This window comes from Vulpes vulpes, chromosome 12, assembly GCF_048418805.1.
Source record: "Vulpes vulpes isolate BD-2025 chromosome 12, VulVul3, whole genome shotgun sequence".
Taxonomy (NCBI): domain Eukaryota; kingdom Metazoa; phylum Chordata; class Mammalia; order Carnivora; family Canidae; genus Vulpes; species Vulpes vulpes.
In genome coordinates, this window is record NC_132791.1 from 132,050,899 (window position 1) to 132,328,362 (window position 277,464).

Genomic DNA, 277,464 nt, shown 5'->3' on the forward strand with positions numbered 1-277,464 from the left:
CCCAGACGGGCACTGCTGAATGTCCTGGGAGCAGGTGTCGCCCTCACGGAGCTCGACGGGCGCTGGCTGGCTCATTCAGTGCCATTGACTTGTGTCTGACGGCCCTGACGCCAGCGTCCGAGGCTGCCGTGACTCTGGGAAACGCATGTCTCCGTTCCTGCAAAGTTGTTTTGACTTTATTAGTGTCACCTCCCGATGTTCCTTTGTGGATTCTCATGATTTACAGTCACCAGGTCAGCCTCGGAAGGTTCGCGGTGACACACGTATGTTTTGGTTATTGATTGTTCCTCTAGGCGGCGAATACCACCCCTTCCCTCCTTTGCCTGTTGGATCTATCACTTGTTCTGGTTTCACACGACCTGCCTGGACTCCCATAGGGTAGGGGAAGCCCTGGCACCAAGGATGGCCTGGTGCTGCCCTGAGATCGCAGCTGTGCTCAGACTTTTCCGCGTGATTTCATAGTCTTTTCTCCAATGGCTTCACGTCAAATTCCCACAGCTCCCTTTCCTTTTGTGTGAGACTCATTAATACTGTAAGATGTTGCTAATTGTACCTAATGATGACAGTGCAGCCACTGCGCTGTATGCGTCCAACACTGAGATTGCCTAGTTTCAAAAATTTTAAACTTTACTTTATTTGATCCATTTGGATTCGGGACAGAGTGGCTGCCATTGGGCCTCCGAGGAAACCCCCTTGTGGTCCCACAGGAGCCATGAGGGTTTGTTTCCTGCTGTGGAATCTGTTTCCCACCCCGGTTGTAAACAGCATAGACGCTGATGGATAGAGTGAGCAAGCTCTGGAGATCTGTATCCGGCTTGGAAGTCCCGTGTATTAAATTTCAGGCCCCAGGGTACTGATACTGTAAACTCCGACGTGAGCAGGAGAGGCTTGATGAACAGAGCTTCCCGTCTCCTTGGGGTAGAAATCTGTGGTTTGAGATAGATGCCACATGTATACCACCACCATACAGAGTGCATTAGATGCTACACTTTTTTAAAAAAGATTTTATTTATTTATTAATGAGAGACCAGAGAGAGGCAGAGACACAGGCAGAGGGAGAAGCAGGCTCCCTGTGGGGAGCCCGATGCGGGACTCAATCCTGGTCACGACCTCACCCGCTGAGCCCCCCAGGTACCTCCACACGCTACATTTCTGACGTGTCGTCTGTACACCTTACAAGGCATCCGTGTTGTTTAAAAGTCTGGACATAGAGTCCACACATCTCTTGCTCAGTTTCTAATTGGCTGATAAGGGATTAAACAGTGTAAGTCAAAAGTGTCGGAAATAATCAATTTCTGGCCTATTTATAGCTAAATAAATTAAATGCCAATTCTGTGTATTTAACAGCTGCCCTTCTACAAAAATGTCAGCTCACAAAGTACATCAGGAACTAAATACAGGTTATTTTCATGGTCCAGCGCTGCGCTCGGTTCAGTAAGGTAAGTTGGTGCCTCCGGCAGACTCGCCAGCCGTGTACACACTGGGCCGCGATGCCAAGGGCCAGCGAGTCATTCAGGCCAGTCTTCGCCATCCAGATCGGAGTCCGTGAGGCGAGGCTGTTCAGGATCCTCGTCGGCCCCCGTGGGGAGTGAAGGGGCAGCTCCACTGCGGCATCAGCTTCCCCACGAATCCAGCTCCCGCGGTGACGGGGGCTTTCCCTGGGAGCAGGTGGTGCCGACAGCGGAGGGCAGGGTGGAGGCGCCGGGAACCTGGTGGTGGCCCGGGGGGCACGCAGCGATGCCACCGAAGGCAGAGCTGGGCTTACACCAGAGCGGGGCCTCCCACTTGGGGGGGCTGGAGGGTTGCTCATGCCAAAGTTGTCGGGAGAGCATCTGTAGCAGATTCTGGCTGTTTGCTGGGGCCTCGGCTTGTGTGTCTGAGTCAAGGCGCCAGCGCCTCTTCCTGGAGGACACCCCGGCCAGCGGGCCCGACCCAGACTTCACTCTACCCCCACGGCCTGCACTCTATCCCCCACCCTCGTCCGCCAGGGCCTTTCCAGCCCTACCTGAGTGGCCTCGTGGCTCAGTGTGTTTTATTTTAGTCGTCCTAGCAGGTGTGCAAATAACGGCCGCTTTGACAAAATTTGCTAATCAGTGACATCTGCCTCTTCCGCCCTGAGTAGAGTGCAGCGGTATCTGCCGAGGAGGCAGATTTTTTTTTTTAAATTAGTTTCTTTTTAAATTTAAATTCAGTTTGCCAACATATACTATAACACCCAGGGTTTATCTCATAAGGAGGCAGATTTAGTTGAAAAACAATGAACTTGGCATCAGCGGTGTACCCACTATGAATATTTCTTTTTTTTTTTTTTTTTATTCACAAGACACCCAGAAAGGCAGAAACACAGGCAGAGGGAGACGATTCCTAAGAGCATTTCAGGCTACATACGGAGCGACACTAGTCTTCACGCATTTTCCAGAGCTCACTGTGATGACCCTGTGAAAACGTTGAGCTTGCTTCACATTCTTATTAACATTCTCACTTTTCCTCATAAAAAATTTAACAGGTGTACTTTCAGAAGCTGACTGCTTTGCAAACTGCTTTTGCTCAACAGATGGTTTTGTGAATCAACAACTTTGCTCAAGAGGTAGCGCAGAGGACCCAGCAGGGCACCCGTTTTGCTGTGGTTGTGCCTGGGTTTTGTGGGATTGAAAAACTGTTCCTATAGTTGTATAGTTTCTGGAGTCTGCCTTTATGAGAAATTGCATTGGCGGCCTTAGTGTACCTAACAGAATTCTCACCTCTAGTCTCATCAACATCCCCATTTCAGTTTATTAGAAATTCACCCATAGTTTGGTGAATTTTCAAAAACTTAAACTGCATACGATACTAATTAACTATGGTCCATAATTCTGTAATGCAACTTTTATCCCCATGTGAATAATTTAATAGAATTTCAATCTTAAAACTGAGGTAGTAGAAGTCTACCTATTGGTACAAAATTTTTTTGATTAGGTGTGTTTCATCAATTTGATCTCAGTTCCAATTTGCAGTTGTTTTTTTCTGATCAGAATTATGACAAAATAGTCCAAGATGATTTTAATTATAATTAAGAACAATTCCAAAATAATTTTAATTTTGTGTATATCAGTAACATATTTTATTTTAGTAACACCATGTTTTTAGGTAGGGAACTATTTACTGAAGAACTGAACATAAATTCAAGAAATATAATCTAAGGTTTGATTTTGTATTTTGAGGAACATGATTCAAAAGAAAAAAAACAAGAAAAAAATACAAAACACATTCTGGTGACTGATACTACAAGCAGCCACATCCCAATACAATGTTTGACACCTAATATAATTAATTTTTTGATAAGTTATCAATAAAATATATAAATTGATATGCTTTTTTCATTACTTTATTTGTTACCATGCAATGTAACAGGCCAAAAGTACATTACATTATTTGTAAATGAGAATTTGATAAAAAATATAGAATGTTCTTTTGGTATATATGTTTGCATTCAAAAATCAAACACTTAGGGGCACCTGGGTGGCTCAGCTGGTGAAGTGTCTGCCTTTGGCTCAGGTCACGATCACAGGGTCTGCATCCGGCTCCCTGCTCAGGGAGGAGTCTGCTTCTCCATCTCCCTCTGCCCCCTTCCCTGCTTGTGCTCTCTCTCTGTCTCTCAAACAAATAAATAAAATATTTAAAAATTGAAACTTTATGTTTAGTTTTGGGGAATAACTAAATAAAACTCATGAATAAACAATAAATTTCATTAATTTGTTAGATATTATCATCAAACTGTTCTTATGTATTAACCATATTTTGGGAAGGAAACCTCTCTCCACTGCTAAAAACTACTAGGGTTTAGGCTCTGAGTGCACGAGGCACGGAGGGGGCTGCCGGCTAGATGAGTCAGGCAGACAGTAGGTAAGAACCACACCAATACATATATGGGTACTGTTGTGCTGAGGGCGGGGGGAGGCGGGGTGCAGTGGGGAGGAAGGGGCCAGGGGACCTCCTGGGGTCACAGGGAAAGTCATTCAGGTGTTTGGGTCCCCGCAGCACATCCAGGCTGGGAGAGCTGCGGCTCTAGCTGCAGGGCCACCTGGAGACAGGCCCGTCACCACTAAGGGGCAGGCTGGGGTTCACTTAAGGCTGGGTAGACTCTCCAAGGACAGACCCGGCTGGCCCGGGAGAAGGGAAGGAGGAAGAGAGTGACAGAGGAGGAGCAGTCTGCATCCCTGCGTCTCCAGCACCCAGGGCAGGCACGGCGCAGAACAGGTGCCCAGTACCTGCATGCGACACACCCGGCGCAGCCTGGGGCAGGTCCCTTCCTCTCCGGACGCCCGTTTCCCTCTGCAGGGCGGTCACGGAGCCCAAAGGCGCTTGGGCGGCCCGAAGACCTTGGGCTTGCCCTCCCTCTGCGATGGCTGGAGAGCGCGCCGGGCGCGCGGGGCGCGCGGGGCGGGGGAGGGCGCGCGGGGCGGGGGAGGGCGCGCGGGGCGGTTGTTGGGGGGGATGCTGGGCCCAGAGCAGCGCCGGGTGACCGGCTGACCGGCAGGAGTAGGGCCTGCGGCGCGGAGGGCGCGGACGCCGTCATCGTCTCTGCCGGACACCCTCCGGGACACGGGAGCGGAGGTAGGGGCGGGAGACACGGCGAGAAGAGGAGGGAGAGGCCGGGATTCCTTCTGAGGGACCCAGGGGCCGGCGGAGGGGTCCCGAATGGCCTCCGTTGAGCCCAGAAGGCGGCAGGTGCGGACGCGGACGGGGGCGCACGCCAGTGGAGCCCCGCTGACCCGCAGCCCCCGGCCCGCCTCCGTCTAGGTGGAGACTCTGGGAGGTGCCAGGGCCCAGGGCGCGCCCCGAGCGCCTCCCGCAGGCGGATGCCGGGTGGCGGGCGGAGTTGGGGGCAGGCGCGCCCCCCTGACCCCGGGGGTGGCCCCGCCCCGTGGCCGCGGGGAGGCCTCGGCGCGGGGGGCGGAGTTGGCACGGTCCCCCAATCCGCGATGGCTGCGGCCCCGTCTTAAGCCCGCGGAGCTGCGGGCCCCCCTCATTCGCCTGTCCCGCTGGCCTCCCTCCAGCGCTATGGCCTCGGCGCTCAGCTATGTCTCCAAGTTCAAGTCCTTCGTGATCTTGTTCATCACCCCGCTACTGCTGCTGCCACTCGTCATTCTGATGCCCGCCAAGGTCAGTACGAGCTCCGCGGACCCCCGGCGCCCTATGCCAGCAGCGGCCCCGGCCCCGGCGCGCAGAGGTGGAGCGCTGAGCTGGGTGCACACCGGGAGGTTGCCTGCCAGACGGGAGGTGCCGGCACACACTTTGGAGGGGCGCGGAGACCCGGGGGTGCACCCCACTGGGGCACACAGATCCCAGGGCACAGGACCCAGAAGGTGGCATCGATCTTGGCCACGCAGCTGTTCGCAGGCTCAGCCCCATCTCAGAATCTCCCGGAAGTGAAGCATCGCATCCCTGCCCATCACCCCCAATGTCGCCTGGTGCCCATGGGGAGCCTGGGCACCTGGCTTTCCCTCCATCTCTCCCTTTAGCAAATGGAGACTTGGCAGCCATGGGTGGCTTCCCAGGCCAGCCGGGGTCCCAAAAGGAAAGATCTCCTCCTGAGTGGATCTGGAGTGCTGTCTTTCCACCCCCCACCCTGCCCCCCTCGGGTCTGGTTCCCTATCCAGGATCTGCTTCTTCCCTGCTCCAAAGCCTTGGAGGCCACAGCCCAGCCCAGAGCCTCTCCGGCTGAAAGGAGGTCGGAGTTGGCTGCTGGGCCGAGGTGGGCAGCGGCTGGGTAGGAGGCGGACGCGTTCCCAGGCTCACGCCTTGGGTGGCACGACCCAGGGCTGCAGGGGAAGCCGCATCCGTCGCCTGCGCCCAGCGCTCCCAGGAGGGAGGGAGGCCCGGGATGAATGGCCTTGGCCGCCGGGTGGGGGTGGGCCAGGAGCCCTGGCCGGGGCTGGCTGCGCTGGGCTTCCTGGCTGCGCTGGCTGGTGGAAGCTCCGTTGGCAGAGGCCCGAGCCCTTTGAAGCCTTTTGTGGCTGCTGGCTGCTCCTGCCTCCTTCCCTCTTTCAGCGCCTTCTCTCTGCGCCCGGACAGGAAACCTCCGCTGCCACCCCCACCTCCCACCCTTGGCCAGGTTTGGGGAACAGAGGAGCTCTTCAGGGGATGCTCTGTGGGCAGTCCTGAGGCGGGGCGGTGGGGGGACGGAGGGTGTCGAGGGCCCACCTGCATGAGGACTGCACTCCCACCACTCACACGTCCCTGTGGATTTAGCCACGACCTTGTCCTTTCTCCACCTTGGTGTGCTCATCTGTACAATGGGTTTGGTTCTGACACTTTTGACTCTGGGTGCCATAAGTCCTAGGGTGGGGGAGAGAGGACCCTTGGGCGGGCTGAGCATGACCCTGGTGGGGCCGAGGACAGCACCCGCCACCTTGCCCCGTACCGGGGCCGCCCCTTATTTCCATAGACACAGAGGGAGTGAGGTTCCCTGGAGTAATAGTGTCGGCTCCGGCTCCGTGGACCTTCTGGCTCACAGAGACCGTGATCTAGAGCCCATTCCCATCCTGACACATGCACACCCATGCACGCATGCACGCAGGAGGATCCGTGCTGGGACCCTCAACTCAGGCTGTGTCTGCCGCTCCACCACCTGCCCTGGGAGTGAAGGTCAGGCCAGGCAGGCCTGGCAGGTCAGGCCACCCTCTGGGAGGATCAGTGATTGGGTGCCGGAGCCCCGTGGTCTTGTGCTGGGGTCGCCCCTCCCGAGCTCCCTGCCCCCACAGCTGTGCTGCTGTGCAAGGGAACCCGGGGCTACCGGCAGCGTGGGGGGAACCCGGGGTACCCGCGGCATGGGGCAGGGCCTCTGGGAAGCCAGTAGGTGCCTGGCAGTGTGGGCTATGGGCTGAGTGGGGCGCAGGGGCTCCTGCGTGGCCATCCTCCATAGCTATGGGGGCCTCCTCCCTGGCTTTCCTCCCATTCCACCTGGTCCCCTTCTGGCTTCAGTCCTTTCTCTAGGTCCTTTCTTCAAAAGATGGCTCTTTAACAGACCAAGATGGCTCATGGTATCGGTGGTTTTATTAAAACTACTTGATAGTTCTTGTTTCCCTGAAGCAGGAAGGAGAAACGAGAAAGCCCTCAAATACTGCGCTCGGACCCACACACGGCTGCGCTCGACTGCCTGCATTTTCCCATTACGTACTGTGTCCTGGACACCCTTGCCTATGAATAATTAGATAAATAGAGAGCCATGGGTTGTATTCGGTTGTGCCTTTAACATATAGTTGTTGAGTCATCGCGGGTGCTGGGGGTTGAGTGCTGGGTGTTGCCCTCCCTGTCCACCCACTGCCCGCCTGTCTCTGCATCAAGCGCCCTTCTAGACATACTCCTAGCTGGTTACGTTTGGTGCCTCCAGGGACAGTGCTGCCAAGCACTTCCAGTGCCCAGGATGTTAACTCTTGAGGAAGCAGGGTGAGGGAGGACTGGGGCTGTGCGTGGGGCAAGTATTTTGTGGGTGACGTTGTTGGGAATGGCAACAGCACGATAATGATAAAGAGGATTTGTGGACAGTGTTGCTGGGTTTTTAAAAAAATTTATTTATTGGAGACAGAGAGAGAGAGGAAGGGGCAGATGGAGGAGACGCAGATGCCCTGTGGAGCAGGGAGCCTGACGTGGACTCGACCCCAGGATCCTGGGATCATGACCCAAGCTGAAGGCAGACGTTTAACCCACTGAGCCACCCAGGTGCCCCTGTTGTTAAATTCTCTGTAAGGCCCTCCCCCCCTTATTGGCTGTCCCTGGAGGGGATCATTCCTACTTCCCTCCGCCCCCAGCACCAAGGTCCAGGGGCACCTGGGATGCTGAAGATGCAATGGCAGGCAGTGGACATGGGTCAGGTCTGTCTGGTGCCAAAGTTGGGGCTGGTAGCTGCACTGCTGTCCTGCCCGGAGGCCATGGGTCCCACAGGTGTGGACACTTACAGGCCCTGAGCCCCGTGACCTTGGAAAGCCTGGGGGTACTCTGTATGGTTGCAACCAGAGAGGGTTTTCCAGGCGTCCAGTAGGGCAGAGGCCCCATAGGCTGTGCCCTACTCAGTTCCCGCCTGCCCTCCCTCCCGCCCCCATGCAGAACCATTGGAGCCAAGATGTCAGGTTTGGACAGTAGGGAGCCACCCTGGGGTGCCCCTGGGAGGCCCAAGGGAGGTTTCTGCTTTATGACTGATAACAAGTACCGACGAAGAACTTCCAGGGCTTCGTGCAGTGTTCCATGCACACAGTAGGTGCCCTTCTGAGTGATGGGAGAGTGAGGGGTGCAGGTGCATTAGCTTTCAGGCAAACAGCTGGGTACTGCTGGCCCATCCCCCTCACACACACGAGCAGTGTCTGCTGAGCGTCCGGCCCATGCCAGGACTCCCAGGTTGCTCACTGTTTGGGTGTGTGCTGGGGTCGGGTCAGATGGGGGCAACCCAGGCAGGAGCTGCCAGGGGCACAGGTGGGTGGAGGGGCGCAGGGCTGGGCTTTGGGGAGCTGGGCGGTCAGTGAAGAGAAGAGCCCAGGCTCTGACACAGCTGGTGGGTGCGGGGGCTCGGGGTGCCTGTTGGCAGGGAGGGGACAGCGCAGGCCTGCAGGACCCGCTCCTCGCAGAGGTTCCCCGAAGCCATACTGAGGCCTCTTGGCTTTGTCCTCAAGGCGGCAGACACAGGGAAATGCCCCCAACAGATTTGTAGGTGGGAAGACGGAGCCCCGCGGTGCTGGACAGGGAGATCAGACTGGGAGGGTCCGGGTGGAAGGTGGACGGGGAGGCCAGATTGGGAAGGTCCAGGTGGGAGGGTGGAAGGGAGGTCAGGTTGGGAGGGTCTAGGTAGAGGGTGGACGGGGTGGAGATGCACAGGGATGGTGCTGGGGAGTAAGAGGAAGGAACTGCCGGTATTGGTGGCAGATTTGTGGCGGGGCTGGGAGCCAGGAGAGGCCGGACAGGCAGGTGCTAGTGCTGCCCTTGAAAAGGCTGGGGACGCACAGAACAGCCCAGGGAGGTGGCCAACATTACCCACACCTCCAGAGGTTCCCAACTCAGGACGAAGACCTCGCATCAGGAACCCAAAGCCCGCCAAGCTAGGAAGCGTCCAGGCATGGGCTTGCACGGGAACCAGGTTGGCCTCCTGGCAAAGCCAAGGTCCCGGGGCTCCTGGTGAAAGGGTGCAGGAGGTGGTTCACCAAGATTAAACACAGGGAACGAAGGTCCAGGCCTGAGTGAATGGAGATGCGAATGAGAACACTGAGTGCCATCTTCCCTGTCCGCCCGTCCTCCCTGTCCCCTCTGTCCCCTCCATCATCGTCATCATCATCGTTGCCGTAAAACCGCTGCTGATGCTCGGGAGCAGCACTTTCTGAATGAGCGGGTTGGCGGCTGCACGTCTGGGAGTGGGATTCCAGGCCATGTCTGAGCGGCTCAGAGTAGTGAGTGGAGCAGGTGGGGTGACCCAGGGCAGACACAGCACATCCCCCCAGGAGGCCGCGGCAGTGGGGAACCTGTCTATGGAATCAGTGGAGCACATGCTACTCTAAGAGTGACCCACGTGGGACTAAGAATGGCACAAGTCCTCCTGGATGCCACGGGGGCTGTGTCCCTGTCAACCCACCGCATGTTAACATATCCAGGCAGAAAATGCAGGCAGCATGTGTGCCCTGGGGCACCTCCCAGACACTCAGGTCATCCTGCAGTGATGCGTCTTCACGAAGGCTATTTGACAGTCAAGCGTCTCCTGTGACTGCTGGAGTCCTGACCCAGGTCAAGGGCAACAAATGGAAGGGCGGGGTGGGTGCTCTTTGCCTGGAGAGCGTGCCGCTGCCCAGCACCATGAGGCCAGTACACTGCGCAGAGAGCCCGGGGAAAGATCCACACTCAGGATGCCCAGGTGGCTCCTGCTGCGTGCAAACCGCTTTGGCGCCACCGGAGGGTGGAAGAACCGCCAAGGGGAGCCTTCGACATAGGGGCTTCTGTGTTCAAGTCCTCCTGGTCCCCGTGCGCACACTCCTCTCCTCAGGGCTGCACTGGAAGACAAGGGTCCCTAGTGGGCAGGTCCTGGGCCGCAACGCTGTGCTGACAGGGGCGGGGAGGCGAGGGTGCTCCCTCCAACGCTGCGGCCCCTGTGGTGGACACGCTGCCAGCACGCAAGGTCTCAGGGCTGGCTTCTTAGTTTGTCAGGTGTGCCTATGTCATCATCCTCATGGCCGTTTACTGGTGCACAGAAGTCATCCCTCTGGCAGTCACCTCCCTCCTGCCTGCTGTGCTCTTCCCGCTCCTGAAGATCCTGGACTCCAAGCAGGTGAGCATCCCCCGCCCCAGCCCCTCTCAGAGCCACCTAGGCCCCAGGGGGGAGACACAGACCACCTGCCTGACCGTCCGTCTCTGCGCTGAGGGGCCCCCATGGGCGACATGTGGTCTTCTCACCTATCCTGTGGTGAGGTGGCCGGGGAGGGCCTGACGGGCCCCATGCTGTCCCCAGGTATGTGTCCAGTACATGAAGGACACCAACATGCTGTTCCTGGGTGGCCTCATCATGGCCGTGGCCGTGGAGCATTGGAATCTGCACAAGAGGATAGCGCTGCGCACGCTCCTCTGGGTGGGAGCCAAGCCTGCACAGTGAGCGCTGTCCTATGTCTCTGTCTCTCTCTCTCTCTCCATGGGGCCCCAGGGACACAGGCAAGAGCGGCTGCAGGCTGCCTGGGGCTTGGTGGGCAGGGAGACCCCTGGGTGAGCAGTGGTGGGTTCTCTCTGAACGCTGGGGAGGTGGGGCAGGGAAGACTGCCCCCACCAGCTCCTTCAGAAGATAGGTTCCCCAGGAAACAGGGTGGACGGAGGCTGGATCAAGCTCTACCTGACACCCCTGGGGGTTTTGTGGGGAGAGCACAGGGAGTGGCCCAACAAGCCAGCTCAGGGGACACAGGGAGGTCACCCCTCCAAAGCTGCATACCTACCCCCCCACACCCCCATCCCTCTCAAAGAGCTGCGGCCTCGTCTTCCCCCACGTGGCTCAGCCCTGCCCTGATGTGAGCAAACGCCCTGGTGTGCTGAGCACTCGCGTGCCTGGGTGCTGAGCAAGATGGGGCTGGATGACGTGCTGATGGCTCACAGGCCTGAGCCTCTCCCTGCACTGGGTTCTTGGGCTGCTCCTCTCTGGGGGGTACAGCGAGCTCGCTCAGCAATGGGCCCTGCACACCTGGACCCCGTGGACCCCAGATGAAGGGCTCGTGAGTCCTCCTGTGTCGGGGCCCAGACACTTCACAGGGTCGAGGGCAGAGCCACTGTGCGTCCTGGGACCTCAAGGCCTCAGCAACATCCTGCCGGGGTCCTGGGAGGGTCTCCGTCCTCTCTGCCACCAGGTCGGCCTCCTTCTGGGGTGTGAGTCCAGGGAGGTCACACACACTCCTCCACTCCCTGTGCCCCGGCTCCTCCTGGGACCCTGCCTGTGGCCGTCCATGGCACTGCCCATCTGGGGCCGGGGGTCTTTACCTGTGCCTTGCGGAGCCCAGATGCATGTGTCACTCAGTCATGTGGACCCTGGCCGAGTCCTGGTCTCTGTTCTGACAGGTCCCTGCAGGCCACCCACCCAGGCAGCAGGCTGGCCCCCAGTTCAGCCCTGGGCTCCCCTGCCCCGGGCTGACCAATGACCCCGAGTGGGTCCCACAAGCACCTTGTGCTCCTGGCCCTGAGCCACGGAGAAGAGTCAGACCCTGCCCCTACCGGGGACACAGCTCCTCTGGATCCAGCCGGGGACAAGTGTCCATCCCAGGGAGGATGGATGGTGGAGGGTGGACGGTGGAGGGTAGATGGTGGAGGGTAGACAGTTCAGGGGATGCTCCGCCCGAGCTACCGGGTGCTGGGAGGGAGGCCGTTGGACAGGGAGTAGGTCGGGCAGGTGACAGAGGTGGGCCCTGGGGCCGACTGCCCAGCCCTGAACGGCACTGGGGCCATCTGTCCCCACCGGGCCGGCACCTTTGGGTTGTTATGTGGTCCTGCCTGGTGGGAGCCCCTGATGGCCATGACTGTGTGGCATCAGGAACATTTGGAGGGGAGAGGCACAGGGGCAGCCCTGCAGTGACGCTTCCCTCCATGCCGTCCGGGCAGAACGGGCCCCGGTGCCTGGCATCCCTGCAGGGCCACAGAGTCCACCCCCACTGTTGCTCCCTGCGGGACTCTCTGGCCTCCCTGCCCACCCCTCCTCTGCAGGCTGATGCTGGGCTTCATGGGCGTCACGGCCTTTCTCTCCATGTGGATCAGCAACACGGCCACCACGGCCATGATGGTGCCCATCGTGGAGGCCATGCTGCAGCAGATGGAGGCCACCAGCCCAGCCACCGAGGCCAGCCTGGGGGCCCTGGAGCTGTCGGACAAGAACAAGGCTGGAGAGCTGCCAGGTGAGCCCAGGAGCCGGGCGACCACGAGCCCCCCTCCTCTCTGCAGCCCGAAGCTCTGTGCCTGGAGCCTCCTGAAAACAGGCGTTCAGCTAAATGCTCAGAAAGCGCTGTTTCTGTAAGTTGTAGGAACATGACTGTTGCAGAAAAGTTAGATCCTGCAGTAGAGCTTGTGGCGAGGTCCCACGCTCGAGTCCCAGGGTCCTGCCAGCCACAGAAATCGGTGCCTGAGCACCAGATTCACCACTTGGACCTGCTGGGTGTGCCTCCCGCCGTCTATGCCGCTCCCATTTGGGGGGCCAGCGGCTCTCCGCTTCCGCGGGTGGTGGGGTGGTGGCCCCACCTTGGCTCCCCGACGAGGCCCTGAGCTCAGGGACGGCAGAGAGCAGTCCCCGGGCCAGGTTCCTGCCACAGAGCTGCCGTTGACAGACGGACGGGGACCATGCGGCCCAGGGGAGCAGTGGTGGGCTGGCTCGTCCCCCAGCAGGGCAGGGCAGGGCAGGGTCGGGAGCTGTGGCTGGCGGCCCGCCCCAGCTCAGCCCATGGCGTGCCCCCCCCCCCAACAGGGAGCCAAGTGACCTTTGAAGGCCCCTCTGAGGTGCAGCAGGCCGACTGCGACAGGAGGCGCATATGCAAGGCCATGACTCTGTGTGTGTGCTACGCGGCCAGCATCGGGGGCACCGCCACGCTGACTGGGACGGGACCCAACGTGGTGCTTCTGGGCCAGATGCACGAGTGAGTAGTGGGTGAGCCTTCTGGAGATGGGAGGGACCCCTGGGGGAAGGGGGCCTGCAGCAAAGCAGCTGTCCAGGACCCCGCAGCGGTGGGAGCTGCTGTGCACGGACCTGGACACTTCTGCCATGGGATACGTCCAGCCCTTCTTCCCCGGCTCTCACTCGGACTAGGACCCTATACCCATTACAGAGCTCAGGTCGTGGGAAAGCCTGTGGGGCTGGACGCTGGTCCCGGGTCACTGCTTGCAGAAAATAGAAGTCCCTACAGCTGGCTCACGGCCCTTGGTAATGGTGGTGCCCCGTGGTGGCCGCTTACTCTCGGTGGACCCTGGCCGGAGCCTAGGGATGGTCTGCACCCTCCTGCCGGGACCACACAGGGTCACAGGCCTCGGGCGGTGGCTGGGATCATGGGGAACCACCCCGCCATGGGGCAGCCCTTGCAGAGTCCCTGGTTGAAGGCGGAGGAGCCGGGGCCCAGTGGGTGGGGCAGCTGGGGGTGGGCAGGAGCCCAGTCCGCAGACACTTGAGGCCCAACATGCTGGCGGTTTTGATCTTGAGAGGACTCTCCATAATGATAGCCTGCGGTTTTCCCTGACGCTGGCTGGGGCGGCGTGGGGACGGATGTGCCCACATCCACACCCAGGGCTGGGCTGGGCTGTAGCACGAGGGCTGCTCAACCAGCACCAGTGGGGGTCCCTGTCCACCCTGGGGACCTCCACAGGGTCTCTTTCCTGTGACCCCCCAGGTCCCTGGGGTGTGGGCTCTGAAGTGTCTAGGCACCCAGCTCCCGTGTGTAGGAAGGCGTGTTCCTCTGGAGGGAGGAGCCTTGACTTTTGCAAGGCCCTTCGTGGGGTCTGGACCCGCAGGCAGGGTGATTGGCTGCTCCCCAGGCTCGTGGTGTGTGTATGGGGGAGGTCTCGGGGCCGGGTTGCCACTGGGCATCCCCTAGGGGCCGGGCCGGGGAGTCAGACCAGCATCTTCCTCTCTAGGCTATTTCCTGCCAGCAAGGACGTGGTGAACTTTGCCTCATGGTTCAGCTTTGCCTTCCCCAACATGGTGGCAATGCTGCTGCTGGCGTGGCTATGGCTTCAGTGTGTCTACATGAGGTCCAGGTGAGCACTGCCACCGCGCCCCTGCCACCCATCACCCCCGCAGGAGAGCCTCTAGCCCGCCCGCTGCTGCTCTTCTCACAGGGGAGTAGGTGGGGGCCAGTGGGTCAGAGCAGCTCAGAGGAAGCCCTGTGCACACATCTCTGCAGGACAAACTTCCACATGGCTGCTGTGCCCGTTGGTCCCCTCAGATTTCCAGCCTCCTGACCTCACATGAACCTAATTACTCTCAAAGGTCCCACTCCTCATGCCAGCACTTGGGGGGGGGTTAGGGCATCAGCGGGTGGATGTGGGGGACACAGTCCTATCTTGGGGGGCCCAAGGTGCAGCCAGGGGTCAGGGGCACCAGGTATGGCCTCTGCTCAGGTGGGCGGCTTCCCCGAAGCCCCGAGGCCCCTGAGCTCCCTGCAGAGCGAGCAGGGGGCGCTGGGCTGGCCCCAAGGTCACGAGGGTCTCACTGTCAGGACCCCCAGCCATGGCCGCCCAGCCCATGGCCATGTTCAGGGCTGCTGTTCGCTGACACTGCCCATCAGGTGCTCCAGCTCAGGGGCCCAGCCAACCCAACGTGGAGCATGGGGGGGTGGGGGTAGCCTGGAACAGTGGGGGTGGCTAGGTGTCCTCCGGCCCAGACCCTGCCTGCTATGTCCGGGGCCCCAGTAGATGCTGCCCCTAGGTCTTGTGGATGCCCTCACTGGGGCCAGGGAGGTCATCCTCACTTGGGTCCCTTGTCTGGGCGGTCGTGGAAGCAACATCAGGGTGGAAAGTACCCTCCTGAGTTCATGGGTGGCCTCGGAGGCCATGTCCAGCCATGGGACCCAGGACCAATGGGACGTCGCTGCTGGCTCACACCTGGCTTTGCTGACCAGCCTGCCCCACTGGCCTCTCACCATGCCCTCCCCCCCCAGTCTTAGGAAGTTCTGGGGCTGCGGGCTGCAGAGCAGGAACCATGAGAAGGTAGCCTATGAGGTGCTACGGGAGGAGTACCGGAAGCTGGGGTCCTTCTCCTTCGCCGAGGCCAACGTCCTGCTCTGCTTCATCCTGATGGTCGGCCTGTGGTTCTCCCGGGACCCTGGCTTCATGCCCGGCTGGGTGTCCCTGGCCTGGGAGGACGGCAAGACCAAGTAAGTCGGGGGTGCATCTGTGCTGCCTGAGTCCTGCAGCTCTTTGTCATCTCCCTGTCCCCACGATAAACCCGTGGACATGTCCCTGCTGGGCAAGCAGGGTGGCTGGGTGGGGATCGGAGACAGGAGCTAAGCTGGGAGCCCTGGCTTCCAAACCTCCGTGCTGCCGTCCATCCCCTCCGAAGGCAGACGCCGGGGCCCACAGCCTGTGCAGAGACCTGCAGAGAGGCCACTTCTCGGCAGGTCGGCCACTCTGTGGTCAGAGGGAACGAGGCCCCTCGCCGGGCAGGCGATGCAGGGGTGGGAGGTACCACCCGTTATACCTGTTGCCTTTGGTGCACTGTGGGGGTTAGGACCCTGGGGAAGCAGGACCCTGGCAGTCTGATGAGAAGAGGTCAGGACACGCCTATGGAGCCACACAGACCTACGGGGAGGATGGCGGGTCAGGGTCACCCTGCTGGGGGCAGAGCTGGGCCAGCGAGTGGCTGTCCTGGTGTTGGCTCTCGAGATCCCAGTCCTTGCGCTCTGCCCCACCTGCGGACACAGAGCAGGTGTGTAGACTGGCGGCCCCCAAGCCCAGCTGGGCACGTCCTGCGTGCTGTCCCCTGTAGGTACGCGTCTGACGCCACCGTGGCTACCTTTGTGGCCACCCTACTGTTCATCGTGCCTTCCCAGAGGCCCCAGTTCAACTTCCGCAGCCAGACGGAGGAGGGTAAGGCTGGGGGCTGGCCCGGCGCATGTCAGGATGGGACCCCAAGGGAGAGAGCCCCCAGCCTGGGTGGAGAAGCCTGGCTGGGCTGTGAGGTCGGGGCAGGGGCATCCCTCAGTCCTGGCCTGGGGACTATCCAGGGCCAACCCTCCTCTCCTGTGCTCTGCACACGTTGGGAACCTTACCAGCCCTACAACAAGCACAGCAATGCCATCAGTATTTGGTGTCTCTCTTCCCGTTTTTTTTTTTTTTAAAGACTTTATTTATTTATTCATGAGAGACACACAGAGATAGGCAGAGACACAGGCAGAGGGAGAAGCAGGCTCCATGCAGGGAGCCCGATGTGGGACTCAATTCTGGGACTCCAGCATCACACCCTGGGCCGAAGGCAGGCACTAAACTACTGAGCCACCCAGGGAGCCCCTGTCTTCCCGTCTTTGCAAGGATGCATGTGCGTGTGTGTGCATGTGCATGCGTGTGTGACTGACACCCATAGAGCTCAGATTCCTTGTGGGTTTTTGTGTTTTTAGGCTGTGTACCTGTCAAAGACACAGCCTCCAACTCTTATTTTCTCATAAGAGCCTCTTGTCGTATCAACTGGCTGTGCTGTTCTCTTATGGAACATTCTGGCTCTTTCGGATTTTTCATGTTTATAAACGCGTTTTTTCATGAGCACGCTTCTCTGAGAGTGTTTCTTTAGGGTGAGTTTCCAGGAGCAGGGCTGTTGTGTGAGTGTATATGTCTCGACGACTCTCAGATGTGATGTGTTGCCAGATTGCTTCTCAAAGAGATGCTGCTGATGTCTCTGCTACTGGGAGCATGTGTGGGTTTTACCACGTCTTCACCGCAGTGGGGGCAGTGATTGCTTTGAGTCTTGGCTAATTTATGGATGTGAGAGGGGCGCCTGTCGTCCTCACGGTTTTCGTTCCCCTGATTAGATCTCTCTTGCGTCCTGGTGCTGCCCTGGGTTGTGCATGTGTATTCTATGGTTTCTTCTCAGAACGTAAAGCTCCGTTTTATCCTCCTGCGCTGCTGACCTGGAAGGTGACCCAGGAGAAGGTGCCCTGGGGCATTGTGCTGCTGCTGGGAGGCGGCTTCGCACTGGCCAAAGGATGTGAGGTAAGACCCCCTCCTCACCGCCTGCGGCAGGCTGCCGGGCCCCTTTTACACCAGAGGGCATCACAGAGCTGCTTCGTGCCCACCCCCCTCCCCCCCCTCCCCCCGGGCCTGTGTGTCGTGGCTCTGTGTCTGTCTGCTCCAGATAGCTGCCGGTGTCCTGAGGGCAGGGACTCTTGTCACCAAGGAGGAGATGGATGGGTGGACGGACCTGGAATATAGAAAGTGCTCCTTGAGTGGTTGCAGCAAAGAGTGAATAAGAGACCAAGAGGCTAAGTTAGCCCAGAGATGCAGAGGATGCTGTGAGGTCTCCTCTTGGGTTTGGCGGCAATGATCCCTGCTTTGATTTGTTCTGGGAGGTCTCTTTCTCTACTAGATCTTGTTCTTCTATTTGCTGGACTCTTTGTTGATACAGTTGACATTTAACATTTTTTTCTCTATCTAAAAATATATTTCTAGAGAAAAATATTTCTCTAGGTATATGGCAGCGCAGGAGGAGAGGAACAGCTTTGGGGAGAAAACACCCAAAAATGTAACCTTCTTACTCCTGCCACCCCTTCCTCAATAGCAAAGAAATGAGGCAGAGAGAGGGATGAGCCCACTGGTGCTACGATCCTCCATCCATCCATCTGTCCATCCATCTGTCCATCTACCCATCCTTTCATCCATCCATCCATCCATCCATCCATCCATCCATCCATCCTTCCATTCATCTGTCCATCTACCCATCCTTTCATCCATCCATCCATCCATCCATCTATCCATCCATCCATTGATCCATCCATCCACCCATCCACCTATCCATTGATCCATCCATCCATCCATCCTTCCATCCATCTGTCCATCCATTCATCATTCCATCTTTTGGTCCCTCATTCCATCCAACCATCCATCTATCCATCCATTCTTTCATCCCTTCATCCCTCCATCCAGGAGTAGAATGTCATAGACAGACTTGGTCTATCTTGTTTCTGCTGTTCCTTCCGCATCTAGAATGGAGCCTGATGTATCACAGGGACATGAATATCTTTTGGATGAACAAATCCATCCATCTGGCCACCTCTCCATTCAGTCATTCATCCATCATCTCTCATTCTTTCATTCATTCATTTATTCATTCATTCATTCATGAAATGTTCCTATATGCCCATGTTAGATCAGGCCTGGGAATTACAGAAGAGGTTGAGAATGTTCCTGCACTTGAGGCCTTTGCAGACCGGAGAGGGGGTCATATCTGGAAGACTGTCAGCAAGAAGTGACTTCCTTGTCACTAATCATGCACTGTCAGGCTCAGGAGCAGAAGATGAAGCTGGTGTGGCTCGAAGAAGCCACTTCACTGAGAGTCAAGATGGGGGCATGGACTTTATTCCAGGGGCAACCACTGGAGGGTTAAGGCCAGATCTGCACTTGGGGAAACACTCCGATGTGTGGAGTAGAGATCTGGGTGGCAGGGGAGGGCTGAGAGAGTCCTGGGGTGCTCTGTACCTTCATCTAACTGAGTCTTAGCACGAGGCTCCGCAAGCCACGTTCTCCTTCCTCAGACTCCCTCTTCCTCTGAATCCTCCATTTCTGGCTCAGATCCCTCTCCTGAGCATCAAGAGCTTCAGGGGGCTGAGAGAAGATGGCGGCAAGGCTCTTGGGGTGCCTCGGTGGCTGAGTGGGCATACAGGCACACAGGGTGACACCCAGGTCCCAGGTTGGAAGGCAAGTGGACAGGAAGCCCCAGGAAGCACGCTCTGGGCCAAAATTCTGTCAATAGACCATCCGGGCTGGAAACAGATCAAGGAGACAGCAGGGTAAGGATGGAGCTTGAGTCTGGGATGTGGCAGAGAGAGGGTCATGGGTACAGGAGGGGCTGAACTCCCCGGAGAAGGACCAAGGCCGTCTCCCGCCCCGAAGATGCAGGCCCGCCACCCTTGGTGACTGCCCTCCTGTGCTTCCCAGGCCTCGGGGCTATCAGAATGGATGGGGAAGCAGATGGAGCCCTTGCACTCTGTGCCCCCCGCAGCCATCACCCTGATCCTGTCCCTGCTTGTCGCTGCGTTCACTGAGTGCACAAGCAACGTGGCCACCACCACCCTGTTCCTGCCCATCTTTGCCTCCATGGTAAGTGACCTGCCGGGGAGATAACCCCTAGCCGTCAGGTCACAGGAAGCGGTCAACCTGTGACCCCATCCCAGGTCCCTGGAGGGACCATGAGTTGGGGGCCAGAGCCTGACCACTCTTCTGAGGTCCTTCTTTGTACCCCGCTTGCTCCCCAAGGTCCAGGCAAGAACCAGGCACTTAGCATTCGCTTTTAAAGGTGGCTGATTATTTCTCGAGCCAAGCAGACGGGATTCGCAGTGAGGAGGGGTGGGCCAGCACTGTGGGGGTGATGGAGGGCCTGGAGGGCATGGGGTACAAGGCACGATGGCCGGAGCCCACCCGGAGGCGTCCTGGGGAGCCAGGTCTCCAGGGTGGTGAGAGGTGGAGATGTCCGGGGGATGGAGCCTCCCAGGGCTCCGGGTGGTGGTGGTGGAATGGTTGGCACTGGGGGCCGGGCTGGCATGTATCTGAGATGGAACAGAGCTGAGAGCGGCTTTAGCAGAGGAGCAGCTGTGACCTTTCCTTGCACTTGCTTCCACCACTCGCTGTGCGGTGTTCCGACCTCGGGGGGGTGCAGCCAGAGCTCTGGGCGGGGGGTCAGAGGACCTGAGTGTGAGCTGTGGGGTCCTCGAACATGTCGCCTCGGTTCTCACTTGTCCTCAGGGTCCAGTGAGGGACGAGGGCCCGTGGAAATCCCCATGAGCGACAGCACGGGCCTGGGAGGGAGCCCGACGCACAGTGGTCTTGGCTCAGGGTTCAAGTTGCCAGATTTCTGTGCAGCTGCCCCACGTTCATGCATGTGGACGTAAAACCTTCTGTTCTCGGTGAAGGTAAAAGCGTTGGCTCCCTCCGTCCTAAGCAGCCCCCGCCCACCCCACCCCCCAGAGCCACACAGATGGGGCTTCACCTGAGGCTGTGGCCAGGCCCTTTGAAAGCAGACTTTTCTAGAAGTAGACCTCACAGCTACCGCCCCGTCCCCCCTGGAGCCCCTGCCCCAGCGTCCGCCTGCGTGAGGGGACGGGAGCCAGCTGCCTGGCTGGGTCACAGAGGTACACAGAGCATGCTCATTGGGCACACCCCGGACCAGGGCAAATGGGGTGGGCAGGAAGCAGACGGGGACCCTGCCCGGGCTTCTCCACCATTGCCAGACGGCGTGCATTTGGGAGCAGCCTTTCCAGAGGGCGGTCATAACCCGGAGCTGCTCATGCTCGCCCACCCGGACTCAGCAGTTTCGTGTCTGGGGATGTACCTCAGGAAGCTGGTCGGCTGTGCTCACAGGCATATATTACAGGATTGGTGGTTGTGGACTTGCATTCACAGCTGCGGGTGTGGGCGGGAGGGGACACAGTCATATGCTGCAGTAGTATCAAGGATTGGGGCAACACAGGTTTTTTAAAAAATATTTTATTTATTTATTCACGAGAGACACAGAGAGAGGCAGAGACACAGGCAGAGGGAGAAGCAGGCTCCCTGCGCAGAGCCGGATGCGGGACTCAATCCCAGGACCCCAGGGTCATGCCTTAAACCAAAGGCAGATGCTTAACCGCTGAGCCCCCCAGGTGTCCCACATGTTCTTTATCAACAGTGTCATTCCGCGGTCCTGCTCTGCACCTGAGTGTCATTCTCCTTGAAGTGTCTGTTGCGCTAGCACATAGGACATGGCTGTTTGTACACGCGTGTCTCACCTGACCGCCTGCCTCCGTAGTGGTTGCTACACTGAGGAATCTGTCCCCGGGGGTCTTGCTGCTGTAATGTCACACGGGCATCTGTCCTCACATGTGCAAATCCACACGGCGGGCTGTTGATTCTGACAGAGACGGGAGCGCATTGCGAATCACATCGCTCGCTCACTGAATGAATGCGTCGTGCATGTCTGGTCTGCACCCGGCGCTGCTGGGTGTGGCTGGAGGGTAGAAAGGTTAGGCACCGCATTCCCCAGGGCGTGGATGCACCCACACAGGCAGGAGGAAGTGGGCTCTGGAGGCCTGTGGCAGGGCGGGCAGGCGTGAGCACATGGTGGCTGTGGGAACAGGTCTGGTGTGGTCCCAGCACAGCGTGGTCTGTGGCACATGGCTGGCAGCTGAGTGAACAGGGCGTTCGGAAGGGCCTCCCCAGGGAGGTGGCTCTGAGGTTCAGCCCTGGGAGGCTGGCATGGTTATTGTTCAGACCCAGAGCGGAGAGTCCAGGGGCCTATGGGGCAAAGGCATGGGGCCGGGATGCACGCAGGGCACAGGGGAGTGTCTGCCTGTGGTGCCTGTGACCTCGCAGCCCTGTGTGTCTCCCCAGTCACGGTCCATCGGCCTCAACCCGCTGTACGTTATGCTGCCCTGCACTCTGAGCGCATCCTTTGCCTTCATGCTGCCCGTGGCCACCCCACCCAACGCCATTGTCTTCACCTATGGACACCTCAAGGTTTCTGACATGGTAAATGCAGCCCCTCCGCCTGCGCTGGGGCTGGATGCCTGTTTACTACGGACGTGGGATGTTGGGTCCCGTGCTCTCGATGGGCATCTATGCACAGCTTCAATTCTCTGTTGATGCTGTCTCAAGATCTGCAGATGGTGGTGTCTCCCAGAGCTGAGAGGCAGTCTCTGGAGGCTGTCACCTTGGGGAGCCCTTGATGAGCCCCCCAGAAGGCATGAGGGCAGGGGGCCCCTGGGGGCTGGGATGGATGTTGCAAACTAACGAGGACCCATGAGACGGGTCCAGGGCAGGTAATGGCGGAGATGCAGGAGCAGGGATAGGGACAGGGGCCCTGCTGGGAGCGAGGGATGTCTTGGAACAGATGCAGACAGAGGAAGACCCACCCCCTCCTGCTGTGGCTCCATCACCTGTCACCACCCGTCACCACCTGTCAACGGAGGGGGAGGGGGAGAGAGGAGGGGGGCATGTTTGGGGATCCCAGGGGCCCTGGGGGTTGTCTCACCCCACCTCCTGTGGGCTCTTGGTGGCGCTCATGGGGGCTCAGGGGACCCACCTGTGCTGCCCATTTCCCAGGGGTGCTGGTGGCACCTGCTCTGCCTGGGGGTAGGGTGAACACGCAGCCAGCCGGGCCCAGGACGGGCTCCCTTCCCTGAGGGCAGCGGCTCCCCGTCCCATTCCGACAGCCCGGCTTCCCAGGGGGTCCTGACGCTGACCCTGGTTCTTCCCCAGATGAAGACAGGACTCATCATGAACGTAATCGGAGTCTTCTGTGCCTTTCTGGCCATCAACACCTGGGGACGGGTCATATTTGACCTGGACCGTTTCCCTGCCTGGGCCAACGTGACGAATATCGAGACCTAGGGAAGAGCCCTGTGACCGCCGAGTATAGCGCCCCCGCCCTCCAAGGAGCCCCACGCCTTCCCGCACACCTTGCAGCAGAGTCTTGGGGTCCACTCCCCAGAGTGGCCCAGTGATGCCCACACCCCCACGGAGACTGAACCCAATGGGCTGCCTCCTCCTGCAGGCCCATGCCCAGCATGGGGAGTGGGGGATGGGCGGTGGCAGGGCGGAAGCGCAGGGAGCCCCTTGGGATGCTGGGGGGGTGTCTGCTTTTCCCCAGGGTTGGGAGGGGGGCACCTGCCAGCCCCAAGCTGGGCTCTGCTGTCCACCCACCGAGGCCCACAGTCGGCGGAGTGGGGGTTGGATCCCAGCTCAGGAAGCAAGAGAACAGCGGCCACCCAGAGCCTGTGCCTCCCCCAGCTCTCTGTGGCCCCATCCCGTCTCTCTCATTACTTGACAGGGGACACCCCCCCCCCAAGGGGCAGGCTGTCTGGTCCCAGGCAGCTTCCCACTGCTGGGGTCCGAGCCTCCTGGAGCCGCAGGGAGCACAGTGCTACCCTCGAAGGCTGACACTGGGGCTGCTGACTTCTGGATGCTGCGGCCCACAGCTCCACACCGGCTGACGTGCTCTGTTGTGAGGGACGACGTGTACCCCTCCACTGTCAGGGCCATCGGGCGGTGGGTCCCCCTCCCTGGGGCCCTCCAGCGCCCTTACTTCCCCCAAGTGGCTGGGCTGGGGTCACATTCCTTGTGTGGGCAGCGATGGCTGCTCCAGCGGCAGGTGCAGAGTGGACACAGCTGTGCACGGCAGAGCCAGAGCGGGGCCGCCAGAGCTGGTCGTGCTGGGGCTTGGGCTCCCCTCATTGCCAGGCTTTGGCAGCCACGCCTGGCGGTAAAAAGGCTTCGCTGAGAACGAGCCGCGCTCGGCAGCCTCCGGGCAGTGTGGCTGCGGGGACGCCCGCCCCTGCCTACCAATGCCTTACCTGTCCTCCTGGGGCTGCTCTGAAGGCCACGCAGGAGCAGGAACACATCAGGTTCATTGGTGGCACTTGTCAGGGCCGGAGGACATCGGGGCTCAGGGAAAGGCCCCCCAAGGACTAGAGTGGGATGGTTCCCCTGGCCCAGTGTGTCCCCATGGGAAACTGGGCCTGGCTCTCTGCCGTGCAGCAGGCAGTGGCAGGTGCCTGAGTGAACACGTGCTCAGGGCCCACCTCCTATCCATGCTGCTCCCCCTGGTCCTCACAGCAGCCCCATGATGTGGGCTCATGCTCTGGGGACACAGAGGCCCCAACAGGCTGAGCTGTTACAGGATCGTTGTCGCCCTCACACCCATGGGTTTTGGTCGCGGCCATCTGGGAGTGAAGACGTGGGGAAGGGAGTGGGCAGCAGAGCAGGCATCCTGGGTGATGGCACGAGGCCCCCGGGGATGGAGGGAACCTGAGCACGTGGCCCCCTCGGCATTCAGGGTTTTAGAAGCTCCTTTGAGGAGCTGTCTGGGGCCGTCCAAGAGTGGGCCCCATGGGTCGGCCACTGAGTGTGCTCGTTGGGGCCCTGATCACACTCCTATGTCCCCAGTGGGGGCCTCTCCGCGTGCGGATGGCCTCTGGGCCGACCTCTGGACACTGACCCCTCCATTCCTGACACTGACCCTCACATCACAGCTCGTTGTTTAGCTTCAGGGACATCTTGGCAAAGTTGCTCCCGCAGAGGCTATGAGATGGGATGCTGCTGTGGTGTCGTCTGCACCGTCCAGTTCCCTGTGTCCTCGGGGGTCCCTGGCCCTGGTGACCCGTGTGTCCTTTTAACACCTAACCAAGTCATGTGTCCAGACTTGTGCATCAAGTGAGCGGCTGTGACAACTCCAAGTAGACTTTCCACCCTCGCACCCGCTGCTTCTTGTGTACCCACCAAGGGCCTTGTGCACAGGCTGGCGAGGCGCCATGATCCCACCTACCCCAAGGCCTGTATGCTCAGGGAGGAGCCCCTGCGGACGTGGGCTCGGGGACTGTGGGCATCTGGCCCTCCCCTAGGAGGAGCCGGCCCGCTCCCGCTGTGGACGTCTGTCGGTGCCCGAGGACCCGTGCTGCCTGCCTCTCTGGGGCGGGGACGCCAGCTAACCCCGAGTGGCCCACAGCGGGTGTGCAGGGAACAGCACTGAGCCATCACTGTGGTCGTGAGTGAGGTCATGACGGCCACCATCCAGGGTGCTGGCAGAGGGTGGGGGGTTCCGGAGAGCAGACTGCCAGCCCAAGGACTTGGACCACAGGCTCTTTCCAAACAGCTTCTCCTAAAGCCGCTGCTGCTCTGACCGTTATGGCCGATGGGGACGGTGTGTGGCTGCAGGTGATGGCGGTGCGAGCGTCTGGGTGTTCACAGCGGGACAGGGAGTCTGAGGTCCGCAGGGTCCTGAGAGCTCGAGCTGTGTGCACATGCAGGTCTACACCAGAGGCAGCAGGAAGGGTTCCCTCCTTTCAGGACAGCAAACACCTTCTCTGGAGGCCAACTGTCTGCCCTGTGTGTGTATCTGGCCAGTACTTTGTCCTTAGCCACTGGCTGGCTGGTGGTGCGCAAGAGGTGATCCCAGCACTATTGCCACGGGCCCATCAGGATGCATCTCCTGGGCTCGGCGAGTTGGCCTGTCTGTTGAAACCAGGAAACATTCTCCCCCCAAACCTAGAGAAATGTGGGGGTGCTGCTGGGTGGGCAATGTGCAAGGCACGGGCTCCTGGCGGGGTCTCAGCTTCTATCAGGAAGGGTCCCCAGGCTGGCCTGGCGTGGAGTCGGTTCCCTGGCTTCTATCTGGGCTCAGTTGTTTGCCGGAAGCCCTCCCACACCTTCTCCCCCATTGATGTTGTGCCTCTAACGTCTTGGAAGGAGGTTGTGCCCAAGACCCCGTCCTCTCCTCTGAGCACCTGGCTCAGGTGGCTGAGGTCAGCTAGGGTCGTGATCCTGTGACCAGGACTACTCCAAGCCGCGCTGCCAGTGATAGAGGAACCCCACCAGGGTCACAAGTGATGCCAGAAATCCTCATCCTCGGCCCTGGAACTGGGTGTCTCGCTGATGCTCTGAGCCCAGACCCTCCTTAGGGGAGGATCCAGGTTCTGGCTTCCCTGGCCAGCCTGCCCAGATGGCCACGTCCACCCCGGAAACACAGGCTGCCCCTGGCTGCCTGCCACCCGCCAGCGCTGACGGCCCAGGGCAGACGAACATCGGGACTCAGCTTCTGAGACATGGCGAGTTTTTATATTTAAAAAGTGAACACTGTTAACCCAGCATGAGAAATTCCATGGGCACAAAGCCACTTCAAGAGGCCCCCAGCGGTTCCAGAATGGGATTTGCTGGCAGCATCTTTCTTGTCCTTCCAGAAACAGCCCGTCTGCATGAGCTTCTCCTGTAGACATGCATCTTCTCCGTCACACAGGGGCTGTGTCCTGCACGAAGCGCCCATCCATGTTTCCACCCCTCCCCTTAAATTATTTGGAGAACGTTCCATTTCAGGACATGTGAATTTTGACTCTTTTTCTCATCCAATAGCCTGTTTTGTTTTTAAATTGAGGTAACGTGAAAATCCAGCCAACTGTGCGGGTCGTGAGCACACTGTTCCATGCATTGCTCACAATTGTGTGCAGCTTGTGAGCGACACCCAGCCCCGCCTGTCTCCCGTCCCCATCTCCTCTTCCCTCCCTGTGCCCCCCCCCCCCCCCCCCCCCCGGCCACCACTGTTCCCCTAAACCTCTGCATCTGCTGAACAAAATGCTTGTGATGTTTGTTCCTTCGCAATTGTTGCTAAGTGGCTCCTAGGGCACGGCCGGCCGCGGTCTGGCCGCTCCCCCTGGGCGGCCTTGAGGGGTGTTCCGGTCTGGCCTGAATAAAGCTGTGTTCTCTCTGCAGGAATGTGTTTGTGAGCTCGTGCTTGCGTTTCTCCGGGTGAGGGCACCCCCAGGGTTAGAGGCCCCAGGTAGTTTGAAAGCTGCATTGTATTCCAGGGAGAGCGCAACCTGGAAAAGACACAAGCCCTGGGGACGGGCAGCCGGTCAGTGCTGGCCACGCCAGGCTTCTGCGAACACTGCAGTGACTGAGTCGATGCTGGCATCTCCCTGAACCTGTGTGAAGAGAGTCCTTTCCAGAATGACAGACGGGATGAAGGGGTGTGTGCATTTAAACCTGGGGCATGAGCACCTGGGGAGTCAGCAGTGCGGCATCTGCCTTTGTCTCAGGGCGTGACCCTGGGGTTCCCCATCGAGTCCTGCATTGGGCTCCCCACAGGGAGCCTGCTTCTTCCTCTGCTTGTGTCTCTCCCTGTGTCCCATGAATAAATAAAATCTTAAAAAATAATAATAATTAAAAAATAAGCCTGGGCCAGATACTGACCCTCTCCTACCCAAGAGAGTGGTGCCACCATTTATTATCAAAAACTGCACACAATGCCTTATTCTTGCACATCTTAGCAACATTGTGGACCATCAAACTTCTCAATCTTAACTTGAAAAATACTAAGTAGTTGAAAAATATTATCTCATGATTTTCATCCCATTTATTTAAATTACGTGGAACAAGAAGCATCAAAACATTTTTTCAGATATTTATCTGTTTGTGTCTCTTTTTGGTGAACTCCGTTTTCTCCATTTTTCCTCCCCCAGAGGTCTTTTCTTACTCATTTGTAAGAACTCTTTATATATTAAGGAAACTAGTCAGTGAGCAGAGGAATAGTGAGAGTGTCTGTTAAGATCTGGTGAAGCTGGTTACTCTCTGTTTATTGTTTATAACCTACCCTCCCCCCTGGCAATTCTCACAAACTTTTCATAAGAATTTCTGAATCAGCTTCTCCAGTTCCAAAAACAACGTGGTCAGCATGCACCTCTCAGGCCATCTCTCCTACGCCTCTCCCTCCCTCTGTAGGGTTTCCTGGCCTCTGCGCTGGGGGTGTCTGGGGCCAGGATCATTCTTTCTGTGGGGAGCTGTACTGTGCGCTGCGGGATGTCCAGCAGCGTCTTGACCTCTATTCACCAGATGCCAAGAGCAGCCTCCATCTGCACCCCCTGGCTGCGATGATGAATACTCATTGCCAAGTGTCTGGGAACCATGGACTCAGCCTGACCTGGCAGCACGGGATAACTTGCTGCTCCCAGCACCTATGGGGTGCTGTCCCACCTCTACCAGCCCCAAGCTGCCCTAACCAGCCTCGAGATGCTGTAACCAGCCCGAGCTCCCCTAACCAACCCCAAGCTGCCCTAACTGGCCCTGGGCTCCCCTAACCTGCCCCAAGCTCCCCTAATCAGCCCTGAGCTCCCTGTACCGGCCCTGAGCTCTCCTAACCTGCCCTGAGCTCCCCTAACTTGCCTCGTGCTCCCCTAACCCACCCCGTGCTCTCCTAACCCACCCCGTTCTCCCCTAACCAGCCCCTAGCTCCCCTAACCCACCCGGAGCTCCCCTAACCTGCCCCAAGCTCCCCTAACTTGCTCTGTGCTCCCCTAACCTGTCCCGTGCTCCTCTAATTGGCCCTGAGCTCTCCTAACTTTCCCTGTGCTCCCCTAACCTGCCCTGAATTCCCCTAACTTGCCCCGTGCTCCCCTAACCCACCCCGAGCTTCCCTAACCGCTCTTCCTTTCTCCCTGTGGCTCTGTCCACCATCCAGCTAGGACATAATTTACTCCCGACATCCTTCCTCTGTCTCTCCCCTGCCTTCAAGAGTGGAAGGTCTTACTCCCACGTCCTCTGCACCTAGAGCACACCTGGTACATACATAGTATAGGCTGACTCTTTGGGTTTTTCCCATTTAATAGTTTTGTCTTTAAATTGGATAAATGAGGCTCACCTGCGTGGCTCAGCGGGTGAGTGTCTGCCCTCAGCTCAGGTCATGATCCCGGGGTCCTAAGATCAAGTCCTGCACCGGGCTCCCTGCTCAGCAGGGAGCCTGCCTCTCCCTGCCCCTCTGTGCTCTCTTGCTCTCAAATAAATGAAATCTTTAGACATTTGGATAAATGAATAGATCAGAGCAGGCTCATAGATTAGGTTAGATGAGAAACGACTACTGATTCATTCTGCACAAAAAGATGGTATTTTCCCTCATATTAAAGTGTCCTCTCCTGCTCTCCTGCAAAGTGGACAGTCCATTGTAAATAAGAAATACTGAATGATTTTTATAGTAAATGTCTTGTCCAGCCTGTTTTTTTTTTTATTTCCCCTAAAATTTCCCCTATTCCCTATTTCCCCTTCCCCTTGGGAAGCTTGGGAAACACCGTCCCCTCATCGGCTGTGGGGCCAGGCCTCAGAGATGTCCCTAGCCCTGACCCTGGGCCTGGCATCATGTGTCTGGGAGCTCTAGCTGTGTCTCTCCCCAGCTCTCCCTCAAGTCTGGGGGGGTGGGGGCACGTGTGTCCACCGTCCTCCCTGAGGTCCTCCAGCCGACGGCCATGCTCAGGCCCCCATGTGGCTTCTCCAGAGATCTGGGGCTCATCTCTGAGCTCCCTGGGGGGCAGGTGACAGACCGGAGAGTGACCTTTGCTTTCTTGGCCAGTTCCCGAGCCTAATGGCAGGGGCTTGTGCCAGGGACAGACTGTCAGGGGTCAGGGTATTACAGGAGGGCAGGACCCTGCCTCCCATCTCTCTGTTTTCCCCGTACCTTCTGGACAGGCCTGTCCCCCACCTGGTCTGCAGGGTGGGAGTGGGGGAAGGCCAGGCACGGCCACTGCAGAGCTCTGGCTCTCCTTCCATCATCGCTGCCTCTGCTGGGGCCTCCTGTTCAGCTATTCCTGGGAGGATGCCTGTCAGGGCCACACGGGCCCCGGGTCCACCCGAGGTCACCCTGAGTGTGCACGAGGTGGCCTCCAGATGGGTCTGAAGCTGTTACCTGGCACCACTCTGGGCAAAGAGAAGGCCCACAGAAGCACAAAGCTCCAGAAATATTACATAAAACAAGCTGATACTTGGCGGGGGTGGAGTGGGGGGGTGGGGAGCTGTAGGGGGGTGCTGGGCAGAGGCCCTGACCATGGGCACACTGAGTGTCCGCTAGCATACTGTCCATCCTGCCCCCAGCCGGGCTTTACCCAGGCCTTCCCTCCAGGGCCCCAGCAGCCTGGACAGAGCCCAAGCTGGGAGGCCGGCTTCCAAAGGCGGGGGTCTCCTGCCCACGGTGGGCTCTGCGGTGTCCGTGGTTGGCCACTTGACATTTATAGCTCCAGCGCTTCTCAGCTTACTGTCCCTGCGGTGGGGTCTGGCTCTCGGGACAGCACCGCTGCGGTGAGCCTGCTGCTGGCCACAGCCCAAGCCTAAGCTGGGAGGGAGGCCTGGTTCCTGCCGCTGGTTGCCCGGGGCCCTTTCCAGAACCTGGCTGGCTGCTGGGAAGCTGCCGGGATGCTGAGGGGCCCCTGGGACCCCTGGCCCAACAGGATCTCCCCCTGGCCTGCGTGGCACTCTGGGCCAAGGCGTGCTAGTACAGGGGTGAAGGAGCAGGGAGACCAAAGAAGGGCTTGGGACAGGGCTGGATGGCCAGGGGCAGGGGTCTCTGTTGGGGGCAGGGGTCTCCGTTGGGGGCAGGGGACTCGAGGAGCACACAGGAAGCCCCCGTGTGTGTGTGCCACTCCCCACTTGCAGGGTGGCCCACACAGCCCTTCGGGCGGCCAGGACACTCTCCCTGCTGCCTAGTGTGACCCTCCCTCATGTGAGGGAGGGTTTCTCTGTCCAGGGGTCTGAGCTAGGAGGGACTGAGGAAGTGGGCCGGGTGTCCCCAAACGCTGCAGCCCCAGTGCAGCCAACCCGGAAGGGATGCTGACTCCAAAGGCCCACACTTCACTGTGCCATGTGGATTGGGGGTGTCTGAGGAGGGAAGGGGTGGGTCCTGCTGCCCCACAGAGACCCGGGAGGGGCCGGGCCTGGCTCCTGGCACCCAGTGTCCACTCTGCTCTGCTATGACTCAGGGAAGGGGCCACCGAGTCACAGACCAACTCCCTGCCCTCCCATCCCCCCACCCCCTCCCCCAGACCCAAGGCCTGACTCTGGCCTGCTCTTTGTGACCTCTGGGATTAGAAGATCATGTTGTGGAGGGAGGGAGGGAATGAAGAAGGGAGGGAGAGAGGGTCAGGCACAAGACAGGCCTCGGGTGTCTGGAACTCACACCCTACAATCCAGGGAAACCCCAAAGAGCAATCAGGGCAGAGGATGGGGGCAGGTGAGCCCTGATTATGGGGTGGGGTGTGGAGGGGGCTGTGGGAGGGCAGGGCCCGTCTTGGGGAGGTGAGGACAGCTACCTAAAAATGGAGCTGATTTTCACATAAATAGAACACCTTTTGGGCGTGTTTCTTTTTTAAAGTCAGGATTTATTTCAGTGCCCCCGTCCTTAGCAAATAACCCTTGATGGGCCAGCCCACGGTGGTTTCAGCCTGATGACATGGATAGCTTCTTCCTGGGCTGCCCTCAAGGATAAGCCGGTTCTGTCCCACAGTGAGGGCTCAATGCCTGGTGCAGGCTGAGAGATGGGGTCACGGGGGTGGGCTCCAGTCAGTCCTCCAGAGCGCATGAACCCGAGGAGACAACCCGCGGCAGCTTGTGTGGACTGGTTCCTTCACTCAGGGTGTGTGAACCCACAAAGCTTCCGCCATTGATTTGAAGCAGTTATGAAGCATGAATAATTTTGCAGGTTCTCCTTCCTTCTTTCTGTTTTTTTTTTTTTTTTAAGATTTTATTTATTTATTCATGAGAGACACAGAGAGAGGCAGAGACACAGATAGAGGGAGAAGCAGGCTCCCTGTGGGGAGCCCGATGTGGGACTTGATCCCAGGACCCGGGGATGACACCCTGAGCAGGAGGCTCAACCACTGAGCCCCTTGGATGTCCCTTCTTTCTTTTTTTTCTTTAACACACAGTAAGCACTTGCTAAGAGACGAAGAGATAGACACTGATCCTGCCCATAGAATTCCTCCAGCAGAGTCAGGAGCATGTGCAAGAGGAGACTGGCCAAAGGTGGGGAGGGAGGGGAGCCATCCAGGCCACAGGGGGCTGGTCCTGGGGCTTGGCTGAGGGAGGGGAGCTGTGTATGGCTGGACAGGTGTGCAGAGGAGCAGGTACTGGTGTCGGGCTCAGGCCCAAGTGCTAGTGAGGAGGCCCAGCTATGGGACCCCCGAGTGGCAGCCTGGGTGGGGGAGGGCGGGGAGGGCTGGTGGTTTCAGGCCAGCTGCCTGTGGGGCAGGGGTGGGGAAGGCTGGGGCAACCTACAGGAAGCCTGGGGGCCTGTCTGGGCTGCGCGGATTATGTCTGAAGTGGGAATCACAATAACACAGGTTCACACCGGCGGGGTGATGTGACTGAGCCGGGTGTGCACACCAAGGGCCAGTCCTTTCGTGTCTCGCAAGGCTACGGGTCGCAGGACGGTGTGGGGGGCCTTGGGGAGGAAGCAGCAGTGCAGCTGCAGGTTGGCCACCAGGGGCCCAATCTCTTGTTCCCTCCCTAGGGCAGGGGAGTGTCCCTGGGGCTGACAAGTGCTCTCCCCTGGTGGGTCTGGGGACAGAGAGGGACCTAGGGGCCCTGTGTGTTAACTTGGCCCCTTTAGCCCAGCTTGTCTGTTGACGATGGTCCCTAGGGGCCAGCACTTGGCCTGACTCCAGGACCCCGCTCAGGGCCAGAGGTAGTGCAGCACTCGGGAACTTTCTGGAAGGCAGAGGCTGAGATCACCCCGACCAAGGGCAGCTCGCCTGCTTCACAGACAGGGCTCCCATCAGCTGTCCAGGCTCCTGGCTCGGGCCCCAGGCTGAAGCCCATTGGCTCCTAGGAGCCAGTGGTCTCCACCGAAGCCGGTGCTGACTTGGCTTTGAGTGGGCTGCCTGGGAGGAGCTCCAGCAAGCCTGGCCCTGCGAAAAGGCCCGTTACCTGCCAGAGCTTGGCGTTCAAAATAGAATCTTGAGGAGCAGCAAACCCTTTAATTCAATGTGTCCCAACAGTGGGTCGGTGTGGGGATAACTATGATCCAGCCAGGCCCAGGCTATAATCACGGAGTCAGAATGAAAAATTATAGGCATTGTGTGGGCTTGTTTTAAATATAACGTAATGCATACTGCCCTCCCTCTTATTTGCTGGATTTGAAGTGGACTCCTTGGCAGTTGGCACAGATTTTGCCTGACGTGTAGCACATAAAAATGGCCCTTGCGCAGTGAAAGGGGCGTGGCAGGAGGCCTCCCCAGCCCCACGATGGTCCCTCCTGCCTGAGGCTCACAGCCCGTGGCCACCTGCATGGTCAGTGTAGGCACAGGCTCGGACCCCATGGTCCCACGGCTACCAAGCCATGTGTGAGCCCCGGCAGGTCACAGGTGTGTGGGTGGTCACCAGGAGGAGGTCGCACGTCCCAGGGCCACCCCGATGTGCCCCTTGCCCTCAGCTGACCCTGTACGAGGAAGCCGAGGACAGACAGCATTTCACACCCAACCAAGTTTCCCCAACATTCTGTGCCTCGGCGCTGCTGTGCGTGGTGAGGCTGTATGTCGGTCCTGCCTTTCTGGAAAGCCAAATAATACATATCCCTCCAGGTGGGAACCTAACCTAAGGGAGGGATCACATGGCGGACAAAAGTTGGTACTTAAAATATGTTGACTTTGGTGTGTTCTTCTACTCTTGGGAGGCAGTGAGATTTCGCAGTGTGTCCCATGGAGCCATTTCACACAGTCACTGAAGGTGTTGACGAAGGAAAATGCTCGCTAGAGAGTGGACACGACGGACACAGAGCCGTGTGGGCCGCAGGCTTGAGAGGAGAACATAGCAGAGAGGCACGTGAGGACAGGTCACAGTGATGATAGCTGTTGCACTTATAGGATCCCATCTCATTTCTGGTGTCTCCCACAGTTTCCAAATATCTCATATTGAGCATGACTTTAACCTCCAAAGAGCCGAGCGTGGAAAGTGTTAAATATGATGAGAGGGTGGGCCTTGCTGTCTGGGCTCCCGTCTGGGTTAGCAGGCCATCCTCAGGGTCTGCAAGGTGACCACAGGGATTTGCTGACCGGGGGGCTCCGCCGAAGGCATCCGGGAAGGTGAGCTTTCTGAAATCTTTCCATGAGCCCCGGCATGGGCATGGCTGCCAGCCCTGCTCTGGCCCAGCCACCCTGTGAGGGCCCACGACCCCCTGCCCAGCTGGGGCCAAGTGGGCTCTCTGTGGGCAAGGAACTCATCAGAGCAGGAAGACAGGCCAATAGCCCTTCTGCTGTCCCCACGTCTGGGCTCTGGGGACCCCATTCATGGGCCCTGTTAGACCACACACCCCCAGCTGCTGGACACCGTCGGGTGAGGGTGGGGAGCCTGCAGAGCCTTGCTGGCAAGGGTCATGGAGGGACAGCCTGGTCTCTCCCAGCCGGTTCTCAGGAGGTCAACCCAGCTAAGGCCACCTGCAGAGATGAGATGGGGAGGGAGGCCGTAGAGGCCAGTGGCCAGCGTCCAGGTCTAGCAGGGAGCTGGTCAGGGCTTGTGCAGGACTTCCATGAACCAGCCACGTGCCTGCCCCATTAGCCACTGCGGGCAGACGGGACTCAGGAACTGAAAGGCTAGACAGATGGACGCAGTGCTTGTGAGATGGAAGATGCCCCTGCCAGGGGACACCTGGGGGGCTAATTCAGCTCAGGTCTTAACCCCAGGGTCCTGGGATGGAGTTCCACATCGGGCTCCCCGCAGGGAGCCTGCTTCTCCCTCTGCCTGCGTCTCTGCCTCTCTCTCTCTGTGTCTCATGAATAAATAAGTAAAATTGTTAAAAAAAACAAAAACAAAAACGCAGCCCCTGCCAAGAGTGGGTGACAGCATGTAGGCCGACAGTGGACGTGCTAACTCATCCTGGCTGTAACAGGGAACTACTTGGGCGAGCCTCCCACTGTGCCATTTTGCACCTCCCCAATTAACACACGCTGAGGAAATTAGAACATTTCAGAGGCGTGGTAAAACCCTTCGACACCCCACCGGGAGGGAGCTCTGTCAATCAGCTCAACCTTTTAGGGAAGAAACAGGGCAACATGGCTCTGGCTCCAGAGCTCCTAAAATGCTCATGCCACCCTTAGGCGGTCATTGCACCTCTGGGGACCTGGTGGATGGAAGTCACTAGCACAACGGAGATGCCACAGGTTTGTCTGTAAAAGACAACTCATGCTGTGTGATCCCTTATGTCCAAGGCACCGTGGCATGGCTGCCGTGGAGACTTAAAAACAGGGACTCTGAGAACGACAGTATGTGCAAACAGGCAGAAAATGAAACCACCTACATAAGAAAATTAATAAGTACGTACAACAGCTGCCTGAATGTGTGGACGGCTCCACCCGTGCTGGCGAACCGTGGCCCCGACGCCCTGCTGGGCACACAGACACTCCTGTCTCCCCCCGGGCATCTGCCCTGCCGCTCCCTGTCTGCGGTGCCCTGACCCTGAAGCCTGAGCCACAGACCTCAGCCTGGTGGGGACGCGGTCCCGGCCGAGCCTGCCCACCTGGCCAGCCTGGGTGAGGCCTGCTGACTCATGCTCAGTCACACCTCAAGCAGCGGAGCCAGAACAGATAGGGCAGAGCTGGGAGTCGGGCTGAAAAGAGGGATGCAGTAATTGTGAAGGCCCCGGAGAGGCTGGCTGTGTACGAGCGCAGCAATCCGTGCAAGCCCGCTGATGCCTGCCCTCCCTGGCGGGAGTGTCATGGGCTGGGGGGGGGGGGGGTCAGGTATTGCAGGCTGGACTGCCCCTCCCAATCCGAGTCCCCATCTCATGGCCCTGGCTTCCCCGGTTCCTGGTGACCAACTGTCATGGAAACCAGTGTTGCATGGGGACTTGGTAGGTGCTGGAGAGCCGGGCAGGGAGGAGAGAGCATGCGGCATGTGAATGAACACGTGGCCTCAAACAGTTCTGTCTTTATTCAGGGTCTGTCCATCCTTCCCAAGAGTGCCCGTCCTGGTGCTGGGGAGATGCTGCACCCCTGCATGCCCCACTGCACAGGGCCAAGACGCTGGGTGACTGCGCCTGTGTCCAGACAAACTGGACCTTGTTCATGGTCCCTGCGGGCTCACTGGACACAAAAGGGCTTTATGATGATCCCTGCCCTTCATGAGCTTTTGGTCTCACGGGAGACACGGCAGCCGACTTCATTAAGCATAGTCTGAGGGCGGTCACACAGGTGTCATCAGAGGTGGCAGTGGGGCATGGAAACACCCAGGAGGTGGGCTGGGGGTCAAGTGAGGCCGGCGCCAGACATGGAGCGGGGCCCTTGGGGACAGGCTGCAGGTCACCTGGTAGAAGGCGCATCGGGGCCCCAGGGTCCACGGAGGCCTCCCTACCCCTATCGCCAGGGAGCAGCAGACACTTATAGGGACGTGGCACAGAGGTTGCTGCCCTCCACAATGCCAGACCCTGCGGTTTCACTGAGCCCTGTGCCCCTGTGTCCTTCCCTGGAGGAACCATGGGTCACCAGAGGGTGCATGGTGGCCAGGGGTGAGTGCGGTGTCCGGGGGCACCTGATGGCGGAAAGCTGCAGGCCAGGCTAGGTATCGTGCAGAAGGCAGGAGGAGGGGGAACAAGAGCGTGAACTGCTTTAGAAACACAGCCTGGGGGCTCCTGGGGGGCTCAGAGGTGGAGCATCTGCCTTTGGCTCAGGGATGACCCCAGAGTCTGGGGATCGAGTTCTGCATCGGGCTCCCTGCAGGGAGCCTACTTCTCCCTCTGCCTGTATCTCTGCCTCTCTGTCTCTGTGTCTGTCATGAATAAATGAATAAAATCTTTAAGGAAAGAAGAAAAGAAACAGCCCAAGCGGGGAGGGTACCTCTGCACCAGGGCAGCTGCTGGGCTGGCCAGATGCAGGGATGGGCGCAGTTGCATGAGGTGCTCACTGTGGGGAGGAAGTCAGGTGACAGGGATGCAGCAGGACCAGCAGGTGGAGGAGTGTAGGAAACAGACCCGAGGTGATGGTGGGAAGTCGAGGGGCAGGGGGACCAGTTCTGTTGGAAAGACGTCGTGGATCTAGGCCACCAAGGACAGGAAGTCCTGGCGCTCGGGAGGGTCCAGGTGGAGGGTGGTCAAGCCAGGCGGCAGTGAAGGCCAGCGGTAGAGCATGCAAATGAGGAAGGAGTTCTGGGGACCCGAAGTCTGGGGTAGAGGAGGGACAGGACACAGAGACCAGAGGAGGGATATCTGTGGGGGCGCATGGCCCTCAGGGTCAGATGCCACGCACAGGTCAGGGAGGGTGGGCTGTAGGCCTGGCAGGGGGCAGCAGGGAGAGCTCTGGGAGGAGCAGCCAGGCCCTCGGGTTGGGCAGCTCTGCAGAGAGCGCATGCAGCTCTGGCTTAGGGTGGGGCAGGTGGGAACCGGACAGACAGACAGACGGGACATCTTTATGGATCTGAGGCAGGAGGAGAGGGACCAGGCCCCACACACTCCACGTCGTCTCCTCACCCTCAAGCCTTGGGCCCTCCTGGCCAGCAGGACTCTCTTCCCCAAGGCTGGTCTAGCCTCACATCTGTCAGTCCTTCTGTCAGTCCGTGATCCGCGAGGAGGAGCTCACGGCCAGCACAAGGTAGGCAGCCTAGCCCATCGCGGACGGCCCAGCAGTGTGGGGATTTCAGTGGAGCCATCTTCTGTTTGTCTGTAGATTTTTTTTTTTTAAGATTCTATTTATTTATTTATTTATTTAACTTTTTAAAAAGATTTTATTTATTTATTCATGATAGAGAGAGAGAGGCAGAGGGAGAAGCAGGCTCCATGCCGGGAGCCCGACGCGGGACTCTATCCTGGAACTCCAGGATCGCGCCCTGGACCAAAGGCAGGCACCAAACCGCTGAGCCACCCAGGGATCCCCTAAAGATTTTATTTAAAGAAATAAAATGTATTTGCTTCCCCGGGGAAGTCACCTCACCTCTCAGCACCGTGTCCTGACCTCCCTGGTTCGTGGTGGGGGCGGGCACGCAGTGCTCTGACCGTGGACGGGGGAGGGAGTGCTCGGCGCATGTCCAGTCCCATTGGGATACACGTGGCTCCTTCTGGGAGAGAATGGGGAGCAGGGTCGTTCCCCCCACCCAATCGTGCGGGCATGACGTGAGAAGATGCTGATTTTCCAAGATGAATATGGCGGCAGTGGCGGTGGCAGTGGCGAGGGCCCCAACCTACATCTGGGGACCTCGGCCCGAGTGCAACTAGACCAGGGTGTCTTGGGTCCCGAGACAAGAGTCCACCGTGGGGTGGACAGCTGGGAGTGGCTGTGCCTCACTGCAGGGGGACTGGTGCCTTGGAGGTCGTGGGGCTCCTGGGGAGGAGTCGCTCAAAGGCGACGGGCAGGCCTGGCCAGCCCAGGCTTCCCCAGCTGAGGATGGACCTCACCGCTGTGCAGGGATCCACTGACCTCTGCTGTCCACTGCCAGTCATGGCACTTCCCTGGGGCACCGCAGCGGGAGGGGGCAGACCGCAGACGCCCACTTCCTCCACAGAGACTCCCCCTCAGAATATATTTGACGCTGTGACAGCTCATGAAGTTTTGCGTGCACACTCAGGTCCATTCCACATTTCTCTGTGTTTATTCCGTTAGTAAGAAAAAGGCTGGTTTACAATCCACAACATGCATGTCACAGTCCCAAGATTTTCTTCTGATGTTCAGAAAACACTGAGTGTGCTTTCTTGTTTAAATCAATTCACCAGAATGTGTTTATTTTTATTTTATTCATTTATTTATTTTTAAAGATTTTATTTATTCATGAGAGACACAGAGAGAGAGAGGCAGAGACACAGGCTGAGGGAAAAGCAGGCTCCCAGTGGGGAGCCCGATGTGGGACTAGATGCCAGGACCCCGGGATCGCTCCCTGAGTGGAAGGCAGAGCTCAACCACTGAGCCCCTCAGGCATCCCAACAATGGGCCAACTTAGCAAGAAGAGACCGTGAAGCTTCTGTCCCTAAGAACACCTTTGAAGCCATAATGAGACATTTCCCGAGTCCCGGGAATGTTATTCTTGTCTTTCTTTCTTTTTTGTTTTTTATTCTTGTCCACGGTGTTCCCCATAAGTGAAACGTAGGTACCCCGTTGCTCACCTTGACTTGGTGACCAAGAATTCTGGAGGTTCTGGGAGGCCGTGAGCAGCGGTTGCAAGAACCTCTGCTCCTTGCCAAACTGTGTTTGGCTGCCTCAGACTGCAGTTTTTCCATCTGTGCCATGAAGATCAACTGTGATGGGATATTTGAGGGCGGGGGGAGAGACAGAGACTCTCCAGCAGGGTTCACGCCCAGCGTCTAGCTGGTGGTGCAGGGCTCCACCTCACAACCCTGAGACCACGACCCAAGCTGGAGTCAAGACGCAGATGCCTAACTGACCAAGCTACCCAGGCGCCTCCCTCCTCTTCCCCTCAAAAGTGACATCTTTGTCCAGGCTACCGTGTGTGGAAGCCTCTAGAAGCTGGATCAAGTGTCCGGAGCAGGTACTTGTTGGGCTGCCCTGGGATGGCAGGGGCAGCAGCAGCAGAGTGCTAGGAATCTGTACTCTGGGCATGTACGTGATGACCAGAGCTGGATCTTGGGTGGTTCTTCCCATGGCTTGCAGGACCGGAGGTGCTCTTCCACTTCTAGTACGTTCAGCACAACTGACAGCAACACACACATGCTGAATTTTGAAAGCTGTTCTCTGCTTGCACATAAATAGATGGATCATGAGGATCACAAGTGCTGACCTTACCGCCACACTAACTGGGTTGGCAACCACTGAAGGCAAGTCCTGGCGCTTCGCAGGCTCGGGGGTTCTGAGGGATGAGTCCATGGAGCCATTAATTGAGTCGCTGGCAGGGGCCACTCTGCACTTTGCTTTCTGGAGGCCATGATGGGCTTGGCCTTGGACACCACATCACAGCTACAGAAGCCCCCGGGCTCCTTTGGAGCTTCCAAAGCACCTGCACAGGCTGCTGCAGGTACATCACAAGTCACGGCAGAGAGAAACTTCCCTAACATGCAGGGTCACGTGAGCGGAGGCTGTGGAATCTGACATGCAACACAGTATAGGTGACAAATATCTCGTGACATCCTTTTCCTTCCTGACGCTTGTCTTTTTTTTTTGGATACTTTCTTGCTCTGTGTGGATTTCAGCTTTGAAACAGATAAATGAAATTGGAAGAGACAAACCTACACAAAACCATTCATATGGAATATGTGTAACAAAACAGAAGGAAGGTGCCAGAAGCCTCTATCCTTTCAGGAGAATCGGTCAAAAAAAAAAAAAAAAAAAAAAGAGAGAGAGAGAGAGAGAATCGATGGTCTAGAAAGCCAGCTTTTGGCTTTTCCACAGTGACCTTCCAGCCAGTCTTCCAGAGCCTACTAGAAAGGGGGAGAGAAGCAGTGAATGCAGAAAGGTCTGGAAGGGTATTACTATCAGCACCAGGCTGATATTAGTGAATTAATGAAATAATTAACCTCAGCACCAGGCTGCTGACACTATTATCCCCATGGGATTGCAATGGAAAGGAATGATGACAAATTAATAAATTTCCCTTTACATATTTTTCAATCATTTCATGTTACATTGAATGCATATCACCTTTGTGATGAAAGCATTAAGTAGAAACCCTGTCAGAGAAAACCAACTATTTTGTTCATCAAAAAAACAAACACAATTAAGAGAAGGTCTGTATGTAATGCATGTGGTCTGTCATGTTAAAACAATGAGTAAGCTCACCAAAGCCTAATGATTAGTTTATAGCACAAGTTTTCTGAGTCAGAAGACTTAACGGTGGCCTTTGGGGTTTTATAACACCCCTTGGCCTGAGATGCTATTCCACTGGGCAGCCCAGGGCACTGCCTGGTCATTAAATGAAGTTGCGTGAGGGGTGCGTGGGTGAAGTTGCATGGGTGGCTCAGCAGTTGAGCATCTGCGTTTGGCTCAGGGTGTGACCTCGGGGTCCTGGGATCGAGTCCCACATCGGGCTCCCCATAGGGAGCCTGCTTCTCCCTGCCTCTCTCTGTGTGTCTTTCAGGAATAAATAAATATAAAATCTTAAAAAAATAAAAGTTGCATGAGCAATGACTTAGCACTGTGTCTGGCTGCAGCAGGTGCTCCCCCTGGCAACGAGGTCCTGCAGAATCAAGGTCACTAACACCCTAAGCTAGGGACCACCTGTCTTTCCTCAGGGACAAATATCACAGAAGTCATTGGCAGCAGGGAGGTAAGGTCTCCTTGAAACCAACATCTCTCTCTTGAGAGCCCGTCTTGACCTTTGACAGAGGTCACTACCTCTAATTCTCTCCCTCAGCAAATCCTGCTACAAAGTGGGGTGCTTTCCCCCCATAGCTGGAGGACTATGCTCTAGCCCTCTACAGCTGCTAGAATCTTCACAATTTTCAACCTTGGTACTGCTGATACTTGGGACTGAGTGATCCTTTGCTGTCGGGGGTGGGGTGGGAGGGAGACCTTCACATTGTAGGAGGTTTAGGGCATCCCTGGGCTCCACTCATTAGGTACCACCACCACCCCTCAATTTGCCACAAAAATGTCTCCAGAGAGAGCCAGATGTCTCCCTGGGGGGCACAATCACCCCTGGTCAAGAGCCCCTATCCTACATCCTCCACACAGAAGCCAAGATATTTCTGAAAATGGGATTGCATTACGCAACTCCCCTGCTGAAAACACTGCGGTGTCTTCCCATTGACCTTAGAATAAAACCCAAGCCCCTTTCTATGGCTTCCAAGACCCTTTGTGAACTTGCTGCTGCTTCTTTCGCTAACGTCCTCTCTCCTGTACCACGCTTGTCCCTCGCATAGCTCCAACAACGCTGGTCTTCTTTCTGTTCCAGAACATTCCAAGATTGCTCCCGTCCAGCCCTTGCATTGCTGTCCCAGACCCCTGCACGGCTCACTGTTCACCCACACAAGCCTCAGATCCAAGTCCCCTAACCAAGGCCTTCCCTGACACTTCTGAGTGAGGAACCCCTCCCTAGACTCTCTGTCCCATTACCTGTTTCCTTCAGTTACTCATTGCGATAGAAAATGGTCTTTTCATCATTTGCCATGTGCCCCTTCAGCAGTGTGAGCTCCTGAGAGCCTGGGTCCTGCCTACCTTGTCCAAGTGCCCACAGAGGAGGGGCTCCATAAATAGTACTGCCCTCCCCGCCCTCTGCGAGACCCGGGTCGGGTTCCCTTCCTAGATCACGCCTCATGGTAGATGTTGACTTTTATCTAGTCTGACCTGTATGGAAATGTGTATGACTGGGGGTGCCCGTACAGGGCACAGGGCTTAGCATAAACAAAATACCTGCTTGGTTTGAAACACAAAGGCCAACTGGTTAATTAATGGAGGCCTGTTTCTTGCCCCTCAGGTTTCCGGCCGCGGTGTGATCCTCCCAGTGGTCACGGTTTGGGTTTGCTCCCTGTCCCGAAGTCTGGATCGTGAGGTTGGAACAACAGCCTCCCTATCCATCAGCCCATCAGGCTGACGGAGCGTCGCGGGCCTGCAGACCTCCAGTGCTGGCTTGCTGCAAGGGGGCTCCCCGGGTCAACGGTGCGGCGACCCGGCTGACGCGCGGCGGAGGGGGCTGGCCCAGTTCCGACCCCGCACCTGCCGCACCTGCCGCACCTGCCGCACCTGCCGCACCTGCCGCACCTGCCGCACCTGCGCTCGGGTGGGGGGGGGGCCCTGCGGGTTGGATCACCTGCGCCGGGCCGCGCTCCGGCCGCTGGGCGTTCTCCCGGCTGAGGATTGCCCCCGCGGGAGACCCCACCGAGGCGATGTAGGCGCTCCCGGAGGCGCTCGGGACCCCCGCGGCTACGTCACTGGGCGAGCAGAGAGGCGGGGACAGGACCCCTCCCGCGCTCGGAGCGCCCCAGCTCCGCCCCTCGCCCCTTGCGAGTCTGCGCGAGGCCGGTGGGCGGGGCCTGAGAGGACCGCCCCGCCTCGCATCCCACGCTGCCCCGCGACAGGAAGTGGGGCCGCAGCTTCCGGGGCCTCCGGGAAGCTGCTCGTCGTGCTGGTGACGTCTCGGCGCTTTTGCTGGCGATGGCCGCCGCCGTCGCTATGGAGACAGGTAGGTAGCGGCCGGAGCCCTGGCAAACACAGCTACAGCTACAGCTGGCTGGCTTCCTCCTCCAGCTTCCCCCAGGACTCCTGTGTGACGTGACTTCGGCGGGGCTCCTGTCCGCGGCTACCTCCTTCTCGCTTGCCGCGCAGACGCCGACCACCCCCCAGCCTCAGCCCCTCCCGGGCCCCGACCCCCCGGCCTCCCGACTTCTCCTGGGCCCCGAGCCCCCGGCCCCCACCCCCCGGCCTCCCGACCCATCCCAGGCTCTGGCCCCCCAGCCTCCGGGCTCTGACACCCCCCTCCCCCGGGCCTTCCAAATCCTGCCGCCCGAACCAGTCCCCCTCCCCGCCAGGCCCTAGCGGGAGCATACTCGCCCCCTCCTCTTGCTTAGCTTGCAGCCCTCCGCCACTGGTCACCCTGGAGGTCCTGGGGAGTGGCTGCCAGAGGGTGAACATCCTGCCTAGGGGGCGCCCGCTTCCTTGGACTTCTCCTTAAGGAGTTACTGGTCTCATTAATCAGGGCCCTGCTCTCTAGACTTGGGAGGAAACGGCCCTCTCTTCCCACATCCAGCTTAGGACAATCATCCCTGCCTTATGCCTTCAGAGATACTCTCAGCAATACTCAGAACACTCCACTGCTGTTTTCTTTCTACAAACCAGCACTTTAGATAGTCACCTTTATTTCTTTTTTGTTTATTTTATTTTATTTTTTAGTCACCTTTATTTTGGATGATTTTTGCTCACTTCCCTCCTAGATGATGCCGGAAATCGACTTCGGTTTCAGTTGGAGCTGGAATTTGTGCAGTGCCTAGCCAACCCCAATTATCTTAACTGTAAGTCCTTGAGCTCTTACTGACTTGAGTAGCTGTTAGTGATCTCTGGCAGAAGAACTGAAGTTCCTAATGATACCTATTTTTATATGTTCTCAATCCAGTGGAATTAACTGCTACGCTTATACTGGTGTGTGTGAGAACAAATTGGGACTTATGTTCTGTATTTAGTGTGTGTTGGTGGTGGGGAAGTTATATAAGTAGATGCTTTATGTGAGGGGTCACAAATCAGTAGTCCGAGGATTGGTTCGCTCTACAGATTTTTTTGTTTGTTTGTTTATGCCTTTCAGTTCTTGCCCAAAGAGGTTACTTCAAAGACAAAGCTTTTGTTAATTATCTTAAGTACTTGCTTTACTGGAAAGAACCAGAATATGCCAAGTATCTAAAGTAAGTTTAATTTTTATAGTCCTAAATATGTGTATAGTTATTATATTAAAAAATACTGATATTTGACAGATTTTCTCGTTTCACATTGGAAAAAAGTATATTTTGAATCTCTCCACTTCTTTCAGTTGCCTCCACCATAATACAAAGCCACCCCCTCTCCAGCTTGGATTATTGCGGTGTCCACCCCCCTGCTTCTCCCTGCTTGTGCTCTTACCTTCCTCCTGTGTCCTCCCTCCCCCAAGCCAAACCAAGCAAAACAGTTTTCCACAGGGAAGCCAACTTGATCTTTCAAAAATGTAAATTATGACGTGGTATTTTCTTGCTTAAAACCTCCCAGTGGTTTCCCATTGCATGTGAAACAAAATCCTCTCTCTTTTCTCAGGTCTCTCTTTATCTATCTACCACTCACCCCATCTCACTGAATTTCTGACCCTAATGAACCCACAGTCTGTAGATGCAGTGGTATTGCCTGAGGCTGAAGATTAAAGAACATCAGGTACTTAGAAAGAAGGTTTTCTGGAGGAGGTGACCTTACCTGACTCTTAATACAGGCATTCCTTGGATACTGTCGATGTGGTTCCAGGCCACTGCAATGCGGTGAATATTGCAATAAAGTGACCCAAGTTTTGGGGTTTTCTAGTGCGTATAAGGGTTATGTTAACACTATAGCATTAAGTCAAGAAAGAGGTACATACCTTAATTTAAAAATATTGTTAAAAAACACTGTCATCTGAGGTTTTATGGAGTCTGATCACAGATCACCCTAACAAATACAATGATAAAGAAAAGTTTGAAATGTGAGAATTATCAAATAATGACAGACATAAAGTGAGCAAATGTAGTTGGAAAAATGGTGCCCATAGACTTGCTTGCTGATGGGTTGCCACACGCCTTTTATTTGTAAACAAAAAGTCCAAAAAACAAACCCAAACCAGTGTGTCTATAACTGCTGTGCCTCCTCTGTGCCAAGCATCCCACTTGTTTCAACCTTGAAACCATCCCTCTTCTTTGTCTTCACTAGATAGTCAGAAAGCAATAGTTGAACTTCTTGTCTTTCTTTTAAACAAACACGTTTGATAGGAAAATGATTCAGACTTGTACTTTATCCAAGTCACTTTTTATTTTTTTTATTTTTTTTTTCCAAGTCACTTTTTTGATCTGTGTCAACTGATTCACAAAACGCACATCCTTCTCCCTGCAGGACCCTGTACACCCTGACTGCTCCTTTATGAACAGCCACTTATTCATTGAATAATCCGGAGAAAAGCTTTTTCATTAGCTGTTGTGTGCATGTGTAGACTTGGAGACTCCATTTTGACCTGGAGACACAAGCAAGGTCAAGTTCAGGGCTGGCCGTCTACACTCTGCATGGGTCCAATGAGCACCTGTTCTCCATTTAGGGACAGTTGCACCATTAGCTGGATGCTGGAAAGTTTTTCCTTATTTTGGGATATAATAGATCTCTGTGTAGCTTCAACCCATTTTTCCAGTTTTGTTCCTGAATTAACCCTGAACCAGTCTGTGCCCTCTGGAGGCACCTGCCTGGAGGCTCACATTTGGGAAGGGTTACAAGTTGACCCCTATGGGCGTTCAGCCGGCACAGGGTTTGTTTGTTTCATAGTCACCAACATTTGAAGATCGTCAAGTCTCCTACAATGATCCACATTCTGGAGGAGCTGATAGCTGCAGGTCCTTGTGCTTCCAGGTCGGTTCCTAGCTGAGATGAGCCGCCTCGCAGGCCTGCACCACCTGACCTGCTTCAGCAGGAGCCAGCACCTGCACCCATGGTGGGCTCCTCACATCCGTGCTTCTCACCACCTTCAGCCACTTCTCAGCGCCCTCCTTTGGCTATTTGGCAGTTGTGCCTTTCACTGCGCAGCCAAGATCTAAACACAGGCCTTTAGATGTGGTCAGGGTACGCTGCAGCAGACACATTTCTTCACGTGGGCATGACCCTGGAGTTGATGTTACTGTGCTTGGGCGGGGGAGGGGGGAGGATGCCTTTGCTGGCTTGCTGGGAACTCCTTGTCCCCTCGGGCCCTTCACTTTCAGTTCTTCTTTTTCTTTGTTGGTGCTATTAGCTGAGTTCTCCATTTATGTCTTACTTTTTAAAAATCTAAGTGCAGAACTTCCCTTTTGTATCTTTTATTTCCTCTTATTGGTTAATGCTGTAATTGTAGCTCATAAAAATATCTATTCTCATACTGTTATTTAATGTACTCTGAGCATTGTTTTTGCAGGTTTGAGATATGATCACTGCTTGTTTAAATTCCATTTATTGACTAAATGCTACTTGAGACCATTCTCTTGGTTGTCACATTAGTTTATTTTCCAGATGAGGAAGCTAAACCTGAGAGAGGTTGGGGACCTTCTATGAGGTCCCCCATCTGGTGAGTGGCAGAGGTGGTCTTGAAACCCAGGTCTTGTCTTGTCTTTTCTTTTCCTTTTCTTTTCTTTTCTTTTCTTTTCTTTTTTTTCTTTTCTTTTCTTTTCTTTTTTTTCTTTTCTTTTCTTTTCTTTTCTTTTCTTTTTTTTCTTTTCTTTTCTTTTCTTTTCTTTTCTTTTCTTTTCTCTTTTCTTTTTTCTTTTTCTTTTTCTTTTTTCTTTCTTCTCTTTCTTCTCTTTTCTCTTTTCTCTTCTTTTCTTTTCTTCTTTTCTTCTTTCTCTCTTCTTTCTTTCTTTCTTTCTTTCTTTCTTTCTTTCTTTCTTTCTTTCTTTCTTTCAAGAGAGAGGAGTGGGGGAGGGATGAGCAGAGGGAGAGGGGGAATCTGAAGCAGACTCCATGCCCAGTGCAGAGCCCAACAGGGGCTCAATCCCCCAACCCTGAGGTCACAACTTGAGCTGAAATCCAGTCAGATGCTTCACCGACTGAGCCCGCCAGGCACCCTTCAAACCTGGATCTTCTTAACTACCAATGCCTGCATGGAAAGGAAAGAGCCAGGTTAGGTGTGAGCAGGGGCATTTCAGGCGAAGCTGCCAACAGCTACAAGCAATTGTACCTTTGGAGTGTAGACAGTGTACTTTTTTAGAAGGACCCCATACCCCACTGGTGTGGTCCTCAGAGCAGCAACATTGTTGTCACGGGAGCCTGTTTAGAAATGCAGAGCTCAGGTCCCACCCCGACCTACCTGATCAGTCAGAATCTGCACTTAAGGGGATCCCTGGGAGGCTCAGCAGTTTGGCGCCTGCCTTCAGCCCAGGGCCTGATCCTGGAGACCCAGGATCGAGTTCCACATCCTGCTCCCTGCATGGAGCCTGATTCTTCCTCTGCCTGTGTCTCTGCCTCTCTCTCTCTTTCTCTGTCTCATGAATAAATAAATACAATCTTAAAAAAAAATCTGCACTTAAGAAATGATTCATATGCTCATTAAAATTTGAGAATCCTTAGTAATATACTATTTTCACACTTCAGCCATTTGTATACTGCTTGCACAGTTACGCCTCTGTGTGTTCTCTGTAGAAGTTATCTTGGGCAACCCTGGTGGCTTAGTGGTTTAGTGCTGCCTTTGGCCCAGGGCATGATCCTGGAGACCCGGGATCAAGTCCCACGTCGGGCTCCCTGCATGGAGCTTGCTTCTCCCTCTGCCTGTGTCTCTGCCTCTCTTTCTCTCTGTGTCTCTCATGAATAAATAAATAAAATCTTAAAAAAAAAAAAGTTTTCTTAATGGACTCACTTAGATTTTGTATCTTTTCTATTTGAAATAATGTCACGTACAAAATAGCTGGAAAAAAATAGTAAAGAGAATTCCTGTATATTCTTCACCCAGATATTGTAAATGTTAACATCTTCCTGAGAACATTGATGTTAATATATTCTGTAGTCTGCAGACCGTTCTGATTTTTTTTTAAAGATTTTATTTATTCATGAAAGAGAGAGAGGCAGAGACACAGGCAGAGGGAGAAGCAGGTTCCATGCAGGGAGCCTGATGTGGGACTCGATGTGTCCCCCCATTATGATTTTGTCGGCTGTCTCATTAATGTGCTGTGTCTGAGGCAGTACCCAGTCTAGGCTTCTAGGTGACATTTTGTCTCTGGGTCTTCTTAGTCTTAACCTGAGTTTCCTGGTACTATTTCCCTTATACCTGTGACCCCAAAGTGATACTGTAAGCTTCTTGGTATATCCCATCAGGGTTCCTAGGAAGTCAACCTGACCTACTACTTGTGATGTTAATTTTGATCCCTTGTTGAGGTGGTGGCTGCCAGGTTTCTCCATGTCAAGTTACTAGTTTTCCTTTGTAATTAGTAAGTATCTTGTGAGGAAATTTTTTGAGACTATGTAAACTCTTTGTTTCACGTTATCCTTCTACCCCCTAATTTTGGCTCTATGGAACAATTTTTACTGCTCTATGGAACGATTTTTACTGTGATTTTCTATAATTTTTTCTATTTTTTTTGTAGTTTAGGCATAAGGAAGGAACATTCTCTTATTCCCTGTTTATTTAAAAGTTATATCCATGTGGACTCTTGGATTCTATTTATCTCTTGGATTGTAATCATGTGTTTTCTTGGTGCAGATTTGGCCTGTAGGAGCCCCTTCAGGTTGGCTCCTGAGTACCTGGGACATATGCCCTTAGTGTTTTGAGTACTTGGCTTTCTGGTACTACATAAATGTCCCCAGCTCATCTTATGGAATCAGCCATTTCCCCCATGGAACACTGGAAGATACTGTTGGAAATGTATGATCTGGGTGCTGAGTGTGCTTGTTGGTACCACAGGGTCCTTTCTTCTAGGCCATCTTTGGAAGGTGTGTGTGTGTGTGTGTGTGTGTGTGTGTGTGTTTGTTATTGTGTCTACTTCTAATCTTGAAAAACGATCATGCTGATGTTTTCAACTGCTGCTCCATAACATAGGTCCATCCTAGCCTCCCGCCTTTCCCGGTAACTCCTTTATTCATAGTCGGAAACTTGGCTTTTGTTATCTACGGTGTATTATTCACTTACTTGGCTGCTCAGGTTTAGAGTGTATGTGAAGTAATTCCAGAATTGCTCTATCCTCATGGGACTCTAGAACACAATGTTCATACATAGTTCTTTGTGAAATGGACTCACTTTTGAATAAAAGTTGTCTTTATCACTATTGATGGAAAACCAGTAGTTATCAATTAAACAGATAATTACTAAAATAGAGTGTTCATCTTCCTCACCTTGGATGCCATTAGAATAGAGTAGCTTGGTTTGCCCTCAAGGCTTGATTCTGCCTACCAGTTATTGTGTGGTCTTGGGCAGATTGTTGAATCTTTCTGAACTTTTTTTACTTTTTGAAAATTTTGCATCTTGCTGGCTCTTGCTGCCTGGCTTCTCTGCATTAGCAGGGAAAGAGAAGTGACCTGAGACAATGTTCTAGAAACGGCCGGTTCCAAGATCACTTTGAGTGAGTGACTGGACTGCAGCTTGGTGCTGTTGACTGGATCACGTGGATGACTAACTTATGCCCTTAAATCCAGGTACCCTCAGTGTCTGCACATGTTAGAGCTGCTTCAGTATGAACACTTCCGCAAGGAGCTGGTGAATGCTCAGTGCGCCAAGTTCATTGATGAGCAGCAGATTCTGCATTGGCAGCACTACTCGAGGAAGCGGATGCGCCTTCAGCAAGCCCTGGCCGAGCAGCAGCAGCAGAACCATGCGGCGGGAAAATGAAACCCTGGGGCCACCCCGGTCCTGATGTGTACATGTTGCTTTTGTACCATGAACACACAGACTCTCTAGCTGCCTTGGCGGGGGTAGCACCTAGAAGCTTTAGTGTACTGTTTCATCCAAATAACTTTCTCTTGTTAATAGATTACTTCTGTCAACCAGCGTTGTTCTACTTTGGTTTCCTTGTGAATTTGTAAGTTACTAGTACTTAACCAACTGAATAAAAACAAACGTTAGGTGATTTAAACCAGCCCAAGGATGCAGTGAGGGATGGGGTAAGGTGGGGGGGGGGGGGCACCAAACGTTCCGAATTCTGAGCCGAGCTCTGTTCCCCACATACAGTGGGGCCTGGGCAAGTCCATTGCCTCTGACCTTCCTGTCTTCTTGTCTACAGAATAAGAGGAACAGAGTCAGTGATTTCCTTAAATGAGAGCAGGATCTGTAGGAAGGAGTTACATCACCACTTGCTGTGCGAGAGGGCTTCAAGAAACAGTTGTTGGCAGTCACTGACCTACTCGTGGTGGGGAGATAGATCAGTGGCTAACTTCTAATTGGACTCTTGACTTTGGACTAGAATAAGGATGAGAAGCCTCAAATATGCGCAGTCATCCAACCGCTAACATTTATGTGGCATGTGCTTCATCTATTCATGGTTCACCTGCAGAACCAGGCTTGTCTGCAGTTACACAGCTCAGAACTGCTCATCAGTGTCACTTATGCATGAATTGGGGCTCTTGCCACTATGAGGTTATATAACAGTCTCCAAGCTCTCTCTGCCACCCACCTCATCCAGCATAGTAAAAGCAAAGTGCCTGCAGTGAGTAGAGGCTGGATTAAGTGTGCTCTGCTCTCCACTGGTTAGGTTCAGTTCCACTTTCTAGAGCCAAAGAAGATGCTTTAGGAGTAACAGTTCTTTATAAATTTGTAGCATTTATGGTAAAAGATGCCAACTCCTTTTGAGATTTGGAATTTGTTTTCTATACTGATAGAGACTTTTAGACATTTCTGTCACCTCCATAATCCATTCCCTTGTGCTATTACTGTCACCCTTGAAGACTTATCTTACCTACATCTTAAAGATTCCCATATATTACAAGCAAATTGAGAGGTTTATGAGCATTTTAATAACACTTAAAAAAAAAAAGATTTTATTTGACAGAGAGAACACAAGCAGGGGGAAGGGCAGAGGGAGAAGCAGACTCCAGGCTGAGCAGGGAGCCCGATGTGGAGCTTCCAGGACCCTGAGATCATGACCTGAGCTGAAGGCAGACGCTCAACCAACTGAGCCACCCAGACGTCCCTTAATGGCACTTTTTAGACATAAATCATTTTTTACATCATTTATTTATTGCTAACATAAATTCAAAGCAAGTATGCAATTGCCTTTATACTACAGCAAATCAGGAATTCAAGACACAATTGCTATCATCAAATCTTAATCTTCAGAGAACAACATCTCCACGAGATTGGCCTGAAGACACTCAGATTCCACCAGTTTTTGAGGCTGTAAGAGAAGAACAGTCTAATCTTACCTGACAGCTACAAAACTGTTATTGGGAGGGAATGTGGTGTTCCACCTGGAGTGACACAAATCTCACAGCAGAGAACTTATCGCCTTTCAAAAACTATCAACTAGTTGTAACAAGTCTTATGAAATAGTTAAGCTACTTGGCTCTGCATACTAAGACAAGAGACAGCAAGCCCAGTGCTATTCCCTCCCCTCAGCTCTTTAATTTAGAATGCCAGGGCCATGGCTAAACTTTCAATGAGGATTCTGGGTGAAATGGGAAACAAGTACTGTGCTAGTGTAAGAAATGAGGTGTTAACCACCATTCTGAGCAGTGAGCGGCACTTAAGAGAATTTTAAAATGGAGTGCCTTTTACAAAGCATGAAGATAAAATGTTTAGATATTTGCATTATTAATAGTCTATTGGAATTAGCCCCAGGGATGGACAGCCAGTCTGTTTATTTTTAATGCACTCTGAAGACCAATGTGATATTTGGGATGAAACGCCAAGATCTTTTCAAATTTGAATCCAGAACAAAGAGTTCTGATGTGGTGAATTGTAGCCCCAGCATGATGAAAACAAAGACACTTACTGTTCCATATTTAAGTAGTGTAGGCACTGCTGTTACTTTCAGGTTTTTTCTGAAGTCATTATTTGGATCTTTCCAACTGTTTTGAAAAGAAAAAGTGATCATGGTTTCTTGTAGGTTACTTAATATTTGATATATTCCCACATTTAGTCTTTTAGTAATCACTTTTTGTTGTAAACATCAAACCTTGAGGGTTATGACTTTGGGACTATGCACAGTTTTTCTTCTTTTTTTAAAGATTTATTCATGAGAAACAGAGAGAGAGGCAGAGACAGGCAGAGGGAGAAGCGGGCTCCTTGCAGGAGCCCGAGGATCACGACCCCAGCAGAAGGCAGACGCTCAACTGCTGAGCCACCCAGGCGTCCTCCTGTCTTTTAAAGCGTGACTATGATCTAAAATAAACGTAGACTGCTAAGTTCTGAACTAATACTAAGCCAAATTCATTGACGTCACCTGTAACATAAGCAGATAAATGCTCAAAATTTGTAGATTCACTTCTAATGGCACGACTTTCCCCACTCCTGAGAACGGAGAACCTGAGTCCGGAGGCCCCTCCCGCCTAAGTCTGCAAAGGTCCAGAGCCATGTCTGGGAAGTAAAGGGAAGGCACACACACTTACTAAGGTCTCTCTCCCACTTGGCAGTAAATGAACACACATCCTTCACTAATATGCTTCAGCCCCTCTCGCACGACAGGCTCAGCTTGAAAAACAAAACAAAAAAGGTATAAATAATTACATATGAGCTGTGGAACCTGGCACAGAGAAATGACATCTGGGTGAGTAGGCAGGCTTGCACCTGCCCTGAGAGCAGCAGTACCCGTGCCCCGAGAGCGTCCTGAGCGCCCTGGAGAGGCAGGATGGCTGATTCACAGGCATGGAGTGCCGGGGAGGGGGCGGGGACCAGCAGGGCTAGGGACCCAAGGAGCTGGATAGGGTGCTGGACGGGCTGAAGCCGGGGGGGTTGGGGGAACAGCAGGGCTAGGGGCCTGGGGTGCTGGATGGGGTGTTGGGGTGGAGCGGGAAGGCGGGGGTGGGGGGAGCAGGGCTAGGGGCCTGGGGTGCTGGACGGGGTGTTGGGGTGGAGCGGGGAAGGCGGGGGTGGGGGGGAGCAGGGCTAGGGGCCGGGGTGCTCGACGGGGTGTTGGGGTGGAGCGGGGAAGGCGGGGGTGGGGGATCAGGGCTAGGGGCCTGGGGTGCTGGACGGGGTGTTGGGGTGGAGCGGGAAGGCGGGGGTGGGGGGAGCAGGGCTAGGGGCCGGGGTGCTGGACGGGGTGTTGGGGTGGAGCGGGAAGGTGGGGGTGGGGGGAGCAGGGCTAGGGGCCGGGGTGCTGGACGGGGTGTTGGGGTGGAGCGGGAAGGTGGGGGTGGGGGGAGCAGGGCTAGGGGCCTGGGGTGCTGGACGGGGTGTTGGGGTGGAGCGGGAAGGCGGGGGTGGGGGGAGCAGGGCTAGGGGCCGGGGTGCTGGACGGGGTGTTGGGGTGGAGCGGGAAGGCGGGGGTGGGGGGAGCAGGGCTAGGGGCCGGGATGCTGGACGGGCTGGAGCGGGGAAGGCGGGGGTGGGGGGAGCAGGGCTAGGGACCTGGGGTGCTGGACGGAGTGTTGGGGTGGAGCGGGAAGGTGGGGGTGGGGGGAGCAGGGCTAGGGGCCGGGGTGCTGGACGGGGTGTTGGGGTGGAGCGGGAAGGCGGGGGTGGGGGATCAGGGCTAGGGGCCTGGGGTGCTGGACGGGGTGTTGGGGTGGAGCGGGAAGGCGGGGGTGGGGGGATCAGGGCTAGGGGCCGGGGTGCTGGACGGGGTGTTGGGGTGGAGCGGAAAGGCGGGGGTGGGGGGAGCAGGGCTAGGGGCCGGGGTGCTGGACGGGGTGTTGGGGTGGAGCGGGAAGGCGGGGGTGGGAGGAGCAGGGCTAGGGGCCGGGGTGCTGGACGGGCTGGAGCGGGAAGGCGGGGGTGGGGGGAGCAGGGCTAGGGGCCTGGGGTGCTGGACGGAGTGTTGGGGTGGAGCGGGAAGGTGGGGGTGGGGGGAGCAGGGCTAGGGGCCGGGGTGCTGGACGGGGTGTTGGGGTGGAGCGGGAAGGTGGGGGTGGGGGGAGCAGGGCTAGGGGCCGGGGTGCTGGACGGGGTGTTGGGGTGGAGCGGGAAGGCGGGGGTGGGGGGAGCAGGGCTAGGGGCCGGGGTGCTGGACGGGGTGTTGGGGTGGAGCGGGAAGGTGGGGGTGGGGGGAGCAGGGCTAGGGGCCGGGGTGCTGGACGGGCTGGAGCGGGGGGAGCAGGAGGACTAGCCACGGGCGCCCCCGCCCCCACCTCACCCTGCACGCAGTCGGGGCACCAGCTCCTGCCCCCGGCGTCTTTGGAGCCGGTGAAGTAGGCGAAGATGGTCTTGCCGTGGTGCTGCTCCACCGCCCGGCTGAACTCCTCGAAGCCGGACACGCTCACCTCCTCGCAGCCCGCCATCTGGACAGCGCGCCACGCTGGGCTGGCCGGGACCCCGAGAGGCTGGGGCTCCGGGCCGGACAGCCTGCGGGGCGGGGCGCGGCTGCTTCCGGCGGGGTTGGCAGCCGGGGCAGAGGGGCCGGCATCAGGGGCGGAGCTGGCAGCGGGGGCGGGGCTGGCAGCGGGGGCGGGGCGGGCAGCAGGGGCGGTGGGGCTGGCAGCGGGGGCGGGGGGGCCGGCATCAGGGGCGGGGCTGGCAGCGGGGGCGGGGCGGGCAGCAGGGGCGGCGGGGCCGGCAGCAGGAGCGGGGCTGGCAGCGGGGGCGGGGCTGGCCGCAGGGGCGGGGGGGCCGGCATCAGGGGCGGGGCTGGCAGCGGGGGCGGGGCCGACGGCAGGGGCGGGGCCGACGGCAGGGGCGGGGGGGCGGGCGGCAGGGGTGGGGCCGACGGCAGGGGCGGTCCGCGGCGCTACGGAGGCCTCAGGCGGCCATACGGCGTCGGTGTTGCCCCTGTGCGCCCGTCTCTCCGCGCCCCCGGCGCCGGCCCTACGCTGATAGCCGAGTCTCTGCCCCAGCCGCCCCGGCCCCGGCCCCGGCCCCGGCCCCGGCCCCATGAGCGGTGGCTGCCCGGCCCGCCGCCACGCCGCCCGGGGACCCCTGGCTGGCTCGAGAGCCCTAACGGCTCCCAGGCCGCCCCGCGCCCGTTGCTATGGCGACCGGGCGAGCGGCCGGAAGCTCGGCCTAGCCGGCTCCCAGGCGGCCTCCCGGTAGCCGCCGCGCCGCAGGCAGGTGGGCTCGGGCCGGGACTGGGGGGTGCCGGGAGGTCGCGCCGGGAGCCGCGCCCCGGGCGCTGGGGACGCCGAGCCGCCCGAGCACCGCGCTCCTGCCGCGTGTGGGGTCCCCGGGGCGGGGTCGGGGCGGCGGCGGCGGGCGGCGGGGTGCGTGCGCGCGTGCGGCCGGGAAGGCGGTAGGGGAGCGCGCGGGCCTGCGGCCATGAGCGGGGCGGCCGGCCGCTGCGTGGGGCCCAGCCGGCCGGGGCGGGGGCGCGGGCAGCCGTGGGGGAGGCGGTGCCCCGCGGGGACGCCGCGAGGCCGGGGAGCGGGCCGTCGGGCCCGGGGCGCCGCGTGGGAGGCGCGCTGCGTGAGCGCGGACAGGCCACCCGGCTTCGGGCAGCCGCCGGGGACGGGGGCCGCGGCGGGGGCCGGGGGGCCGGAGGCGGCGGGGAGCCCTGGCGCCGCAGGCCCCGTAGCGGGGGCCCCGGGGGTCGTGTGGGTGGACGGCGCGGTTGGGGAGCCCCAGGTGGTGGGGCCGGTGGGGTCGGTGTGGGTGACCGGGGCCGGGGCGGAGGCGGAGAGGGAGGGGGCGGCGGGCCCGAGCCCCCGGGGCTGCGAGAGGAAGGGGCGGCCGGGCTCCGCGGGCCACGAGAGCATCCTGGAACTGTGGCTAAAGGTGCAGGCCGTGCGGGCGGCCTCGGGGTGCGGGGCGGGCAGCAGGGTGCAGCTCCACCCGGTGCCGGTGGAGGGCCCGCTCGAAAGGGGCATCCCGGGCCGGGCTTCCTGGGTGGAGACAAGCCGCGCTGGCCTCACGGGGCCCTGGGTGAAGGGGCAGGCCGGGGTGGCCCCCCGGGCACCAGGACTGTCCGCCGCTCCTGGGCCAGGGGCTGGCTGGTGCGGGCAGCAACAGGCTGTGGGGCTGCTCCCCGGGGGTGTGCCCACCACCCTGGCCACCAGTTGTGGGCTTGTCCCCCACATGCTGGGGAGGGGGCAGGCTGTGGGGGTGCCCCGGGCCACGGGGTGGCCTGAGGCCATGCAGAGAGAGGTGGGCTGTCCATGGGACAGGAGGCAGTCGCCGCTGGTGCCCAGGGCGTTAGCTGGAGAGGCAGTCTGCGGGGACACCCCAGGCCTGTGGGGAAGTGGACAGGCTGCAAGGGTGCCCCATGCCGTGGGGGCACCCAGAGGCTTGGAAGGGGAAGCCACCCCTGCGGGTGCCCTGGACATGTGGCGGAGGATGCAGGCTGCAGAAGAGATGGGCTCCGGGGTTGTTCCCGGCATATGGGGCACTGGACAACCAGTTGGGGTGCCTTGTGCTACGGCGGAGGAAACCAGATGTGGGGGTGACCCAGGATTCAGGGACAGAGAACAGACTGTGTGGGTAGAGACAGACCCTGGAGGTGATCCAGGGCCCTGGGCAGCCATGCACGCAGCAGAGATGTGTGGTCATGCCACGCAAGAGGTGGGCTCTGGGGGCGCTCCAGGCCCATGGGGGGTAGGGCCGGGAATGGGGAAGGACACTGGCTGTGGGAGCGTGCCAGGTCTATGGGGGGCTGAGCAGCCGGTGGGGGTGTCCCAGGCTGTGCTGCTGCCAGGAGCTCTGGGGGAACAGGCAGGCTACGGGGGCACCGCAGGCCTGTGGGAGAGGCAGCAGGCCCTGGGGGTGCCTCCGGCTGACGCGGTGCCCGGAGTCCCCCAGGGGGACACAGGCAACGGGAACGTTGTGGGGCTGTGGGAAAGGAGGCAGGCTGTGGGGGAGCAGGACACCCTGGCCACGGCTTTGGAGGTACCCAGGGCTGAGGATCAGGAGGCTGGCTGTGGCGACGTGTCCTGTCTGTGCAGGAGGAGACAGGTTGTGGGCTCGTCTGGCCCCCAGGGGATGCCCGAGTCCACAGTTTTGCCCAAGCACAGGTGTGCCCTGGATGGGGTACCTGCAGCGGTAGGTGTGCCTGGGCCTGGCAGGGGGCCTGCCGCCGTGTGGGTGTCTGGCCCTGCGTGTCGGGAAGGCAGCTCCAGTGAGGTCTGGAACCTGTGGTCAAGGGTTCATGACGTGGCGGGACCCGTGGCCCCCGGGGGACTGTGGTCTATGGGTGAGGATGCTGGTTCTGCAGCCTTCCCCAGGCCATGGGGAAGGAGGCAGGCTCTTGGGGTCCCTGCGGCGCCAGGGCTGGTTGGGGAGGAGACAGGCCCCGGGGATGTCCCGAGATCCTGGGCAAGGAGGCCGAGCACCAGGGCTCCTGTGGCTGCTGAGCCGCCTGCGGCTGCTGGGGAACCTGATCCTCTAGGGGTGGAGGCCGGCTCCGGGGCATTCTCAGGCCTGCCTGGGCGGAGGCTGACTGCGGGGGTGTCCGCAGCAGGCGGGGTGCCCATGGCCCCCAGGACACTGAGGCCTGCCTGGGAGGAGTGCACTTCCGCAGGTGTCGCAGGCCTGTGGGGGCAGAGGGAGGCAGTGCCAGGACACACAGACACCTGGGCTCTCACAGGGCAGGGGGTGCCCAGCACCATCAGGATGCCAGGGCCCAGGGGGGACAGGCTGGGCCCAGGGGTTCCCTCAGGCTTATTAGGGAGACAGGCTGCTGAGGTGCCTGTGATGCTGGCCAATGCTGGGTCTAGGGACGCCTCAGGGGCGTGGGGACAGAGAGGGGTGACGGAGGTGGCTGCTACTGTGGGGGCTGCAGGACCCGTGGACGGAACAGTCGGCGCTGAAGGCCTGTGGAGGAGAGCCAGCGGGTCAGCCACTGAGGCTGCGCAGGTGCCCGTGTCTCTGGGGGTGCTCGCGGCTGTAGGGGTTCCCACAATGGGGCGTGTGCCTGCCGCCGTGTGGGTGACGGGGTGTGTGGAGGAAGAAGGGGCCTCGGGGGAAGAGGCTGGGGCCCCGAGTCTGGAGCCGCCTGGGGAGAGCCAGGCAGCGGGGGTGTCTCCAGCCCGCAGCTACAGAACTGGGTCGTGGAACAGTGGGAGGCCTGACCTGGGAGAGCCCGAGCTGGAGAGTGTGGGTACCGGGTCAGGGCCTGGGACCATACCGGGGGTGGCCCCGGGTTTGAGGCTGGAGGGAGGCCGTGGCCGATTGAGGGGTCTCCCGCAGCAGGGTGGTGGTGGGGCCCCTGGAAGAGAGCTGTGTGGGGGAGGACAGGTTGAGGGGGGCCTCCCAGTAGTGTAGGGAACAGGTGGGGGGGCCTGGGCTCTGGGGGAGGGGGCTTTGGGGGGAGGTGTGGCCTGGCTCATGGACGAGGGCACAGGCTGCAGGGGCATCCCTAGGATGGGAGAAGTGCTTCACAGAGATGTCCTGGGGCCGTCAGTCACAAACGGGGAGGTGTCCTGGCGCCCGGGGGAGGGACAGGCTGCAAAGAGGGGTGTCTCCCGCATTTGTACAGAGGGCCGCGTGGGGGTGGGTGTCCCTGGACCATGTGCACGTGTGTATGTGTGGTGTCACTCGAGGTCTCCTGAGGCGGGGTCACCGGGTGTGTCCTAGTAGATAGTGGGTTATGAGGCCTTGGGCTCCAGGGACGACCTGCAGATGCCCTGGCCCACTCCATGCCCTCTCTGCGCTGCCGTCTCCGCTCACTGTCACCCTATCGCTTGGCCTCCCCGCCTTCCCGGCATCAGGGCCCGAGGCGAAGGGAGTCTTGAACAGCCGTCCTCATGTTCCAGCATGTGTTTCTGTCTCGAAGCAAATCCAGTCTGCAAACCTTGGGTTTATTCAAGCTGAAGTGAGGCATTTATCTCTAAGATCTGGCTGTTCCCCGTTGACTTACTGTAGGATTGTTTGACAGAACAAATACTCCCGTACATTTAAAACTAATCAGTTTGTGGAAAACCAGCTGAATTCAACAAGTGTTGAGTTAAAGCGTCTGCCATGCTCAAAATATCAGAGGAGAGCAAGACAGGCCCTTACCGCCCACGAGCCTTGTCTAGCCGGGACGATGGCACTTATCCCCGTTACCTGGGTAGGTGACCAGGTGAGGCGAGAAAGTGACCTGCATGTGCTGACTGCACGGGTGACTTGGTGTCTGGGGGGCCCTGGTGTGAGCATAGAAGGCCCGCCGTCCCTCAGCCCGTGGTGGGCGGGGCCTCTAGCTAGTTAGTGGCTCCCCCACCCTGTGGGCCTAGGCGAGTGGGCATGCTGAGCCCGCAGGCTGGAACCTGGGCTACCCGCTCCACCTGGCAGTTAGGGCTCGTGACCTCCATTAGGGCTTGTGGACTCGGACCCCTGCCCTCCCGGGGCCCTTGAGATCTGGGATTTGGAGCCACCCAACATGGGGTTGTTAGACTGGCATGCCCCAGTTCTCAGAAAGGAGGATTTCTAAAGCGAGGGCGCTTCTGTAGGTGGAGGACACTGCCCTAGACCTGTCCTGGGGCCCTCGCTGCTTGGCGGGAGGCTGCCACACACGCTCGCCACTCTGTCCCCATCTCTCCTCCCCACACTGGAACGTGTTGTCCTGACGGCCACTTTCTCTCATTTCAGGCGATGACTGTGGGAGAGCAGTGCTGGCCGGCAGCAAGGCTCCCAGCAGTGGCCCCTGCGCCCTGACGGGATGGGCCCGGGCAGGCCAGCCTCAGCCTGTGCCCACCTGGTGCCCAGCATCCAGGTGGACGGGAGGACTGAGCCCCACATGTGTCAGACCCAGGTACTTCTGTTTGTGTCTTTGCATTTTTCTCATGAGATGTCTTGAACAAAAGCTGGAACAAGAGGATAGTGAACACCTATGAAACTAGCTTTGAGTGGTAGCAGTCATCAGCGGTCTGTCCCTCTTTCCTCTCAGGTGTTTGCAGGACCACATCCTGATGTCTGGGGTCAACGTTTCAGAGTACTAGGTGCTGTACCGTAGTCCCGAGAGTAAACTCTGCTACATAACCATTTCTTTTTTTTTTTTTTTTTTTTAAAGATTTTATTTATTTATTCATTCATGATAGTCACACACAGAGAGAGAGAGAGGCAGAGACACAGGCAGAGGGAGAAGCAGGCTCCATGCACCAGGAGCCCGACGTGGGATTCGATCCCGGGTCTCCAGGATCACGCCCTGGGCCAAAGGCAGGCGCTAAACCGCTGCGCCACCCAGGGATTCCCTACATAACCATTTCTATACCTAGCGAAAAGGACAAAATGAGTTTCCTGATATTATCCGGAGGCCAGTTTTCCTTTGGCGCCGCCCTGTTGCTGCCCAAGTGTGTTTTTCCCCAGCACCGAATTTATGACAATGTCGGTATATCAGTGTTGAGTTCCATGTGAACACCAAGATCCTGCCACGAGCTCCCGGTGTTTGCTTCACTGTGTGTCTGACCCTGAGCCCAACGTCGGGGGCAGACACGAGCCCCCTGCCCGCCTCACATGCGCGTCTCCTGTTAGATTCTGGTCTTGGAGCTCATTCTTAGGCTATGTCAGGACGTACACATGTGGTCGTGTTTGCTGAGTTTATACACACATATGCACATGTGTCACTCATTCCTATATCAGGGCAGAGGTCTTGTCCGTTGCTCTAGAAAGTTCTCCATGCCCCTTCCTACCTTTCAGAGGCCAGCATCATCGTGGTTTCCCCGCCATGCATTGATTCTGTGTGTTCCCAGTGCTCCTGTGAGTGCTACCACACCCAGCTGCTCTCCTGGGTCAGGCCTCATTCGGTGGGCGTAACGTGCTGCTGCTGCTCTGCCCGCGCTGATCTCTGGTGAGGGGCACCGTCCCCTAGTGGAGCTGGGATGGCTGGTGTGTTCTTGGTCACTGTGATGCAGCTGCCATGAGGCCCTGGTATACCTCTGGGTAATTGTGAAGTAGAGTCGCTGGGTCATGGGTGGGTGTGTGTTCAGGCTTCAGCGAGCCCGCGGGCGTTTTTCCTGGGGCCCTGCAGATGGTGAGCCAGCATAGCACTTGTTCACTGCTCTGCCAGCCTGGGGTCTTTTCTCTTTTTCTTTCTTTTTTTTTAAAGATTTTATTCATGAGAGACAGAGGCAGAGACATAGGCAGAGGGAGAAGCAGGCTCTATGCAGGGAGCCTGATGCGGAACTCGATCCCAGGACCCTGGGGTCATGCCCTGAGCCAAAGGCAGACACTCAACCACTGAGCTCCCCAGGCGTTCCTAGAAATAATTTTTGACATGGTTTGAGATGGACATGAAAGCACAGCAGCGTTGCCCCGAGCTCCTGGGTGCGTGTCTCTCCCCTGTGTGTCTCCATGTGCGCTCACATGCACACCCCTGCACATGCACATGCACGGTCTAACCGGGAAGCTGTAACTTGCAGGCGTGATGCCTGTGTATCTTGTACCAGAAGCACTTCTGTGACATGACCCTAACGACGGGAGCCGGCGAGTCCCTGTTGAGGTGGCGCCGCCATGGCTGTGCAGGCCTCACTCAGATGTGCTGGGGTATACCAACATGTCCTATACGGGGAAGGGATCCCAGGTCACCTCGAGGCGAGCTGTGTGTTTGTTTCGTTCAGTCGGAGACTCTGACATTCTTGAAACATACGGGCGGGTATTTCACGGGTTCTGTCAGTCTGGGCTTCCTGAGGTGTCTCATGTACCCCTGACAAGAAAACTGTGCGGAACAATGCTGAGCCTTTCTTGTGCGTCAGGAGGTGCCCGCTGCGGCACTTGTTCCACTTTCAGCGGGACAGCCCCCCCGCCCCACAGCCTCCCCTGCACACTTGCTGACGCTTCTCCCCTTGTGGCTGCAAGTGTCCGTCCTCCTGACCCTGTTACCGTGCTGACCAACTGATGGACTAGATGAGCGTTCGTGGATAATGGATTTAACATTTATTAGAGAGAGAGAGAGAGAGAGAGAGAGAGAGAGAAAACATGACAGGGGGAGGCAGAGGGAGAAGCAGGCCCCCTGCTGAGCTGGGAGCCCCACACCAGACTGGATCCCAGGACCCTGAGGTCATGACTTGAGATGAAGGCAGATGCTTCACCGATAGAGCTCCTCCAGGTATCCCTTCATTTGTGGATAATTTTTGCCTGAATCAGTTTTCTGTTCTGCTGGGGCACCGCTGGCCCCCTACCCCCACCCCCGGCACACCCCAGCCCCCACACCCCTGCCCCTCTGCACACCCCATGCACCCCCATTCCCTGCACCCCCCACCCCCACATACCCACCTCCCATGCGCCCCCCTGCACCCCACATGCCCTCGTCCCCGCCCCCCCATCCCTTGCACCCCACATGCCCTCGCCCCCGTCCCCCCATCCCTTGCACCCCCCCCCCCCCCCACCTAGTCTTGCCGTCTCTGGTGTCCTTGGTTTCTTTTGCATGAGTGATGAGATGCTATGAGTGATGAGATGCTGTGTGGTCTCCCAGGAGAAATCCCTCCCACTTTCCAAGGCCGGTACCTCACACATTCTGTCTGCAATCGGGCTTCTCCTCACAGGGGTTTGTTCCAGAAACCCCCACAGGTCACAGAGGTGCCCATGGAGGTCTACCTTGCGGAGGGCTCCTGGGGGCATGCAGCTTGGCTGCTCAGCCACTCCCACGGGGCCTGCAGGTTCCTTCTGGACCATGAGGACCCTGGGGATGCCCCGGGACGTGCTGCCTGTAGCCCCTACCCCAGCCTCACCAGCAGCGTGTCCATGCCTGTACTTGATGCCAGCCTGGTGCTGGGCAGGGCATATGTAATTTGTATGTTTACAAGATTGATCATTGTTCCATATGTTAAAGGGCCACGTTTATATCTTTTTTTTGTAAACAGTCTTCTTATGTATTTTCCCATTTTCTATTGAGTTTTGGTCTCTTTTCATGTTGATTTTAAACATTTCTTTATATAGAGAGCTGTTTGTATTTACAAATTTTTTTCCCGAATTTCAGTTCTTTGGCTTTGTTTATGGTGTTTCTAATCATGAAAAAAAAAACCCACCACAGGCCTGTTGTTTTTAAAATTTGTATTTTAGGGGTACCTGGGTGGCTTACTTAGGCATCTGCCTTCGGCTCAGGTCATGATCTCTGGGTCCTGGAATGGGGTCGCGCACCGGGCTCCCTGCTCAGCACAGAGTTTGCTCCGCCCCTGCTCCTCTCCCCCTGCTTGTATGTGCACATGTATGCTCTCTCTCTTTCTCTCTCTCTTTCTGTCTGAAATTTAAAAAAAAAAAATCATATTTTAATGGAGCAAAATTTATCACTCTCTAGTTTCATTGCAAATGGATTTTGAGTTGGAGTTAGAAAGCCTTTCTATAGCTGGGCTGAAGAGGAATCCTCCCGTACATGATTTTTCCACTGCTTATATCACCCCCTCAGGTATTTCGGTTATTTTTACTTTTGGAGGATAAACCTTCTCCCAGTAAAGCTGGGAGTCTCGTCCCGCCTGTAAGTCTGTGCCCTTCAGATGGCATTGCTTCCAGTGAGGTTTTTGACTTCTTTGTTTCTGAAATACCTTCCTGAAGTTTTACCACAGTGTCTCATTTTAAACTGACCCTTTGTCCTATGACCTAGAGCACCTCTGTCCTGAAGGCAGGAAGCTGTCCTGGGGGTTAGGGCAGGTGACCTACAGGTGTAAACTCCTTTGTTCCCTTGCCATAGTCATCCCACAACAGGTACTTCATCTTAAAGAAAGACTCTAAAGAGAAAAACACTGAAGACTTGAAGGTATTAATTAAAGTAATATTTCTATTAGTGGAAAACTGGAACCATCTAAATGTTTAACGAGGTTATCGCCAGGCTAAGCATGAAAAGGCCATTGGTGGGATTTTGGGAAATGCCACTGTGAAAATGATAGACTCTGAAACATGCTTCTGTTCCCTGAGAAAAAACAAACCAAACCTCCTATTTTCATGATTGAAACTGACGAACCTGGGGCCTGAGTGGGAAAGTGATGGACTGCGGGTGTGGGGCGTAGGGCGTGGTGCTGCCAGCAGGTGCACAGCCTGGTCGCTGGCGGGTCCTGTGTGGTGGGGCCGGGGCCAGCATTGGCAGAGCTTCTGGAAGGCCGCGCTGTCCCTGCCACCGCCCGACGGCGTGAGCCAGTGCAGTTGGTAATGGGGGTGAGGTGCCTACGGGTTACTGCAGGCAGGAGGGTGGGATGGGGCCTGGTGATGTGGGGGCAGCCGGGGCATGTGACTGGCTGCCTCGGTCCGTGTGAATCAGGAGCAAGTGTTAGCCCTGACGGTGGGGCGGCAGGGTTGGGAGCTTGGCCGTAGGCATCTGCCATTGTGCAGTGTGTTCTTGTTCTAACGTGCTCTTTTGTTTTTTTAATTTAAAGAACCAGCTGCAGTTTAATAGGAGTGTTCCCACGCATTCCAGCAACTTGGCAGTCCGCTATTCTTGCCCACATGCAATCAGAATTGAAAAACTGAGGCACTCGTACAACGAGTCGCACCATCATCAGGATCTGGGTTTTAGGGACGGTCCTGATGTCAGCGGCTCTGCTTCCTTCTCCATCATCTCAGAGGAGAGGCTCAGCTTTGCCGTCCACCTGGCCAAGAGAGATGTGAAGCGCAGGCACTTTGAGGAGCATGTGAAGCAACACCATCTCAGCAGGGAGCCGCAGGTCTCCCAGGCACGGGGACCCCACAAGCACAGCGTGCCTGAGCATAGGACGCAGAGGAAGGAGTTGAGTAGCCGGGAGACGTGTCTGTGCGGCTGCCAGCCATCCCCGGTGGGAGCTTCATGCTCAAGCGCTAAGGTATACCTGCACACGCCTCGTCCCACACTGTCCTGGCCAGCCGAGCTACACTCGCCCCCCACCTGTGACCCAGGGCTGGAGCCACACACCAGGACAGGCAGCCACCATGGCCTGCTGGAGGTCCAACGACTCCAGAAGGAACTGAACACCTGTATCCAGAAAATGGAAAAAGTAGCTCAGAGAGGTGAGACACACTGGATTCCTTACTTGGAAGAGCTGTCTGGGGAGTGGCATAGTTCCAGCACATTCCTTTGGGACCCTGCCCACTCCAGTCCCATGCGCACTGTAATGGGGTGAGCTCACAGTCCACGAGGCAGGAGGACTTTGACTCTGCCTGGAGTCTGTCTTCCTGAGGAGCCAGCCCCGCCCTGGCCCCCAAGTCGGCAGAGGCACCTGACATAGTCGCGTCCTATAGGTTGGGGCGCTGGTTGGTGAGGCCTGGTGGCCAGGTACCTGCTCTCTGAGCCTCTGGTCTTGTGGGTCCTGATGGCATTTTATTCTGTAATGTTTCCTGTTTTATTTAGTTCTTCTGGCAAAATTATTTTTAATTTGCTCCAAAAAGAGCATAATATGTGCATGTTTAGGTAATGCCAGTAATGTGGTGGCGTTTGCCTGGAGCTGGGGGCATGGGGGGACGTCTGACCCCCAGGCACAGGGGAGGTGCTTGTGCCCCCCATGGGTGCTCTGGAGGCCCTGTACTGCTCTGGGAGTAGAGAACCCACCTTGTGGAGAGTCTGGGGCTAGACCAGCAGGTGGGGGGACAGAGGAGCCCAGCTTCCCGATTGGGGAGTGGGGGAGCCATGGCTGGGATGACACGGGATCCGTCATGAGCCTCTGCACTTGGGGTATGTGGGCAAGGTGTTTGTGGTGCCCTACAGAGCTTGCCGTGGTTGGATGATGTAGAACAGAAGCAGGTTGGTGAGGCTGTGGTGGCCCGGGAAACAGGACTTGTCTTGAGCTTCCAAGCAGCCAGCGGAAGGGGAACCTGTGATGGGGGTGGAATTCACCACGTGTATGACAAAGCTGTATGTTTGGAAGGCCCCCTCTCCGTGACTGCCCTGACGAGTGTGCTGTGTGGCACCATGGGTGTCACAGTGAGAGCACGGCTGCTCCGGATGGTTGCTGTGTGTCCCTGGCGCCCCTGATGAAGCCTTGCTGTCAGGAGCTGCGCCCCGAGGATGGGGGCTGACGCAGGGTATAGGGAGCTTGCGGTTAGGTGCCCTATCGTTTATTTTATTCTTTAAGATTTTGTGTATTTATCTTAGCGAACAGGTGTGCACCTGCAGAGGAGGGGGTGGGGTGGAGGGAGCTCAATAGACCCCCCTCCCGAGTTCGGAGCTCCCTCCCACGGCCCTGAGATCAGGACCCGAGCTGAAATCAGGAGTCAGACACTTAGACTGACCTACCCCAGTGCCCCTTGTGTGTTTATTTTTTAGTTTAAAATTTCGTTTTGTCAGAAATCCATACTTCTAACCTATAGCAGAAACGTTGCAAACCCACCACCATAGCGCCGGGCACTTTGCTGTGGCCCCTCTGCGGACGTGCCCCTGCGCTCTCAGGTGCTGCTCTGTAGATGGCTCGTCGCAGAACCACCAGCAGGGTCCTTAGTGGAACCCTGCCCGAGCCAGCATCCCACATGACCCACGTGTGTGGCGCCAGAGTGTGTCAATGCCGTGCAGCCCCAGCGAGACAGAAGCTGTGTGGTTTGTGGGCGCCCATGAGGGGGTGTGTGTAGCCACAACTCAGATTTCAGAGTTTTGCTTTTCTCAAAATTCTTTTCATCATTTGGCCTCTAAATGAGTAAATATTAAGTATTTGAATCATAAAATATACTTGCATTAACAAAACATGGCTTTTGTCTGACTTGCATTCTGGGGTTTTATGTAGGAGCTTGTTTTGGATAAAGGTATTTGAAAACCACTCCCCCAGGAATGGATGCCCGCGCGCCCCTCAGACTCTCCCAGAAACAATTTCTTTGCGTGTTTTGAAAACGTGGAGCACCCATGTATACATGCGTGTGCTTCCTGGCAGACATAGGAAGGCTTTGCACACTCAAGCAGTCTTAATGTGTAAGAAAGAATTACTCTTTTGGATTCAAGATAAAGTATCAAAGAAACCTCCCAGAATATAAAATAGGCCAGTAAAGGGTTTTTGAAAAAATAGAGAGCATTACAGGTTTTGGCTCAATATAAAGAATTTTAGGGGCATCTGGATGGCTTTGTCGGTGAAGCATCTGCCTGCGCCTCAGGTCATGATCTTGGGGTCATGGGGTGGAGTCCCTTGTCGGGCTCCCTGCTCTGCGGAGCATCTGCTTCTCCTTTGGTGGCTCCCCCCGCTCATGCTCGCTCTCTCTGTCAAATAAATAAATAAAACCTTTGAGATATATGGATTTCAGTGGTAAGGTGCTTCTTGGTGGTGTAGGCCGACTGCTGGGGACTGGTTCTGGGACTCCACCCATGGTGGAAGCATAGCCTGAGGTTCTTGCATCTCTTCCATCTGTGAGCCACACATGGGCCTGTTCCTTCCTCGTTTCGTGGCTCGTGGAAGTTTTTTTTTGTGGGAGCCCCAATTTTTTTTTTAAATAAAACTAGAGATCTTCCACTGTGTTATGACTTGCAATGACTGAATTTTTCATGTGATTATGTGGCACCTAATCCACTTTTGGGGAAACACTTTTCAGATAGAACGGAAGAAGCTTTGGATCCAGATGAGGAGCGGCGCGTCCGCATCAGGAGGCAGGAGCAAGCTGTGCGCTCTGCCCGGATGCTGTATGTGCTGCAGCAGCAGGTACGGGGGTGGGGACCAAGGGTGGGGGCGGGGCAGCGGTATGGGTGGGTACCACACAGAACCTCAGTGTCTCCTGTCTCAGCCTCGCGGCCCACTGTGTCCTATGTGTCTTGTGTTCATGAGGCTGCATTTCCTGAACACGAGCACAGGTGATTCTTTTCTTCCTGTCGTCTGCCTTTGTGGTGTTTGTGACCCATTTCATGGCTGACTCGCATTCTTTAGTTGCAGAGATGCTTGTAAATGTGCATTTGAACTGCGATGCCTCCTCCTGAGTTGGCCTCTGACTCACTTCCCGTCACCTGAGTCACATGTCAGCTTTGTTGCTTGAACTGAAAACTCAACATTTTTGTCTCAAAGAAGGTGCCTGCGTTAGCTGTAGCTCTGTGTTCTTGTGGGGGGGTGTTTCCATCCTCGCTCCACACTGTGGCCGTGGAGGTGGTTCTGGAACATGCCCTCGCATGCCTGGGGAACGCTGTGCTCTGTCACCACCTTGACCCTGAAGTTGGGGACTGTTTTGGGTGCATGAGGGGACAGCCTGGTCTTGTTTCAGGTGACTTGACTTAAATAGTGTTGTGCTTGGACAAGACATGCTGTGTCCTTTCCTGTGGAGAAGATAGTGGACGGGGCTGAAGTCTCCACTTTTTCCTCTTTACCACACAGGTGAAGGAGATCCAGGAGGAGTTGGATAAGTTGAGCCCACAGAAGATCAGACACACCAAGAAGGTAGGACGCGGTTCAGTTTGTCATAAGCTGCCCTTGCGGTGTTTGTGGGATGTGTGCGCGGGTTCTCTGCTCCACCATGTGCTCAGGGCACATGGATGTGTGTCCCTGGTGCACGTGCACGGTGAACGTTCTTAATGGGGGGGGTCGCCCTCCAGGGAACAGAAGGTAGATTCTGCTGCTGCTGCTGGTGTGAGAAGTGGGCGGGAGGGAGGGAAGGACCATTTGTCACCAGAAAGCTGTTACGCACTCGCATTCCCTCATCGTGAGGCGGTTTCATGGCGGAGCACTGTCCAGGAAGAAGACAGGCTGCGAGTGCCCATGGGGGGTTCATGTGCAGAAGTTCTGACTGTGGAATGACCCCCCGCCCCCGTTCTTTCCAGTCGTGGGCGATGTCACGGCTGGCCGCTGCCCACCGAGGAGCTATCCGGGCCTTACAGGTGCTGGTCACCCAGCTTACTGACCGCGGGGAGCACCCCGTCCCTGCGCGGTGCAGGGAGCTGGGAAGCCTCATCCGCCAGCTCTCACTCTGCTCCGCCAGGCTGGACGCAGACCCCTCTGTGCCCGACGTGGTTGTGGACATCTTGCGGCAAATTGAGGTACGAACTGGACGCCAGGTTTCGTTAAACGTGCCTTATTTCCAAGCAGGGAAGTGATGTTTGCTGTCTGGTTTCGCTGGGATCTGTGAGGAAGACAGGACAGCGTGGCTGCCTGGTGATGTGAGCTCCATGGAGGATGGAGGAAGTGCTCTGTTTTTCACTTGCTGCTTTTGTAGTCTAGTCTGTAACGCTGCACGTCAAGTCATGTGAGAAGGGCGGCTTGGGAATGGAATGTGCGTTGACCCCTGGCCGGGTCTGCAGATGTGGTGCTGGCCAGGATACTCCACTCCCTGGCCGTGCCCGTGAGGGTTCACAGGAAGGCAGCAGCACCCTCTGCGGGTAGCGCCTTGATGGGCGCGTGCTCCAGCTGGAGTTTTGGGAAGAGGTGCTTGGAGACTTAGGACAGCTTGTAGCTTTGTGCTGTGGGCCGGCAGGTACTGGCCTGGACGACACGGCAAGAGTAGGATGCCCCACTCTGCCCTTCTGCCACCCTGCGGTGCCATCACATTGTCCTCACACTCTCCCATTGCTCCCTCCCCAGAGTTGGCTCCCTCCACCCATCCACAGGGACTCCGGAGGACAGTACGCTGGGGGATACCTCAGGGTGACTGTACCGTTAAGCAGCCTTGGTGGCCCCCACGGCCCCTCCACCTTGAGTATCGCCGGCCTGATGGGTGTGGTTTGCGGGGGCACCAGGCATGGGGAACTCACCACAGGAGAGCTGTGGGGGTGCACACCTTCCAACAGCGTGGCTGGTCATGCAGTGCTTTTTAAACTTTCTTGTCAGACACGTTTTAGGCATGGGGATCTGTTCAGAGGGTGCGTCTTCGCCGTCCTGGGGAGGCCCCGGGGGCTTCTGGTCCCTTCCCAGATCTGAGCAGGAGCCCCGGAATGTGACGCTTCTTCACGTGTCTGTCTGCCCCACTTTGGAAAACACTCAGTAACCCGGGACACTCCTTGAGTCCTGCTGACGAGCTTCCTGTCCCACAGCTTGACGTCCTTCTGCTGCACTGCCACCCCGAGAGCCCCTCGGGCGCGTTCAGTCATCCTCAGCAAGTGTGGAGCGGCTGCAGGCCAGGCCCTCAGTGCGCGGATGAGTGAGGGGCCAGGCAGGGAGGAATTGACCACAGCCCTAGAGACGTATGCTACACGTGAACCTTGTGCTTGAGCTTATGAGATTTTTTTTTATTGAGAGTTAAGATGCTTGTGAAGCCCATGGGATCAGGTTCCGAAGACCGTGTGAGTTATAACATGCGGTGGATTTGGATGCCTGTAAAGTACTTCTGCTCATGATCTCCGTGCCCCTGGCTTCAGTGAGCGGGCTGCAGGACAAAGTGTGCAGGATTCCCGTTCAGTGGGTAGATGCCCTAAATAAGGTTTTCAGGCTGAATGACACACCGCTGGCTGTTGGATGACGCAGCTGTGTGACCACATATTCACGTGGGGCCTGGTTTCTGGGTTTCGTGCAGGCTCTGGAATCCCTCCTGGAAAAGAAGCTGTCGCCAAAGAAGGTAAAGACATGTTCAATGGACCTGCGGCGCAAGTTTCCCGTGGGCAGCCACGGGGCCTCGGAGAGACGGCACAGCCCTTCGCCACAGAGCCAGAGGAGGCCCCTCGTGGCGAAGGAGACACTTCCACAGGAAGCCACGAGGTCTTCCGGCACCAGGAAGCTCTCCGCTGGTAGGTACCTGGATGGTCCGAGGCAGGAGCTGGGTTCTCACGTTTGCTGCACTGAGGAGGCAGGGCCTAAGCCCAACCCATAGCAGGTGCACTGGAGTCCAGAGAAGCCAGTGGCAACCAAAATGTGTCCTGGGGCGGGAGGGTGGAGGGTCCCCTACAGAGGAGGGTGGGTGATGTCAGGTTCTTTCTTCCCCCGTCATGGTGTTGAGGTCACCCAGGGGAGATTTCCTCAAGGGCTGGTGGTTAGAACTCTGCCTCTGAAGGTTCTGTATGTAGATGTCAGCACCGGGTGCACAGGCAGACACACAGGAGCACACACAGGGGCACACACAGATAAACGGGCATGTGTGTTTCCCTGGCATGGGGAGTAGGTAATCTCTTGTTCCCCCAGAACTGGAGGGTTGGCCGCTGTATGTTTAAATAGTCCTCCGCTCCCGTGCCCCCTGTCTTCTCCCCGTACCCTCATGGGTGTTTGGGCTCCCCCTGCACTCTGGACCTCTTCCACATCTGCGTTTATTGCAGGTATTTCGTCATTTGCTCCAGAAACCATGGGCAGATCCCTATGGTTTCCTCTTAACGTTGTACTTGAGTGTATAAAGATTTTTTACTGAGAGTTAAGACACTTGTGAAGCCCGTGGAATCAGGTTCTGTTTCAGGAGGTTGCTGTTCTCTTTGTTCTTCTTTTTCAAACTTCTGCTGATGGCGATTGCTGATCTTCAGAGGAATTTAGAAGGAGTTCGTCAGGTTCCGGGTCAGGCGCGATGGGGGTGAGCCAGGCCTCCTGAGTTCACAGGCTGGACTGGGGAGGGTGGGGGGACCGCACTGTGCCCACCGTGGTCCCGTGCTGTTTCCCCCTGCAGGTGAAGGGACAGCACTCGGCATAGAATTCCTGACTCTCAGATACTAGGGACCCCTAGATCCCCGGTCTGGTTCTGCTCCATGTTTCTCATGTCATGGTTTTCATTGCGGCTCGAAGGGGATCTTCTATTTATCACGTGTGGCAGTGGGTTAGACCTCCTTCCAGTGTAGTCATGGTCCTGGCCCAGATCCCAGACGGTGCCCACAGTCCTTCCCTTGGTTCTGAGACTGGGGTGAGCTGCTACGTTGCTGAGATCTTACATTTAATTGGCAGTATTTTAAAATCTCTTGTTGGTGTATAAATAACGATAGGTCTTGGTGTTTTGGATTTGATGAAATAATGAGATTTTGTTTGTTCTTGTGTTTTTCCAGGTAGATGAGATCACCCACGAATAAGTTCTTCTCTCTTTGCAGTTCTGTACCTTTTCTTTTTTCTTTCTTTTTTACTGATGTGGTTCAGAGTAACACTGGCCGACAGCTGTAGTGAGGGCATCACTCCCACCAGATGTAATAGATCCGTTTATATGCAACACCTGCTCTTGGGAGGGGGCATATCCGAGTGCAGAGTCGGAAATGTTCTTATGTCGTCTCCTAATTTTTTAGATTTTCTTTTCATCTGCTTTTTCCTTTCTTTTTTGTTAAAGTAATGGAGATGTGTGTTGACAGTGACTTGAAATTGTTTTTAAGATTTTAATATTGGACTTTTAATCTGCCAGTGGTGTTGGGGTGGATGAATCCAGTAACCTAATGTTCCTTTTTCATTTTTTAAAAAAAGATGTTATTTATTTATTCATGAGAAAGAGAGAGAGGCAGAGACACATGCGGAGGGAGAAGCAGGCTCCCTGCAGGGAGCCCGATGTGGGACTCCATCCCTGTGACTCCAGGATCACACCCTGGGCCGAAGGTGGCGCTAAACCACTGAGCCACCTGAGCTGCCCTAACATTCCTTTTTCAGCTGGAGTAGAACATAGAGGTGGAAAGTGTGCACAATGTAAGTTGAGAGCTCAGGCTGTCATCAGAAGATGACATCTGTGAAACCACTACATAGGTCGAGAGGTAGAGCATTAGAAGCTCCCAGAAATCCCCTCTTCGCATCTCCCTGCCTCACCTCCGTCCCCAGATTAATGGTTATTCTGATTGTTTATGCCGTACTTTGGTTTTTGCCAGATTTAAGACTTTACTAAGCTTTATAAAACTAGAATTGCATGTGATGTACCACATTGGGACTGGCCACTTTCACCTCCTGTTCTGTGGGAGGTGTGTTTGTGGAGCCGTTCATTGCCGCATTCCACTGTGTGAACCTACACCGGTTCTGGCATCTTCATGAGCGGGTTTTTCCCGCTTTGGGGTGATGGCAGACAAAGCCTCGGTTTTCACCGTGTCTCTGGCCGGCATGAGTCGGGTCGTAGTGGATGCGTTTGTTCAGCTGTAGCAAGTACAGACTTTTCGAAGTGGTCTGACCGGTTAGATGCCGACCAGCAGCGGACGTGAGCCTCCGCCACACATCCTTGCTGGCACTTGCTGTTACCAGTCTTAGTGAGTTTGGCTGCCTGCTCAGTGTGTAAACTATCATTCTGGTTAGTTTTTTTTTTTTTTTTTTTTTTTTTAAGATTCATTTATTTACTTTAGAGAGAGCGAGAGGAGGCAGGAGGGAGCAGGGGGAGGGTAGGGAATCCAGGAAGACTGCACTGAGCATGGATACAACATGGGGTTGGATCCCGCGACTCTGAGGCCATTACCTGAGTCGGAACCACGGGTCGGATGCTTACCTGAGGGGCCGCCCAGGTGCCCCGATTGTTGCTCTGGCTTCCTTTCACGTCTGTGCTTGTGTAACGGGGTGAGTATTTGCAGGTGTTTATAGGCCAGTACTTGCCACCTTTTGGAAAGTGCTCGCTCCAGTCTCCTGCCCTCTCGCCCACCTCTTTCACATTCTCCTCCTTGTCCTTCTTTTTTTCCTTCCTCTCTCTTTTTTTAAAATTGGTTAGCAGTTCTTCTTTTGGGGGGGTTTTGTGCGTGTGGACCTAGTCAGTGTGTATGCTGGAAACCGTCAAGTGAGATGGCACTGGTTAGATGTTGCCATGGGATCTCCAGGGAAGCAGAGGGGTGGTTTCACCATGTCCCACATCACCATCTTTTCCCAGAAGTGTCCCTGCGTCTCTCCTTATGTCCGGTTTAAGCCTTTCCCAGTGCCAAAGTTAGTAAAACGTGCTCCCGTGTGTTTCCTTGAGGACTTGCATCTGAAATGATGATTATTTCCCCAAACTGACAACGTGTGCTGCTCCCGCCGTACATGGCGTGTCCGCAATTGGGGTCAGTTTCCAGGCCCAGGTTCTCTGCTGCTGGTCTCGGCTGGGCCGGGGTGCATGTGCCGTCGTTAATCTGACTCTTGACCGGGACGCTTGGCCCCTGGTTCTTCCAGAATGCCTTTGTTGACCTTGACGCTTGGCACGTCCACAGAAATTTTAGGATCAGGATGTGATTCCCACCAGCAGCCCCCACCCACCCCCGAGACGACAGACGACATGGTGGGTCGTGACGAGGAGCTGACATCTCCAATGCCAGGTGTCGCCGTATGCAGGGGCTGACCATACGTCCTCTTGTAGGTGCAGACTACGTGCATTAATGCTGGTTCCTCTTCCCCTCAGCTCGTTCCTCTGTGGGGCCGTGCTCAGAGCTCTTGCACATGACATCCTCTAAGACGTGCGCCACTCGCACAGATGTCTGACTGGCTCTAGGCGTCGTCTTATGCCAGTGGCTCCACTGTGTGCATGGTCGTACTGTCTGTGGGGAACCATGGGTTCGTTTCCAGCTCCTGTTGCTTTTCCTCCTATCGTGCTCTGGTTTGAGTTATGGAATCGGCAGCAGGCTGACATGATGGTGTGCGCATGTCTCCTGGGATTTCTGCATCGTGGCCCTGAGCTTGTGCTGTGAGCTGCCCAGAGGTCTGGCTGTGGCCTGTTCCTGGCAGTTCTCTGTGATGCTGTTGCTGGGCACCACGGAGTCAGGTCTGCTGAGCCTGTGTGACACTTGCCTTGATCTGCATTCCCACCCTGGGCTTCACGCTCTGCTGACCTTCTGGGAGCTTCTGTGAAGAGCTGGCAGTGGGTGTTCTTCCCTCGGCTGAGAGGTTATGTTTCTCCCACTCAGGTTCCTTGGGACTAAGGACGCACCTGAACTTTGAACCTCGTTCATGGGTCTCCTTGGCCAGGGCTTTCTGTGCTGTGCTTTACTATGTATATCAAGGTCTCATGTTTTGCTGTTTCCTCTGTTGAGTTGAAAGTTAGTAATCAGGCCCGGTCTGTCCCTGCCACCGATGCTGAGGTGCCACCTCTGCCGTGGAGGTCACAACCCCGTGTGCTGGCTGTGGTTCCCCGTTGCCCTCACGGTGGGCAGTAGAGCCGGGACAGTGCCTTCCCCTTGCCTGGAGTTAGCCTCCTGTCCCTTGGGGCACCTGCCGTGTCCCTGATCCAGTGATCGGGGGCAGCGCATCAGGAAGAAGAGGCCTCCGAGTGGTAGGCCACGGTGTCTTCGGTTCTGGGTGTTGAGGGCTCACGGTCCTTGGGGGCACAGCCTGTGCACTGGACTGTGGACTGCCCAGGAGAGCAGCGCCCAGGGGAGCAGCCACACGACCGCACTGTGACCGCAGCCGAGGATGTTCTGTGTCTGAGCGGCACTGCGTCATCATGGGGTGTGGATCCTTGTCCTTGTCCCATGGTGGGCTCAGGTGTCAGTGGCGCTCTGGATAGTCACCAAGTGCTGTAAAAATGCGGGTGTGTTTGGTTCCTGAGGACAGTCAGATGACAAGGGGACGTTGGATTGTGTCAGGCACCTTGTAGCTGAGGAAACTGATCTCTGGTGGCCACTTGAGAATGAATTCTGTCACTTTTCAAATCCTAAAGCTGTTGTATCGTGGAAGTAAGCAGGCTGGCATCCGTGGCAGGTGTTTCTGCTAGTTGTTGCAGCCTCCCTGATGGTGGAGGACCCAAGGTCAAGATGCGTCCACCCAGTGGTCTGCCTCTAGGTTTGGCCTGCCCGCCATGGGTTCCATGGGCACCGTGGGAGGGCATGGGTGCGAGTGTGGATGCTGGCCCGAGACAGGACTGTGCTGCTCAGCATTGTCTGGGCTCCTGTGGACTGAGGAGCGGGCGAAACCACTTTGCAAGTTCAGGGTGTTTGTCATTTGGCTGGGGGGGGCGGGGCTCTTACCTTTATTTGTTTGGTTAATGTTTCCCGTGTCCTCGCAGCCTGGGTGCAGGATCCCCCCTCCACGTCTGTGCCGCGGCTCTTGCAACCTGGTCCCCCACGTGCATGTCCTGCGGTCTCCTCCCCCTGGCTGCCCTCTCCAGGATATTTGTGATGACCCAACTTGATCTCGTGGCTGACGTAATTGTTGGCCGGTGCGGTTCTTCAGCAGCTTCTGGAATGTTCTTGCGGTGTGTCTGTACAGCTGGTCAGGGAAGGGTGGTGGCAATGTCCCGCCATCAGCCAGGCCCTCAGGCTGTGCGGCCCCATCTCCTGCCTTGGCAGCTGGTTCCTGCAAACCCAAAACAGGCTTCAGGACCTGCAGGTCAGGTTTGGGCTCTAGTCGCGGTGTGTTAACCGGTCCTGGCCCGCGGTCATGTTCCTTCTGCCCATGTTAGGTTTCTGGCTGTGCAGCTGCCTCTGGCTCAGAGAGGTACCAGGTTGGAGGTCCGGGCCCTGATGCTGGCAGGAGTCTGAATGCAGTTTTCCTCATAGCATGAAATATTTAGAACATACAAAAAAAGAATGAAAATTACAGATACTTGTGTACTCTCCAGGCTTAAGAGATTTTAACTTTTTTGCTTTATTTGCTTTAGTGTTTTTTGAATTTTTATTTATTTTTTAAAGATTTTATTTATTTATTCATGAGAGACACACACAGAGAGGCAGAGACACAGGCCCAGGGAGAAACAGGCTCCATGCAGGGAGCCTGATATGGGACTTGATGCCCGGACTCCAGGATCACGCCCTGGGCTGAAGGCAGACACCCAGCCACTGAGCCCCCCAGGGATCCCTGTATTTTGTTTTTAGACGTAAAATAGAACAGGTGCAATTCGGCTCTTCTTTTTTTTGTTGTTTTTAAGTAAACTCTACGCCCATGTGGGACTCGAACTCACGACCCGGGATCCAGCGTGGCTCCCCTGAGCCAGCTGGGCACCCCCCAACCCTTTCATGTTTCCTGTCCCCTCCCTCCCTCCCCTAAGGTCCTCCTGTGTTGATTATCGGGTGGGCCTGCCTGCCGGTGCCGCTGGGTATCCATCTGTAGATGCGCTGTTGTTTGCTGCCATCTGGACCTGGCACCCGCATCATCCTTCTGCAGTCAGCTCCTCAGGCTCGTCCGTGCTGATGCGTGAGCTCTGACTCAGGAGATTCACGGCTGCATAGTTTCCCTGTGGGAGCGCTGGGGCTGTCAGCGTGTGCTCATGGGCACGAGTTTGGCTGTGTAAACACCGACAGGATGGGAGCCTTTCTAGGCCAAGTATGGGCCCAGGGATGAGGCTGCAGTGTGGACAAGCCTCAGGCTTCATTAGAGCTCCCGAGTTGCCCTGCATTCTGGGCTGGTTCACGCCTGCAGCCCCCGGTGTTTCCCCAGTGCTCCCCTCAATGCTACCCCAGTGTTCCTGTCAGTGCTCCCTTGGTGCTCCCTCCGTGCTCTCTGGGCACCATTGTCCATCCTCGCCCCTGTCATCCCTGGGATCGCCTTGGGATTGTCACCTTAAGCCTCTCCCCCAGTCTCAGATGTGAAACGGTACTTTGTTGTTTCAGTTTGGATTTTTCTGATAACTGGGGACCATCTCATGTTTTTATTGACACTTCAGATTCTCTCTGAATTGTCTATTTGTATCCTTTGCCTGTTTTTCTGTTAGATTATTCATTTTTCTTAGAGATTTCTAGATGTTTTTACTATCTCCTAGATATTAACCACATGTCCGTTGCATGCATCACAGACCCCTACTTCAGACTCTGGCCTTTCTGTTGAGTTTACTACACCTTCTTGTCCTGAGGAAGTTGCAGCTGCTGTAGTTAATTCAGGTGTATTGGGGATGTTCTTAAGAATGGCTCCTGCACCCCAACATCTTCATCCTATCTCCTGTACTTTTTTCTGAAACCTTTAAAGTTTTCCTGTCACATTTATGTCTTCATTTAATTTAAACATGAGCAATCCTGAGCGTAGGGCGAGGCCCGTGTTTGTTTTGTCCCCATGGATGCTGGGCACTCTGCGTTGTGCTGTGTGCCATGCCCTGCACTTCACCAGGCATGGGGACCTCTGGGGGTCCATCCCCACGCACCCCTGCCTGGTTGTGCTTCTCCGGAACCATCTGGGCTGGCATGGTACTTGTAGTCTTATGAAGAACATTGGGACTAGCCTATTTTGATCCACAAAAACATCTGCTTAGATTTTTTTTTTTTAATTTTCTTTTTATTTATGATAGTCACAGAGAGAGAGAGAGAGAGAGAGAGAGAGAGGCAGAGACACAGGCAGAGGAAGAAGCAGGCTCCATGCACCGGGAGCCTGATGTGGGATTCGATCCCGGGTCTCCAGGATCGCGCCCTGGGCCAAAGGCAGGCGCTAAACCGCTGCGCCACCCAGGGATCCCATCTGCTTAGATTTTAATTGAATTTGAATTTGAAAGGATAGGCTACTTGGGAGAGGACTGACAACTGTCACCGTGTTCTTTCCATTCATGAAAACAACTTACTCAGATCTTCCTTCATGTCCTTTAAAATGCCTTTGAACATTTTCTGTGAGTCTTATACATCTTTTCTTAGATTTGTTTTTAAGTGTCTTATAGTTTTTGTTGCCAATGCTAACAGGATAATTTTCTCTTATATTTTCTTTTATATTTGATACATGAGAATGATACTAACTTTCGTATATTTTTCTTTTATCCAGAAACCCTCTTTCTCATTTAACTTATGTGTAGATTGCCTGGGATTTTCTATGTAGAAAATATCGTCTCATCTTCAAATACAGATGTTTTATTTCTTTTCCTGTTGCAAGATGAACATCACAGATGGAGCTCAGAGTGCGTTCTGTATCAGATTGGGGGCCAGTGCAAGTTATGAGAAGTGACACTTAAATGCTTACATCGTAGGAAAAACACATCTGGTAGCCAGGTGGGGTGACCAGGGACAACGAAGGGGTCGGTCAGGAGATGCTGATACTATAGTCGCGGGTCTCCCCTGGGAGCTAGCAGGACAGCAGGAGGGGCAGGCAGGGCTGGGCCGAGGGGCCGGGAAGGAGCACGCGTGGGCAGTAAGCCCCAATGTTAGCCACAGCCCCTGGGTTTCTGTGTGTGGGTCCATGTGAGAGTCACAGGGCAATCAATGACTCTGGCAGCAGCGCGCCTCGGTGTTTATGTGCTGGGCGGGATGTCTGCAGGCTAGAAATCCTTGTCACCCACTTGAGTAGCATTTCCCTCTGTTTGTCTTTCTGAAATGTCCTACAGAGAAGTGTCTCTTTGGGGCAGTGCCTGCAGCGACCCAGAGCTCGGAGGATGCAATGGATGCAGAGATCCTTCTGGAAGAAGCGCTGCCTGCTCCAGACCCCAGTGCCAGCCTCTTGGCAGAGCCACTGGTCCTGGCGAGGGCCAGAGCAGCGGTAGTGAGGCCCGTGGCCGGGAGCACAGCGCTCGGAAAGAAGGAGGCCCAGGTGCCGGTGAGGCTGCCACAGGTATGGGGCGGCCCCCTCCATGGCCATGTCCATGCTCAGTGGCTGCTTGGTGGTGGCTCCGGGTAGTTTTTGCTTTTTTAACAAAAAATAACAGTTTCTAATGCTGCTCCCAGACCGGGCATTCTCTCTTGTCCTGGTTTGCTGAGACCCAAATTGATACCAAGGTCATGACTGGGCAGGTTATTTGAAAATTCAGTTTCTTCTGCTTCTGCTTTGGAAGATGTGAACTGGGAGGGGACAGAGATTCGCTTCCCACTGAAGGTAGGTCCTGACACATCACCAAGCGACGTGGCACAAAGGCAGCCTAAGGTCAGCACCTGCTGTGTGGAGCCAGCTGGCTTGAAGCTACCTCAGGTCTTAAGTGTAGCTAAGTGGTGAACAGGCCGGAGGACGCCTCCTGAGCTAAAGCCCTGATGGAGTTACTGCCACTGGACAGGCCGTGTGTGGGCTTCCACAGCCACACGAGTCTCGGCAGGTGGCCCTGGGGATGGTGCTGGACCCTTGTCACCAGGGACTGATGGGTCCTGCTTGGATCAGGTCTGTTTCCATCCCGGGCAGCTCCTTGGGGGTGCCATCGGCAGTGAGGACCGGCCCTTCCCAGTGTCATGGGTGCTCTTGGCCAGATAGCCCCATGCTTCTCCTCCATGAGATCACGGAGTATTCTAGAAACACAGGAAGAAACTAGCTCCTCTTCTGCAGATGAGAATGTCATGAAATTTATCTCTTTTTTTTCTTTGCTTAGGAAAAAACATACATATGTATAAAATACATATATGTAAAACATATAAAAGCATAGTTACATGTATACATGTATATATTATTTTATATATATATATGTATGTGTATATATATACATAAAGATGGCAAATGCAGGGTGTCCAGCTTCAGTCCTCACCCCACACCGCCCCTGGCCCGGGAGGGAATATGGTGTGTACACTCAGTGTGAGTGCGCTCCGTGTATGGGCATGCTCCGTGTATGAGGTGCACTGTGTGAGTGCACTCTGAGTAAGGTATGTGAGTGCATTCTGTGTGTGAGTGCACTCATAGGTGTGGTGTGCTCCATGTGTGAGGTGCGTTCTGTGTGTGAGTACACTCTGTGTATGAGGTGTGTTCTGTGTGTGAGGTGTGTTCCATGTGTGAGTGTGCCCCTTGCGTGAGGTGCTTTCTGTGTGTGAGTAGGTGCGTTCCGTGTGTGAGGTGTTTTCCATGTGTGCATGTGCTCCTTGTGAGCTGCTTTCCATGTGTGAGTACACTCTGTATGAGGTACGTTCTGTGTGTGAGTGCACTCCATGTGTGAGGTGCACTCCGTGTGTGAGGTGTGTTCCATGTATGAATGTGCTCCTTGGGTGAGTGCACTCCTTGTGTGAGCTACGTTCCGTGCATGAGTGCACTCTGGGTGAGTGTACTCTGTGTGTGAGGTACAATCCATGTGTGAGTGTGTTCCTTGTGTGAGGCGCACTCCGTGTGTGAGATGCATTCCATGTGCAAGTGCACTCTGTGAAGTGCATTCCGTATGGAGTGTGCTCCTTGTGTGAAGTGCTTTCCGTGTGTGAGTACACTCTGTGAGGTACGTTCCATGTGTGCCTGCACTCCATGTGTGAGGTGCATTCCATGTGTGAGTACACTGTGAGGTGCGTTCCGTGTATGTGCATTCCCATGTGTGAGATACATTCCATGTGTGAGTGTGCTCCTTGTATAAGGTGCGTTCCGTGTGTGAGATGTGTTCAGTGTGGAGTGTGCTCCTTGTGTGAGTGTGTGCCTCGTGTGAGGTGCTTTCCGTGTGTGAGTGCACTCTGTGTGAGGTGCGTTCCGTGTGTGAGTGTGCTCCTTGTGTGAATGTGTTCCTTGTGTGAGGCACGTTCCGTGTGCGAGTGCACTCCATGTGTGAGATGCGTTCCATGTGTGAGTGCACTTCGTGTGTGAGGTGTGTTCTGTGTGTGAGTGTGCCCCTTGTGTGAATGCATTCCTTGTGTGAGGTGCTCCTTGTGTGTGAGTGCGCTCCTTGTGTGAGGTGCGCCCACCCCCAGGTTTCTGCCTCAGTGATTTCCACACAGGGTCCTGGTACAGCGTGGGGACCCCAAAGCTTCTGTCCACCAGAGGTTAAAATGAGCTCCTTTGAGTCCGTTTCTGTCTTTCAGGGCCCCCACAGAGCCGAGAGAAGTAGACCCCCTGCATCGCAGAGCAGAAGCCGCTTGCAACGCACGACAGTGTCATCCAGACTGAAAGTGAGCCAGCAGCCCATGAGGGAGCACAGAGCCCCGTGGGTGCCTCCGAATCCCACATCCCCACCGGCATCTCCTAAGTGGTAGGTGCTGGTGCTTGTGCTCTGCGGGGCCAAAGCCACCTGGCCGCCCATCACTTAGAGCTGACAAAGCAGTAGCCTTAGTGTCCTTGAGGAGAGAAGCTATTTGGGTGAGAAATAAGTGAGAGGAGCTTGTCTAGGAGCCTGTTGGTTCCCTTTTCCTTCCCAACCCCTGTGGACGCCCCTGTGTCCACACGATAGATTCTAGTGCCTTCCTCATAGCTGAGTGTCCAGGGGCTGGTGTGGGGCCTCCACCCTCACGGATCGTTGTAGGCGTGAGCAGATCTTGGCTGAACAGATGAGGATTTAAAAATAACCTTGATTTCAAGACAAGGTTTAGAATCACAGACCCCTGTGGGTCTCATGCTGTGGGGTCAGTGAGAATGGCGGCGATGTCATTGTGTGTCTCTATGGTCACCACATGGCAGCGATGAGGCCCTATTCCACAGAGGTAGGGCAGGCAGGTCCTCGGCACCAGCGGCCAGTAGGTGGAACTGGATGAGGTAAAGAGGCGTCTTTACCATGGGTCAGGAGCTGTGGAAAGCGCAGGGGAAGGGCAGGGGGAGGCGCCAGGGAGACAGTGGGGCCCTCGGGGCACCTTTCCTGAGGCCGGCGAGGTGGTGAGGAGCAGCCAGGCAGGGTGGGCAGCTCTGAGACTCCGTGGACACGCTTGCCCATCCACGCTCACTTTATGGTTGAAGAAGCAGTGTCTAGAGGATATAATGCCTCATGTACGCAGCGCAGCTGGATCTCAAGTCTCTGTCCTGCTGTGCGTTGTGTTCATTGGTTCTAAATTCTGTTTCTTTTTTTTTTCTTTTTAAGATTTTATTTATTTATTCATGGAGACACAGAGAGAGGGAGAGGCAGAGACACAGGCAGAGGGAGAAGCAGGCTCCATGCAGGGAGCCCGATGTGGGAATCTATCCCAGGTCTCCAGGATCATACCCCGGACTGCAGGTGGTGCTAAACCGCTGCGCCACCGGGGCTGCCCAAATTCTATGTTTCTATGGGTGTGTTTGTGTGGATTCAGGCAGACGCTCATTAAAACCTCGGTCGGTGAACATGTACGCCGCCGACCCAGGAGCCCATGCCTGTGGCCGGCGTGCACGGGGAGGGCAGCAGTGATGGTGCCTGGATGGCCTCCAGGGCATCCAAGGGGAGAGAACTTAGCGACACAGGTGTCTATTACAGTGGGCCTACTGCTCCCTGTCTGCTGACCTAGTGGTGGTGCGTGTGGGGTGGGAGACCGTGTCCCCAGGCACTGGGCCGGGCTCTGTCCAGGCCCTGCCAAGGACCGCCAGCTGCGCAGGCGCCGGGGGTGGCACGCAAGGTCCCAGGGGTGCTTCCCACATTTTGCAGTGCTGCCTGGCTGAAGGTGAAGCCGAGCCCCAGAGGTGCCACACGGGAACCATCGGTCCCGCAAGCCGAGGCTCAGGTGCAGAGTCCGTCGAGGGGCACTGTTGTGCAGGAAGCTGCAAGGTTTGTGCTGCTGGTTTTCCGGGGCCCCAGGGAGCCAGCTCTGGGGGGCTCCATGCTCCTGCGTGTGGATACAGCTCTTTATGTCAACCATCAGCCCCCAGGCTCTGTTCTCAGGGGCGCGGTGCGGCACGGACAGTGAATTCCTGCACTTCTTGCTTCCTTCACTGTATCCCGTGGGCGCCTGTTGTCCGCCAGCTGCTTGTCTGTCTGTTGCGGCCATGAACTCCATGGAGACTTCTAGAAATGGGGCAAAAAGACTCCTGGCCCCTGTGACCTATGGTCGTAGAAGGGGTGTTTATGACTGTGATGTGAGGCAGAGCCGAAGGGTGAAAAACGGGGGCGGGAGGGGGACAGAGAGATTTGTGGGCCTGGGAACAGGCTCCCATTGGGGGGTGGGGAGAACGTTCTGGAGGGAGCAGTGCCGACGGGCTCTGTGCTTGTGTGGCCGACGTGTTTGTATTGCGGGAAAGTGAAAACGAGTGTCGGCTGTTAGGTAATTGGACTTGGAGTTAGCTTTTCCCTTCTGACCTCACGTGACGGAGCCATGCCTGGGCCCTGAACTGAAGATACAGCAGTAGTGTTTTTTTGCGGTCAGGCCAGGAGTTGTAAGGACAGCATGGCTCGCTTTCCTGAAGATGTTTGTGGTCGTTTTGGCACCATCCCGGGGTGTGTGCATGTCAGCGTGTGCACGGGGCCTCATGTGGGGAGCTCCCCCGTTAGCTGTGTCTCCATGGAGTGCCCACTGGTCCCACAGCAGTGTCCCGGGGGCCCTCACCCTGGCCAGCCTGGGGGGCTGCGGCCTGCCAGGCAAGGTACATTGGTCTGACTCGGTTTCCCTCCGCCAGACTCGCTTGGCTTGACGCTGAAGCTTGTAAGACATTGAAGGAGCTGGAGGAGCTAAAGGCGGAGGGCTCAGACCAGACGCAGCAGCAGAGGTGAGTCCCTGCAGCCGGGGAGGAGGAGGCATCCTCCCGTGGAGCACACATTGGTGGAGGTGGCAGGGTCGCTGAGAGGTCGGCGTGCGCTGCCACTGCCTGCCCCGTGCCAAGCTCCCGGTGGAGGAGGTGGATACAGTCAGGTGGGGAGCGCGAGGCAGGTTATGGCTCCTGTGTGGACTTGAATGCAGACCTGATGCCCATTGGGTGCTGAAGCATGAGATTTCAGCACTCTGGTGCCATCACAGGCTGTCCTCTCACTCCCATCATAATGCCCTACAACCGGGCGGCCAGGGCGGTCCTCCGTACAGTGTGTGCTCTGTTAGCGTCATTCCCTGCCATGGCCCAGCAGCTTCCCTGTGTGGTTGCCGTGTCAAGCTGCACGATGTCTGGGACACCTGGGGCGCGGTCAACTGAGTGCCCGACTCTTGGTTTTGGCTCAGGTTGTGCTCTCAGGGTCCCGGGGTTGAGGTCATGTCGGGTCTGTGCTCAGCAGGGTGTCTGCCAGAGTCTCCCTCTGCCCTCCTCATCCCCTCCCCTCCCTGCTTGCCTGCTCTAAAAAAATAAATTTTAAATAAACAGAACAGCTGCACGGTCATGGAGCTTCACAGTTGGAAGGTTGGTGGCATTTGCAATGGGACGGTCCCCAGTGAGGCTGTCTGTTGCCTTAGAGGGGGCCCTGGGACCCCTCCCCACTGCCCTTCGTCCAGATAGCAGGATGGTTGCCTGGGTGTCCTGCCATCCCCGTGGGTGGTCATACGTGATAAATGCAAGTGCACAGCCCAGGACACCACGCAGGGAACGGGTGTCACTGACTGTCTCCCCACCTCCCCACCCCGGTGGGAACCCCGGTTCCTTCTCCCCCAGGGCGACCCACCATCCTGATCCACAGATGTGTCCCCTGCGGATGGGTCCCTGACACTTTGCTGTGCATGCTGGAAACCCAAGAAGCAAGCATAGAGCAGGGACAGGTGGTGCTTTCACTGTGACGGGAGGAGCCCGGGCTCCCTTGGGACCCGTGTGTCCATGCAGGAGGTCACAGCAGGTCAGGGGCGAGTCCTTGTGTTTGGAGGGCGTGTGGACGAGCCGGATCCCGTGGACCTGCGGGAGAGTGCGGGGCTTCACCCTGTTTGTTTCCCGACCGTGCTGACACTGGTGGCATCCCTAACATTAGACACTGCTGAGACTGGCGGAGCCTCGTGGTTCGAGTTTGCACTTCCTTGCCATTGACCAGGGATGCAAGCCTTCCTGGTGCACACTGTGAAGCGTCTGTCTGGGGTTCTTTGCTCGTGTATTATTTTCATTGTTTTAATTACTGATTTCTGAGGCTGTTTGGTGTGGGCAGCTGGCAGGCGGACGTGCAGCAGCGTGGCTCACCTGTGCACTTCCTTGTGGTGGCTTCTGAAGGAGGAGCTTCGAGTTTTGAGTAGGATCCGTATGTTGATGTTTTCCTGTGCAGTTGATTTTGTTCTATGACTGGTCTCAGATGGCTTTGCCACGCTGGGGCCCCCAGACATTGTGTGCTCTTCTGAGTGTAGTGGCCACAGTCGTAGCCCAGTGAGTTCCTGGCTGTCACACCAGGGGCTGCCTAGCCTCGCGGCCTGTGGAGGTGTGCTGTCAGGGCGCCACTGTGAGTCCTTCCCTTTGTGTGGGTCAGGACATCTAGAGCAGGTGGTCTGGTGCCCGGGGTGTGAGCAGCTGGCTGCCAGTGTCCCGGGAGTGCCCGGCACGCCTGCAGGTCTCCCATTTCCAGGACTCGTGCCACCCCCTGGTCAGAGGGCTCTGGGGAGGAGTGGCCAGACCTCTGTCCAGTCAGAGGGGCCTGGGATGCAGCGTCTTCCATGTGCAGGCGCCTTGGCCCAGAGTCCTGGTCCAGCAGCCCCGGGCCCATTGGCATCCATGGGGCATGTGCGTGGGTTCTCCGCTTCCCCCGTTACTGGCCTTGAGTTCGGCTTCTTCAGCTGGCTGCAGTGGGTTACATGTTGTCCTGTCATCCAGCACTTTCCCCGTCGTCTCTGGGTGTGTGTCCAACTGCATCATGTGGACTTTGGGGAGGGAATAGATGAGTGAGATGTGTCCCATCTTTCGCCTTTAGTTGTTTAAATGTAGCTGTTATTCCTTTGAAGTGTACAGAGAGCCTGATGCAGCTGTTGGAACATCCAGAAGCATCCCCAGCGGCTCAGGACTGGTGGTGGCACAGCACCTGGGCTCTTGTTGGAAAGGCTGCAACCTCTGCTCTCTCACAGGCCCAGGGGCTTGCTTGGCCCTTGGGATCAGGGAAGCTCCATACTTTGGTCATCGTTCAATTTCCCTCCGCCTGGAGTCATACCTGAATATACAAAATGGCATATTTTCTTGCTTTTGATTTTAATCCTTGGTTTTATTTCTACATAGTGTCTCTGCCGCCCAGTTAGCAGAAAAGGTGGAGGTGGCGGTTCTGGAGCATCTGCAGCCTCTCCTGCTCAAGGCCCAGGTAATGCACTTGCTTCCCTTTGGACGTTCTCAAAACGGTTGGCGTCCGTTGCTGAGAGGCCACCTGGCCCTCCCCTGCACACTGTGGCCGTGGCTGTGGCCGGGTTCTCCAATGCACCAAGACACAGACACGGGGCAGAGAGGAAGCTCCACTTTTGAGAAAAGGGAGATTTTAGTTTAGGGAACGAGTTCAGGTTCTGATTTCCATCCTCAATGAAGTAGATGTGGTGGTGTTCGCCTGGTCCTGGCCCACACCCTACAGTTTGCAACAATGGGCACACTTTCCTGCGGGCGGCGCTGGTGCACATGCGGTCCCTCCTGGAGGAGGAAGTAACAGATGCAGGCACCGTCCACCGTGGGCCGGAAGCTAGCAGCCTGTCCGGACCCCATGGGTCCACCGGTTATGGGAGTTGTCTGGTCTGTGTGAACAGATGAGCTGAGGGCCCATCACGTGTACATGGCGTGTGGTGTCCTGGTCCCTGAACAGGCCACCGGAGACAGGTATGCTCCGTGTATGGTATGTGCTGCCGTCACTAGAGGCCTGGGAGGCTTGGGCGTGGAGAAGATGGGGGCTCCCGGCCACCCACTGGGGTGGCCTCCTCGCTCGGCACCCAGTTGTAGGTTCTTTGGGTGGAGACACAGCTGCCCCAACCGAGTTTCTGAGGGGAGGGAAGGAAAGGACAGACACCAGGACAAACGTGCACCTCTGCACATGGCCCTGAACAGAAGATTCCTGCAGAGCCTGGCCCAAGCTGGGAGCAGCTCCACGCAGCAGTTCCCTGGTCCTGACATGGGCTGTAGGTCCTCATGATGCACAGACATGCTTGTCTCAACAGAGAGTCAACTCCTCCCTGGAGGCAGATGCTAACCCGAGGGACCAGCCGCCCACAGATACGGCAATGGCACAGCCTGTGCAGGAGGTGCGTGTGGGTGTCCAGAGGATGTTCGGGGGCCGGGGGGTTCTGCTTGGGCAGTGGGAGCTGACGGTTCCTCTGTGGCTGGTGGAGTCTTTGCACCCACGTCAGGAGCCGCTCACCGAAGCATCTGGACCCCGGGGCTCTGTTCGGGGCTCTCTTCTCCCGAGGACAGATTGTGGCCGTGGTGCTCAGGGCCTCCGTGGCCTGGTTTCCTCCTCACCCGGGGCCTCATGTCGGTGTTTGGTAGGCACGTGCCCAGCTGGGTAACAAGTGGGATCTGGCCTGGCACAGAGAATGCTGGGATTGGAGAGGACTGGTATTGGGCTCGTGTGGGAGTGAACTTTCCCGTCCGTGGAGCTCAGGTTGTGGGGCGGGGGCTGCAGGTGGTGCCCGGGACCTGCTGGGGTCTGGAAACAGTTGCGGCCGCCCGTGCAGAGCAGACACGGGCAAAGCAGGTCTGCGGGCTTGGGGCAGTGGAGCAAAGCTGCCCATGGGCTTGGAGCAGGGGTGGGGGTGGGCCTGGGGAGCACGTCTGCTGGGCCGAGGCCTCACTGTCCCAGCACACCATGGCAGAGTTGGGTCAGAAGGCTCCTGTGCTGGAGCCCAGAGCCTACCATCCACACGCAGCCCGGTCTCAGCAATCCCGTCCTGGCCGTGTCCCCGTGCCGTCACTGTGTTTGAGGGTTACCAGCCTCACTCCTGAGAATTACTCTGTGAGCATACATGGGTGTGAGGAGACCCCGCTGCCAGCAGCTCGCGTCCCGGTTACATTGGCCCATGGCTGAGGTCCCAGGTGGCACTTGACAGCATGTTGGTAAATAACTGAACAAACAGTGGGGGAGACCCCAGGTGTTGACTTGTGTGCCTTGCTCACAGTGTCCCAGGACTTGTCTCCAGGAGGTTGGGGGCATTTGGTCTCCTCGTGAACCACAGTTCTCTGTGGCCTCACCATCTCTGATGCCCAGAGGGAGCGTGGGGAGGTTTGGGGATGATGTGTTGCTCTGGCCATGCATCGACCCCTGCAGTGTGTCTTTCCAAAACTCAGGAGTGTTTTTTTGTTTTTTTGTTTTTAAGATTTTATTTATTTATTCATGAGAGACACAGAAAGAGGCAGAGACACAGGCAGAGGGAGAAGCAGGCTCCCTGCACAGAGCCGGATGTGGGACTCAATTCCAGGACCCCGGGGTCATGCCCTGAGCCAAAGGCAGGCACTCAACCACTGAGCCACCAGGGATCCTTTTAAGATTAAAAGTGATGTGCACATGGCTAAAAATTCAAATAGCTCAGCTAAGTGTGATGTGACCAGCTAACCCATACTACCAAGAGCAGCTACGCGGTGTGGGACCTCGCTTCTCAGTTCATACGGCTGTGATGCCGTCAGCGTGGGCTTGCTTCCTCTCTGCGACGGTGCTGGGGTCCTTGACATTCTATTCCTGGCCGATGGGAAATCTTAAACATGAACATACGTCTTCATTCACTAGACCCATGTGCCTGAGTTTGCATTCTCTATATTTTTCTGTAATTTTATTCTGATTTTTCAGCTGATTTTTGTTTCATTAAAGATTTTATTTATTTATTCATGATAAGACATAGAGAGGCAGAGACACAGGCAGAGGGAGAAGCAGGCTCCATGGTGGGAACCAGAAGTGGGACTAGATCCCGGGTCTCCAGGATCATGCCCTGGACCAAAGGCAGTACTAAACTGCTGAGCCACCTGGGCTGCTCTGGAGATTTCTTTTAAGAAGGATCGGCTATTCTTTTTGAAGTGAATTTTGACACTTTGTGTCTTGGGGGAATTTATGCATTTCATTTTTTAAAAAGATTTTATTTGTTCATAGAGAGAGGCAGAGACACAGGCAGAGTGAGCAGCAGGCTCCATGCCGGGAGCCTGACGCGGGACTCAATCCCAGGACTCCAGGATCGCGCCCTGGGCCTAAGGCAGGCGCTAAACCGCTGAGCCACCCAAGGATCCCCTTTCAGCTGATTTTTATTTAGAGTTGTCCATTTCTTTATATTTTTAGTGGCCATTTTTATTTTTTTCTGTCATAGGATAGAATGTTTTTTTTAAGTTGCCATGGCAGGAGCTGTTCAACGGCTGTCTCCACACGCATGGGCTCACACAGCCCTTTCAGCTCTGAGGCAGGACTGTTCCCGTCCCGCAGGGGGTGAGCACATGGCACAGTGGGCAGAGCCAGGATTCCGTGCCTTGCACGTGCCCCGTTCTAGAGCCTAATGCCCTCACTGCCCAGCAGATGTTCTCTGAGGGCCTCCCTCAGACTAGATGGTAGACGTATCTTAGGATCTGAAGAAACGAAGCACATGTGGCCATGTCTACAAAGCATAAAGCACATAGTGAATGTAAGAAATATAAGATCAGGAAATGCTAGTAGAGGCCTCCAGGGTCATGGGTACAGAGAGTGAGGACGGGGAGCCTTGTGGCATCAGGAGCAGATGCTTTACAGAAGCCTGGAACACACCTGTCACTGTAGTGTCACACGCCCGCCAGTGGACTGTCCTGGGCACAGCCCAAGACAGCGCCGCCCTACCGCACAGGAGGCCACTGTGCTCTGGGCTTGCTGAGGGGATGGGCGCCAGGCTTCCTGGGGGTCCCTGGGCTACTTGGCCAGCGTCCCTTCAGGTCTTTGACTGCCTTTTCCCCCCCTCACTTCTCTCTGCTCTCCGCCCTCTCCCCTCCACCCTTCCGCCCTCTCCCTCTTCTTCCCCTCCCTCCTCTCCCTCCCCTAACCTTTCCTCCCCTAACCTCCCCTCCCTCCTCTCCCCCCTCCCTCCCCCACCTCGCCCTCTCCATTCTCTCCCTCCTCCTCCCCGCCCCTCTGTCCCCTCCTTCCCCTTCGCCCTCTCCCTCCCCCACTGCCCTCTCCCTCCCCCACTGCCCTCTCCCTTCTCTCCCTCCCCTCCTTCCCCTCCACCCTCTCCCTCCCCTCCCTCCCTTCTGCCTTCCCCTATCCCCCTCTGCCCTCTCTCTCCCCTCCCTCCCTCCCTTCTGCCTTCCCCTCCCTCCCCTCTGGTCTCTCCTCCCTCCCTTTTCTCCCTCCCCCCCTCCCATCCCTCCACCCTCTCCCTCTGCTCTCTCCCCTCCCTCCACCTTTTCCCTCTCCTCCTTCCCCCCTTCTACCCTCTCCCTCTCCTCTCTTCCCTCCTTCCACTCTCTCCATCCCCTCCCACCCCTCCCTCCCCTGCCTCCTCTCCCTCACTTGCTTTGTAGGCTGCTGTCCTGGACCCACTGAGGGACCATTTGGAAGGCTCAGCTCCCGTGGTGGGTGGCAGGGACAGCCCGTACCTGGAGACCCTGATGCTGCGGATGGAGGAAATAGAGGTGAGGTCTGGGGCCGCCCCCAACACTTCTGCTGCCCAGGTCTGGAGAGTCATGCGGTCCTGGGCCACAGCACAGCCTGACTGCAGCCATGTGGGGCCTGGGGACAGTCACTCATCCTCCCCAATGGTCAGGTGTCCTTGAGGCTAAGGTGAGGAGGTATCCGTGGAACCCAGGGGTGGCCGTTCTCCTCCCTTGACTTCTTTGGTAGGTAATGACTGGAGCCAGGACCATCAACATCCCTCCTGGTGTGGGGTCCCAGCAGGTCCCAGACCCTCTTACCTTCTTGGGTTCCCACGATTCACAAGGCTTTTATCACACGTTTAGACCTCAGATCTGCCGCGGCGCAGCCCTGGATTGTTCAACGCAGGGACATGAGACACAGCGAGGGGATGGGGTGTGGCCAGGGTCCCAGAGCTGGGGTTGCTGTGAAGGAGACACATCGGGAAGACAGTCTTCTGTTGGTGTTTGAAAGAGACGTGTGGTTTGCTCTGGTGCTGCCACGGGGTCCCCTCTCAGGGCAGCTGTCGGGGCCTGCAGCATCTGGCGTGAAACACACGGCTCACGTGGGACGTGGTCAGTACTTGGCATATGGCACAGTCCTCTTGTCACAGCAAGTTCTGGGGGATGGTGCTGTTCTCTGTTACACACGTTACAGCAATTGCTTCACTAGTTTTAGACTTTGCCTCATGAGCTCCCATCCTGGCCTGGCAGCTGCCCATCTAGCTTGGGTCTCATGTGTGGAGCTGCTGCATCCTGAGCAGTTACAGTTTGTAATGAAACTGATCTTTTCTCATAAATTAAACTTTTTTTTTTTTTTTTTTGAAGAACTACCAGGAGATCGTTCGCCAAAGATACAATAAAATCGTATACGCTGACCCTCATCATTGGATGCAGGAAGGAAAAACGGGTGAGTGTCCCCCACGTGGGTCTCCTCACCTCAAACAGGAAAGCTGCAAACCTTTGGCCATGGATACACGTGGATCCACTCGGCCTCTGTCCACCTGCCAGTCACGCTGTTTGGATGCTTGCCTTGGTTGCAGGTTCTGTGTGTGGGACCCTGAGCACAGCAACGTGTATCAGAAACGTGTTATGTTTCTTTATGGCTTTTCTTTTTTTTTTTTTTTTGAGATAGAATTTACATGTAATAAAAAGCACGAATATTAATTGTGTTTTTAGATGGGTTTTGGCAAATGGGTCCGCTTTGCAGCTCCTGTCAGAAGTCAGATGTCACCTCAGAAAAGTCCCTGCGCTCGTCCCCCATCGGGGGCCCCACCGGCCCGGCTCCACTGTGCGGCTTGCGGGCTAGGACGGCACGCACTATGTCGCACGGCCTTGTCCCTCACTGGTGGGAGCACCCTTTCCCGCGTCCCGCGGGCTGCAAGCATGAGGCGAGGCTCCACAGGCCAACACGGAGGGGCTGGCAGGGCCGGACGCCCACCTTCCCTGGCTCGTGGCCCCGTCCCTCCAGACACTGCTTCCTTGTCACCCATCCCTACCTGCCCTGGCGGTCAGGACCCTGGCCTTTCTGGCAGGAGGACACTTGGGCCCACCTGATAGTTCAGGATGCTCTCCCCATCCCACGGTCCCCAACATCAAGTCCCCATTGCTGTAGGGGATGCTCGCAGTGTCCAGGACCATTGGCAGGCATGTCGGGGGCCGCTGCCCTGCTGCCATGCTCGGGTCAGTGCTTATCGCGGGCTTCTCCTGGCAGGCACGCCCTGTTCATCATCTGCCTGTGATCTATGCTCGGTTACGTCTGGCTTGGACTGTTGGGGGTATGTGTGCTGTGAACACAGTCACATATAGTCGTGTGTGGATGTCGGCTTCTGTTTCTTTTGGATAAACCGGAGCAGGCTTGCCAGGTTGCAGCATGGGGGTGTAACTTGGTCATGGACTACTAGGCCTCCCTGCAGAGTGGCATTGCCCACTGAGGCCAGTGGTCAGTGATTGTAGCTGTGGCGATGGGCGTGGACCATGTCCCCTCAGTTTTAATTTCATTTCATTGATGAATAAGGACATTTAGGGTGTTTTCCTGTGATTATTAGCCAGTGTTGTGTGTCTTCACAAGGCCTCCAGATACTTTGTATGTTTTTAAAAATTGGGTTGTTTTTTGTGCATTACATACGTTGTTTTAATACCAGCTTTTCTGGGATGGGATTCAGGTTGTGTAGGATTCACCCATTGGGAGCGCAGCTCCATCTGTTGTGTGCTTGCAGAGTGTGCAGACCTCACCCCGTCCGACTCCAGCATGCGTCCCCCCGGAAGGAAGCCCTGTGCGTGCGGCCGCCTTGCCTTGGCAGCCGTGAGTCTCCTGGCAAACATCTGCCAACATCTTGCCCGGTTTTCTCAGATGTGTTTTGTTGGAAGCAGACGTTTTTAATAGCGAAAAGTCTTAGGTCAATTTTTTCTTAGATTCTCGTGTTTGACCTAAGAAACTGTTGCATGCCACCAGGTTGAGAAGGGGGTCTGTTGTTTTCTTGGAGGAACTTTGAGGTCTGGTTCTTACGTGTGGGTTCATGGTCTGTTCCCAACAATGGTTTGCCTGTGACCTGAGGTAGAGATGAAGGTTCATTTTTCTGTTTTCTTCCTAAAAGAAGGCCCTTTGTTCTTGCCCCATTTGTTGAAAAGACGTGCACATTTCTCCTCGTTTCATGAGGGGCAGATGCAGGCCTGTGAAGCTCCAGCAGGAGGCCCGTTTCTGGAGCGGGATGGTTGGTTGCTCATCAGCGGCCACTCTGTGGATGCGGGGAGGTGCTGGAGGTGTGCACAGAGCAGGTGCACAAGCATCGGGGGCGGGAGGCCGCAATGCTGCCCAGGTCCAGGCGGGGGTTGGGGGTGTCGGGATGCACCCACCACACTGCACTTTCACAGGAGGGTGAGCCAGGTGAACACAGAGCTCGTCTGGGCCTGTTGTGTTTTCTGTGATTCCCAAGCCCCTGTTCTCTCTGCGGCTCATGCGGCCAGCTGTGGAGCAGCTCTGGGAGGCAGGTCACATGGCCCCACCTATGGGGGCTCCCCCATCCCCCTCTGGAGCTGGGCCCCCCTCCCTTTCTTCCTCCCTCCCCGCCAGCTCCCACCCACCTGTCATGACCACCGTATGTCAGAGTCGCTGCTGGAGGGTCTCCTGTCCCACCTAAGCCGCAGGTTCCTGAGCCAGTGTGTACCCTCCTCCGTTGCGTGTCCTACGACACGTAGCATGGGCTTCCTGGCCTGGGAATCTGTGGCTTCCAGCATCTGTTGGTGTGGGAGCCAGGTGCTGGGGTGGGTCACCCTGAGAGCCGTTTGGCCCCTGGCCATAGAGTGGGCAGCCTCATGCAGAAGCCCATCTTACCCAGGACTCCCAGTGGGCATCCCCTTTTCCAGGCCAGTTTAGAGGTCTAGTGGCTGCTGATGACTGTGTGGAGGCCAGCGCACCCTGGGGAGGTGTCCTGCAGACCCCGAGAGCTGAAGCTCCCACCCTGGAAGTCCCAGTGGGCATCGTGTTGCCCTTGCTCTGGGTATGAGCTCATTGGCATCACAAAACCTCACAGAGGGTGATTTTTATTTGTGCGGCATTCCATCTGTACCTTCCTCTCCTTGGGTGAAAAACTGAAAACTTCTCAGTAGTATTTTTACAGAAACGGACACAGGCAGCATCTCTACCGTGTAGGAAATCATGGTTGTATCGCTGGGTCAGGCCCGCGGTGCCACTTACCTCAGGGAAGGACATGCTTCCTTCTACACTTGGAACACATTTAATATGATGAGTAACCCGAAGCCCAGAAGAGCTGTCGAGCTGCGAGGTCTAGTCAGTCAGTGCTGACTGTGCTTGTGCAGGTTCCCAGCCAGGCTGAGAGATGATCAGGATCGGCTCATTAGTGTTGAGATGTGAGCGCTTTTCCTTCCCCAGTCACAAGACCATTTAAAGGTCAAACGGTCGAGACTCCCCAGCGGGTGGCTGGTCCTCACTGAGCCAGAGCCCAGGGCTTTGCACACATTGGTTCGCGGCACGTCCTTGGGGCTCACTGGTCGTCTCACCGCTTTCTTATGGTGACTTTAAATTTGTCTTTTCTTGGGACACCTGGGTGGTTCAGTGGTTGAGCATCTGCCTTCAGCCCCAGGCATGATCCTGGGGTCCTGGGATCGAGTCCTGCGTCGGGCTCCCCGCAGGGAGCCTGCTTCTCCCTCTGCCTGTGTCTCTGCCTCTCTGTGTGTCTCTCAGGAATAAATAAATAAAATCTTAAAATAAATAATAATGATAAAATAAATTTGCCTTTGCTTTGAAAACCAGAGCGTTTTTGCACTGCTGGCTGCCCCGTCAGGCTTGAGAGATGATGGTACGGCCTCCTGAGGGGCCTGGGCACTAGGACGGCGCTGGGAAGCTTGCCGGCCTCTCTGTATGTGCGGTCACTGTTTGCCTCTCCTCTTCTAGAGCAAACACTCGCAGCAGTAAGTGAAAGGCCTCTCTCTCCTCATCCAATCAGGATCACCAAGACCCCCGCTCGCAAAAACCCAGACGTGAACATCGTGCTGGAAAGGCCCCAGACTGGCAAGTGAGTGGGCTGGGGTGGCTGTGTGTGCTGGCTGGCCCGTGGTGTTGGCACATGCGGGGCCCTGATCCCCCAGCCGGGCCTCGCCACGCTCTTGGACAGGTGCCAGCGCCACCTGGCTTGTCTTTCCAGGGCAGTGTCACAGGGCTTCTGCCTCCAGCACTGCCTACAGGATGGGGACCCCTTTGCGGTTGGGCGGTCAGGGTGGGTGGGGGCCTTGGGTTTGTTCAGGTGGAAGGAAGACAGGCCTTGTGATCTGGGATCCCAACATCTCTGTGCCCATTTCTTCTTTGTGTCAGTTCCTTGGATGAAAGCGTGGGGCCCGATGAGAGGTCTGACAAGAGAGGGGTTCCCCTGCTGCCCCCTCCAGAGGACTATCCGCGGAAGGAAGGCCAGGCTGCCCTGCGGGTGCCCCCGGACCTGCGGCACAGCATTGGCGACTACTGCAGCCGCTTCGAACAGTACCTCCGCCTGGTTGGGCATGAGGCCGTGGGCACCTTCAACCCCTGGCTGCTGGCTGAGAGGTCAGTATTGTGTCTCAGCCGCACCTGAGAGCCAGGTGCCCGATGCTCACCTACGGAAGGCTGCCGGGGAGACTGGGCTGTGTCTGGGCCCATCTGCGGGCTTTGTCTGCCAGCTGCCACTTTGGGCAGGGGAGCTAGAGGGACAGGTGTGTGATTCTGCGTGAGGAGTGCTGGGCAGCCTGCTGTCAGGTCTGGGACAGGATATATGACACCATAGGGTGCGGCAGGCAGGTGGGGGGTGGCCACCTGGGTCCTTTAACTCCTGGATGGGGCCCTTCCTGTGCATACACGGTGCTGTGACAGACACGTGTACATCCAGTCCTTTACCTGCGCCAGATGCAGATCCTGTGTGGGGCGGCACCTGACACTGGAGCTGCAGACCGCAGCCCCTCCCCACCTCCCACCCCCCCACCCCCCGCCCCTGGCCCCTAATGGTGACCAGCCCCTCCACAGCAGCCTCAGGCCAGGGGCAGGATGGAGGATGGGATCACCTCTTTCAGTGGCTGATTCTTTTAAATGCTTCTGCCCCTTCCACGCGGCTTCCTGCACACCGACCCCCACAGCCCGATAGGCCCCTTAGTCTGTCTCTGGCCTCTGCCCCCAGTTTTCTCTGAGACCCTCTCTCCTTCCACCCAGATCAACTGGTGGCTTGCATTCTGGGCGTCCCTTCACCACCACCTACACATCTGGAAACCACACCCCCGCCCCCAGGGCCTCCACCTGGGGCTTCTCTCTGGTTTGCAGTGCACACCTTGCTCTGTGTGGGGAAGATGCTCCCAACACGTCAGGTCCTCATGCTCCCTCCATGATCCACACATCCACGTGGCTTCCTTCTTTTGCAGGAGAGGGCAGGTGGAGGCCTCATTCCCTGGCTCTCACCTGGGTCCCCCCCCAACTCCCCTGCCATCATTCCCTATGCCTGGGGGGCCATTGGCCTCAGGTTTCTCCTCCCTTGGAGCTGCTAGTCTGTTTGGATCCCACCTCCCGCCCCCCCCTTCCTTCTGAGTCTGGGTCGTTTTTCATTGGGTCCTGTCCCCTCGTGGCTGAGGCACATCTGTTTCCTTCTGTGGTGGGATCGTGTATGGTCCTTTGGCTGACCCTGAGCCTTCCTCTTGCGGAGTGTCTGGGGCCCAATCTGGTTGAGCCGCACATGTATTTTCTAGAAGGGGAAGGGGACGGGGAAACCTGACTGGTTCCGTGTGGTCACTTGCACACCATCCCCAAACTGACCGGTTGTGGGTCACCCGGCATGTTGGAAAATCCAGAAAAGGCCGAGGAAGACGGTTCTCTGAGGGTCCTTCGCGTGATTCTGCCATCCTGCAGACATAGGAAGCACTCAGCCCATGAGGAGCACACAGAATATGGGCACCTGGTCCCTCCAGTGACGGTTCCCACACATCACAGCTGCGGGGAGGTTTCCCTCCCCGCCTCTCATTCCTTGTGTGCATGTGCTGTAGGTCGGGGCTGCAAGGACTGGATCTTGGAAGAGCAGCCAGGGAGCGCCATCATCCCAGAGCCGCGGGCATGAGGGCAGTGGGTGTCTCGGCGCCTCCTTCCCCCCAGGAGAAGCGCTCCTCCTATTGGAGAGCAGCAGACATTGTGCACGGGCAGAGGTGGGAGCGCTCGCGGCCCAGGCAGTGATGTGTTTATGGGAGCAGACTCGCCAGGCGTCTGGGACACTTGTGATCAGAAAGGGCAGGCGGAAGCTGCATGTTTATCTGTCCACCCTGAATCCCCACCTCGGTCGTGTCCCCAGTGGCTACGTAAAGCATGAAGCCATAGGTGACAGCAGGCAGATGAGCAGTACAGGGTGGAAGGCAGCATGCAGCCAGACGGGGGTGGAAGGCCCGGCAGACGGGAGAGCCAGTGCCAGCCAGGGTGCTGCCAGGGCCGTGGAGACTGGGGATGAGGAGCCAGACACCCACGCTTGAGCACAGCCGATGGGCCAGGCCGGGCGCCACAGCAGGTGGACCCAGAGAAGCAGGGAAAGCCCCAAACCAACTTGGAGTCAAGGACACAGTCACCCCAGGAACCGAGCCCGGGATACAGTAAGAAAGGGGGAAGTTCTTAGAAATTAGAGGCGTGATGGCCACAGTAGCTCACCGGGGAGCTTTGCGTGAGAAGTCAAGTCTCCCATTAGGAGAGGAACGGACCCGAAAACAATAGGGTGTGTGTGCGCGGAGCTGGTGTGCATGTAGGGCTGGGAGTGCGTGGGGCTGGCGTGTGCAGGGCTGGGTGTGTGTGCGGGGAGCTAGGTGTGCGGGGCTGAGTGTCCACAGAGCTGGTGTGCGTGTGCATGAGGACACCCACTGCCTTGAGGCAGGAGCAACATAAGCAGCTGCTCCCAGGGGCTCTGGGCTCATCTGGGGACGTGCTGACAATGTCTGTGGTCAGGCTGAGGTCAGTGCTCACGGGAATGCAGGGTGGCCGCTAACACAAGAGCGGAGAGTCAGGGTCCAGGTTGCGGCATGAAGATTGTCACAGAACCTCACGACACCCGGAGGCAGGAGAAAGAAGGCAGAGGATACCCCACATTTTCGTAGCAGGAGCTGAGATGTAGCAGAGTCGCATTACCTGGAAGAGACCATGCATGTCAGCGGGATGGGGGGGCGGGGGGCAGCTCAGCGGCGGCACCAGACGTCCAGGTGGGGCTCTGTCTGTCTGTGGGAGTCACACGTCCCTTTGACCCATGTGAAGGGGCCCTAAGTTGGACCAAGTGGAAATGTGCACCTCCTGGTATTTCCCATAAACAAAGTGATTTCGGGGAAAGGGCGGCAGCCGGTGGTGGGCGCAGCATGGACCCTGAGTGCGCCCTCGGTAGAGGCATAACCACAGCTGCACAATAGCTTCCGCTGTGTGGGCGTCTCTGGCTGGGGGCTGCCCGCTGTGCACACCTGCTGTGTGGGAACTCGATCCTGCTGCAGGGCGGACGCCACGCAGACACTGGCGGACGTGAGTGCACTTCGGTCGGTGGGCAGCCTTGGGTTCCTGACTGTCGTGGTCCTTCCCGTGATGTGCCTGAGTGGAGCATTGCGGGCAGGGGTAGGCTGTGGGGCCCAGGCACTGCCCTCTGCTCTGGGAAGTGGGGCCTCTCGCCTCCCCGCCGCCCCCTGTGTGAGTCCCACTCCGTGGCCCCTCCGCTTGCAGCCCTGCCGTTTGTCTTCCAGCTTCTCCGAGGAGCTGGTGGACGAGGCGCTCGGGGCTGTGGCCGCGGAGCTGGAAGATGCCTGCGAGGATTATGCGGAGGCTGTGTTCACCTCGGAGTTCCTGGAGCCCGCGACCTGAAGGTGCCCCCTCGGGGCTGGGGTCTTGCCCGTGGCTGTGCCTCTGCATCTCCTTGTTGTGTTGACGGCTCTGGTGGTTGATGATGGAGGCGAGGTGCTTCCTGGGGCCCAGGAATCGTGAACGATGACAATATAATATTTTCTCAATGTGTGATTTTCCTACTGAAGTAACTGTGTTCGTCCCACTGCTGAGTTTGGGGACATGAGCGTTTGGACAGGTGCCAGCAGGTGTCCTTCCCTGGGGCCGCCAATCCCTGGAGGCAGCCAATCCCTGGGGCTGCCAAAGGCTCCTGTGCTTTGGGCCCGCAGCTCACGTGCAGATGGAGCCTGGTGCCCCCTGCTTGGTCACGGCCCTCAGCCTGCTTCTGCCCCACAGATGAACTATGACGTCCAGACTATGGGGTCGTAGCTCTGTCAGGGTCCTCGAGAGGGTCCTAGGCTCTGTCCCTGCGTCCCGGGCCGGTGCTGCCTATGTGTGTGACCCATGGAGGAGCCGGGGCAGGAGGAAAGGCCCGGCAGATGCGGGGAAGCCCTGGTCCTGGAGAGGAAGACACGTGGGGCCACGGTAGCTAGGTCCTCACGCCCCCGCCCAGTGGTGCTTTTCCAGGAAAGCCTCTGATTTTCCAGAAAAAGAAAAGGAATGTGCATAGAAATAAGGCCACTTCCTGGAAAAGTTTCCTTCCATCGGCAGCCTGAGGTGTGTATGTGCCACGAATGACAGGTGGCATGAGGCTCCCCCAGGGGCAGGGGGAATCCTTGTGCCTGTGGTGTGGATACATGTTTGGGTGACCACGTGAGCTGCTGGGTCACACCGACTCCTGCAGAACCGGGCTGCATGTGATGCAGGGGATCAGCAAGGCTCTGGGGTCAGAGGTCTTCACCAGGAGGGCACGTGGGCACAGGGGTCGGCGGGCAGTGGCTCCAGGAGCTCCAAGTGGCTTGTGGGGCAGTTTGTAGTGTGCGGATTCTTTAAATAAACTCAGGATTTTACATCTGTGCGTGTCTGCCTGAAATCATTCCGCCTCCCTTCTCCCCAAACACAGGACTGTGACTTAGACGCCCCGCCGACACCTGGAGGGCGCACCAGGGCCTCTGCTGCCTGTCCACCCCTTCCCCCCGCCAGAGAAACGGCGGTAAGGTTCGTGTTCATGGAGCCTTCCCTGGACGGGATGCTCATGGCACTGCATTCCTGCTTCCAGGGGAGACCGGGCCCGGCCATCTGACCCTGATGCACCTGCTCCTATGTGGAGCTCCGCTCCAGGGCACCCTCCTGCCTCATGGGCCGCAGGCAGTGACCCCACGCTCCTCACCCCCCGCCCTGCTGGGAGGGTTCCACAGGCCCAGGTCTCCGGGTTTCCCTGCGTGGACACTTGAAGAAGGGAAGGGCCGTGGCTGTGCTGCCCACCCCACAGCCAGGGTCCCCTGGGCCCAGGCTGACGACCCAGCTGGTCCCTGAGACGCCTGTTCTGAGGCTGGAGGCCAAGGCTGGGTGAGGGGCCGCCCTCTACCCGCCTCCCCTGCTGTACGCCTCTGTGTCGATCCTGCCTGGTATGCTGGGTGGGGTGGGGTGGGATGGAGAGCCGAGATTCCCCCCGGGACATTGGTCACCGGAGGATGGAGGAGAGAACCCACCCCAGCAGGGACATTGGTCACCGGAGGATGGAGGAGAGAACCCACGCCAGCATCTCTGGATGTTGGCTATTAGCTTTGCCCCAGGAGCCTCCCCGGCCTCCACCCTCCTCTGGGCCTTCCTGCCCATGACCCCAGCTTCCCCCTGCCTCACTATCGAGCCCAGCATGTGGTCCCCACACACCTTCATCGCTTGTGGCCGCGGACAGTCTCCCGGGAGCTGCCAGGACTTTGCAGTCCGGGCCACATCCTGAGGCAGGGGTCGCAGAGCCAGTAGGGGTAAGCCTGGGGTTGTACAGACTCCGGGACGGGGCGTGCCCCCTGCGGCCTGTGCTCCGGTTCCGTGAATGCCTGTCAGGTAGACAAGCTGGGGTGGCTGACAGACCGTGGGGGACATAACTTGCAGCATGGCATCCAGCCTGAAGTGTTCACGGTGCCCCTGCTCTCCTGTGACTTCAGCAGCCCCAGCCCTGCCCTGGCCTCCACCTCACCTCCTAGGGGCATCCTTCCAAGCAGCAGGGGCCCCCACCTGGTGACACACTACACACCCAGCGCCCTGGCCCCACAGTCCCTGGGGGCCCCTTCCTGGCCTGTAACAGGTCCATCCTGACCTCACCCTGGGTCACGTGCTCCCCGCAGCCACGCTGACGGACCAGGCGGGGATGGGAGGGCAGCTTCGCTTCGAGGGCAGCCAGGGCACCTGCCCGGGGACGCCTCCAGAGCCACTTGTCTTCCGAGGCTGGGCAGCCTGTGCTCCGCTTGTGGAAGGTTGGCTGCCTGCCATGGAGACGCAGGGACAGCGGAGGCCATTCCCTCCTCCAGGGGCCTGAGCATGGAGGCGAGAGAATGAGAGAATGGGAGCTGCGGTTGGGGCCGAGGGGCTGACTCCTCTTTCCTGAGCCAGGGCTGTGTTGTTGGTGGTCTTCATGGGGGAGGTGGCATTTAAAAGGGGCCTTGAAAGATGGGCAGGGCTGCGGCAAGGGCAGAGGGACCTGAAGGCAAAGGGAACGGCCCGGAGGGAAGGCCACAGGTGGAACATGGTATGGTTAGGTGAAGGCAACAGGGCGGGATGGCCCCCCCAGTCCCACAGGTGGCCCCAGGCACGCAGCTCCCCGGCTGTGTCCACCCTCCCTGGGAAGCAGGATCCACCCCAGCCTGGGTCCCGGCCTTTCCTCCGTGTCTACACGGGGGAGCCCCGGCCACACGCCCAGCCTTGTCTGGTCCAGCCTCACAAAACCCAGCCTGGGACAGGTGTGTGAGGATCTGGACGCTGCCCCCGACAATGAAATGGGGCACAGGGGGACCCATGAGGCCCGTGGGAGGCCAGCAAATCCTGGGGCCGAGCCTGCAGGAGGCTGAGGGCCCATGGGCAGCCTCTCAGTGGCTGGCTCCATCCGTGGTGGCCTCCTCACATGTCTGCTCCTGGTGACAGATTTTGCATCTGCTCAGTGTGATGGGGACCTGCAGGACATCCTGGTGCTTTGCTGCTGACATTTACTCCGGGATCATGAGAGAATCCCAGCGGCAGGTCCAACAGGGAACAGTGCAGTCCTCCCCGTGAATGTGGGCCCCGCCGTTTTGGCATTTGGAGGGAGGTGGAGGGGTGCCCACGTGGCAGGAGGCGTCTGGGGGATACCATGAGCCCTCCCAGTGTCCTCATGAACTCAGGGGTTCTCGCCTCAGGCAAGATCCCGGCCCCCACCCCGGCCCTGACCTGGGGCCTGTTCCCAGCTGCACAAGTGGCTTAACCAGTGGTCAGGGTCTTGATGTTTGGAAGGGTCGTCTCTGAAAGTCTGGTAAAAGCTATAGAAAACATGCAGACACATGTACATGCATACAGGCATGCGCACACACATGTACACATACACACGTGTGCACCACCTGCATGTACAGACCTATGCACACATACAGAACACACTGCACACATATGCACATGCACACTACCCATGTGTACACAGTGCACATGTGCTCACATATACACACAATCATGTACACCCATGCACACAAACATGACGTCCACGGTGCACTATTATGTGCACACATACATGTGCATAGTGCACAGACAAAACAGTGCAAACATTTACACGGGCATGAGCACATGTATGCACACGTACACACATGTAACACACAGCTGCACTTTCGGGGGCTCACAGAAGGCCCCCTCCCAAGTGCTCCGCAGCGTGCCTGTGTGCTCAGCAGGGCCCCGCTGGAGGTGTGTTCTGACCACACTCTGGGTGGACCGGGGAGGGTCCATTGCCCCCCGTCCTGCAGAGCCAGGGTGGGCCAGCAGCACTGAGCCCGAGGTCCCATGTCTGGTATCCCCAGATTTGCAGTAACCTGGCGGGAGGCAGAGACCTGCCCAGGCTGGTGGCATTGGAGGCCCAGCGGCTTTCACCAAGTTTTACTTCCTGCAGGTCAAAGCGGAGTTTGAGTGCCAATGACCACAGGTGTCGTTATTCCCCAGGTGTGAATGCTCAAGACGCTAGAGACCACGCGGGCCATAGTAGCCCCTGCAGGGCAGCGGTGCCTGGGGGATGCAGGGGTGCCACCAACCCAGGACCTGGCGCGTGGAGGGGTGGCAGGCACTGGTGACCCTGGCTCCCCTGACACAGCCCCTGGAGGTTCCCGGCGCCAGTAACTCTGGCCTCAGGACCAAGCGCTGGGGATGGCGAGGTCCCGAGCATCTGATCTGGGTTCACGGTGCAGCCTCCCCTCAGAAGCCTGCGCACCTTCACCTTAGAGTGGAGTTAGGGTGAGACCGGATGTGCCCAGGGTCTCTGGCATGGCCAGGCTGGCCTGAGGAGCAGTGCAGAGATGCGGCCCCTCAGCCCAGCGGGCAACCGTGGTGGAGGCTGCGCAGTGTTGGGCTTGGGCAGCTGGGTTCCTGCTGGCTTCCCAGGGCGTCCACGCAGCCCCCTGGGGTCTCCCAGGCCCTGGCACACTCTACTTTTGCTTGAGACCCCAGGCGTGCGCGTGTTGCCACAGGATGTGCCGCACCATGTGCACACTGTCTATGCTGAGAGCTGCAGGTCGGTGGACACTCGCTGCTGCCCCTGGCAGTGGGGGCAGGACCGCAGGACAGGAATGGGGTGGAAGGGCTCCTACTAGACAGCGATCACCCCTCCTCGGGGCACTGGGATCCCCATCTGACCCCCAGAACTGCCCCCCCCCCCCCCCGCGTCCCCACCTGCGCAGGGAAGTGCCGGCCGGCAGGGGGAGCTGGCCTCAAGTGGGAGGCTCTGGGGGGGTCCCTCCTCGCCTGCCTCACAGGCAAAGACGATGTCAGCATCTTGGGGTTCCCTCCCGGGACCCCAGATCTGAAAATGTAGCGCAGTGTGTGCCCTTCCCAGCTCCTGGCCACTGCACCCCTTCCTTCTGTGAGCACAGGTGGTCTTCAGCCTTTGGAAGCGGGTTTACACCCAAAGGGGATTTGTGTTCCATCTGCGGATCCCCCTCAGCCCTCCCAACCCAGAGGGTTTCCGTGACCCTCCGTGCTCCTTCCATGGCTCATCTCGTTGGCATCTGCTCAGGGAGGTGTCTCCCGCCAGGGACATGGCTGCGCTGCCCACATCCCCGAGGTGCTTGGCACTCTGCGAGAAATCCAGTATAACCTTAATAGGTGGATTCAACTCAGTTCCAAACACTTGTAAAATTCAGCATCTTGGTCATTAGTCTGCAGCCCTACAGCAGTGGCCGGAGGCCTCCCAGGCCAGGCCGCTGTGCCCCTGTGGGCAGGGTGTGGGCCTGGGGTGGGGGCAGCAGGAGGGCGGCCAGGTGAGGGTGGGCAGGGAGCGGGGGACTGGGGAGGGGGGTACTGGGTGGGGGAGGGCAGGGAGTGGGGGACCGGGGAGGGGTGGTATGGGGGTGGGGGGGTGGGGAGGCAGGGAGAGGGGGAGTGGGGGGTTTGGGGTCCGGGGGTCCTGGCAGGCGGTCCTCCAAGGCTGCACCTGCGCAGATGGGCCGAGCCCCTGCTCACGGCTGCCCTGCTCCATCGCTGGCCCTGTCTCCCTGCTAGAGGTAAGGGGATCGTGGGTGGCAGTGGCTGCGGTTGGACGCCCAGTCCAGCTTCTGTGTCCTTGTCTGTGACATGGGAGCATCTGATGGGCTGCTGTCCACAGTCACTGAAGTACCGAACACCCGCTGGAGCATGGCGGGTCTTGGGGGGCACCGGGTACTGCAGTTCCGGGGGGAGGGACAGCGGATAGGAGGCAGAGCTCCTGGCCTGATAGGGACCCCAGTTCCTGGCAAATCCTGGGGACGGGGGGTGGACACCATGGCCCTTCGTGTGGGTCCCCACCCCCAGGCCTGTTTTGGCATATCATCCGCTGCCAGAGCCCCATGCCACAGGCTCTCCTGGGAGCCGCTGCACCCAGGGTGGACTGTGCCTCACGGCTGCTGCAGAACCCCGCCCCCCTTTTCCCTGAACCCCGTCCGCTTTCCCCCGCCCCCGACCTGCAGACATGGAGCTGAACTGTGTACCACAGTCGTGCCGAGGGACCCCGGGGGCGGAGGACAGTTCCAGGCCGTGGGCCCCGGCAGGAAGTCAGGTTCTTGCATGGGCCAGTCGTACCACGTGTCCAAGAGCAGTTTGCAATGCCATGTTTAGGGAAAGCGTGTCCCTGTCAGCCCCACCATGGCCATGCTGTGTGTGCCCGGAGTCTCCCGGCCGGGGGCACAGGCACACACAGCGAGGTCCACAGGCAAGAAGCCATCAGGTCCACGCGGCCCCTGAGGGCTACAAGAATGAGATGCCGTGTTCTTACACTGAAATGCTCCGCAGGAGGAAGTGAAGAGGCCAAATCTGCTGTCAGCGTGGACGCAGCTCAGAACCACAGCAATGCTTTCCAGCAGCTGCCAGCAGCGGCGTGGAGTCTATGCACGCTCACCCAGGACAGGGAGGCTGCACCCGTCCTGCTCTGTGCCATCATGTGCCCCGCAGAGGTAAGGCTCCTGCAGAGGAAGGGGCCCGAGGCCGGCACACCAGGGCCAGTGCAGGCGTGGAGCGGGGACGCAGACACTCGTGCACGTGGTGGGACTTGGTCTCCTGTCCTGTTGCGCAGCTGCAGGTGTGATCGGGAACTGCTGGGGTCCTTGTCACTCACGCCCACGTGTGGTTGTGCATCATGGAATCTGCGCCAACCATTCAAGAGTGTGGGGCCGGGATACAGTGGAGGCTCAGCTGACGGGTGAGCGGACAGCGAGCGCTCCTGCTGCACGTGGTGTGAGTGTGAGGTGCACACAGTGGCCTTGCTGGGGCCCCACACTCAGTAGCCCTGATGGCAAGCGCAGCTCGCCATAGTGGGAGGCAGCGGGGGGAGAGGAGAGGGACCTACTGGGCCACACAGCACAGCACAGCGGCTCCATCCCACTGTGTGTGCCGTCCCTGGAAACCCAGCCCGCAGCCCCACAGGCGTCCTGTGCTCAGCAACGCAAAGCAGGCACCGTGCCCCTCCATGACCTTGGCAGGCAAGTTCTGCGAGACGTCACCCCCACGTCCTCAGACAACACCGAGGATGTCTAGATGCTGCATCCGTGCTCGGAGGCACCCAGCAGGAATGGTACACACCCATTCAGTGTGGCCTGTGGGGCAGGGCTGCCCCAGTGGGGGGTCCTCACCAGGTCCTCACCAGGTCCGAGGCTCGCACAAGGGGTCACTAGCTCATCTTCAGGGATCTTCTTGCCTCTTCTGGAGATCGCAAGTGAGCACACGGGCCACCCGGCACCTCCTTTACTGACTCTGCTGTGCAGGGCTGCACTGGTCCAGCTCTGGGGGTGGAAGGTAGATGCAAAGGCCAGATAGGCCACAGCTGCCAGCCAGGAGGGCAGGGCGCGGGGACCCTGGGTCTCCTGTGGGGGGGCAGGAGTTGGGCAGCTCCACGTCAGGGAGGAGCCTCTGAGGCTGAGTCTGTGAACTGAGTGGCCCCAATGGCAGCAGACAACACCCGGAACTTCCTGGTGTGGGAGCTGGGGAACAGGGGCCAGGGAGGTGCCTCCAGAGGTTCGGGTAGGGCCAGAGGTGAGGCCAATGAGGCCTCAGGCCCTGCCCCAGGCCCTCCCTTAATGTGCACCAGCAGCAGGCAGGGATGAGCAGCCGTGCCAGGCCTGGTGGGCACCGCAGGACCTTCCCCGCCAGCCAGCATGTCCAGAAAGGAAATGAGTGTAGCTGGGCGTGAGTGCCTTTCTGTGGGGCTGTGTGGGCTCCTGATGACGGTCACTTGCCTTTCCAAGTGCCCGGACACCAGCTGTCCCGACCCAGTCCAGGCCAGCCCCCGCCTCCTGGTGCCCAGGGCTCTGTGATGGGTCCATTCTGTACACATGTCCTTGGGCCTGGGAGCTGCCCCAGCGGGGACACCGGCCACAGAGCAAGGCGCCCAGGAAGTGTCCTCCCTCAGACAGCCCAGGGCAGTGCCTCTAAATGGTTGGTTAGTTCTTCTTCAGGTTAGAATGACCTCTGTGATGCAGAAAGTTCCCCGCCCACCCCGTTAATCTGAGGGTGTTTGGTCCCGTGTCTGCTCTGCCTGGAGGCAGGGCCAGAACTTCCTTGGCAGCTGGTGATGCCACCCGCCGTGCACCTTCCTTGAGCAGGATGTGTTTGTGTGTGTTTGCATGTGCATGTGCACACATGCATATGCACACAAGCACGTACAAATCTGCATACCACACACATGCCCACACACACACACATATGTGTGTGCTGCACGTGCATATATACATACCAACACATACATTCATATACATCCCACACATACATGCACATCCATACAAACCCACACACCACACATGCATATATAACCCACATATACAAGCACACATGCCCATATACACATGAACACACATGCATATACACCCATACACATCTTACACATGCACACACATCTATACACATCTACATGTACATGCCTCTAGACACATGTACACATGCATATGCATGCACACGTACACATCTATACACATCTACACACAAGCATACATACACATGCACACACCTCCATATACATATACCCACATACATGCACACACATACCCACACACATGCATGTACACGTGTATACAATACATGCACAGCAACACATATACCCACCCATATGCCCATATACACATGTACACATCCATATACACACATGCACACACATACATACACATGCACACACATCTGTACACATCCATACATCAGGCATGCATATATACACAGCCACATACATATGTACATACACATGCATATACACACATGCACACACATATATATCTAGACACATTTACACCCACAAATGCCTATTCACACATGCACACACATACCCATATACACATGTATATATGGACATACACCCATATACACATCTACACCCATGCCACACACATGTCTATACACACTTGCATATACCTACAAATCCACAGATACACACACATGTGCCTATGCACACTTATACGTATACATGCACACACATCTATACACATCCACACATCACACATGCATATACACATTCACATACACATGCACACATATGCATTTAAACCACAATCCCATATACACATGTACACATACAGATACACATGTATACATGCATATACACACATGCAGACACATATACGTGCATGCACAATATACACCCACATACATGCATACACTGGCACACACACACGAGGAAGTGCCAGGAAGTAGCAGGGCCCCTGCCAAGCCACAGCCACTGTGAGTCAAAGGGCTCAGGGAGGTGCTCAGGCTCAGGTGTGCCCCACCACAGGCAGGCCTGTTGCTCCCCAGCGACCATCCATGCCCACAGCCCAGGCAGGCAGGCCTCTCACTGCCCCACCTGCAGGGGAAGGTGAGGACAGCCAGGTACCACGTACAGAGCACAGGCTTGCCATCCAAACCTGCATGACCACCAACTGCAGTCTCTCAGCTTCGTTTTCTTCTGCATGAACCGGGGATGGCACAGCACACCAAGGGTACCTTCGGCTTCTAGGAGCCACAGCCGTGGAGCCGCAAGCAAATGCCTGCCCACCCAGTCCCCGTGGCCACACCCATGCCCACTGCACCCAGGTACTGGGGAGCAGCTGCTGGCCAGCTGCGGTTCCCCACCTTGGCACTTCTGAAATTCTCTCTACTGGAGTTAGCGCCGAGGTCTGGTTCCAGGACCCAGAGCTCTGGGGACTGACAGATGTTCAGTCTCTGGCAAACCAGGACGGTTGGTCCTCCAAGGTGAAGCCACACTAGAGCATTTGGACAGAGGGGCCTGGGAAGCCTTGGTTTTGTTAGCTGGGGCACCACTCAGAAGGAGCCACACGTGGGTCATATAAGATGTGGATGGCTGCTTTAATGAAAACATTCCCATGGGCAGCACCATCCAAGGATGGAAGAGCTCTTCTTGCCTAGGGTACTGAGCTTCCTGTCCTTAGATGTAATCAACCAGGAGGTGCAGGCCACTTGCTGAGGATCTGGCAGATGGAGTCAAAGCCCCAAGAGGTTGGTGGACTCGATGCTCCCAGAGGTCCCCCGTAGCCTAGGGGAGCCAAGGACTCCCCAGGACCTAGGAGGACCTTGCAGTGAGGACTGAGGCTGGCCCAGGGGGCAATTCTCCAATGGACCTTTCCCCCAGGAGGTGGGGGTGGGCTGAGGCAGGTGGGGTACCACCTGCAGATGGTGCCTGAGCTTAGCCCTTGCCAATTCTTCAGCGGGGCAGGGCCTGTGGCAGTTCCCTCTGCAGCAGCAGGGGGTCAGGAGGGGCTGGCTGGCAGGTGTGGGGAGCCCATGGGCCTGGAGGCCCAGCCTGGCTCCCGACCAAGCACCGGGAGCAACCCTGAGCCCGGGCCAGCTCCCAGCCATGTTGAGCTGCACCCCACAGAAGCCTCCTTCCAGCCTGCTCCCGGGGTTGTCTGCAGTCAGGTCTACCAAGTGTGTGGGCCACTACTGGGTTGCTGGGCTCCCTAAACTCCGCTCCCCCCACACCTCGAAATCTCAGGTGGGATGCACGCGTTCCTGCACAGTTAAGGGCACCGAGGCCCCTTCCCGGCTGAGGCTAGGTCAGGGCCTGGAAGGTCCCGGACCCGGCGCGGGGGCTCTGGGAGGGAGGGCCTTGTCCGGGGCTCCCCCTCTTCCCCTCCCGCCGCTCCGAGTCTCTCCCGCGCCAGGCCCTGGGTCTCAGCCTCCTCTGCCCCCCCGCCCCCGCCCCCCCGCTGGTGTCTGGCCCGGGGGTGTCCCCTGGCGCTGCGCCCCCCGCGCCCCCGCCCACGCCGCAGGGCCTCTCGCGTGTGCGCCCCCCGCGCGCGGCGGTGGTGGCCGGGCAGGGGTGCGGGGCGCCGGCGCGGGAGGCGGCGCCGGGCCCTTCGTCAGCCCCTCCCCGGCCGCGCCGCCGCCACTCGGCGCCTTTAAGGAGCGGGAGGGAGCCGCGAGGCGGCGGCTGCGGCGGCCGAGGCGCACGGGGCGGGGGCGCGGGGCGCGGCGCGGAGTCCGCTCGGGCCGGAGGCGGCTGGGCGGCCGGGGCCGGGCCGGAGCGGCGAGGAGCGCGGGGACCAGCCGGAGCCCCCGCCCGGGACATGGCCCAGGCGGGCCGCGCAGGTGAGGGCAGGGCGGGCGGCCGGGGGAGGGGCCGCGGGCGCAGGTGAGCCCCCGCGCAGGTGGGCGGAGGTTCCGGGGAGGGCCGAGCGCCCAGCGTCCTTCCTGCACCCCCGGCATCAGAGGCGCGGGGAGGGGCGCCGCGGGCGGGGTGGGGGGGCCGGGGCCGGTCAGGCCGTCCCCCTCCCCCAGGCGCGGGCGCCGCAGGGCTGCCCCGGGGCCGCCGCTCCATCCCACGCCCCCTGCGCAGCCTGGACGCGCCCCCTGCCCTGCAGCGCGCTCTCCCCGGGACGCGGCGGTTCCCCCCCAAGCTCCGTCAGGAGACCCAGATTTCTCCTCGGGAAGGAGGGGTGCTCCGCGCGCGCCGCCTGGGAACCAACCCCGGGGACAGAGCATCAGGGTGGTGGGGGTGTGAAGGTGGGGCCTCCTCTGGGGCCCCGTGGGCGGTGAGAGGCAGTGGGCGGCAGCATTCGTTCCTTCATTCATTCAGCGGGACGTTCATTCACCCCCCCGCGCTGTGTGTCAGGCCCGGAGCTGGGCCCTAGGGATCCGGAGGTGCCCGTGCTGGGCCCCGGGGTGGGGGCGCCCACAAGGCTAGCCGCACACTGTGGGCTCAGCAGGGCCTGCTGGCGGGGCTGGCATGTGTGAATCCACCATGAACTCGATCCCGGCCTGTGATGCTGGCAGGTGCTGTGCCATCCCCCAGGACTCGGCATTGGTCTGGCACCAACCCCACCCCTCTACCCACCAGCAGCAGCAGTGCTGGAATGGGTATGAATTCCCCTGTACACACGCACACTCAGTGTGAGCACCCCAGGCCCTGTGCAAATCCATGGCCGCCCCATGGGCACCTCTCGGGATGCCCCTGTGCACAGGCTGGGCATGTGGTTCAGGGCCCCCAGGAGTTCGGCTGGGGAGGGACACAGCAAATGTGGAGCCCATCTGAACACCTCCTTCTCACTGAGGAGCTGTGGGAGGCACCGGGAGATGACACCAGGCCAGCTGGAAACGCTGTGTCCCTCCCTCCTGTGAGAGCCCAAGGCCTTACCCGCCCCCGCTGCTCCCAGAGGGCACATGGCAGGGCGTGTGTCCGCCCACCACCCCCAGCCTGTGTGTGCATGCGTGTGCACTTGCATGGATCACCTGCCGGGGCGCCGTTGTTACAGTAGCAGCCAACGCGTTCCAGGCCACATGCAGAGTGCCCGGGTGGGGGGGGATGGTTCTCACCAGCCACCCCCCACCCAAGACATCCGAAACAGATACTCAGAGAGACAGCTCCTTAAGGTGGCCCAGAGAGTGTGGGCACAGCCTGGGTGCAGAGCCTGGTCTGTGGAACTCGGAGGGTGGTACGTGGTGGACTTTCTCTGTCACTGCCCAGTCAGGTGGCCCCCACGGATGGACAGGGAGCGCGGTCCGGCCCCTGCTCTGCCGTGGCTGAGAGTCCACGGGACTGTTTTAGGGACAAGTGGAGAGCCGCCCTGCCTGGGGCATCAGCACCTCGTGCTGCTCCAACATCTTGTCTTTCCTGCCTCGGTGCTGAGTGTGGCCCTTCCCTCTGGGCAGCGCTGACCTCTCCTCTGTGCAGCCAGGGACCCAGCAAGATGGGACTGTGCCCAGCCCTTCCGGACGACTCTGCATTTTGTAGATGTCCCCAGGGCCTCTTCAGGCCCTGAGCCTACTGACCTGAAAACGGCTCTTGGGATGGTATGTGGGGGAGCTGCACAGGTGAAGCTTTGGAACAGAGGCATCCTTGAGGACAGGGGCCCAAAGTGGGGCCGTGACACAGTGCTGGCTGCTCTGGACTGCCGGCTGCAGACAGGCAGGGTGACGGTCTAAAAGGGGGGTGACATTAGGACCAAGGGAGGCTGAAGGCTGAGGTGGAGGCTGTGGGTGTGAGGGGCGCCTATGAGACATTCCCCCTGAACACTGGCCGGACGCCTGCGGGGTGGGGGGCAGGAGAGCCAGGGGTTGTGGAGCCAGCACAGTGTGTGACTGTGGGCAGGTGAGTGGTGTTCCTGGGCTCACGCAGTATGCGGCCCGAGCAGCAAGCCAGGGACCGTCACTGAAGGAGGCCATAGAAGGACTTCTACTTTGCCAGGAGAATGCAGGTACTTCCAGAAGGGATTGCGTGGATTAGAGTGCAGATCCCACACAAGTTATTGCCCGTTCCCAGGGCAGACCTGTGGTGGTGCCCAGCAGGCACCCAGTCTGGAGAGGAGAGGGGAGGCGGGGAGGGCCTGTGTTCTGCGCCAGGGCTACCTGTGGGTAGTGAGGCCACAGGCGGTATGGCTCAGTGAAGGCCAGCAGTCTCTAGGCTGCTGAAGTGGAGTAGGCAGGTGGCGCCGGGCAGGCCTGGGGTCGGGCCGGACAGAGGAAGAGGTGTGTGTGGAGGGGCACAGGAGGGCGAGGACCCAGAGGGTGGCTGGAGGCACCCAAGGGCACAGGCCTGGGAGGGGTGTGTGGGGTGGGGGCAGGAAGAACTCAGGAAGAAGCACAGCAGTGGGGAATGGGACAGGGGGGAAGCCTGGGTGTTTGGTGGCCCTATCACCCACTGTGAGGGGGCGAGACCGGCCAGCAGAGCTGGCTCATAGGAGGGGCTGTTCTGTTGCCGCCACCCCAGTACCCGAGGTTGGGACCTCGTCTGGGCAGGGCTGGGCTGTCCAGGCCGGAGGAACCAGTTTCTGAGCTCCAGGTGCTGGCTCAGCTCTGGGGGGAGGTGCTGGCGGGCTGTGTGGGCAGGGGACTGATCTCGCAAGGGATTGATGGGCAGGGGACTGATCTCGCAAGGGATTGATAGGCAGGGGACCCATCCCGCAGGGGATACATCTCCGGCTCTCCCGGAGGACGGGAGGGGCTCCCAGGACCCTGGGAGATGGCAGGGGGTTCCAGGCATGACCCCGTAGTTGTCATCCTCGTCATTGTGGACATGGGGAAGCTCCCAGGCCCTAGGGTGCCAGGATGGCTTTGCAGGGTCCCCTTCCTGGGGGCCCGGGGCCAACACAAGGGCTGAATCGGAGGCCAGTGTCCCGGCTCAAGGCCTGTCTGAAATTTTGCCTTCAGGAAGCCTTTGGGGACTTTCCTGCAGCGTTGGAGGTGTTGCAGCTCCCGCTCCTCTGCTGAGCGCCCCCCCCTTGCCTGTCTCTCAGGCCTGGAAGCCCCTGTCCTCATGACAGGCCCTTGTTCCCCTGGCAGGTGCTGGGAAGTCCTCAGGGGGGACCCAGAGTGTGAGCTTACGGCTGGACCCCCCCTTGCTGGGGCCGAGTCCGTGTTGGGCTGGCCAGAAGGTGTGAATGTGCGGCCTGTGGGGGTGGCGGGGCATGGAGTTTCCGGTCCCACCTTCCAGTTAGCAGGGCCGGAAACAGGCTGGGGAACCCAGGGCCCTCTTCTGGGGCCTTTTTCACTGAGGACAGGGTGTGAATGCTCTGTGGGGAGTGGGGATGTCCCCGTGGGTTCTGGGTGCTGTGGCGGGCAGCCCAGGGGCGAGGGGACACCCTGGCACGTGCGTGATGTCACCTGCTCCTTCCGCATTGGCTTGAGTGTGTCTCCGTGGGGGAGGCTCCGTGTTCCTCCCACTTTGTGGATGAGGACACCAAGCCCCAGGAGGACAGAGTGTCTCATCCTGGGAGCCCCCGAAGCCAGAGGCAAGGCTGGAGGAGGATGGGGGTTTCGTCCCTGCTTGGATACACATCCCTGGCAGTTAGGCTGCATCATGGAGAGGACAGAGAGGCCGCTGGCTCCATCCGGGCTCACCTTAATGAGTCCTTGTAAGCCTCAGTGTCCTCAGCGGTGACCAGGGGGTCGGGACGGGGAGGGGAAGAGCTAGGAGCCAGGACCTGCTGTAAGTTTGCTCTAGGGCTGCTTTTTCTCCTTTCTCGGCCCCCGGCCCTGCTGGCCTATGCCTGGGGGTCTCCTCCCCGCTCCTCTCCTGCCCTCGGGGCCCCCAGTGTGGAGGGGGCATGCCCCTTGCTGGTCCTGGGGGTCTGCAGCCAGGCCGGGCAGGGGTGACCGGTATCCCCACCAAGGGCTGGGATGGGAGGGAGCTGAGAGTGCACAACAGCCTGGAAATCACATGAGATCCCAACCCCCCCCACACACGCCCTCAAATCCTCTCTACTCCCAGCTTTAAAATTCTTGTTTTCTAAAGAGAAAGAAAATGCTAAATTGTACCCCCTTTTGCAAAGGAACAGAGCCTTAATGAGTCACTCTGGAGGTAACTGCCACCTCCAGGGCCCCACGCCCACTGCCCGCCCGCACAGCTGTGTGGCCACGGCACCCACGGGGTACACATGTGGGTGGGGGGAGCCTCCTGCCATGGCCCCCGGCCCACTGCCTCTGGGCTGTCCCCAGGGCAGCATTTATGGGGTTTACGCTGAGGCGCTCAGGGCCTATGTGGCCACATCAGGCTCCACTTGAGGCTGGGGGACAGGGAGGGGGAGGCTCTGTGGCTGGAGGGGGATCAATGTGTGCGGCCAGGGTGGCCAGGGGCAGGTGCTGCGGGAAACCCGGTACCTGGGCGTCAAGCTGTTCCCAGGCTTCTTGGGAAGGCGCTGCTCCAGGCCGGGAGCCATGGGGCATGGGGCTGACCCACAGGGGTGGGTCCCTGGAGCGCTTGTAGAGCCCGTCTTGTTTGGAGATGGTCACCCTAATGTTTGCAGAGTCGCCTGTGTGGGGGAGGCACCCTCTTCCCAGACACCCCATCGTCCTGGAGGGGAGGACCAGCCATCTGGGAGCCAGGATGCCAAAGGAGGGCTGGATGCAGAAATGGAAACCCGCACTCTGTCCAGGAGGGGCGCTGGGTTGTTGTGGATCCGAGGCCACTTCAGAGTGGAGCCGTCTGCTGCGAGGCACGTCACCTCCTGCGTGGCAGCCGCTCGGGACGGATTGCGGGGCACGGGCCTTGGGGTAGGCTTGGGGGGCCATCCCAGGGACCTGTCCTTGCAGGTGCGGCACATCTGGGGCCGCCCACCACCTCTTGGACGCCGCTGTCTGTCTGGACGGCCCCAAGTGCCCAGGCCGTGTCATCCTTGCCGGGTCACCCCACTGACCGGGCCCAAGGCTTCCCTCCCCTGGGAGGCTGGTCCTGGATGAGCAACTCTGGAGTCATCCCTGGTGGTAAAAAGCGCTATTTTCAGCTTTCCCATTACTGCCCAGTACGTGTGTGGGGGGTGTTTATCCCTTGCTGTCTTTTTGTTCCTTCTGGAACAGCCGCAGGAGCACTGAGCAGCCCCGCCTCCAGGGTCCTGGCCGCCGGCTCCTGGTGCCATGAGTTGGCACCAGATGGGGAGCCTGCAGGCCAGAGGCAGCCGGGCCCCACCCCTGCTCGGGAGCAACCTGAGGCGACAGGTGGTCAGACGGCCCACGTGGGGTCCCCTTGGCTGGGGCTGCTCCTGGTGACTTGCTTTAGGCGACCGTAGCCTTCGGTGCCTCAGCAGAGCACGGGTGGTATGTGGAGGTGGGGCCTGCAGCATCCTCTGTGGCCCCTGTGTGTGCCCAGGGCATGGGCCTGTTTCCCACTCCCCATGGGGCTCCTGGGGTCACACCGGGGGACCTTCCTACAGCTGTGAGGCCCCCCGCCCCTGCTGCCCTCCCGAGAAGCCCGCAGGTGGCAGAGCTGTCACTGGCACAGTGACAGGTGCCACAGGAACTCCCTTGAGCGGGAGGAGAAAGCCTTTCCCTTGTGGAGCAAGAGTCTGGCAGGACAGAGGGGCACGTCTGGGGAGACCCGCCTCAAACACTTCGGGACCATCAGGAGCCAAAAGGGCAGAGCTGAGAAGGTACAGCAGTAACCAAAACTATTAATCACTAATTATCTCCTAAATAAGGTAATTAATGGGTGTTTAAATGGTATATTTATGAGATACCAAGAGGTCTTCAAGAAGCATATTTTTTTCAGAGTAGCTGGTTGGCCACCTTTGTCCTGTGGGGGAACTCCGGGGTTCTCATCCCCGGACAGGCAGGCTGGCTTCCTCCTCGGGTCTGTCTGTCCTCGGCTTCAGGCGGGGGCCTCACGGACCATGCAGCTCCCTGGATCGTGTGACATTGCTGGAGAGAAGGCAGCGTCAGCAGAGGACGTGCCCCTCCGTGGTACCTGGGGCCAGTGCGGCCAATGTCAGGCGGAAGGCCGTGGCTGGTGCTGTGGCTCCATGGTGCCATATTTGCAGCAGGGTCCGCCACGGGGACGTGGCTTCATTTGCGATGTGGTTGGAGCTGTGGGCCACAGCCTGCGGTGTGCTCAGGGCTGTGACCCCGGCTGTGACCCTGCCAGTGGCCTGCTGCTCTGGGGGTTGGGGCATGTGGCATGTGTCAGGGTCACTGTGCAGCCTGGGGTCCACGCCTGCCCTCGTGGAGCCACCTGGCTGCCCAGACACTGGATCTCTACGGGGTCCTATAGGATCTGAGCTCCAGCAGACAGGCTCCCCAGGCTCCCCGCATATCCCCGAAACAGCCTGGCCCATAAGCTCATCAGTGGCGCATACAGCAGTTTGGGACGTAGTTAGGACATGTTTCCATAGCAACCAACCCCCAACCTGCATTGGTTTCCTTCTGCGGCTTCTACTGGCCTCACGTCCCTCCTTGGTGGCCCCACAGCCTCTCCTGACCCAGAGAGGAGGTCTGACGACAGGTGCGGTGGGTGCTCCCCCAGGGGTGGCTCCAGGGTGTCCCCTGCAGCGGGCCATGTGGACATAATAAGAGCTCCTGGACCTGCTGTTCTCGTATGTGTGCGCACATGTGCATGTTCATGTATATATATGTGTGTGTGTATCCGTGCATGCACTTATCCATGTATTTGCGCACACATGTGCACATGTGTTTGTGTGCACTTGCAGTATTATGTGCATGTGTACATATTTGCACATGTATGTATTTGTGTGTGCATATGCACATGTGTGCATTCATATGCACGTCTGTGTGCATGTGTGTGCACTTGTGCATGCATGCATGTATATGTGAATATCAGCACATATCTGTGGCTGTATATGTTTGTGTTTATAGTGCATGTGTGTACATAACCAGGACATGTGCCTGCACGTATGTGTGCTTGTGTGTGCACATGTGTGCATGCATGTGTGTTAGCGTGCAACGTATCTGCACGTATTATGTGCATGTGTATGCATTCATGTGTACATATGCGTGTGCAGTTCATATGCATGTCTGTGTGCATGTGCATGTCTGCTCATGTGTATATGTGTGTCTGTGTGTATTTATGTGTGCATATGTGTCTGTGTGTGACACATGGAGAGACTGGGGACGAGGGCCCTGAGTGAGCCACAGTGGATCACATGTCTGCTGAGGCCCCATGGGAGGCCATGCACCCGCCTGGCTTCGGTGTAGTGTGAGGCAGGGCTGGGCAGCAGGCCCAGGGCTGGACATCCCCCACCAGGCTGCTGAGAGGCACGCGAGGCTCCCAGGAGGCCTGGGAGTCGGCGGGTGTGACTTGAACACCTGCAGAGCATGGCCAATCACCGCAGACACCTGGGGCCCCTCATTCCTCTGATTAGCCACACTCCTGATCCTGGAGGAGAAGCTTCTAGATCCAGCTTCTCATACAAACGGCCTGATTGCTTTGACTTGCATCTTTCCTCCTGCCCACCCAGCCCACCCTGTCCTGAAGACTCAGTGGGGGCCCCTTCCCCAGGAAGGCCTCTGGGCCTCCAGCCTGTGGGACCCCTGCATCCGGGACATGTGCACACCCGTGGGGTGCGGCATTGGCACTTGGCCCAGGGCCAGGCTGCCCCTTCTCTGCCCTGCGCTGCTAGGGCTGGGCCCAGAGGCTGCATCCCGGGGCCGGGAGCAGTGGGTTAGCTCTCTCCCTGACTCCCTCGTGTTCCCATCCTGGACCTGCAGTGGTGCCAGGGAGCTGGCTTCTGTTGCTCCATGGCCTGTGTGCTAACTTCTCCGGGAAGTTCCTGCCCGTGCCCGTGAACTGCTGTGTGTGTGATGCAGAGACAGGGAGGGGGTGCATGGAGCATGTGTGTGGCTGTGTCATCAGCACAGGCATGGGGAGGGAGAGGGGCTTGGGAGGATGGCGCTTTCCAGGGAACGCAGCCACACATTCAGATGTCTGCACAGACACGAGGATACGCAGACATGGACCTGCAGAGCCCGTGGATGGGCCTGGCTTCCAGGGTCGCCTCCACTGCCTACCGACTCCATGACCTAGTGTCGGTAATGGCATGTGTGTCAGCTGTAGGATGGGGACACGGGGGCTCTGTTAGGGTTATTTTAGGCAACTTCCCGCAGGGTGTCTGGCTTGTTCCAGTTACTCCACAGGTCACCTTTTAGTCATTTGCTTGTTGGCCAAACAATTGTGCTGGACCCAGAGCAGGCAAAGAGCTGCAGGGTGGGGAGTCCTCATCCTCACTGTTCTGGGGTCGTGGGGCCCAGACTTTAAACACCCCCCAAACTGTGTGCCCCAACCCAAGCTTCAGGAGACTCCCTGGCCCTCTAGGCATCTGTGTTCCCATGTCTCTGAGCATGCAGGTGACGGCCTCGGGGTGGGGAGCCCCCCATCTGCAGCAGGCCCTGCCCCGCCTCTTCTCACCCCTGTCTCTCCTCCACCTCTGGCTCCGGCCATGTGGGTCCTTGTCTGCCTCTCAGCCCTGCCCCTGTGGTTCCTGCGTCTGAGAACATTGGCGTGTATGTCCCACGTGTGCGTGTGCAGGAGTGAATGTGCACACACGCTGGGTGTGCCTGGCTCCTCCTCAAGGATGGAGGGACAGATCTTCAGGAAGGCCCCTCACATCCTGCCATGTCATCCCGCCACTGTGTCCCTTTGTGACATGTGACTTTGTTTAAAAGCCTGTGGGACGATGTGAGGAAGCGTGCACCCCCCCCATACAGAAGCTGGGTGACACCTGCTGCTAAGCGTTCCAGAAGCATGGGCAGCTGATGCCCGTGCACCCCCTTACCAGAGGCTGTTTGGAGCAGCCCCGGCCTGAGAGGAGGGTGGGATTTATAGCGCATCTGAATGAACCTATAGTGTATATTTAAAAACCAATGGGGGGGAATGTCTGGGGGGCTCCGTGGGTGAAGTGTGTGCCTTCTGCTCAGATCATGACCTCAGGTCCTGGGGTTAAGTCATGCGTTGGCCTCCCTGCCCAGCGGGGAGCCTGTCTTCCCTCCCACTTGTGTGCTCTCTCTCTCTCTCTCTCTGTCGCTCTCTCTCTGTTGCTCTCTCAAATGAATAAAGTCTTAAAAAAATAACATAAAACCAAAAACTGATGCAGGAATGCATTTTGAAAACAAGGAGGATAACAGTAAACAAGACAAACATGCCTTTGAAAAGAAATTCAAATAGTGACTCTGTCCAGAGGAGAGGGTCTCCTCTTCAACAGAGTGGCGCTGTGTGAGTACTCTGTCAGTGCCTCGCTGTGTGTCTGTCTGTCCTTCCTTCCCTGAGTCCGCTGTCAGATGTGTGGGGAAGGGGGCACAGCAGAGATGGGAGGGGGACATACTGTTTTCTCCAGGTCACTTCCTCCTCCCTGCTTGGCCTCCCCCGTCCCCCCACCCCCACCCAGGATGTCAGCTCTGCGAGGTCCCCACCCCGTCCCCCATATGTGCCATGGTGTCCCCAGCGCCTGCGTGGTGCCTATGGGTGGGCAGCCATGTGACACCCGAGCCCCCCTGCCCTGTTTGCCCGCCTCCAGCGGGGAGAAGCCCCCCAGCTTCCCTGCAGCCCTGCCCTCCACAAAGGCCGGCCTGTCACATGTGTCATCAGCGTGGTGGTGACCTAGGGTGATGGTGGACAGGAGGCAGGATGTGGTAGGGGTGCTGCAGGAGGCACATATCTGGAGCCTTCCTCCTTCCCTGGGCTGGAGCGCACATACGTGTGCATGCGTGTGTGCTGGGGCGGGGGTGGCAACAATGTCCCGGCCTTGTCTCCTGGGCAGAGCGTGCGCCATTCAGGTGTGAGGGCCGCCACAGCTGGGAGCTTCTGAACCCTCGCGCTTCAAGCTCAGGAGCCAGGTAGACTCGGGTCAAGCTTCTGGGGAGCCCATTGGCGCTTGCACTTGGCTGCCACACTCAACACTTAGGGCCCAAATAACAGGGACAGTAGGACGGTCCTCACCACCTGGCGCTTGCTCCTGAGGACCACGGTCAATCTGCCTAGCGACGGATGTTTGCATATTAATCTAGTGCATGTGGTAGTTTCTATACTTTTTAGTATCTGTGACTAGGAACACACATAACGTTAGTGTGATTTAAGCAAGAAATTTTATTTTTATTTTTTTATTAAAGTTTTCTTTTTTTAATAAAGATTTTATTTATTCATGAGAGAGACACAGAGAGAGGCAGAGACAGAGGCAGAGGGAGAAGCAGGCTCCCTGTGGGGAGCCCGATGTGGGACTGGATCCCAGGACCCTGGGGTCACGCCCATGAATTTTTAAATGACTGTGTGCTTTCGTAAATCACATAAATCTCTATACATGTTGGATTTATACATAAACACTTCTTTTTGCATTTTCAGTAGGGAGGGGTTTCTTTTGCTGATACTGTAAATGGTGTTGTTTTTAAACATCTCAAACTGGTTTTTTGTTGATGATAATAAGCAAGAGTGCCGTTGACTTTTGTATATTGGTCTTGTGTCCGGCAATCTTGCTGTACTCAACTACTTGTTCCATTCATATTTTTGGTGGAGTTGCTTTTTATTTTTATTTTTATTTTTTTTAAATTTTTTTTAAATTTTTTTTTTTTATTTATTTATGATAGTCACAGAGAGAGAGAGAGAGGCAGAGACACAGGCAGAGGGAGAAGCAGGCTCCATGCACCGGGAGCCTGATGTGGGATTCGATCCCAGGTCTCCAGGATCGCGCCCTGGGCCAAAGGCAGGCGCCAAACCGCTGCGCCACCCAGGGATCCCTGGAGTTGCTTTTTAAAAAATATTCTTTAAAAATTTATTTATTTGAGACAGAGAGAAAGCATGAGCATGAACGGGGGTTGGGGAGCCACAGAGGGAAGGAGCAGACTCTCCACAGAGCAGGGAGCCCAAGGCAGGACTTGATCCCAGGACCATGAGATCATGACCTGAGCTGAAGGCAGACGCTTAGCTGACTGAGCCCCCTGGGCACCCCTTATTTTCCATATAGACAGTGATGCCATCTGAGAATGGAGGGAATTTTGGGTTTTCCTTCCAAGTGTGTACCTTTTGTTTTGTCTCTTGTCCTGCTGTGCTAGCTAGGACTTCCTCCACTCACATCAGGGCACCAGGCCCACTTCCATGTTAAAAATGCTCAGTGTTGGCGCATCCCTTGCAGTCAATCCAGGGCCTGGACCAGTCTGCCACGCTGCCCACAGTGAGTGGCCAGAATCAAGAGTGTCTAGGGTTCCCCATGGGGAATATGGGTCAGACTCAGTGTTGCACCTATAGGTCACTTCTGGGCTTTGGGACGAGCTTCTGGCATGGCTCCCAGCCACAGTGTGTGTTCACGAGTTGGCAGTAAATCCAGGGCCTGGGAACAGGAAGGGTGTGTGTTGGGGAGTTTGTGGTGGGTTGGGTGGGGGGTCAGGTGGTGAAGGGGTCGGGCAGGTGGAGGGAATGGGTGGGAGGTGCTGTCCCTGTGCCAACAGAGCTGACCTTGCCCTTCAGGAACAGAACAGTGTGTGCTCCAGGCTCTGGGCTCAGGACAGGGACCCATGCTAGGTCCTGCAGGGGAGCGGGGCTGCTGCGGGCTCCCTGGGGCTATCTGTGTCCCCATAGCCATACCCAGGGAGAGCACACACCTCTCACTTGTGCATTGGCATCTGCTGCATGTGCAGACAGGCTCCCCAACACCAGCCAGAATCGAAAAGGGAGGTTCTCCGTCAGGTTCCTCATTGTGCCTATGGGGAAACTGAGGCACAGAAATGAGACGTGTGCCTGCTGGTCGGGGCTGACACCTCAGCAATGGCAAGCTCCGTGTGCATGGCGGCCATACTGTTTTCCATACAATCTAAGATGCAGTCAATGCCTAAGATACATGATTATTTTATAAACCCCGAGGAAGAATAAGCAAAACCATTTATAGCTGAGCCCCGAACTCCATGGGCGCCTGGGGTGCTGACTTCTGCATGGTCAAAAACCCACAGATGACTGCTGACTCCCCAGAATCTCACTGGTTGTTGTCCACCATCAGCCAGAGCCTCACCAGGAGCATAAAGAGCCGATGAGTCTGTGTTGTGCGTGTCGTATGCACTATGTGCTGTAGTCGCTGTGGGTCAGGCCAAAGAAAAGAAAATGTTAAGAAACACGTAAGGAAGTCTACTGAGAGGAAAAACACCTGTGTTTATCGAAAGGACCGTGTGTAAGTGGACTTGTGCAGCTCAAGCTCGTGTGACCCAAGGACCAGCCGTGAACTACGATGTGCTGTTATGTAAGACATGCTCTGAGTTGGTTTTTATATTTTCTTTAAGATTTTATTTATTTATTTGAAAGAGCCAGCACAGAGGCAGGGGGAGAAGCGGCTCCCTCTGGGGAGCCCGATGCAGGACTCAATGCCAGGACCCTGGGGTCACGCCCTGAGCCAAAGGCAGATACTCAACTGCTGAGCCCCCTGGGTGTCCCAAGACATGCTCTGGTTTTAAAGATGTTAATGTGTGAAAAAATGTGCTGGTGAGCACACCGAGGCCTTGGTTTGAGGTTTTCAGGCTCCTGAGGCGGGTATGCGTGTCCTCACCTCACAGCCGGGGCCCTGAGGAGCAGAGGGGCGGGGGGCTCACCTGCCGGTGCACAGCTTCTTGGGGATGAGGGCTGAGCTGGGATCCTGTTCGTCCTCAGCCCTGAGCTCTTAACCAGCAGCCACCCGAGTCCCCTGTGTTTTTGCAATGTGGCCACATCCACACATGGGGAGCCCTTGCATCACAGATGCTGGGGTGTCATCCAGGCCCTGGTGTTGCCAGGGCTCAATGGTCAACTGTCGATGGTGAGCTTCTTGGGAGCATCCCCCCAGCACCTTTGTGGTTTCAGCTTTGACAGGTTTTCGCCCACCTGCCATCTCCAGCCCTTCGTGGGTCTGCCCAGTGGAGGGCACCCTGGGCACCGGCTGGTTCCATCCAGGGCCCTGAGGAGGTCCGATGCCGTGGCCTAGCTTCTGTGGATGGTTCGGGTGATCCAGCAGTGGCCGCCCCAGGCCCCCCAAGAGGCCGACACAGATCCTTGGAGCTCAGGGTGGACTGTGGTGGGCACTGTAGGTGGAGAGCCAAGGCTGTGGAAAGAGGACGGGGCACAAGTGGAGCTCAGGCAGGCTCCCCCCACACACACACGCTGGGGCCTTGTCTCTGCCGAGGCCGCCGTCCAGGCCTGCACACGCAGTTGTGTCGGCCCCTTCACCCTCCTGGTGGCCTTGGGCAGGGCCTGTCGCCTGCCTGCAATGGGGAAACACACAGAAGCGTGTTGCCTGTGGGAAGACGTGTTCTGGGCCCGGTGTGACATCCTGGGCCGTGGGGCCTGTTCTGCCCACCTGGATGTCTCACATCAGCAGGTGGCTGAGTGGCCACTGTGGACAGAGCCCCTTCCCACCGGCTGACACCCTGTATCCACGCGGCACGGCCCACTGTGTGTTCTGGCCCCGGGCCACCTTGGGGGCGTCTTGATGGCCTCCAGTTTCAGTTTTGGGGAGCGCTCATTACCTCCTGTTGGAGGAGCTGGAGCCTGAATACGAGCACAGCGTCTGGCTGGTTAGCGAGGCATGGGGCGCTGATGAGGTTGGGAAGGCTGGCCTTGGTCTCGGCCATGTGGGGCCTCACGCAGGGACACGGGCTCAGGCCTGGCTAATGAGTGTGTTCCCCTTGGCAGGTGGTCCTCCCCCGGGTGGTGGTGCCCCCTGGCACCTTCGAACTGTCCTCAGCGACTCGGTGGAGAGCTCTGATGATGAATTCTTTGATGCCAGAGGTAAGTGAATGCCCTCGCCCCATCATTAGAGGGATCCCTAATGAGCATTGGCGTCTCTCCTGGGGCCACCACGCCCCACACTCTCACCATGTCCCACACTCACATGTACCAACCCGTGCATCCCCAGGGCAGGGGCTGTGCCTTTCTCGTCGGCCGTGGGGCATGGGCACCATCCTCCGCGGGCTTGGGGTTTGGGGGAGAGGAGGACCAGGAGGGACTTGGAGGAAGACAGGCTCCCGCAGGGGAAGCGACACCACCCAGTGCAATGGCCCAGGTGCCAACAGAGCTGGTGACCAGGCCCTGGGGGGACGTGGGGATGGAGGCGAGGAAAGGAGGCGGTGCCGGCGGGCGGCAGGTCTGCCCACAATGTCTGAGGGAGAGTCCCCACAGCCACGCTTGCCCAGCCTGAGTGGGCGGGGACGAGATGCACTGAGGCCTCCTCTGTACCCAGGGCCCGTCCTCACTGCCTGTCCGGCCCCGCCCCGGGAAGTCACCACGTCCAGGTGTCTGCTCGCTCCTGGGACGGCAGCTCTGAAACACCTGGCCGAACAGGGTCTTGAAAGGCAGACAGACTGTGCCTGAGAGGGACCCTGGGGACGTGGCCTGCGCAGTGCCTCGGTTTCCCCGTCAGCTCTGCACTTCTGGAAACGGGGAAGACTCCAACTCAGGGCAGCAGGGCCCGGGTGCCAGGCCTCCCCAGCCCTCCCCGGCCCACCTGGGCCTCACGTGCTGCCTCCCGTGGGTGTCTGGCTGCAGTGGCTGTGGGTTTTCTTCTCCGTGGCAACTGGCTGACAGTGTGACAACAGTGCTGTCAATATTTTGATGCTCAGAACACTTTTATTTCAAATATTTTGCAGTTCACCAGGGTGGGTGCTCCCGGACGGTGGGGACGGCAGGTGGCGGGCAGTGCTGAGGGCCTGCTCACCTGCTTCCCTCCAGCAGCTGTGGGCACATCCTGCCCCTACCCCACAGGCTGCACCTCCCTCTACACCTGCCACCACCTCCCATGACCTTGCCCCTGTGACCCCCCCGTGACCTCCCCATGACCTTCCCCCATGACCTCCCCCATGACCTCCCCTGTGGCCTTCCCCCGTGACTCCCCCATGCACACCCCACCTCATATGGGGGTTTCCCTGGCAAGATGAGAGCCCCTTGCCATGTGCAGGGGGGATGGTTAGGCCCTGGGGGGGGGGCAGGATCCCTCTCGTGTGTGGGCGGCTTGGGGGCCTTGGCAGGGGTACAGAGCAGTCTGTGCACCCCATGCCGCCCAGGCAGGACTCAGCTCCATGGGCCACATGGCCGGTGCCCCCATGGGTGCTGCGGGCTGGGCAATGGGGTCCAGATCCTCAGAACCAGGAGAGGTGCGTTCCTCCTGTTGTCCAAGGGGATCTGGGGGCCACGGTGTAGCCTCTGAGGGTGGGGTATAGAGCAGGGCCAAACCTGGAGGCATCGGGGGGCCCAGGGCTCAAGCCCTGACCACGCCCAAGCTGAGTTCGTCTGGCCACCCATATCCAGGCTGGGGAACAGCCCTGAGGACTGGGAGGCTTGTCCAGGGTCACTCGGGGTTGGGCAGAGCTGGGGCTGAAACCACCCCCTCCACTGTCTATGTTCACTGGGTGTCCACCCATCAGGGAGCAGGCGCTGCCCTTGCAGGGCAGGCATCGTGGGCGCTGCCCTCACGGAGGGGCCATCGCGTGGCTGGGGACAGGGAGACAGCCGGCCAGTGGGTGAGCTGCAGCAACAGTTGCCGAAAATAAAACAAGGGAAGAGACACCTCAGCAGAGACAGGAGACACACTGGACCGTCTGTCCTCCAGGAAACACCAGCTGAGACCATGGTGTGACACTGCCCCCTGCCCGCGAGGACAGCCAGTTGCCTCCACCAACACTGATGGAGGAGTTGGGATTTGCAAACTGCTGGCAGGAGCAGCTGCGGTCCGGCTGTGTGTAGTGAGTTCCAGCTCCTCCACAGCTCGTGGTCCTCACCCCCGGGTACCGGCTGTCCTGTCGCTGGGTGTCTGCCCGGGGCGAGGGAGAGCGCACGTCCACCCGAGAGCGTGTGCAGGGACTGCACTAGCTGCTGCCCAAACCTGACACAGCCCAGATGCACAGCGGCAGGTGAACAAGTGCACGAACGTGGGTCAGCTGAGCAGGGAGACGCGGCGTGGCCGTGACAATGGCAGGCCCTAGGGGTGGGGGCTGTGAGTGGGAGACGATGGGTGGACAGAGTGCCCTGGGGGCTGACCCAAGGACGCAGAACTGGGATGTGACGCGCCTGTGTGGCAGGAGCAGGGAGGGGCCTGGGGGCGGGAGAAAACTCTGGGGGTGATAGTTTTGAGGTCCCTGTGCCCAAACTTTCCAAATTGTCCTTTTACCTGCATGTAGTTTACTGAGCACTGTTCTCCTCAGTGACACCATTAAAAGTGGAGGCCCCTGCCCCCCGATGTAATCTGAGGGATGCTGTGGGGTGAGCGGTGGGCCCCTGGGGACATGCTGGCTGTCCTTGGGCCCTCCCCTGGCATCTAGACAACAGCCTGGTACCTCGCCATGAACTCATACAAGCAGTCCCAGCCCTGGCAATTGTGGGTGTGTGTGTGTGCTGGGCTGGGGGATGAAGCTGAGGGGGGCCGGGGTGAAGCCAGGGCAGCTGGGGGGTGCAGCCTGGGAGGCCAGGGTGCAGCAGGGGCATCTGGAGGGCGGGGGGAAGCTGGGGGTAGAAGGGTGTGGCCAGGGTTTGCTTTCCGGGCACACCTGGCCTGGGTGGCTTGATGGGAGCACAGCCGAGCCCCCTCCGGGGGGTACCCTAGAGGTTTCTGCTGCCGCTGCGTCCTCTGTGTCCACCACTGTCCGTGGCTCCCATGCCCAGGGCGGCAGACCTGGCACCGTTGACGCCCTGCTGCCCTCCAGTGGGAGGCCGGCCCCGGGAGCTGCCCTCGGCCTCATGGAGACCCTGTTCCTGGTCCTACCCCCGGGACTGAGAGAAACCGGTACACTGCCCTGACAGCGGTTGGCGTCCTGGAGAATGTGGGGTGCATCTCTGTCTGGGATTGTCCCAAGGGCGTGGCCCCCACGGAAGGGCAGGTAGTGGACAGATGTGGGGCTGGTGACTGGCTGGTGTGTGACCCCAGGGAAGCTGTGGGGCCTGGGTCCCGGGTCTCTATAGGGCAGGGGCAGGGTTGTCTCGGACGAGGGGGACACTGCTGGCCATGGAGGTTGAACCACGGCTCGTGGCCCCAGGGGAAGATCTGCAGTCTAATCCTGGGGGCCCCAGGGCAGGGTGCTTCTGGATCCTGGGAGATGGGCGGTATTGGGTGGGTGACCCTGGAAGGGATGGGGCTGGGACAAGGAGTTGTGCTGCTTGGGCGTCCTATGGATGCAGCAGCAGCGGAGGCTCCGGCGTGGGAAGAGGCTGAGTGGAGCCAGGTGGCCACAGGCTAGGGTCAGGTCTGGTCAGCCTGGGGTCAGAGCTGGGGCTCCATGGGGGTGAAGTAGGTGCAGAGGTCATGGGAGGTTAGTACCAGCATGCAGGGAGCAACCTCCAGAAGTTGAAATGCAAAATCAATAAGTGGGGCATTGATCCAGCCAGCCCGCTGTGGTGCTTGGGCCCTGCCAGGAGGCACGTACTGCACGGATAGATGTGCAGCAGACAGACGGCCACCAGGCTCCACCAGGGGAGCCCGCTGTTGGCAGAGTAAGGCTGCTGCCATCCGAGGAGTCCCGGGGCGGGTGGAGCAGGTCGAGGCATGAGTGGGGGGCAGAAGGCATGGGAAGCCCACGGAAGATTCTGGAAGGCAGAGTGAGGAAGGGTGGCTCCTCAGGAGCTAACCAGGGATTGTGGAGAGAGGGACCTATGGGGACAGAGAGGTCCTGGGCCCAGAGAGCGAGGCCTGTCCTGGTGGCAGGGGTGGGGACCCTGTGGCAGAGGCCCCGCAGCCTGGGAGGGATGGGGCGGGTGGGGGTGAGAGCCGGGGTGCGTGGGGTGGGCCGACGCCAAGTGTGGGGACAGGATGGTGAGGCTGTGGGATGGTGGACCAGGAGGGGAGGATGGCCTCTGTGCTGGGCCCTGGGGGCCCCTGGAGGAATTGGGACTGGGATATGTACGCAAGCCCTGCTGAGCACCTGCTGGATGCATGGCCCCAGGCCCAGAGCCCCAGGTCACCTGTCTTGCCGTGTCAGGATGATTTTACTGCTGTGTTTTCTCACAAAACCGGGTTCCCGTGGTGGGGGCGGCCAGGGGCCAGTTGGGGGGCGGTCGGGGGCTGCTTGGGGGCAGTCAGGGGCTGTCGGGGGGCAGTTGGGGATGGTCGTGTCTCACGATGCACAGGCAGGTACACAGACCTCTGGGCTTGGCAGGAACAGGTGAAGGGCTGTGTGCCTGGGCAACGGGGCTGGGAGAGCCAGCCCTGCAGGAGGCCACTGCCCAGTCCTTGGCCGGGACACCCCAGGGCAGAGGGCAGCTTGGCTCCAGGCCCTGTAACCACTTCCTTTGTGACCTTGTGTCGCCCCAGGGCATGCATGACCACGATGTTGTTCTATCGCTGACGAAGACCCCGGGTCATAGAGCTCAGGCCACTGTCCGAGGCCAGAGCTTGAAGCAAGTCCATCTAACCCCAAACTGGGCTTCTAACCCCTTGTGGCCCTGCTGCCCCCAGGCTGGACCTGCCCAATACCTTCCTGCTGACAGCGCCTCATGCCCTGCGGCCTTTTCATGTTTACGGCGTCACCTATGGCACTCAGGACGGCACCCTGGGAACGGCTGCACGACTAGAGTCGCGGTCCCCGTGGAATAGATACGAGGACAGGGCCAGTTGAGGGATGTGTGCAAAGGCCCAGCCCATGTAGGGCAGGGTCTGGCCTGGAACCTGTTGTGGGGGGGCGGCAGGCGCTGCCTGCAGGTGTCGACATGGGCCCGGATCCAGCACACCACCCTGGGGAATGGTCTGGGTGTGTGTGGTGCCAGGTGGGGGGCAAGGGGGGGTTGGCAGTTCCTGAAACTGCTGTAATCCTGGTTGTAGCCTGGGGCCAGGTCCCCAACTTCTTGGTGCTTCTCCTTCCTCTTCTGTAAAACAGATATGGTAATGGTCGTTATGCCTTCAGGAGGATCAGGTGGACATGTGTCAGGTGCCCACAACCATCTCAGCGCAGGGCTTGTGTTGGGTGGGTGAGAGCGTCAGTGAGGTGACCAGGCGACGAGACCCCACGATGTGTGAGCAGGTGATCCAGCGGGACGTGGGGCGGGAGCCTGAGCGCAGAGCCTGCGGCACCCTGGGCAGTCCCCAGCTGCAGCCCCAGCGCCTCGTCCTTATCCTTGGCAGCATCTCGGGGCTCGGCTCCTCATCCGTGGCTGTCATGGGCTTGAGGATCCCCCTTGCCAACGCTGTACTGTCTGCTCAAAGACACAGGGCACGGTGCCCGTTGCCAGGAGAGCCCATCCCTTGGAAAGCAGGGCTGGGGGCGGCTGGCGGCCTGTGGTTGAGGACATCCCTGTCTCTGGGACTGGGACGAGGGGCCACACCCAGCCAGGGTGCCGCTGACCTGTGCGTGCTGTGCTTGGGCCTTCAGGGTCCTTGCTGAGCTTAGACTGGAGAAGGGCATGGGTTGAGATGGGGCTGGGGGCCTGGGGGAGTTGGAGATGTTACAGGGTCACAGACTTGGCATGAGAGCCCAGCCTTCCGCCGCCTAGTCCTGCAGACAAAGCTGCCCCTACCCCACTTGCACCCCACATCCTGGAGCCACCCCTTTGTCACACGGGCCAGTGACTGTAACCTGCTCATCAATGCACACCAGGACCAGTACCCACAGCCTCATGGAACCCTCACCACAGCTTTGTAGTGTAGTATAGACCTTGCCGCTCCCGTGTTTCAGATGGAGACACTGAGGCTAGGAGAGGTTAAGTAACAAGGCGTGGCTTTCCTTTTCCTCCCACACACACTTCCTTTCAGGAAATTCCACTCCTGGAGGCGGGATTGGACACTGCAATGGGGTCTTCGGTGTCGCTCGCACGTGCCCCCTCATGTTGGGGCCCCATAGGGCATAGCACCCGTGCTTTCTCCTGATGGAAGCTTCCGGAACATGCTGCAGCTGTCCAAGAGCACACACCCCTTCCATGGCGGGAGTCTGTGGCCACAGGTAGGTTCACGGGGTGCGGGCCACATGCTCACGGCCATCTCTGCTTCTGCCCACAGAGGAGGTGGCCGAAGGGAAGAATGCCATCCTCATTGGGATGAGCCAGTGGAATTCGAACGACCTGGTGGAGCAGATGGAGACCATGGGGAAGCTGGAGGAGCATCAGGGTGAGACTCCACTTCCCGGAGCCCCAGGCATGGACGTGCTGCGGGGGCGGGGGGGGCGGTGGTGTGGGCGTCCGGGCTGGAACCCGCGGCTCTGAGGACAGTCACGGGTCTCTGGGCGCCTTCCCTGCCTGGACCCACATCCCTGCAGAAACCTCGTGGGCACCTGTGCAGACGCCTGAGCTTCTACCCTCTGCCCCCAGGGATGCACATCAGTAGGGGCAGGGGTGCAGCCGTGTCCTTGGAGGGCTGGGCCTGTGCTGTGGGGAGAGCTGGCTAAGCTGGGGCGGCAAGTGCAGGAGTCTCTGGGGGTCCGTTCAGGAGGGTTTTCATGGGTGGGAGCAACCGGGAGTGCATCTGCAGACATGGCAGGCTGGTGTCTCAGGCTCCTGCCTTTGGGTGTGGAGAGCTAAAGTGACATGGTGATGTGTACAAGATGGAGGGGGGTCAGATGTGGCCCGGGGCCGTCCCTTCCCTACTCTGTGTAGCACCCCTCCGGCTCCCTTCCCTCATTCCCCACAGTCATTCCTTCCTCCTGGGCTGGGCCAGGCCGTCCCCTCAGGGGGCGTTGGGCAACGTGGTCCCGCCTGGCCCAGGAGAAGGGCGTTGGGTGGCAACCGGCTCAGTGCTGGTGACCTTCCCGGAACTCCGTCCCCCTCAGCGCTGTCCTGGGAAGTAGACGTGCCAGGGGGGTGACTGCTCCATTTGCAGGTGAAGAGCCCAAGGCTCTTGGAAGCTGGGTCTTGCCCCAGGTTGTCAGAGCTACTGGCAGTGGGTACAGATCCCTGGGGTCCTGATTCCCGGCTGGATGGTGGTGGAGGTGTGTGTGTGTGGGGTCACAGTCATAAAGAAAGGCCTCAAGGGCCACTGGCACCTTCACAGGGAGCTGGCCCCGGGGCCAGTCCAGAGGCAAAGCCCCCATTGTCACAGCCCCGTGTCAGCAGCCTAGCCCTTGGACAGCTCCTTCCTTTGTCCCAAACGCCAGGGGACCCAGGAGGGGTCAGCAGGTACAGGTGCTTCCCCAGGATGGTGCTCCATGCCAGTAAGACAAACCCAGATGTGCCCTGACCTCCCATCAGGCCGTCCTTTCCCTACCCCCTGCCCCGCGGATGGAGACTTGGCACAGTGTGAGCTGGGGTGAGGCGAGGCAAGGTGGGCAGAGCCAGGAGGGCCAGGGAGGCTGCAGAGGGGAGCTTTGGGCACCGTCTGGGGCCTGGGAGTGGACTTGGCTCTGCAGCCATGCAAGCCAATGGCAAATGTGTGTTCGTAGGGAGAGTGGGGCTGGAACCGACCTTGTGAGGATCAAGGGAGCCAGGAGGGCCCTGTGCATCCAGGGCCCATCATCATCACCCCAGGATGCATGCGGGGCATCCCCATGGCTGGATCCTTGGGACAGCACTTTTGGGGTCTCCCTGGGCACAGGGGGCAGCAGGAGAGTGCGGGAAGATGGGGGGCAAGGAGGAGGAACCTCTGGTCTGGCCCCTGGGAGCTCATGATGGGCTTCAGCCCTAAGGGCTGTCTACCACCACACGGGCTGCCCTGTGTGTAGTGTGGGCACAGGCCCTGGTGGGGCGCAGAGCCCAGGAGGAGTAGGGTCCTGGCCGGGGCTACCTGGGGCAGGAGGAGGCTGAGCGGGGGGATCTAGAGGGATGCCCTGGGCATGAGTCTGGACAGCAGAGGGACCGGGAGCAGGTCAGGAGAAGGCTGCCCTCGAAACTGGCCCTTGGGGTCCCCCCTGACCCCAAGTTCATGTCCAGGCACAACCTTGTCCCCAGGCTGCTGACTCAGCTCAGTAGCCACCTACTGAGCTCTGCCTGAATGTCCCAAAGCTGCTTTGTGCTCTCCGTGTTCCTGACGGCACATGATGTGTAACATATACTCCATACACATGCTCGCATGATGTATGACGATGAATGATATATAAGATGATACAATGTGTCCTATGTATGCACATACAGGTACGATACATGATGTATGATATAGTATCTACTCCCTATGCACACATGATACGCACGACATAAGTACGATGTATTCGTGCATCCGTGTACAGTGATTACATATAATGTGTATGTATTTATATACACACACGTACACATGTACACACATAAACACGTGCATTTTCTTTTTATCATTTTTTCAAGTATTTCTTTCTCCATTGCCCCTATCAGACTTGCCTCAGGGACATGCCACACCTGGGTCTCATCTTGCCCTTCCTGCTCTTACTTTCGGGTCCTTGTTGGGCTCTGGAAATTTCCTCAGCTCCAACCCAATCAGTAGCTGCCCAGTCCTGTCTGCTCCAGCTGTTGCCATTTGTCTGGTCAGCTCTTCTGTAGAGTCTGTTTTGGGTTTTTTTGGGAGGAGGGTTTTGCTTTTGTGTATGTGTGTGTTTAAACAATCCTCTTTTCATTTTCGTGTGCTCTGGGTTTTTCCCCATAACAACCTGATATCAATCCGTAGGTGCCATGGACTCGCCCCATGCTTTGCAACATTTCCATCTCCCCTGTTCTTTTAAGTTCCAGTCTCCTAGTGGGTTGGACATGGATGGAAATAGACCACATGCACCTTGGTGTGAGCTAATTAGCCAAAGATCCCTGAGTGAGATTCTGACACAGAACAGGAAGGTGCTTGCATCCAGCACTCTTGGGAAGCTCGGAGCTGCCACGAACAATCGTCCTAGGAAAGTAGGTCCTGCCGAGTTCGCCTTAAAACCGAGGCATGATTCATGCACCATACAACCCACCCTCTTCAAGTGCTTTTTTTTTTTTTTTTTTTAATTAGAGAGAGAGCGAGAGCACAAGTAGGGGGAGTGGCAGGTAGAGGGAGAGGGAGAAACAGGCTTCCCACTGAACAGGGAGCCCGATAAGGGACTCGATCCCAGGACCCCGGGGATCATGACCTGAGCTGAAGGCAGATAGATGCTTAATCAACTGTGCTACCCAGGCGGCCCTTCAAGTGCTTTTTGTATGCTTTGTATATTCGTGGGGCTGAGCAGCCATCACTTGTACTTGGTTCTGGAATGTTTCATCCCCCCAAAAAGAAATCCTGTACATGTCAGCACTCACCCCTCAAAACCCCAGAGTTTTGTAGAAGCGGAATCCAACAAGAAATGGCCTCTTATACCTGATGTCTACCTTGCGTCCCGTTTCTGAGACCTGCCCAGGCTGTAATGCAAACCAGGACGTCATTCCATTTTGTGGCACAACAACAGAACAATGGATAACTCTTATCCATTCATCAGCTGGTGCACATTCGGGTCATTTCCACTTTTTTTTTTTTTACTCTTATGAGTAACGCTGCTATGAGGTTTCTGTGGGGACACACCTATAGTTCTCTTGGGCGCACACCCAGGAGTGGGAGAGCTGGGACCACGCCACGTCCCCTTCTCCCCAGTGTTGTTCCAGGGTTCAGACTTCTCTACATTCTCAACAACACTCGTCATTGTTGTTTGATGAAAGCCGCACTAGCGGTGTGACACAGTGGATCAGGTTATGGTTTGGGTTTGTGTTTCTCCAGTGACTGAGGGTGGTGAGCACATTCATGTGATTATTGATTGTTGCTCATCGTCTTTGAAGAAATGTCTGTTGAAGCCCTTTACCGGTTTTAAAAATCAGGTTGTTTGTCTCTCTTGGTGAGTTGTAAGTGTTTTTTATATATTGTGGATGTTAGGTCCTTATCAGTGATATGATTTACAAATGATACTTTCCCCCATTCTGAGGGTGTCTTTTCACCTTCTTGATAATTCCCTTCAGTATGCAAAGTTTTAAAATTCTAATGAGGCCTGACTTAACCTATTTTTGCTTTTATTGTTACTGTGTTTGAGGCCATATGTGAGAAACCATCAACTAATACAAAGTCATAAAGATTTACCCTTTGTTTTCCCTTAAGAATTTATAGCCTAGCTCTTAGGTTTAGGTCTTTGATCCACTTGAGTTCATTTTTATGTGGAGTGTGAGGTAGCGGTTCCATTTCCTTGTTTTGCCTTCAGGTAACCCATTGTACTGGAACCACATATTGGAAAGACAATTCTTGGATTGTCTCGGCCTCCTTGTCAAAAACCAATGGGTCAGAAACATGGATTTATATCTAGACTTTCAATTCCATTCCTTGGGCTAGGACCACATCGTCTTGATTACTGTGCACTTGCAGAAAATGCAGAAGTCCATGGGCTTTGCTGTGCTTTTGAGCATTTGTTTCGGCCATTCTGTATTCCTTGTATTGCTACATGAATTTTAGAATCAGCTTCTCAGTTTCTGCAAAAAAACCCAACAAAACAAAACAAAACAAAACCCAGAAAAAAACCAAAAAACAACCCAGCTGGGATTTTACGAGGGTTTGTGTTGAATCTGTAGATCAATGTGGGGAGTATTGCCATCTTAACAATATTAGTCTTTTAATCCGTGAACACGGGACATCTTTCTATTAGTTTTGGTCTTTAATTTCTTTCAGTGACATTTTGCAGTTTTCAGGGCACACATCTTGCACTGGTTTTGTTGAATTTCTTCCAAAGTATTTTATTCTTTTCGATGCTGTTGTAACTAAGTTATTTTCTTAATTTAATTTATGGATCACTTGTAAGTATATAGAAACGCAGTTGGTTTTTGTGTATGATCCCATATCCTGCACCTTTGCCGAAATCATTTATTAAGTTTATTTTTGTGGGATAAGGATTCCTTAGGATTGTCTATGTACAAGATCATGTCATCTGCAAACAGGTTGTTTTGCTTCGTCCTTTCCAACCTGGGTGCCTTTTATTTCTTTTTTATGTCTGAATTCCCTGGCTGGATTCTCCAGCATGACACTGAAAAGAAATGGTGAACGCTGACGTCTCGTCTTGTTCCCAGTCTTTGGTGGCATTTTCAGTTCTCCACCATTAAATATGGTGTCCGTTGCAGGTTTTTTGTTTGTTGCTTTTTCTGTAGTTGTCATTTACCTGGTCAAGTCAGTTCTCCCCTATTCTGGGGTTGATCAGCGCTTTTATTGTGAAAAGGTGTTGGATTTTGACAGGTGCTTTTTCTGCACCTACTGAGGTGGTCCTGTGGGGTCCTGTTTCCTGTTACTACAACTGATTCTCATATGTCAAACGGCTTTGCATTCCTGGGGTGTATTTCACTTGGTCCTCGACACACTGCTACTCTCTTATGAGCAGAGTTTACATGTGTCTCTCTAAATAATTTATACCAATAATCTACGAGCTGTCACTTAAGGGGCTGCTCACAGGCAGGGCTCTTCCCGTCTCAGAAACAAACTGGATGTCATCAAGGTCACATTCTTATTGACAGGAGGGATGCCAGCACCACCTGGGCGGCCCCGACCAACTTCTCAGCCTTCACTTTTCCAGAAAGCTCTTTTATTTTTCCCCATCGTTCCTCCTGGACTCTGGCTCATGCCCTGTGTCTAGATGATGTGGTTCCTGGACCAGGAGCCTCAGGATCCCTTGGAAACTTGTCAGAAATGTGAGCTGGGAGCCCTCTCCCAGGCTCGTGGAGCCTGTTCTTTTTTTTTTTTTTTAAGATTTTATTTATTGATTCATGAGAGACACAGAGAGAGGCAGAGACACAGGCAGAGGGAGAAGCAAGCTCCCTGTAGGGAGCCCGATGTAGGACTTGATCCCAGGACCCTGGGGTCACGCCCTGAGCAGAAGGTTGAGCAGATGCTCAACCGCTAAGCCCCCCAGGTGCCCCATGACAGATCCTGCTTTAACTGCCCTCAGGTCATCCTGGTGCTCGCTGGAGCCTGAGGGCTGTGCGTCACTGTTGCCACTGACTGGCCCCAGGGTCCGCAGATCCATTTTTCTGGACTCCCCTCCCCCTGGGTCACCGAGTTTGGCATCTTCCTTCTATGCAGTTGGTGTTCCTGGGGATACTGGGTGCCACAGTCCACATACCCCCCTTCGTAGCTACACTTCCTCCGCCCTTGCCCTGTGTCTGGGTGATGTGATGCATCTGTGTGCTGCCAACAGCTGTCATCTAATTAATGGGGAGGGCAGAGCATGCGGCTGGGTGACATTAGCTTCTGGTTTCTTGGTATTTTTAGCTTCCCAGGGTGTCCTGTTCCTCAGACATTAGGCCCTCCCCGCACCTGAGGGTAGATGCCTCTGCTTGGTGGAAGCAGTGCTGGGGGGTGGGGTGGGGTGGCACAACCTGGCAGTTCTAGAAGCTTCCTTGGCCCCTGGATTTTCCTTCAGGGGCCCATCCCCGCCCCCCCCCCCCCCCCCCCCCCCCCCCCGCCGAGAGCTGCCTGTCCTCTGGCCACAGGCTTTCCCCTGCAGGGTGTAGGTGGCGGCTGGCTTCTGCTCCGCTCCATCGCTCCATCGGCAGTTGGCCTAATGGACGTTTGACCTTTGTGGCCCTCCAGAGCTCTGCACTTACCAGTGTCTCTCACTGGATTCCGTGCTCTGCCGCTGACATCTTAAAATCCGTGATGATTTTGAACTAGGGCCCCCACGTGCAGTCTTGCTTGAGAAAGATGCGACATGAAAATCTTGCACAGGCTCTGCAAACCATGTGGCCGGCCCTGCCCTCCTCCACCCTTGCCCTCTGCCGTCTGCCCTCTGGGGGACACCCAGCAGCGCCTGGTCTGCTGGGGCACCCCTTCTTGTCTTACGATTCTGCTTGAGACCAACTCCTGGAAGTATATTCGGGGTCATTTTCTAGGGATTTGGGGCGGGAGGAATAGGCTGGATCATGTTGTTGGCTTACTCGCCCTATTCCGCCGCTGTGCTGCAAATCCAGTCACTTGGTTCTGCCGTGAGGCCAGCAGGTGGGAGGCACCTTCCGCGAACAGACGCTTAAACCTGCCAGCCGGGGCCGGCAGGCCAGAAGTCTGCTGCTCACCCTCCTTCTCGCTGTTACAATTGTCCGGGGGATGGTAAGTTCGCCGTGGCTGCATGTCCACCGTGGGATGGTGTGGAGGGGCCATCGTGGGCCCTGTGTTCCTTGTCTCCAGGCACCCCCTGCTCTCCTGCTCACCCCACGTTCTAGCCAGAGCCGCCTGGGGGCTCTTGCTGAGAGTGGAGCCGGTCATAGGGGAGCCTTCCCGGTGCCTGGCCTGTTCCAGACAGCCTCCCCACAGCCCTGCCTTGGCTGAGGGTGTGCTTCGCCTCCCTCTCGGGACCTGAGGCAGGGAGTGCTCACCGCGTGTCCATGCCTTCCCTCCCCTGTTGTGCATTCAGCTCATGTGCACTGGTCGACATACAGAAGTGCTGCCAGCTGCAGGGGATGGGGTGGGGCAGGCGGGTGGCGTGTGGCAGGGTGCGGGGTGTGGTCGGGGCAGCGGGATGTGGTAGGGACCATCCAGTGCGCCGATCACCTGCAACAGTGGGAGCAAGGCAGCGGCGGTGGAAGGATCAGGAGGCCTTGCTGGCTCTGGGCACCCCGAGGGTGCGATAGGCAGAAGGAGCAGCAGGTGCGAAGATGCACAGGGGGGTTGGGAAGTGAGGCACTCTGGGCAAGCACGTGGGGGTTCATGTCCCCTGAAGTCAGGGTGTGAGGTGCTGGGGCTGGTAAGGGCCCGAGATCTTGGGGAGGCAAGAGGGGGCGCAGCAGCGGGGAGCTCGGAGTGGTAAGGAGTCCTGGCTTTCTCAGGGGTGCCCTGGGGACCCAGAGAGTAGTTGGAGCAAGAGCCACCATCTTGAAAGATCTTTCTGGAAGCCCAATGAGAAGGCGATCAGAGGGCCCGGGAAGGTGTACAGGGGAGCAGGGCTCCAGGTGGGAGGTCATGAGGGAGCCCCGACCCTGCAGCTTGGGGAGCTGGAGGCTGGGTGTGTGGGGAGCTCCCTGAGCAGGAGGGTGGGGGCCTTTCTACCCAAGGATCCCAGCTGCTGCCCCCCTGTTCCTTGGGAAGGATATTTCTGGCACCTTCCTCCCTGAGGCCCCCTGTCCCAGTGCTTGCCCCACCCTCCTTCCCCAGGCCTCTCAGCCTTTGGTGGACGTGAACCCCTGGCTCCTGGGACGGGGAGGGGAGCATGGTGTATTGGGGAGGTGGGGAGTGGGGAGCCGCTGGTGGGTCTGCATCTGTAGGGAGGAGATGTGACCCAGAGGCATGGGACTCTGTGGGCTGGGGACCCGCAGGCCCTGCCCCCATTCCCTCTGTGTTCTCCGTGCCCTCCTCTGTGCCTCTGTGCCCTCTGTCCCCCCCATGGCCTGTCCTGTCTGCAGGAGTTCCTGGCAGTGTCCACAGGTGAAGAAGGCCAGGCAGAGGTACAGCCGGGTGAGCAGGCCCAGGGAGCACAGCCCGGCCTTCCACTGTGGGCCCCAGATCCCTCCCTCCCTCCCTCCCTCCCTCCCTCCCACCCCAGCGCCTGCTGTCCCTAGGGTCCTGGGGTCGGAGGGTCCTGGGGTCGGAGGGTGGGATCTGAGGCATCTCCCCACCCCCTGAGGCCCCGTTCAGGTTCAGGCTTCACTGCCCATGTGAGGGTGGGGCAGCCCAGCTTCCCTGGGACACCTGCTCTTGTTCTCCTGTCCCCATCCCAGGAGCCCCCTTGGGGCAGGAGCGGGGGACATGCTAGACAAGTTGGGAAGCTGCTGCTTGCTGGGCGGCTCACCTGGATGGCCTCCTGGGGGTGGACACCCCTCACCCAGGGGGGACCGCGTGTGTCCTGGGGACCCTCCCCTGGCCTTTTCCGGCTCTGCACCCCTGGCTCCCGCTCCAGTGCACACATTGTCGCCCCTGAAATTCTGCCTGGGACACAAGTCACACTCCCTCTCCGGTAATGAATGTGTTTTGTGGTGTCAGTGGCTTGTAAGCTGCCAGGTGAGTCACCCCTAGGCCTGGGCAAGGGAGCAGGACAGTCATGAATCAGACCCTGCTGGTCCCTCAGCCATGCATGGCCCGTTCCCTAAGGGCCTGGCTCCCAGCAGATGCCCAAGAAACGCCAACGGCCCTTGTGCTGCAGTCAGGGCTCTGAAGGGCCCTGGGTCTGGGGCTAACATCCCTCTTTCTGAATAATGTCATCCTTGGATCTGTGGGATGGGGAGCGAGCGCACCTGGGGGGCAGGCGCTGGCCCGGAAGGTGTCAGTACCCATGTTCCTGCCCACACTGCTCCCAACTCCAGCATACAGGGGCCCCAGAGACCTTGGGCTGGCTGTGAGCATGGGGCCTGACCCAGGTCCCTGCCTGTTGACCCAGACTCCTCTATGGACATGTGATTTTAAGGAAGTCATTAAAAATGCACGAAGACAGGCACCTGGGAGGCTCAGCGATTGAGCATCTGCCTTCAGCTCAGGGCGTGACCCCGGGGTCCTGGGATTGAGTTCTGCATCCCCAAAGATGCCGGTTGCCATCATAACTAGGATGGTGCGATTTTGCAGCTTCCCCCCAGCGGCGTCATTGTGAAGTCCCCCCACCCCCGCGGAATGTTATCCTAACAGCCCTGGGAGGATGGTCCTGGGTGCTGGCACTTGGTCGCGCAATCGTCTACACTGGAACCAGAAGTATGGGAAGGGTATTTTGTGCTTCGTTGTTGCCCCGGGTCTGCGTAGGGAGCTCAGAGGCAGGGATGGGAGCCCCGAAGTTCCGGAAGATGCGTGTGGAGCAGGGCTCAGGAGGCCAGGGGTCCTACAGTTGTGTCGTCCTCCTTTGCGTCTGCTGGCGTCTTCCATGTTTGCAACGAGGAGTTTCTGTGACTTTTGTGGCTGCGGAAAATGGCCTCTCGTGTGTGTGTGTGTGGGGGGGGGGGAGGCTACCCCAGCTACCTCCGTAGAATCCACGGGGCCTGGCCTGGGTTGTGCGCAGTGTGGGGAGGGGCACAGAGAGTGTGTGCACCATTTCAGGCCTGGGGACGGCCCTTCCATGGTGGGGCCCCAGTCTCAGACACAGACCCCATAGGACTTGGAGACCCCCTGGGTGGGGACAATAGGAGGAGAGGGGAGGGCCGGCTGCCCCCACCCAGGCCAGGGAGCTGCAGCCCCATGAAGGCGGGAGGACAGGCACACAGGCCCCGCTCTCCCTGGCTCCAGGTGTGCCGGGGCATGAAGGGCCCAGTGTGGTGAGTAGGTGAGAGGCCCTGCCCACTCCAGCTCTGGGAAGGGCTGCCTGGCGACATGGTGGGGACCCACTCACGCTCCTTCTCTTTCTCTGCAGGAGATGGGAGCACCCCGTGCACGTCCAGCACCCTCCAGGAGAAGCAGCGTGAGTGATGGCCGACCCCTGGCTGGCTCGGCCTCCTTGGGCCTGCCCCCCCATCAGTTGAGCTCCTTGGGGCCCCAGGTTCCCATGTGCAGGGCGGCTGGGGGGGCTGCTGTGCCCAGAGGCAGACGGGACCCTGCAAAGCCTCATGTGTTGCTTGTGTGTGGTGGAGAGAGGATAGGAAGGCAGTGCAAACCCTCAGAGCCTTCGGGGCAAGTGCTTTTGGGTGACTTGGCCTTGGGCCACTGCAGGCACTGACGTGGTGCTGGGTCATAATACCTCCCCCGCGCACCCCCACCTCCAGGTCCTGGTCTCTAGGTCCGTCGGGGCTTCCTGGAGGGGGTGTCCGCGGCCAACACAGGATGTCCTCCCTGGATGCCCAAGGGGACTTGGGGGGTGGCTTCAAACAAGTGCTTGGCGTTGGCAGCGTTGCTCATCAGGAGGCTAGGGTTGGGGGCCCAGGCATGTCTAGGGGTGCAAACGCTCAGAACCCCTCAGTGTCTGTCCTGCTGTTTGGATCTGTGGCTGAGGCTTCGGGGGCCCAGCGCAGCTGCCCACTACCCAACCCAGGCCCGTCTATCGCTGACCTGTGGCCGGTGTTCCAGCGCCCAGGGGCAGGTGCAGACAAGGCCCGTCAGGGGCCGGGGGGCCTGGGTGCCTCTGCCGAGGGCTCCCCCAAAGCCAGGCCATGAGTGCGGGGGCTCGGTGTGAGCGTGGCAATGTCCCAGAGCACCCAGATTTCAGCCTGCGTAGGCGGCTAAGTGAAGACCCGGACACATTGGCGGGTTCACGTTTCCTGATTGGGGGGGGGGGCAGCAGGGAAGTGGTGGGTTTGGCCACAGGGCAGATGGGGTGGCAGGGGGCCTGGGTCGTGTTTTCCACGGGAAGGTGGTGGGGGTCAGGAACTGCTCCCTTGAGAAATGCGGGCAGCAGGGTGCGGGGGGCTCTCTGCAGCATACCCGGAGTCCTTGGGGGCAGTGGAGAACTGGCACCTGCGTGGAAGAGCCCTTGAGCTTCGAGGTGGGGCGTTTGCAGGTGGAAGGTTCGTTCGTGCCTGGGAGTATCTGGCAGCCGCGGGATGGGGTCTCCCACAAGATGTCCCAGGGAGGGAACACATCGGGGCCGACCCCACGTTGCCGCTCCTCGACCCGGCCAAACAAAATGTGTGTTTCTGTGAAGGTGAAATCTCCTTTATTTGGCTTGTAAACCGAGGTCATGGATTTTATCTGGATTCTGTTACCAGCTGTTCCCACGTCTGCTTCCTCAGGATCTTCTCACTCAGGGGGACGAGACAACAAGGTTGCGGGGCCAGTGGGCTGAGTCTGAGGCTAGCATGTGGATGGTGAGGACTCCTGAGAACGTGGCTGGCTGGCGGTCCTGCTGTTCATCCAGCTGCTTACGCCGTCCACGAAGCTCGGCCTTTGGACACTTCTGCTTGCCTGAGACAATGGAGGTCATGTGGGGTCCAGCTCTGTTTGCTCGCGATCCCGAATCAGCAAGTACACAACCAGGACGTTGGTGAGGTGCTTGGCCGTCCATGGTGTGCATGCACGTGCCTCGCGAGAGACAAAGGAGGAGGTGATACGAGGTGCCCCAGATCAGGACACTCAGGACATTCCTGCGAGCTCCCCGCAGTCCCCGATCCTCTGCACCCTGACCTGCCTTGCCAGCTCCCCGGCATCCCGGAGCTCCCATTACTCAGCTGTGGAGACGTGACCCGAGGCCTGCCCCAGAACTGTGGCGGGACAGAGCGCGAACGGCCTTCACGTGTCGTTGGCCCTCCATGAGCCTGGCTGCTGGCTCAAGGTCGCTCAGAACTCCGTGTGCTCAGGGCTCTGCCAGTCCTGTGACCGCTGGGTTGGCCCTGCGCAGGGATGTGTCCTCCTGGGCCCCACGGACATGTGTGAGTGGCACGTGTGGCGGGTGCTGCCCAGGAGTCCTCCCTCTCAGACGCTGTGTGGCCTCCATCCTGCAGCAGCAGGGACGGCCTGGAGACCTGCAGCCTCCACCCAGCCTATTACTTGGCACCAGATCATTCCGTTTGGTCGAGGAGCCCGGGGGAGCCCCCGGGTCATGGTGCCAACCTTCTGGCGTCCTCTGCATTCCTGTCGCCTCCACGCCTCCTGGTCCCCTCTGCCAGTTCACGCTGCTCCAAGCCCAGTGACACTCAACGGCTTCTGGCCTGACCTGGGCCTGCCCCAGGCTCCCCGTCCGCTCCCCGGCGCTGCTCCTGTTCCTCCTCCAGGCTGAACGGTGCCATTTCCACAAACTCTAGCCAGAGACCTGGAGGTCCTGCCTGGCTTCTGTCTCCCAGAACTGCCAGCCTCCACACCAGCCTCCACACGGGCCTCCACGCTGCCCTCCTTGCCTTCAAGCTCTCCAGCTCCACCTCTCCCTCCTAGGTGGGACTCTGAACTTTGTCTTGTCCCTGGACCAATACCCGACCAGAGTGCAGGCTGAACGCCAGGCCTGGTTCCATTTGAACCCGGGTGGTCTCTGTCCCAACCCAGCCTCCACGCGGCCGCCCGCAGAGCCCGGCTTTGTGGCTAGTCCTGACCCACCCTGCTCTTGGCCCCAGCCTGGCCCCAGCCTGGCCCCATGGCCGCCTCACCTGTTACAGCTGTGGCCGCCCAGAAGGGACAGAGAAGATGTGGATGCCACGCAGTGCCCGCCTCCCTATGCGTACGGCCTGACCTCGCATCCCACCACCTGGAGCCTGTGACCAGAGCAACCAGTGGCTCAGATGCCGGGACGGCCAGCAAGGACCTCCTGTCTTGGGTGCCTGCCTGCCACCCCCCCCAGCAGCCCCAGGGGCACTAGCCCCTGCCCACAGCTGGCCCGCGGCCCCGCAGGGATCGGGTGTCTTTTCCCAGCCATGTGGGCGGCCTGCGCGCAGCTGCAGACGGGCTATATTTAGCCTCAGCTTTAGTGAGCTCAGGGTGGCAGACGGCTGCCTGGGGGGCCCCTCCCGCGTGTCTGTGCCGACGCGGTCTGTCCCTGTGTGCATGTGTGTGTATGCCCATGCGCTTGTGCATGCTCTTCGGCGTGCACATGAACACATCTATATTGTGCCGGGGGCATCCTCAGCCTCCTACACGGGGGCCTGAGTGGGAGCAAAATACTTGTTCATGACTTTGTTTGAAAAATACTTGGTGAGCATCTTCCCTACGCTGGCATCTGGACAGCCTTTGGGGACTATGTGGAGCGTGAACAAACCCTGTCCCTGGCTGGGGGACACAGGGCACAGCTGGGAGGATGGAGGAGTTGATGAGTGCAGACACCACAGAGCCGACACTATGAGGCCGGGTCCCAGAACAGAGAGCCTCCGTGCTTTTGCGAAGAGGAGAGGGAGGCCGGAAGCCCCGCCCCCCTACACCCGGGGGTGGGGGTGGGAAGGACCACTGAGGCTTCAGGAGCAGCATGAAGAAGAGTCAGGGCTTGGGGAGCAGAATGTGCAAAGACCTCATGGTGAGAGGACTAAGGAGAGGCTCGAGAACCATCCTGCGGCCTAGTGCTGGAGCTCAGGGGGGAGGTGAGTGGAGGGGAAAGCAGAGGAGAGGCTAGTGTGGGGCCGGGGCCCAGGATCGCTGTGCAGCATGCAGAAGCTGGCCCACGACTTCGTCAGAGTTCCAGCAGGAGAAGCAAGGCCTGCCTGGACACGGCATTGGATGGGAGTCCAGGGAAAGGACCTTGTTTTCGGGTTGCAGACACCCTGGGGCCCGGGGCCCAGCCTGGGCGGCTCCCACCTGTGCAGCAGGTAGTCCCACATCCTGGGCCCTCACGGTTGGTCGTCCATCCTCCAGGGGTTGCGGGGTCTCTTTCTAGCCTGAGACCATCTCTAGTTTTCTTTCCTTCTGGGAACAAAAGAGTGCCTAGAAACAAAAGCCAGGAAGCCGCTACATGGAACCCAAGCAACCCCAGCAGCAGGATAATAGGAATTAGTGACTCAGAAGAGGAGGCGCCACTACACGGGCATCAGAGGAAAGTCTCATGTTTAATCCGACTCCTGAGTAGGCCGTGCCCGTCAGCGGCATGACTTCTACCAGGACGAAGGTGCTGCATGCCCTCCTGCCGCCCCGTGGCCTGCCCAGCCCCTTGCCGGGAACACCGGGCGCTGGTTCCTCCCTGCACACACGCATCTCCACAAATACCCACACGTCTGCGTGTTTTTACGCCGGTGGCGCCCGCGCTGTCCTGCCCCCTGCTGGTCTCGGTGATCTTGTCTCCAGGTTATTTCAGCATCTCACTAGGTTTGGCGGCCCAGTGGCCTCGGGAAGGCTGTCCTGTGTCACCACCGTGGCTGTTGAGAACTGGGTAGCAGTGTCCTGCGGGGGGCACGCAGCTTGCTTCCTGTGTCTGCAGCACGAGTGGTGCAGCTGGGTCTAGCATGGTACGAGCGCCTTCCAGCTCGGGTCCGGGGCGTCAGGGGCACTCTGTGCTCCGTGTTCCAAGTGCCCCCGACTGCAGCTGTGGACGAGCAGCGGCTGCTCCCCGATAGCCCGGGCGGCCACGTGATGCTGACCTGGGGGTGAGATCAGCGGGCATCCTCTGGTTTGGTTTCCAAGGCCAGGTACCTGGGCCAGTGTATAAGTGCCACATGCTGTCCTTTTTCTGGAACCTGTCGGGGGTCAGCGTGCAGGCAGGTGGGCGTGGGTAGGACGCGGTTGATTCCCTCGGCCTGTGCCGGCCTCCCCGTAGGGCCCAGGTTGGCGGGGGTGGATGGCACTTCCTCCCTGTGGGCAGGCCGCACCCTGTAGGCATCGGGAAGAGCAGCTTCGGCTTCAGGAGGGTGGATACGCCCGGCCTGGAACTTGAGTGCACCTCCCCAGCCCTGCAATTGCGCTTGCAGGACCCCCCAGGGATGAACATGGGGGGAGCCAGAGATGCTGGGGGAGGAGGCAAGGCAAACACAGCAGGTGCCCAGCCCTTCCCAGGGCCCTTCCCAGGGCAGGAGGGTCTCTAGCAGCCCTGTGTTGGAAACCGCCTCGGGCTGGACTCAGGGTGGTGCTGCTCCTGGCCTGGGCCACGTCCACCCACGCAGTGGCCCCTGGGAGCTGCCCCCATGCTCACAGGCAGCGGTCAGGCCTCAGGGTGGGCCAGCGCCTCTGTGGGGGGCTGACTGTCCCCCTGGGCACTGAGCCTCTTAGCAGGTGAATCCAGGCTGATGGGATGGGTTCTAACTTTGCAGGGGTTAAGTTGTCACAGCAGGGACCCCATCCATCCCCGCAGCCTGACCTGCGCCCCCCTGCCTGGTGTCCCCCTGCCCAGCTTGTCCAGCCTCCCTCTGGGCCACCATGGGTCCCTCCAGAATGGCTGAGAACTCTCCAGAAGCCGCCTCACCTCGCTGGCTGGGCCCTGCCCTCCGTCCTGTGACCCGAAAGCAGCTCCTGGGGACGTGCAGGGCTACCACGTCCCCTCAAGCCTGCCCTTCCCCAGACAGGGACCCCCTCCCACCACTTTCCTGCCCAGTCACTGGGCTCACTGAGCCCCCTAGTGGCCGGAGCTGCAGGCATGTTTCCTCCTCATTCTGAATGAAGACCCCAGCACCTGCCCACAGAGCTGCCCCCTTCCCAGCCTAGGTTGTGTCACGTGACCCCAGGCCCTTTGAGTTCCTCAGGCACCTGGACACACGACACACATTTGGGCCCTGGCCAGGGGAGCAGGAGGCCACTGTGATGTCCAGTTGGCTTTGTGACCCAAGTGTGGGATTTTGATTCACTCATCCTGTTTCACCGTTGTTGCTCCCTCACAGGCCTTCCTTTTCCCTTTCATCCTCGCCCCCCCCCCCCCCCGCCCCAGCCTGTCCTGCCTCCCTCAGCTCCGAGGGCAGGGATACACTCAGTCTTATTTGTGGTGCTTGCACTTGGTGAAGTGGGGGCTGTGGCTCCGTGTGAGCATGACGGCTGCCCGTGGATGCATGCGTGCTCGCTGGACCACAGGGAATCTGGGCTCCCCTGAGAATGAGAAGAAGTCAGAAACAACCACCTGTCCCACCATGCAGACAACACCTGCCTCTGACAAGGGTGCTCATCCTTGTCCTGGTCCCTGTCCCCGTCCCTGGACCGTTTCCATGCCTGTCCTTGGTGTGGCACCTGTGTGTGGCCACTGGGGGGTCAGGGCCACAGACCCCCCATGTGCCAGGGAACGAGGCTCTGGTTTGTCGCCGACACTCCCACTGCACATCCCACTTCCCACCCAGAGCAAGTCGCAGACCTGTGGGGGGGGGGGGAGTTCACCCCTGGAATCCGCCCGCATGTGGGCTTCAGTGTGTTTCAGAGGATGGGGCACTGCGTGGGTCCTTCACGGGGACAAGCCACGTGCTCATGGGCTGGGCCTGGCTCTGCTCCCTCGACAGTGGGGGTGGCAGGTGGGGGGGTGCAGGGCAGGTGGGGGCGGCGGCCAGCGTCAGGGGGCAGACATGGTGGACCCCACTGCGAGTCGGGTGATGCTTTGCTCCGTGGGCCACGCGCATGGGTGCTGACCTCGGCTTCCACATCAAGAGCAGAGTGGCACTTGGGTAATTAGAGGGATGATGGTGGTTCGTGCCTCCCGAGGTCGTGATTCAGCGGATATGCCCCCGCTCTTCAGCTGGCAGGAGGTGCCTTGGGGGCGAGGTGGGCCGGCAGAGGTGCGGGGCGGCACAGTGGTTACAGGACACAGTCCCAGGAACAGCCGTGGGCTCACCCCACCCCACCCTGGGGTGGCCTCAGTTACCTGGGGGGGCGGGAATGTCTGCTTCTTGGAGCAGCAGAAGGCTTGAGGGCCTGGCCCAGGCTGGGGGACCTCGAGGCTGCCTCTGTGGGCCAGACACATACTCCCCCTAGGCTCCTTGGGTCCTGTCAGCCCATCCTCCAAGGCCAGACCGAGCTCTGTGGGTCAGGCCTCCCTGTCTTCCCACCCTGGGAGCAAAACCTGTGTGGCTTCTGCTCACAAAGGGGAGCCAGACCCTCATCCTCGGTGGGGGAGGCATGGGGGTGCTGGGCTGCTGGCGGGGCCTGAGGACGCGATGCCCATGGTGTGAATGGTCAGTGAGGGCGCAGGATCAGCCCCACCCGCCGAGGGCACAGCACCCAGGTGACCACAGGGCCCTCATGTCTTCCTGCCGCTTATTTGAGGGCTTGCGACGCTAATTGGTAGCAATGCAGTCGGAGCCCATGGTCACACCAGGGCTCAGGGTGGCCAGGACCCTGTCACCTGCGGCCCCACAATGCCTGCTATGGCCCCTGGGCTGGCCTGCTGCACTGCCCACCTGGGCCTGACTGGAAAACTGAGTCCTGCTCGCACAGCTGCCAAGAGCAGGACTTGGGCTCACGCACCCTCGCCTCAGACCAGCTCTGTCCTACCTCAGAAGTGAGGTGTCGCCCAGTCCCCGCCAGGCCCGGAGCCACACATGGGGCCCCACGCATCGCAGAGCATGGCTGCTGTGCCCTGGGGGGGTCTGCGCCGGGCACCCTGCCCGCCACTCTTAGGGATGCCAGTCAGGGCAGGCTGTGTGAGCGCAGCCTCCGGGGGATTGTGGTGTCGCCCCCTGCAGCAGCAGGGCAGGGTCCTCCGGTAGGTATGGGGTGGGCATGTGGGCTCACTCGGCCTCACAAGGGGTGTGGCCTGGAGCACATGACCCGGGGCGCATGAGCCTCAGTGTCTTGCCTGGAAATGGGGCTAATGTGCAGAGAACAAAAACTCCAGTGGCTGCAGGGACTGGTGGCAGCACCTGGGCCACAGTAGCCACTCAGCAAACACCAGGCCTGTTCCCGGTGTGTGTTACCAGGAGCCTGTCTTGAGTGCAGGGCCCGGTGCGGAGTCTACATGGTGGTAGAGAGTCCGGTGGCTGAGAAGCTGGAGAACGATCAGGGGACCTCACCCCGAGGTCTTCATCCTCTGTGGCTGGGCCACCCCACCGTTGCCGCCCAAACCATTCCCCACTGTGTGGGCTGCAGCCCGAGCTCAAAAGGCAGTTACTCTTAGCCCAGGCCCCATCTACGGGGACTGAGTAGTTGCCATGTGTACCTCCCTGGGCAGAAAAGCTTCTGGGTCTGTGTTCTTGGCCCAGCACATGGGCCGCAGGGCAGTGGCTGGGAGATGGAACGTCTCCGTGGGCTCCCGCCCTCCCCTGCCCAGGCTTTCCCTCAGAGCCCCCCGGGACGGGGGGTCCTCCCCACGTGACCCCCAGCAGGTGCAGCAGGCTCTTCGATGGGGCGGGGGCACGCACAGAAAGGACCAACTCTGCGGACTTGGCTGCTGTAGGAGGTGAGTGAGCTTCCCGTTGTTGAAGGCATGCGAGCGGTTTGTAGTCGGGCCTTGTGGCTCGGCCGCACAGAGAAAATGACATTCTCCCCGCCGGATGTGTTGTTGTGGCACAGGGATGAGGGCTTGGGCCAAGCAGCCCCAGAGGAGGAGTGGCAGCCGAGGGAGGCAAGGACGGCCTCATCCTGGGCTCGCCGGTGATGAGCAGCAAGGGCTCAGATACTGCTGTGCGTCTCGGGGGTCCACCTGCCCCCGGGGACCCCCTGCAAGGCCGCGCTATTCCTCTCCTGGCTTCAGGCAGATGTGCATAAAATACTTGACACAGGCATCCAGGTTTCAGAGTCATGCTCAGCCCACATGTGCGTCCGTAGCTGGAAGCAGATGCCACCAGGTGACATTCCTACAGGCACTCTTGTCACCCAGGAGGAAGGCAAGGCAGTTGTTTGTGGGCCTCAGGGGTTGCATGGTGCTGGCCTCCCTCCACTTTCTGGTCCTGCTGGCCTGGAGGTGGGTCCAGACGCTGTCCCTCCAGCTGGGAGTACCTGCGGCCCCCGCACTGGGGGTCCCACGGTGCTGAGTCCTCTGTTCCCCCAACAGGAGAACTGTACCGGGTTTCCTTGAGAAGACAGAGGTTCCCGGCCCAGGGAAGCATTGAGATCCATGAAGACAATGAGGTGGGCTGGGCTTCTGGGGGTGTCTGGGTCCACCTCTGGTCAGGATTTCTGGGAGAGCCCCAGGCTGGTGGACACTTGACTTCTTCCTCACTGGTCTCGCTGTGTGACTCCGGGCAGGTGCTCATCTTTCTCTGGGCTGTTGGCTCCCGCGTGAACCAGGAGGGTCTCTTGGGACCCTTCTAGCCCCCACAGTAGGGCGCATGCTCTGCTGGCAGCCTGCGTGCCTCCCTCTGAATGCACACGAGGTCCCACCACACTGGGAGCCAGGGGGCCCCCCAGCTAGGAGCTGAGACACGCCAGCCAGAGTGCTGTGTGCCATTGTCCATGGGTCTCTATCCCGATGGATATCCTTCTCAGGAAGGCTGCCCACAGCGCTCCTGCAAGACACATGTCCTCCTGCTGGTGCTGCATGGGGGCAACATCCTGGACACGGGTGTGGGCGACCCGTCCTGCAAGGCAGCCGACATCCACACCTTCACCTCCGTGCTGGAGAAGGTCACGCGGGCCCACTTCCCAGCAGCCCTGGGCCACATCCTCGTCAAGTTTGTGCCCTGCCCTGCTGTCTGCTCGGACGCCTTCTCACTTGTCTCTAAGTGAGTCCCCTCTGCCCACCTGGGCTGGCTAGGGCTGGTGGGGATGGTGGGCTGTGGGTGCCCCTGGCCGGGGCCTCCCTGGGACTTCAGGGTGGGAAGGGGCCAGTGAGAGTCCAGAGCAGTGTGTCCCCCTGTGCTGGGCCGGGTGGTACAGGCCCCTCGATGGTGCAGAGCCACTCTCCATGCTCCCCATGCTGGCCCTCCTGGCCCAGAGGAGGCTGCAGAGGCCTCGAGGGGCTAAGCTGTTTCCCCGGGGTGCCCAGCAGCATGTGTGCTCTCTGGCAGGCAGCACAGGGCAGGGTGGATGCCCAGCGAGGGCTGGGACCACTGCCCTGTCCGGGTTTCCTGGTCTGTAAAGTGGGGATTGTTGTGTCCTAAGTACCTGCTGGGGTTTTCTTGAGGGTCTTGCGGGCTGGAGCTCCTGGCACAGGTGGAGTCAGCCGTGATGCATGGCTGCGTCCTCATGGTGGGGACAGCATTCTCTGTGGCCAGCAGGCTGGGAGAGGATGTTTCGACTGCCAGCAGGGACCCTGGCTGGAGGGGACTGAACAGTAGGCTCACAGGGCCCTAGTTCCATATCCAGAACTGCTGGAGCCTGGGGGAGGGAGCGGGGCACACGGGGTTCACTGTTCCGAGACAGGAAGGGGCCAGGGAGCAAACGCCCTTTGACCCCTGTGGTCCCAGGTTGGGCTCCCAGCTGGATGAGGGACAAGATGAGTCAGTAGCTCCCCCAGCTGGTGTGATTCTTGGCCCCAAGTCAGGGAAGGCACGCTAGAGTCCTGTCCATATCAGCCCCGGGCCCTGCTCTGCAGGACTGGGGAAGCAGGCTCTGTCCTGCCCCTGTGGTTAGGAGTTCCCAAGCTGTTCCATAATAACCCCAGGAGCCAGAGTCCTCGCCCCCAAGACGTCCAAACCCCAGAACTGAGTCAGCGGCCCTGGCCCTGGTCCCCAGGAAGATGGATCGTCCAGCCACTTCCAGGGAGCTCGGGGAGCCAGTCCCTCCCCACCAGGCGGCTCTGCTGGCCCACTGGGAGGGAGCTTGTTCTCTGATAATTAAACGCTCTACAGCTGCAGTGGAGGCCTGTTTCCTCCCATTTGTTCTCTGTGGAGATGAGGAAGGGCTGCTGGGCCGGCCATGCTCACCACCAGGGCTCTGCCACCTGTGCGGAGAAGCCTGAGCCCTGGCGCCTGCCCTGTGTCTGTCAGGTGCCCCATGGGTCCATGCTGCACCCTCATCCTGACGAGCCATGGGCTGAGGGCCTGATGTCCCCTGGATAGAGGCAGGCCGGGGTGGGAGGGAGGCTGGAGCAGGAGTTGGGAGCTGGGTCTAGAGGGTCCTGAGCCCCCTGGAGGGAGGGACTTGCAGGAGGGGAGCAGGGAAGTGGGGAGGCTGAATGGTCCGCTGGCAGCAAGGATGCTGTAGGGGAGGCTGTGTTGTCCTTCTGGGGGTCATACCTTTCCAGCAAGCCCCTGAAGGCTCCAGATCCTCTCCTGAGAAGGGTGGACACAGCTCACGGGTGCGGCCCCGTGCTCACCTGGCAGGAGTGCTTCACAGGGACCCCACGCCTGGGAGGTGCTCTCTCCTCCTTCCAGGCACCCCTAAAGCCTTCCTTGACCCAGTCCCAACTCCACCTCCCCCAGGAAGCCTGCTCTGATCTGTCCCCATCAGGATCCACACCAGGTCGGGTGTCCCAGGGGTCTCAGCAGGAGAGGGCAGGGGAAGGCAGCTGTCCCAGGAGACCCTAGCCCATATCCCGGGCTGGCACGGGCAGTGTTGCACAGGGGAGTCAGCACAGTGCCCCCTAGCCCCTGGCCTGTGCCCCATTTCCTCTGGCTCTTGTCCAGCTCCCCCTCCTGAGCCCCAGGCAGGGGTCCAACCGTGGCCAGCTCGTGCCTCTGCTCTCTGCCCCGTGTGGCCCCAGATCCCTGCCTGAGCCCGCTGGGCTTACCTTGACCCTGTCTGCAGCCTGAACCCCTACAGCCACGATGAGGGCTGCCTCGGCAACAGCCAGGACCATGTCCCTCTGGCTGCACTGCCCCTGCTGGCCATCTCGTCTCCACGCTACCAGGATGCGGTCGCTACTGTCATCGAGCGGGCCAACCAGGTCTACACAGAGTTCCTCAAGTCCCCTGACGGTATCGGCTTTAGTGGGCAGGTAGGACACTGCCTCCCCAGCCTGCCCAAACCTAGCCAGACCCTGGCTAAGTCTGACCCCCGACCCTGGCCTGACTCGGACCCTAGGCTGCCTGCTGTTGTGTCCTCAGCTGACCCTGGCCCAACTCTGACCCCGGACCCTAGCCTGCCTGCTGTGTGTCCTCAGCTGACCCTGGCCCGAATCTGACCCCTGATCCTAGCCTGACCCCCGACCCTAGCCTGCCTGCTGTGTATCCTCAGCTGACCCTGGTCCGACTCTGACCCCCGACCCTAGCCTGACCCCTGACCCTAGCCTGCCTGCTGTCCTCCGGCTGACCCTGGCTGCAGAACGAGCACCTGTCTCCCATCGGGTCTCCCTCTGTATCTCACGGGGACAGGTTCCTCAGTGTCCCCTGGACAGGTGACTGGTGCCCTGGCTGGGTGGGGGTGAGGGGTCCCTGGTGGGCTGGCCTTGCACCCCAGCTGTGTCTTCTGCAGGTGTGTCTCATCGGGGACTGTGTGGGCGGCCTCCTGGCCTTTGATGCCATCTGCTACAGCGCGGGGCCCTCAGGGGACAGCCCAGGCAGCAGCAGCCGGAAAGGGAGCGTCAGCAGCACGCAGGTGCGGGCCAGATGGGGGAGTCTGTCCCCGGGGGAGGGGATGCCAGCGCTTCACACTTATCCATGATCGCTGGCTTCTAAAGTGTTGCTTCACGATCCTACAAGAATGGGGCTCAGGGAAGACTTGGTCCGGAGTCCCGGGGGTCACGTACCTTTGGGTGCACCCAAAATCCCCCCATCTCTGCCATGTGGCTGCCATGCTCCTGGGGGCCAGTGCTGTCCTCAAATCTCAGGAGAGAAGGGTTCATGGGGCCTGGGGGAGGAGGTATGGCCCCCGAGCCTCTTGGTGACTGCACTGCCCTCCTGTCCTCTGTGTGACCCCAAAGGACACTGTCGCGGTGGATGAGGCGTGCAGTCTGGCCAGCAGTAAGCGTCTCAGCAAAAGCAGCGTTGATGTCTCCAGTGCACCGGAGGATGAGGAGCCCCCAAGGCTATTGCCCCGGAAACAGAGTGACTCCTCCACGTATGACTGTGAGGCCATCACCCAGCATCACGCCTTCTTGTCGAGGTGAGTGCTCCTCTGGCGTGGTGTCCGCGGCCCAGGGGACCCCAGCTCATGGTTCCCCAGGAGGCCTATGGCGGGTCACGTGTAGACGAGCACGGAAGTGCTGGGCCTCTGCCAGGACCTTGCCCCTGTCCCTGCTCTGCCCCGACTGGCAGACACCAGGACGGTGGGTACCTCCTCCCTGAGCCTCACTGCTCCTTCTTCCTGCCAAAGGGCAGATGCTGCCGGCCGCTTTGCCAGCGGTTTTGAGAATGTGGTGTAAGAGCCAATGCGGGTGTGTTTGGGAGCCACTCTGGGTGTGTGTTCTCACTATTTCTCAGATGGGGCCTCAGAGAACCCCGGTGGGCCAGGAAGTTTCTTGGGGGGCACGGCCAGCTGTCGATACCCTGGGGCCAGTGTTCTGGCTCCCAGGCCCCAGTGCGGCAGTTTCTGCACAGAGTTCCATGAGTCATCTGCATGTTTATCTTGGATGCGGGTATCCAGGCGGGTACAAGCCCAGCCAGGAAGGGACGTCCCCTCTTATCCTGATGACACGCACCGTGAGGTCGTCACAAGCTCTGCAAAACAGATCCACTCCGAGCCCTTCGGAGTATTTCCTTTCTGTGTATATCGTTTACATGGTCTGCATACAGTTTTACTTAAAAAAAAAAACCTTTATGTTGTGATTTTTTTTTTGAAGATTTTATTTATTTATCCATGAGAGACACAGAGAGAGAGGCAGAGACACAGGCAGAGGGAGAAGCAGGCTCCCTGTGGGGGGCCCGATGCAGGACTCAATCCCAGGACCCCCGGGGTCAAGCCCTAAGCCAAAGGCAGACGCTCAACCGCTGAGCCCCCCAGGTGCCCCTATGTTGTGATTTTATCTGATTTTTATCTCTATATAATAAATACTTGCTGAACGTTCTTCATAGGGAATATTTTGTTGAGTGCATAGATACCTTACTTCTTCCGAGTTTTCCAGTTCTTTCTGACAGGTGGCGCTCTGGCGAACACCTTCGCGAGACACTTTGTGTGTTAGGGCTGGTTTGCTCAGGTGCGCTTCCGCAAGGGAAACCGTGGGATCAAAGGCTCTGTGTGTTGATGTCTCTGACTGTTGGAAGCCTTCCTCCCATCCCCCGCCCCTGAGGGCCACGTTTCAAGTTGGGGTTGCAAGGTGAAATTGCAACATTTCTAGTTCATTCTTGAAAGATCCTTTAGGGAGAGGTCCCAGATTCAGAGATGTCCAAGGCTTTGGGTGGCTGGTTCCACGCAACCAGCTTTCCCCTCTGGTGTAGGGACAGATGGCTGTTTCTCTGGCGGTTAAGGAGCTGGCGTGTGTTTAGGGACCACACTGTATGCAACATGTGTATCGTTGACCCCAGCGCTGTCCTCATGGGGAGAGTGGGGAGCCCGAGGCTTCAGATCCAACTGCCTGGACCCTTGCTCCCAGAGGGCAGGCCGCCCGCCCCGTGCTAGTCCCATCGTTATTGCTAACATCCCCTCTCCCCTCCACCTTGAGGATTCCATCGATTCACAAGTCAGGGTATCGCTCTGGACAGTGTTCCACCCCAAGCTGTGCCTCGGGGCCAGCTAGAAGATTGGGGGGTTGCTGTTCTTCTCCCGCGGCTCTGGCTCACGGGCCAGCTGCAGGCGGGAGCCCACGCTGTCTGTGGGAACATGCATTATAGTGAGAGGCCCAGTCCCTGGAGAACTGACACCACGCAGTGGGTCTGTGTAGGGGCCGGGCTACTCAGGGACATGGGGCCGGAGGTCACGGGGTGGCCCCCGCATAGCCAGCACCAGGGGGCAGGCCTGCCATCATGTGGGGTGTTCGAGTAACCCTAGGTCCTTGGCCCTGCTGAGCAGATGCAGGTTTACTGGATGGTGGCCGTGTGGGTTTGCCCAGGAATTGTCTCTGGGAGAGCTGAGGGGGAATGTGGCCTGCCGACCCTGGGCCTGGGGAGTGTTGGCAGACCTCAGCGGCCAGTGTGGAGGTGGTGTGGACAACCTCTGAGCCCCGCGGATGCATTCGTGGAGGGCTGGGCTCCTCCCACTCAGCCTGTGCACCCTGGTGCGCAGCCCTCCCCTAACTGCCCTCCTGGCTTTTCTCCCTGGAGCAGCATCCACTCCGGTGTGCTGAAGGACGAGGCCGAGCCTCCTGCGGCCGGGGGGTCCCAGCCGCCCGAGGTCAGCCTGGGTCGCTTGGACTTCGACGTGTCCGACTTCTTCCTCTTCGGCTCGCCCCTGGGCCTGGTCCTGGCCATGCGGAGGACGGTGCTGCCTGGGCTGGACGGTGGGTGGCTTGGGCTGGGGCCTGAGAGGCCTCGTGTCCTTGGGGCACAGGGTCGGGCCCTGCAGCCAGGGGCGTGGGGTGGAGGGATAGGCCGCCACGTGTTCCAGGGTCCACAGAGTGCCTGTGCTCCCCTAGGGCCCACTGGGGCTTGACAGTGCTCACTGACGCCTCTTCCGTGGGATGAATGGGAGGGGGAACTCTGCCTGGAGTGGGATGCAGGGAGGAGGCTGAGGCCCCTGGCTGCCTTTGGTGTGGCCCCGGAGACCTAGGACTCCCTGGACAGCAGAATGACCAGTCCCCTGAGCCAGGTGGACAGAGGGCCTCAGTGCATACCCCTGCTGGTGTGAGGGGAAGTGTTCCCAAACCCTTGCCCCCGCCCCCGTGTACCCCTAACCCCAGGCCCGAGAGGCAAGCATGAGCTGCTCCCTGGGGACCAAGTGATGAGCTCTGTGTCCCAGAGATGCCCTCATCGGAGTCCCAGAGGGTGGGAGACGCAGGCTGCCCTGGGGGCCGGGCTGGGCAGCCGGGGCAGCTGTGAGACGCTCGGCCCCACCCTGACTGTGACGCCCCCCGCAGCTGATGCCCTGCCGATGTGTCTGCCGGCGGGTCAGGAGCCAGGCCGGGGAAAGCTGTGCAGATTTGCTGCAGTGTGACTGGGAGGAGGGGCAAGGATGCAGAGGGGGGCACGGCGGCTGGCAGGGAACTCTGTACCTGGTGCCCACAGTGCCTCTCCTGGGGTGGGGGCAGATCGGCAAGGCCTTGAATGCCCAACTCCACATCTTCAACTTTGCTCCTGTTGGTGGCAGGGAGCCCCCAGATCCTTGCGCAGGTGGTTGGGGGGCTACTCATAGCTGCCCTCAGGGGCCTCCAAGGGTCAAGGGGCTGGGAAGAAGCAAGGGGCTCCCCCGTGTCCCCTTACCCCAGGCTTCCAGGTGCGTCCTGCCTGCAGCCAGGTCTACAGCTTCTTCCACTGCGCGGACCCCTCGGCCTCACGGCTCGAGCCCCTGCTGGAACCCAAGTTCCACCTGGTGCCGCCCGTCAGCGTCCCGCGCTACCAGAGGTTCCCGCTGGGCGATGGACAGTCCCTCCTGCTGGGTAGGCTCGGGTGTGAGTGTGCACTGAGCAGGGGCTGGGGCTGCCATGTGCCCCACCCCATGATCTCCTGCCGGTGTTTCTGCCCCTGTGATGCTCCCGCCGGGGTGCCCCCACCCCATGATGTCCCTACCAGGTGCCCCCCGTGATCTTCACAGGGTACCCCCACCCTGAGATGCCCCCTCCAGGTGCCCCCGCCCCCATGATCTCCCCACCGGTGCCCCCACTGCCCCCACAGTGCCCCTCACCAGGTGCCCCCACCCTCCCTGATGCTCCCCCACTGGGTACCCCCACCCTCCATAGCCCCCCTAGTGGCCCCCACCAGGTGCCCCCACGCCCCCATCCTCATCCAGCCCTACATAGCTGAAGGAGGGCCTAGCCCCTGCTGAGGGGGCCTGTGAGCTGGACGGACTGGAAGACAGCAGGGCAGCTGCCTCACTCACCTTCTGGGCTGCCCAAATGTGTGCACACCTGCTCTGCAGGGGGCCCCTGCCTGATTCCTTTGGCTGCGGCCAGTGCTCGGGCTGCTAGACCTGACACGGGAGGGGCAGGGCGGGGAGGATCCCAACCTGGTGGGTGACATGCAGGAGGGAGCCTTGGGTCCTGGCATTGGGGCAGGGGGAGCAAGTGCAGGTGGGCTCGGAGGAGGGCCGGTGGCCCCTGGGGCTCCAGGCGGTGAGCCAGGCATGGATGGTCACCGGAAGCCCAGCCCCTGACCCCAGCTGAGAGCCAGGCCAGGCCGGGTGCAGGGTCTGTGCCCGCGGCTCAGGCAGGACTCAGAACCAACCATGCCCCCCAGTTTTAACAAAAACTTCATTTCCAAAGTCCTCCTTGGTTGGGAGCTTCCACAGACAGAGATGGCTTGGAAACGTCCCCCGCGCACCCCATGTCCCTCTGTGCTTAGGGCGTCACCTGCCCCTGAGCACGCCTGAGCACCCAGGCTGAAGTGCCATTCACATGCAGGCTCGGCTGCGGTCCCCGAGGCTCAGGGAGGAGCTGGGTATGAGGGCACATGGTTCTGGGTCATCCTGTGACTTGTGTTTCTGGGGCTGTGTCCCAGAGATGCCCTCATCGGAGTCCCAGAGGGTGGGAGGCACAGGCTGCCCCGAGAGCTGGGGTTGGGCAGTTGGGGCAGCTGTGGGACGCTTGGCCCCACCCTGACTGTGACGCCCCCCCGCAGCCGATGCCCTGCACGCCCACGGCTCCCTGTTCCTGGGGTGCAGCTCACAGGACAGCCCACCGCTTCCCGACGCCCCCGCCTCGTCTCCCCCAGTTCTGAGGGCCCAGCGCCCGGGCCGCAGGGTGAGCCAGGACAGCTCCCATAGCGAGAGCTCAGGGTCTTCGGACAGCCTGGCCCCGGTGGGCGCCTCCCACAGTGAGTGAGGGTCCTTGGGGCTCTGCCGGGTCGGAGGGAGAGGGACCTTCCCCTGGGTGGCTGCTAAGGGCAGCCGGGACAGATAAAGAGCCCTGACCTCTGGCCACAGACCAAGCCGTGACTTTGCCCAGCCTAGACTGATCCTGACCCTAGTCCGAGCCCTAACCCCACGGTTCCTTCTTCCCATGGGGAGTCCCTGCAACCCCAGGGTGGGACTGGGCATCTCTGTGGGGCTGGCCCTCACTCCTGGGGCCGAGAGTGACACATTGACCATGGGGTCCATGGGATGGGGCCCCAAGCCGCCCCGAGGGCTGTGGCCCAGGCAGGCCACACTGTCCTCACCTTGCACTGGGCCCACAGTCACAGCCAGGTGGTGGGGTGCCAAGCGCATCGACTATGCCCTGTACTGCCCCGACGTCCTCATGGCCTTCCCAACTGTGGCCCTGCCCCACCTCTTCCACGCCAGCTACTGGGAGTCCACAGACGTGGTGGCCTTCATCCTGAGACAGGTACCGTGCCCCTCCCAGGGGCCCATCCTTGCGTGTGGGGGACAGGGCCCCCTTGCAGGCCACACTGGACCCTGGGCTGGTCAGCCAGATTGGGGATCACCAAGCCAGGCAGCAGGTCTCATGAAGTGCACTGGCTTCTGGTTGGCAGTACGCCACTTCTAGCGGATGGAGGGGGATGTACACATCCTCCTGAAGACGATAGAGAAGTGCCTGTTCCCTGGGGGCCTGTGTATCCTCAGAGACGCAGGAACCTGGGGAGGGCACAAAGAAGGAGGTGGTGGGCGGAGGGCAGATTCCGTGCAGCCTTGGGAGCTAAAGGCAAGGGACCGACCCTGTTTGGTGTCCCGTGGGCAGCGTGCTGGCCTAGAGCAAGGGACAGCTGTCAGCTGACTGTATAATAGAAGGAAATCCCGTGTCTGCTGCTGGGTGGACCAGGAGGCCCGTGGAGAGGCTGACCTCGGGGTGGTGGCGGGGTGCTGGTGCTCTGGGGGGCCGCCGGCTATGAAGGAGGAGGCCAGTGGGTCCTGCTGTCCACCTGCGCCCCTGCAGGGGGAGCTTCTAGGTTTGGGGAGGAGCAGGGCTAGGCTGGGCTGTGGTCTGGATGTGGGAAGGGTGGGCTGCCTGCCGCGGGCCGGGAAGGAGGTGAGTGGAGTCTGGAGCTTGAGGCAGATATGGGTGGCACGCACCCTGTTGAGAGGCAGGGCCCCTGAGTGCCGTGTGTGGGCAGCTGTCCTCTGCTTGTGGTGCATCCTGTAGCACAGCCCGATGCTGACCCCACCTGTCCCGAGGCCAGACTGACCAGAGCACTCCTGTTGCCCAGGTGATGCGCTATGAGAGTGTGGCTGTCAAGGAGAGCGTGGGCCTGGATGCTGCAGCGCTGAGCCCCACCAACCCCCGTGAGAAGTGGCTCCGTAAGAGGACCCAGGTCAAGCTGCGGGTAGGTGCTCACTGGAGCAGCACTCGGGGGGCATGGGGCTGTCTGGGGGTCGGGGAGCGTATGGACAGGAGCGGGTGCTGGCTGGGGCACAGTTCAGAGCGCTGGGGCTGGCAGGGAGATGCCTGCGGGGGAGAGTTGCTGGATGTCCAGCCTCCATAGATGAGGACATGAGTCAGAAACTCAGCCATGCCCACGGGGCTTGCCATCTCATCCACCACTGAGCGCGGCCTGGTGTGGTACTGGCTGCCATAGAGGGAGGCACCGATGAGGAAGCAGATGGAGAAAGGCCTCTCAGGCAGGCTGTGCTCGGCTTCCCTGAACGGGGGTCCCCTCCATTAGGTATTGTGGTATGAATAGGAGTTTGGTAGGCATAAATTCATTTATTTGCTCAGCCAACCATCATCAAGTGTGGATGTGGCTGCTGTGTCCTCTGCTGAGTTGGGAGCATGTAGGGGCTCAGGGACACAGCCCCTGCCCTGGTGGCTCCCTTCTGCCCTAGTCCCAAAGGGTAAAAGATGATTTGCACTCCGTGAATCAATTCTGTTTTTGTAAACATGTTTTTTTTTTTTAAGATTGTATTTATTTATTCATGAGAGACACTGAGAGAGAGGCAGAGACACAGGCAGAGGGAGAAGCAGGCTCCCTGCGGGGGAGCCCCATGTGGGACTCAATCCCAGGACCCCGGGGTCATGCCCTGAGCCCCCCAGGCACCCTTTGTAAAGGTATTTCCTGAGCTATAACCACGTTTTACACTCTGCATCAAAGTGCACAACACAGTGGGTTTCGTGGGGTCACAGACATGTGCAGACAGCACTGTAGTCTGTTCAGAAGTTTGTCACCACCCCAGGAAGGGACCCGGGGCTCCCCACCTCCCCGGCACCCGCCTCCCCTAGTGAGGCTGTCTGTGGATTCGCCTGCCCAGGGCGCCGCGGGTGCAAGTCACCTAAGCGTGGGGCTCCTCCCACGGCCATCTGTTCCCACCCAGTGGAGCAGGTGGCAGTACTTTCCTCCTGGTGGCTGAGTGGTCGTCCTGCAGGGACCCGCCCGTTGACTCGCTCATCAGCTGCCAGGCATTCATACGGTTTCCCTGCGTTGTCTGCTGTGAAGACGCTGCAGAGCTTTGTGCGAGTCCTTGCTCTTGCTCTCGATCTCAGGGTTACAGACCCAGCGAGGCAGGGGCGGGGCTGGGGCAGGGCTCCATCTTACCTGAGGGGCCGGAAGGCGGCCTCCCCCAAGCTGGGCGGGCGGTGGGGAGGGGTGTGTTGGGGGTCCCGGACTCCGGCCCCTCATTCTGGCCGCCCAAGTGCGTGGCTGGGGGTTTCCTGGCGGGGAGGCTCCGTGTAGCCCAGTGCCCGGCAGTGCAGGCGTCTTTCTGTGCATTTAGCTGCATGAGCCTGCTCCTCTGTATGCAGGAACCTGGGGGCCTTGGAGACAGAGTCAGGGTCCACAGGTCTGTTACCCTCCTGGCCTCCATGGGACTGTGGCCTAGATCTCCCAGAAAGGCATGTTGCAGCGGGACATGTCCCCCCAGCCGCCTGAAGGACCTTCAGGAAGAGGCCAGCTCAAGCCCCCAGCAAAGCTGAGCTGCTGTCTGTCCTTTTAGAACGTGACTGCGAACCACCGGGCCAATGACGTGATAGCGGCCGAGGACGGCCCCCAGGTCCTGGTGGGGCGCTTCATGTACGGGCCCCTCGACATGGTGGCTCTGACTGGAGAGAAGGTATGACATGACACAGATTCGGGGAGCTGAGGGCAGGGTGGGTCTGAGCCACCTCGGTGGGTCTGAGCGGTGGCATGTGGGGGGGAGCTTGCAACATGGCCCCCCAGCCATGCCCGCAGCCCTCATCCCTGCCCCCTCACTTGTGCAGGTGGACATCCTGGTGATGGCGGAGCCGTCCTCGGGCCGCTGGGTACACCTGGACACGGAGATCACCAACAGCAGCGGCCGGATCACGTACAGCGTGCCGCGGCCCCGACGCCTGGGTGTTGGCGTCTACCCGGTGAAGATGGTGGTCAGGTGAGACGCCAGGCTGGCCCGATTCAGGGTGCCTTCCTGGGGCCCAACCTGACTGTGCAGAGAGGGGATGATGGCTGGGCTGCTCCCCTATACCTGACCCTTCCCCCCTGCTGCCCCCTCCCCCCTGCCCTGACCCCGATGTTCCCGCTGCCCCTGGCTTTGCAAGCTCTGAACCCAGCTGCGGGCTGACCTCTGGCCTCCCTTGGGCGCATGGCTGACCACAGGCAGGTGCCTTTCAGGGGTGACCAGACCTTTGCAATGAGCTCCCTCACGGTGCTGCCCAGGGGCATGGAGTGTGTGGTGTTCAGCATTGACGGGTCTTTTGCTGCCAGCGTGTCCATCATGGGAAGTGACCCCAAGGTCCGGCCAGGGGCGGTAGACGTGGTACGGTGAGTGCTCCTTCTGTGCCTGAGTCATGTCCACATCTCGGGGTGGGAGCCAGTGGTCCCCCGGGGTGGGAGGAGCGGCCACACATCTTCTGGTACCTGCAGGACCTCCCTAGGTCTCCAGGGACACAATGATGGACTGTCCTGCGCCTCGTGGCTCTGTGGGTGGACGGGGCTGGGCCGGGATGTTTTCACCGTCCCGTTACTCACAGCCTCGTGGTGCCCATACTCACGTGGGCTCTTGCTCCCAGGCTGGGCTCATCCCCCGGCCCCCACTTGGAGGCTGGAGCCTTCCTCCCACCCAGCCTAGGCGCTGCACTCTGTGGGTTGTAGGCAGCGGCAGGACCCGCCCGGATTCCCGGGAAGGTGTGGACATGGGACACGTGGCTCAGGGGGCGGGGCACGTTTTGAGACCAGCTGACGCACAGCGCTGAGTTTAGGGGGATTGGGGCTGCCATAGCCAGTGGGGGAAAGTAGAGCAGGCTTCCTGAGAGAGGTGGCGCCAGAGACAGCCTCTGCTGGCCAGAGGAATGAATGTTTTCTGTCCGCACCACTGCACAAAGATGAGCGAACAGAGAGAAGTGAGAAGAAAATACAGGACTGAACTTGGTAGCACAGAAGGAGGACACGGGTGACGGGGGTGGGAAGGACGACACAGGGGTGACGGGGACAGGAAGGATGCAGGGGTGGGGGGATGGGAAGGATGACACAGAGGTGACAGGGACAGTGTCAGGGCAGCTGGACTCTGGGGCCAGATTGGGGCAGGGCAGGGGTGTGTCTGGACAAAGATGCGGGAAGGTCTTGCCCATAGAAAAGCAAGAGAGGTACTGTAGTCTTCCCTCCCTACCTCCACTCCTGCCTCCACCCCTGCCCTCACCCCTGCCTCTCTCCCTCCCTGCCTCCTTCCCTGCCTCCCACCTCCCTCCTCCCTTCCTGACTCCACCCCACCCTCCTCCGTGTTCCTTCTATGCTCCTGCTGGGCATCGAGGCAGACAGATTTCCTAGAGGGAGAAACTGTGGGGAAAACAAGTCACAGGCAGGAGAAACTTTCATGCCCAGGAGTCCACACATCCGAGAGCAGGATGGAGCAGGAGCAGGGGTCACTGTGGGGAGAGCACAGCAGCCTGTGTGGGGCCCCCAGGGCCAGTGGACCCCTAGATGCCCCGGCCCTGCAGGAACAGGCCCTAGACGGTGTCCAGCTCCCCCGGGGGGCGTTCATTCCTCCTACAGTGTCTGTGCCCCGCCTTCGGTGAGTCAGTGCCCCCATAGCCAGGCAGGGGAGGCTGTGGTCCCCTGTCCTGTGTTTGCTGGGCCCTGCCGATGCTCTGTAAACCTCGCTACTCATCAGAAGCAGACTCCTGGGACCCAGCTCAGAGCTCCCCAAAGTCCCCAGGGGTGACACCTTGGCCTGTGCTTTATTACAAAGTCTCCTCGAATCTCATGGGTCACCTTCTAGATTTGGAAACCCCTGGTCTCTGAGGAGCATGTGCTGTGACAGCGCAGAGAGGAGAGAGAGCGCTGATTCTACTTGGGAAGCTGGAAAGTTTCCTGGAGGAGGGGGCCCTGAAGGCCAGGGGGATGGGAATGAGAGAGGAAGGCATGCAGGCCATGGTGGAGGCTTGGCAGCTGTGGATACAGGGCTTGGGGGCCACTCAGCTGCTGGGTGTGGCTGGGGGACAGATGCCCCAGGGCAGAGCATGGCTGGCCTCAGGGTATGGGGGGCACAGAGGCTGTGAGACCTCAGGACACAGAGGGCCGGGATGGCTTCAGGTGGCAGAGCAGTAGGGTTCACTCTGGGGTTTACAGAGGCCGCCGTGGAAACAGTGCCCACCGTGCAGCCCGCTGCTCTGCCCGGCATGTCTGGGGTTTGTCCTGGAGGCCTGGGAAGAGTGCTCTGCAGCCGTCTCTGCCCCCTCCATACAGATGGGTCCTGGGGGGTTCGCCCAGGTGGAGTGGAGTCGGGGTGCTGTGAGTGCCCTAGGTGGGGTTGGGGTCAGATCCTGCTGGTGGGAGAGGTGTTCAGGGCTGGAGCAGGAAGCAGGGCTCGGGGCTTCTCTTAGGCTAGGAAACCTGAGGGCCCCGGGAGGCCCCGGGGAGGGGATGGGCAGAGGGGACAGTGGGTACTGCCTGTGGGACATCTGGGGACATGGCCAGGACTCCAGGGGCTCCGAGTGTGGCTTAGGAGTCCTTCCAGCTGGTTCTTCCTGGGGCTCCTCAGGAGGGCTGCAGGGCAGGGGAAGGGGGCTACCAGGTGGGAGTGGGAGCTGCAGGGGTGGGGGCCGCAGGGTGGGGACTGCAGGGAGGATGGCTGTTGTGGCCCGGTCGACCCCACCATGGCGTCCACGTGGCCCATGTGCCCGTAGGCACTGGCAGGACCTGGGCTACCTGATCCTGTACATCACGGGGCGGCCAGACATGCAGAAGCAGCGGGTGATGTCGTGGCTGTCGCAGCACAACTTCCCACAGGGCATGATCTTCTTCTCGGATGGACTGGTGCACGACCCGCTGCGGCAGAAGGCCATCTTCCTGCGGAACCTGGTGCAGGAGGTGAGTGCCTGCCACAGGCACAGGGCCCCCACACCCCTGCACCCAGGGGTATCTCACTGGGAGCCCCACACCCCGCGGGGATGGTGGGGACAGCAGGGATGGGAGGAGCACGGAGGCTCCAGGACTCGCCAGCGACCTCGCACTCATACGTTCCTCCTCCATCTCCTCCCCCTGGGGTCTCGTGATTCACCCCAAGGACGCCCGAGTGGCCCCTCCGCTCTGTTCAGTACCTGCTGTTCTCCTGGAGTGCTGACCCTGGGTGGGTCTCCCAGCGTGGAGCAGGGGTCGCCCATGAGGGCCCAGGGCAGGACGCAGCCCCCTGCCTGGTGTTCTCCCACCCCGGGGCCAAGGAACGGTCCTCATGGCTTTAGGTGGTTGGGGAAGATGCAAGGAGGGTCATGTTTCATGATGTGGAAATCACGGGAAATGCAGATGTGGGGCCTGCAGGCGCAGCTATGTGGGAGCCCGGCCGTGCCCTTTTGCTTCTGCTGCAGTGACAGTGGGTGTAAGCTGCCCCAGAGCTGCTCGGCAGGTGCGGGAGCGAGTGTGGAGCCTGCCGTCCTCACATCTGTTCAACCCACTCCAGAGGACAGATGGGGCTTTCCCCAGAGAGGGCATGGAGGGCTCCTAGGAGGAGGTGCCTTTGGAGCTGAGTCCCGAAGCACAAGTGTGAGTGTGCCAGGTGGACAAAAAACCCGTGTGTGCAAAGGCACCGAGATAGAGAAAGGGCAGGGATGTGCCCAGAGCCGCGGGCATCCCGGAGGCCTGCGTGTACAGGGTCGCAGACCCAGGTCAAGGGGGAGCAGAGGCCTGGGGGTCTTCAGGACTCTGAAAGTCGAGAGGCCTTGAAAACCCTGAAAACCAGGCTGACCATAAACTGACCGTAAACTCTGCTGAGGGCAATTGGGAGCCACAGAGGAGTGTGGAGCTGGGCAGCAGAAGTGACTGCTTAGGGTTTGAGACCAGTCCCCACGGTGGGTGTGGGGGGGAGGCAGGGAGGCCCAGCAAGGGCAAGGCCCAGTGGGGTTCAGCTGGAGGCCGTGGGATGGGCAGGGGGTATGGGGGCTCCTGCCCAGGAGGGACGGGTGAGGGAAGGGCAGGGCTGTGTCAGGGTGTGAGAGATGCAGTTGTTCAGATCCCAGAGGGGCAGCCCCGGGTTTGGTCCGGAGGCCACCGTCCTTCAGGAAGTCGGGGTGGAGGCCGAGGGTGTTGATGGGTCACCCCTGGATGTAAGAGGTCCTCCCAGTGCTGGTGGGGCCGCCATGGGCCATTGCAGGGTGAGCGTGTCAGGTGGGTGGGTGCCGGAGTGGCTGGGTGGGGAGGCGCGTGGGCAGCTGTGTGAACCACCCCCTACCTGGGGTGGCGTGGACTGCAGGGGGGCAGGGGGCCACACGGAACTGGCATCCAGTCCTGGCCCAGGGTCAGCAGATGCCACGGTGGCACTGGCCTGGGGTGCGGGGTGGGGTGGGAGGGGCACCGTGGGGCCCAGGGGCCCAGGGCTTGCATGGCGGGGGGCGCTGGGCCATCCTCCATGAGCCCCCCTGCATTCCAGTGCTTCATCAAAATCAGCGCGGCTTACGGATCCACGAAGGACATCTCTGTGTACAGCGTGCTGGGGCTGCCGCCCTCCCAGATCTTCATCGTGGGCCGGCCCTCCAAGAAGTACCAAACCCAGTGCCAGGTGGGTGGCGGGGGGCGGGAGGGTGGCAGTGGGCTGGGGAAGTTGGGGGGCATCCATGGTGTGTTCTTTTGTTTTCCCTCTGTCAGTCCTCAAGGGCTGGTGCCCTGCCCTGGCCCAGGCCCTGTGCTGGGCACAGGGGAGACCCTGCTGGACTCAGAGGTCACGTCACTGGGTCCAGTGGGTGGAGGGAGATGTTGGCAGACAGAGGCCTAAGGAAGGACAGGGACTTAGAGCAGGTGCAGGTCATTGATGAAGGCCCTGGGATGGGACCTGGGTCAGGGATGGAGGTGCCCTGGGGTGGGAGCCGGGTCGGGGATGGGGTGGCTCTGGGGTGGGAGCCGGGTCGGGGATGGGGTGGCTCCGGGGTGGGAGCCGGGTCAGGGATGGAGGAGACCCCTGGGTGGGGGCTGAGTCAGGGATGGAGGTGCCCTGGGGTGGGGGCCGGGTCAGGGATGGTGGTGACCCCGGGTGGAGGCTGGGTCAGGGATGGAGGTCCCCTGGGGTAGGAGCCGTATTAGGGATGGAGGTGATCCTGGGTGGGAACCGGGTCAGGGATGGAGACCCCTGGGTGGGGGCCAGATCAGGAGAGGTGCCCCCGGGTGGGAGCAGAGTTTCCCTACTGGGGTCCAGGTTCTGCTGTGCTGGCCCCCTGCCCACTCTCTGAGGAGCAGGGGTCTGAGGTCACAGCGGGAGGGCAGCATGGGGGCAGGATTGATGCAGTTTTGTGGGGCAGGGGCCGGGCAATGGCCAATCTTGCGTTTGCAGTTTTGGTGGCCAGTGGGCAGCATGGGGGGCTCGCCTCACAGGTCCAATCGCAAGTGCTCAGATGTCCAAAGCCGGGCAGGGAAGTGCAAGAGGTAGTGAGCTCCCCGTCTCCCCGGGGCTCCAGGGCAGAGCCAGAGGGCCCCGCTTAGGGCATGCAGGGTCAGGGCATGGGGAACAGCAGGACGGGCCCCTGCCGGCCTGACGCCTGTCCCCTCCACAGTTCCTGAGCGAGGGCTACGCCGCGCACCTGGCGGTGCTGGAGGCCGGCCACCGCGCACGCCCCAAGAAGAACAACCCGCGCATGGTCCTGCGCAAGGGCAGCTTCGGCCTCCATGCTCAGCCAGAGTTCCTGCGGAAGCGCAACCACCTGCGCAGGACCATGTCTGTGCAGCAGCCAGACCCGCCCGCCAACCCCAAGCCCGAGCGGGCACAGAGCCAGCCGGAGTCTGACAAGGACCACGAGCGGCCCCTGGGTGCGCTCAGCTGGGCACGCGGGCCCCCCAAGTTCCAGTCGGTGCCCTGAAGGCAGGGCTGCGCGTGGAGCAGGGGGGTGCCCTGCCAGCTGCCTGCGGGCCGGGAGGGGCAGCTGTTCCCTGAGACAGGCCTTTTCCTGCTTTTTCCCTCCCGTGTCTGTCCAGAAGTGTCCACCCGAGGCGGGGAGCAACCCTGCCGCGTGTGGGGCGCGGGGCTCCCCCAGCTGAGGGGTAGGGGCGGGACCCCAGGGTCTGTGCGCAGCCGCGGCTGCCTCCCTGTGCGGCGCCCGTGGCCACAAGCCCCTGTCAGGGCCGGTGTGTGTGTGACCCTGGGGGCTGGGCTGCCCATGGCAGGAGGGCTTGACCAAGTCGGCCATCCTGCAGGTCCCGAGGCTTCGGAGGCGCCAGGTGGGCCCTGGAGGGAGAAGCCCCCAGACCAGGGGCCATCGGCCGCTGGCAGGTGCAGCCTCCCGGTGGGCTGAGGGAAGGACGAGGGGTGCTCCTCATCCTGGACCCCAATTTCCCGTGGCCGAGGGGCCACTTTGTGGGCATGAGAGGATATCCCCAGGGTCCTCCTGCATTTGCGGTGTCCATCCGAGGCTGGGGGGGTGGGGTCTGGTGCTGAGGGTCTGTCCTCCTGCAGCTGTCCATTGCCCCCATGTCATCCTTGGTGTTGTCACCATTTTCCCGCAGCGGCCTGTGAGGATGAGGACAGTGGTTCCTCTTCCCAGGGCCGGGGGTGGGGGTGGTCCCTGCCTGGCATCTTCCCTGTGAGGCTGCGGCCCTGGGGTCCGGCCCAGCTGGGAGCCCACCCTGTCCCTCCCTGGGCCCTGCCTCCTGTTCAGAACTGGACGGGTCCCCCCACTGAACGCTGGTACGGGTTTGTGACTCCAGGCGACCTTGCAGCTGAGCTCCCCGAGTGTTTGCGGCCTCGGAGGCCCTCAGCGCACAACCTTGCACGCAGCCTGCAAGAGGGGCCCTGGGGCTCAGGGGGAGGGAGGCGGACAGCCCGTGTACTTGCACTGATGCCCCCACCACATGTCCCCGGAAGGGGGACAGGGCCCCAGAGGGCTGCGACCGGGCTCAGCCTCCCCAGCTCTGCTCACACTGGCTTCCCCCTGTTGGTTCCTGGGGCCACAGAGATGCCAGCACGCTGGGGCCTTCGTGTGAATTTGGCTCAAACTGTTGTACTCCCTTCCATCCTGCTGCCCCTCGGCTTGGTGTGGTGCCCTACGCTCGCCCTGGCGAGGCCCCTGTGTTGGCAGGGCCTGGCTCCCGGGGTTGCAGGGGGGCTCAGAGCCTGCCCATGCTGTCCTGCTGCAGAGGCCCTGTGTGCCCAGCAGCCCCTGCTCTGGGCCCCTCGGGCCATCCCTGAGCGGGCGCAGCACCTCCTCCTCCAGGCCTATGTCTGTCGTCTATCCGGTGGGGCTGCCCCAGAGCCCAGACGCCCGTCCGCATCCACAGCCGGCATCCCCGTGGGCCCCGTGTCGCTTCCACCCAGTGTCTACCTCTTGCAGCTCCCGAGTGGCCTGTGTGCTCCCCGACGGCGGCGGCTGCTGGTGGGAGCAGCCAGAACACCCTGTGAATTGCCCGGCAGGTGGGCGCCCTGTGGGCCAAAGGGGTCCAGCTGCTGCCACCACCCCACTACCACACCACACGTCTTCTCTAGGCCATCGCCGCCTGAGCCTGAGCAGCTTCATCTTTGGCCCTGCGCCTGGCAGCTGGGTGCGTGGCTGTCCCTTCCACAGCCACCCAGGGGGCTCTCGAGGCGCCTGCTCCCCGGGTGCAGCCACTTCTACTCTCACCCTTACCACCTGTTCCCACGTCCGCCCTGGGTGGAGTGCGGGCGGTCCTTGCCCTGATCCTGATGCTGCACCCCGTCCCTGGGTGAAGCTGCCGATGTTGGCCTGGGTGGTAAAGTCCTCAGGAGATGTTGCTTCTTCCTGAGTTAGGCTTCCTCTGCCCCGCGACCCCAGGCTGGGAGGGAGGACGGAGAATGCCAGGCCTCCCAGGGAGGCTGCAGCCCACGAGGCGGTTCCGTCTGTCTGGGTTCCATGGCCTGCGGTCTAGCGCTGGGGTGGCTGCCCCTGTCTTTCCTGGAGTTCCCTGCTTGCAGGACTCATGCCTGCCTGGCTGCTGGAGGGACGTGGTACCCAGGGGCCACCAGCAACCCTATGGGGGTGCCAGCGTGGCTGCTCCACGGCAACTCCGCGACTCATGCGCACTCCCTGCACCAGTGGTTTGTTCACTTTCATCCGTCTACTTCCGTAGGAGCAAAACAAAGAGGGGGGGGGTGCTGCTGCTGTTCCCTGCCCTGCCCTGTGACCCGGTGTGGCCATGTCCTAGAGGCCCTGTCCTGTTCCCGTCCGCTGGCTCCCGGGCCCTGGAACCCGTCTTCCTGCCTGACCAAAGCTCCTTGTTCCCATGTGGCATGTTTGTTCTTCCCGGGGGTGGGGGGGTGGGGTGGGGGGGTGTTCCTGTGGGAGGGCCTGCCTGCTGCCTCCTCTGCACGCACCCCGGCGGAGGGGTGGTCAGGGTGCCTCCTCTGAGGATTTGCACTCCCTTCGGCTCCACAAAACACATTTAGGAAAGTAGACTCTCTCCGTGTTTGGGGATGCCTGGGCGCGGGGTGGCTCCGGGGGTGGCGGTTGGCTCTCTGAAAGGGCGGGGAGCTGCAATTCGTGGCCCTCAAGCTCTATCCTTATGACCTTGGAGCCCAGACATCGAGTACAACGCCCCCCCCCCCATGTGTCCTCCAGGCAAAACGTGGCGCCAATTTTTCAGAGAAAGCAGGTGGTGCGAGTTCAGCACGGACACTCCCCACCCAGCCCAGGTGCCACCGGGCCTGGAGGGGGCACCCTGACAGCAGAGGAGCCCCGCAGCCTGACCCCGCCTTAAATAACCAACGTCCTCGCCCATTCCCGGGGGTTTGGGTGCCAAGTGCTCTGCAAACCTGTTTTCTCTGGCTCAGCCAAAAGACACAACCCCTCCCCCTTCCCCTGACCTCTGGGCTTGGCGCGGGGTGGGGGGTTGGGGGGTATTTTCCTTAAAAATCACAGCTAGGGTAAGTGCAGGGCCTGGGATGGCCAGGAGGAAACAGAGGCTGACCCCCCCTCGCTGCAGTGGACGGGTGGTGGGTGACGTCAGGGAGGGGCAGGATGGGAGGTGTCTCACTGTGGGGGGGCTGCCCCTCCCCCCCAACCCCACTGTGCTTCTCTGTTCGCTCCATGGTGGCAGCCTGTCTGGTCTCATCCGTTGTCTGATGGTTTCTCCGTGTGACTCAGTGTTACCCGTGGTGGACGGTCCTGTGCTCCAAGACGGTTTCTCCTCTTCCTCATGGCTGCCTTGTACAAACATCCGTTAGAAAAAGAAATTGTAAAATACCAGATTTCTAACAAGATGCACACACGGCATTAATGGCGTTCGGAGATTTTTACACCCGGTCTTGTTTTTGACGTGAGCTGGTTTTTACTCTCGAATGTTGTCACTGAAATAAAAACCTTCTTTGCCTTTAAAGGGCACGTGCTTGGTTCTGGGCCACGTGGAGAAACCTGTCATCGTCGTTGCTAGGGGGTCCCCACCCTGAGCCAGGGGCCCGGCCGCGTGGATGGAGCCCTGCGTGTGGGGGTGAGTGAGGAGGGGCGGACAGAGCAGGTGTCACACGCAGAAGCTGAGTCTTTATTACAAAAGAGCAGCGTTATCCGGGGAAGAAGTCACACACCAGGGTGTTTGTAATAAAATGACAAAGCAGATGTCTTAAATAATTTACCGAGGGCAGAGATGGCTGAGAGCAGGGCTGCCCCTCCCCGCACCCACCAGTGCCCTGAGCTGAGCACAGACGGGGATCCATGGGCTGGAGGGGCCCCCAGGGCTCTGGTGGGGGCTGCAGGGATGGCAGCTGGGGTCCCCAGGGCCCGGGCAGCTCCCCTCCTGGGAACACAGCTCAGAGTTTCCAGGACCTTTGGGTGCCAGAGCTCTGTGATGCAGCCACAGAGTTGACGTGTGTGTGGGATGATGCATTCCCGAGCCTCATGGGGAGGAGTGTGACCGAGCACCCGCGCATCTCCCTCCATGTGACTTGGGCTGACAGGTAGTCACCGGCAGGTCATGAGCGGTCACGTGTGGTCATGGGCAGGTCACAGGTGGTACGAGCAGGTCACGGGAGGCCATGAGCAGGTCCAGGCGTGGCTGGGGCAGGAACAGAGCCCCTGAGCAGCCCACACCCTCCAGGCCCTCCCTGGGAGCGCGTGGGGACACACAGATCCTGGTACGAGGGCATGGTGGCCGAGTGTGGCCGGCTCCATGCCATCCAGAGCTCCCTGCGTGCCTGCCGCTGTGCTCCAGACAGGGGAGGCGGGGGCACCATCGTCTCCCCCCGAGCCCCGCCTGCCACCCCGGGAATGGGGAGTTGGAAGATGGCTCCTGCTCCTCGGGGGCCTGCTGGGCCGGGCTGGGGACACGGTCGGCGAGGTCAGCGGCTCTGGCTCCGGGCAGGCAGGGAGTCTTGCACACTTCCTGCTCTACAGGGCCCATCAGCTCTGCAGGGTTTTCCGATAAAGATCCTGTTTGTGCAAGTGTTTGTGCAGGTGTTTGTGCGTGGGGGTGGGGGGGGAGTGGGAGGAACCAGGAAAGATGCCTGGGAGGAGGGTGTTACCTGAAGGCACGTCCTCAGTCACGGATGAGAGACACGGTCATGTCACTGCTAGAGACGGAGGCCGGGGGAGGGGGTACAGGTCAGGTGCCGTTGGCGCTATAGGGCAGGAGGGAGCCTCCCGCCATGTGCTCAGAGCCAGCTGGCTGCCCCGGGGGCCCGTGGTGCCCACTGTCTGAATGGGCAGCGTCCACTGCACCCGGACAGCCACGCACAATGAAACTTTTGATCTGATCCCCGGAGGTCTCAGAGGAGTGGGTGAGGCTCAGCGAGGGGTCGGGCTGAGGTCACACGGCCTGGGGTCACAGAACAGGGGTCAGAGGCCTGCCTGAAAATGCCAGCTCACCCCTCTGCAGCCACAATGGCCTCGTCCAGCTCTTGGGACAGCTTCCGGAGGTGCTGAAGTCCTGCTCCCACGGGCTCTAGGTCACTGTCAGACTCGCTGGAAGGAGGAAAAGCCACCCCCAAGACTGGAACCCAGGCCCCTTGGTGGCACAGAGTGGGGAGATACCCTGGGAACAGTTTGCCAACCCCACCCCCTCCCCCCAGGAAGCGACCTGCCCATGCCCTGGAGCACCTGCAAACAGAGGGTTCGAGGCCCATAAGGTCAAGGGCAGGTGACCTCGCAGGGGCGGGGAGCCCTGCTGCCCCCTTGGAATAGGAGCCTCAGCCCCCAGGTGGCTTCAGAATGTGTTTTTGGGCTAAGGGTGGCCCCATCAGAGCCCAGCGCACGTCTTTGACACACAGGGAACTAAGGCCCTGGGGACACCCCCCTGCTGCCTGGGCACCCCCACTAGCCGTGGCAGAACACTGTCCTCCTACCTGGGTGAGCACAGGGGCTCCGTTGATGAGTAGGGGCTCCGGAGGGCAGCGTCCCTCCTGAACCGCCGTCCTGGGTAGGCGCGTGGGCCCCCGTGGGCAGAGGGCCGATGGCAGTCCTCCCAGGGGCCCAGGCTCAAGTAGGCGGGGACAGTGCCAGGCAGCCGGCTGCCCTTCTGGCTCAGGCTGTGAGCTGGGGGGCTGCTGCCCTTCTGTGGCCCTCTCCGCCTCCTGGCCTTCACCTGGGTCTCCACCAGCCACCTGGTGCCACTTTGGCAGGACTCCTGGATCCTCTGTGACAGATGCAGGGAAAGGTGAGCAGAGACAAAGCAGGGGTGAGCTACCCTAGAGTCTCTGGGCTGCAGACACCCACAGCTCCGAGCCTGGGGGTGGTGAGGACGGGTGTGGATGAGTCCACGGAAAACAGGCCGCTGTAGGAGCCTGCTCGGAGCCACCCAGGGAACGAAAGCCTTGGCCACGTCCAAACCCTCTTCCAGGACCTGTGACAACCCGTGACGACCCACTGACGACTGGCATGCACAGCAGGCCCACACGCCTGGCCTGGCCTCCAAGACCTGCCTCCGCCCTCACATGTGCAGTCACCGTCCCCGCAGGTGCAGGTTTTTCCCAAGGGGCTGGGAACCCCTCTGGGGTCCCTCACTGCCCCAGGGAGCAAGCCCCAGCTCTTGGGTCTCCCGTACCCACCTGGGGGGCTGTGAGGCTCTTCTGGCCCAGAGCGTCTGCCCTGGAGGCCGGTGTCCAGGGGTTAGAACGAGACCTGAGTTGCATGTGGTGAGTGGCATGGCCATGTCAGACCCTCTCATTCCATGGCCCCAGGCCCCAGGAGGAAAACCATCTTCCCAGGAAGGGATGAGCACTGGGGCTTGGCTCAGAGACCTCCCAGCAGAGGGTCTGTCCGCCGGTTCTCGCCCGCGATTTCCAATCTCCAATCAGACCCCAAGGGGATACTCCCTCCATTTTCTCCTTGGGGTCTGTCCTTTCTAGGTGACACCTTCTCCCATTTTCGGGCTGGAACACCTATTCACCTGGAGAGCCCACGGGTACCTCACATCTACATGTGACATCTTCATGCCACGCATGTCACACAAATCCCTGCAGACCTGCCTTTGGAGCCCCTGTGAGGCCAGACCCCCAGGCCCCTGCACCCCTACCAACCAGCTGAATGGCGGGTCCTGCTAATCAGGCCCGATTCTAACGCTGTTGAAATTCTCCCCATTGACTCTTGGGAGAGTCTAAACACCTCCAGCCTTGGGACCCCTGTCCTCCCCTCCTAGGAACCCCTGCCTTCTCTCTCATGGGGGACCCACCCCTGCCTTCTCCCTCCCCAGGACCTCTGCCCTCCCCCTCCCCAGGAACCCCTGCCCTCCCCTCCTGGGGACCCCTGCCCTCCCCTCCTCTCTCTCTGCCCTCTGGCCACACCCAGATTTCTCTTCTGTGCCTCCTTCCTCCCTGGATGTGGACTCACACTATTTCACTGTCCTTCTGCAGGTGATTCCGTGGTGGCCCCCTCAGGAAACCCCACTTCCCTGTCATGCCCTGGTGTGCTACCCTGTTACCACGCAGCTTGGTCACCTTGCACGGTGGGGCTCTGGGTCCTCTAGGGCAGCGTTTCCATTCACTCAGACCACTGCTAGTTGAGCCCAGGCAAAGCCAGCACTGGGGTGCAACCACAAAGCCCGACCCCCACCTCCCGGTGGCCTCCTCCGGGGCCCTCGCAGGCACCGGCTGTCTGGCACCTGCGAGGCCCTGGGTGAAGGGACAGTTCGCATCACCCACATTACCTGGGACACAGCACCCAGTGCGTTCTTAGCGGAGCGAGCCGCCGCCTGGAGGCCCTGCTGCCCTGGCTCGGGGCTTTCCAGGCGTTTCCAGGAGGGCCCCGCCCCCAGGTTGAGGCTGACCGCTCGCAGGGGCAGCCTCCTCTGGAACTGTCTGCACAGGGAGCCCAGGGCCCCGCAGGAGATGTCCGGATGGCCAGCGGCGCGCAGCACCACCTCGGGCTCCTGCAGCTGCTCTCGGTCCTGCCGCCTGGAGGCCCCCACGCCTGGCCACTTGGAAGCCATCGGCCTGGTCCAGCGTCTGTTCGGCCCACCAGATGCTGGGGAGGAGGCCAAAGGCAGGTCAGCAGGGCATCCCGGGCCCCAGTGCGCACAGGCTGCTCGGGCGGGGCGCGGGGGTCCCTGGGTGCTTCCTGGAAGAGGGGTCACTCTCCTGGGAGAGGCGGAGGGTGGACAGCAGGCCGGGCCTTCCCGGCTAGGGCTCCCTCCGCCGCGCTTTCGCGCCCCTGCCCGGACCCCGCCATCCATTTGCATCTCGCAGTCCCCAGACGCCCCCACCCACCTGCGCGCCCGCCCCGACCGAGCCCCCCGCCCCGGCCAGGCCCGTGGGGACCGAGGCCGAAGGGCCGCACTGACCCAGGGGCCCGCCGCGCCTGCCGCACGCCCGCACCGGCTCCGCGCCCACCCGGCGGGTTTGAAACTCCGCGCGGAGCCGCCCCCGGGACCGTCCTCGCAGCTGATTGGCCGCGGCCCCTCAGCCCGGGCTCCGATTGGCCCCCGCGCGCGCGGCCGGGAACGCTGGCCTCCCATTGGCTGGCTGCCCCATTCTTGCCCGGGCCGCCCCGCCCGGTGGGCTCGGGGGTCACGCGCCCCGCCCGGAGAGGGCGTCTCCTCGGGGCTGCAGCGCCCGCCCAGCGGAGTCTGCGAGCCTGGCTCGGGTCCCCAGACGCACCGCTTGCACTCGGGAGCCTGGAAGGTTCGGGAGGGCGGGACAGGCCGCGGCACCCCCTCACCCCTGGCCTCCAGTGCAGCCCCCCAGACAAGCAGCATCCCAGCAAGCTCCGCACCCTGCCCTCCCTCCTTCCCGCGACCTCAGGGCAGCCCCCCCAGCCCCCGCTTCCAGGCTGCTGACCTCTGGGGGGTGTCTCCGCCAGCGCCCCCCTTCCCTCTTCGTCTCTCTGTCCCCTGTTGGATGACCCCACCCGTCGGCCTTAGAGTCCCCTCTCCCCGCGGCTGGGGCCGCGTGCCCCCAACCCCACCCAGCCCTTCGGGGATGACTTCAGAGGACCCTCCTCGCAGCCAAGGAGTAGACGGGGAAACTGGAGTCCAGGGAGGCCAGGCTGGGCTGGGGCCCGGTGAGCTTGTTTGTGGACGGTAGGATTCCCGGTGTCTGGGACCCGGGTCCCTGCGCCCCCTCCTCAGATTGAGGGCGTCAGTGACCCAAAGGACCAGCGATGGCACCTCGTGCCCTTGACCGCTCAGGCCTAAAGGAGAGGCCAGTGGAGCAAGACTGCGGGGTGGGGGTGGGGGTCCCGGCGCAGAGGGGCCAGCACCCAGGGGGGCACCCCACCCTCAGGCCTGTCAGTGAGACAGACGTTTCGGGAGACAGGACTGCACCCTGAGTGCTGCGCTTTGATTTTCGGGTTTGCTGTTTCACCGCCGGACCCGCAAGCCGCCGCCGCGCCCGGGAGGCTGCTGTGCCCGCAGGCCCCGCTTTCCCGCGCGGAGGCCGAGCGAGCGTGGCCCGCCGAGGTCGAGGTCGGCCGCAGGGGCCGCACAGATCGGGTCAGTTCTCGCCTTTCCTCCGTGACACAGGAGGGGGAAGCAGGCGCGGTCATGGTGGGGACACGAGCTCGCGGGGGGAGGAACGCGAGGACGGCGGGGGCCGGTGGGCTCCCCAGCTGGGTCCTGGGGGCGTCGCAGGGCAGCCCGCGTCTGTCCAGCCCCGACGGCGAGCCCAGGACTGAGGCCGTATTTTCATCGTCATTTCGGGGGACAGCACTGGCGCAGGAGGGCGGCTGTCCCTCCAATCCGGGTACAGAGTCCGCGCGGAGCCCAGGCCCGGTGTCTCTGGCTTTGCAACCTGAGCGCGTGCGCTTTGATGGCGCGACCTCCTCAGGTTTGAGGGGCGTGGAGGGGCTTGCCCGGCGCGTTTGGGGCCTCCCACCTGGTACCTCGGAACGTCCCCGCCCCAGCAGTGGCCATGGCAACACGGGGAGGAGGGAGAAACATTTCCTTGTGAATGAGAAGCTCTCCTTTATCCTGTGCGGGTGCAGAGCTGGGGGGGGGCTGCGGGGGTGGAGTGGGTGAGGGCGGGGCTGCGGGGGGGGGCTCCTAGCTGGGGCGGGGCACAGGGGCTCCAGCTCCTCCCTGTAAGGAAAGAGCGCCTGGGGGTCCAACCGTGGCCTCCACCGGAGAGGAGGAGAAGGATGGAGGATGGAAGGGGGCCTGTCCCGCCCTGCCCCACCCTGGGGGCTCCAGGCCAAGGGCAGTAAGTCCAGCAGTTTCCAGACCCCGTGGGATGCAAAGGGCTGGAAGGAGCAGACCCTAAACATGTGAAATGCCAGGACCGTGCGGAGCTCAGGGTGAAGAAGGCGGGTGAGGGACAGAAGACCTGTCCCCAGCACCATCTTCCCCCAAGGCTGTCGGGTGGAGGAGACTGGGGCGGATCCTGAGGCCCTGCACAGCCTTCACTGGGCTCGAGGAGCGGTGGGCATAGACAGCTCTGTCTTCCTGAGGGCTGTTAGGAGGTTCGTCTGGGGGGCCGTGTGGAGGCAGTGGCCTGAGCATCTGGCCACAGCCCACTCCCACCTCTGCCCACGGAGGGGCCAGATCTATCAGCTGGACCCCCGGCAGTGCCCAGTGCCTTTGCACCTGCTACAGGGGAGGAAGCAGCCATCGCTGGCAGCAAAGTGCCTGACACGAAGGGTCTAGTATAGTGAGTATGTGAAAGCAAACGGCCACGTAACCGTCATGGTGCGGGGGACAACAGGGCCAGGACCCTGGGAGCAGCCCCCACCCCGCGTGACTGCCCTCCTCCTCTCCCCCTCCTTCCGCCTTTGTGGCAATCACTTTCGTTTTCTCTGTACTTGCCACACGGAGATGCCCATCCCTGCGCCCTGTGCATTAGGACCCTCGAGGAGGGTGGAGCAGAGGCCCCTGTGCCCTGTGCCCTTGCCCCACAGCTGGGAGGGCACCCAGAGGGGCTGGACCCTGGGGGTTGGGGTGGGGGCTCAGGCTGGGCCTCCCCTGTGCTGATGGCTCCTGGGGGTGTCCTGGAGGGGCTGGGCCCCTCAGCTTCCTAGGGGGCACAGGGGAGGGGATCTTCCAATCTCCGTGGGGAAAACAGGCTTTTGGAGGGTGGCAGACAGCCGGGGGCACCAGTTGGGATGGGAGAGGCGGGGAGAGCCCTTTGCACGGTGGAGGGGGGCTGACGATGCAGTGCTCCCCCCCCACCCCTATCCCCGCCCTGGGGCACCCCAGTGTCAGTGTGGGGTCACGGGGAGACAGGCCTCAGAGCCCCTGCACCGCCGCTTCCATTGGCCGCCAGGTGGCGCCAAACACCGAGCCTTGAAGGCATCCATGCCAGGGGCCTGGAGGGGCTGGCAGGCTCGCTGGTGGTCTGTGTCTGGGTCCCAGGGCTCAGAGACCCCTGAGGTGAGACCCTCCAAAGGGGAGCGCAGAGCTACCCCACAGCCCGCCCCTAGCGCCCCAACTGTCCCCAGCCCTGTCCCCTCCCTTGCCCCGTTTCAGAACCCCCAGAAACCTGCTTCTCCCCACACCCCCCACACCCCCCCCACCCCCCCCCCCCACCCCCCCCCCCGTCCCCAGTGTCGCCTCCTCTGGGGGGGGGCACACAGTCTGGGGGGAGAAGAGGAGGAAACAGGAAAGAGGGGAGGCAGGGATGGCACTGGTGGCAGGGACTTGACTGGGCCATCAGGCGCCGCACGGTTGTGCCCTACCCATCTTCTCTGGAAACCGCTCTGCTCGGGAGGGGGTGTCAGGAGGCCTGGCTGCGGCTTAGGGCTTATTGTCCCACCCAGGGGGGCAGGGCCAATCCCCACACCAGGTGTCTGTCCCTGGGGAGATTACTGCGCCCAAGCACACACCTCCCTCCATCCCTGGCCATGGATGCGGCTCTGCTCCTGAATGTGGAAGGTGTCAAGAAGACCATTCTGCACGGGGGCACCGGCGAGCTCCCAAACTTCCTCACGGGGTCCCGGGTGAGTGGGCTGCTCTCTGTCCAGGGGGGGATCCCCCCCACCAAGCTCCAAGGCAGCCCTTCTGCGTCCCCACTGCGCCATGGGCTTTGCCAGAACATGGCCAGGTGGGCAGCCCAGGGTCATTGGCACCTGGGCATCAGGGAGGCTCTGACATGCTGCCCATGCCCTGGAAAGTTCTGATCCTTTGGGGTCAACTGTGGGGCACATGGTGGGGGGCTCTGGGGATTTTCTGGAGCCCCGAATGTTGAGCGAGAAGCAGAAGCCCTGGGAGTCTTGGTTTCACCCATATGTCTCTGATGGACATCCCTGGACAGCGGACTGGCTGGGCCCAGGGCCTCCAATCTGGGGCCTCTGGAAGCAAGGACTTCCCCACTGCAGTGCCACTGCTGCTGCTGCTGCCAGTGCTGCCACCAGAGAGGGACAGGGTCCCCCAGGAGGGGCTGTGTGTGGGTGGCGGGGGGGGTGCCCTGCGGTGAGCTGACTGAGCAGCCCTGTGAGTGCCGGCGGGAGCCTGTCTCAGACCAGAGTCCCCTCCCTTGGTGACCAGGTCATCTTTCACTTCCGCACAACAAAATGCGACGAGGCGCGGACAGTGATCGACGACAGCAAGCGTGTGGGCCATCCCATGCACATCATCATCGGGAACATGTTCAAGCTGGAGGTCTGGGAGGTGCTGCTGACATCCATGCGCGTGGGCGAGGTGGCCGAGTTCTGGTGCGACTCTATTGTAAGTATGCTGCCTGCCCACACTTGCCGCGGCCTCCTGCGTGGGGGGCCACCTGCATCCACTCCCCCCGCTGCCATGCTGATGGAGAAGAGACCCTCAAAACAACATGCTCCCAAACTGACAGCCCGTGTGGTGGTGGGGTCCAGCGCTGCCCCCCCCACCTCCCTACCGCATGCACAGCCATCGGATCCCATGGGACTTTGCCTCCCTGCTCCGTGGCCCACATGGAAATGGCCGGACCCACTGATGTTTAAATGAACGTGTCCTACACAAACCCTGACATGTATAGGAAAGTCAGCAAAAGGTACAAGGAAGCCCCCTGATGACCCCCCTCTCACGGCAGCCACCTCGCCTGGGACCCTGCTACTTCCTGCACCCCTGCTACTTTCCTCCCTCACCCCACATGGTTTAGGTCACGCCTCCTCATGTCCACAAATACTAACATGTATGTCTGTGAAATATTATCGGAATGTTCTCAACATCATGATTGATGATATTAATGGGGGGATAGGTGATGGGGTGGTGAGCGAAGCCCTCTTCTAGAATGTGCTGGAGGAGTTCCAAACACTAACATCCCTGTTTCACTGACGAGGACGCATAAGGGGCAGAGAAGGGAAGTGACCTGCTGTGGGTCAAACGGGTTAAGAGTCAGGGTCAGGGGGATCTGCAGTCCCTTCACAGCTGACCCAGCCTGGCCCGCCACCTCCTCCCTGGCATCTTGGGTCACCTGCACACACCAGGTGAACTATGTCTGTTCACTACCAGTCCTGATGGTTTAGCAAGAGGTGAATTGTGTTGTGATAAGCAGTCTTCAGACAATGGCTTCCTTGCGGTGTTGGGTCATTTGAGGTGATATCTGCCGGCTTTGCTTATGGGAGGACAGCCTTTGTGGCTCTGACCTTGGGGCCACGTGGTAGCTGAGGCTCGGCCTGGCTCGCAGGCTGGGAACCTTGGTGCCGTGGTGACCACTGCATTTCCGACAGCCCGCTGTGTCCCCTCCCGGCCCACGCGTGCACACATGCACACACGCACCTGTATGCACTTACCGCAGACATTTATCCCGCGATGTACCCCCCTTTCTCCATCTGCGCACCTGGGAACCAATTCACCCTCCTGTCCCCTCGACCCATGTTATTCATAATCCAGTCTTGGCGTCGCTACGCAGCTGCCTGTCCTGTGCCTGCTGCGTGTCTGTCTGTCTGAAAACACTCGCTGGGCACCAGCTTGGAACCGGGCTGTATGTTAGGAATGAAACAGACCAAGCTCTGCCCTGGAAGGAACCCAGTCCTGTGGGAGGCATGCACGCTCAGGCAATTTCAGTGCAGGGCAGCTGCACATATGGGAGGGCAGGCCTCTGTGGGGCCATAGGCCATGGGCAACTAGCGCTCTAGGGTCTTGAGGAATCATCTTCAAGATGCTGTTGGACTGGGTATTGGAGGGTGAGTAGGAGTTCTCCAGGTCTACCCGCAGGGAGAGAGGTGGCATCTGGGATGATGGTCTGTCTGCGGGATTTTGTGCTGGAGCCCAGGACTGCGAGGCCAAGGATCGCAAACTCAAATTCCACGGGGGGCCAGGAGCTCTGGCTGGCCGCAGATCATCCGCCTGGTCCAAATGGGGCCGCCGGTCCTCAGCTCTAGCCAGATGCTCGGCATGCAGTTGGGGGTCCTGAGCTTTTAGGATGAGCCAGAAATCTGAGTCCCTTGGCATTTGAATGTTGGTTACCTAGTCGACCAGGACTGCACACATGAAGGATAGGACAAAGCCAGACCTGAAGAATGTGGTCTGTGACCAGCTTGTAGCCTCCAGTGTCAACACAGCCCTGCACACAGAGCTGCACTGGGACCTTGAGGCCCAGGAGAGGTGTGGGGATCCCAGCGCCCCTGGCCCGGCTCATAAACTGGGTCCCGGTCCCTGGGGCTGGAGCCCCACGTGTGGCTCTGCTGTTCTGCCCACCCCTGTGCCAGGTAGGTGGGCTGGGTTGGAGCACAGGACCGGGCCTGCCCTCCCCGCCCTCCTGCTGCCGCCCAGTGGGCACAGGACTCAGGATCTGTCCCTGGCCTTCCTCCTCCTCCTCTTCCTCCAGCACCCAGTGCTCCCCGAGCCCTCTTGCTGCCCACCGTTCTGCTTCTGCTAGGATGCAGGTGTCTCCTGCCCGGGCAGCCACCTGACCCGGGCCCTGGCTCAGTGCCCTTTCTGGGAGGCAGGCCTGCGAGCTGGAGCTGGGGGCCATCCCCTCCCCCTCCTGCCTGCCACCCCGGGTTGGGGGGGGGCTCTCCCTCCCTAGTTCAGCCTTGATCCCTGTAGCATTAACGACCATCTGGTGGCTTCTGTCAGGAAGGAGCCTCGGGCTGTGTTCTGGGCTAATCCTGGCAGGCGGGGGTGGGGTGGGGGCTGGGCAGGCTGACCTTCCCTGACTTGGGGGATGCACTGAGTGGCTCCTGCAAATGCCTAGGGGGGCCTGAGATGGGCTGTCGCTGACCCCGTGCAGGCTGGGGGGGGCTCTCGGAGACAGCTTGTGGATGGGGAAGCGGAGGCCTGTAGGGCTAATTTCCCCGATGCTGTCCATCCAGCCTGGAGCAGGGGTGTATCTGTCCCACCTCTAAGCCACAATGGCCGCACTGTGACAGGTGCACACACAGGTGTGCGGCCCAGGCTCCCTGCTCATCCCCAGTAGCACCAGCAGGAGGCCAGTCTAGCCCCTGGAGCTGCCCCTCCCCCCACAGCCCATAGACCCCCCCCCAGGCTCTGATCTCCTGGGGGACAGAAGTATGCCAGGGCCGAGCACGGACACCATGTGTCCTCCACAGGCATGCTGCAATCCAGGCTCTGTGTTCCCAGCTGTGCGACCTTATGCATGTTACTCGGTCTCCCTGGGCTCTGGGGTGCCCCCTCACTCACCCTCTGATGGGAACAAGTGCCTCCCTGGCCAGGTCACTGAGAGATGGGCAGCTGTAGCAGGAGGAGTTTGCCAGGGGCACAGGCAGCCGCAGTTCATAGCAGGGGTGGGCAGGGGCGGAGAGCAGGGGGGCCGGGCCGGCTCTGAGCACAGGGGCCTGTGCCATCCGCTGTCTCCCCCCCAGCACACAGGAGTCTACCCCATCCTGTCCCGGAGCCTGCGGCAGGTGGCGGAGGGCAAGGACCCCACCGAGTGGCACGTACACACGTGCGGCTTGGCCAACATGTTTGCCTATCACACGCTGGGCTACGAGGACCTGGACGAGCTGCAGAAGGAGCCGCAGCCCCTCATCTTCATGATAGAGCTGCTGCAGGTGTGCCCTGGGGTGGAGGGGGTGCAGAGGGCGGTCCCAGCCCCAGGGAGCCTGGGTTGGGGGGTGGGCAGCGGGTGAGCAGTGGCCTGGGGCATCACCTGCCTTCTCCCTAGAGCATGAGACAGTTCACGAGCCACACCTTCGTTTGTGGGGTGGTGGGAGAGCATCAAGCCCGGGTTGCGAGTCAGTTGATGGCCAAGGATGAGGTTCCGCCTGAGGGCTACGTGGGTGAACTGATAAATAAGAGAACTGTGTCCACAAAGGGCCTTAGTGGGCCTGCTCGGACAGTTGTGCGGTTTGCACACTGCACAAGGGTGTCACCTCTAAGGACATTATAGACTTTGTACACCTGAACCTTTAGGGTAACGCTTTCCCAGCAGTTGGCGATAAAGGGTCTTGTTCTGGACAAACAAGTATGGTGACTCTTCTGAGTATTCAAAGTCTGATGTCGACAAGGGCCATGTGTTCCTAACATGCACAAAGGTGCTGCTTTAGCACAGGCCCCAGGCCCAGGGCTCCATCCCCTGTGTCTGTGGATGGGCCCAGCCCACGGGCTCGTACTGCTTTCCTACCCCATGGACCATGCAGAGGCCGCAGGGGGTGTGGGTAGCCAGGGTCCCTGCCTCACCACCGGCTGCTCCTGGGGCAGGTGGAGGCCCCAAGTGAGTACCAGAGGGAGACGTGGAGCCTGAACAATGAGGAGAAGATGCAGGCGGTACCCATCCTCCATGGAGAGGGGAACCGGCTCTTCAAGCTGGGCCGCTACAATGATGCCTCCACCAAGTACCAGGAGGCCATCGTCTGCCTGAGGAACCTGCAGACCAAGGTTGGGGGCACTGCGGGGTCAAGGGGCAGCTGTGGGGTTGGGGGGGGGCGGAGGGGGCGGCTTTGGGCGGGGGGAGAGGCTGCGGGGTGGGGGGAGGTGGCTGCGGGGCTGGGGGGCAGGCAGGCCTGGCTCACAACAGGCATTCCGCCCCCTGCAGGAGAAGCCCTGGGAGGTGCAGTGGCTAAAGCTGGAGAAGCTGATCAACACCTTGATTCTCAACTACTGCCAGTGTCTGCTGAAGAAGGAGGAGTACTATGAGGTGCTGGAGCACACTAGTGACATCCTGCGGCTTCACCCAGGTGCGAGGCGGGGACAGGGGCAGGGTGGGGTGGGATGGAGCGGGCAGGGGCAGGCAGGTGCGAGGTGTGGAACGGGGTGGGGGGGTGGGGCAGGTGCAATCAGGTGCAGTGGGCAGGTGTGGACAGAACAGGCAGGTGCACACAGGTGCGAGCAGGGCAGTGAGGGGCCTGTGGGGGGCGGTCGTGCTCAGGCACCCACCCGCTGGGACTCCCACCAGCCGCTGGCACCACCAGCAGGTGTTTCTGTGTGGAGGTGAGAGCTGCACTGGGTCCCGGCTGCCCTCCTCCTGGACACCAGGCACTAGTTCACCGCTCACCTCGCCTGGTCTGGCGCCTGGAGCAGCCGCGGGGATAGGCACGCGGTGGGGCCCAGAGTCCTCGGGGAGCCTGTGGGGGAGAACATGAGCAGGGTCCCCGCGAGGGACAGAAGTGGGTCCAGAATCGTCCCCGTTTACTGCCCAGGCCGCAGCTCAGGGACACGGAAAAGTTAAGGATCACGGTCAGGGCCAGGAGTTTTGTGGGCAGGTGAGGCCTGGCCTCCCGGGGGCTGCCTTCAAGGCTGGGCTGATCCCCTTCAGGAATTGTGAAGGCCTACTACGTGCGCGCCCGGGCTCACGCGGAGGTGTGGAACGAGGCCGAGGCCAGGGCGGACCTTCAGAAAGTGCTGGAGCTGGAGCCATCCATGGGGAAGGCTGTGCGCAGGGAGCTGCGGCTTCTGGAAAATCGCTTGGAGGAAAAGCGGGAGGAGGAGCGGCTGCGCTGCCGGAACATGCTGGGCTAGGGTGCAGGGGGCCTCCCCTGCCTCCCCAGCCTCCCCTGGACTCCCCCTGGCCTCCCCAGCCTCCCCTTACCTCCTCTGACCTCTCCTGCCTCCCCTGGCCTCCCTCAGGCTCCTCTGCTTCCCCTTCCCTCCCTGGTCTCCCCTGGCTTCCTCCAGCCTCCTCCTGCCTTCCCTAGGCTCCCTGGCATCTCCTGGCCTCCCCTTACCTTCTCTGGCCTCCCCAGTCAGAGACTTCCCTGGACTCCCCAGCCTCCTCTGGTCTCTCCTGCCTCCCCTGATGTCCTCCATCCTCCTCCATCCTCTCCTTGCCTCCCTGGCCTCCCCTTACCTTCTCCGGCCTCTCCCAGCCTCTCCTAACCTCCCTCAGCCTCCTCAGCCTTCCCTTGGTTATTTCTGTAGCTCCACACCCATCCTCTAGAAGAGCATGGGCCGGCTGATGGCACTTCCTCCCCCACCATCCCCACTGCCTACGGACACCGCACTCCTGTAGCCAAAATCCTACGTTGCGCTTCGTCCTCCCTTGTCTGTCTTCCCTTGACTCTAAATGAATGAAACCAATAAATAGAATAAGTTCCCCACAGGCCCTGTGCGGTGCTGTGATTGCTGTTCTGAGACCCCGGTCCTGGGCCCCAGGGTGAGGCTGCTCCGGGTGGTGGTGGGGGTGCCGCACACGCCGCACACACCATGATGTGGGACCCGCCCCCTTGTGTGGCAGCAGGAGGTTTGAGGTCTGAGCCCCTGCCCTGGGGAAGACAGGGGCCCACGGGTGCTGGGTTCTGCCCCCGAGGTGCGAGGCCGCAGGGCAGGAGGCAGGAGGTCGGAGGTCAGCCCCGGGGGACGCCGGGAGCTGGGGAAGCCACAGCAGGACTTTCCTGAGGTCAGTGAGGCTCCCACGGGTGCTGGGTTCTGCCCCCGAGGTGCGAGGCCGCAGGGCAGGAGGCAGGAGGTCAGCCCCGGGGGACGCCGGGAGCCAGGGAAGCCACAGCAGGACTTTCCTGAGGTCAGTGAGGCTCTCCCCCAACACAGGACCCCCAGCAGGACTGAGGCGTGAATGTGCCCCCGACCCTGACGCTGTGGGAGCTGCCCTGGCCTTGGTGCTGAGGCCGCGGTGGGTGGGTGGGCAGGCGCGGCCAGAGACTCTCACCCTGCCAGAGTCCACGGCACCCCCCCATGCCATGCGGTCCGTGGACTAGGGTCAGCCACATATGGCGACACAGGGTCCCGAGCCCCCGACTCAGCCTCAGCCAGAGGCCACCTCTACCTCTGGAAGCCTCGCTCTCCTCATTCCTCCCTGGTAGTGTCTGCCCTGCCAGGCATACTTCTCACCCTGGTGTGTGTGCACATGCATGTGTGTATATGAAAGAGAGGGAGGGAGAGGGCAGGAGGGAATGCAAACCCTGCAGCCTGCCTGTGGCCCTTACACAGCCTCCAGGGAGGTCCCACTGGCCATGGGGCAGGTGGGGACAGGAGGCCTGGGGACATGGGCAGAGCATCCCGTCCTTTGCAAGGGCCCAGTTTGCAGACGGCCAGCAGGGAGCATCAGGAACAAGGGGCCAGGGGTCCCCGGGTGGAGGGCTGGGGCCTGGACCTGGTGACAGTACACATCACGGTACTTCTCCACGAGCCCTGACCTCCTGCCCCATGGGCTGCTGTGACTAGGCCTCGGGCCGCTACAATGATGCCTCCACCAAGTACCAGGAGGCCATCGTCTGCCTGAGGAACCTGCAGACCAAGGTTGGGGGCACTGCGGGGTCAAGGGGCAGCTGTGGGGTCGGGGGGGGGGGGCGGAGGGGGCGGCTTTGGGCGGGGGGAGAGGCTGCGGGGTGGGGAGAGGTGGCTGCGGGGCTGGGGGGCAGGCAGGCCTGGCTCACAACAGGCATTCCGCCCCCTGCAGGAGAAGCCCTGGGAGGTGCAGTGGCTAAAGCTGGAGAAGCTGATCAACACCTTGATTCTCAACTACTGCCAGTGTCTGCTGAAGAAGGAGGAGTACTATGAGGTGCTGGAGCACACTAGTGACATCCTGCGGCTTCACCCAGGTGCGAGGCGGGGACAGGGGCAGGGTGGGGTGGGATGGAGCGGGCAGGGGCAGGCAGGTGCGAGGTGTGGAACGGGGTGGGGGGGTGGGGCAGGTGCAATCAGGTGCAGTGGGCAGGTGTGGACAGAACAGGCGGGCACTTAGGCACAGATATGTGCACACATGCACATGCAAGCACACAGGCATGCACACACATACAAGTGCACATATGTGCGTATACACATGTGCACACAGGCACAATGCAAAAGGACACACATACATGCACATGTCTGTATGTACATGTGTGCACATATGTGTGTCTAAGTGCATCACATCTCTGTGTGCACATATACATGCATACATGGTGCACTTCTAATGTGCATGCATGTATGTGTGCCTGTGCCCATGTCCATGTGTGCCTGTGTGCATGTGCACCCGGATGTCTGCACAGAGATGTGTACACGTGTGCACACACATGTGCACCGTGTGTACGTGTAAGGGAGAAAAGAAGCAGGGAGAATGGACGAGGCAAAGTCTGACCAGTGAGGCATCTGAGAGGAGGGGACCTGCCAGAGGCATGTGCCAGCACTCACCCCCAGTGACCCTATGGGTGGGGTCATTATTGTCCCAGTTTTCAGATGCAGTGGGGAGGCTGGGCTCTTATAGGTGAGGGCAGCTGAGTCAGTGACTAGAAGGAACCTGACCCATGGGGCAGAGACCTCCCACAGCCCATGTCCACCTCACCCAGATCGCTGGGATCGCAGGTCTTGTCCTCCCCCGTGTGGGTGTGGAGGCAGCAGGGGGGGGGGCTTTCTAACGCCCCTTCGCACACTTGCTCTCTGTGCACTTACCTTTCAGGTTTGCTCTTCTTTTCTCCTGACAAATCCCTTTGCTCGGCTCCTGGACTGGGAGCTGCTCCGACAGTGTCTCTGTGCCAGCAGTGGCTCTAGGACCGGCCACCCAGACCCTCCTTCCAGCTCAACATCCAGTTCTGTGGCAACCCCCGCTGAGGAGCAGGGATGCGGCCTCTGGGTCACACCCAGAGCCTGCGAATACATGAGGTTACATGGTGCACGGCAGTCAAACCTGCAGATGGAACTGGAGTTTGCCAATGAGCTGACCCTGACATAGGGGGACCAACCCAGAGCATCTGGCGGACCATGGGGACCATGAGGGTCCTAGACATGGAAGAGGGAAGAGGAGGCCCGAGTGAGGACAGTGTGACAGGGACCTTGCCAGACACTGCTGGCCACGAAGGTGGAGACAGAGGCCCCTTCCCCGGGGACGCGGGTGCTCCCCAGAAGACAGATTCACCCCCAGAACCTCCTAGAAGGAGCCCAGCCCTGCCAACCTCTATATTTTAGCCCAGTGAGACCCATTTTGTGTGTCTGAACTCCAAGGCTGTGAGGTAATAAGTGCCATGTTGTTTTAAGCCACCTTGTTGGTGGGAACCTGATATGGCAGCCAGGACCGTGGTGTATGTGCAGGCGGCGGGTCCAGGGTGGACTGGTCAGCGACACAGGGGCAGACTCCTGATGGACAGGCACATCCCTGAGCTCAGCTCCCATGTCAGCTGCCACACCGGGAGGTCAGCAGCGGTGCCCAGGGCCCTGGTGGGGTGAGGGGATCACCAGAGCGTCTCCCTGCAGGTCCTACTTCCCTGTAGGCCAAAGACCTGGTCTCTGCATCCACCCTCGTCTTCCTTTGCTCCGTCGTCCTCCACAGTATACTTCATCTCTTCTGTGTGAGTCCCAACTTTCAACCTGTTCACAATTGATACTCTCGGGGGAGCCCAGAGAGTCCTACCCATGTTGTCAAGACCTCAGTCAACGAAGCCAGCTGGCCCCATTGCTTTGTTTTTCTTTTTTAAAGATTTTATTTATTGATTTATGAGAGACACAGAGAGGCAGAGACAGAGAGAGGCACCCTTTATTTGATGAATTCGGTCACTACTTCAGCATTTTATTTTCCTTGCAGGGGATGGGAGGTCGGGGTGGTGGGCCCAAGGTTGCTCTTCCAGGGTGGCACCTTGAACTCTCAGGCCCAGGATGCCATGGGGTTTGCGGAAATACTAAGTAGCCAGTTTCTGTTTCTTTGTTTACAATGATCTGGGTGCCAAATGAGGTCTTCAGGATGTTTGAGGAACAAGCAGCTGGGAAGAAGTGTTAGCAGACCACCCGCAACCTACTCAGCCCAGGGGTGCCCATCCATCTTCATTCTAAAAGAATGAGGCCCAGAGACTCCTGAGTGGCTCGGTGGGTGAGCATCTGCCTTTGGCTCGGGTAGTGATGCCAGGTCCTGGGATCGAGTCCCACATTGGGCTCCCTGCAGGGAGCCTGCTCTCTCTTTGCCTGTGTCTCTGCCTCTCTCTCTGGGTCTCTCATGAATGAATAAATAAAATCTTAAGAAAATAGAATCCTCAACTGTTCATGTTACAGATTCTTAGATCCAAGTCTTCCCTCCCAGCCCTCTACTCCAGGGATCTAAACGTTTATTCTTTGGGCGGGGGGGGTGTGCAAACGATTCCCCTTTGCCTTCGCAGTAATCAGGGGTCTCTGGCTTGGATTCACGAACCCACACACAGAGGATGAGAAGCCCCTAGCGCCCAGCTCTGTGGAGGAGCCTGAGGACCTGGGTGTGTCTCCCACCCAGCAAACCCGGGAGCCCTCTGTGAGCTGGGTCGGCACTGGGCAGAGGGGAGTCAGGGGAGACAGAACCCGCCTGCCGCGATGCCTCTACGGATTTTGTGCCTCTTCCTCCAACGCCTGGTGGGGCGCTGCTTCTCACCTGTTTGAGAACTAAGAGCCTCAGAAAGGGATCGCGTGGCATAGATCAGATGCAGCTGCATTTTCCATTTACACAGACCCTGCTTCCTCCCGGGCTGGAGCCGTGTCCCTATGGCTGCCCATCTCCCCATGGAGTGTGGAGCCTGCCACACACAGTAGGCGCTTGAGAAGTGCCAGCTGAACATAACTCAGTAGCTCAGTGCCCAGGCTCTCCTGTCACCAAGACCTGTGCTGTCCTTCCATGGAGCGGGGGACAGGGGGTGCAGGAGCGGATGCGGGGGTGACATGTGACTGAAAGCACTGTTCCTAGGCCCTCTCCTTACCCCTCAGCTCCCTGGGAGCAGGGGACGAAATACAGCCCATGTGAAAACCTGGTATGCAGTGTCTTTATAAATAAAGTTTTATTGGAACATGGCTATTCCCATCTGCTGCTTGCCTTTGCAAGTAAAGTTTTTTTTTTTTTTTTTTTAAGATTTTATTGATTTATTCATGAGAGACACAGAGAGAAAGGTGGAGACAGGCAGAGGAAGAAGCATTCTCCATGCGGGGAGCCTGGTGCGGGACTCGATCCCAGGACCCCAGGGGTCACACCCTGAGCTGAAGGCAGATGCTCAACCACTGAGCCACCCAGGTGCCCCATGAGTACAGTTTACCATCATTTGGTCACACCCGTCCTTTCAGGTCTCATCTGGACCTGCTTTCCCACGACGACAGCAGAGCTGAATAGTTGTGACACGGGCATCCTGATGCACAAAACCTGCAACACGTGCAGTCTGGCCGGTTACAGAAGAAGCTGGCCGAGGCCTGCCTCAGAGGACCGTGGGACACAAGGTGGCAGGAACTGGGTTCCTGAGTCTTACATGGAGGGAGGTTGTGGCCGCCAGGAACATGCATGCACGCTGGACTCTTCCGCAGGTGGGAGGGGGTCTTTTGGGAAGAAAGGGAACTTATGTTTTAGGGGCTCTCCCACTGGTGAAGCCTCAACCACTGGCCAAGCAGTCTGGGGATGTGCTACTGCTCCGGTGACAGCCTCCTGACTTCTGCTTCTGTGTCTGCATGGGGCCAGCTCCCAGCTCACTGTCCGGCTGCGGGACAGAACCAGGGGCTTCGGGACAAGCCTCAGGTGCCTTATGTGTTTGGGGAGGGTCACTGAAGGGACACACAGGGCAACTGGGGGCAGGATGGTGCTGGGAGGCCCTGGGGATCTGGAGCTGGATGGGGACTGTGGGTGGGCTGGGTTGGCATGGATGGGCCCCAGGCCTGGCAGTAAGTGGACCTAACCTATGGGGTCATTGCAAGGAACCCAGCTGGGTGGTGGATGCGAGGGGATGCTGGTGCTGGGGGCCCCGGAGAGCAGCGTGCTGGCTCCTCATGCCAGGGTGGGCAGGGGGACAGCAGGCTGGCTCCTTGTGGGCAGGGGGGCTGGAGGGGCAGCAGGTCAGCTCCTCGTGGGCAGGAGGACTCCATGCCGGCTCCTTTTGCACGGGGCAGGGCGGGGGGCACTGGGCTGGTGGTCCCGCTGCTCCTCCAAGGCCCAAGGTGCAGGCACCCTGACTCCTTCCTCCTCCACATCCAAGCAGGTCAAGCCCTGTCTTAGCCCCTGAATCCATCTGAGATGCACCCATTCTCAGCCTCTGCTGCCATTGTAGGGGCTGCACACCCTCCTACCTACAGACCCCGCGCCCCCTCAGCAACCGGTGATGCCTCTTCTAGGCGCAGACCTGTCCACGTGGCTCCCACTCAAAGTCCCCCTGACAGACACACAGCTCCTCCTCGGCTCTGCCTCCTCTGCAATTGTGAGAGGCCCCCAGACTCCCATGGCCCCAGGGCCTCTGCACATGCCATCCCCTGTAGGCAGAGCAGCGTTTTCTGCCTGCCCGGCTTGCTGGTGACATCTGCTCGTCCTCTGGGTCTCGGGGCCACCCATCTTCCTCAGGGAGGGTGCGTTCCACGGCCCACATAGGACCTGTGCTCCTCCTATGGGAATGAGGCCCCTCCTAGAATTCTGCACTGTGTGTGTGACCGTTGGGTCGGTGGCTGTGTCCCCCACCAGGCAGCATGGGTGGGAGGCACCATTACGTGGGCGCATCTGTGGCTGAGCTTCAGGAGGCAGAGACTGCATGTGTGTCAGTTCACACCCACAGCCCCAGGACACTGTGGGCAAGCAAGCCAGCCAGAATGAATCAAGGGTGCGGCTGAGCAAGGACTTGGGTCAAGCTCATGAGGATCAAGGAATGAATGAATGAATGAATGAATGAATGAATGAATGAGTGAATGAATCAATGAGAGGGCCTGTCGGGTGCCTCTCATTGGGCACATGATCCAGACACAGGCTGCCCTTAGGGAGCTCACACTTGTACTGAGAGAAGACAGAGCCACCAGGAAGGCAAGGGTCAGGGCAGGACCAGCCCTGCTGCAGGGAGGTGGACTCGGGGGATTGGCAGGGGGCCTGGTCGGGGAGCCTGGAGCTCTGCAGGCCTCGGTGTCACGAGCTTTGCCTGGGGAGGGGGCACTGACGGGTGGGATCCCCCAGCCCGCCACACTCTGCTCTCATCTGTGTGAAGTCTGTGGTTCTCATGCAAGATTTTGTTGGAGACAAAGGCTAGTGACCCAGAGGGGCTCCGGCATGTGACCCGGGAGGGAGGGGAAGGCAGGGGCAGGGAGAGGGGGACACGCCAACCCCGCGGGGCTGCTCCCACCTGGAGGTCATGATGGGCTGGGCTTCTCAGGTTCCTGGAAACATCCAGAGCAAAGCCATCCTGCTAAGACGGGCTGCATGCTTTGTGGCCGCGTGGTCTGTGTGTGGCTGCCCAGTTCCACTGTCCCGGCCCCCCGAGAGTGCAGCCGCAAACTCTACCTGACAGCTGGGGCCGTGTTCCAATAAAACTTTATTTATAAAAGCAGCTGACTCTGGAGAGTGGGGCGCTGTGAGCCCTTGTGGGCCATGCTTGCAGCGCTGGTGTTGTGGGTGGGGGAGGGAGGGCATGTCTCCACCCGCTAAATGTAAAAGCCTCCCCCTACAGGTTCCAGGAAGCTGAGCGGTGGGTGCAGCCAGCTGGGGGGCCACCTGCAGTGTGTGCTGGGGGTGGGGGGGCCCAGGGGGAGCCTTGCGGGTCTCTCCAGTGACAGGCATGTGATGAGCTGCGGGGAGATGTAGGAGACACGCTTCCCGGAGCCGCCTTCAGCATCCTGCCCTGACGGAGAGGGGCGTGCATGACAGTCTCAGCTCCCCCCACCCCCTGCTCTGCTGGTCGGTGGGCACCTGGATGGGGCTGGGTCCCCATGGGCTGAGAGGCAGCCCCATCCCTGCTGGCCATGCATTGCTGTCGTACATGTGCCCAGGAGGCCCAGGATGCAATTTGTTGTCAAGATGACTGGGTTTGGCTTGGGCGTATGGGAGGGAAAAAAAGCTATTTCCTAGTGTCTAAATCTCATTAAAAAAGCAATTTTGCAATCAATTACAATGCAATTTAACCACTAACTGTTTAATTATATATATATAAAAAAGGGAAGATCCTCATATTTATGAGCCAGGCCGAAAGAGCCTGTCTTTGGAGGACTCTCTGGAGCAGAACGAGTGGCCGGCTTGGCCCGATTATACTGAAGCTCAAGCTTCCAAGTCGATATATTATATGCGCCCGCGGAGGTCGTATCGCTGTGAGCATATGGGAGCGGGAGAGATTCATTTTCCCGCAAGAGCTTGGACCCTTATTATTCTATCATGTGCTTTAAAAATTGTATCATCCGATGTGGCTTTTATTAAAGGAACATTATTTCTATAAATTATTTTTTAATGCTGTGGGAGAGCATGCTCTGGATCAGCCTGGTGAACGCAGTGGGGATGGCAGAGAGGGGATGCGGGCGATCGGAGCCAGGTGGGGAGGGGTCCCGGGCACCCCTGCGCACCTGCCCTGCGGTGGCCCTGCCCACTGGCCTCCTGTCCTAGTGCCCATCACTGGCAGAGAGCACACGGGGACCCGAGGGTCAGGGCCCTGCCTGCCAAGGGTCTCCGGGGGCAGCAAGCGGTGGGAGGGTTTCGGCAGGTGCGCTGGCGGCAGACAGGCAAGCACTGGCATGTGTGCTCGCGTGAACAGCGTCCACGGGGATGTCGCCTGGGGGCTTGAAGACGCAGGACATCACCAAGGGGAATGATTCATTTCTGTCCTGGGCGCGTCCCCGGCATGGCTTGAGCCCAATGCCCCCAGAGCATTGGCTGCAGGTTTTGTTTGCAGGAACTGTTAGACTTTGCGTCAGAAAAATCCCGTTCCCATCCTCAGGTGGAGTCCCAGCAGTGGCCCCAGTGTGAGCCTGGATTCTGGCCACAGGCCAAGGATTGACTGCAGTCACAGGCTGAGTTCAGGCTACGTCTCCAGGGTGACCCTGGCCCTAGACTGAGGTCCATGCACCAGCGCCAGCCACACGTGTGTCCTCACACGGTTGGAGGCACCCCTGGCCTTCCCTCGGAAGTTTGTGCACCCCAGAGAGCGCAGCCATCCCTCCGAGGACATGACTTGCAACCAGGTCCTGTGTTAGTGACACTGGGAGCCTCCACAGGTGCAGGTGGCTCCCCGAGTTTGCTGCAGACGAATAAGCTCACCTGGGGGCCTGAGAAGATGAAGCAAGTGAGCATCCACCCAAACCAGCTCTGATGGGCACCCACGGGGGCCTGAGTTGTGTCCCTCCACATCCCTCAGCCCAGGGGGAGGGATGCTGCACCCCTCGGCGCATGGAAGTGGGAAGGTGGCCATAGGGAACCAGGCACATCTGGCGCCTACCCCCTCCTCACCCTCATCCTGTGTGTCCAGCCTCCGGACGAACCTGTCTTGAGAAGTAAATCACAGGGTTGGGACTTCATTAAAGCTGGAGGAAAGTATCATTCTCAATGGGGAAACACTGGGAGCCTTTCCCTTAAGATCAGGAACACGACAGGGATGTCCACTCTCACAACTGCTATTCAACATATACTGGAAGTCCTCGCCTCAGCAATCAGACAACAAAAAGACATTAAAGACATTCGAATTGACAAAGAAGTCAAACTCTCCCTCTTTGCAGATGACATGATACTGTACATAGAATAATCCAAAAGACTCCACCCCAAGATTGCTAGAACTCATACAGCAATTTGGTAGCATGGCAGGATACAAAATCAATGCCCAGAAATCAGTGGCATTTCTATACACTAACAATGAGACTAAAGAAAGAGAAATTAAGGAGTCAATCCCATTTACAATTGCACCCAAAAACATAAGATACCAGGAATAAACCTAACCAAAGAGGTAAAGGATCTATACCCTAAAAACTATAGAACACTTCTGAAAGAAATTGAGGAAGACACAAAGAGATGGAAAAATATTCTGTGCTCATGGATTGGAAGAATTAATACTGTGAAAATGTCAATGCTACCCAGGGCAATTTACACATTTAATGCAATCCCTGTCAAATACCATGGACTTTCTTCAGAGAGTTGGAACAAATCATCTTAAGATTTGTGTGGAATCAGAAAAGACCCCGAATAGCCAGGGGAATACTAAAAAAGAAAACCAAAGCCAGGGGCATCACAGATTTCAGGTTGTACTACAAAGCTGTGCTCATCAAGACAGTGTGGTACTGGCACAAAAACAGACACATAGATCAATGGAACAGAATAGAGAACCCAGAAGTGGACCCTCAACTCCATGGTCAACTAATATTCGACAAAGCAGGAAAGACTATCCCCTGGAACAAAGACAGTCTCTTCAATAAATGGTGCTGGTAAAATTGGACAGCCACATGCAGAAGAATGAAACTGGACCACTCCCTTTCACCAGACACCAAGATAAACTCAAAATGGATGAAAGATCTAAATGTGAGACAAGAGTCCATCAAAATCCTAGAGAAGAACACACGCAACACCCTTTGTGAACTTGGCCACAGCAACTTCTTGCAAGATACATCCATGAAGGCAAGGGAAACAAAAGTAAAAATGAATTATTGGGACTTAATCAAGATAAAAAGCTTCTGCACAGCAAAAGAAACAGTCAACAAAACTGAAAGACAACCTACAGAATGGGGGAAGATATTTGCAAATGACGTATCAGATAAAGGGCTAGTTTCCAAGATCTATAACGAACTTATTAAACTCAACAGCAAAGAAACAAACAATCCAGTCATGAAATGGGCAAAAGACATGAACAGAAATCTCACAGAGGAAGACACAGACATGGCAACAAGCACATGAGAAAATGCTCCACATCACGTGCCATCAGGGAAATACAAATCAAAACCACAATATGATCCCACCTCACACCAGTGAGAATGGGGAAAATGAACAAGACAGGAAACAACAAATGTTGGAGAGGATGTGGACAGAGGGGAACCCTCTTGCACTGGGGGTGGGAATGTGAACTGGTGCAGCCACTCTGGAAAACTGTGTGGAGGTTCCTCAAAGAGTTAAAAATAGACCTGCCCTACGACCCAGCAATTGCACTGCTGGGGATTTACCCCAAAGATTCAGATGCAATGAAACACCGGGACACCTGCACCCCGATGTTTCTAGCAGCAATGTCCACAATAGCCAAACTGTGGAAGGAGCCTCGGTGTCCATCGAAAGATGAATGGATAAAGAAGATGTGCTCTATGTATACAATGGAATATTCCTCAGCCATTAGAAACGACAAATACCCACCATTTGCTTCAACGTGGATGGAACTGGAGGGTATTATGCTGAGTGAAGTAAGTCAATCGGAGAAGGACAAACATTGTATGGTCTCATTCATTTGGGGAATACAAAAAGTAGTGAAAGGGGCTAAGGGGGAAAGGAGAGAAAATGAGTGGGAAATATCAGAGAGGGAAACAGAACATGAGAGACTCCTAACTCTAGGAAATGAACAAGGGGTGGTGGAAAGGGAGGTGGGCGGGGGGTTGGGGTGACTGGGTGATGGGCACTGAGGGGGGGCACTTGATGGGATGAACACTGGGTGTTATGCTATATGTTGGCAAATTGAACACCAATAAAAAATAAATTAAAAAAAAAAGAACTCCAATTAAAAAAAAAAAAACCTGGAGGATCATCCTGCGCCATCCTCACCCCTTCCAGACAGCCGTGGGCCCTTCCTTTGATGCAGCTCTTTCAGGTGCTATGATGGGAAGCCATCTGCCGTGCTGATGCTGCTGGCTTGTCCCCTGCGGTGCCCACTGTGTGCCAGGCACTGTGCTTCTGCTTGTCCTTGTCATCTTCCGGAACCCTCACTGACAACCCTGTCAGGTGGGTGTTTTTTTTGTTTTTGTTTTTTACTTTTTAAGATTTTATTTATTTATTCATGAGAGACACAGAGAGAGGCAGAGACACAGGCAGAGGGAGAAGCAGGCTTCATGCAGGGAGCCCGATGTGGGACTTGATCCCAGGACCCCAGGATCACCACCTGAGCCGAAGGCAGATGCTCAACCGCTGAGCCAGCCAGGTGCCCCGGGTCAGTGTTCTTCTTTGCTCACATTACACGGGGGTCGGGGGGGCAGTAGCTGGTGGTGACCCCACAGGACGCAAGCCTTGGCCTCTCTGACGTTAGGGAGGGTGATTTCCAGCCCTCACACTCCTCCACAGGAGGGACAGGGAAGGTGGCAGGCACGTGGTGGGGAGGCAGCACGGAGCCCACTCCTCTGCAGACCCAGCAGAGAGAAGTCACAGAGCCCCCTGGTTCTGCTGGCTTGGACTTGTCCCAGGACCCAGCAGCCTCAGGTGGACAGACGGTCAGTCCCCCGGGTGTGTCCAGGGCCTGCCTGGCCAGTCTTGACCCCTCTCTGCTTCTGCTTGATCCCATTCTCAACCAGACTGGCCCTGGGCCCCGCCGCACAGACAGGACTTAATTACCTATTGATCTCCTTGCAAAGGTGCATGGCCTTCCATCCCTGCAGTGCCGCTGTGGCCTGCACACAGTCTGGTGGGGAAGACGGCTCGATTCGGGACATCAGGGAAGGTCAGGGGAGCCTGGCTCCTGGGCGAGCAGGAGATGGCACAGGACCTGGAGCCACTGGCTGTGGAGGGAGTGCACCTAGGCCCCTGCGGGCCCCACAGGCCGTGGCGCCACACAGGGAGAGCCACCACCAGGAACCAGAATCGCTTCCTGTGCCATGCCGGGCTGGTAAAGCAAGTCGGGGTTCTGTGCACGTAGACTTCTCCACCCAGGTGTCCCTGCTCCATCCATGGGATTCCCTGCAGGCTCCCCTGAGTGACTGTGTTCCCTGGCGCTTGGCCAGACGGCATCCTCTCTCCTGTGCTTCCGGTTCCCCAGGGACTGTCTGAAATACTGGCCAAGCACTCTTACCTCCAAATTATATTAAGGAGTTTAATTAACAGAGATGACTCCAAAACCCATAGATCACAGGCTAAGCGTACATGGTGCGCAGACACACACGGGCTGGGGCTGCCTCCCCCATCCCTGGGGACCTGGTGCAACATCCATAGCTGTCAAGTTGAGTCCTGACCTTCCTTCGTGTCTCAGGAACAGCTCTGGGATCGGGCATAGACTCAAGAATTCAATCTTGGGGGGCACCCAGGTGACTCTGTGGTTGAGTGTCTGCCTTTGGCTCAGGTCGTGACTCCGGGGTCCTGGGATCGAGTCCCTCATTGGGCTCCCCGCAGAGAGCCTGCTTCTCCCTCTGCTTGGGTCTCTGCTTCTCTCTATGTGTCTCTCATGAATAAATAAATAAAATCTTTTTTTAAAAAAAGTATTGATGCAATGAAAACCCACCTGTGGCCACCTATATGGGGGTGGGGGGGAGATTACAAACGTCTTTGATGTTTCCTCTTCCTTGAGTTCCCAACCCTCTCTGAGGCCATTACTGCCCCGAATTTTATGTTCATCATTCTTTGGTGCAATTTCCCCACACACTTGCATATTTCCTTTGTGATCCACGGTGGACGCTGCCTGCAGGCGAGCTTGATGAGGAGTCACTGACGTGGTGCCGTGGGATGGCTTTTCATGAACGTGTGTGGCTGTATCACCACTGCGTCTGGTTCAGAATATTTCTGTCTCCCGCAGAAAGATTCCCTGCGCCCACCTGCTGTCAGTTAAACACACACACACACACACACACACACACACACGCACACATCCCAGCGGGCATGAAATGTATCTTGCTGTGATTATTTAATTTGCATTATCTTAAAGATATTTATCTTAAGGATTTATTTTAAAAGACTTGGCTCATTTTTAAAGTTGTATCACTTTTGTTATTGCCGTCAACTTGTGGGACTCCTTACGCATTCCGTGTGAGTCCCTCCGTCTCAGTCTGTATCCTGCTTCTTAACCTGGTTCATGGTATATTTGGAGACAGGAAATTTAAATTTTGATAAATTTTTTTTTCTTAATGTATGAGTATCGCTTTCTGCAAGTTAAGAAGCCTTCGCAAGTAGGAAAAACTCAGTGTTGCTGTGCATATCTCCTGCTCCTCATCTCACACAGGGCTCTTCCCTCCTGACGCATCTGGTCACCCATCACGTGTATGGGTTCCCCCCACCGAGCACTTCTCCACAGCACCAGCCAGGGGCGCTGCAAGTTCACTTAATTGGCACCCTGCCCGCCTGCAGCCAGCAGCAGATCCTGGGGGACTGGGGACTAGGGCTCAGCCCTGTAAGGCCACCCCCACCCTGCCCCACTCAGGTCTAGGTGTCCCCTGTGCTGCTGACCAGCCAGCTCTAGGTTCCTGTGACCCCCTATTTCCTTGGTTTCGACTCATCTGCTGGCGTGGCTCCCAGACCTCAGGAAGCAGGTTGCTGTGTTACCGTAAAAGGAGGTAACTTGAGAACAGCAGACAGAAGAGCTCCATGCCCAGGATGAGGTGTGCCGAAGGGGTAGACTGCCGTGCCCCTTCCAGAACTAGCTCCCCGCATCCCACTGGAAGCTCCTGGAACCCTGCACTTGGGGGATCTTTGCAGAGGTCTTGTGTTTTGGGCGTCATCAATCAGTAACTCCATCTCTAGCCTCTCACCAGAGAACAGTGGATGAGACCAAAAATTCACAGCTTTTACTCACAGGTCATTCTCTCTGGTGACCAGCACCATCCAGGAGCCACCAGGAGCCACCTCTTTAGCACAAAGGGCATTGCTACCACTCAGGCAAATGCCAGAGGATTTAGGAGCTCTGTACCAGAAACAAGGGCAGAGACCTCGTTGTACACACACAACACACACACACATATTCTATTATTTCATATGTTGTCTGCCCCAAATTTGAAAATAACATCTGTTTTCTCTGGAAGTTCTGTGGTTCTAATATTGTGTTTAAGTCTGTGACATATCTCTAATTAATTTTTGTGTGTGGAGTAAGTTGCTTAGATTTTTTTTTTCCAGTATGGATATCTAGCTGTTCCAGCACCGTTTATAAAGACTTTCCAGGGATCCCTGGGTGGCTCAGTGGTTTAACACCTGCCTTCAGCCTAGGGCAGGATCCTGGGGTCCTGGGATGAAGTCCCGCATCAGGCTCCCCACATGGAGTATGCTTCTCCCTCTGCCTGTGTCTCTAATTCTCTCTCTATGTCTCTCACGAATAAATAAATAAAATCTTTAAAAAATAATAAAATAAAAAAATAAAAAGACTTTCCTTGCTCTTCTTGGATTGACTTTGTCAAAAATTAGTGGACTGTATACGTGGGTCTATTTTTTGGACTTCGTATTCTTGTCCCACTCACCTGTTAATGGCCTTAGATCAAAACTGTACTGAAGTGGGGGCACCTGGTTGGCTCAGCAGTTGAGTATCTGCCTTTGGCTCAGGGCGTGACCCCAGGGTCCCGGGATCGAGTCTCGCATTGGGCTCCCTGCATGGAGCCTGCTTCTCCCTCTGCCTGTGTCTCTGCCTCTCTCTCTGGGTCTCTCATGAATAAATCAATAAGATCTTAAAAAAAAAAAACCCGACTGCACTGAAATGGTTACTGTTGCTTTATAGAAATCAGTTAGAGTCCTCCAACTTCATTCTTCTTCAGAACTGTTTTGGCTATTTTGAGTAACCTGGATTTTCCTACACATTTTAGAATCAGTTTCTCAGTTCCCCTAGAAGCTCCTCTTGGAATCTGGGGTTGTGACCTACAGATCAGCTTGGGAAGAGCTGACATCGTAACAACGTCAAGTTGTTTGGTTCATGAACATGGTATATCCTTCCACTTATGTAGATCTTTCATTGTTCCAGCAATGTTTCATAGTGTTCAACAGAGAGGGTTTGCACCTTGTTCATTGCATTCATTCCTAGGCATTTTGTCTTATTAATTCTATAGCAGATAGATAATATTTTAAAAACATTTCTGTCTTCTGATTTTTAGTTGCTGGTACATAGACCAATCATTGACTTTTTAAAAGTTTTATTTATTTTAGAGAGAGAGCATGCACATGAATAGGAAGGAGGAAGGGCAGTGGGAGGGAGAGAGACAGAGAGAGAATCCTCAAGCCAACTCCCTGATGAGGGCAGAGCCTGACATGGGGCTTGATCCCACAACCCTGAGATCATGACCTGAGCTGAAATCAAGAGTTGGAGGCTTAACCGACTGAACCGCTCAGGTGCCCCTCATTGACTTTTATATAGTGGCATTGTATCCCATAAGATTGAAAACTCAACTGTCCTGTTGTGTTTGTTTGTTTTTTTTAGATTCCATACTCTATATATACAACCACATCACTTGTTAATAATGACAGTCCTACTCAATTTCCAATATTTATTATTTTTATTTATTTATCTTTTCCTATTACACTATTCCTATTATTATCCTATTACACTATTCCTATTATTATCCTATTACACTATTACACTATTATCCTATTACACTATTCCTATTATTATTCCTATTACACTATTCCTATTATTATCTTTTCCTATTACACAAAGTTTCCAGTACAATGTTGAAAACAATTATCAGATAACTTTGCAATTGATCTTATGAGAAAAACGTGCAATGTTTTACTTTTTTAAAAAAAGATTTTATTTATTCATGAGAGACACAGAGAGAGGCAGAGACACAGGCAGAGGAAAAGCAGGCTCCCTGCAGGGAGCCTGATGTGGGACTCAATCCAAGGACCCCAGGGTCACAGCCTGAGCCAAAGGCAGGTGCTCAACCACTGAGCCCCCCAGGTGCTCCTCAGTGTTTTACTATTAAGCTAGTAATACTACTAGCTACTGTTAGCTCTCAGTATTAAATAGACACCTTTCTCAGATTATAGAAAAAGTATTTCATAGTTTCCTTTTTTTATGACCATAGTAGATGTTGAATTTTTTCCAATGCTTCATCTAAATCATGTGATTTTTCTCCTTTATGGGACAAGCGTTGCAAATTACACTGATTTTTTCTCCTTTGCTGTGTTAATTTAGAAAATTTCACTGACTTTTTCAAATTTTTCAACTTGATTTTTTTCAAGTATTTTCCTGATGTTAAATTAAGATTGCCTTCTTGTGATAAATATCATTTGGTTACAATGTGTTACATTTTTACATACCAGTATGTTTAATTTGTTGATAGTTGGATAAAAATTTCTCTCTCTAATCATGAGGAACACTGGTTTGTAATTTTCTTTTCTTATAATATCTTTGCCAGCTTTTGGTACCAGAAGTATTCTGGCTTCATTAAATGATTTAGGAAAGGATTCTTTCTTCCTGATTTTCTGAAAAATTTTGTTTAATATTGTCATTATTTCTTCCTAAATGTTTGATAAAATTCATCAGTAAATCCATCTGGACTTGGAATTTTTGTTGTGTGTGAGAAAGTTTTTTATTTGAATTAATAATTATTTTATATAAAGCATTATTTAAATTTGTGCTTTCACATGATGTTAGTTTGAGCGAGTTATCTTTTTAAAGGGTTTGTCTATTTCACCTAAGGTGCCAATTTATTGCCATAAAGTTGTTCACAATATTCTCTATTTTCTTTTAATAGATTTAGAATATGTAGTGAAATCCCCTGTTTTGTTTCTGATACTAGTAATGTGTGTTTTATCTCCTTTTTTCTTCATTAATCTCCTCACAGAGACTATCAATTTTATTACCTTTCCAAAGAGACAACTTTGACTTTGCTGATTTTCATTAGTTTGTCCCATTTTTATATCATTGATTTTCTCTCTTTTTGTTGTTTCCTGTCTCCTGCTTACACTGGTTTAATTTTGCTTTTCTTTTTGCATCCATAGGTGGAAGCTAAGATCATTGATTTCTTGTATTTTTCTTCATTGATACAGGCATCTAAGGCTCTAACTTTTCTCTTAGCCCCCATATTAGCTGTCGCCTACAGTTTTTGATATGTTTTGCTTTCATTATCACTTAGTTTGAAATATTTCCCTATTCCCTTTGTTTTTTTTTTTTCACCGATTTATGGGTTAAGAGTGTTACTTAACTTCCTCATATTTGGTGATTTTCTAGATAGCTTCCTGTTATTACTTTTAAATTTAACTCCATTCTATTAGAGAATGTAACTTGTATGACTTCAATCCTTTAAATGTTTTGAGACATGCTTTATGGCAGAGCATATGGCCTGACCTGGTGAACATTCCTTGTGCTCCTGAGAATAATGTGAATTCTACTCTTTGATGGGGTGACCTCTCCATGTGAATCAGGTCAAGTCGGTGGACGATATTGTTCAAGTCTTCTGTATTCTCGCAAGTATGATGAGAGTGAGGATGGGCTAGGAGGACATGCTCCGTGTTGGGGAGGGGTTGGTGGATGAGGATTTACTTGCAGGGGATCAAGCTTTGGTGTAACACTCTTACTTAGGACCCACGTATCTCACACGTAGTCTACCTAAACCAGCAGGTAAAAGATGGCTTGATTCGTTTAAGTCAACTACTTGCTAAGGGCCTCCAGTGTGTCTATCCGTCTCTGGGAAGCTCCAGGAGAGAGGGTAAGCTTCCATCAGGAGACCGGATGTTGCCTGTGATGAAGCATACCTAGTGCCCCCTGCCTTTAGAACTGAGCATGCTCAGTGAGACAGGGTCTGCTCTGGCTCTTTGGATGAGGCACCTGCCTGCCATGGCACTGAGCATGCTCAGTGGGCAGTTTGCATGAGCACCAAGCACACATGGTGCTTTGGAATGCTTGGCTCCAACCCTCGGGGCTCCTGTCCTGCGTGACTGCTGGAGCCCAGGGGTGCTTAAACCACTCGTGGCAGGGTCTGGAGGTTATCAAAACCAAGCGTTAGTTGTTCAGACAGGGGGCTGAAAGCCAGAGGGTGGTAGGGGGTTGATCAAGATCATACTGGGAGTGGTACCATGCAGGACACACGTGTTGGCTCTCCTGTCCCCTGCCACGACTTGGGGGCATTACAGAACTTTGGCTCCAGGCTGGAATCCGAGACAGCCCACTGGGACTGATGCTCCATAGTGTGCAAACCACAGTTAGGATGAAGAGCTTCCCCCTGGCTTCTTCTTTCAGGAAACATCTCTTCCCAAGATCCCTGTCAGGAGATGTGTGGCTTTGACCCATTTTGCTCTCTCGGAATGGCGCAGGAACCTCCATGAAGCATTTGCTCCCAGGACTGATTTGTTCAGGGCTGAGGTCACAGTCTGTGACCAGGGCACAGGGGCACGTGGTCCAGAGGTTGGTGGCTTAATTGCCCCAAGCAGTTGGGAAGGCGAGGAGGAGGAGGAGGAAGAAGAGGAAGAGAAGGGGAAGTCCTCTGGTGGGAGAGGGTTAATTGGGTGCAGAGGTCACATTGCACCTGTTGCAAACCATCATTGAGCATCGGCAGGTGAGCGTGGGGCAGCATGTCCTCCACTTACAGCAATTTATTTGGCCCATCTCTCAATCTCTGGTAAAGTGCTTTTGCTGTGAAGGCCTGATGGTTTGTTTTTTCTGCTTAAGCAAAACATAAATTATCTGGCCCATTAATATCCGGGCGTTTTAATCCATTATTAGAAGAGAAAAGTAAAAATCCCGCCTCAAGATGAATGTGTGCCGTTAAGGTGATTAATAATGCGCAGCGCCTGGTGCATCCATCACTTTCCTGGAGCCCCAGCCGGCAGAGGAGGGAGGAAACAGGTGGGAACCTGGAGGAGCTGCTACCCAGAGCCTTGTCCCACTGCCCCTTCCCTCACCTCCCGTCCTCCAGAGTCCTTGCCAGCTCCTTAGCTCCTTGCCTTCATTGTAAACCTCGGTGACCTCCCTGCCAGAGCGCCTACTGTGTGCGAGCCCCATACTGAGGGCAAGGCTGGAGCAGGGGACGGGGTGGTCCCTGCTCTTGGAGGATTTTCTGTGTATCTGGGGAGAGAGGAACAGTCCACAGAGAGGAGTCAGTGCCCAGCACGAGTCGGTGAGGAGTCAGACGTCGGACTCCAAGGACCGTCAGCCGAGAAGGGAGACGTTGGACATGCCAGGGATGCTTCCTGGAGGAGGCACCTGCCACGGGGCCTTGGGAGATAAGAAGGGTGTGGGAAGCACAACTGCGGATACGGATTCTCCAGCACCTTCTCTGTGCCCAGCACCACATGAAGGGCTTTCTGTTACATGACCGCGGCTCCACCCTGTGGCCCCGGAGGTGGGTATTGTGATCACCTCCTCGCAGACCAGGAAACCAGGGCTCAGAGGCAGAGGCCCCTGCCGGCATCACACAGCAGGAGACTCTGGGGGCTAGTGCTTCCCCCTATCCCCACTGGGGTAGGTGGAGCCCCTGGGGGCAGAGGAGCCGGCAGGGTGGGCGGGTGCACTTCGCCACACTTGGTCATGCTGTGTAGCCCCGGGAGGTATGGCTTCGACGCCAGACACTGAAACAGGGTGGCCTCCCCCCTGGACCTTAGCTTACTGTGTTCCCTGGAGCTGGGACTGTGTCCTCCATTTGGGGCCAGAAAGTGCCCACGGATGCCTCTCTTCTCTGTTTCCAGTGGGGTGATTGCTTCTCTTCTTGGTCCTTTCTGCCTGGCTCCACGTGGCACCGTTCCCCTTTTCTGGCTGAGAACCTCTGTTCATCCCTTGAGGTTCTCCCCAGAGAACCTCTCGGTGGGTCCCCTATGGGCAGGAGTGGTCACTCTCCCGTCCTGGAAGGGCTACATCATTCCTGGCCGCTCTGGACCCAGTCTGTTGTTCCCAGCTTGTTGGTGGGGACACCACCTCCAGTCCCCCGGGACAGTGGGCCCAGACAAGAGCGGGCCTCACTCATGGAGGAGGCAGCAGGAAGTGGTGGCCATGGCAGATGGGTAGCTGTGGCCGGTCCTGCCAGGGGCATTTTATATAATTGTCCAGTGGGTCTGTGATGGGCACTCGGTGCCAGGCTCTGGGTGGCGAGTGATTCAGACACAGTCCAGCACAGGGACAGATGTCAGCAGGGACGAGCTGCCTTGCCCAGGGACATCGCGTGAGCTGTGTCTGAGCATGACAGCTGGAAGCAGTGTTGGCCAGCCCAGGGTCCGTCTCTGAGCCCTCATGGTGCCCAGAGAAATGACGGGCACCTGTAGGTAAGTGTCCAGGGAGGGGAGCCAGGCCCCTGCTGCATGGGCAGCCACCCTGGGGAGCCGCTGCTGGGCCTGTCAGGGGGCTCAGGGCCTTCCAGTCCTGGTCTTCCTGTTATATCAGAGCAGCATGGTTTCTGGGGGACGGGTCCTGCCCTAGGCTGCAGGTGTCCCTTGGCCTCTGGGATGCAGATGTGTCACTTCCCTGTGAGTGGGTAGGGGGATCCTAGGAGGACATCCTCCTGGGCCAATGGGAACATGACACCTCGGAAACCCCGTAGCTAGGGCCAGATGGTGGCTGGGCTGAGCCCGTGTGCAGGCAGAAGCATCCAGGGCAGATCGCTGGGTGTGGGGTGCACAGGGAATCTCTGAGCCTTAGATCAGAGCCCCATCTTAGAGGCTTTGCATGCAGAGATCTGGGGATCTGTGTTTCTTTCCTTAGTGTAAATTTCCTCATGTAAAAATGCAAATTTTTACATTTTGGATTATAAAAGTAGTACTCTTATAGAAAATACTGAAGTTCCAGAAGCATATAAAGAAGTAGAAATTAGGGGCTCCTGGGTGGCTCTATCCATGGAGCATCTGCCTGCGGCTCAGGTCATGATCTCAGGGTCCTGGGATCAAGTCCCGAGTCCGGCTCCCTGCTCAGTGTGGAGTCTGCCCCTCCCTCTCCCCCTGCTCGTACTCTCTTGCTCACTCTACAATAAATAAATAATAAAAAAGAAGTAGAAATTAGTAACCCATTATCCCACTGTCCAGAAGCAACTCTGTTAGCATCTGGATGCTTCCTTCGCAGTTTTTGCACAGATCTTCTGCATTCGCGAGCCCCAGCGGCATATATAATTTTACAGCCCTCTTTCTATAGCACTGGAACGTCCCACAGCTCCCTCCACATCACTGATACTTTGAGTTGCCTTCTCTGCAGCCAGGCGCCCTGGGGAGACACCCTCACACCAGCCTCCGCGCTCTGGAGCTTCGTCCTGGGGTGCAGGCACTGCTGGCTTGGGGAAAAAGGCAGGAGGCTTCAGGATTGAGGGTTTCCGTAGGCTGCGGGAACAGGCCCCGGGTCTCTGGGCAGGAGGAGGAGGCAGGACTTCAATTTAGGATGGTCTCGTCCTCCCCGGATCCCCCCACTCCGCCCTTCCCCCCACCCCCCACCCCACCCCCGCCTTGCCCTTCCCTATTGTAAAAAACCCATTAGACTTTTATTCACTTACAAAATAATGTTCATCTTTCCTTTCTTTGTAACAAGAATATGTGTCCCCTTCGGGACAAGTGCAAAGCTTCGCAGGAAGAGCCCCAGGAGCTCTTTAACGCGTGCCCCACCCCCTCCTCCAATTCCTCGGGACTATTATTTATACTCTGCTGTAGGCATTTATATATTTGCCACATATAAACAATAAGTATGTAACTTAATAATGCATGTTATGAAATTTGCATTACTTTATAGACTGCTTTCTTCCTACTTAATGAGCTATTATCAACATTTCCATTGCTCCAAGAGTTCTTTGGAAAGATGATTTCTAACGGCTCCTACATTCTGTTGTACACATAGAATATCAGGCATTCCATCGAGTATTATGCATTTGGATGATTCTTTCAATTTTTTTAGTTTTATAAATAAGTCCTTGATGAGCACACCCTTGCATAAATTTTTGTGTGTATCTCCGTTTTTTTTTCTTCCCTAAGTGCATATTCCTGGGAGTGGGATTTTTTGAAGCTTTTGATTATCATACGGAGCTGTCCTACAACAATATGATATCTACCTATGTATGCATGTTGTATAAAATGCCAGAAAATGTTGTGATCTGTAAAATAATGCAGTAAAAATGACAGAACTTACAGGAGGAAAAAGAAGATGTTTAAGGCAGATCACTGAAAATTATGTTACGTTTTAACTACAACACTAACAAAAAACAAACCATCTTAATAAAAATGCTATTTAAATATTAACTACGTTTCTAACAAACAGCAGGAACTGCCTTACTGGTAGAAGCTGCCTGCTGGACCGGGGGCGTGGAGAGGGTCTGGGGATGACATGCTGAGCGAGGGAGACGAGTCGGGGTGCAGACAGTGTATCCTGGGCAGAGCGTGGCCAGTGGGCCCTTTGGCGGGAGGGCAGCTTGCAGATCCCTGGCTCAGCTGAGCGCCCTGCCTTTGGGCTCAGATGATGGTGGTGTGAACACAGCCCAAAGGATGTGACCCCTGGGCTCCATCGATGCTCCTGCCATTCACATCCTTAACTGGATTCTACCCAACACAGAAAGCTGCCAATTAGATAGATACGGCATCTTGGTTTTAAATATGTGGATTTTTGTGTGTTTTTGTTTTTGTTTTTAATTACCAGCAAATGGTTATTTTTCTTATGTTCCTTAGCCAATTCTGTGTCCTGTGTCACCTGTTGGGGTCTACGTGTTGCCTGTTCTTCCACTGGGACATTCATGATTTTCTTTCTTTCTTTCTTTCTTTTCTTTCTTTCTTTCTTTCTTTCTTTGTTTCATTCTTTCTTTCAGATTTTATATTTATTCATGAGAGACACGGAGAGAGAGAGCGGCAGAGACACAGGCAGAGGGAGAAGCAGGCTCCATGCAGGGAGCCTGATGTGGGACTCAATACCAGGACTCTGGGATCACCCCCTGGGCTGAAGGCGGAGCTAAACCGCTGCCTGGGCTGCCTGGTTTTCTTTATTATGAAGGTTATTAATCCTTCCTCTGTCATAATGAGGTCAGATCCTCTCTTAGCTTGTCATTTGCTTTTTGGTTTGGTTTAGGACTCTTCTAGGGCACAGAAGTTTGGAAGTTGATAATCACATCTGTGCTACATCCCTGCGGCTCTGTGCTTGGAAAATCCTCTGCTGTTCCTCAGCCAGTCAAAGAGTGATATCTTCTTCCAGGTTTTTTTAAGTTTCTTTTCTTTTCTTTTCTTTTCTTTTCTTTTCTTTTCTTTTCTTTTCTTTTACATTTAATTAAAAAATTAATCTAGAACTTATTTTAACAAATAGTATAATATGATGATCTAACAATTTATTTTTTCCTATATTCCAATTTCTCCAATATTTAAAACATTGTATTCCCACAAGCTGCCGCTGTAGGAATCAGCAGTTTTACTCTTGTTATTATAAACTAGGCTCATTTAAGGGTAATGTGTCCTGTTTCATTGATCTGTTTGCCAATATTTCCCCTGATTTCCTTATACTGGGATTTGTATGGTTTATATTCTTAAGTATCTCACCTACAACCCCTAGTTGCTCCTTTTTTACCCAAAGCTTTCTTAGCCAAAACTTTATCCTGTTTCTTCTTCTCCTAGGTTTATCTGTTGGGAATTTTCATCAGGGTTGTATTAAACCAAGAGTCAGCAAGCTTTTTTTTTTTTTTGTAATGGGTCAATACTAAATATTTTAGGCTTTGTGAGACACACATGCCCTATATGCTCTCCTCCTCTTCCTCCCTTTTCCTCCCTTCCTTCTTCTTCTCCCATAAACGTAAGCAATAAAAGCCAGTCTTAGTTCAAGGCCCGTGGAGTCCACAGGCTGTACTTGGCCTGCAGGCTGTGGCTCACTGGCCCCTGATCTAAACCAAATGTTTTGGTTTCCTGGGTGGTAACTGAAGACCACATGTGGACTGACCTGGTATCGCAGGAGTTCGTTGTCTCACAGTTCTGGATGCTAGTGACCCAAAGTTAAGGTGTCGGCAGGACCATGCTCCCTCTCAAACCTGCGAGCAAGCTCTTTATGTGTGTCTGGCATCTGATACCACTGGCTTCCTTGGTGTGTTCGGCAGGCAGTCACGACCCTCCAGTCTTGGCTTCTGTGGTCCAGCTTCTCCCTGCAGCTCTGTCTTCACTCGGGCCTCTTCTTACAGATGCCAGTCTGGGTGGAGGGCCCACCTGAGTCCAGTGCCACCTCACCGTAAGTGATTCCATGTGCACATCCCACTCTCAGGCATGCAGTTAGGGCTGTACCACACTGTTCTTGGCGGGATGCAATTCAACCCATGACAGCAGCAAATATGTTTGAGAAGAATCCAAATGGAAGAGATCAGAAGAGATCTTAACAATATTTAACCTTTCCACCCTAAGGTATCATATATATTCTATGTTAATTAATTTTGTGACATTAAACCATACTTGCAAACCAGGTTAATCCTGCAAACCAGGTTAGTCCGTGTTTATTCATCAGACTAATTTTATGTTTGTCCTGCTGCTGCTTATGTAGCAATTTATATCCACATTCCCCAGCAAGCTCTATCTTAGGTTTTCTCTCCATTGGTGCTTGGGTAGGTATTACAGAGACCAAGCTTCCTTTGCAGAAGGGACAGCTTAGCTTTCCATGTTTGTCAGCATGTGGGAGTGGGAATTTATATAGTGTAGGAGTTAATTTGTGAGTAAAGGGTCCTGTGCCCTTTTTTGCGGCACATAATTTTATTTTTTAAGGATTTTATTTATTTATTCACGAGAGACATACAGAGAGAGGCAGAGACACAGGCAGAGGGAGAAGCAGGCTCCCTGAGGGGGCCCCGGGATCACGCCCTGAGCCAAAAGCAGACGCTCAACCACTGCGCCACCCAGGCATCCCAAGACATAATTTTTTAACCGTGCATTTCCCCTGTGGCTGGTATTCTCTCCCTCTATGTCGACAGGGTCAGATCCGAATCCTTAGAACACCAGCCCCAGTGCTCTTGGAATGCCCTCCTGCATATGGATGTGCTGAACTAAGGGTGCGGTGGGGGGACAGGGATGGAGCTGATGGGCTCTGATGTGGGCCCTGGGTGCTGTGTTTGCCAGTGCAGGTAAGAGGAGTTCACCCGTGGGCACTCACCTGGATGCGTCTATGCACACGTGATGAGCACATGATGACCCGAGGAAGCATGCGTGGGAACATGTGTCATCTGCCCTCTCCACCTTCACCAAACCCTCCAACAGGTGGCCACCTTTCCCACCGGCCTTGTACACCAAGGGCTTGTGGTCTGGATGCCCCCATGGGGCACAGAGTGCTGGACCCCCACTGGTGCCCCGGGCAATGCTGTGTGGACCCTCCATCAGCGCAGCAGACTCGGCCCTTCTTTGGAGCTGCCATAATCCCATATGTTCCCCCATATGCCTGAACCTTTCTGCAATTCTTCCATCTGTTTCTGGGAAATGTGAAGGAATTTAATGATCTTTTCTGGGGTTATTAAACCGACAGCTGTTGTCATTAATAGAGGACATTCTTTACTGTGGCGAGCAAACGCTAGTCATAACTCTGGCCTGTCACATGCGCTCTTGCTAATGATGAGCACGCTTGTCTCAAGACCTGGGTGGTGGGCGCGGGTGGCTCTGATGCCAGCTTTGAAGAACGTCCATCTTCAGAGAGTGAATGTCCTCACTTCTGTTTTGTTCTCTGGGCTGCTTTTGAGGCAAAATGTATAATTGGCAAAAAACAAAATCCAATCCTCCAGCCGCTGGCTTTCTCTGAAAATGAAGGAGCTTGAGTGCTAAAAAGGAAAGATTACAATTTACCGTGTGTTTCAAATTGCAGCTCATTTTCTGGTAGGATGTTAGAGGCAGAGAGAAGCCAGTTTTTATGGTTTGAATTGGGGGTTGTCTGTACTGTCACAGAATGGGACTGGGGAGATGGGGCTGTGCTCACCCGAGGAGCTGCAGGGAGGAGATGCCTGACCTGGCCTCCACCTACCCCTGGGGCAGAGCAGGTTTCCTGACCAACAGCTAGCCTTAGGGTTTGACCTTTGGGGTTCGGATGGCATGGAGTGGAAGGATGGGGGGATTTCTTCTTACCAGATAAGACTCTGAGATGCAGCACGTGGTGGACGCAGTGGGCAGGTGATGTGGAATCTGGGGTCAGCAGGACTGGGGGTTCCAGGGGCCACCTGCAGGCTGGCCAGGTACTCCGGGCAGGGTTCTGGCAGAGCTGGGCATGCAGAGCCACATTCAGGCCCCGTTCCTGACAAGCTGCCGGCGATTTGAGCAGCGACCACGAAGTCCACCTGTACAGGCATGATGGCGCTTGGGAGGGTCTGAGTCCCAGCGACTCCTCCCTGCACCTGCTATCCAGACCCAGTGAGAGCCCGCGGCGTGGTGGCGGTGGCGGCGACGGCGGTGGTGGGGGTGACTGGCGATTTTCTCTGGGTCCCAGATCTGGCCAGTGGGGAAGACCTGGGGTCCGTGACAGAGGGCATTGCTGGGTTGGGAGAGTGAGCCTGCTCCAGGGCCTGTTGCCTTAGGGAGCGGATAGCTGAAGGGCACAGCAGAGAAAGGGCGGAGCATGCCCAGCCGTCCGGGATCAGGGAACAGAAGGGACAGAGGAGGCAGGGGACAGCTGCCACCATCGGGTCACTTGCTCTCCAGGGACAGACACACTTCATCTGTCCGTTCATTCAAAAACATGAACAAGGTATGCACCCCACATTTTGCCAGGCGTGTGGAATATGAAGGAGCAGAGACCCTGCCCTCAAGGAGCTTAGGGTCAGGGGAGGGACAGACACTCCAATCACACGGCAGCATCATCGTGCGGTGGCTGCTGAGTAGGGCGCACGCAGGGTGCTTGGGGTGTGGGGAGGGGCACAGGTTCCTGTGTCTGTGTGGGTCAGGGAAGGCTTCCTGGAGGACATGACATCTCAGCTGGGAGCAAGAGGACAAGCAGGGCTCAGCCTGTCCACCGCGGGTGGGGGTTCCCAGCAGGAAAGGCAGTTCGAGGTGGGCTGAGGGTACTGGGTGTAGACAGGGAATAGCCACACAGAAAGCCGAAGGGACAGGCGCATGTGGGGAGCATGGTCCTGGCTGTGCCTTCTTGGACGTCATGGGCTGGCAGGGAAAGCCACCTTGGTAACTCTGCTGGCCTTTACTCTGCCCCACATGACAGTCAGACTAGGAAATCTGGCGACATGAGGAGTAAGCAGGTGGCGGGGTGTTTGCTTGCCAGCTGGCCGCTCTGTCGACAGCTCTAATTCCTCGGTATCTTCTCGTTGTGGGAGACAGAGGAAGACAAGCCTGGCATCTCCTGCAAGGCTGTGAGGGCTGCCGTCAGGTGCTCTCTGGGACCTGCTATCCGGGGGCAGCATCTCCGGGCGGGGTTCCCACAGTGATGACTGAGTCTCCCCCTTGGGCTTTTGGCTCCCATGGCTTTGTCCCCTCCATTTGTACCAGGTGGAAGCTGGGAGTGTTTCGAGTGGGTTTAGGGAACCCACCTGCATGTCCCTTTGCGAACTCTGAGCTGCCCATGGGGCAGGGGTGCCTCTGGGAAAAAACCACACAGATTTCACTTAAAGAAGTCACCAGTGGTCACAGGGCTTGGAGAGCACGATCTTGGCAGGAAAATCTAATGCTGAATAAAATATTTCTCAAACCCAATCAATGCTGGGATCTCTTTTTAAAATGAAACTATTTTCCTTTTTAAAAAAGATTTTATTTATTCATGAGAGACATGAAGAGAGAGGCAGAGACACGGGCAGTGGGAGAAGCAGGGTCCATGCAGGGAACCTGATGCAGGACTTGATCCTGGGACTCTAGGATCATGCCCTGGGCCAAAGGTGGATGCTCAACCACTGAGCCACCCAGGTGTCCCTAAAATGAAACTATTTTCAAAGAAGTCTCCCCACTTCTGTTGACTCAAGTAATTCCCACTATAATGTCACTTGAATATGTACCAATACGAAAGCTGAATTAAAATTCTGTTTATGGCGCTCATTTCACTACAAAAGCAAAACAAATGAGCAAATTATAGAATGGCAAACTATGAAATCAATAAAATTCAAATTAACGGCATTAATTTAATGGGATGCTGTTTCAGCAGACCTAAATCACTGCAGTCCCCTGGAGCGTGGGCTCCACCTGCCTGTCACAGCTCCGGGGAAGTTGCCTGTGGTTCACCCGGCCCAGTGCCTCCCTGCAGAACGCGCCTCACTGTTCTGTTCTTAGCCCACAACAGTTAGTGAAAATAAAATCCAGTGAGGTCCCTGAAAGCTGGAAAGCTATATTTTTTTTAATTAATTAATTAATTAATTATTTATTTTTAAGATTTTATTTATTTATTAGAGAGCACGAGCAGGGGGAGGAGCAGAGGGAGAGGGAGAAGCAGACTCCCTGCTGAGCAGGGAGCCTGATGCAGGACTTGATCTCAGGACCCTCAGATCATGACCTGAGCTGAAGGCAGACACTTCACCGACTCAGCCACCCAGGAACCCCATGCAATATATTTTTTTAAGATTTTATTTTTTAAAGTAATCTTTGTACCTAACATGGGGCTCGAACTCCCAACCCTGAGATCAAGACTCACAGGCTCTCCTGACTGAGCCAGCCAGGTGCCCCTGGAAAACTGTTGTTTTTAAGCCTCATCCCCAAACACACACACACACACACACACACACACACACACACATGCTCACACATAAGCACTCTTTCAACTCCTTATGTTTGAAATTTTCATAATAAAATGGTATAACAAATGAAAATTGAAAGGAGGGCAGCCTGAGTGGCTCAGCGGTTTAGCATCACCTTCAGCCCAGGGTCGTGTCCTGCATCAGGCTCCCTGGATGGAGCCTGCTTCTCCATCTGCCTGTGTCTCTGCCTCTCTCTCTCTGTATCTCTCATGAATAAATAAATAAAATCTTAAAAAAAAAGAATCAAAAGGAAATAAATCTGAGCACAGAAAGTCTGAGTTCTGCATCCCAGTGGGAGGTAGGGTGCTGGGTGGTGATAGGGCTGGCTGGGGAGTGCTGCCTGGGGCATGTGCTGTCCCAAGTGGATGGTCAGGGACTCCTGGGGGTGGCGAGGGAGCTGGCCACGTGGGCGCCTGGTGTTCCAGGGCGGTCTCAGAGCAGGTGTGTAGCATGCAAGGCCCAGTGAGGAGACCCCAGTGAGATGGGAGCCCCTCAAGGGCTTTGAGCCCAAGAACGAATCAGACTTATGTTTGAAGAACACACTGTGGCTTCTCTGATGAAGGCAGGGTGACGCTGGGTCACGGCAGAGGCCAGGGGGGCCCTGAGGCCATGGCCGAGGGCCAGGTGCCAGGTGACTTGGGCCAGGGCTAGGGTGGCAGCCCTGGGGAAGCCCAGAGCTGGCTGGATTGTTGGCACTTTCCAAGTAGCACCAATGGGATTTGCTGGTAGGGTGTAGGTGAGGAGGGAGAGGACAAGGAGCCAAGGTTGAGGCAGGAGGGGTGGGTTGAATCCCAACAGAGATTCTGTTTCCTGAGATGGGGAGATTGGGGAGACTGGGGAGCAGGTCATGGGGAGAAAGGGCACCAGTGCTGTTAGTGGACTGCGGGGGAAGGACAGTGTGTACACATGTGTGTATGTGTGTGTGCGTGCATGAGGAGGAGGCCGTCCAGAGCCACACACCCAGAGTCCCAGAGGAAGACACTGGACCAGTCTGCCTGCCGGATCCGGGCTGTGCTATCTTCAAGGACATGCCTGGCCTGGCTCCCACGCTGAGTTTTGGAGAGAACTCTATTGTGTGCATTGTCCCTCCCTTGGAGGGCAGTGAGCTTCACATCAGAGGTTTGCCGCTGTCACCAACAGGTTTGGGGCATTCCCTGGGTCATCTGCTCAAAGGCATGGTAGGGTTCTAACGTCTGGGGGCATGGGACTGGGGACGGCACATTGTGAAGTCTTCTCATGTCAAGGGTGACCCACCATTCTGGTTAGCTGGGGACGGACCTGTCCTGGCTTCAACAGGGAAACCCACACATCTTGGGAAACTCCTCAGGCCCAGGTAGACTGGGAGGGTTGGTCACCTGACCCTCTGCCCACCTTCCAGGCATTGCTCACAGTCTGGTTTATGCACGGCTTCCGCACCGTCCCCTCAGCACCCTGCACGCCTGCCACATCGGAGGTTCACGACCTTGGACATGCTGGTTCAGGATGAGTGACCGGCTTCCCCTACAAAACATCTCCTTCCCAGCTATGTTGCTCCTCACTCTTGGGAGGACAGTGAAGAACGTGGGCAGGGGCGAGCTTTGCCGTGAGCCCGGGTGCACACACCAGCGTGCGGGCCAGCCTCCAGCCGGGGAGGCACGTGGGCCCCGCTGCCCTCGGCTCTGAGCGCCCTCATGGCCATGGGGCTTTGGCACCATCAAACCTGGAAGCAGACGGTGTGGGTCCAGCTGTAGAGAATGGCCCCAGGGACGTCAGGCTCCCCCATGAGGCCTGCTGAATTTATAGCGCTCCTCTCCATGCTGGGGCCAGATTTGATTTCTCTGCTCAAATCAGATGCAGGGTGTTCTGTGAAAAGGAGAAACAGAGAATATTGATTGCTCAAGTTGGGTGATAACAAAAATCCAATAATATACCTTGTTAATTTAGTGCAGAAGGGGGAAAAAAAGCCCACACTGCAAATATAGGTTACAGGAGACAGGGGAAGAAATTACATTGTAACACATGTGAGGGTGCTAATTCGATACATCCGTGCTATAAATACCACAGCATCACATCAGCCCAGAATGAGCAATTGCTTTTCCCAGCTTATTGGACTCAACCCATTCTGCTTTCTTGTTGATTGGAGACTTTGAATCAAGAACAGAAATATGACCAGAAGGTTTTTTTTTCTCTTTTTTTTAAAGCCGCAGAATAAAAGCACAACTTAGCAAATCTACCCAAAAACACGAAAAGCAAATCTACAATTATCTGTATTTAGAAGATGGGCCACGGGGGCCCCTTTATCCTGTGGCACTTCTGGAAATAGCAGTTGAGGAGAAATTAAACTTTTAGTTCGTTGGAACAGAGGAGATCAGACGGGTGGTCGTGATCAGTCCCCAAACCATCTTTTAAGTCGCTGGCTTTCTGGGTCATTGCATGAGGCGCACAGTAAGTGCAGTGGGGCCGCCCTGGCCTCTCCAAACCCAGCACTCCTCTCTCAAGGAACGGCGCATTTGAAACATATCTGTGATGGAAAAGACTTAAGTGTGAGGCCTCTAGCACTCTCTCCTTTCAAGGTGACAGTAATTGAAGGATGGAAGCCACGCGATTCTGACATTTATAATTCAGCTGTGGAAAAGGTCAGCTTCCCTTCCGATGCGCGGTGGAGCCAGCGGGAGGGGAGTGCAGAGATGTCACATGACATGTTTGATATTTTCAGGGGTGCTTTGATTAATAACAGCTTCAATTTGCAATATGTAATTATAACACCCTACTCTCCACCATATGGAGTGACAGGCTCTGAAGAAAGTAAAGCCACTGAGGAGAGGTGTGGAGGCCCGTGAGGACTTGCAGGGAACTAGCTGTGGATCTTGCAGGGTCTGCAGTGTCACACCCAGGAGGGAGCCTTTATCTGGGGGCGGGGATGACTTGTGAGTTGGCATGGGTGGGGGGGGATGTGGTTATATTTGATCCCATGGGGCTGGGTGGGAGGTGTGAGGATGCAGGTGAGGACCCCAGCCCGGGAGGGGCTGTGGGTACAGGCTCATCTGAAGGGAGGAGGGGGGTGCAGAGAGATGTCCCAGGGGGCACACTGGGGGCGGGTCAGCAGGTCTGGATGGCACCCTAGTGTGGGAGCTCCGAGGACGGTCCGAGGGCTTCCAGCTGCCCTGTTAACACTCAGGTCTTCCTCGGGGTTCTGGTTGGTGGCATCTGCTTAGATTTTTTTTTTTTTAAGATTTTATTTGAGAGAGACACTGAGAGAGATCACAAGCAGGGGGAGCGGCAGAGGGAGAAGGAGAAGCTGACTCCCCACCGAGTAGGGAGCCTGATGCTGGACTTGATTCCAGGGCTCCAGGACCATGGCCTAAGCTGAAGGCAGAGGCTTCACCAACTGAGCCACCTGGGTGCCCTGCTTAGACGTTCTTGTAGAGAGATGAGCTGGAGCCGGGCCTGCTCCTGCCGGGCGCCTCCAGGTCACAGACGGGCCTGGTGGTCCTTCTGGGCGGTGGGTTCCTAGCAAGAGAGTATACCCAGGCTCGGGTGTGGAAGCAACAGTTCCAGGCATCGGCTGCCCTCAATTGCACTGACACGCCTATGCCCAAGATGACCAGCTGGGGTCAGGGCTTCGTCCTGAGGCCAGGCTCCAAGGTCAACATCTGGCCTGGATGAGGCTCAATCTGGGGCCAGGGTCAAGCTCTGTGGGTGCCGGGGCCAGGGGCCAAGGAAGTGGCTGTGCTAGAATTGCAAATACAGGAATACATCCTCACGGACTGCCTGACACAGCAGAGGCTGAGCCATGCAGCTCCTGCCTTGTGCTGGAGCCTGTCTTACTCAAGTGTATTATTTCAGGTATCAGATTTCTGGGAGGGGAGAGGGGGTTCAATGGGCCCAGCTTGGGTCACCCCGAGGGAGGTATCCACTCTCCATTAGTCAATAATCAGTGGTCAATGGGAGACTGGGGTCTCTCCAGGCCAAAGGGACTGCCAACATGTGTGGGGTAACTCCCAGGAAAGGGACCCCCATGGTGAGCCAGGCTGGCCTTCCATTTGTGTGCATTTTTGGAAGCACTAGGACATCCTCCCTGGGGTGCTCCTCCTGGTGTTTTTGCACCTAAACCCACCCTCACCCTGGAGCCAATGGCCTGGGTTTGCAGGGTGCTGCTTCTTCCGTCCAGAGTGGTGGTCTGTACAGAGGCTGGTGGCTTATTCTTAGCATGCACACATGCCTACAGGCCCCAGATGTTCAGATCCGAGCTGACCCTAGAGCCGGTGGTGGGAAGGATGGGTCTTAGAGGGCCCACCCACAACCACAGTCCAGGTCAAGGGACTGACTGCATGGGGGCCACCTGAGCCCAGTGACCTCTGACCTGGGGGTGGTTGGTCCACAGCTGGTGGTGGTGGCCCAGCTGTCAGAGCATCAGCAGTCACAATGATGAATCAGGTCAGCCAGGTCTTTTCCCTTGAAATTTAAATTCCAGATACAGAGGGCTTCAACCAGTAGGACAGAAGCTGGGGCTCATGGGAGAGAGCCACAGGGGCCGTCTTCTCCTCTGCAGAGGAGGCCTGGAGGTGATATGCTTGAGGGTCCTGCCCCGTTCTTACAGAGCGTCTCAGGCTATTTGGGCTGTAGCCTGGTGTGCTGTGTTCTCGCTGGGGGCTGTACGTCAGAGACACTGTCCACCTTGTTGCCACATGGGTCCCTCTGCTCAGGGTGCCTGGGGAAGGAGACTGGTCATGGACAAACAAAGCATCTGCTTATCTTTCTGCTCCAGAGCCCAGACGTGACAGAAAAGGCCTCACAATACACAACAGCCAAGCTGTAGGAAGCATAAAGCATGCTCTTGGACCAGATAGTATTTAAAGAAATCTACAGAAGCTGGAAAGCAAGTGGAGTAGAATTAAAACAACTCAGTCATTGAGCGTTTGCCTTTGGCTCAGGCCGTAACCCTGGAGTTCTGGGATGGAGTCTCACATTGGGCTCCCTGCAGGGAGCCTGCTTCTCCCTCTGCCTGTGTCTCTGCCTCTCTCTGTGTGTCTCTTATGAATAAATAAATAAAATCTTTAGGAAAAAAATAAAGCAAGCAATGGTTGGGTGCACCACATCTAGGGATGCCAAACTCAGGACGGGTCGACAGGATCAGGAGAGAGCCGGTTACAGCGGTCATTGTGCACATCAGGTGTGGAAGAATAGAGGGTGGTCTGGCCCCTTGCTTGATCCCTGTCTCCAGGTGGGAGCCATGGTGTGGCTGTTTGAACCAAGAGGCAGGGACTCTGTAGCTGTGTCCCACGGTAGGAAGGTGGCAGTTGAGGTTGGGGTGCATGAACCCAACCAGGCAACCGAGGGACTCTCCCAAACCTTGTGTCCAAAGACTGACCTCCAGATCCCATATCTGACAAATAGGACTCAGCAGAGAATGAAATATAGGAAATTCTCAAAGAAATAACAGCAAAATGCTTCCCAGGGCTGAGGGAAGGCTTTGGTGTGGGTGAGTGGCTCCATTTCCTCTTCTGTACAAGGAGTGCAATGACAGCATCTAGCACAGGGTTGTGGAAAGTATAGCTAGGCTGGCCATGCGGTAAAGCTCAATGCCAGGAATTAACATTCTAATAATCACGATTATTGCAAGGTGCCAAAGAGCCAAGTGTGTTGGGTAAAAAATGCACAAAGCCCCAGACAATCGTAGGAAGATTTCCTAACACCAGGTATAAAAAGAAATATCCTTAAAACCTTTCAGAAAGTGCAAAAGGTCAACTGAGAAAGTGAAAAACTGTTCTCTACAAAATAGCAAGTCTGAGCAGCACTGGATGCGAGAATCCGAGGAGCTACGTGTTCCAAACTCTGAGGGAAAACAATTTAAACCAACAGTTTCCTATGTTTGCCTAAAATGCCCTAGAGGGTAAAGATATTTTCAAATGGGCAAAAAACTTAGAACACTTACTTCTCGTAATCCATCTGCCTGTGATCATCTTACTTTTTCCTTCCAAGAATAAAATTCAAAAATTATTATATCATTTGAAGAGCAATCGGGGCTTTGGCAGAATTAAAATCGGCAATCTTTTAACTGACTCATGACCAGTGAGTCAGTGACTACACACTGATTGAGGAGATCGCTCTCTCCCCTAGATTCAAATGAGAAGAAGTCATGCTGGGTGAATCTCTCTCTCTCTCTCTCTCTCTCTCTCTCTCTCTCGTAGTTTGGATTACGTGTATTCAAGTCATACTTTTTTTTGTCTTTTAAAGTAATTTTTATTTTTTAAATTATTTTTTAAAGATTTTATTTATTTATTCATGAGGAACACAGAGACAGAGGTAGAGACACAGGCAGAGGGAGAAGCAGGCTCCATGCAGGGAGCCTGATGTGGGACTCGACACCAGGACCCCAGGATCACAACCTGAGCCAAAGGCAGATGCTCAACCACTGAGCCACCCAGGCCTTCCTTAAATGATTTTTTTAAGAAAAATTTGAATATAGTAGACACACAACGTTACATGAGTGTCAGGTGTGCAACATAGTGATTGGACACGTCTACACATCGTGTTATGTTCACACAAATGTGGCTGCCATCTGCCATCATATGACATTATCACAGTACCACTGATTGCATTCCTTGTGCTGACCCTTCCATCCCTGTGACTTATTCCTCCCATCCCTGCAAGCCTGGATCTCCCACTGCCCTCCACGCTTTCTGCCCATCCCCTCCACCCTTCTCATAATCCATATGAAAAAATGAACAGAGATATGAGAGATGAATCCCAGAAGAGGTGGTCTGCAAAACATGAGTATGACTTAAAAGATAAATTAGGTGTGATTGCTAAAAATAACGGTGATCTAGAATCAGGATCCCACAGAACATGAGTGTGGGAGAGCTGAGGAAGGAGTGGGAAGGGGAGATGGAAGCAAAGGATATTCAGAGTTTTGGGCAGCCCTGGTGGCTCAGGTGTTTAGTGCCGCCTTCAGTCCAGGGAGTGATCCTGGAGACCCGGGATCGAGTTCCACGTCGGGCTCCCTGCATGGAGCCTGCTTCTCCCTCGCCTGTGTCTCTGCCTCTCTCTCTCTGTGTCTCTCGTGAGTAAATAAAGAAAATCTTAAAACAAAAAGGATATTCAGAGTTTTGTTCTGTTGGAGGGAAGGATGTAGAGATTGATTCCTTCCAGATGTTGATAGATAATCGTAGGTCCAAGCACAGACATGGAGTGTTTGAGGGTATTCTCTGGAACGATGGAGAAAGAGTATCAAAGGGAAATATGAGAGAAGAGAAATATGATACAGATCGTTGGCCTATTCAGTGATGGGTAGGAAGGGAGGTGTGGATGGAGGAAGAAAAAAAAAAGCAGAAGAAATAGGAAACACAACATAAAGTGGCGAGAGTCAGTCCAAAGTAACTATAACTTAAATACACCGACGAAGATAAATCTCAGTTTGGGTTTAGAAGTTTATCTCTATGCTATTTCCGAGAAGCACATCTAGAATGGGAATCCCACAGGGATGTGGACGATTGATAATTACAAGCCGTGCTAATCTAGTACCAGCAGAAAAGAAGAAGTTGGCTCTGCTGACATTCAATAACATATATTCCAAGATGAAATTATTAAAGGGATATAGAGCGATGATTGGCATTGACAGAAGGTCCAATCAATGGACAAGGATGCAGCGATTATAAACCATCAGTTACCTAATACTGTGGCTTCAAAATACGGTATGCAAGGTTTAAGGCTGAATGTACAAGAAGTGGATCTATGATCAGCATGGAGCTCTTTATCTCTGAGGTCAACCAATCAAGGAGATAAAAGATAAGTTATAGCGAAGATTTTAATAACATAATTATTAGCTAATCTTACATACTTCTGCATATAGATACATAATATAAAGTTTTTGTTAATAGACAATACACATTATGTTCAAGCACACGTGAAACAAACTTTTGCACAAATTGGCATGTATTGGGTTATAGCAGAAATCTCAGCAAATTGTAATAAGTAGATATTATACAGCTCAGACTTTTGCCAGTCCAGTGAGGCACTCTACATACTGTGACCACCCCTCCCTCTGAAACAGTGCTGGATAAAATTTAATTTTTTTCCCTTAAATGCACTCATATTGGAAAGAGAGGAACAATGAGGTCAACAATTTAGTGAAGGTAGGCACCCCTCCTAGTCTTTGGATTTTTGCCCCAAGGGCATTTACTGAACTTGAAATTTGATTTAGAATAACAGGCAAAGACCCGGACCAGGTGGGGAATCTACTAGGAAACCCTCATTCTCATCATTAGGGAGCCAAAAATAACCCGCGATTCTCACTGTAAGGAAAACCACCTACCTTTAAATTTGGTACTAGTGGAGGAGGAAAAAATTTTCCTTGGGCATAAATCAACACAAATCAGCTCTTCTTGATTGGTAAGCTTTGGTGGTTGGGACACAATAGTTGGCATTTTTAACAAGTGCCCTCTGTAATTCTAATGAGGGTGGTCCTCAGACTGCCTAAAGTAGTGGTTCTGCACATTTGAATTAGCTGGAGAGTTTTTAAATATTTCAATGCCTAGGTCACACTGTGGGCCAGTTAAACCTGAGTATCTGCTGGTGGAATTCAGGTGTCTGTATTCTTCAAAAGGTCTCCAAGAGATTCCAATATGCAACCAAACTTGAGAACATTGTCTTATAACCTGTGTGGTCAGTAGGTGCAAGAGCTAGAGTCTTCTGGGGATCTACGCTAGGAAAGTATTCCCATACCTACCCATCCATCTCTTCCTTCCTTCCTTCCTTCCTTCCTTCCTTCCTTCCTTCCTTCCTTCCTTCCTTCCTTCCTTCTACTCATCCAACCATCCATGCATCTATCCATCCATGCATCCATCTATCCATCCACCCACTTATCCTGTCAACAAATATTTATGGAGCCTACTTGAGCAAGTGTCTGCACTGGAGATACAGAAGTAAACAAAATGGGGGAAACCCCCAGATCTTAAGAAGCTTTTGTATTTGAACAGGGTAAGACAGATATGAAAGCAAAGTCTTGTGTGGGGATGTCCAATGCAGAGTGGAAAAACTAGAAAGGAGATGCCTGGGTGGCTCAGCAGTTGAATGTCTGCCCTCAGCTCAGGGCATGATCCTGGGGTCCTGGGATTGAGTCCCACATCAGGCTCCCTGTAGGGAGCCTACTTCTCCCTCTGCCTATGTCTCTACCTCTCTCTCTGTGTCTTTCATGAATAAATAAATAAATTTTTTTTTTAAAAAAAGAAAAACTAGAAAGAACTGCAATACCTGACAGGAAAGATTGTTGAATCACCGTCTCCTGTTCAGCAAGCAGGCCCCTGCAGAAGCAGATGGTATTAAGTGGCATGACTCCCAGCCCCACTGCTCCTGGGCAATGTGTCCTTAGGCAAGTCACTTGATGACTCTGATCCTAAGTCTCCTCATCTGTAAAGTATGGATAGTAATATTACCTTCCTCAAGATATTCTTATTTATTTATTTATTTATTTATTTATTTATTTAGTCATTCACTCATATACACATGCACACACAAGCATATGCATGCACACATAGGCACACATGTACACATACATGTGTGTATGCATACACACACATGCACATACATATGTGTGCATGGGTCACACATGTGCACATACATATGAGACAGAGCATCGGAAACCTTAGTGGAGGTCCTGGCAGAAAGGAAGCCCTAACAGATGGCTAGCTGCTATTGTTTTTGTGGCTCTTACTGTTAGGACGATTGACAGCTGCAGGGTTCTCAGAAAAAGTACAGGTTTAGAAGCAGAAAACTTGAGCTCTGCTCCTAAGGTTAACACTTACTCTGCATACGATCTGGGGTAAGGAACATTTAGGAAAGGTATCAATTAGAATCTCATTATGTTTCAGCTGTCACGTCTAATAATTTGTTTCTTTCAATCAAGATGGTATCCTCGGATGACTTATGTTCCTCAGTGCTCTTTAAACCAATGAAGGTGTCTGGGTCTCCTAAAGTGTACCCACCTTTCATCTTACTGCCAGTCACAAGGGGGACCTGGGCTTCACCAAGAAAGTAGAAGGGCACAAGAACACCAGTCTGTGAGCCTGACAGTATTGTTCCTCGCTGTGGAATCTAGAAACCTAATTCAACTAGTTTTGGATAGGTCTTAAAAAAAAAAAAAACACAAACCGATGAAAACATACAAAAACAAAGAGAATGGAGCAATGGACCTGTGTGTACCCTCGCTCATCTTCAGCGGTAGTCAATACAAGGGCAGTGTCGCATTAGGAGGATCTCTAAGTGACCTGAATGCATGGGTATGGTGTCTCATGAGCTTGATAATTCTGGGATCCAGGCCTCCCACTCAGTAGCAGAGAAAACCCCAGCTCCCATGTTGAAGAATGCATGAGACACCGACTTCTGTGCAGAGCAACTGGTCACCTGCACAGGAGACCTCTCTCTGTGGATCAGAAGGTCCAGGCTTGATGAAAGAAACAGAGAATTGTAGGTCCTGTGTAGCATGCTCCCATTCTGAGCTAGTCCCAGGGCTAAATAACATCCTAACATTTGCTATTTACTCTTTTAAAATTCTACAAGGTAGGTGCTTTTATAATTTACAGGCTAGAGGGATGCCGAGGTGGCTCAGTGGTTGAGTGTCTGCCTTTGGCTCAGGTCATGATCCCAGGGTGGGATCGAGTCCCACATCGGGCTCCCTGGGGATAGCCTGCTTCTCCCTCTGTGTCTCTGCCTCTCTCTCATGGATAATTAAATAACATTTCTAAGGAAAAAAATATTAACAGCTAGAAAAAGGACCTCTGTAAACAGAGGGTCAGAAATTGCTGGCGGTGACTCAGCCCAGATTGGGGGGTGACTAACACCAATGCTGGTGCTTTCAACGCCTTTCACTGTCCCAGGAAGGTCCTGGACTCTGGAGCAGAGAGAGGGGGTGAGCTCTGCAAGCAGGTGGGGGCACGGCCATTACCTGCCCACTGGCAGGGTTGGGAAGATCAGGCCTTAGCTCTGTGAGCTCTAGGAACCACCTGGAAGCAGGGCACACATCTGGAGCAGGGCATCCAAGTCAGTGACCTATCCAGGGCCCTGATGGTGGGAGACAGTGTAGCGGGAACAATGGTGGGGGGTCCTCTCTGGGGCACAGGAAGGCTTGCTCCCCTGTGACTGTCATCCTGCCCGGCTCTGGGGCAGCCCCCCCCCCACTTTAGCTGCAGAATCTGAAACTAGACCCGATATTTCAGTTAAAGCCTCATTTAAGTAACACGCCGTGGGAGGATTAATAGTGTGTTTCTCAACCGGATTAACTGTTGAATGAGTTCTGGGGTCCATACGTAAAGATCTCACCGTGTCCTCGTTAATGGGTTTCCTCCCTGGGAATTGCAAGTGCTGCTCACACCCGTTACCCTGCAGCCGCCCCTGGAATTGCAGGGAAGGGCTCATTATGCCTACACGCTGCACGCTTCATCTTCTATGGAAAACGCTCCACAGGAGCTAATTGCGGACGTGCTGTGGGGGTCACGGCTGTCCCGCGTGCGCCCTGCCCGGGAGTGACTCGGGCTGCGGGCTGCAGGTGGACGCGGCAGGGGCAGGCAGCAGGCATACACGCCGCGGGGGGGCAACACGTGCAGGTGCAGGACGGGGACCCGGAGCGCCCCCAGCACCCTATCCCTGGCTCCAGGCATCTGCTTGGGAGGGCTGCAGTCCCCCAGGGCCGCACCTGAGCCCGCAGCACCTGTGCAGCCTTCGACCACCGCCTGACGCCTCCGCGTGTGCCCCTCTGTCCAGGTGGGCGGAGCATGTGACCCAGGCTGGCCAATCGGAGTACTCCGTGCCAGGTGCCTCAGTGATTGGGCAGATGGAGACACGTGACCCGAGCCCGCCAATCCGAGTGCTCCGTGCCCCGTGCCTCAGAGACCGGAGAAGTGTGGACGCCTGACGTGGCCGGCACGCGCGAGGCCTGTCCTGGGCTTTTGTGGACTCTCTGGAGCCGGCGGTGGTCCGGTGGGGGGGCCCGGCCCTGGCGGGAGGTCTCCGTGGCGAGGATCCCCGGTCGTGGCGGGGGCCCGGTGCCAGCGGCGGGGTGGAGCCGTCCAGCCCCCCCGCGGCCGCCTCACGCCGGAGTTCCGGCTGCCCGGGACCTCTGCCCTCCTGTGGGGGGTGGGGGTGCGCTGCCGCCGCTCGCTCCCCCCGGGGGCCCCAGCGGGCACTGGGGTGTGTCTGGAAGGCACGTGGGGGGCGGGGGGCAGCCGGGCTCAGCGTGGTCTGGGGGTCGCTGCTCCTGGTGTCAGGCGCGGGCCACTGGGAACTCGTGTTGCCGGAGGGGGCGGCCAGTTGGGGGCATGGCTGCCACTTGCGGAGCAGCACAAACCTGCGCGAGTCTGACATGAGGCTGCCCTGGGGTGCGCACCTCCAGGCCCAGCCTGCCCCAGGCTCCGCCTCGTGGGCCTCAGCCTGTCCCTGCCACTGCGTCCCTTCAGGGCTGGGCAGCAGAGTGGACGCTGAACCCGCCCGCCGCCCACCCCTGCCGCGCCGTCGGTGACGTTACTACGGCTCCTTCCTGGGTCTGTGCCCACCTTGCCGGTTAGGGCGTGTGCTGTGTTACTTCTGGCTTTGCTGAGCTGGTCTGTGCATCATGAGGCCGGTTCGCGGGTTCAGGCCTTTTCCCGAAGACCTCGGGTGCCCTTCCGTTTCTGTGGCTGTTATCTGGAGCAGTGGTCTGCTCCGTGGCGCTGACGGTCCCTTCGGATCCATCCTCCCCTGTCCCAAGCACTGGCTGGGCAGGTGGCCCCCGGCTAGAAACCACCCTTCCCGGCCTTCCTGTGGCCAGGGAGGGAAGCGAGGAGCCCCCGATAGATTGGGGACGGCAGGGCGTGAGGGGAAGTGCTGTGTGCCCCTCTAGGGGCAGAGCGGTGGCTCCACATCGGGGGTGGCAGCACTGGCCACCTTGCCTGGGTCCCTGATGGCCTCGGCCGGTGGGGCCATCTGCCCTTCCCAGACTCCCGCTGCTTTCGTGAGAGGACACATTATTTTATTTAAGTCTCTGAGTCCCTTTAGCTAACACCTCAGCCCCCACCCCGGCCCGTGTCTCTCTTGGGGGCCGTCCTCACATCTGATCTTAATGGTGGCTTCTTGAGTCGGGGGGCTCGTGGCAGCTGCCACACTTTGCAGATAAGGAAACGGAGACCCAGAGAGGGCTGGGTTTTGTCCAAGGTCACAGGTGCAGGGAGGACACAAGGACCCAGGTCCCTTGCCTCCCAGTGTGGTGCTCATTCACTGCGCCGGGCTATTGCCTGTAACACTCCGAATCAAGACCATAATGTCGTTATTAAAATATTTACTTGCATGAAAAATTTCTATTACCTGAAACTCATGTATTATAGATGGAATCAGTAGCTTAGGAGGAAATAAACAAGAAGAATCACTTTAATAACAAAAGCTATGCAGATAAATTCCTCATTTCAGCAAGCTCTTGGCGGTCCCAAATAAATATATCATTTTTATCAGGCAAGTGCTCTAGAAATAGCGTCTTCAGGAAATATGTCAAAATAATCTCTCTGGCTGTGCTGCTTTCTGGAGGGAAGAAATACGATGGTGGCTTCGGCACGGGCTGTCAGAACTGAGGGTAATGAGGGGCTGGACAGGCTGGTCTCTGGGCTTCTTTCCAGCCCACCAGGCACAGATGAGGGGCGCGGGCCATGCTCTCACCTCTTGGCTGCGTGGCATTAGCCAAGTTGCTTGCTGTCTCTCGAGCTTCCATGGGCTAATAATACCTACTGCTCTCTGGGTATGGAAATTTTTCATCCAGCACAGAGCGCTGCTCACAAATACTTGGAACCTCATCGAATGCTGTTACTACTGTTATTGTTCAAGTTATGGGCGGGGTGTAAAGGGTGGACCAGAGAATGGGGCCTGGTGTCCACTGGCTGAGGAGCGCGTATGCCTGCGCGTGTGCCTATGTGCACGCACTCACACGCCCCATCTGCGCCCCTCTCCTGGAAATGCACCGCTATCGCCCAGGGCCTCAGTGGTCCAAGCCCGGAGCCCTCTCAGCCCCATGCTCTTCCTTTGAGAAGAGCCAAGTCCCCCATGAGCCCTGGAGCATCGACGTCCTGTTCCTTGAGTCTCCCACCTCCTCTTGTCTCCACTCTCACTGTTACTGCCTCAGGTCAGGACACCATTGCTTCTGACCTCTGCCCCAGTGTTCCCATGTTTGCCACCAGTTCGAGCTTCCCCCAAGATGAAAGCTATTCCTCTGCTTGATAACCTCCCTTTGCCTGGAGGGTGAAGTCTGATCCTCACCTGACAACGGAGGCCCTCACTTCTCTGGCCCAGCAACCCTGACACATTCCATCTTCTGTGCTCCCACACCTGCTTGTACTCTGGTCTTTCTGCAGTGGCCTCTCCTTTCTGTGGGATGTTGGCTCACCCTGCAGGGTGCAGCTCCAGGTCCTTCCAGATGTCATGGACATAGCAATGATTCTCTGCTAAGTCCCTCTCACAGTGTCCTGTGCTTACGTCTGTTGCTCCCCACAGGTCCTGCAAGGCACAGTTACCCTCCTGTTAGTCCTATAGTCTGAGACGGGGGGGGGGGGGGAAGGGGGCCATGGAGCCTACAGCCCTGCTCTCATGGTGCAGCAGCCCTGTTGCCTAGTGAAACCCGGGCTCTGACCAGCTAGGCCAACACCTTCACTTGGGGACAGCTTGGAGTGGGCACACGGAGGGAAGAATCTGGGGAAAGGACATGGGATGCCCCTCCTCCTTACCAGTGGTCTCATACTTCAACCCCAAGGCAAGAAGCAAACTTTCCGTTTTCTCTCCCATCGCATACCCTCACCCTATCCACCTGATTTAGCCAGAGCCCATCCCTGTAGCGACCCCATTCCTGCAGAGCTCTGAGGGTCTGTCTCAGGAAAGGAAGGAAAAGAAAGGTTGCTTTCTGTCTGGTGCTCCTCCATTCTGGTAGGCTTCTGGCATTTTGGAGGTTTAACATCTGACAATTAGCTAAGAATGTGTCCTTTGCATGGTACCCTTTGTGTACCACTTGCTGTGTGTGTGTGTGCATGCATGTGAGCGAGAGATGCAGGTGCATGCACATGAATGTGCACATGCCCACATGCAGGCATGCATGCGTGCACATGTGTATGTATACATGCATGTGTGAGTGCGTATGTGTGGACTTGTGTTGAAGTGTAGAGTTAGTCATTTTAGCCAAGGGCCCAGGCAATCGCAGAGAGCTGATTTCCCTTGATAACAGCCGTGCATCTTGCAAACCAGCCTGCTGGTCTGCTCGCCCCTCACGTCCTCGACAAAGGGAGTTGGCAGCCGACTTCACTTCCTCTATGGGACATGCCCAGCAAAACTGCCCGAGCGCAATGACTGTGCTGTGCCTAACACGCCAGTAATTAACCTTGTAAACTCACTTTTTGAACAGCCCTCATCTATATTTTAAATTAATTAGGGGACCCACAAGGGACTGACTCTGAAGGAGATAATTATGCCTTTTCGTGGGGTTACAGGGAGCTTCACTAGTCAAGAAGCATCTTATTTTCCCCGGAAAATTAAACCAGTGCGCCATTATCACATCATTTCTAAATGAATAAAGGATCGGATCTTAACATCATGGTCTCATTTCAGCAAGAAAGAGGCAAACTGACAAGCTGTTTTGTCATATGCTTGTTTGAGCAGAACATTTTGAGAAATGTCTCTGGGTCCGTTTGGGAAGGGGAGCTCCCGGGTAGGAAAAATGTCTGAGATGACCAAATGTGACAGGGCTTTTTGCCAAGTAATCACCCCACGCCTGAGCCTGGGGAAGAAGCAAATGCGTTTCCATTTTCTTCTCTGGAGCCAGAGGGGCCTTGCTCAGGGTGGGGAAGCAAAGTGTATCTAGCGAAAGATCATGACAATTCCGCTTGGCCGTTCGTTGCTGCTAGTGAACACAGTGATATGAAATCAGTCGGTTCTGTCTCATGAAATTGTATCCCTCTGTGGCAGTCTCTCTCAGGATGGCCTTCTGTGTCATGCACCGCTGTCGCCCCAGGATCTGGCCCCCAACTCAGTGGCACCCTGCAGCCTCTGCTGTCCCTGGACCAAGAACTGCTTGGTCCACGAAGGCACAGTTGACCTGAGCCAGGCCAGTCACATTCTTTCCACCAGCAGCTGGGACTTGGGAACCATGCGGAAGCTGAGAGTCTTGGCTCACTTGGTGGACACAGTGCTGGTAACCGGCCCCTCCTCCCTGGAAAAGAAGGGGAAGAAGCAGAAACTTGGAGCCAGGCTTTGAAGCTGGGTTCCGATCCTGGCTGTGTGTCTTGGGTCTGATCCCAGTCTCATAACCTTGAGCATGTGACTTTACCTCTTTGACTTCAGTTTCCTCATCTGAAAATGGAAATTTGATAAGGAGAGAGAAAATTGTTATTTGAAACCACTGTCACAAAGCCTTTCTTGCTGGTTGTGAAATTTCTCTCTAGGGTGAATGGACCTTGGCTACCAAATGTTGATGGACCTTAGATTTGAAAACAGTCTTGAGGATGTGGCTGGACATTGGCCAACTAAGAGGGAGATGGAATGGTAGATTTTCCAGAAGGAGCAGGCTCAGGGGAGGAGGCTGCTGGTGGGTGGGTGAGGAGGAGTTCCAGAACTCGGGGCAACCTGGGCTTCTCCAGTGCTGTTTTTACAGAATATCTAGAAAACCGGAGGCCAGCGGCCTCTGCACAAGGATGATGTGCAGACTCATGAGGCATTCCAAATTAAAAACATCTTTATTTATAAAAACAGATGGATTGCCAACTTGTGCTTTAGGTTAAAGGGCATTCTTTTTATCCTTGATGGTTTGAGATTTCCCCATGGACTGTTGATAGAATGGTCTTTTTCATCCTTGAGACTCTGTTTTCAAAACCTTCCTGGTGAGCCTGGTGAGCTTCTTGGTACTGATAGTTGTGTCTTCCAAATCCAATAAATTCCCTGGTTTTCCTAGAAGGTATTTTCTCCCTCCATCTTCTAGGAGCCCCACTAGTTATCCCATATCTGGTGGGCCTCCCAGACTTTTAGTTTGCCTCTTCTTTTTTCCCCCTCTCATCTATTCTGTCACTTTTCATTATGTTTTTTGGGCTATTGGATTTGACTTTTTAAAAACAGTCTTTTTGCATGTTTTAAGAATACTTTTGGCTGTATATTTTTAATCTCTAAGAGTTCCTTTGTGTTCTCTGAGTGTTTAAACTTTGTAAAAATCATTTTATTTTATAATAAATGTAATGTCTTCTGGATTCTCCCTGAAGATACTAATTAGGGTTGTGGTTTTTCATCTCCTGACTTCAGAATTATTTCTAATCCCTTAGGGGTCAGATTTTCTCTTTTATAGTTTGATTCCTTGTATGTTACAATCCCCACCCCCACTTAAGTATCCGGGATTCTGGTTGGCAATTATATTTAGATAATTTGTATTTGTATTTAGAATAAGCTACACACAAGTGCATACATAGGTGCTTCATGAATATTAGGGGGCTTATTAAATGGTGGGATGGGCTTTAGACTGGTCAGAAGAAGTTGTCTTTAGAGCTGGAGGACCCCTGAACCCCATGTGTGGAGGTCTGTTTTTCTGGGATGGCGTGGCTTTTTCAGTTTGCTACAGATTTTGGGGCATGCCATCTTGTACGAGGTAGAGCTTAAGTCTACTTCCCTGATTGAGCATCAGGCTTAGTGACTTTATTCTAACAAATAGAATATGGCAAACATGACCATGTGCGACTTCCACTGTTAGGTCCAAGAGGCACTGCAGTTTCCTCTCTGTTCTCACTGTTTGGGGAGATCAGCTGCCATGTCATGCAGATGCCCAGGCGGCCTCTGGAGAGTCCAGGTGGTGAGGGAGCCATCCTGGACGCAGACCGCCTGGCCCCAGACAAGTCTTTAGATGACTTAGCTCTGGGTTGTGTCTTGACTGTGCCTTGAGGAGAGCTAAGCCTGAACCACCTGGCTCACCTACTCTTGAATTCCTGATCTGGAGAGGCAGAAAGATAATACATGTTTGTTGTTGTGAGTGGCTCAGCTTTGGGGTAACGTGTACCCATGTAACTAATAGGCTATCGATCCTCCTTGAGATTGACTCTCTGATGTCTGACCTAGATATAGGTACCTGACTGCTAAGTTGTGGTCCAGCAGAGGTGTTCTGTATATGATCACCTTAGCCACCCTGCTTCCAGCTCCATATCTCATTTCCATTTCTGTGTGAAATGCCTTAGTCCTAGCCTTAGGGCTGCGAAGGGCTCACTGCTTCCTGGACCACATCTGTCTCCAGGTTAGCCTCAGGTGCAGTGACCTCCAGAAGGCCTACCCCCACCCCCACATCCACCCATGCCCACAGATTGATTTTCTCCTCTGTTCTGCTGATGGCTCTCCTCCTCCGGTCTTGGTGGATATGCATTTGTACCTGGCACGGGCCGTCCACTTTCATCACAGTGGGGTCTCAGTGAGAGAGGACATTATTTCCTGTGATTGATCAACAATTTTTTGCTCCTGGTTTTCTAGAAGAGCCAAAGGTCTATGACTGGAAGCATATCAGGAAGATCTATGCAAAAGTCAAGATGATAAAGCTTCTGGCTCACTTTTACAGCATGGGGAGCTGAGAAGCACACCATGAATCAGGTATGTTTTCATTGCTTCCCCCAAGTTCACAGGTCTCAGTAAGAGTTTGTCCTGATGACCCCAGAGCCCAAGGTGGCTCATGATTGTGAGGCCTGATTTGCTTTTGCTAAACCTTCTATTTCACACTCATAATTCAGGTGCCTCAGCTGTTGCCATGTGACAAAACCTTTGATGAAGGCTGGGAGTCTTAATGAACCAATAATTAGTTTTAAGAACGTAAGTCGACACAAAAGCACAACTAATGCCTTTTTAATTGCTTTTGCTCTCATGTTTTAGCAAACGCATACCCTGTGTCTCATGGAATCATAGTAATTCTGACACCCCTCTGGGGACCCAGAGGCCCCAGTCTTAGATGGGGATACTACAGGGCAGGGACCCTAGGCTTTGCCTGGTCCTCTTGCTAGCCCTGGGCTATGGACAGGAAAACTGATACACAGACTCACAAGATACTTACAGACAGGGTCTTCTGGATGAGAACTCTAAAAAGCCAAGGACACACAAGATCTAGAGCTTTCAAGGAGCTGACTTGAGAGAGGAAGCTGGGAAGGTGGACTCAATGAGGGAGAACTAGAAGTATCTTTTATTACTCCTTGGAAGAATTCTGTATCTCAGTCTCCAGACTTAGCTGTTAGCTCTGTGGATGGAAGCTCCTTTTCTGTAGTCTTCAGCTTATGTGTGAAGATTCTGTCCTTGGTGTGGATGACACAGTGAGCAGTAATCAGATAAAAATAAAGCAGTTCTATTTTTGATAAGCATGTAAAGTGAACAGGTTAGGTACTGTGGCAGAGTGATCAGGGAGACCTTTCTGAGAGAGGACATGGTTGGGAATCTGAAAAGAGCTTGAGAAGGGGATCAGAATTCATTCTTAGAAGTGAGGCTATGGTAGGGGGAGTTTCACCATTGATATTTCTAAATTGCTTCAGTTTTTCTTTCAAGAATGTTACTTTTGTCCTAAGAATTTATTTTTTTATTTTTAAAATATTTTATTTATTTATTCATGAGAGACATACAGAGAGAGGCAGACACACAAGGCAGAGGGAGAAGCAGGCTCCCTGTAGGGAGCCCGATGTGGGACTCTCGACCCCTGGACTGGGACCATGCCCCGAGCCAAAGGCAGATGCCCAACCCCTGAGCCCCCCAGGTGTCCCTGACATAAGAATTTAAAGGAATAATTCTATTTTAGGGGAAAAGGATCTTATTCCAAAGCCTTGTCTTCATATTTTCTTGTGCTCATTCATTGGGTTTGGCAGATTTCAGGGTTTCTGAGGGATGGGCTCTGCATCTGCCCTGGGCTGGACTGTGACCCAGGAGACTAGAAGAGCCAGGCACTTTGCCTTGTGAGCCTGGCAGGCCAGAGGGAGGCCCTGGAGATGCTCTGCAAAGAGTGGCTGCTTAGTAACTGTTGGTTGAATGGATGAATAGATCACATTATGCAGAACAATGCTGCAACTGAGCCTGCTCATCCGCTTATCCTGCAGTCCCTCCTCCCAGGTGTGTGCAGACTGCTGTGGCACCTGAATGACAAAAGCTTTTGTCTATTTTAATCAGTGATGTGTTCTCAGCATCTGGAACAGTGCCTGGCACATAGAAGAAACTCAGCAGATACTCGTTGCTTTTAAGCATGTCTACAGTAGGTTGTTGTAGGGTCATATTCTGTCCAGAGAATAGGTTTATGGTCATGCAGCCATGCTTCGACCATGCTGTGGAGAGGCCCCGAGTCTTCATGTCTTCCTCTCTGCAGTAGGAACCACAAGGCACATCCCATACAGGGGCCCTATCTTCGTTCGGTACTCCACGCATGTGGGTAAATGATCCTGATGGCCATTTAGCTTGTTTTCAGCATTTCACTTTCTGGTAAATATATGTGCAAGCTTTTCCAATTATTTCCTTCAATAAATGTGTGCGCATGGAAGTGCTGAATCAGAGAGCATGTGCAATTTAAATCTTGACAGAAAGTGCAGGTTGCACTGTGGAAAGTCGGTGCCTCTTCCCATCCTACCAACACTGGCATTATTACTTTTTCCAGGCTGGCAGGTTCCAGTGACTCTGCATGGTCACGTTATTCTGCATCCATCTGATTTCCAGGGAGGTTACACATCTCTTCATCTGCATGACCCCGTGAAAGCCCAGGCCCTGGCTCAGCACGGGAGCTTAATCAGAGAAGCAGACAAGCTACCCAAAGTAATTAAAAAGGAATCAGGCCTTCCTTTTGTCTCTCCAAGAATATTAAAGGGCCCTAATCCATAACTTACAAAAAGGCTCTTCTCAGAAGCTATTTCCCTCATCCCTCATCCTCCCTACTCCCTTGCAGACAGAAGAGGCTCTAGAGTGCTGGGGGTGGGCGCATCCTCAAGTTAATAAGCTGTGTCCTTGTCACATTTTTCCTTTTTTTCTGTGAATTGCCACTTCATGCCTTCGGCCCTTTTCCCTATTGTGACATTTGTATTTTTCTCTTTGATTTGCACAAAGCTCTCACGTATCTGCTGGGAGCAGATGAAGTAGGGGCATCCCTTGTGGCAGATGAATGACAGAGCCCCATGTCTTGAGCCTGCATCCTCTCCTCAGGGATGCCAGCAATTCTTAGGGCTCTTAAAGAGTCCCTGAAACCTAGAAATTGTCCTCTTTCTGACACTTCCGTGCCTCCACCTCCTCTCCCAGCCTCTTTGGGGTACCTTAGGGGCAACTGTTTATGGTGAGTGGTGGAGTTACCATGGAGACCTAAGCTGCATTGAATCATGTTAGTGGGTTGTGGCCAGCATCTTTTTCTTTCTTCCTTTCTTTTTTTTTAATGAAACCAACTACACCAGAACAGAAAACATCAGAATGCAACACTAGTAGTAAGAGTAAGTATTATTTCAGTGAGAGATGGATCTACGCATATGCTGAGTCCTGCTGTAAATGTATCTGACTTTGGGTTCTAGACAAATGCTTGCAGTCCAGTGAGTTAGGGCACTGGCATTGGGCTAAGCGTTTGGGGTCTCATTCATGCTTGTTGGGGTGACCTGCAGTTGGCCCTCCTCTCTGTGGCCTTATGGCCATGCCTTTATCGTGTTACAGTGCATCTGTGTCCACTTACCCAGATGGGACCATGTGGAGGCCAGTCCTGCCCACAGCTCATGCACATACTTTCTGCTCACATGCTGGCATGCTACCTTCTGCTCAGGCCCCTCCCTCTCTTGCTCCAGGTCCCCATTGCCTTGAGCTTGGAGACCTTCCTACCTATTTCCCAGGTGGATCCATCATTTCCTTGTATAGATCACAAGCCTGTTTTACATATGTATGTATGTATGTATGCATTCATTCATTCATTCCTTCATTTTGCTGACCACGTTCCCTCCATCTGTTCCAAGAGGAGGCTTTACACACGTCTTTGCTGTAGAGCCTTGTTACGAACTGAAGGTTTGTGCCCCCACTGGCTTCCTCTGCCGAAGTCTGACCCCCAGTATTAGAGGCAGGACCTTTGGGAGGTGATTAGTTCATGAAGGTGGAGGCCCCGTGATGGGACTGTGCCTGTATGAAAGAGACTCCAGAGAGCTCCCTCCTGCCTCCTGCCATGAGAGGACATAGCAGCTTGACCAACTGTGAGACTGCAACCCTGCGACCTTGATCGTGGTCTTGTAGCCTCCAGAGCTGAGAGGTGAATTTCTGCCATTGGTGAGCTCCCAGTGCAGGCATGTCACAGCAGCCAGGCCGGGACACGTGCTCAGCTCCCTGTTGCTTTGGTCATCTCAGTGCAGTTTTGGGAGGATGAAGGTAAATTCTTGGGTTGAAAGTGGAGACTAGACTTTTAAAAATTAAGTTAAAAGTCACATTACATAAAATTAACCATTTTAAAGTGAATAATTCAGTGGCATTTAGTGAATTTAGTGTTGTGCAACCATCACCTCTCTCTGGTTCCAAAACTTTTTCATTCCACTGGACAGAGATCCTGGACCCACTAGGCAGTTCTTCCCTCCTCCAGCCATCACGAATCTGCTTTTTGTGTCTAGGAATCTAGCTATTACGAATATTTCATGGAAATGGAATCATACAATGTGTGATTTCCTGTGTCTGGCTTCCTTCACTTAGCATGCTTTTTGTTTGTGTGTGTGTTTTTAAATATTTTATTTGTTTATTTGAGAGAGAGAGCACACACACGAGCAGGGAACGGAGTAGAAGGAGAAGACTCCCTGCTGAGCAGGAAGCCCGACACAGGACTTGATTCCAGGACCCTGAGATCATGACCTGAGCCAAAGGCAGATGCTTCATTTACTGAGACACCCAGATGCCCCCATTTTTTAAATCAATGGTGGAGATACTTTAAAAATCATGTGCTGGGCAGCCCAGGTGGCTCAGCAGTTTAGCGCCGCCTTCAGCCCAGGGTGTGATCCTGGAGTCCCGGGATCGAGTCCCACATCGGGCTCCCTGTGTGGAGCCTGCTTCTCTCTCTGCCTGTGTCTCTGCCTCTCTCTCTCTGTGTCTCATGAATAAATAAATAAAATCTTAAAAAAATAAAATAAAAAATAAAAAATAAATATGTCATGAAAAAAAATCGGTCAAATTTGACTTTTGCATGATTAAATTCAGAGGAACTTTTATATTTATTCCAGTATATTTAAATAAAGTGTAATACTAGTTTCAGCTGTATAGCATGGTGATTCAGTACTTTCACAGATCACTTGGCACTCATCACAAATGCCCTCCTGAATCCACATCACCTGTTCCCCTGTCCTGCCACCAACTCCCTTCTGGTGACCATCAGTTTCTTCCCTAAAGTCTAGAGTCTGGTTCTTGGTTTGTCTCTCTCTTTCCCTTTATTCATTTGTTTCTTAAATTCCACATATGATTGAAATCATAGGATATTTGTCTTTCTCCAACTGACTTATTTCACTCAGAATAATCTCTAGCTCTATCCATGTCCTTGCAAATGGCAAGATCTTGTTCTTTTTTTGTGGCTGAATAGTATTCTTTTATACACCCCCTCCCACACACACATCTTTACCCATTCATCAGTCCATGGACACTTGAGCTGTTTCCATAATTTGGCTATTGTTGATAATGCTGCAATAAACATAGGAGTGCATGTATATTTTCGAATTAGTGTTTTCATTTTTTTGGAGGTGTAAATCCATAGTAGTACAGTTGCTGGTTCTGAGGTAGCTCTATTTGTAACTTTTTGAGGACCCTCCATACTGTTCTCTAGATTGGCTGCACCAGCTTCCATTCCCACTAGCAGTGTATGAGGGCTCCCCTTCTCCACATCGTTACCAACACCGTTGTTTCCTATGTTGTTGATTTTAGCCATCCTGACAGATGTGAGGGGATACCTCGTGGTGGTTTTAATCTGCGTTTCCCTAATGCCGAGTGATGTTGAGCATCTTTTCATGTGTCTGTTGGCCATCTGGACGTCTCCTTTGGAGAAATGTTTACTGAAGTGCTCAGCCCATTTAAAAAAAAAGAGTTATCTTTTTGTTGTTGAGTTGTAAGAGTTCTTTATATAGAATTGGTTATATACTCTGTCTTGGTCTAGGTCCCTGCCCAGCTGTATATAGGGAAGGATGAGTTTATCCTGGGCTTATCTGGAGCCCAATGGTCAGACTGAACTAGGGTGAAGCCAGACGAAGGTTTGCAGTGTGTCCTCCAGCTCTCTGCCCTTGGCTGTTTCACTGAGGATCTTTATTAATTCACTGAGGGTGATTACAGCTAAATGTCTGCTTCTCAGCTGGGGAATAGGTGGGAGCCTATGAAGAAATTAGCAGAGGTTTGTTCTTACTCAACAGAACCTCAGTGACTTAAGGGTTTCATGGTCCAGGGCACGTGGACGTGTGCTGCCCTCCAGGTAGTGGGGAGACCCCTGCTCTTCTGCAAGGGGGCACGTGTGTGGGAGCATCGGAAGTGGGGGGGTCTATGAAGCCTGTCTTCAGGGAATAAAGTCAAGGAGACATCTGTGGGCATCTTGTGATGGTCCTGGGGGCCCTGCCTCTGGACAGGGGCCCATACAGCATGAATCTGTGCAGTTCTGGGACCACTTTAATGTTCTCAAATTGATTAGATTGCTACTCCGTCTGCATTTTTTCTCAATTGTCCTTAGAAAAACCTCCAGTTTTTGTCCTTGGGCTGTGTGCTTCTCTCTGGGGGATCAGGAAAGGGATAGCTGTGGGCATAGGCCATGGCTCCAGCCTCTGCAGGCCAGGGGCAGGGCAGATTCTGAAAGGGTGCAGCAGGTGTGGAGCCCTGCAGGGGAGCGCGCTCTGGTTCCTTATCACTGGAAGTCAGACTCCCAGATGACTTAGCTGGGTTGGAACAATGGGTCAGAATTAGGAAGAAAACTAAGTTTAAGGGGTGAGCAGAAAAAATATAAACTCGTACATTTGATTTGAAAAGAGTGCACATGCAGGACATAGGGAACAGGCTGAAATGTCTCACAGGAAGGGGACTTGTGTATGGCTGTCAGTGTGACAAGGGCCATCTCAACATAAACAGGATGGAGATAAGGGCTGTTTAGATCAAGGGCTGTCTCACATGGAGTCGCATGTCCATCGTGTGGGGCCACCACGTGATGAGGTACATAGTCGTGGGCACTAGAGTTTACTGAGCAGGGTGACAGGGACCCTGAAGGCCTAGAGATCATGTTTTGTGAGAGGTGGCTGAAAAAACTGGGAGGCAGGGCTGTGGTCTTTGACTTCACTATGTCAAGGGCCGCCATGAAGATGGACCACTAATTTCCTATTGCTGCTGTAACAGGTGACTGAAAATCTAGTGGCTTGTAACCGCATAAACTTGTCTTATATTTCTAGAGGTCGGAGTGTCACTCGGGCAAAATCAGGGTGTCGGCAGAGCTGTGTTGCTTCTGAGGCCTCAGGGGAGAGTTATGTTCCTTGTCTTTTCTGGCTTCCAGGGGCTTTCATCGGCTTCTGGTCCTATTCTGTCTGGAAAGCAGCATCCTTAACCCTCTGACCTCTGCCTGCATGTTCACATCTCCTCTCACTTACTAGCTTCCCTCTGCCCTTGTAAGGTCCCTTGTGATGACACGGACCCTCCTGGACAATCCAGAACAATATCCCCACCTCGAGGTCCTTAATTTAATCACACCTGCAAAGTCCCTTTTGCTATTGAAGGCAACACTCCCAAGTTCTGAGGGGTCATTGTTCTGTCTCCCACAAACAACAGAATGTCTGGTTTGGTTTTGTTTTCCTGTTTGTGGCTACAGAGACAGAACCTGGTCTAATAGGTGTGAATCACAGGGAGAGATGTTTTGAAGTGAGATGAAGCCCTGTGTCTCACAGTCTGGACTTTGTACAGCAGGGAGGTGGGCTCAGGAAGAGAAAAGGTCCTGCTGTCCTGGGGTCACTCAAGTGCAGATGACTTTGCTCAGAATGCTGGTTCAGCAGGATTTTCTGCATTGGGTGGGATGTCAAAGCCAATGGTAGAGATGTTCCCAATTTTAAGATGGTTACTCCTCTACAGAGTGGGTGTATCATTTTACTTGGTTCATGATTGAGATTAGATAAGGCTTGTCTCATGACAGGATGAAACACAATAATGCCCAGAGTAGCATCTCTGTGCGTCCTGCACCCACTGCAAACACCAGCCAGGCTCAGCGCCCCCCGGAGCAGGCTCAGCACCCCAAGGTGCAGGCCAGGCTGCAGTGCCCTGATGTTAGCGCCTCCAGGAGCAGCCCTTGGCCAACGACAAAGGGAAGTGGGTGAATAAGGAACCCAGTTTCCTGGCTCTGGTAGTAGCAATGGGGAGCGCTCCAGACCTACTGCCCACAGTGACATCCTGCTGGTGAAAGCACCTGGCACTGGCCCCCTTCCTTTCTCACTTCCTACAGGGCTCCTGATGATAACCACCCAGTAAACCACCTGCTCTCAAACCTTAATCTCAAAATGTGCTTCTAGGGGACTCAGACTATGATAGAACAGGGGACTTGGGGGAAATAAACCCTCTTATGACAAGCAAGAATATGAGCTAAGTAAAGTTTCCCTGCAGGCAGTCCTACCACTTCCAACCCAGAAATCTCCACCTGATAGCTCCATGCTTCTGCCCATTCTAGAGTCGGCAGCTGTCTTTCCCAGCAGAGGTCGAGTGCTGCACTCAGTGCTCCACGGAGAAGAACCTCCCGAGGAGCCACACACCTGGCATTTGTCTGTGTCCTGGGAATGGAATTTTAGTGGTCACAAAGTTGGTTGGGGGGAAAGTGTGATGATCTTGATTTCTGAAGCTGGCTTTATTTCCTGACTCCCAAGTGCCCAGTGAGTGACTTCATTTCTTCCAGGGCAAGTTTCCTTTACCTGTCTGCTTACTGGGACTGCTGGCCTGATCTCAGCCCCTCTCTGAGTCCCTGTCTTGGAGATCCTGAGGTGTTCACCCCCATCATCTGTACCCCTGAGAAGCTGGCTTCCCCAGGTTGTGGGTACCAAACCCAGACCCTCCTGTTCCTTGTCACTCCTGGAGCAGGAGTGCACTTGGTCAGCATCACCTTGTCCCTCCACCGCCCTGTCCCAGCAGTGGGAGCCTTCCCACATGGATCAGGGTGAGGATGGTGGCCAGTGGGTCAGTGCTGCCCACATTTATCACCCTTTAGTGCTCACACTCCTGTCTCCACCTCAGAAGCCCAGAGAAAAACTGCCTCAGTGGTCCCTGCAGTGACCCCAGTTCTCATGCCTAAATGGGCGTGGAGGTATGTCTGTGTATGTGCAGTGGGGTGGTGGACAGCAGAGCAGTGTGCCCTGCCTGTGGTCCCAGGAGTCACCTTCCAGCTCTGGGTGGCTTGAAAGCAGCAGACATTAGCAGTTGGCAGTGACTTCTCTGCATCTCATGCCCCTGAGGTGAGTCCAGTACAAAGAGCACAGGGTCAGAGTAGCACCTGGGGAATGTGCCGTGAGAACCATGTCCTACTGTGCAGAGCTGGCCTGGGGTCCTGGCTTGGGTGTTGGTGGGGAGCACGCCCAGCACAGAGCTGCACAGCCTCCCCCTCAGCCTTCGAAAGTGTGTGGCACACACGGTCCTCAGTTACCCTGCACTCGGGCTGTTGGTACATGCTCAGTGTGGGGCCCGTGGCAGATGGCGAGGTGGGCTCCCCAGTAGGTCTGGAGCGTGGGCTTCGGAGAGCGCTAATGTTTCTCAGATCTCCTCTGCAAAGAGCCAACTGTGGCAACACCGAAGCTCAGGCCAGGAAATGGAAACACACTGCCAGGTGGTGGGCCAGGCTGCTTCTTAATTAAGGAGCCTCCCAGCTTGCAGGCACCGGGTGTGGTTTGTAAATAGTTTGCGCACCTGCTGCGCCCACCCACGTGCTGTGGGAGTGCTCCTGCACTTTGAGCAAGGGCTGTCCAGGCCCCTGCACCCCGCTGGGAGGAGAAGTAGTCTCTGTCTCTGTTGGACATTTACAGTGTGCCAGGCACTTTGTCTGCATGTGTATTTACAACACAGCAACCCTGTCGGCCGGCGCTGCTGTCGAACCCACCTTACAGGGAGGAGCTGGTAAGCACTCAGATCATGTTGTTAGACAAACCTGAATTCTGAGCCTCATTCGTAGTGGGTGTGGTAGGGCAGTTCTGTGTACCTCATGGTTTATTGAGAAGATTAAAGAAAATTATGTGGACAAAAATATTACAGTCTAGAATTTCCCAATTAGTGATGATTCAGTAAATGTTTGAATGCTTGCCGAGATGGTTAATTTTTTATGTCAACCTGACTAGGCCCTGGTACCCAGATACTTTGCCAAACATTATTCTGAATGTTTCTGTGGATGGTGTGTGTATGTATGTTTTAGATGAAATTAAGACTTAAATCAGTAGACTTTGAAACATTGATTATCCTTCATGAAGTGGGTGAGCCTTATCCAATCAGTTGAAGACCCTTATAGGAAAGACTCCCCTGCCCAGAAGGAGGAGGAATTCTGCTCACAGACTGTTTCTGGCTCACACTGAAACTCCCATGGGCCTGCAGCCTGACGGCCTCACTTGCCAGATTTTAGACTTGCCAGCCGTCACAGTCACATGAGTCTGTTCCTTGAAATAAATTTCTCTCTCTGTATGCTTCCTGTTGGTTCTTTTTCTCTGGAGGATCCTGACTAAAACGCTGACGAGGAGGAGGATGTTTTAATAATGTGTGGTTTACCTATATGGACTAGCAGACAGTTGTTAAAAAGAACAACTCACATCTGTATCTTCTGATCTAGAAAGATACTTGTTAAAAGGCATTTCAGTTTCCTAAGTACATGACTTCATTTTCAGTGGAAAAGAACACGGAAACATATGTGTGTGCATGTTTACAGGCACAGAGGAAGTGGGAGGGACACGGCATGCCACTGGCCATCACCCTGGGACAGTGACCCGGGCCACAGAGTGCTGCTGACAGGGAGGGAGATTGGCTTCTTTCTGTGCCTCATTGTTTGCTTTTGGCATATGTCATTTTTGTCATTAAAAGACAGCCAAGTGGATAAGCATAATGTGAAAGATTGTTGACTTTGAATCCTTTTCCCAGCTATGTCTGCAGGTGGGGAGGACAGTGTAGCTGAGTCTGCGTGCACTCCACACCCATCTGGGTTAGGGCCCCTCCTGCCTGGGGGAGCTGACTGGCACTGCCCTGAGCCTGCTCTGATTATAGGACCTCGGCGACACAGCTCTGGATGAGTGTCCAGGGCCACACGTGGTGTTGGGGGATGCTCCTTCTGCAATTCTGGCCCTGGTTTCTGGGTGAGCTGGGTGGCCCATGGGTGCAGCTAGGGAAGCCAGGACTAAGCTCTTGTTGCTGGAGGGCAACATGCAGCAGTGAGCAGCTACCAGAGGCGAGTCGTATCCTGGATGGTGAGAGGCTAGACGTGGCTGCGTTCCACTCATGATGACTCGACTGGAAGTTCACCCGGTGGAGTGTTCTGGAAGCCTTGAGAGTGGGAAAGTCTGGTTGGCATGGCCTGGTGTTTTAACATTCCCAGGGAATGTCAAGCAGCTTGAAGTCCTTGCCTTTGATCCTTGTAGGGTCGGTGGCTCACTGCTGGAACTGACTGTTGGCTTGAGGGACTTAGGTGAGGCAGTGCAGGTTTGCTCCTTCCACAGAGACTGGTTTCCCACCCACATCCAATGTAGAGGGATGCCAGAAGGAAGTGAGCCCCCAACCACCTCCCAGGCCTGCCGCTTTGGGGCACTTTAGTCCAAAGGAGGTTCATCTGAAATAATATACAAGTACGACCTGCAGACAAGGCCCTACTGCAGGGTCACAGTGAGGGAAGGGGCAACAGAAGGTCCAGCATATACACCACCAAGAACGGGCTGTCCATGGAGCACACATCAGAACCAGCTGAGGATCTGGGGCCTGAGCCAACATGCCTGTGCCTTTTGAACCCTGGTTGAGAAGCCCCGTGACAGCTGTGAGGGTGGGTGTTGGTCCCGGCGCTCATGCCATGTGCCTGAAATGCCAGATGCTTAGCCAGGAGGGGGAGCTGAGGCTAATGGTGGTCACCATATCAGGGTGGGCCTGGCATCCTGCAGACCCAGAGACATTGGTTGTGGACAGGTGCCCCCTCCATGTGCCACACCTCATCCAGGTCTTATCTGTTTCTGAGGAGAGATGACAGTAACCACCTCCCTGCAGTGCTGGCTTCTGTCCCAGAGAAGACAGCCCTGGGTGGCCGCTAGGGGCCATGGGCAGCTAAGATGCAGCTCTGAACCATTGCCGACCCCAGGGGAGGTCCAGCTGAGCCCCCTCCATCCCTCAGTGTGCAGAGGGCTGCGGCTTATGTGGGCAGGAGCAGGGGCTGGGTGCCAGGAGCCCAGGGCAGTCCTCCCTGGCTCTGCCAGTAAGTGCTTTGAGGCTGCTCAGAAATGCCTCCCTGCCCTCTCCTGTCTGGGCCTTTCTTTTTTCTTTTTTTAATTTTATTTATGATAGTCACAGAGAGAGAGAGAGAGAGGCAGAGACATAGGCAGAGGGAGAAGCAGGCTCCATGCACTGGGAGCCCGATGTGGGATTCGATCCCGGGTCTCCAGGATCGCGCCCTGGGCCAAAGGCAGGCGCCAAACCGCTGTGCCACCCAGGGATCCGCCCCCCCCCCCTTTTTTTTTAAAGATTTATTTATCTATTTTATGATAGAGAGAGGGGGAGGGCAGAGACACAGGAGGAGGGAGAAGCAGGCTCCACGCTGGGAGCCCGATGTGGGACCCGATCCTGGGACTCCAGGATCGTGCCCTGGGCCAAAGGCAGGCACTAAACCGCTGAGCCACCCAGGGATCTCCTGTCTGGGCCTTTCTAGAGCCCTGAGGGGATGAGGCCACAGGGGCTTCTCTGTTCCCTCGGGTCTCCACTGTCAGGATCCTCTAAGGTAAAGGACGTGGCCCCGGTCATGACATCCGGAGAACAGCTAGTCTCTGTAACAGTTGTAAATTCCAGAAGGATTAGGTACTCATTGTAAACATGCAATGGACACAGAAGTCTGCAGAGTGGAGTCCCTTCTCCCCAATCCTGTCCCAGAGGCGGCAACAGCTAACAGTTTGGGGACATTGTCGGAACTGTATCTCTGTTGGAGTATCTGTTAAGCTGTGAGGTTTACCGATGGAAGGACTGCAGGTTTAACTAATATAGGACGGGATTGACTCAGAGTTGTGGCTTCTGACTGCTCTTCGCCTGAACACCTACCTCGGCCTCCTCGCCTCCTGGTTCCGAGCGGTGGGGAGGTCAGGCAGAGCAGCGGTCAGGAGTTGTGCTGGGGAAGTGCCTGCCACATCCCTCCATGGGGCTGGACTCACTGGCTGATGGGCTGGAGGCGCTGCCTGCATAGCAGTTGTTTAGCTTCCAGGCTTAGGGTGGCCTTGGGCGCTGGCAGTCTGCCGTCCATGGCATGCTGTCTGCCCACAACTGTGCCTGTTCACACGGGTCCTTACCATGTTGATGTGGGTGGGTGGACACACGTGTGAGCCTCTGTGTATGTTTGCGTGTGTGAGCACGTGTGCTGTCTCTGTGTCCGTGTCTTCTGGCCTGTGCTGGTGCTGACACAGCTGCCTGGAGAGGAGCAGAACCTGTCCTGCAGGGAGAGCCAGGCCCCAGAGGGGCTCTTCTGAGGGTGCAAGCTGCAAGCATGGTCCCCGGTGGGTAGTTCTGTCCTGCCCGCTCTGGGAGCCGGGCCCTGGACCTTCCTGGCCACCATCGCCTGTGTGCCCCAAACCCAAACGTGGGGCTGGCATGCCGAGGCCCCTGCTGTCCCTGCTGTCCTGCTGCCTCCAGATATAGCAGGACCCAGATGCTCCATTTACTACTGCTTTTTTAAAAAACAAAACCAAATGTACTGTTCATAGTATTTCTTGTTGTTTTTCCCCACTCAATATTTCGTGCACCTCTCTGCAAATCAGGTTACATAGATGAACTGCACTGTAACGGATGTTTTGTAGTCCAGAGAACGTGGGGCTGTCAGTTCTGTGTTTCTGCTACAGACACTTCTACCATGAACATTCTTGCTCTTGCATCTTTTGGGCTGGCGCTTTTATTTCAGTTGGAGAGATTCCCAGAAGCAGCACTGCTCTTGGGTCAGAGGGACTCCATGTCTTCAACTTGAATAACTCCCACTAGATGGTTTTCCAGAATGGTTGAAATAAATCACAGCTCCACCGACAGGCTTTGTGAGTGCCCCTTTCCGCACACCCTGGCTGGTACTGTGTCTTATCAATCTTGTTACATTTGGAAGCTAAAAAGTAGGATCACATTTTTGGTTTCACTTGCATTTTCCTGAAAATTAATGAGCTTTTGCTTTCCTCCTAAACTCTACTCTGCTGTCTTGTGTTGATGTTGCCTGTGGGTTGGGTCATAGGTAAAGCCAAAACGTGAAGACCTTTCAGAAGGTCAGAGAGCGTGAAGAAGACTGGGTGTATTCTAGATCATTCTCCAAGCCACGCAGGGGCTCTTGGTGCTGTCCCCCATGCACAGACGATAGGATGGGGCTGTCGTACAGGGAAGGGCCACTTAGAGAAGTGGAATTGGGGTCGCCTTCTGCACATCAGAGCCAAGGAGGGACGGGTAGGCTTTTTAGGAGCTGCTGAATTCTTTATTTCTAGAGGGATGCAAGAGACCCCAGAAGACCATCTTTTGTTTCTTCATGCAGGACTGAGTGGTCTTTCCTCAGTGTCTGAGTCTAGTGGGGAAACGGTGTGCTTACACATGTGATTGTGCACATACATCTTTGGTGCAAACACGATAGGGGCCGACGAGGTGTAAGGGAGTCTAACTTCGTGTTGTGGGGGGGCCTCCCCTGAAGGACAGTGTAAGATGAACCTGTGGGATGAGTGGCAGTTGGCCAGACCAAGGGATGTAGTGTTTAAGTGGAGGGCACAGCATGTGTGGCTCCTTGGCTGGGGACATGCTGCTCAGCTCAGATTAGTGGACCGCTTGACCCCAGAGGATGCAAGCCTTCATTGGCCTGAATTCCACCTCCCTGAACTCTCAGCTGGGCTGGCTGAGAGCCTCTGTGCGGCAGTCCTAACAGCCTCGGTGGGGGCCCCAGGAGTGCTGTGGTAGAGAGGAAGCTGAAGTAAGTGTCTCGGGAGGAGGAGTCTATGCTGGGCTGTTGGTAGACCCCAATGCCACCACAGAATCGTTATGGAAGGCATGAGGGCCTTTGTTTGGGCCTGGAGAAGGCAGTGTGACCATGGGGCCAGGACCCTGGGCAGCCTCCAGAAGCTGGAAGAGGCAAGAGACTGGTTGGCCATAGCCCCCAGAGAGCATGGCACTGATGACACCTTGATTATGAACCCCAGAGCTGTGAGGGGGCAGCTTACTGGGTGTTAAGCTGCCACGTTTGTAGTGACCCGTGAGTCGCCCCAGGGAACAAGTGCGTCTCCAAGAACAGGGATAAGAGAAGTCAAACCTTGGCTCCCTCTGAGCAGGGACCTCCTGTGGGATGGGCAGGCTGGGGTCCACGTCCAGGGCAGAGGGGGTGCTGCCAGGAGCCCTGAACCTGGTGATAACAGGTTAACACAACAGCCTCTGCTCATTTGAGAGCCCGGCTACCTCCCCTGGGAGTGGGCTTTGCCAGGCGCTGGGTTTGCAGGGATAGGTGTGTGGGCTTCTGGCCAGCGGGGACGGGGAAGGGAGTAGAGGCAGAGGAGGAGCAGCTTGTGCTTCTTGATTTCAACGCCTTTCCCACAGGCTCCACCTTTTCCAGCCACAAGGTGTTTGTCGCTTTCCTCCTCAGATGTTGGCGGAGCCCTGGGGGTGGTGGGGAGGCTGCAGCAGGTGTAGACCACCTGGGCCACACAGCTGCCAGCTCACGCCCAGTACTCACCCAGCTCCAGAGCTGCCGGGTGCTAAGCTCAAGCAAGTGCCACAGGAGGTGGGGTGTATGCCTGCCTCGGGCCACACCTGTAGCCCCCTTGTTTTGGCTTGGGTCCCCAGGAAGTAGCCTGCCCAGGAAAACACGCGTTGTTAGTTGTAGGGCTTCTGCCCATGGCAGGGCGAGGGGTGAGCTGCAGTGTGGCCCTCACCAGCCCCACAGCGAGCTCTGCAGCCCCTCCCTCACGTCAGGGTTCTGTCAGAGCCCCGGAGTCCCAAGGAGCAGAGCTGGGAGCCTTGGACTGGGAGGAGGATGAGGACATGCCAGCATCTGGCCCCCAGATTTCCTGTAGACACACGCTTTTCTGCCCTGGCTGGATTGTTCTTCCTCCAGGCAGCTGCCCTGATTAGCCTGCTGGTCTCCCTCACTTACTTAAATCTCCTGCTCAGCAGTGAGGGAGTGAGCTAACAGAGAAGCCAGGAGCATCCACGCCCAGTGTGCCCCCAAGGAGGTCACGGGGTTTGAGGCCAGAGAGACCTGGGTTCTGGCTCCTGTCCCATTGGCACCTATGTGCTTGCTATGTGAGCACAGGCAAGTCCCTGTCTTCTTGAAGCCTTGGTTCTCCCGTCTGTAAACTGTAACAGGGATTAAAACTATCTCCTGTGTGAGGTTGCTATGGGATTCAGTCTGAAATGGGAAAGGGGACTTTGCTGTCCTTACCCTTTCATGAGGGTGCTACATGGTCTGGACCAGGCTGAGAGTTCCCTGAGGGCACGCATTCTCTCTTCTCTGTACTCCCCAGCAGAAGCCTTAGCACAGGCCCTGGAGCACCATGAGGCTCAGCAAACACAGAGCAAGGGGAGTTTGTGTGTGTGCTCTCTTTCATGACAGTTAACTCTTTCTGTGAGATGTAGTAACTGGACAGGTCATGTCTCATTTAACCCTATCTCCAGCCCCCTAAGTGGCTATCATGGCCCCCCTTTTACAGGGCAGGAAGTGGAAGTTCAGAGAGGTCAAGTAACTTGTTCAGGGTCACATAGCAGGCAAGTGGCAGAGCCAGGACTTGAAATTGAGACCGTGGCTTCAAAGCCCATACATCTTCTGTGTACCAAGAGACACTTTGCCAGTGTCTCTTGGTCCTGTGCCTGAGGCTGCTGGATTCCAAGTCACTGGTCCCAGATGACCAGTCGGGTCTGGGACATCGCACCCCAGCCCAGGAGTGATTCGTGATGGGTAAACAGTGGGCACAACTTTGAGTTGGTTTCCCCCTAGAGATGTCACTGGTAGGTCACAAGCACTTGGAGCAGCTTTGCCTTGGGTGCCTTCAGAATCCTTCCCTGGGTGGTTGTGGTATGTGTCATTGCCTCCATGGAGGGGTCTGGGAGATCTCCCCCACGTCTCCTCCAGCTGCCTTGCTGGCCCAGGAGCAGCGGGACAATGCTGGCCCCACTTCATTCTGTGTTCTCAGGGGCCTGGGGTAGATGCTGTGGGACATGGAGGGCAAGTCCCCTGCTGCTGGGGGTCTGTAGGCTGGTCGCTCACCTGTTGCTCCTCTTCTAGAGGATTGCCCCCTGCAGAAGGACATCTCCCCCAAGGGCCTGCCCCCCTCCTGGGGCGATCTGCATCCCGTGATCGTGCCCCAGCTCAGTGGAGCTGCACAACGTGGTCCCGGCTCCAGAGCTGTGTGAGCGCTTCTGCAGCTCAGCTTCTTTCCTCGCCCCCTGGCTATACTTCCCTCCCCTCCGCAGGGCTGGGCCCCCAATGATTAAGAGCTTCAGGATGGCCGTTCACCAACATAGGCCCCTGAGCATGAGCCGGCCTCAGGCAGACCCACTGGTGGGGCAATGGCTGGCTTTGTGAGGTGCCACCTCCCCACCCAGGCCCAGGGCCTGGAGCATGGAGCACCGGAAGCAGCTATGTGAGGGTTGAAGCCCTGCTTCTCGGGAGGGAGTGACCTGAGAACCTTCTACCCTGTGGCATTCGGGCTGTTGGGCCGGCCCTGGGGAGCCCCTTGTTCTGGGCCCTTCTGCACAGCAGCATAAAGCAGGGGACAGCTTTGCCTGCTGTGGGAGAGTGAGGCTCCATCTTCGTTGGAGCCTCAGTGGTCAGAGCCTTTCAGGGGCAGTGAGCAGGTCTTGCCAAACCCTCCCAGCAGCCCAGGAGTAGGAAGGTTCACTTGGGGGGCCTGTGGTGGCTTCCTGACCTGGCGGAGTCTTGCGGGACTGATCTGCCTACAGACAGACAGCTGCGGAGGGCAGGGGAACGTGTGGCCGCTGGCCAGTGGATAGCAAACTCCAGACCTGCTCTGGCTCTGGGAGAGCTCTGCATGGGGTCCAGGCTGTCAGAAGCCTGGCCTTTCCACTCCCACCATCCCCAGTACACTCTTTAGGGACTCAGGACTCAGATGCTGTGCTGTCTTCAAGAGCAGCCGGTTTCAGGAGCTCTGGACCTGGAGCCACAGCCAGGCTCGGGCCAGCCCAGGGTTGGAGGGTGGCTGTGAAACCTGGCCGGGGATGGGAAGAGGTGCTGGGCCGCCTGTGTCGGAGGCTCCTGCTCAAACTGCAGCTCCAGCATGCAGCACCAGGCTCTGCTGGTGGCTGGGTGATGGGGGCAGGGCAGAGATGTGAATGTGTCTCCATGTCTTCACCTCCCATGTCACCCCAGACCCAAGGGCATCAGGGAGGGAGGCTCTGCAGGGGACACACAGAGGGGAGTGTGACTTGGTGACCTTGGGTGGCACTCCATGGTTTAATAAGCCCTTTACCACTGCTTTCTCCTCTTTGACCCTGACCAAGATCTCCAGGGTAAGATGATGATCCTTATTTTATCTCTAAGACCACCATAGGGCAGAAAGTTCCAGAACTTACCCAAATTTCCCTGCAGAAGGGCTTGGCCAAGGTTTGAACTGAGATAAGCCCAGTTCAGAAACCCACGCCAATGTAACTGCCCAGAAGGGTGGTTCTCAGACAGGGTCACGCTCCCAGAATCCCTGGAGGGCACAGGAAACATGGATGGCTGGGCCCACAGTGGTCTCTGAGTCAGCAGGCCTGGGCAGGGACCAAGAATCTGCTTTTCTGACAGGTTTCCAGGTGATGCCAATACCTTTGAGAGCCCCCAGCCCAGAAACCCTTCCCTGTATTTAGAAAGGGGACCTGTAGGGACCTGTAGGATGCGGCAGCTCTAAGAAGTAAGAGTTCTCTTTGGCCCATGTTGTAGATGAGGAGCTGTGGGCACAGAGGGAAAGTGCACAGGGTCACACACCCTATAGACAGCAGACTCGGGCTTGATGCCCAGGTGGTGTGGCTCCAGAGTCCACCCTGACCTACAACCTCACTCTGCCTCTGGTGTGGAATCAATGCTGGCCTGGGTCTAGCCTCTGCCCACCACTTACTGGTCTAAAAATGACCTCTGGCCTGTCTGCTGACCTTTGAGCCTCTGTGTCCAGGTTCCTGAAATGGGGAGAGTAGTGGCACCTGCTCCATGGGATTCTCAGGATCATAGATGTTGACTTAAACAGGCCTGGAGGAAGGTGGGCATATAGCAGGTGCTCAGTAAGCAGTAAGTAGGGCTGCAGAGGGGCTCAGCCTTCACCCTGGCACACACCGTTGGCCATGGGCACAGGGACAGCCGGGTGACCCCACACCCCATCTTCCAGCTCTGGGTCCAGGGCCCACAGTGTTTCCCTCTCCTCTCCCAAAGGGACCTGGAGTTCTCGGCAGGAGCCTGGGATCCTGTTTCTGGCCAGACTTGGGCCATGGCAGCTTTGGAAGCAAGTTGCATCATGAAATCACAAGGCACAGGCAGAACAAAGGAGCCCTGTGTTCTCACTATGAAGGTAAGCAGCACCCAGTGGTCCTTCTCCCATCCCTGGGCCCAGGCCAGGGGACCAAGCACCAAGCCGTCAGCTGGTGGGCAGCCCCACTTCCTGCCGTTCAGGGTGGAATAGGCTGATCTCAGTACACACCTACTGGCGGCTGTGCCACATTGCACTTGGCTGTGTGTTTCTGGGTTCCTCTTACTGCCCAGTGGGTATTCCTTGGTCCTGATGTATGGGTGTTACTGAGTTGCATTTCTTGAGGTGCAGTTGAATGTAGATTCTGGAATTCCACAGATATGACATTGGGCCCAAGCCGGCTGAGCTGTTTCTCAGCATTTACCACGTGCAGGACACCAATCTAAGTGCTTTCTCTCTAACACATTCAGCGTCTGTATCAACTGTACGAGGTAGGTGCTGTTATTCTGTTTTAGAGGGAAATGAAGCAAAGAGAAGTTAAGTAGTGTGCACAGGCTCACACAGCCAACAGAGCTGGAATTTGAACCTCAAGGTACTGGCTCTAGATTTTATTTTTTATTAATTGGGGTGGTTCTATGTGCCTCTGTATGATAACTCCCTCAGTGTCACATAACCTCATGAAGCATGAATTATTCCTGTCCTCACTTATAGATGGGAATATTGAGTCTCAGAGACATCAGGCCTTTTCAGGATGACACAGAAGGGAGCAGAGCCTGACTGTAAAGGGCAGGAGGCTGTGTGGGTGGATTGAGCATCACCTCCATCACTAGCTGTGTGAGCCTTGGCCGGGGCATAGCTGTGTCTTACGGGATTGTCTGGGATCGATAACAGCATCCATCGCTCACTCTGAGAGCCTTACTGTAAACACCCCCCTCCTTATTTCAGCTGCTGCAGTAACCCTGATTCCATTGCATAGCCTCAGTTCTATGGTTGAGGTGGGGAGGCTGTGAAACTTGCCTCGGGTCACACGGATGGAGCTCATCCCCTCCTGTAATGTTGGGCTGGCCCTGCGGTCCACTTTGACACATAGAATGTGCTGGGAGTGACACCTTGGCAGTTCTGGGCCGGCCCCTGAGAGTCCATCTCACTTTCCTGGAATCCTGCCACCAAACTACAAGAGGTCCTGGCCATGCTGACAGAGATGAGGTGCCACCTGGCCCGCTGGCCATCTGCCCAGCGTGTGGGAGAGCAGTTCTTACCCGTCCCCCCCCAGCTAGCTGAGTGCATCTGTTCATGTGTCCCTGCCTGGTCACCCCACACTGGTGGGAAATGACATATTACCCTGGTTTTGACCCCTGGGTTCTAGCAGTGGGCACTGAACCAGGGCCTCTGCTGGAAGCAGGACAGCAGGAGCTGGAAGGAGGGAGAATCCCCTGTTCACGCCGCATTCCCTGGGATGGGTGCATGGAAGCATGTGCACTCGAGGAAGCTGTTGGTGAGCAGCTCCTGGTGAGGCTGGTCTCATTGTGAGTATTTGATATCATAAGACCAGGGTTCCACTCTGGCTTTGCTGGTGAGGCTTTGTGATTCCTCACCTTGTGGGGCCTGACTTTCCCCATCCACAACTTGAGAATGTCTTCCCTCTTACCTGTGATTGCCATGGGGTTACAGGAAGCCTGTGTCAGCGCCTGAAATGCCATGGGGTCTGGTTAACAAAGCCATTTGGGCTGCTTGTTCACCTCCTCAACCATGGGGAGCCACAGCAGGTTTTAGAGGAGGAGATGCTGTCATCGAAACCACTTGTCACTGTTCAGTTTTCCGTGAGTGACCTGATAGGTTCATAGCATGTCCTGAGGAAAGAGGCAGGGGCAGGGAGTGGGTGCTGTGAGGGCAGAGTGACAGCAGTCCCCACTGCTGGGGACACCGGCATTTGGTTAAATTCCAGTGGGTCTGCAGTCTGCTGGGAGTGGGGCCGGGTGTCCCGCCTCTCTCTCTGTACACATTTCTGGGTTCATTACAGAAGGATGGTTCAGGTACCTCCCCTGCACCTCGTTGTCCCAGGGTGGATGTCCAGGTCACCCAGAGGGCACCTGGCTTTCCAGCCCTAATCTGGGCAGTTGTAACTGAGGCCTCCAGGCACAGATGGAGGCAGGCACAGCCCATGAATGCCCTGCAGCCACACGCTGGGAGATTGGATGTGGGCTGGTTGGAGCGGGCGCCAGGGCCAGCCCCACCTCGCAGAGGATGAGGCGTCCACACATTTGTGCATGCTGGACCCTGTGGTGGGGAATGGCTGCCGTCAGATCCTAAAATTGGGGCTGCTTGTTATTGCAGCATGATGGGTGGGACCTGCCTGCTACAGAGGGCAGGTCTGGAGGCAGCCAGCCGAGATGGGCGAGTTTGCTCTGAGGTGGAAGAAGGGAGCAGGAAGGTGGGATGAAGAGGGCATGGCAGCTGCTGGGCCGCGGGGCTGAGAGGAAGCTGACCAGGGAACTCCAGGAGTAGCTGTCGGGTGAAGTGTCGCTCACCCAGAGGGCAGCCGGCCATCAGGACAGGGGTTAGTAAGGGATGCCTGGGGCTGTCAGAAGAGTCTGCACGGAGGGCATCTGGGGGCTCCTGGAGGAGGGCAGGGTTGGGCGACCTCCTTCTGGAGAGCCCACGACAGGCTGGAGGGCTCAGCCCTGAGCTGGCCCAGAGTGATGTGCTTGGGAATTCATTCATTCATAATTCATCTGTTCCTTCAATAAACAGGTTGCCTGGTCTCCTGCCCACTGTCTGTGCCCCCAGAGGAGACTGTTTCTCCAGCCTTCTCTCCCAGGACGTCTGCTGGGACCTCCTGACACTACTCACAGGCTTGCCTGGTGGCTGCGTTCTGTGTTTAGCCGATGGGTTGTACCTCCTCCCCCATCTCTGCTTGCCCCTGCGTGTCAGCCTTGTCCCGTCTGTCCCTGTGTGGTCAGTGATCCTTCCCTTGAGGATGGAGGTATTCTCAGGTAAAAGCCACCTTGAGAGGAACTTGGGAGGACCGTGGAAGCTGCAGTTTCAGGCAGCAGGGCTCAAGGTGTCCTCGCTGTTTGCAGGTGTGACCTTCATGGTCCCCGCATTGACTGTTCTAGCTGCTGCCACAAATCCAATTTCAAATAATAACATTTATTTGAATATCATGGTCTCCATCTCTGACTTCTGTCCCCATAACTCCTTCATGCTTGCATTGACAGCATCTCCGTTCCCCAGGATGGCCTTAAAACGGAGTCAAGTTCTATCACATCTTCTTCCCAGGGGTGGTAAATGCAGCAGAACAGAAACCTTCGTAGAGAACTTTTTTTCATTTTTATTGTGGAAAAATGTCTGCAAAATTTCCATGATACAGGGTGCTTGTTATTAGCCAGGAATCTTTATTATGAGGATTTTCCCCCGTAGCAAAGTAGGCACCAGCAGGAGTGTTTTCTGAGATTGGTGAACCCTGAGGTCAGGAGATCGAGGGGAGACGTGTCACTGGAGTTTGTCTCCGGTGGAGCATGGCGAGGGGCATTCCTCTGGCAGCATCTCAGAGCCACCCTGCGAGGTGGCTTGCATTCCTGTCTTGGAGCCATGGCCTGCTTGGTCACCATCCCTACACCCCCAGGCTCTCCCTTTCCTTCTACTGTGTTGGGATGTCCAGGTGGGGAGCTGGGGTCCTCTGCTGGGCTGTCACTGACCCTTCCCTGCCCCCTGGAGGGGCTGGTGGTCACAGTGCACAGTGGCCCTTTCCTGGGTCCCCAAGGGCACCTTCCCTCCTGGAGGCCTTGGAGAGCAGTGCTCCTGGATGATTTTTTTTTTTAAGATTTTATTTATTCACTAATGAGACATACACACACACACACACATACACACACACAGAGAGAGAGAGAGAGAGAGACAGAGAGAGAGAGAGAGGCAGAGACACAGGCAAAGGGAGAATCAGACTCCATGCGTCGAGGCCGATGTGGGACTTGATGCCGGGTCTCCAGGATCAGGGCCTGGGCTGAAGGCAGGCACTAAACTGCTGAGCCACCCAGACTGCCCCTCTTGGATGTTTTACATCCAAATTAAATTTGTGCTGATTTAATTAGAACACGTAATGACTTCATCATTCCCACTACTGGGTCCTGAGCAAATGGCTTCTGTCTGGACACGGCTGTCCTCACTGCCGGCCGACAAGCAGCAGACTGGGCCTTCCCTGGTCAGCCTGTTGGCTGAGCGGTCTTGGAGTTGGAGGGCAGAACTGGAATCCCATGTCTGTCCTGGCACAAAAGGGAGACTGAGGGCCAGAGAGGGGCAGCACACTGCTGGGAGCCACACACATGGGGCATCTTGGGGCTTGGTGAATGAGCCTCTGCCAGCTACCACAAGGCTCAGGGGATCAGCCCAAGGCCCCAGAGACTGTAACAGCACCACCCCTCTGGAGCTGGATGGGGCCTGTGCCAGATGGGGTCATAGCCTACTAAACACGCCGCATCCTAATGACCCAAACTGTGACCTCACTCTGCAGAAGGGACTTTGTGGGTGTGATTGAGTTAGGTTCTGTGGGGAGATTGTCCTGGATTGTTCGGATGGGCACCAGGTGCTCCTGAGGACCCTCCTAAATGGGTGAGTGGGCAGGAGGGTTTGTGTCAGAGGAGGTGTGACGAGGGAAGTGGAGCTGTATGCTCACATGTGTGTGCTCACATGTGCATGTGTGCGTTCGCATATATATGCTTGCATGTGTTTGCTCATGTGTGCCTGTGTGCTCACACGTGCCTATGTATACAGGTGTGCTCACACACGTCCCTGTGTGTATGAGAGCAGGAGGGAGAGAAGCAGAGGTGGAGCTTCTCCTCTACTGCTTTGAAGGTGGAGAAGGGCCCTAGAGCCAAGGGCAAGGTACTGCTGGACGCTTGATCTTGCCCAGGCCGTCCAGAGGGGATGCGGCCCCTGACACCTGCATTTTAGAACCCGTGTCTCCAGAGCTGAGAGAGAATAAGTTGGTTCTGCTTCCAGGTGCTGAGCGTGTGGTGACTTGTTTCTGCAGCTGCAGGAAGCCAGTCCCCATGGGTCACGGTGCTGACAGTGGCCTCAGGCTGACAGGGTGGTGGTGAGGATGGGGCCTGCGTCTTCAGGCTGCCGCCACACACGGTGCTTTTCCTGGTGCCTGGAAGACAGGCTCGTGCACTTTTTTTGGTATCCAAATCAATCAATAAGTTAAAGAATAAAAACAGCTAAAGAAAAAAAAAATCAAGTGTATCTTTTGGCACAAAATGGAACTTGTACAATCTCCAAGCAAAAGTTTTCATTCAAATGCCACCGTTTGGTCTGAATATTTAAAAATATCCTTCCACTGTTCGTATCCAGTTTCAGTCTCTTGGAAGGAAAACCAGATAACAAAATTAAACAAACAACTGCCTTCCTTGGCATATGACAGCTCTCGCTGGCTCGTCATCACAGGCAGACCTGGTGCGGTTCTTTCCATCTTGGACAGAATTTCCGTGAGCATGGAGGGACGTGTTCTTGAGATCTGCTTGGGCCTAGACCTGATGGAAGCCTCGTCTCACCTCGCCTCACCTCGCCTCGCCTCGCCTCCAGTGTGGGAGTCCACGCTTACTCACCATGGTACCCGGCGCAGCGGGTGGTGTGTCACCCATGCTCAGTGCATGCTCTGGGAAGGGTGTCTGGTGGTGTGTCCAGTGCCTCAGCCAGTGGATCCGACCGGCCAGGAACAACATATATTTTCCTGGAGACAGGAGTGCCTTCCTTTGTTGAGTAGATGCTCTCAGTGATATTCCTGGGATTGCTGTTCTCTGGTTCGTCTGGGCAGCGGAGGTTCTGTCTGTTCAGAAGGGGTGTGGAAGATGATCTTGGGCTGATGGTGAGCCAGGGAGAGAGGGCGGGAGCACCCACTGCATGAGCATCCACTGCGTCAGCTCCTGCATAGGCCTGATCCAGGACTTGAGCAGGGTGCCTGCGGTCCCACGGCTCGGGTCATTATTGAGCACCTCCTGCATGCTTGACCTAGGCATTGCCTTCAGGGGCTTCCTTGACTAGAGAAAAAAGCTGACCTTGAACAAGCCAGGCTGTGGGACCGGCTTACATAGGACTGTGGGGCCACAGAGAAGGGAGCCTGGTTCCTGACACTGAGATTCTTGGGGAGGACAGGGAGGAGCTGGACACTGACATTCCAGTGGCTTCCGTGCCACAGGCTGGGGTGCTGCTGTGGGCCTTTCCTGCCATGTGGACCCTGAGTCTTTTGCTCCTGAGAGGATGACCCGCAGGCTGACAGGACCAAGACCAAGAGGTCGGTCTGGGGCTCCGGGGTAGGCCCTGGGGACTGTGGACACCAGCACAGTGCTGGGGCAGACGCCTGGCAGCACTGAATGCCTTCCCTCCCTGCTTGGGGCCAGTGTCCCCCCACATACCCAGGATGCCCGTCAGATCATTGCTGTGGGGAGGGCTGTGGCATTTGTGGACGCTGCTCATCTTGGCAGGGCTGAATCCTTGAGCCAGTGAGGCCATATTCTCTCTGGTTTCCATGCCATCCCTCCCTGACCTGAGCATGTTCCTGGGGTCTAGGAGGTGTACATGGCCCTGTCGCTCTGTCTGCATGTTGGTGAGCTCCTGCATTGGGGCTGCAGGAACACTCATCATGTCACAGCTGAACAAACACTCCTGAGAGCATCACGGTCAGAGGGCTGACTTCCCATGGTCTCCAGACTCCTGGGACCTTCCTGTGCAGGAGGAGCAGGGAGGCTACACATCGTGTATGGTGGGGGTGCTGGATCAAGTCCTTCTCAGGTGGCATCTTTATAACGCACAGAGCTGTCCCAGCCCCTGTTGCATGCAGGGCAAATTCTAGGTCCTTTGTCTTCACAGTGAAGACGCCTTTCTTCTGGGACAACCTCTTCTCCATGTCCCCTGCTGACCACTGCCTATCCCTGCACCCCGGGGTGTCCCCCAAGAGCTGTGTGCTGTCGAGCTGCTCCACGTGTGCCCTGCTTGGAACAGCCCCCAAACTTTAATTTGTACAGAAAACCCCTAATGATTCTCCATCAGCGCTGTCCCCAGGGCCAGTCTGTCTTAGCGCTGCTTGTCTGTCCCCAGTGAGAATGTGTCGCATCCAGGAATTTACCTTGTAGCCATCCCTCGATGCCCTGATCCCTCCCGTCTCGTTCTCACATGCTCTGTTCTGGCGCAGGGATGCTTGGTGGATTCTCCCCCCTCCCAGCTCAGAATTAGAAGAGGGGGACAGGGTGGCATGGGGAACCTCCGACGTCCCTGATGGTGGACTCAACAGAGTTGGGGGCTGGCAAGTCCCTGCTCCCCTCTAGGCCAGACCTTGGGACTGCCTGCCTAAGAGGAATGGTTTTCTCAAGCGGACCAGTCCTTGCAGATGACAGTGTCCATGACTTGGAGAGGGTCAGAGCCTGGTGGAGAAGGCTGTGGGGGACAAGAAGATGACCATGGTGAGTGGTTCATGATGCGATGGAGGGAAGCAGAGGCCCCTGTAGAGACACACAGTTGGGGCTGAGGAGGTTCATTTGAAGTACAGAGGGTGGGGATCTTCCCGGTCAAGGAAGCTCAACTTGAGTCATCAGGGAGGGCTTCCTGGAGAGGTGACCCTAAAGCAGAGTCTCAAAGAATCCATAGTCAGTGAGAGTTATGTGAAGGGAGGAGGTGGTGTGGGTGTGATATTTGAAGAAATAGCTTACCTGCAGATTTTGAGGCAGCGTGGTGTGTGGAGAACTTACATGTCCTGCTGTGGAGCCTGAGATGCTTGCTGGAGGGCAGCTGCAGAGGGGTTGGCAAGGTACGAGGGGATCTTGTCAGGTGGGAGTCCAGGGAACATGCTGGGAAATTCCATCTGCAGGAAATAAGGCACCCAGTGCGACCTGAGGTACCCCCAGCCGTTGCCGAGAAAGCAGGAAGGACCACCGTGGACCTGAAGGCCTGGGCCTCGTTTGTGACCTGGAGCTGTCCTGAGCCCCTGGGAGACTGAGGGTGGGAAGGTGGGGGGTGGGGGGCCCTGTGAGCCGTTGCCGGAGCTGTGTGTGTAGTTCTACGCGGGTTACACAGAGGGAGCCCCTGAGCCATGGCATCAGACCCAGAGTCAAGGCAGGAGCACAGACACCGACCCCAAGCCCCCATCAGGCCACAATGTGAGGGTGTGCTGCGTGGTGTGCTTCGATCACCGGCTCCACGGCCAGAGTCCTAAGTGCCCCCTGGAGCTGATGTTCCATGGCAGCCACACAGTGTGGTCTAAAAGAGCACATGACGGAAAATCCTCTGTTCACTGAGGTTCCCATCCATCTGAACTGACTGTAGTTTTCACACGAGGTAGAAGCCACAGTAGTCTCTAGCCCCTTCTGTCTCCGGCAAGTGTCCAGGGCTCCTGCCTTAGCATCCATCTTGTTCACTTGCACCCGTCACACCTGCAGGACGGGTGCCCAGTGGGGCCATCCCTCGATGGTCCCTAGATGTGAGTCACCAGCTCCGTGGCCTCTAGGAGGGCGAGGTTAGCCTGGATTGGGAAGAACTCTGGAGAGGAGTAGTTTCCGACCAGGAGCCCACAAAAGCTTCACAGGCTGTTGGGTGTCCCAAAGTTATCTGCAAAATGGAGGGTGTGGGGGGCGTGTTCCTGTTTCAAGGGTGCAAGCTCACAGCTTTCTTCAGAGGGTCTGAGGGCCTGTGGTGCTTTGGGATGGGGAGCAGAGAACAGATGTGGAACCCAGCCATCCCTGGAATAGATCCTGCCCACATCCCTTCCCTCGTCTGCTGGAAAGCCATAGTCAGCTGTGAGGTGGGCTGGCCTGAGCCAGGTGAGGGAGGCCTGTGTATGCTGCCCACTGTTCTGCACCCAGAACCGTGCCTGGCTTGTAGAGCATCCTTGAGTGACCAAGCGGGTCCGAAGGTTCGGGTGGTGGCAGTGGAGTAGATTTCGGGGATGGTGGGTGGGCTGTGCTCCTGCTCGGGAGGTGCCAGGCCTGCTTTGATCACATAACAATGGTGATGGTGAGCTGGGCCCACTGGGGGCCCTACCACACAAACACTCCCACAGATCTTCTCAGACCGTGGGAGAAAGCCAGGCCCCGGGATGGATCTGGAAGGACAAGTAAGAGGCCGTTGTGGGGGTGCTGACCAGTGATATGCCGTAGGTCTTTCCTCTTGAGGTCAGCTCTTTCCTGGAGCTCCAGGGAAGCACCTCCTCCACATGTCCTTTCCCCACTCTGTGGGCACCCGAGTGGATGAGGCAGGCAGGTGTGTCTCTGAGGGATGGGGCCACATGGGAGGTGGTGACAGTGAGCATTACCCTGGCTCTGCTAAGCTCCCTAGGGCGGGATGTCCCCAAAGAGCTGCAGCTGGAGTGTGCTGCTGGGGGCCCCTGGGTCCCTGGGAGGAGGGAGGAGTGCAGAAACACTGTGTGCTTTCCTTGTGGGCGGTCCCTATGCGGTGACTGCCTGGCCTGCATCACTCTCTGTCCCAGAGACACCACTCTATCAGCCAGAGACCAAGGACATGCAGGAGTCAGAGTGGCTGCAGGGGGAGGGGGTGGGGGAAGCAGCATGGGGAGGTGGTCAGGAGCCCCAAATATGGCAGAAGAGGCAGGGGACAGATGTCCCTGCGAGGAAGGACCTGGCCCTGCTGGCACCTTGAGTTTAGCTTCTGAAGCCTCATTTTGGACTTCTGACCTCCAGAGCTGGGAGAGAATGAACGTGCACTGCTTTAAGCTGCTGAGTTGGTGGCCCTTTGTCACAGCAGCCCAGGGAGACCAGCATAGAAGTGGTCAGGGGTGGGAAGCTTTCTCTAGAAGGAAACCTCGTTTCAGTAAAGAGGGAGGCAGCTGCCCGTGCTCGATCACCACCAGAGTGGCTTCAGCCAGGTCGGGAACATACTGGTTAATCATGGAGGGAACAGGCCCAGTGGAGGGAAGTGGTCCAAAGCCGCGCCTCTGCCAGGATAAAAGCCAGGATCTGACCTGGGATGTGATGAACCTCCAGGAGCTGCCAGATAGTTCATTCAGAGGCTTGGTCAGCAAACAGGTTTGCAAGTAACAGGCCCAGGTGGTGATAGACCTCTAGGCGGGGTGGTAGGCAGAATGATGGTTCCCCACAGGTGTCCACATGCTGACCCCCGAGGTCATGACTATTTTAGGGTACATGGTGAAGGGGAATCAGGTTTTCATGGACTTAAAGCTGTGGACTCCCTGACCTGAGGATGGGAAGATTGTCCTTGATCGTCCGTGGGCCCAGGTCATAGGCAAAAGGGGGAGGCGGAGAGCCCCAGAGAAGGATGTCACTGTGACGACAGATGCTTTGGTGCTGCCTTTGAGCTAGACGGGAAAGGCACAGGGCAGATTTCACAGCCTATGGAGCCTGGAAAGGACAAGGAAGCTTCCAGATGGCAGGCCTCCCTGAGGTCATGGCACTGGGGTTGAGCCCTGAATGGCACCCAGGAGCTAGCTCTGCAGGGTCTGAGGGAGGAGCCATCCGGAGAACAGCGAAGGAAGGACCTGGAAGGATGGCCCCAGGACCAGATAGGGTCAGTGTGCAGAGGCTAGCTCCTCACAGTGTGGTCCAGATGCCACCCCCATCAGCATTGGCTGGGGGACAGTTCAACACACATACCCTTGTCTCATCTAGACCTGCTCAGTCATAGCCCCAGTGGTGAGTCAGGGATCTGCTCTCGGCAAACACTTGTTCTCACAGTAATCACACAGAAAAGCAAACATGTAGTGTAAAAGTTTCAGGTTTCTGAACTGCCTTGTCACCCTCCCTGGCTTCGATGTGTGTGTCCGCACAACCAGGACACAGCCACAATACTGGGGGGTTAGGGACGGTGCGCCTGATCCTGGGAGCCAGTGCCCCTCACTGTGTCCACAACATGCTTTGCTCCAGCGCTGTGTGCTGCATGGAGCTCTCCCATCCCCACAGCTCCCTCGGTCTGACAACTTTTCAGCCTTCCCCTGAGGTTGCCAAAGGTTATAGGATGTGTGCTGGGGTCCATCTGTGCCTCCCCAAGACGAAGGTCCATTTATGCATTGTTGGCAGGAGTAGTGCACATGCTTCCATTTGTCCCACTGCTGGAGGTGGTGGCTCCGGTCCCCATTAGGATGGCATCTGTCACGCTTCTGTGTGGTGAGGACATGCTTCAAAGGGTGCAACTATTTCATTCCTCATCACATTTTCATTTTTATTTGTATATCTATACGAACTCATGCTTTCCCATCTTATTCAATAGATTCTAACCCGTCATTGCCATCATTCAATATCATACTTACATTATTGTATTTGATGGGGCGGGGCGGGGAGCTCTGTGTCCCGTGGCCCCTCCTGACTTGTCCCTATCATCCTACCAACACTTCCTTGCTTCAGATTCACCTAACCTTGCCAGGCCTGGGATCAACCCTTTCTCCGCAGGGCCCTTTCTTCTCATAGTGGAAAGTGGTATTTAGAAGCCAATGTGGAGGTACTAGATGTGTTCACGGCTGTTAGGGTGTCACTGCCTTCAGGTTTTCTGAAAGGATAGAGCTGAGAAATGTATGGAGGATATTGTATCACATTATATTACGTATTATCATCTCTGTATAAGCATGTGCGTCATATGTGTGAGCATGTGTCTGTCTCTAGATACCAGAGGCCACACGTTCACATTGACACATCTGTTCAGGTTCAACATGGGGTTCCACTGATGACACACTTGGTGCATTTGTCTCCTAGGGCTGCTGTGACAGAGTCCTGTGCACGGGGTGTGAGCAGCAGAAGCAGTCATTAGCATCCCCTGCTTCTGGAGCCTAAGGCCAGGGCAGCAGGGCAGGTTGTGGCTGAGGCTGGGAGGGACAGGCTAGCAGTGTTCAGCCCCCCTGGGCATGTAGATGCTCAGCCAGTGTCTGCCTTCAAGCTCTCTGTGTTCAGGTGTCTCCTCCCAAGGACATCGGTCACACTGACCCAGGGACCTACCCGCTCTTGCTAGATGAGCTAGCCTCATCTGCAGCAATCCTCTTTCCAAGTAAGGTCACGTTCGGAAGGGCTAGGGTTCAGGGCTTCAGCATATCAATTTGGGGGTGACACATAGAACCATAACACCTGGCTTGTGCTGCTCTTCCTGTTTGTTTGATCAGTCCTCCTGAACGGTACCGACCTTCTGTCTCAGCTGCCACCTTGTCCCCGCCACGGGACTCTCTTATCTCTCCTGGCTCTGGATTCGACATCACGAGTAGATGCCATGTGCTCTACTCGGGCTCGGATGGGGACGGCCTCTGGGGTGGCATCCTCCTCATCCTGCTCGGGCACTGACACCATGTCACTCTGCTCCCTGCCAGGGGGACAGCCTGTGTGGGGCAGTGTTACCGCTCCTGGCCCCTGGTCCCTGCCGCCATGCATTCTGAATGTGCAGGGAGGACACAGGAAGAGGCAGAGGACAGAAGGAGATGGAATTTGGGTTTCAACAAACTGTCCCATGATTCGAGTGCACTAAAGCCTGTGATCCCTGGTCCTACAGTCAATAAGTGGGGATGTCAGGATAGGGCTGGAGGCCCCAGGGCCAGCTCTTCGAGGGTCTCATAGGCCTCAATGAGGATGCTCTATTTTACTGTGTTTTTAAAAGATTTGACAAAAATAGGTTTGTCTGGGGCAGAAATGCCATCATGAATGATATAAGTTAGCTCCAGTCTCTTCAGAGAAGAACAGGAGTCATCCTGAACAAATCACCGGTCTCCCTGTGGGGCTCCCTCCCCATAGCGCTGAGCTTGCTGTCACCCCCAAAGTAACAAGAGCCTCCTTCCCCCGTCCCAGCCTCGCTTCCTGCCACTGCCTCCACACCTCATGTTCATGTCTGGCTTGCCCAGGATGTGTGGCCTCCATCTGGCTCTTCTGCTTTCATTCTGTGTACCGGGAAGCCAGCGCAGGGTTTCAGAAGATGGACACCACTGGCTTTGTGCTTTAGATAGATCCATCCAGTTACTTCATAGGAAATGGGTTTGAAAACGCCAAGAACAAAAGCAGGCTGGTTGGAGGCTGCCACATTACCTCCAAGGGGCAGAGGAGCTGGTGGGCTCCCCTGTGGCTGGGGCACAGGGAGGGGAGCAGAGTGGGGCTGGCAAAGCCTGGTGCATGTAGGTGTGGGACGTGAGCAAAGAGCAGGTGTGGGGAGGGGGCTCCTAGGGGTCCGTTTGAGTCTAGTTAGCAGGAGGCCCTCACCCCACAGAACAACGTCCAGCAGGCTGGTGAACACACCAGCTTGTAGTGTAGGGGTGGGGTCAGGGCCATGGTACAGATCTGGAAGCCACCATGTTACCTGTGATGTGTGACCTCGGATTGAGATGCTGGGGTGGGGACCAGGGTCTGGGGTTGGTGAGCACTGTCCACATGGGCTGGCGACAGGCTGCAGGCCATTACTTGTGAACACCCATCAGATAGCACCTTGCAGGATGGGAGGAGAACACGGACACCCTGGCATGTACCTGTCCCCAGAAGTAACTGCTCTGTGGGACCACCACCAGGCCCATGGCAAGGACCCCTGAGTTGAGGAATGGAGTCTGTGCCTGGTGGATGGCAGGTTCAAGTCCTGACTTAGCCCTGGACTTTAGAAGCTCGGTGCTCTCCAACACGGGGACTCCACAGCCCTGTGTTCATGGCTGCCCTGCAAGTGCAGGGCACTTCAGGGTTACAGGTCGTGCCAGGCCCTGACCCATCCAGTCCTCACACGTGCCCTTGGAGGGTCAGAGACGTCTGCAACCGATTCCATGGCCAGGGAAACAGCTCCATGCTGGATTGCTGGGGCAGAGTGGAGGCAGGACCGTGCTGCCAAAGCCACAGCCCTCTGACCTGTCCAGATCACGCCGTCCCCACCACCGGCCATGGATGCTTGCCCCCAGCCTCGGCTCCCCTGCTGTGGATGCTGTGCTCTTGCTGATGAGCCAGCATGCTCCACTCTTTCCTACACCCCTCCTGCCCTCAGCGCCTTCTCCTGGCCAGAGCCTGACCCTCTAGTTCTGCCTGCCAGATTCACAGCTCTGGGCTCCCCTGGGTGCTCCCTGCATGCTCTGCCTTTCCACCTGCCCCTTTCTAGGGAGGCCTCCCTGATTGCAGCCTCCCTGAACCGCCATGTGCCTTTGAGCACATTAGTCTGCCAAGTGCTCTGTTTGTGACAATCCCTCTTACCTGTCTTGTCTGCAGTGACTCTCATCTCGGGGTCTCCAGGCTCCAATTTATCCTCTTTCCTTGATTAAAAGACCTGGCTCTGCTTTCTCTGAACCATAGAAGCAGATCAGTCCAATGTGGGTGTTGAGTCACAGACTCTTGCAGACCCTAGAGGTCAAGTGCTTCGGCCTGCTGTCTGCTGTAGGCACTCTCTTGGCCCCGCTGGCCACCAGGTGTGCACGGAGGCTGTCTGTCACACATCAATTTGTAGGAAGTCCACAGACCTCTGGTCCCCGAGGGGACGTGTGTGCATGATCCGAGTCTCAGTGCTGACCTGACACGTGCCCCTGTTACCCCCAGACCCTGCCCGTCCCCAGAGCATTTGGGGGCCAGCTTCCCGGTCCTGGCAGAAGCCTTTGAGGGGACATAGGGGTGGGTCTGCTGGACGGCACAGCTCTGAGCTGGGAAACACTTATGCCCAGCCAGTGTGGCTACATAGTCACCAGACCACGTCATTCAGAAATCCTGCTCCTTAAAGGCTCCCTGTGTAGCAACCCAGAAAATGCTGATCCACCACATGAAATTGTGTTTTATTTTTCTAGACAGGAAACGTGTTCTTCAGTCACATAGTGACTGTCCTTGACATAATAATGAGGGAATGCAAATTTAAAGCAGCCTGGGGGGCAGCCCTGGTGGCCCAGCAGTTTAGCGCTGCCTTCAGCCCAGGGTGGGATCCTGGAGACCCGGGATCAAGTCTCATGTCGGGCTCCCTGCATGGAGCCTGCTTCTCCCTCTGTCTCTCTCTCTGTCTCTGTCTCTCTCTCTCTCTGTCTCTCATGAATAAATAAATGGCATCTTTTTAAAAAAATAAAGCAGCTTGGGATGCAGAGAAACCATTGTTGTCTGGGGGGTGGCCGCACAGGAATAGGGGGACTCACTATGGACTGGCTGGAACGTGTCTTCATTGAATTAACTGCTGACAAGGACTGGAATTTATCAAATTAAATTTTAGTGAGTGATTTCTGTTCATATAAATGGCAAAGATTAAACCTCTGTGCCTGTGGTAGGGGGGTGTGGTCGGGCTGACACTTCCAAGGCTGTGCTGCAGGGTCAGGCAGAGCCAAGGTGCCTGCTGCACACTGGAGAAAACCGTCCACACATGGGAATCTGGAGACCCTGGCTCTGGATCAGGAAGGCTGCTGTTTGACCCCCAGCCTTTCCTCTCTCTGTCAAGGACGCATCACCTATAGCCTACCTGGCCTCAGTTTCCCCATCTGTAAAATGGGCATGACTGGGGCCATTCACTGATGAGCAGTGGATGGAGTCTGTGAAACATCTGGTTACTGCCTCAGTCTGTGTGGGTGTTAGCCGCTCTGCAGCCCCTGCCTGAGGAAGCGGAGTGAGAACAAGCCAGGAAGAACAGTAATTATAATAGATGAGAAATAAGAAAGGAAGCTGTCCTCTGATGCCCTACTCCTCGCCAGGGCTGGAGATGGAGCCTGCCGCATGACACAGACTGCACTCGTCTCCAGCGCGCCTCTGGAAATACGCTCCCCTGGACTCAGCCAAATAGCTACTTAATCCAGTGGGTTAGTGGTCAGTTGGGCTGGTGAATGACAGCCAACCAGTTGCTGTGACACTAAAGCCATAGATGGAAAGAGAACATTTGGCAGCTCTGCCCTTGGTGAGATTGAGGAAGCAGTGATAAGAAACAGTGTTTTCTGACCTGTGAGCTGCACCTGCATGCTAGACAAGACCTGATGAGGAGCATCCACCCTCCCCACATTCATGGACGCTTCCTTCTTCCCTGAGCTCTGGGTCTGCCATGTGCCTTCCTTGGGATGTGGACAGATCCACGCAAGCAAGGACTCAATGTGCGACTGTGCAGCTGGCTGCTGTGCCCTCACCCTGACATGCTTCCCCTCTGTCCCAGGTCAGAGACAAACAGGGAGTGGACCAGCCAGCTTGGTGGTAAGGAACCCATTCTAGGGAAACCCCCAGTCTGAGGCAGAGTGGTCGGGCCCAGCCCAGGCAGCCCCAGCTTACCTGCGGGTAGGTGGACAGAATGGCTGAGATCTTTGTGGCCGGTTGTTACACAGCAAGAACTGACTGGTATAGGGTGCTCTCATAGCCACCGGCTCATCCAGTCTGCAGAAAAAGCTCCATGATATGGATAGTTTAAGTGATTGTACTTCTCTCTTCCACATGAGAAAACTAAGGGTCGGGGAGAAGAAATGACTTCTCAAGGTTATAAGCTGGTCAGAGAGAGAGAGAGAGAGAGAGCTCAGTGCAAGGTCACATGCTCTCTTCTCTGTAAGTCAGTAGCTTCTCTCCGGAGCCCTGGGGGTGGGGAGCCCTGGATTCCAAGGGTAGGGAGAGGCGTTTCTCCACCTCCCATTTTCACCAAAGCCAATACATCAGCAGGGCTGGCCCAGCTCAGTGGCCTCCCTGGGAGCAGCCCATGATTGGCCTGTCGTTCGCACCGTGGCATTTCCTGTGATCTGGGTTTGTGCTAGAATGTCGCTGGGCAGAGGCAGAAGGCAGTTTGTTGTGTACACATTTAACAGGCAGTAGTGCCAGCAACTAAATGGGGCATCACTCCTGACAGTGTCGTCAGCTCCTAATCAGTGTAATTCATCTTGTTGAAATGATGTCATATCCCAGCGGGCATGGGCCTTCAGAAATACCAGATCCAACTTGCGCAAGGCCAGAGGGGTCTTCCACTGATTCTGACTCTGGAATCTCAGGATTGTTGATGCCCACTTCAGAAAATGGGAGGGAGTGCGTATAAAAGACACACGGTGGGCATGCCACGGGGCGTCTGGTATGACTTGTCCTTCATTGTCATGGGGCTGAGCCAGCCGTGTCAGACATCTTGCCCCTAGAGCAGCCAAGCAGGGGTGCTGGCCAGAACAATGCCCTCCCTGGGCTTTCTGCTGCTTTGTCATTGCTGTCTCTTGAACAAAAGCCCTGTGGAGTGTACAGAGGCACCTTCCAATGCAGTGCTCCCACTTCCTGCAGATAAGGTAGGAGGAACCCTGGTACTGAGCTGGTGCTTAGTGGAGGAACCTTTCAGTGGGTGCTGGGAGTGGCAGCATCACATGTTTGGTAAAACCAGAAATGTGGGCCTCGCCCCAACCCCTCTGCTTCCTGACCTGCGTCAGCCACTACGGTGCACTGTGGGCACCCATGGACCAGTACCCTACGGAACACATGTTTCTCCTGCCTCCTCCATGTTGACCTCTGCACAGGGGCCAACTTAGGGGACTTAGGTCAGAGACTAAGGGTCATGACCCTCCTCTACGTTCAGTTGTTGGCACTTAGACTAAAGTCCAAACTCCTGCCCCCCGGCCTGTGTATGAATGGAGCTCAGCCGGGGAAATAGACTGTGCTGGAGGGATGTTAACAAGACTTTCATGCAAGGAGTGTGCGGGGAGCCTGAATCACTGAAGGGCAGCGGGGAGGTGAGGTAACCCAAGAGTAGTGGTGGCAGGGACCCAGGATGGTGCTGGTGGCCAGAGTCCAAGAGCTAGGGCCACCCATGGGCCCAAGGCAGAGCCTTGGAGCGGATCCCACCCATAGCAGAGCCCAAGCAGAAGCACCTTTTTCTTCCTTTCTCTCACCTTCTGACTTCTCCAGCTGGAAGTCCGCTCTAGGTATCTGTTCTGGAGAGGAATGTATGTGGGCCACGGGTCATGCAAGCACGTGCTGTCACAGGAAGAGGGTAAACCCACTAGATCTGGTGTTCAATAGCCGGCCACACAGTGAACCCAAAACTCAAGTGGAAACAACAGGCCCGTCACTTGGCGTGCGCCGTAGCACCTGTGCCCCGAGCTTGCCCTGCTCAGTGTGTTGGGGCCACCCTGGCTTCCCGGCACCTGGCATCCTGCTGAGTGGACCATGGCTGGGGCATCTATGGTTTCTTAAGTTGTTGGTGGGCTGCCCCCGAGAGGCCTGTGCCCATGGACATGTGGCCACAGGTTCAGAGAGTTGGGCCCTGTCTCCACACCTGCCTGGCGCTTTGTATCTGAACCCTGCGCAGGAGGCCAGGGGCTCTGTTGTGCCAGCGGCTGCTTTCTTTGATTGCAGCAGGATTGGGCAGCTAGAGGTCTCATACCAGGAGAAACTGCCTTTCACAACCTCTGCAATTTGTAGCAGATCCTCGTGTTCCTGGTTCTGCGGTCTTTATTGGCCACATGTCTGCAAATGCTGTGTCTTACGATGCCTTCTCTCTTCCTGGGACTCTCTCCTTGGCACCCGATTTCCTCTCTGAGTTGGGTCAGGTCTCGATTATTTCTTTGTATCTTCCCTTTATCTGTTTCGCTATTTTCATTCTTCTCTCCTTTTACTGAGTCATACCCTCAAGTAACATTCTCAGGGAAGACTCAGGGAGGTCAAGGTTTCTGGGGCCCCATTTGCAAGCAGCTCTGCTCTTCGAAGACCTGATTTACAGTACTCACCCTGTAAAAGGTCAGCTCTGGTTTCATGTCTGCTTCCCTGTGGGCTGTGGGACTTGGTCTTGCTCTCCTATGAATCTTCAGCCCTTGGGGCAAAAGGATGGGGGTAGAACATGGGAACATTGCTCCCAGACCCCGCAGTCTCCCTGTGTTTCTGAACGCTTGGTGCTGGCTGTGCCCAGGGTGATCCCAGGCTCTGCGGTGTGAGTCAGGCTCTGAGTAGGTGGCAGGCCGGTGGAGGGGGACTCTCCCCAGGGAGCACCAAGAAGACTATGACTCATGCCTCCCTCTATACATGGGATAACTGACACCATTGTATCCAGTCGCTGAGGATGACGGGGATGTGCAGACACAGAACCAGCCGATGAGGTGCAGTGCGCTGAGGGGGACAAGCCCTGGGTTTGAGTTCCAGCGTGGCCACTTAGCATCTGTGTGTCCCTGGGTGAGTCAGTGAACTTCTCCAGGCCCTTACTTTGGCCCACTGAGTCAGTCTTGTGAAAACCACGCACTTGATGAGTCTTTGTGCAGGGAGACAGGCGAGCTGGTGGTAATATTCTGGGGAGTTTGCATGCACTGCACAAGGTCATATCTGTTTCACTGTCATCTCATGGAGACCTTCCAGTGATCTCGGACAATATTGTAATGTCCCTCCCAGGGGAGCAGAGCAGGACCCACCAAGGTTAAGGGTGTGACCAAGGCCCACCGCAGAGCCTCAAAGCCCTGTCTCCAGGGTTGTGGACTGCCCTCCCTGGCCCACGAGCTTCTCTCCCAAGGAATGGAGATAAGCAGCTGCTCGTCTGGAAACCCCTGGGCATTAGGCACTTCCTAGCTTCTCGTTTTTTCATGCAGATGGTTTGCTGCTGGCTACAGGCCATCTTCATTCCCAGTGCTGAATTCCATGCCAAAGGGCACCATCTTAGGGAAATAATTTAGCCTCCCTGGGCCTTGGATGCCTTAATAATTTTCGTGGCCTCCTTTCTCTGGGCTCACCAGAGTAATTACAGGGCCTCCCTGAGACCACAGAGTTCAGCTTCGGGGTCACAGAGCCTCCAGCAGGATGAAGAGCTGCTTAGACACGGTGGCTCGGAGCTGGTGGAAAGCACGCAACAGCCTGGTCCACTCATTTCCCCTTTCATGTGGGGACACTGAGGCTCAGAGCAGGCAGTGGCTTATCTAAAGTCACCAGCCACAGAGGTCAGACCAGAACTTGCCCAGCATAAATGGCCACCTTGTCGCTGGATGGTTATCTGGGAATCTTTGATCAGGGTCATGGTGTAAAATCCCTGGAGGTGTGACTTCTGCTCTGCAGTCCTCATGGTTTAAGGCAGGGTGGGCACACATTTTCTGTAAAGGGCCAGAGTGAATAACATAGGCTTTGCTGGCTGTAAGGTCTGTGCTGCCACTGCTCATCTCTACTCTTGAAGTCCAAAAGAAGCCACAGAGAATATAAATAAATGGGCATGGCTTTTTTCAATAAAACTATTTACAAAGACAGGTGGTGGGCCAGATTTGGTCTGTGGGCCATGGTTTGCCTACCCCTTATGTAAAGATTAGATTTTTTCCAGGATCTGGCCTATTGTCCACGGGCATCTGAAAAGTCCTCCTTTTGCCAAAAACCGCCAACATGATTGTCAGGGTAAGGGGGTCTCTGTCATGGAGACCAGAATCCATCTGTGAAATGCCTGGCTGTGCCCCTGGATGTTTCCTTTATGGAGAGAACCTCCAACACATTAATTCTGTGAATGCCTGTGGCCGGTGAGAAGAGATTTGGTATGAGGAACCGCAGGATGTGGTTCCCTTTTCTGCACACAGGATCCCCTTGGTGCTCCCAGAGCCTCTGTGCTTCTTTTCTGAGATGTCATCACGCTCTCTGGGACTGTCCCATTTTCCTATTTGTCTGCACTGCTGGACTGGGAGTCCTTGAAGACAGAATCCATGCCTGTCTGATGCTGTGTCCCTGACCCCCACTCGGGCCCCTACAGCATCCATGCCCAGTAAACGGTTGTTGAGTATATGGATGAAAGAGTGAACAAATAGATTAGGGAGTTCTGGCTGGGGGTATTAGGAGTCTAGGGGGACACTGGTACAGAGGGGACACCAGGGGATGTAAAATTAGCAGGTCTGCTGGCCGAAAGCTCCTCCACTCAAAGCACCTGCTCCCCAGGGTGTGGAGGGCAGTTGAGGCTCCACTGCATCTTGACGCATCATGGCCAGGGACTAGGAGATGGATCCTGGCCTGACACCCACCCACCCCCATCCCAGTGCTTCCAGAAGGAGCTGTACAGCCAAGGAACACAACTAGAATGGGAATTATAGCCTATATGGGTTCGATTGTGTCCTCTTGCCCCAAGTAGTATGTGTACTGGAATCCCAACCCCCAGTATTTCAGCACATGACCTGATTTGTTAAGAGGATCTTGACAGAGGGAATCCAGTTAAAATGAGGCCATCAGAGTGGGGCCTAATCCAATATGACCAGTCTCCATACAACAGCTGTGTGCCAGCCTGGGGAGGGCCTGGAGCAGACTCTTCCCCTCCATCCTGCATACCAGAGATACAGAGATGCCCTCCTGCTGCCTGTGCCAGCCAGTCTGTGATGTTGTCATGCAGCCTCAGCAAACTCCTGCAGGGTCCTGGGTTTTGAAGCAGCAACACAGCTGCCAGCATCCTATACCTGCTGTGGAGCCTGCAAAGTCAGGGCCATCGCCTGGGCCAGGACCCAGATGGTGTCTCCTTTCCCTCCTGCTCCCCGTTCCCTTTCTTTTGGGTTGGGCGGTGTGATACAAACTGTCCAACATGGCATGTGGCTGCTTAGATATACATTAGTTAAAAAAAAGAAAATGAACACCTGGACTTCAGCTCCTTGCATGCAGCAGGCTCTGGGTGATGATGCCGACCTGGCCACCCAAAGCTGATTGCCGAGAAAGGCTGTATTTGCCTGCTACCTGTCCACGTGGGACACCCTGCTTGGCTCGGGCTGCGCAGTCACACTGCGGCTATCATGGGGCAGTGTTCTCTCCTGGTGTCCATGTTGCTCACAGGACCCATGGCCAGACACGTGTTTCTATCTGTTTTCTATTTTTAGGGGTTACTTTGTAAGATTTTACTTTGTTTTATCATTTTATGTATAATTACGTAAAATATTCACATGGTGCCAACACAAAAACAATAAAGCCAGGTTTATTCGAGGAAACTGACCCACCACCTCGGGTGAGTGTTCAGCTGTTCTGTGGCTTATCCTTCCGTTGGAAAGAGCAAGCAGGTATATAGTCATCCCCTCCCTTATGTAAGCCTTGTATACTTGTTCTGCCCATGCTTTTGGTTTTTAGCTTAACCCCTCCACTCTCCCAGACACCATGCTGCCTCAGCTGACAGGCAGGCCCCTCCTGGCTGTGCCGCGTGCAGTGAGACCACTCCTCCTTGCAGACCTTCCGTTGGAATCGAACTCAGTGACCTGTGGTTACAGCTGGGCTCTGGATCCAGGCCAGGGTAGTTTGTTCTGCTTTTGAAGACACTTGGTGGGAAAGGGTTTTTGAGGCTCTGCTGACACGACAGCCCGGTGATCCTTACCTTGCAGGAGCCCCTGCTGCTCGCTGTTGGGTGCCTTGTCCCGGACCTGCCTGGACGGGTGAGCCCCAGGGCTGGGACTGCGCAGGATGACAAGCACAGGACAGACTCGGGCTGTGTGAGCAGACAGAGGAATGGGCTCTGGAAGCGCCTTCTTGTTGATTAAAAGCCTCTCTTCTCGACCCAGGGAGCCTGTTATTCTGCTTCCTTCCCCACCCACTGGCGGAGGCTTGGGTTTGGTGTGTATTTCACTCACAAAAATATTAATTGCACTGGGTTCTTAGGCCATGATGCTCTATGAATCCTGCCTTTCCTGAGCTAATGGGGTGGCATAAATAACTCCAGGGTAAGCACTTGGCCTGGCAGCCCCCATGTCAGGCTGGAGTTAATCAGTCCTCTACTGATGCATTGCTGGAGGCTCTGGGGTCGGGTCAAGGGTTATGCCCATCTGGGGCTAATTACCTCCACACACCGGCTGCTGCAGAGAGCCTAGTGCCCTCTGGTCAGAGGAAGGCAGCCCTGGGAGTTTAGGGCTCTGATCTGATGTCCCCATTGGCCCACAGATAGATGGAAGTTCACCCAGCTCCCAGAGTGAGCTGGGCAGCCCCAACCCTTCCTCTGGGGCCCCAGGGGTGTCCTGGGAGATGCTGGGGTAAGGGCAGGAGTCCTGTCTGTGGGCCACCTGAGCATGTCCCCAGCATCGGCTCACCTCCCATCTCTCACCTGTGCGGCCTGCTCCTGACCCCTATCTCTTGCTTGCTCTGATTCTTGGTTTCCTCATTTATAGGATTGGGGATGGGAAGGGGGAAGATGATGATCCTGTCTGGCCCAGTATAGGACTCAAGGCATGACCATGAGTTAGCCTTAGACCAGGGCCTGGCCCATTGAAAGTGCTCCCATCTGTGGGGACTTCATCTGTCCTCGTGCTTGGGGAGCACCCATGGTGCCCTGGCCTTCCACCCAGTATGCCAGGAGGGGCTTTATTTTTTTTTTTTAATTTTTATTTATTTATGATAGTCACAGAGAGAGAGAGAGAGAGAGAGAGAGAGAGAGAGAGAGAGAGGCAGAGACACAGGCAGAGGGAGAAGCAAGCTCCATGCACCGGGAGCCTGACGTGGGATTCGATCCCGGGTCTCTAGGATCGCGCCCTGGGCCAAAGGCAGGCGCCAAACCGCTGCGCCACCCAGAGCATTTGACTGCAGGAGGGGCTTTAGAATCATATGGTCTGCCAGCTCCGCTAGGGGTTCTCCAGATCCCAGCATAGGCAGGGTTCAACCCTCAGCTCTTCAGACACTCTCAGATGGTAGGCCACTGCCTTCCTGCATTGCTGCAGGCAGTGGACCAAACCTGCTAGGCTGGGTCATCTCTCAAGCTGCCTGCTGAGCCCTCTGCTCTGGGGACTTTGGAGACAGTGGAGAGAGGGTCCAAGTGCCAAGGGGTGCAGGACTTCCTCACTAGTGCATTAGACACCACAGTCTACAAGCCCTGCTACCCCTCTGTGAGACCCTCTGGGCCTGTCCAGAGCCCAGGGAGACCAGCTGGTCGGAGCCCTCCCCATGTCACAGAGGAAGCTGTGGCAGTTTGCAAAGGGGAGGCGGTTTGCACAAAGGTGCACAGGGCAGTGGAACCCTCCTGTGGCTGCCCAGCTTATTCAGCCTCCCTGGCCCTAGAGTGACATGCTCCCAGAGCTGACCCTTAGCCTAGCAGCCTTTCCCAGCAAAGGCTGTGCCTCCCCAGCCTCAGAGAGCTGAGCCCAGGCCGCCTTCTGGGGGCAGGGGTAGCAGGGCCCCAGGGGCCCTTTATTCCCAGGCTCCGAGTGGGAGCAGGAAGCCTGAGGCTCTATCACATATTTATTTTCAGAAGTCATTGGGATAAATCCAACTCCCAGAGATCTGGGTTCAATTCATTAAGCCTAGATGATTAATTACAAGGCAATTAAATATCTGATTAAATTAATCCTAAGGTGTTTAAACATTGTTTTGCAAAGAATGTTTGCTCATTAATTAGAATGGCTAAATGCAGAATTAAGCAGGTATGGGGGCTGTGGGAGGGACAAGGGATGGGGGCTCCCTCGGAGGAGGAGGCTCTTCCGTGGAGTCTCCCGCTCTGTGTCCTCATTTGCAAATCTGCACAGAGTGGATGGAGTCTTCAGGGAGCCTGGGCAGGGCAGGGCAGGGTGAGGAAACAGGAGATCCTGCCCCACTCTGTGGCATAAATGTGAGATTCCAAACACAGGGAAATGAGGTACATTGTTGTTGGGACAGAACAGAAGGGGCAGGGCTCTGGGATTTCAGAGGGAAGGAATACAGTTTACAGGAAGAGGCACAGATCAAATGTTTGCTAACAGGTGTTTCCTGGGCCGTTCAGAAATGATGAGATGCAGGGGACTCTGATCAAACAGGCTTTCTGGGCTCTTCTCACCCCTCATTCCTCATTCACGGCATGATGTAGCTATCAGAATAGAGCTCTTCCTGAATTTTTCTAAATTTTTAGGCAGTTTGAGGAAGGTCAAAGTTTCATTCCGAGTTTTATGAGCCTTGATTGCTTTCAACTCAAAATTATCTACATACCAAAGTAGCCTATCTTGGGGCAATTCATTCTGAATCCCGGTGGTGATCCAGACAAAGCAGAGGGTAGAGGACACTGAGTCAAGGACAGAGCTGGCTCCAGTGGTGGTGGGACGGGAGCCTGGCCAGGGTGCGTTAACTGGAGTGGGAAGTGAGGACACTGAGTGCAGAGAGTGCTCATAAACTTTGTTGGGGGGCCCAGGGGCAGAGACAGCAGGGTGGTTGGAGGGAGGTAGGATCAGGGAATGACAGGATGTTTGAGAACAGGAATCATGGGGTGTGTTTATGGTATTGGCAGAGATTTTCTAGGGTGTGAGACCTTGGTGGGCAGGTGCACTAGTTGGCTCCTTTCCACAGGTTGCATTTCTTCTGCTTTCAGGGTGTTGGGGCCTCTCACTGCTCCGGTCAGCACTCATCCTGGGATGGGGTTGCCTGTGGGACTCCCTGGGTGGGCAGCTTGGAGCCCCATCTGCTGGGGGTGGGGAAGCTGCAGGTATAGCTACTCCAGCCACTGGGGGCCCATAGGAGGAGCACTGGCTAGGGGGATGGGAGTACCGGATTCACCCTGCTTCTGCACCTGCTGGCTGTGGGACCCTGGGCTACTCACTTCTCAGACTCTGGCAGCGTGCCCACTTCTCCTCACGGAGGAGCATCTCTGCACCAGGTGTTTTGTGAACTAGCCTCTCAGCTTTGTCCACAGCCCCACCTTCTGGGATGATGTTCCTGCTCTTCCCCTTCATTCTCCAGGGCTCCCTCCGTCCCTCCCTCTTAATCCTATCCCCTGCAGCCTCCCCCTACTCAGAGTGGGGTCAGCTGGCCTTCTCTCCCACTGGCAGCCCCCTCACTTCCCAGGGCAGACTCAGCCCCTCCCCTCAAGGGCGGTCTCTTTGAACCCCTGGGGGCCTCCAGGCAGTCAGAGTCCCAGGCCCTCTTGGCTGCTCCTGAGCACCCATGGGCAGTGCCACTGGACTTTGCACCATGCCTCTACAATGGCATGTCCCTTACCTTCTGCGCCCACCCACCCACCGCTCTGCTCAGCATTTGGGTCATGGAGAGGATGGTGTTGATTTGCTTTGTGAGAATTAAAACAAAGCAGGGGGGGGGCAGTGAGGGATTCCCAGCACCCTACCCAGCCTGACAGCCCCGCATGGTTTACTCACCCAGAAGCTTCAAATTACTTAAAGCGAATGCACACTTACTTCCTGTGGTTGTAGGTGTTTGAATTCTCTAGTTCAAGCTTGAAAGGAGAGGAGATTTCTTGCAGGAAGACAGCGTGATGTGGTGAAAAGAACTTGGGGTCTTGATGACCACAGCTTTGTAGTACAACCTGAAATCTGGCATTGTGATGCCCCCAGCTATGGTTTTCTTTTTTAAAATTCCCCTGGCTATTCGGGGTCTTTTCTGATTCCACACAAATCTTAAAATAATTTGTTCTAACTCTCTGAAGAAAGTCCATGGTATTTTGATAGGGATTGCATTAAACATGTAAATTGCCCTGGGTAACATTGACATTTTCACAATATTAATTCTGCCAATCCATGAGCATGGAATATTTTTCCATCTCTTTGTGTCTTCCTCAATTTCTTTCAGAAGTGTTCTATAGTTTTTA

General features: G+C 56.7%; 8 protein-coding genes and 1 long non-coding RNA gene across 31 annotated transcripts; 6 read left to right on the forward strand and 3 right to left on the reverse strand.

Moving 5' to 3' along the window:
* Positions 1-4,112: 4,112 nt before the first annotated feature.
* Positions 4,113-37,357, forward strand: SLC13A5 (solute carrier family 13 member 5). 13 transcript variants are annotated; one of them, XM_072729989.1, is made up of 13 exons: positions 4,132-4,236; positions 5,037-5,142; positions 10,154-10,282; positions 10,463-10,599; positions 12,187-12,374; positions 12,938-13,106; positions 14,095-14,217; positions 15,120-15,335; positions 15,947-16,047; positions 17,045-17,163; positions 19,105-19,266; positions 21,532-21,669; positions 22,399-26,399. In XM_072729989.1, exons 2-13 carry the CDS (start codon positions 5,041-5,043, stop codon positions 22,528-22,530), a joined length of 1,716 nt encoding a protein of 571 aa, XP_072586090.1. In that variant the 5' UTR covers positions 4,132-4,236; positions 5,037-5,040; the 3' UTR covers positions 22,531-26,399. The 13 variants fall into 13 exon arrangements, with proteins under 13 accessions (XP_072586098.1, XP_072586090.1, XP_072586093.1 ...); XM_072729992.1 differs by having other exon boundaries at positions 4,138-4,236; positions 12,238-12,374; XM_072729985.1 differs by lacking the exons at positions 21,532-21,669; positions 22,399-26,399 and adding exons at positions 36,855-37,019; positions 37,174-37,357 and having other exon boundaries at positions 4,143-4,236.
* A 4,229-nt stretch (positions 37,358-41,586) lies between these two features.
* Positions 41,587-49,579, forward strand: MED31 (mediator complex subunit 31). The gene is made up of 5 exons (XM_026005224.2): positions 41,587-41,626; positions 41,785-42,489; positions 43,238-43,315; positions 43,603-43,699; positions 49,143-49,579. Exons 2-5 carry the CDS (start codon positions 42,462-42,464, stop codon positions 49,333-49,335), a joined length of 396 nt encoding a protein of 131 aa, XP_025861009.1. The 5' UTR covers positions 41,587-41,626; positions 41,785-42,461; the 3' UTR covers positions 49,336-49,579.
* TXNDC17 (thioredoxin domain containing 17) lies at positions 46,273-54,029 on the reverse strand. 2 transcript variants are annotated; one of them, XM_072729999.1, is made up of 4 exons: positions 53,735-54,029; positions 52,050-52,131; positions 51,434-51,509; positions 46,273-46,617 (listed from the first exon to the last, which is right to left on the reverse strand). In XM_072729999.1, exons 1-4 carry the CDS (start codon positions 53,877-53,879, stop codon positions 46,588-46,590), a joined length of 333 nt encoding a protein of 110 aa, XP_072586100.1. In that variant the 5' UTR covers positions 53,880-54,029; the 3' UTR covers positions 46,273-46,587. The 2 variants fall into 2 exon arrangements, with proteins under 2 accessions (XP_072586100.1, XP_025861010.1); XM_026005225.2 differs by lacking the exon at positions 46,273-46,617 and adding an exon at positions 50,658-50,836.
* Positions 54,030-54,529: 500 nt separating this feature from the next.
* Positions 54,530-99,339, forward strand: KIAA0753 (KIAA0753 ortholog). 6 transcript variants are annotated; one of them, XM_072729982.1, is made up of 18 exons: positions 54,530-54,645; positions 59,092-59,254; positions 63,804-64,410; positions 66,907-67,013; positions 67,674-67,736; positions 68,117-68,332; positions 69,802-70,012; positions 78,343-78,566; positions 80,705-80,871; positions 82,228-82,347; positions 83,193-83,282; positions 85,677-85,755; positions 86,591-86,674; positions 89,898-90,008; positions 90,834-90,915; positions 94,420-94,540; positions 94,837-95,061; positions 98,229-99,339. In XM_072729982.1, the coding sequence occupies exons 2-18, from the start codon at positions 59,162-59,164 to the stop codon at positions 98,344-98,346; spliced, it is 2,718 nt and encodes a 905-aa protein (XP_072586083.1). In that variant the 5' UTR covers positions 54,530-54,645; positions 59,092-59,161; the 3' UTR covers positions 98,347-99,339. The 6 variants fall into 6 exon arrangements, 4 of the variants coding, with proteins under 4 accessions (XP_072586083.1, XP_025861012.2, XP_025861011.2 ...); XM_026005227.2 differs by lacking the exon at positions 54,530-54,645 and adding an exon at positions 58,438-58,573; XR_003235958.2 differs by lacking the exon at positions 54,530-54,645 and adding an exon at positions 58,447-58,585 and having other exon boundaries at positions 94,472-94,540.
* LOC140594709 (uncharacterized) lies at positions 54,652-58,053 on the forward strand. The gene has a single exon (XM_072729983.1). It carries the CDS (start codon positions 54,850-54,852, stop codon positions 57,784-57,786), a length of 2,937 nt encoding a protein of 978 aa, XP_072586084.1. The 5' UTR covers positions 54,652-54,849; the 3' UTR covers positions 57,787-58,053.
* Positions 99,340-109,362: 10,023 nt separating the features above from the next.
* PITPNM3 (PITPNM family member 3) lies at positions 109,363-170,146 on the forward strand. Of its 3 annotated transcripts, XM_072730002.1 has the most exons (20): positions 109,363-109,527; positions 123,296-123,391; positions 129,576-129,683; positions 139,762-139,809; positions 148,648-148,724; positions 149,082-149,317; positions 151,284-151,473; positions 151,950-152,072; positions 152,398-152,579; positions 154,676-154,848; positions 155,773-155,943; positions 157,121-157,315; positions 157,676-157,824; positions 158,645-158,761; positions 160,365-160,481; positions 160,630-160,778; positions 161,018-161,167; positions 163,528-163,711; positions 165,264-165,392; positions 166,378-170,146. In XM_072730002.1, exons 1-20 carry the CDS (start codon positions 109,506-109,508, stop codon positions 166,678-166,680), a joined length of 2,919 nt encoding a protein of 972 aa, XP_072586103.1. In that variant the 5' UTR covers positions 109,363-109,505; the 3' UTR covers positions 166,681-170,146. The 3 variants fall into 3 exon arrangements, with proteins under 3 accessions (XP_072586103.1, XP_072586102.1, XP_072586101.1); XM_072730001.1 differs by lacking the exons at positions 109,363-109,527; positions 123,296-123,391; positions 129,576-129,683; positions 139,762-139,809 and adding an exon at positions 142,966-143,338; XM_072730000.1 differs by lacking the exons at positions 109,363-109,527; positions 123,296-123,391; positions 129,576-129,683; positions 139,762-139,809 and adding an exon at positions 143,866-144,035.
* Positions 170,147-170,287: 141 nt separating this feature from the next.
* Positions 170,288-174,597, reverse strand: PIMREG (PICALM interacting mitotic regulator). 2 transcript variants are annotated; one of them, XM_072730003.1, is made up of 6 exons: positions 174,536-174,597; positions 173,903-174,219; positions 172,104-172,393; positions 171,628-171,723; positions 171,285-171,332; positions 170,288-171,192 (listed from the first exon to the last, which is right to left on the reverse strand). In XM_072730003.1, exons 2-5 carry the CDS (start codon positions 174,182-174,184, stop codon positions 171,299-171,301), a joined length of 702 nt encoding a protein of 233 aa, XP_072586104.1. In that variant the 5' UTR covers positions 174,185-174,219; positions 174,536-174,597; the 3' UTR covers positions 170,288-171,192; positions 171,285-171,298. The 2 variants fall into 2 exon arrangements, with proteins under 2 accessions (XP_072586104.1, XP_072586105.1); XM_072730004.1 differs by having other exon boundaries at positions 170,288-170,818; positions 174,536-174,584.
* Positions 174,598-177,949: 3,352 nt separating this feature from the next.
* Positions 177,950-184,604, forward strand: AIPL1 (AIP like 1 HSP90 co-chaperone). Its single transcript, XM_072730005.1, has 6 exons — positions 177,950-178,122; positions 178,670-178,849; positions 181,930-182,118; positions 182,768-182,944; positions 183,102-183,243; positions 183,822-184,604. The coding sequence occupies exons 1-6, from the start codon at positions 178,027-178,029 to the stop codon at positions 184,022-184,024; spliced, it is 987 nt and encodes a 328-aa protein (XP_072586106.1). The 5' UTR covers positions 177,950-178,026; the 3' UTR covers positions 184,025-184,604.
* Positions 184,605-254,450: 69,846 nt separating this feature from the next.
* Positions 254,451-267,599, reverse strand: LOC140594710 (uncharacterized). 2 transcript variants are annotated; one of them, XR_011995867.1, is made up of 3 exons: positions 267,312-267,599; positions 258,840-258,991; positions 254,451-258,567 (listed from the first exon to the last, which is right to left on the reverse strand). It is a non-coding gene; the product is annotated as an uncharacterized lncRNA (long non-coding RNA). The 2 variants fall into 2 exon arrangements; XR_011995868.1 differs by lacking the exon at positions 267,312-267,599 and adding an exon at positions 265,287-265,770 and having other exon boundaries at positions 258,840-260,227.
* Positions 267,600-277,464: the final 9,865 nt, after the last annotated feature.

Bases quoted from the DNA above. Each gene is read 5' to 3' on its own strand.
- TXNDC17 (XM_026005225.2), bottom strand. From the start codon at position 53,879: ATGGCGGGCTGCGAGGAGGTGAGCGTGTCCGGCTTCGAGGAGTTCAGC. The intron at 51,510-52,049 runs GTAAGTGTGTGT...TTTTCAAAACAG, and splicing joins CAAGTGGGAGAGAGACCTTA to TTGGAAAGATCCAAATAATG. The intron at 50,837-51,433 runs GTAAGTGTCTTT...CTTCTCTTACAG, and splicing joins CACTACTTAAATATGGAACA to CCTCAAAAACTGGTGGAATC.
- KIAA0753 (XM_072729982.1), top strand. From the start codon at position 59,162: ATGGGCCCGGGCAGGCCAGCCTCAGCCTGTGCCCACCTGGTGCCCAGC. The intron at 70,013-78,342 runs GTAGGTACCTGG...AATGTCCTACAG, and splicing joins CACCAGGAAGCTCTCCGCTG to AGAAGTGTCTCTTTGGGGCA. The intron at 85,756-86,590 runs GTAATGCACTTG...TTGTCTCAACAG, and splicing joins CTCTCCTGCTCAAGGCCCAG to AGAGTCAACTCCTCCCTGGA.
- SLC13A5 (XM_072729985.1), top strand. From the start codon at position 5,041: ATGGCCTCGGCGCTCAGCTATGTCTCCAAGTTCAAGTCCTTCGTGATC. The intron at 10,600-12,186 runs GTGAGCGCTGTC...CCTCCTCTGCAG, and splicing joins GTGGGAGCCAAGCCTGCACA to GCTGATGCTGGGCTTCATGG. The intron at 17,164-19,104 runs GTAAGACCCCCT...TGTGCTTCCCAG, and splicing joins CACTGGCCAAAGGATGTGAG to GCCTCGGGGCTATCAGAATG.
- AIPL1 (XM_072730005.1), top strand. From the start codon at position 178,027: ATGGATGCGGCTCTGCTCCTGAATGTGGAAGGTGTCAAGAAGACCATT. The intron at 178,123-178,669 runs GTGAGTGGGCTG...CTTGGTGACCAG, and splicing joins ACTTCCTCACGGGGTCCCGG to GTCATCTTTCACTTCCGCAC. The intron at 182,945-183,101 runs GTTGGGGGCACT...CGCCCCCTGCAG, and splicing joins TGAGGAACCTGCAGACCAAG to GAGAAGCCCTGGGAGGTGCA.
- PIMREG (XM_072730003.1), bottom strand. From the start codon at position 174,184: ATGGCTTCCAAGTGGCCAGGCGTGGGGGCCTCCAGGCGGCAGGACCGA. The intron at 172,394-173,902 runs GTAATGTGGGTG...CATCTGTCACAG, and splicing joins CACTGGGTGCTGTGTCCCAG to AGGATCCAGGAGTCCTGCCA. The intron at 171,333-171,627 runs GTGAGCTGGCAT...CTCCGTCTCTAG, and splicing joins GCCATTGTGGCTGCAGAGGG to CAGTGACATGACCGTGTCTC.
- PITPNM3 (XM_072730002.1), top strand. From the start codon at position 109,506: ATGGCCCAGGCGGGCCGCGCAG. The intron at 139,810-148,647 runs GTGAGTGATGGC...TTCCCCCAACAG, and splicing joins CACCCTCCAGGAGAAGCAGC to GAGAACTGTACCGGGTTTCC. The intron at 165,393-166,377 runs GTGGGTGGCGGG...TCCCCTCCACAG, and splicing joins AGTACCAAACCCAGTGCCAG to TTCCTGAGCGAGGGCTACGC.
- MED31 (XM_026005224.2), top strand. From the start codon at position 42,462: ATGGCCGCCGCCGTCGCTATGGAGACAG. The intron at 42,490-43,237 runs GTAGGTAGCGGC...CTTCCCTCCTAG, and splicing joins CGCCGTCGCTATGGAGACAG to ATGATGCCGGAAATCGACTT. The intron at 43,700-49,142 runs GTAAGTTTAATT...CCTTAAATCCAG, and splicing joins GAATATGCCAAGTATCTAAA to GTACCCTCAGTGTCTGCACA.
- LOC140594709 (XM_072729983.1), top strand. From the start codon at position 54,850: ATGAGCGGGGCGGCCGGCCGCTGCGTGGGGCCCAGCCGGCCGGGGCGG.